Genomic DNA, 288,358 nt, shown 5'->3' with positions numbered 1-288,358 from the left:
GAGCACTACCTCCATAGTGCTGCGCACTTCAGTTGGCCGACGCAGCCCCGCCCACTTATTAAAACCTCCGCAGCGGAATTCGCGTTATGGTTAAGCGGTTAGGCATGTCACTTACAAATTATCAACATCGTGCGTTTAATGCATTTAATGTTGAAGGGTCTGTTAGCTTCAGTTAAACTAATTGGACTTAAAGTGCTTGGTGCGCTGCTCCCCAGGGAGCCACGGCGCACAGTTTGGGAATCCCTCTTCTAGAGCTTTGAGTCATCTGGCCTGAAAAGCCTTCCTGCCATCCATCAAAGTGAGGCTGATGAAGGTCTTTAAAGACAACATGACCGCCATGTTGTACTTCAACAAGCTTGGTGGAGTGGGGTCCTGGATCCTCTGTCAGAAGCGCTACACCTCAACAGCTGGCTGGACCAGCAGAACATCTTCCTGGTTCCAACTGCTTGGCCAGGTCTCCAACTTCCAGAGCGGACAAACTGAGCAGATAGTGTCTTCATCCTGAGATGACGCTGGGTATCTCCAAGCAGTGGGTACACCCTGGCAAGAGCTATGCATCACGATCGAGAACGTGCAGTGTCAACCGTTCTTTGCACTGGAACTTCCTACAAACCACTCGTATGGAGAAGCATTCCAGCTGAAAGAGATGCAGGGATTCTTTCCAGTACACACTGCCAAAGCCAGCTGCTGTCTTGAGTCTGAGGAAGAGCAGAACAGACTTGGGCTCAAGGCATTCTTGTCTCTCCCTGGGCCACCAGAGTGTGTGGTACCCTGGGATCCTGATTCTTCGCATTTGTCCTGTGATCAGTTTTCCACTCCAGGAGACCTGTCTCAGTAACGGAACAGGTGTTCATCCGTGTCTCCACAATCGTCGCCTCCATGGATGGAGATTGAGCAGCATCAGCTTTAGTGCTTTTGACTTGCTGACTGGGGTGGTTTATATCATCCTTGCTATCAAACTCCCTTCTATGAAGTCAATCTATGCTGAGTGTGGGGGATACATTTGTTGGTTGGTGTGGTGCCAGAAACACTGACTCCTTACAAGTCAAACTTTCTGATATTCTTCTGTGTTCTTTCATTAGCCCAGCAAGGTCTTGTGGTGGGTAGAGTGCAGGAGAACCCTTTTTCTTTTTTTTTAACTTTTTATTTGCAACAAATTAAAAGTGGAGGTCAGCACACTCAGGAAACACATTAGCCACATCCGTACCATAAAGAACGCAGTTTGCCCACAGCCTTTTCAATACAAAATATTACATAGCAGAACAGTCTCAAAATAAATTCACAGTGTAACCAGCTCGTCAATGGGTACAATTCGGGGGAGAACCCTTTTTCAACCTTTCTGTGCTGACCTGACCAATTGCCTTTAAGTCATCGGTTGTGATGTTTCGTAAAAGGCTCAACTTGCATCCCCCCAAAGCATTTCTTCTGCCTCAATGGGACCTGAACTTGGTCTTAACATTTCTCATGTGCATGCCCTCAGAGCCTGTGGACAGCTGCTCCTTGAAGACTTTTAACACTTGAAACCTTCTTCATTGCTAGTACCTTAGTGTGCGACGTAAGTGAACTACAGGCGCTTCCTGTGCAAACGCCCTACACCACGTTAGTCCGTCGATTCCTCGATTGGCATTTTCTTTGTCCCACCTCACCCCTCAAAAGAGGAAGAGAGACTATTGTCTTGACTCTAAGAGGGCAATTCGTTTTTACATGACCAGCACACAGGTCCACCATGTGGATAAGCTCTTTGTAGGGTTTTCTCGTGCAAGGAAAGGCGATGCAGTGCAAAAGGGGGCCATGTCAAGGTAGGTTGCCCTCTGCAAAGAATTCTAGTTCAAGTTCAAGTTCAGGGATTTGTATAGCGCACTATTCACCCAGAGGGTCTCAAGGCGCTTGAGGGAGGGTGTGTGCATTATTTATCGAATAGCCAGGTTTTTAGCTGTTTTCTGAAGGAGAGGTGGTTCTGTGTAAGGCGGAGGTGAGAGGGGAGAGAATTCCAGGTTTTGGCCGCTAAGTAGGAGAAGGATCTTGACCAGTGCTATGCACTGGTCAAGAAGCAGTCCCCTGAATCTCTCCAAGCCCATTTATCCAGGGCTAAGGCCACGACAATGGCTTTGGCAAGAGAGGGACCTCTTCTAGACATCTGCCAGGCTGCAACGTGGAAATGTGTGCATACATTCAAGAAACACTACAGCTTGACAGTCTGGTCTGGTGGGAAGGTCACTTTGCTTGCATGGTTCTGCAGCACCTTTTGTCCACTCACCAGCCCCTCCAGCTTTGGAAGATACTGCTGTGGTATCTATTCTAAAGGTGAAGAATCTGCATTTAGAATTATCCATCAGAAGAACAAGGCACTTACTTTTAGTTATGCTGATATTCTGACAGCATATTCCTCGTGGTCCTTCCACCTCTCCTCTGTTGAGTGGCCTTATTATCATTTAAAACAGTCCCATGTTAGGAATCCGCTCAGTATAACAGACAATTTGCTCTATGCTCTGCATCTGTGTTTGTGGCATCACTGCAGAGGCAAGCTGCTGATGTGTCTCTGCTTTATCATTTTTGAGGCAGTATGGAGTTGCTGCGGTCACAGAGTGCCACCTGCTGGTGCACAGGAGCATTGCCGCAGCATTCTCTGGCTCCAATCCAGTTCCCGGGATATTCTAAAGGTGAGGAATCTGTGGTTAAAAGGAGCATCCAGTAGAAAAAGCCTTACCAGGGAAAGCAGCGTGTTCTTTGGGGAGCCAAGCACATTTCTAGTCTATTCGTTGAGGGTTTGGGATGATCTTCCATCTCCCAAAGTTAATGGGTATTGAAAGTAACATGGGAAGATAAATTGAACTTTCTGCTCACTCCCCGCGCCCCACTTCCACTCATAAATCTTGAATGGGCTGGTCTGGCAGAGACAGATCGGGTTTTCTGATCCAGTTCTGCTCTCCAACCATTTGTTCAAGGAGGTTTCTAGGGCTCTGATTCCTAGTTCTGCTGAGGGGAATGAATCTTCACTGCTCCTTACCATCGCTGAATTCTGAGCCTGGTTTTGGAGAAGCCGGCACGTGCAAACATGGAATACTAAAACAATTCCAGGAAGGAATCGAATAGGCATCCGGATCGTAGCACATAATTGTGCTTTTACCATTGGGCTCTTGAACATCACCCCAACCCTCTGCAGGCCTCTTTCAATCCCATTTTAATAATCATGTCCATGAAAGCTGAATCAGGACACTTAGTTGACTCCATATAACATTGTCCTCTGTTTCTTCCTCCATACATAGTATTGGAAGTAATTGCTTTTTTTCCCCTTGAGCATTAAGGAGTCACATTGAGATTCCACTGAAGAACAGGATCCCACTGGGGCACATAAATGGAGTCAAACTGGTTCTTACCTCTTTAATGCAAACACCATTCAGACGTGAGGCATTGATTTCTCGATAGGGAAAGTTCTTGCTTAACTAGTGAGCTTCAAGCTGGCGCGGAAGCATATGCACTTATTTTCAAGAAAGTAAAAGTGGTAAGAGACCAGTCCGGTGTATATGCCTAAAGTTTTAGGAATTCTATCCTGATCAGGAAAGGATGGAACCAGTCCTTCAATCAAGCCCCCCTTTTCCCATGACCAAAGGTGAAGGTAGTCAACCTGGATGTTTCTTGAACTTTCAATTTGGATTTGGAAGGAACAGCTATCTTTTGTTAGTCTGATCATTATGTCAGCACTTATGCCTGGTGTATAGTCTTAAGCAGTGCCCATGACAAGAGCAGGGTTCATCTGTCTCCCAGAGTGTACGCTTAATTCATCAAGCGCAAGGGGGCATCCCGGCTTTCCAGAGTCATGTGGGCATTGCAGAAACGTGCTGGGCAGCTACTTACAATACCTATGTGCCTTTTCAGCATTACTCACTGGATCACCTTTTCTGTAAAGATGTAGCTTCTGGCCAGGAATGATTGCACTCTGTTTGAAGCCTCATCTGGCCTCTCCCAAGACTTTTTGGTTCTGTGGCATCAGATTCGCAACCAGCTGGCAAGAAGGGAGAAAGCAAATGACAGAGAAAGGGAATGCACTGTCAAGGCCAATCGGTCTCCCCCTGTAAAAACAAATGGAGAACTATTGGATTTGCCAATCCTTTTGCTGGGGCAATAAAATAAAAATGCCTGCTCCGGTGCATGCGTGCAAAGGCGGCCATCTTTAATTGTGTTTTATCAAAGAAAAGCCCCGCGTGTGCACCTCACAGTGCCCATTTTGGAATGAGTTTTATTTGAGAAACACCATTTTTCAAAGCGAATGTGTCACAAAACACAGTCGGCTATTTTGGATTAAGTGAATTGTAATTTTAATTTACTGTGTGATGATGCACACGCAGGCAGAAAGACCGGAGTGACTGAGCAGCACTGTGAAGCCGCTTGTCCCTTGGGTGAAATCTGCATATTTTTCCTTACACAATGATCGAGGAGGGGCGCGAGACAATGGCACAGCTGAAGTGGTGGGGGGAGTGGAACACAAAAAAGGAGACGCACTGTTGCATTGTGAGGCTGCCGGACCAATGCCAAAAGTGCTTGTTAAAATAAAACCAAGTGGTGGTCAGGAGTGCATAGGGGAATGGGGAAGATACCAGGAAGACGTATGCACTCCTACGGAGTGCTGCAAATCAAAACAAACATTGGCAAAGTCATCACGTCTCACCTTATGGACCTATTGGCTTTGCCAACATTGTTTTCTGATGCTGTGCAGCATCAGACACAAGAAAAAAAGCCACAATGACGCATGTGCTGGCCACGTCATTTTGTCGGTGTGCCAAGGGGTCACATACATACTTGCGAAATGATGCAGGGGTCATTTTTTGTACATTTACTGTTCCATGATGGATAGGTAAATTAAAAAAAATGTTTGCTAGTACAAAATCACTTTCAATAAGGTAGAGGGGTTAGCAGCAATTTGCCTCCTGACCCGCCTCCAAAATTAAAATAGATCTCCACACCCTGGGAGTCTTCTCCCAGTGAGGGGGTATACATATTTTTGTTTCTCTGTCCCTCTCCACCAGGGTTTTCCCGGCAGTGACAGACAGGAAAAAAACACAGAACCAAGAGTTTGACAGGCAGGGTCCTCTATCATGTTTGCTTCTGAGTACCCTGTTCGCCAAACTCTAAATCAGGCCTTTAATGCTTAGGATAACACAAGAGCTTTCAAATATATATATATATTTTCTTTTTTTTTTTACTAGTGTTTATTATGGCGCATCCAGCTATGTAGCCAGCCTGACCGCTGTGATGGCGAAGGAAAGCTGCCACTGACGGGGAGATCAGTTTTGAGTACTAGGATTCTTAAATAGGGAGTGAGGTATCTGTTAATAGGTATGAAGTAAATTTGTCAATTTTATGTGATGGAGTTTTTGACTTGTGGCTTCAGTGGGGTGTTGAGGTGAAAATACAAGAAATCTATTCCCCTTTAGAAAATTCGGGAATGTACTCCTCCTTATGGAAAAAAAATGTCTAACCAAACTTAAAAGATTGTAGGAAGTTGTTTTCTCTCAAGGGTCAGGATACCTTCTTGATGTGTTTATCAACATAGGAAATTAATGGCTACTAGATTCTTTTGACCATGGTTTGTCCCACTATTTGGTGGTGATGCTGGCAGGGCACCAAGACCACTTTTATTAGATGGTTTCTTCCTAGCTTCGCTCTCACTTCCATTGAATGTCCACGAGCATTGCGCCTGAGCCAAAGTCGTTTCACTCGCATCGATCAGACGTGTGCTTGCTGGGCATGCCTATAGGGTGTCTTTCTTTACTACACCAATACATGTGCTTAAGATATTGGGTGGCTTTGTTGGTTACCGTTATGTATTTGCTTACATCACTGACTGCCCATTACTGAGTTTCTCCTTTGACTCATGTACTGAACTGTTACCTTCCTTTTCCTCAAATTGTAAAGCGCTCTGATATCCCTCGGGATCAAGTTCGCACTATATAAAACTTTACAAAGAAATAAACTTTATAAATAAACTCAATCTGCAACTTAGGTGGAAATGGAAAGGAGTCAGCACATAAGAGCAGTCCCCTGCATGGTGCCTGGTAACGTTAGTCCATTGGCTCTCCCCAGTTCAACACCCTCATGCCTGCTCCCTAGCACCATGAGACCCATCACACTCACAGGCCCCTTACTACTGAAGGCGCAAGCGGGGGAGCCCTCCAGTGGGCGTGGCCATGAATTGCATACACTGCAGCTGTGCAGAGCTTTGTTCTTCCACACGTGAGAAGCCAATCTTGCCAGTGGGTGGTCTGGAACCACACATGAGACAGAAGTACCAGTAATCATAAAGGGAGCATTACCCATCACCACCTGTATCTTGGGAACATCTGCCTGTGTGTTTGTGAACTATGTGCTTTTGGGGTTCTGCAAACTGCCTATCAGAGCTCATGTACTCCCCAAAGAAGTGTGGAGGTGTAGTGTAGCTCCTATTTTCCCAATAGGCTCTGCGCATTGGAATAGTACCTACAGCAGTAAAGGCCTAGGCCAGACGTTAACTAGGTCTACTACTGTCGATACTAGACTTAATTTTTGGGTTTGCCAGCTAAGCTCAGAGTTCGCTAGAAACTTTCTCGAATGTTCAAGGAAGGAATTAACTCCCCTGATTAGACAAGAAGGGATTTAGTTTCTGACAACCATAGAACATGACAACTTTGCTCTCCCCTAATCAAGAGTCAATCTCGAGAGTCGTGTGAGCACAAGGCAATTATTTTACTCAGTCAGTACGTGCATTCTTAGTCTCATCAGAATGTAGAGAAAAGGAAGAGACGGGCGTGTTCAATAAAAAGGTGTTATTTATTGATCAGTCTCTTTTCTCATACATGAGAAATGGATCGATATTATTGCAATACTTATAGTTAAGTAAAGTGCATACATTAAAAGCAATAGTATAAAATAATACTGTAAAAACATTGATATGGTTTCTGAGCCATATGATGTTTAAAATGATTAAAATATATTTACATACACATATACATTTGACTAAACGTACTCAACTGGTGTTTCTAAATACGCCTACCCCGTGTACCTGACCTAAGTCTAATGCGTGGGCGGGAATAGAAAGTTACAGTTTAAGTTAAGTTTGTTTTTGCCAAGTGAATAACTAAAGAATTCTCTGTGAGGGGTTATTCAGTTCTGTACCTGGAATTTAGGATGGATGAGGAATAGTATCTCTTTCTCTGCTCTCGATATTCCAGGCTGCCTGCGAGGGCTGCCCGAAAGCGCCGGTGCTGGGTCTCTCGGCTTGAGATAGCAGCGCGTCAGGAAGGCGGGGCTGCTGCCAGCGGGGTCTGCTTCTGCTCTCGGCTTCGGCAAGTATGGCTGCTCCGTCTTGTCACCACGCGTGTGTTTGCATAGGGCAAGGTCGGCAATATTTATACCTTAAAGGTGCAGAGATTGACGTAAGGATGGACATAGATACGTCAATAAAGATGTCATACGACTTGCTCGTTAGCACATTCTTTACTAAAGTTCTCTGTGAAATCAAAACAATGGCCGCACGGATTATCCAGGTTGTCATAGGTTTGATTTGTTATGAGAACGTCGTATGCCTTATCAGGGGCTGGAGGAATGTCGCTTGTCTAATTAGATCTCAAGCGTTATGACCTAATCAGATAACACGTTCCTGTGCCGTAGTGTGACTGCGTCAGATAACGGTATCTGCATCATGGGGGTTTTTTGCCTCATGGGCTGACTGTTAGTTAACTTGATAGTTAGTTTAACCAGAATAGGGTCAGGAATAGGGGGACTGATTCAGAACCTATAGAAATACACGACACCCACTCCACGCTAACTATGGTCATATCTACTAATCTATGCATAGTATAACATAGTACAACATACTATAGAGTATAGTGTATACCTTACCACCCCAAAATACATAAATGCATTTCGAAATTTTCAAATATACTGAAAAATTGCAGTCATATATATTGTATGCACTTAAGCTATGAATTAAATGCAAAAGTAAACACGCATTTTTATGCATTATTACTTATTGGTATATGAGAAATACACATGAAATGGCTCTTAATATGGCTATACAGAAAGGAAGTTCGAGACCATTTCATCACATAATAAAATATTTGTGAACATCCCAGCGAGCAGCTAAAGTCTATAAAGTATCTAAAAATAGAAATTTTAGTTCTCTAGGAATAGTTTCTTACTTTAAGCAGAAGATCAGTGTCCCGGGGAAAAAATATGTAGAAAAATATTTTAAGGGGCTTGCTGAAAAATATTGCTGTCCGTGAGCTGGAGTGAAATTGTTCATGTGACTTTATTTTTAAAGTTGAAGGCCGAATTCAGGGAACGCCGTGTGCGAGTTTACTCAAAAGTCTCTATTTCTGTTCTGGAGAGAACATCATATCATTCAGGCTTTCGAAAAAACTGTCAACAGCTTCATGGGAAAGTTTCACTAAGTCGGAAATAGGGGTAACCATGCATTCGTGCGCATGATTGTCTCCATTGACATTCTGATTCGCATTGCTGACAGAAGGTCGTACCTGTTCGATGCTGCTTTCATCTTGAACTTCACTACTCTTCAATCGCAGTGGTGAAGATTCCAGGAATGCCGTCATCAGGATTGGCAGCCTTTGAGGGCAGCACTAAGCGTGAACCTTGGTAGGAACCAACAGTGTATCTGCATCCACTGGCGCATCCGATTGTAGCGTCAGACAGGTGTCTAACACGCATTCTTCTCCGCATAGCAGACACCTTAGTACAGGTAAAACACACCTTTGCCACATTGGTCGAAATGATAGAAACCAAGTCATGTTCAGGTCTCTAAGCCGGGAGAGTCCCAGGATTTTTGATATCCGGTCCCGGTATCCAATGGCTAGGATCGTATCTTCCATTGTCGCGAGAGTTTGATCTGTGACATGGGTTGCCATAACGAAAAATAAGGACTAGGAATAGGATTCCGGCAATTAGTCCTAGGATCAGGGGAAGTCCGCCAAAAATCGAATGGACGAAATCTGGAAAAATACCCAGTATGGCTTTGAATGGTGTTAATGCCATCGAAAATACTGTCTTAAATACCTTTGAGACCCCAGTGGTATCAGAAATATTTAAGATTTTGCTTAGGATTTCCGCGAAATGTACGGGGGAATTAGTTGATAATAATGTATGTATCTCTGCAGTCGTCCTTGCGACTTGTAGATCATACGTTTCTTTTGATGACGTGAGCCTTGTAGGCGTCTGAAGAAGCACTGTTTTCATTCTGCTTAAAGCATCTATTCGAATAGAAGTAATTTTCAAACTGGGCCATGCCCTTGCCTCCCTGTCTGGAAAGGAGCTGGGGAATAAAGAACGTCCACAGCACTTGACCTTCGCCGTTGTAGTTACTAGATAAGGAGTCCCGGGCATAAGACTGCAACATCTGCGGTCTACAATAAGAATGTAACTCCCATTATAGAGTCTTTGAAAGAATGGTTCTATTTCAGTTGCAGGTGCGCCTTGCTGGTGACATGAAAGGTTGTATGAATTCCCTTCACAGGCTCCATGCAAACTAATTCTGTTACACAGAAGCGTGCCGCTTAGTGACATAGCACAATTGTTGCCACTAAGAAACACTTTCTGTCCTTTATTACTGACACATGCATGTGAATAGGGCAGGTTCCAAGTTGTTTTAAGGTACCCCTTTCCCAATTTCTCGTACATGCCAGCCTGTATATATTTTTGGCAGTATTGAAACCTGAAGGTTGAGATTGGAATATTTATGATTCCGTGGATTATCCATTCACTGACAGGTCGTTCTGACATTGTCATTGGTAATCTTTCTAGTTTTTCAATGCTCAAGATTGTATAATCAGCACCCTTTTGCGCCATACCGATTTGTCTATCAGTAAGGTTAAAGATTTGGAATAGTGACGTTGTATTGATTAAACGCCAAGGCACATAGCCTGAACGCAGATTTTGTAACGTCCAGCCAAGCTGTACAATGGAACGCAATTGTGACTGACCATGTTGTAATAACAGTAAGTCTTGCGATAATATATCGATTGCTGAAGACACAATGCTGTCCAATGAAAAAATTCTGGAGGACAGAGTCATTAATCCATTGTCCACTACAGAAAGTGATTTTTCCAAATTGATACGGTCAATTTCCCGTATTCTTTCTGCTGTCTCAATTTGAGTAACCTTCCAGGCCTCATTGTATGCTGCATATACAGAGGCTGCTATGAAACGCTTTTGACGCTGTTTGCGTGGTCCCAGTATGAAATCACGCAAGTCAGCACCATCAGTAAGTAAAGTTAGGTGTTGCTTAATTTCAGGCAGTGTGGAAGTCTGTAGCCATTGAAGGCATAATTTGCCCACACTGTAGGTTGTTATTATCCCTGGGTGATGTCTTTGGGGATATCTAGGGTCTGGCCTGGTCATTTTGAAACCCTGTGTTTTATTCAGGAATCTATCTTGACAGTAATTTGTATCTGTGGGCCAGATTAACCATTGTTTCCAATCAGGATGTGTTCTGTTTTGGTTTAATATATGGTTTACGTCTATCTCTTCATCTGTATCAGAGCTATTGCTAAACATTGTTGGCTTCGGAATAGACGGTTTAATTAAATCTTTGATTTTGGCTAAGCCAAGACAGGTGGTTTGTTGAACAGTGTCATTTAAAAATATCATTTGTTCTGGGATCATGCAGGCTCTAAACAAAGCTTCTAAACCCTGTACTTGCCATTCTTTTGTACCCCAAACACTTTTCAAATCAACATTTTTGTCCCAATAATCAAATCCAAATGTATTCATTTTTTCAAAGAATGAATCTGAATATATCAATTTTGTGTTGGTTATCATGGTTTTCATCCCTGTCTTGTTTGACAATTTAAAATAAAATGTTTCAGCATTACTTATGTTAAAACCTGAAAAATATGAATATTTGTCATATACGGTTCTAGAGCTTCCTTTTGGAGGTGTAGCACAATGTTCCCATTGATTATAACTTAAAACATTTCTAGGTTGTGCAGATTTATGTAAAAAATGGTTACCATAATGGTTATAGCAATACATACTATCATAATTTGTAGAACCTTGCAAATAATCATGTTTTGTAAATTTAGCAGACATTACTAAGTCAGACATCATGTTGTTAATACTTTCGAAGTCCCAACATTCAGCAAATGAGTTTGGTTTTGCAAAGTCACTCAAGGAGATCTTGATTTGGTGTGGATATTTCAGGATCTCGACCGGACCATAAATTTCATAGTCAGTGTTGTCCCATGCTACCCCACCAGGTATAGGATTGGCTGTGAAGTTGGCTGAAGAAAGTTCTGAAGAAAGTTCTCTTTTCTCGACGTGTGAAGATGTGTGTGGTTTGAGGATCAAGTTGATGTTCTGACTTGCTGTGTCCATTTTAGCATATTTTCCCTCAATGAAGCGTCCCAAAGTAAATACCATGATGAGCCAAAGTATGAGGATAAATGCGCCAAAACCCACCCAAAATTCAATCCATGGAGAAACCAGATATGTTTCTTTCAGATGTTTCAAAAGTTCCTTCGCTTTGTCTTTAAAGGATTTTGATGATGGCTGTGTCTTTGATTCACTCAGGCTTTCAGAGGAATCATCGAAGTTGATGAAGTAACCGGATGCAGTTCTGTCAATTGTTCCAATTGGTTCAAGATTTCTGTTTTTTGCATTTTCACTTGGTACTTCAGTATAGATCGGTGTGTCTCTGCTAAATGTCTTTATTTGGGTTTTCAGAGGTCTGAGTTCTATTGCATTGTTGCATAGTCCTTCTTGTTCTTCTGCAGGCGTTTCGAATGTGATGAGCCTTTTTGTTAGGACCTCTGTACTGGTAGCAAACCTTGGTGTTCTGCTACTTATTGGGAGTCCACTTGGCCTACTGCTTGTTATCGGCCACATGTTGTGGTTTTACCAGGTCGATGGATACAACTCGGTTCTCCTTTTTTCCAGCAAGTGGCGGTAGTACAACTGATCTTGTCCCGTTGACAGACAAGACAGGAACTGCTTTTCTGTAAGAAGGCCCAAATTCCTTCTTTACCGCGATCTTCTCCCTGACTAGATCCCCGACTTTTGGAATCCAGACAGGTCTTGCCGGGACAGGTGGTGATTCTTCAGTGGTTGTTGGCTGTTGTTTCAACTGTATGTTGCTCAGGTCTTTTCTTGTTTTGTTTAAGTCCTGCAAAATAGCCAAACGGTCTTTGACATCAAAGGTTTTTTCTATTACCACTGAAGTCTGACTATCAAGGTCAGAGATCAACATCCTAGTTCCGAATAATAATTCGTACGGACTGAATCCCTTCAGAGAATTTCTTGGCAAGTTATTTAGACTACGTTGGACACTTATTAGATGTTTGACCCACCCAGCTCCCGAACCTAATACCTTTGCCGTTATAGATTGCTTTATGTCACGGTTTTTTCTTTCAACAATTCCGTTCCCCTCAGGGTGAAATGGACAAGAGTACCGCAATTGTACGCCCATGCTGACCATGGCCTCCTTATAAGCCCGAGAGCTAAAAGCAGGACCATTGTCCGAATGCAGCATGCCAATTGCGTATGTGCCGATAAAGACTCGCAAATCTTTTATAACAGTTCTGGCGTCAGCCGTTCGCTGGGGCCACATTCATATGAATCTCGTGCATGAATCCACTGCGACCAAGATATATTTATAGTTACCATCCCTTTGTAAGGGACCGCAGTGGTCTAGATAAACACAGGCTAATGGTTTATCCGAGATTAGAAGGGGCGTCTGTGCTGGACGTCTCACCGTTGATACTTTCATTTTTTGACATATTTCACATGCTAGAACATAGTTCCTCGTTTGTCTTCTCATTTGTGGCCACCAGTATCTCTGTTTTAATAATGATACTGTGGCTGAGACGCCAGCATGAATAGAAGCAAGCCCTTCGTGTGCCGCTATTATTAGTCCTAACCTATGTTCCATGTTTGGAATTGCCCTATCCCCCACTCCAGGGATTCGAGCAAAAGGAACATTGTTTGCATCAGTTATGTATGAGTATTTTACTGGAAAGCCTTTAGGGAGTGGTTCTATCGAATCCTTTTCTGAAGTGCTGACAGCTTGTAAAATTTCGCTGTCTATTTTTGTTTTTGACCGGGTGACGGCAGCTACGGAAGCCGTTTGCACAGCTGCCTTCGCGGCCTCATCAGCCAATGAATTCCCTGCAACGTGAACGCCATCACGTTGATGACTCAGTGTATGTATCACGTGAGTCTTTGGTAGTTCTTTTTGTAAAAGAGCTACTTGTTCCCAGAGCATTTTATGCTTGATTGTGCCACCTTTCGCATCCCTGAATCCGTTCTGAAGCCAGATCTGCAAGTATTCATTATAAGATTGAACGCAATAATACGATTCGCACACTATGAGTGTGGGGAATTCTCGATCGGTATTTTCAAGCGCCATCTTGAATGCTAGTAGTTCAGCTCGCTGAGCTGTACAATCTCCTAGGGATTGTGTTTTAGTGAGGGTTGGTTTAAATTTCCCTTCGTGCCAACGACCTTTAACAATCGCGCACGCAGCACTGTAAGCTTGTTTACCCCCTACTGCGGGTTGTGCTGATCCGTCTGTATATATTATACAGCCGTAGTGATCTAGAGGCAGAATTTCGGTTGGCGGAGGACATTCAAATTCATATTGGAGAAATTCTTGTGTTTTTAAGTAAGGATCAAATTCGTACACCACGTCTGTTGCAGCAAGAGAGTTAGCCCATTGTATCCATCTCGGATGGAGTGCTTTAGCATTTGGAATGCTTGCCTTTGTTACCGCCTCTAAGGCTGGTATTGGTGTCACGATTACTATTCGTTTACCTTGTGCCAGGGCTCGTTCTTTTGCTATAGCTGTCTGTGTTGCTGTAAGAATTTTTTCCGTTGGGCTAAATTTCATTTCAGCCTTAGTGTACAAGTGTGATTTAAATGCAATTGGTACCTTTTCTCCCTCATTAGAGGTCAGGTATGTGAATCCGCATCTCCCTGGGATGACTCGGATCACAAGGTTGCGTGTGTTATCATGTGTTTCTAATTTTGTTTTAATTAGCATGTCTGTTTGTAAGGATCTCAAAATTTCTGTGTGTGTTTGAGTCCAATTGGATCTTTTAAAGTCTGGTTTAATTAGATCATAAAGGGGTTTGACCCTTTCTGCGTAATTTGCAATGTATGTTCTTCCGAAATTTAGGAAGCCTAGAATTGACTGTAGGTTTTTTAGTGTTTTAGGAGCTTGGATTACGGCACATTTCTCTAGGAAATTGTCTGCCAGGCTTTTACCTTCACTTGATAACTCATATCCTAAGAATAGGACCGTCAGATGGGCAATTTGGATTTTTTAAAGTTGAATTTGTAACCCTCTGCAGCGAACCCAAGTATTATGGTGTTCACTCTTTTCAAGTGAGTATCCAAGTCATCATCTGTTAAGTAAATGTCATCGACATAAGATAATGCTTCATCATCATATAGTTGTAGTAATTCTGTTACTCTCGCTGAGAATACCCCCGGGCTGTTCTTGTACCCCTGGGCTAACCGACAGAATTGTTTTTGAGTGCCATTTACTGAGAATGCAGTTAAATATCTGCTCTCTGGTGCTATGTTTTGACAAAAGAATCCATTGGAGATGTCCAGGGTTGTTTTGTATTTTTTGCGCACTATGTTATTCATTAGTGCAGCACTGTGTGAGTTTTGCACTGCAAAGGTTTTGCAACATGTGTTAAGGTGTCGGTAATCCAAAACTAGACGATATGAATTGTCTGGTTTGGAGACCGGAAACAAAGAATTGTTCATTTGTGAGGTGCAAGTTTCAATCACCCCCTGGTATTCTAGCTGATCTAGTATTTCATTTACTTGTTTTTTAGCTTCTTGCTTAATTGGGTACTGCCTTTGTGCAGTAGGTTGTGATTTTAACTGGATTTTGTGAGGAGGAGAATCCTCATCCCATCCTACATGATTTTTATATAAAGCAGGTGCTAAGGCCACTGCCCACTTTCTAGCAAGTGTGTATTTTTTATGAATCGGTATTTGATTCGAGAAGGCAGGCATAATTACTTCTTCGCCATGAGGGCACTCCCTGACAAACTCTGGTGGCCAGTCTTTTTCAGCTAGAAGGATGTCATAGCCTTTGGAGAGGTTATCCCAAAATAGTCCCCTTATTTTCCTAGTCTTATCTCCCTCTATACGTAATGTTATCTCGTATATCTTGTGGGGTTTGCTAACTCTGGTGTCTGCAGTTTCCACTTGAAGGTATTCATTCGTGTCCACTGTCTCCAGATGATTCATAAGGACTTTGCGAGCTATGCTCACCTCTGCTGCGCTGTCTAGCATTGTCTGAGCCCACTCTCCGTTTTTCAGTTGTGTCCTCAGTATTCTCGGCATTTTTAACTACCTTGATACTGGCTACCTTCTTTTTTGGAAATTGTAATTTCTTTTTTTGTTGAGCAGGTTCCTTGTCTTTGGACTTGGCGTGCTCTTCTGATCGTCCTCTTCTTTCCGATTTCTGCGAGGAATTCTGAAAAGATTGAGAGGGACGTGTATCAATGTCTTTATCTATCAGGTTTTTTAATATTATCCCTATTTCTAAGGTTATATCTATTCCCCGAGGGGTCACTCTGCGGTGACCTCTGTCTTTGGTTTGGAGATTTCTCTCTTCGCCTAGGAGACCTTCCTCGGGACTGGAATTTCTTTTCTTTAGGATTGGATTGTTTGTTTCCATCCCAGTTCTTTTTTGGTGAATTATTATTATTAAAAAATATTTTTTCTGGACTTGTAGTCAGTTGCGGTTTTACTGGTATTCCACCTAGACTATCTCTGCCTAGTTCTTCATAGGATTTTTCTATGATTCTGGCAATTTCAGCTGGTTGGTCTGCTATATCTGTCTCTTTTAACCTCTGGCGGATCGCCACGTTTGCTGCTTCACCTTTTATGTTGGCTAGTAATATAGCCGAGACCTGCTTGAAGTCTTTCAGTAATTTCATACCAAGAGTTAAAGCAGGTTCTGGACCGTATTCATCTTGAATTTGTTTTAGCACATCTGGTATTACCGAAATGGATGGAACACCGTGCGTTTTTGTGTAGATGGAAGCAAAGACTGTACCCCAAGTGTCACAGTCCTCAATGTGTGGTGCGATTCCCATTGGGAGACATATAGTCAGAATCCTGTGTTTTTCTAATGGGGTGGTGTCAGGAAACACCGCCTCTATTTGGGTAATTTTCTGTGCCAACCAGAATGGTATCTGTTCCCGTTTAGCTGGAACTTTACCTAGGCAGGATTGGATGTTCTGTGGTGTAATTTTATTTGTGTTCCCCTGGTGAGGGGTCAGCTGTGGAAGTTTAATCGCTGGCTGAATTGTTGAAGTCCGCATTACATACTGAACTAATTGTCTATGAATTTTTAGTAGTTGTTTTAGCTGTATTAACAGCTCTGCTGCAGGCATTCTTTCGATGTCTGGATGTGGTGTGTATCCGGCTAAGACCGGCTACGTTGCTCCTGGTCTTCCTAAAGGACCGAGCCTTGCAATGTGATTGTTATGTATTAGGGCGCCATCAAATAAGAGCAAATGCTCTTGGAATTTGAGTGGTACTTCCACCTCCTCGAAAGGAGTGTACTCATTAGGAGGTTCCTCTACTTTGTAATAGTGGAAGTACTTTGTTACAGCATTAGCTGCTGGAAAATGTATCCATGAATAATATACCTCTGTCTGCCGATATTCGTGTGCCTCAATTACGAATATGACTGTGCCACCTCTAGGTGTCAGTCCATTTTCTATAAGTTTTAAGGTTATAGATCTCCTTTTAATGACCGGAATGAGTGTTATATTCGGGTCAGCTGCTTGCATGGTAGCATCAGCATCTGCGATTTCAGTTGCTAATCTAACTGCCTCTCTTTCATCATCACTCTCTGCCATTTTACAGACAGGATGGTATTATGTTTGTTTGCAGATCAGGTTTCTTTATGGAACAAAGATTAGATGCACAATATTTTGGAACTGTTTATCCTTCAACGTTGACTTGACCAAGAACCATACATAGGAGTTCCCTCCTGCGAGGTTTTGGAGGATATAACCTTTCACCCACTCCAGACGTCTTTGGAGTATTTGGGAAAAGGGGTCTGAGTGAGAAAGCACGACTGAGTTACTCTAAATGTCTTACGTTAGTTTTATCGCCCTTTCCAAACACGTTGGGCGCCATGTAGTGTAGCTCCTATTTTCCCAATAGGCTCTGCGCATTGGAATAGTACCTACAGCAGTAAAGGCCTAGGCCAGACGTTAACTAGGTCTACTACTGTCGATACTAGACTTCATTTTTGGGTTTGCCAGCTAAGCTCAGAGTTCGCTAGAAACTTTCTCGAATGTTCAAGGAAGGAATTAACTCCCCTGATTAGACAAGAAGGGATTTAGTTTCTGACAACCATAGAACATGACAACTTTGCTCTCCCCTAATCAAGAGTCAATCTCGAGAGTCGTGTGAGCACAAGGCAATTATTTTACTCAGTCAGTACGTGCATTCTTAGTCTCATCAGAATGTAGAGAAAAGGAAGAGACGGGCGTGTTCAATAAAAAGGTGTTATTTATTGATCAGTCTCTTTTCTCATACATGAGAAATGGATCGATATTATTGCAATACTTATAGTTAAGTAAAGTGCATACATTAAAAGCAATAGTATAAAATAATACTGTAAAAACATTGATATGGTTTCTGAGCCATATGATGTTTAAAATGATTAAAATATATTTACATACACATATACATTTGACTAAACGTACTCAACTGGTGTTTCTAAATACGCCTACCCCGTGTACCTGACCTAAGTCTAATGCGTGGGCGGGAATAGAAAGTTACAGTTTAAGTTAAGTTTGTTTTTGCCAAGTGAATAACTAAAGAATTCTCTGTGAGGGGTTATTCAGTTCTGTACCTGGAATTTAGGATGGATGAGGAATAGTATCTCTTTCTCTGCTCTCGATATTCCAGGCTGCCTGCGAGGGCTGCCCGAAAGCGCCGGTGCTGGGTCTCTCGGCTTGAGATAGCAGCGCGTCTCTCAGCGCGTCAGGAAGGCGGGGCTGCTGCCAGCGGGGTCTGCTTCTGCTCTCGGCTTCGGCAAGTATGGCTGCTCCGTCTTGTCACCACGCGTGTGTTTGCATAGGGCAAGGTCGGCAATATTTATACCTTGAAGGTGCCGAGATTGACGTAAGGATGGACATAGATACGTCAATAAAGATGTCATACGACTTGCTCGTTAGCACATTCTTTACTAAAGTTCTCTGTGAAATCAAAACAATGGCCGCACGGATTATCCAGGTTGTCATAGGTTTGATTTGTTATGAGAACGTCGTATGCCTTATCAGGGGCTGGAGGAATGTCGCTTGTCTAATTAGATCTCAAGCGTTATGACCTAATCAGATAACACGTTCCTGTGCCGTAGTGTGACTGCGTCAGATAACGGTATCTGCATCATGGGGGTTTTCTTGCCTCATGGGCTGACTGTTAGTTAACTTGATAGTTAGTTTAACCAGAATAGGGTCAGGAATAGGGGGACTGATTCAGAACCTATAGAAATACACGACAGAGGGGGGAAGGGCTTTGGTGCTGACCCTGTGTTGGTCTTCTTTACAGGCATTTGATTGGGCAGCAGTTGTCAGTCTGCCTATGATAGAGTGCCGTTGCCCATGTCCATAGCCATGTTCAGAATGGAATGTTGAAAAAAACAAAGTAGTCGAGTTAGGAGGACCGCACTCTATTTGGTCCTCACCTTAGTGGCCCGATCTATTAGGACACTGTGTTACCCCAGTGAGAACCGCTAAAAGGTTTATTTATACGACAATTTTCTTCCAAAACCCAGGTCTCGAAGATCTGATTGATCTGTTTTTTTCACCTAAAAGTCTTGAATAAGCCAGAAGTTTCCTCCTGAGAGCACTCATCTCAATATCCTACAGATTGTTGTTGGTTTTGTCTAGATTGGGCCAAAGTCCTGCATTTATGGCTTCCCAGGGACACAATGCACCACCATCCCATCATCCAAATACAATAGCATATGTTTTGCTTAAATTGCCAGGGTCATCTCCAATCTTTGTTTATGTAGGTAAGCTGCACTGTTTGGCCATTTGAAAATGTATCATTATTAGGAGTGTCTGTACTTGTTTTAAAACAATGTTTAACAAAGGCTTTTCATTTATATGCATTTTATTTTTATCTAGTGCAGTCACACCATTCTCTTCGCTATTCAGCGGCTCATTTTCAAGTAGTCTCAAGGATTAAAAGGCAACAACACCAGGGTGGCCGTGCGCTTTCCTACCAAATGGCCAACATTTATAACTCTTTCCTTCCGAGTTCCATGCAGCCAACAATGACATGTAATTTAGAGTGAAGCTTAAGACCTAGTAATTTTCAGTTTTTCCCAAAAGCTCTCCCTTAAATATCCTGCAAGCTGTTGGTTCTTTTCTGGATTTCGGTTATCTGGTTCACCGTAAGATGAGGCCTATGCAAACCATGGTTTACTAGTAGCAGACGAATGACCTAATATAAGCAAGGCTTCCTTCAATTGGACCCTATTCTAGCTTCACAATCTATGATAGTAAGTAAAATGATTAATAGTTAGGGGAGAGGAGTTGGCCTAACGGCTAGGGCGCTCGACCTCGGACCTGGGGATCTGGGTCCGAGTCTCGGTAACGACCCCAAAACCTCCTGTGATTCTGGACAAATCACTTAATCTCCCCGTGCCTAAAAATGAAAGTGTATGTTCTCATGTAAAAAAACGTAACTTGTGCTATGTAAAGCGCTCTGATACCTGATTCGGTTCGGGTCTAGTTCGCGCTATATAAAACTATACCAAAAAAAAAATAGTTCAGCCTTGTACAGCAATAAGTGGAAAGCAATGTGTGGGGAGAGCAAATGTCTCAGAGAAGAAATAGCTTCCATTCTAACAGGGCAGAGTTTCTAGAATTATGATGTTCTGCTGCCGCTGTATTTTCCTCATAAGTATGAATTTAATACATTTGTCACACAATGCATCATCTGCTAAAGTACATGAAGGGGTTAAACAGAAAAGCTCTAACACTTTTTAAATTAACGCAATATAATGTGGTACATCAGACATACCTGCACAAAATATACCTGAAGCGGGCAGACACCTGTCCCAGATGCAAATTCTCGGATGCGCATTTTGTCCATATGCTGTGGGACTGTCCCGAGTTGGCGCGCTACTGGGGGGCGGTTATAGATATCCTGCCGGCGGTCACGGGATGGATCATACCAGCCACTATCAAAGGAGTGGTGTTGGGTCTATTACCCACTCCAAAAGCCAAGAAACTCACTAGGAGGTTCATACAGCTGGGCCTTGTGTTAGCGAAAAGGTGAATCGCAATTCATTGGCTGAGTCCAGATCTATCCACATTCGAGAGGTGGATTAGAGATATGCAGGAGTGGGCACCGCAGAGTTAATACGGATGAAAAAGGTCAGGAGGGATGATAAGCTTGAGGAAGATGTGAGGGCTTGGCACCCAATGATCACTGGCTTAACCAAAGCAAAAAGATCCCTCGGAGGAGGAGGTGCTTTACCTGTACGCCACTCAGGGAGGGACCGGCTCGTTACTCATACCTGAAGTCCCCCATGTGCCAGAGGATCACATAAGTAGTTGAGGTACATAATAGAACATATGGCCTCCAAGCCTCGAGGTGGCGGTCGTGACCCATGACCCTGGGGAGTGAGAGATGGAGGGGAGGGGGGTACGTTTATAGTTATTGTTACCAGTGTTTTAACATTGTGATAACGACATATGTGATCTGTCGATTTTGGCCCTAAGTAAACACAATAGTGATAACCTCTGTTAAATAATTATATATCATGATTGACTGAAACTAAGAACACTAGATGCTGTAATATGCCTGTTTAGGAAAAGTGTTATCATGTAAATGTCAATAAAAATATATTTTTTAAAACAAAAATAGTTTTTATATTTTCTGTTTTCTGTTTCTTTCTTTTGTTGTATGTTCTCGTTCATTTTACATATGGCAAAGATTATTTTGTGTTGTCGCAGTGCGAGGTATTTTCTTCCCATAAGGTGAGGGTCTCATCGTTGCTGGTGCTACGCCTACTTGGACCCTATTGCATGCCCAGCTGTGGTGCTATGCCATTCCTCTAATGGAAGGTTGGACTCTGGACTGGCTGTTGTGCTCTTGTTCCTCTCATATGCTTTTCCTTGGCCCAGGTCCCTCGGCTCAGCCGCTTTTGAATTGGGAGGGCTCCACGCTTCACATTGTGCCTGTTTACCATGTTTTGAGGGGAGGGGTTTGCCCTGGTGGGTCGAATTTGAACTGGTATCTCAATGTAAAGCCTAGCCTAAGATGCCATCTCACCGTTGTTTTTACTGCGACATGTATCTTCTATTTGCTTGTCTTCAATAAACAGACATTAAAACAAAAATCAAGAAAAAAAACAAAGCATCATCTGCTGTACAATCTACAGATGTTAACATAAAAAACTGTTTCAAGCTCAAACGGATCAAAAGTTACTAAAACGCTGCAACACGTTCCCGCGCAGTGGATGGTCCTTCACAAAAGGTGAATGGTCCGTTTTTAATTGCTTATTGCTGTATTAGGATGTTAAAATAGTACTAATAAGGTGAAATCTTTGCACGGACCGTGTTAACGTGTAAAAAAGGCAAAATAGTGAAGTAATACTATCATAATAAGTACCGCAATATGCTGCATAATCTGGTTGGTTTTTTTGCCCCATAATTTAGTCAACTCTGCCACATAATTTGGTCCTTGGCAGTGCATCTGCAGGCCTCCTCCCTACTGGCCCTTGCTGTTTGAAAGACAAACCTGCATTACGTTTCACCTAACAGTTTCACTCTTCTTGCATTCCTTCCCCCTGCTCAACCACAATTTTTATTTATTTTATTTATTTATTTAATTTATATGGCGCGTTATAACCACAGGGGTCTCTAAGCGCTGTTTGTCCAGATTTACGTGATAGGATGTTACATTCACTTGAGACCAGTTGCATGCCTAAGATCTGCCCCACGCTTGTCTAAAAAGTACAGTTTTTAATCTTTTCCTGAAGGAGAGTAGTTTACTTTCCTTCCTGAGTTCTGGGTCCAGTTTATTCCAAAGAGCTGGGAGCGTGTTGGAAAACGCACAACCCCCCACCGTGGTCAATTTGAAGCGGGATTGGGACAAGAGAGTGGCGTCCGATGAGCGCAAGGTCCTGCCCGGTATGTAGGGGGATAGTCGGGATTTCAAATATTTTGCTGCTTTGCCATACCGAGCCTTGTGGGCAATGCACAGACCTTTGAAGACAATTCTCTGGCGAATTGGGAGCCAGTGCAGCTCCTGCATCAGGGGAGAGGCATGGGCAGTCCTGGGTTTTTTAAAAATCAGCCTGGCAGCATCATTCATCACTCCCTGTAGTTTGTCCAGCAGCCGCTGTGGCAAACCTAAGTACAGGGAGTTCCCGTAGTCCAGCCTTGCCAAAATTGTGGCCGAAACCACATGTCTCAGAGTGGAAAATGAGAGGAGGGCAGCGATCTTCCTTAGCTGTCTTAAAAGGCCTATGCAAGTGCCCACTACGGTGGTGATTTGTTTTTCCATGGACAATTTATTGTCCACGTGTAAGCCTAAGCTTTTAACCACAGCTGCCGGTTTTGGTGGTGTGCCCAATTCTTTAGGCCAGAATTTCTCGCTCCAAGGGTTGCCCGAGATGGAAATGGGCAACACTTCTGTCTTGTCTGGGTTAACTTTCAAAGAGTTCTCGGACATCCAATTCACTGTGATTTTCAGTATGTCCTGTAGCCTAGTGGCGGCTCCCGGACCGTCATCCAACCGGATGATTATCTGGGTGTCATCAGCATAGTTGTACACTAGGCAATCCATCCTATTCAGGAGGGCGATCAGTGGCTGTAAGTAGATGTTGAAGAGTAGGGGTGACAAGGCAGAGCCCTGTGGAACCCCACAGGTGATCGGGGCCAAGGTGGAAAAAAGGTCACCCAACTGCACTCGTTGTGTCCTACCCTGCAAGAATGAAGTAAGCCATGCATGTGCTGTACCCATGATGCCTAAGGATCTCAACCTCAACAATTCCAGAAGTTTAAACAGTTTACCAGATAACAAAACAGAAAAACATCTACAGTCACTTATCTTTAATTTCATCAAGGCTTCATCACTCCTAAATCAATGTTGCAAATGCCTGCGGGGCAGCAGAACCGCCTGCAGACCCATGCCAATGACTAGCTCTGCAGCCAATCCAGTCAGAACCATCTACAACTCATTGAATAGAGGTAGTTTCCCAAAGGAACTCTAAATGCCTTGCATAAAATGCTCGCTAAACCAAATGGACTTTGAGACAAGAGATCCCTCTAACCCCTGGCTAATAACAAATTGTTTTTAGTCAAAGAGAAAGAGCAATTGAATGATCTGCCTTAAAACATCTACCTACATTCAAAGTAAATAACCTGCTTTAACCCCTTGGACGCTGGTGACGGAACCACTCTGTCACCAGACACGGGTGGGCTGTGCTAATGACGGAGTGGTTCCATCACGGCCCCGCCGCCGTGCCTGCGCGGCAATAATTACGCACCTGTGCTGAGCGTTCCATTGAGCGGGCGGGGCCGTGACGGAACCACTCCGTCACAACCACAGTGCGCCCGTGGCTGGTGACGGAGTGGTTCCGTCAACAGCATGGCGGCGCTGCGCGCCTCCGCCCCAGTGCCGCGGCGGAATTACCGCCGCGGCCAAGGGGTTACAATTACCAAAACATATTCTAGTATGGCTGAGGTACTGAAGCAGCAGTGATTTCCACTGGAGTATGGGCACGTCTATAACTTGAACTCTCTCTTGCCTTTGATACTGTTCACCATCTCCAGCGTCCACAGAGACTTGACATCAGCGTGCACGGCCCATAACTGATGCAGATGTCATCTTTCCTGATAGATAATCATCTCGCTGCTCCCTTCGTGTCAGCTCCATGAATCCACAAATAATGTACCACACATCTCCACCCCCGCTTTAACATTTACGGTAGCTCCATATTGCACCCAATATGCTCCTTCAATTTTGAGTGTTACTGTTAAGCAGATAATAAATAAATCATGCTTAAGTATAAAAACTCATCTGACTCGTAATCAATCGGACACTATCTCCAAGTCAAATAATTGATATCTAACCACAGCAAAATAACAAATCACAAATCGAAATATCCATATGCAGTAAATGGATAAGACACCACCGATCAACAATATGGCCTCAGCCAGAGGCCCACCACCAAACAACTGAGTCTAAGTGAGGAATCTAGGGATAAATACGGATTCCTGTCTGTCACCCATAATAAGAATGTGTTTGTCTAATACGTTTAAACTGCAAATTGGCACTTCTTTCCCTAATATTGGCTATAAAGATATCTCTGCCTACATTGCTTGAAATGCTTGTTCTGTCTCACTGACTGAAGTTAGCATTCCCCCGCCCCCCGAAAGTTGGGTCTGGTTGTGCTCTTAGGTGTAACTAGGTTTGGTGGCAACTGTAAAACCAGCATTGGCATGGCCAATATGTCTCGCCTTTGGGGCTTTTAAGTGTGTAGCCAGACAAATTGGCTTTGCCAATGTCTTTAAGCTATGTTGTAAAGCAGCTTGGGTGTTGTGCAGCATGCTGAAAAGTTATAATAAAAAAGTATTATAAGCATTTTTGTTATCTTATATATAAACAATAAGACATTATTGTCCACACACAACAAAGGGCACACACTGGGCCAAGTCTGGACAGCCAATCTCAACATGTCCACTCTGTCGATTGCACCTTGAACATGGACTGACCACCACCTAATTAAATTCACCGTCGATAACATTACTCTGGTCAAAATTCCTCCTCCTGATGGGGGAACAGCAAGGAACTGGAATAAAATCGACAAAACTCTATTTCTTAATACTTTGGCCAATACTGTCCTGCCCAATCAACTATCCGTCAACCTTAGTGATGAGAGCCTAACAACCTGGCTATGGGCTGTCAGCAACAGACATGCACCCCTAAAGAAATTAAATCTTGCACGACGTCATGAAGCTCAGAGATGGATCTCTGTCGATCTTAAAGACTAGGAACTAACTCTCTGGCAATTTGAAAGGAGGTGGAGACGCAACTACCGATCAGAGGACAAACCAACCTTCCTAGAGGCAATGACAAATTACAAAAGAAACTATTTTGGCCACTAAAGATGCCTATTTTTCCTCTAAAATCTTAACCGCCACCAATAAGTCCAAAGAAATTTTTTCCATTGTTAATGAGCTGTCCAAGCCTGACAGAATCACAATAAAACCCACCCCCTCCCAAACCTTCTGTAATTCCCTGAATACCTTCTTTATTGAATAGATTATGAGAATTAAGGCTGGCATCCCGAAAAGTCCCATCCCCGAGGCCAGCCCTACTGCACCCAGAAACCCTTGCATCTTTAACCCCTTCCATGCTTGTGACGGAACCACTCCGTCACGAGCCAAGGACGGGCTGTGCTCATGACGGAGTGGTTTCTTCATGCTGCGGCCGCTCCGCCCACGCGGCACTGATTCCCCGTCTGTGCGGGAGAATTAGTGAGTGGGCGGAGCCGTGACGGAACCACTCCGTCATATGCACAGCGTGCCCGTGACGGAGTGGTTCCGTCACAAGCATGGCGGCGCCGCGCGCCCCCACCCCCCCATGCGGCGGAATTACCGCCGCGGCCAGGGGGTTAATCAATTTCCGATAATAAGTAATCAGACATTCTTGGATCTTCTACCCAAAATAAAATCAGGCTCACCTAGTGATTGCTGCCCTCCTAGCAATTTGAATTAAGTTATTGATGCCCGTTCCCGCAACCTTCAAGGAGTCAATCATCGTCTCCCTCCTGAAGAAATTAGGAGCTGACCCCCAAATCCCATCAAATTATCGCCTTATATCCTTACTCCCATACCTGGCTAAGGTTTTGGAAGCGTATACGACTAGATGCCTGTCAGTTTTCCTCGAACAATCTGAGTACTTTGATCCCCATCAAGCAGTCTTTCGCCTAGCACACTCCACTGAGGCCGTTCTACTGTCAGTACTGGATACCCTCCGAATGGAGACGGACAGGGGTCTCACGCAAGCACTGGTGTTGCTTGATCTTTCTGCAACTTTCGACACGGATGACCATGACATACTGGTCGACCGTGTCAGAGACGCAGGGATTCAGGGATCAGCCCTCTGCTGGATCAGCTCTTTTTTGGAAACCCGCTCTGTCGGTTTGTAGTGCTCGGTTCACAGCTCCCAAGATGAGGACTTCCTGCGGAGTCCTACAGGGCTCATCAGTTTCCCCCCTCCTGTTCAATCTCTTTCTTCCTCTAATCCGAGCCATGAAAGAAAGGAAAGTTTGCACCTTTAACTATGCTGATGACTTCCAACTAATCTTCCCCATCAGCAACTCCCTGGACTTGGTCCTCAACTTTCAGACCACCATCCTGTTTATCAGCGATTGGATGAACAGTAACCACTTAGAACTAGCTCAGTTTTATCTGGATTACGTTTTAACTGGTGGCACTCAGAACCCTTGGAGCCCCCACTTTTGGCCAATAGAATGGGGCCAACCCCCTTCTCCCTCAGCCAAAAGTCTCAGAGTAACAATCAGTTGTGATCTCACCATGAAGTCCCAAATAGGGTCAGTGATATCACCCTGCTTCTTCCAACTGAGGAAAATAAGAAAGATCAGCAGATTCCTCGTGCAGGAAGCTCTGATCAAGGTGGTGCTTGTCATGGTGATGTCCCACATTGACTATGCCAATTCCCTCTACTTTGGCATCCCACTGTACCTAGCCAAACAACTACAGCTTGTTCAGAATCAGGCAGTGAGGCTGATTTTTCCAGCAACCTAGGCAACAACATGTTACACCCCTCATGAGGAGGATGTACTGGCTCCTAGCTCACAGCGCTGCGCCTTCAAGGTATGCTGCCTTATCTTCAAGTCCATCAACGGAAGGAGCCCCATATTTTTGGACAGCCTTTTCCAAATGCACACAACCTATGCGCAACCTGCGCTTAGTTCACAAACACCTTCTGTCTACTCCCTCTTTTAAACTGAAGCGTCTGGGCGGCGCCAGGTTCACCGTCCTAGCTCCTAGATACTGGAATTCTCTCCGTCAAAATCTGCTCCTGCACTGACCTCCTGAGCTTTAGGAAGCTCCTTAAAACTTGGCTGTTCAGACAAGCTTACGAGTAAATCCCTGGGTCTGGTTTACGTGCGCTTTCTAAAACATTTTAATATAACATTATTTGATTTTTTAACACATTTTTGGAATCTTTGTTTTTGCAAGTGTTTCAATAATTTTTCAAAAGAAAGTTTTTTTCATATTTAAGACCTGAATTGTTGACTCTTGGCAGTGTGAACTTAAGTGGCCCATTTAGTGCATTAGATTGCTTAAAAGTAGTCCATATTTACAAATTATGGCAGTTTAGAACTTGCAAACATACATTCAACTCTGGAGTCATCAAGATGTTTCATGCTACCAGATCAGGTTGACTAAGAAGCAGACAAATTACAAGCTGCACATAACTTAAAAAAGCCAAACAAATACATTGAAGTCTGTAGTAACCACGCTACGCTGGTATGATGTAAACCAAGTAGGTTTATTCAGAAGTAAGTTAACAGGTGGTAAAAGTCTTGTAGATGGTAATTCACAGCCCCACCAGGAGCAGCCTGCTAACTGCTCAGCCCCTCTCACCAACTGTCACACCTCATCCAGTCACCCAGGCATTCTAGTGAGATCCACTCACCAACATTCCAGACAGAGTAGACACACACACACAGACTGAGCAGCTAGAGTGAAGAAACATAGGGAATGAAACATCATGTGAGAATACTACATACCTCTTCCCTAATGAACAGAAGAAAGAGGGAATGCAAAAACCATAGACATGCAATAAACTATAAACATAAAAGTACATCATACGTAAATAGTCCACAACCCAAAATGAAGGGAACACCACCCGCATCACGAATAGGAAATGAACTATTAAAACAGAGTCAAAAAGCCCAGACCCAGGGATGACGGGAACACCGCACCACAAGAGGGAAAGGAACCCAAGACGAGAAGAAAAGATGGATACAAAATACAGTGCCCATCCTCCTTCCTCCAATAGGGAAAATAAATAAAGATCAAAATGTAATGTGTAATAAAGGGACTTAAACCCAATATCCTGCCCCCAACATAACCAAAGGACAACAATGTGAAGTAATGTGAACAAAGGGGCTAAAACCCTAAGTCCTGCCCCCACATGAACAAGGGACAACAATATGTAAGTGCGGCACAAGGTGACTTACGCACGCAGGAATAACGCCTGCAACAAATGATAAGGACAACCAAAACCCTAGAACCAACCCTCATGTAAGGGAATACTCACTCTGTGAAGGGTTCACCCCTTTGTTGGGACCATGTAAGTTGTAGCTAAATCTTGCAAAAATGTAAATGTGGACAAGAGGGACTATAACCCAATGTCCTGCCCCCACCCTAAACAGGGAACAATGTAAATGTAAATGTGGACAAGAGGGACTATACCCAATGTCCCGCCCCTATAAACCAAAAAGGGACAACTAGTGATCATAAAAAATCACACTATGTAAAAAAAAATAAGACGTCCTGAGAACATAGGGACTCGCACCCTATGTCCTGCCCCACTAGCTACTAAGGGACAACATGTAGAATGAAATGTGAAAACTCTCCAATGTGAGGAGGTCAGCAATGTGTAGAACCAACAAGAAAAATCTTGCGGCGCAAGGCGTCTTAAGCACGCAGGGACCCACCCCTGCAACCAGTCAAAACACCACCCTCGCGTAAGGTACCAATGTAATAAAGTGTAAAATTGAACACAAATATCCCAAAACTTACCCCAACGTAGGGCCAACCCTCTTGTAAGGGAACACTAACCCTGTGTAAGGGTTCACCCCTGTCTAGGGGCTATGTGAAAATGCAGCAAACTCCTGCTAAACAAGCATTTGCAATGCAATAGGTCTCGCATTAGGAAAGTTTGAGCTATTGGTATTGTAAATGCCAATTTTTTTATTTATGTGTTGGTTTTGAAAATAGCAAAATTAATAGCTTTGTCATTTACAATGCCAATAGTTATAACTTTCGCAAATGTGACACCTATAGCATTTGTAATGCAATATCTGTTGTATTTACGTGACTTAGATGTATTGATATTACAAATAACAATGGCTTTTAATTTTTTTAAATAATTAATACTTAAATAAAAATTATTGTAATTTAGAATGGCAATAGCTTAAACTTTTGTAAATAACTTTTGTGAAGATTATGTTCAGTGTATTTTATTGTGAAGAAAATCCAAGAACAGAAGTGAAATATTAACATCTTTTTGTGACATTTGTAATAAAGCTTGAAACATTGAGAGAACATATTTGAACCAGTTATTGTTGAATGGTTGCACAGATTGATGTTGTGGTGGCGCGGAGTGATGTGGTGGCGACGAGTGATGCTGTGGCGTTCAGTGATGCTGTGGTAGGGTATAGTGATGTTGTGGTGCCCATGAGTGATAGATAGAGGGCGATAGATAGACAGATAGAGTGAGGGCGATAGATAGATAGAGTGATGGCGATAGAGTGAGTGCGATAGACAGAGTGAGGGTGATAGATAGACAGATAGACTGAGGGCGATAGATAGATAGAGTGAGGGCGATAGATAGATAGAGGCGATAGATAGATAGAGTGAGTGCGATAGAGTGAGGGTGATAGATAGAGTGAGGGCGAAAGAGTGAGGGTCGATAGATAGAGTGAGGGTGATAGAGTGAGGGCGATAGACAGATAGAGTGAGGGCGATAGATCGATAGAGTGAGGGCGATAGATCGATAGAGTGAGGGCGATAGATAGAGTGAGGGCGATTGATAGAGTGATGGCGATAGATAGAGTGAGGGCAATAGATAGAGTGAGGGCGATCGATTGATAGTGTAATTATGTGGCGTGTAATTATGTGGCACTGAGAGGTATTTGGAGAGTATGTTGCATTGAGTGCAGTGTAATTATGTAGCATATAATTTTGTGGCACTGAGTGGAATTGTGTGGTGTGTAATTATGTGGCACTGAGTGTTATTTGGAGTGTATATTGCGTTGAGCGCAGTGTAATTATGTAGCGTACAATTTTGTGCCATGGAGTGGTATTGTGTGGAGTGTATGTTGTATTCAGTAGGATGTAATTGTGTGGTGTGTAATTATGTGGCACTGAGTGGTATTGTTTGGAGTGTATGTGGCATTGAGTGCAGTGTAATTATGTAGCATATAATTATGTGGCACTGAGTGGTATTGTGTGGAGTGTGTGTTGCATTCAGTAGTGTAATTATGTGGCATGTAATTATGTGGCACTGAGTGGTATTTGGAGTGTATGTTGCATTGAGTGCAGTGTAATTATGTGGCGTGTAACTATGTGGCACTGAGTGGTATTGTTTGGAGTGTATGTCGCATTGAGTGCAGTGTAATTATGTAGCATATAATTATGTGGCACTGAGTGGTATTGTGTGGAGTGTGTGTTGCATTCAGTAGAGTGTAATTATGTGGCGTGTAATTATGTGGCACTGAGTGGTATTTGGAATGTAGGTTGCATTGAGTGCAGTGTAATTATGTGGTATTTAAATATGTGACACTGAGCGGTATTTGGAGTGTATGTTGCATTGAGTGCAGTGTAATTATGTGGCGTGTAAATATTTGGCACTGAGTGGTATTTGGAGTGTATGTTGCATTGAGTGCAGTGTAATTATGTGGCGTGTAATTATGTGGCACTGAGTGGTATTGTTTGGAGTGTATGTTGCATTGAGTGCAGTGTAATTTTGTAGCATATAATTATGTGGCACTGAGTGCTATTGTGTGGAGTGTATGTTACATTTAGTGTGTTGTAATTATGTAGCATATAATTATGTGGCACTGAGTAGTATTGTTTGGAGTGTGTGTTGCATTCAGTAGAGTGTAAATATGTGGTGTGTAATTGTGTGGCACTGAGTGGTATTTGGAGTGTATGTGCATTGAGAGCTGAGTAATTATGTGGCACTGAGTTGGATTTGGAGTGTATGTTGCAATGAGTGCAGTGTAATTATTTGGTGTGTAATTGTGTGGCACTCAGTGGTATTTGGAGTGTATGTTGCATTTAGTGCAGTGTAATTATGTGGTGTGTAATTATGTGGCACTGAGTGGTAGTTGGAGTGTATGTTGCATTTAGTGCAGTGTAATTATGTGGCGTGTAATTATGTGGCACTGAGTGGTATTTGGAGTGTATGTTGCATTGAGTGCAGTGTAATTATATGGCGTGTAATTATGTGGCACTGAGTGGTATTTGGAGTGTATGTTGCATTGAGTGCACTGTAATTATGTGGTGTGTAATTATGTGGCACTGAGTGGTATTTGGAGTGTATGTTGCGTTGAGCATAGTGTAATTATGTGGTGTGTAATTATGTGGCACTGAGTGGTATTTGGAGTGTATGTTGCGTTGAGCATAGTGTAATTATGTAGCATATAATTATGTGGCACTGAGTGGTATTGTGTGGAGTGTATGTTGTATTCAGTAGAGTGTAATTGTGTGGTGTGTAATTATGTGGCACTGTGTGGTATTGTTTGGAGTGTATGTTGCATTGAGTGCAGTGTTCAATGCGCACACATAGCGTCGCTGTTTGGTAAAGTGAAAGCGCCAAGGAGATGTAAAAAGGCACGTATCAGGCGCACACAAACACACAATGGCGAGATGGCAAGTGTAAAGGATATATATGTGTGTTGAGCACTGGAAGATTAAGTGCTGTGTCTGATTAATAACAAATGATTTATAAACATTGGGAGGCTGATAAACCAAGCGGACTAGCACAAATTTGAGCCTGTGACTATTGGGTGTGGCACATATTCCTGCAGTTCGTAGGCACACTAGTACGCTCAGCTATCAAACCAGAATATAAAGCACCGCAATGTACATCATTGGGCACCCATAGCGCCGCGGTTTGGTAAAGTGAAAGCGCCAAGGAGATGTAAAAAGTCACGTACCAGGCGCACACAAACACACACCTCTTTACATTGCTGCCTCTAAAATATTGCAGAAGTGTCCGGGAACGATTGGGCAGATGTGGCCTCTGGCTGTTCCCCCCTGCGTGGTATGGTAATTATTGTATATATCTATACTATAGCGCTAACATCATTGTGCACACATAGCGCTGCGGTTTAAGGAAGTGACCAGTGGCTTGCTCGTATTCCGTACATCTGTACCCCGTGTGCTTGTCAGAACTTGCATTCTATTTGCCTTTTTGTAGCACCTCCTAGTAAACAGCTATAATATTTACTGGCTAGCCTATAAAACAAGCAGCGGGTATTCTCGTGCTGTCGCTGCAGGCAGCCAGCGTCCAGTCCCAGGCTGCAAGGGCTTCCAGATCACAATATCACAATGCTCAGACGCTGGGACTCGAGCGAGCACTAAAGTGACATGTTTCGGATAGGTGCGCAATAGCATTGAGCTGTGGGGCGCGATAACGAGACAGGGCGACAGTTTCAGCATCCGTGTGACAGACAAGGTTAAAGCAGGACAAGAGCTGCATGTAGTGCCGCATACCGTACAAAGAGCCGTTGCAGGGCATCCGATGCGTGCAGGTTGGCAGCCTAGAAGTGCTCCAGGGTCCCTAGCACAACTCCCGGAGGCTGCCGTGGTCTGGAGTGCCACACACATACCATCCCATGGGTGACGGCAAAGCGAGGGGCAGGTCCGCATCCTTCACTGAGCACTAAGAGTGAGAGGCATGGGATGTGGGTAGAGGGCACGCCGCGGGAGCTGGCGGGCACATGGTGGAGGAGATGCCCATCAGGAGGGATGCCCAGCTGAGGTTGCTGGCAACTGCATTTTCAAGGGGTGTGGAAGGTGCTCCCCAGGGAGTTTAATACAAGGTATGCTCTGACACTAATCGTCCCTGCACTCACCTCTCAGCGCCGCCTCTTCTCCCCAGTGATGTATTGCTGAAAGGGGTGCCTCGCTGCCCAAGAAGGTGGATGGAGGTGGCCCCTGATCATTCCTGCACTTCCGGTTTGCCCTCGGTGGCTGATAGGAGGGGGCATGCCGCACCAACGCAATTAAAATCGATGCAAGGTTACCGTGGCAAAGGGCACAAAGGGGGCATGTCGCAACAATGTGATTAAAAGCGTTTAAAGCTCCCCGGGCATAAACTTGCCTTCTGCTGGGGCGGGACTACGTCCCCCAGCATTCCTACACTTCCTGTGGTGGGGAGGAGGGGCCACGTCGCAAAAATGTGCTTGAAAGCTCTTTAAGCTTTCCGTGGCAGGGACGCTCCTGGGACAAAGGCGGGTTGGTCTTTCGCCTGACGAAGAGATGGCAATAAAAATAAACCAGGAGTCTGGGGAGAGAAGCGGAGGGGGCTCGAGGCACATTGCCAGGCCGTGCCCCGCCGCCTACCAATCCGTGCAGCCACCACCACCGCGGGACGAGAGGAGCCCAAGAGACCCGGTGAGTGGGGTCGGGGGGGCTGTGTGTGTGCACGTGAGCCCGTGAGTGGGGTGGGAGGGGGGTGCGTGTGTGTGCGTGTGTGTGTGCATGTGTGTGCTGTGTCTGTGTGCTGACTTGCTGGGAATCTGAGGCAGGAGATGTGCACGGCGCCGGCCTGGACGTGCGCGTCCACAGAAACCAATCGCCGCGCGTGCCCGACCCCTGTCTCAGATTCCTAGGAGACGGTTAACATAAGTTGTCGAGCTGGACGCAATGCTTCGCATTGCTATCTCCAGCTCGACCTAAAAACGTAAGAATACTGTAAAGCTGTGATTGAAATAAACATTCAATATTGCTGCACAAATACTGAACAATGAAACTTTGAGGAATATCCACTAGATGGCAGCATTGCACAACATATCACACTGCACTCGTGAGAAGTGCTCCGATAAATGTAAAAGTAATGTTTTCCCAAATACCGGAAAGAAATGTCTTGATGGTGGAGTTTCCATTTAATGTTGCTGGAAATGTGCTCCAAATGTACACTGTATTTTAACAAAGAAAAATACATGAAATAATTTGGAATCTCTACCACGCACCAGAGTGAAGAACAACTTCCAACAAAGGCGTTCCTGACAACATCTAAAGGCTCGTAGTCGATTTCACAACAAACTGTGCCAACACGAATTTCCGCCGAGCTGTGACAGGTTTACAACTGTTCTTCTTCACTGGAACAAGTAAGAAGTGACGTGGTTGGCAACGTGGCAATGAAAAATTGTCTAGCAGTCGCGACAAAGAATTTTCAATTCTATTAAGGACACGGAGGCGAGGATTATGCTTCTCTTATCTTTACTGACAAAAACAACAGCCAATAAACTTTAAACTGGCATGACCCCGGAAGGACAACCCCCTCCATCAGTCTGCACCAATCACTGTCCAGTCCAACACATAACAATCCTTGTAAAACCGGAACCTTCCTCTTTCTTTGCGATGTCCTCCGCAGTCCAACCAAGACCGAACCCAACGTGGCAACTATCGCATCCTCTTGTCCGAAGGGGAACACTTCTCCTCCTCAGCTGAAAACCAGCTCAGCCCGCAGAAATCTTATCTCAGGTCTGCTTGTGCTGATCACCTGAAATGAAAATACATGTCGTAATGGCTATTCCAACAATAAGGAATACAACAAGCCATAAACATCATTTGGGTGGGTAAAATACATCACATCTTCAAATCTCCATACAAAGTACATCACTGTCAACCCGGGTGGGATAATCCTCGCCTCCGTGTCCTTAATAGAATTGAAAATTCTTTGTCGCGACTGCTAGACAATTTATCATTCTATGTCAGTCCACGGAGGCTCCGATTATGCTAGTTTAAAGTTTCTCCACCACCACCGAGGCCACATCCACAATAGGTTTATGATAAAACGTTTTAAAAGTAGATTCAGATAACCAATCAGCCGCAGTCATGATGTCTTGAAGCCGAGAACCGGCACCAAAGGATTTTGAGGCCATAGCCCCTCTAACAGAATGAGCTCCAAATTTGGAGGAATCAATACCCGCCAGACTCAACAACCAGGAAACCCACCTGGCCAGAGTAGCATTGGCGACTGGCCGGAAAGGTCTCTGTAGAGAAATTAACAATTGACCAAAATTGTTCCTAAACTCTCTAGTACAATCCTCATATACCTTTAAACACTTTACTACACACAATTTACTGTGGTGAGGAAATGCAGGATAGGAAATACATTTTTTGTGTGTCTTAGTTCGCTTCGAAATTGTAAAGGAAACTCCCGTGGGAGTAAATACTCTACCTGACAAATCCAGTGCTCGAATGTACGATACTCTTCTGCAGGAAATCAAACATAGCAAAATCGTAAGTTTCGCTGAGAGCTGCTTCCTAGACAGACCCTCATTAGCCGGCCAAGCCGATAAAAAACGCAAGATAACAGAAACGTCCCAAAGTTCAGTATACTTGGGTTGAGGAGGGTTCACCAGCCGGATCCCCCTGACAACCTTACACACCAGTGTATGTTCCCCAACAGGTTTACCATCCACATGCGGATGTCCCGCCGAAATAGCTGATCGGAAAGTATTCATCGATCTGTATGCCAAGCCCGACTGTGCCAAATCTGCCAAGAAATTCACAATCATAGAGATATCTGATCCCACTGGATCTCCCTGCCGTTCGTTACACCAACCAACCCAACGTCTCCAAGCTGACTCATAACGCTTGTGGGTGGAAGGTGCCCATGCCTGTGACAAGAAAAAGAGAGTGTCCTGAGAAACTCCCGGCACTTGCCAGCGTCTCCGGAAAGTCTCCACGCCATGAGAGACAACTGATCCAGAAGGACCAGCGGATGTTGAAGGCCCACTGGGTCCGTAAGAAGGTCTGGAAACGACGAGATTCACACTGGTGATGCGCATGCAAGACTCATCGTGACCGGAAACCACGCTTGAGTTTTCCAACACGGGGAGATCAAAATCACCTCCGCCTTCTGCCTCCGAATCTGAGCTAGAACCCTCGGGATCATGATGAACGGAGGAAACGCATAAAGAATGCCCGTCGTCCACGAATGAAGAAAGGCGTCCGAGCTGATCGCCAACGGGTCCGGACGCCAACTGAAGAATTGGGGCAACTGTCTGTTGAGCCGTGAGGCAAACAGATCTATCACACACGGACCCCATAAGTGGTCTAAGGCCCTGAAAATCCTGGGATGCAACCTCCAATCGCTGGCATCCCTCAAATACCGAGAGTTCCAATCCGCTGTCACGTTGACAGATCCCGGAATGTACTCTGCCGTCACCGAGATTTGATGGTCCAGGCAATAATGCCAAAAGTCCTTGGCTATCTCCGCCAGGAGTCGAGACCTGGTGCCTCCGAGGCGATTTATATACCGTACCGCGGACACATTGTCCATGCGTAGGAGAATGCAACAAGAGATCTTTTGAGGGGACAGAGTACGCACCGCAAAGGAACCCGCCAGGAGTTCCAGGCAATTGATGTGGAGATTCAATTCTTCGCGGGACCAGCGGCCCCCGGTCTCCATAGAGCCGCAATGGGCTCCCCAGCCCCACCGGCTTGCATCCGACTCTATCACCACTTCTGGGGCGACAGCAAAGATGGCTCTGCCGTTCCAGGCCTCCATATGCTCCAACCACCAGTTCATCTCCGTGCGAGCGTCCGCCGACAGGGAAACCTGTTGGGCATAAGTCACACCCTTGCGTAGATGCAATGCCTTCAATAGTTGCATAGCTCTGTAATGCAAGGGACCCGGAAAGATCGCCTGGATGGACGAGGCCAACAGCCCCACCAGACGTGCTAAGGTCCTCAAGGAAATTGTCGGAGAGACAAGCGCTTTCCTCAATTCCTTCTTGATCGCCACCCTCTTCTTGAGCGATAAGAGCAATTGAGCCTTCACTGAGTCGACCTGGAACCCCAGGAATTCCATAACCTGTGAAGGTGTCAGAATGGACTTCTGCAAATTCAAAAGGAAGCCCAGTTCCTGAAGGAGGTGAACCGTCCATGACAGATGGAGTGAAACAACCTCCGGCGAGCATCCCAAAATCAGGATGTCGTCTAGATAAATGATCAGCCTTACGCCCCTCTCCCTTAAGCACTGAACTATTGGTTTCATCAGTTTGGTGAAACACCAGGGAGCGGACGAGAGGCCAAAGGGCATGGCGGCAAACTCGAACCACTTGTTGCGCCACTGAAATTGAAGAAAGCGTAGATGCGGTGGAAAAATGGGCACTGCCAGGTATGCGTCTTTCAAGTCCAGACGTACCATCCAATCCTGTTCTAACAGAATGTCGCGCAGTAGGTGTATGCCTTCCATTTTGAAGTGCCGATACACAACCCATGCGTTGAAATCTCTGAGATTTAAAACCAGTCGAAAGCCCTGGTCTTTCTTGGGAACTACGAAGACGGTGCTCGCAAAGCCCTGAACGTGGGGCAAAGTTTCCAGTACTGCTCCCTTTCTGAGCAAAGCCAGCACCTCTGCGTCTATGAAACTCTGTTCTTGTAGGGAAAAATGCAGTGGCGCGGGCGCTCGACGCTGCGCGGGGGAGGCATAAAACTCTATGTGGTACCCTTGGACGGTTTGTAACACCCAGGGATCGGTTGTTAGCTCCCGCCACTTGTGAATAAATAAGGCCAGTCTGCCTCCCACCATGTGTTCTGTTGCACAAAGAACTCGTACCTGAATAGGAATTGTCTCCTGAATTATTCTGTTCTCCTCTGTAGTTTCCTTTCTGTCCCCTGCCACGACCTCCTCGATTACGGGAGGGATAGAAGTTGGAGCGCTGGTAACCTCTGCCTCTTTGCTCACCTCCACGTGAGGTCTGATTAAAACCTCGGCCGGACCCTCGACCTCGCTGACGTCCGGCCCTGTCAAAAACACCGGTGTGAAGCACCTTTTTTATCGTAGTCTGCGCCTTGTCAAGCGCGGAGAAAGTGGCGACGTACTTGCCCACTTCCTTAATGAATTGTCTCCGAAGAGCATGCCGTTAGCCATAGAACCTGGTTCATTGGTGGCCATCTCTGCCAATTGGGAATCAATCCACATCAGAAAAGAGCGTCTCCGCTCTGTGGACAGAGCCACATTCGCATTTCCCAAAAAGCACATGGCGCGCTGGGCCCATTCCATGATAGCAGACGTATCCATAGGCACGTCCTGTTCCTTGGCCTTGACCGCGGCCTCCAGAATTTTAGTAAGGGGTCCAGAGACGTCCAGCAATTTGTCCTGGCACCCCCGCCATGCTCTATCCAGCCCCTTTTTAGGGTCCTTAGCGAACTTCCTCATGAACACTGTCATGGTAGGATCAAGGTCCGGAGTATCCGTCACCTTCCATGTCACTGAAGGTCTGGGGCATTCCGACCTCAACGTGGCTCGCACCCCACTCTCAAAACCTTGACGCAAGTTATTGGTGACATGATGCGCTACTTCAGCAGCACAGGGCACCCATTCCGTGGATCTAGGGTGAACTATACTATTAGGGTCAAACAGAAGGTTCTTAGGGACCTGACTATCATCTGCCTTGTATGCCGTGTGCTTAGTCTTCCTAGCCTTCTTTTTAGAAGCAATCGAATCCACCTCCGAGTCCGAAGTACCAGGTGGCGTCGAGGAGGAATCCCCCGATGTCTGATAAGCCATAGAGCCATGGTCCCTCATCACTGACTTGGCCATCTGCGCTAACTTGTGGGCCTGGGACTGAGCAGAGGTATCCCCCTTGCGTGAAGATTTAAACTTTCTCTTGCCCGAGGTATGATGGGACTTAATAAAAGGCTTTAATGCCTTAATCAGGGCTTTACTAACAGAGCTCTGGTCGTGGGTAGCCAGGGCTTCACCTAAGTTCTCCTCCAATTGTTCTTCCTCAGGCTCATACTGCTCGTATTCATTGAATTCGACCCACTGGTCGCCCTCCTCTGGGTAATACGCCATATCCAAGTGAAAGGAGGTGAGAAGGAGATTAACAGGGGGGAGCAACCCAGGGGTGCCTCTACACACACTCTGCAACCCCAGTTGCCAACACACCACAGAGGCAGGTAATTATACGGTGGAAGGAGACCCCTATTAACATTCAAGCTCCCCTAGAGCAAAGCTCTTAATCCGGACACGCTCCGGTCAGCGTTCTTATGAGGCCAAGGATTGATGCAGCCTAGAAACACGCACTTCGCGAGGAGCCGGTAATGCAAAATAGCGCTATACAAAGTCGCGCAATCGCGCAATAACAAACAATCACAAAATCACACACCATAAACCCCCATACGCTGAAGCAAATAAGGGAAAGGCACTTAACTCGCTGCTGCAGCAGCAAAGAAAGAGGAAGGTTCCGGTTTTGCAAGGATTGTTATGTGTTGGACTGGACAGTGATTGGTGCAGACTGATGGAGGGGGTTGTCCTTCCGGGGTCATGCCAGTTTAAAGTTTATTGGCTGCTGTTTTTGTCAGTAAAGATAAGAGAAGCATAATCGGAGCCTCCGTGGACTGACATAGAATCTAGTACTTGAAATTGAAGAGAAAAATTTCCAGCTTTTAAGATGGCGGCACGTTTTTTGGCGCAGCGCCGGATGACTCAAAACAACAGCATGCACCAAAACACCAGAGGGCAATGCTGCAGCTAATGCGTCACAATAAAGATCGTCGAGATTATGGAGAAGTCACAAGAGGCTGCGCTGGACCCTAGTACTGCACCAAGGTGAGTGCGAGCAAAGTCTCTTTTGAATTTGAAATAAGCAGTTGGATAGGGCGGCAATCTCGAAGTCCCAACAAGCATTGAAAAAACAAAGACAAAACATGCTCCTTGTGACTCGTGACTCTGTTCCTGATGCATGCTGTCCCTCCACGATTTCCAAACAGTGAATGTCAATAATACCACATAAAATGCCAAAACTCCTCATGGTGTGAAATCTCCACATGGAAAACGACCACAGCATACTGTCCAATCTTGTGCAGGGCCAACTGTAAAGGTAAATGTTCATGTAGAAAGCGCTGGTGACACATGAAAACGTTATGTAGGCACATCACCCTGCGCAGCCTTTATAAGTAAACTTGGGAACCTCACAACAGTTGAAAGTCCAATCAGCGCAGCATCACTGAAGTAGATGAAGAGGACCAAAGCACTTGTAGCTTCACTCTGCGCAGCATCATTGGCCTCTCTAAACAGTGTACAACACGCTTTAGCTGGCGCAGAATCTCTCCTAAAAAATGTCCTTTCGCAGGTTTCATTAGATTTACAAGAGCCAAATACAAGTAAATAAATCACGCTTACTTCTGTTGAATGCGCAATTAATGTCCATATGTCCCAGGTGAACCACACACAGCACGCTTGGGCAGGGGCTGTCCGGTCTGATGGACACTGGTGGGGCTGCTTGGCGTGCTCTTTTTGTTCCCTTTGTGGCTCCTTACTTTGAGGAATCTTGAGTTTCTTTGTATCATCTAGTGGCTCCTGTTTCTTTTGTCTTGTACCTCTTGGCTGCACCTGTCGTCTGCTCCCTTTGGTATCTTCTTCCCAACATGTTATGGGGGTCATTTTAAATTTTTCCAGGCTACCTGTGCGTGGGAAGGTCTCCAACTCGTCGCCAAAATTTATGTAGTAACCACGCTATGCTGGTATGATGTAAACCAAGTAGGTTTATTCAGAAGTAAGTTAACAGGTGGTAAAAGTCTTGTAGATGGTAATTCACAGCCCCACCAGGAGCAGCCTGCTAACTGCTCAGCCCCTCTCACCAACTGTCACACCTCATCCAGTCACCCAGGCATTCTAGTGAAGATCCACTCACCAACATTCCAGACAGAGTAGACACACACACAGACTGAGCAGCTAGAGTGAAGAAACATAGGGAATGAAACATCATGTGAGAATACTACAAAGTCACTGCCTTTCTTGTCACTACAAGTTGGTATCATGCGCCGGCCGCCCCTTTCTTTTGTCTCTGGGAATCTGAGGAATCCCAGAAATGTGAACTCTGGGCTCTTGAATAACATTTGAGAGGAGAGCAGGAAATCTTCACTATGCGTGACTGTCATGGAGCCTAAGCAGGAAGAATGCAAAATAGCGTTTAAAGGCTTCGGTGAGGCAACCTTTGCTAACAGCACTAGGCTACAACCATGAAACGCGAATAAGCTGGCGGGTGGCGCACACCCTATAGAGTGATTTCATTTCCACGTTCAGTTTAATTTGTGAAGATGATGGTGGACACGTGTGACTCACGTTGTGTTTTCAAGAACAGTGTTAATACAGTGTGACTATTTCCAGTAAAAGCAAACATTTACACCAAGCCCCCCTCCCCTTGTGCGCGCGCATACAAAATATAGCAAACGGATGCTAAGAGTGTTGATTAAAAGACGTGCACATTTTATTTCTGACACATGCAGGGTGCAAAAAGTCATAAGTGAGCGCAGCGGGACTACTGAATAAATGAATGAATAAATTAATGGACATGGGGATAAATGTATTACTTACAAGTGAAGGGCATTTTTTGTGAAGTAACCTTGGTAGAATATATGCTAATAGATCCCTCCAAAGTCACCACTGTCGCTTTGCCATATCACACCCCACCTTTGATACTGCACTGGCTCCTGGGCAACAAGAGGATAACCTTCAAGCTCCTCACCCACACACACAAGGCACTCCACGACACCGGACCAACGTACCTCAACAGATAACTCTGCTCCTACACCACCACCCGCCAGCTCCGCTCTGCCGACCTTGCCCTCGCCACAGTCCCCCGCATACATAGAGCGACCTCCGGCGGAAGATCGTTCTCTCACCTCGCCGCCAAGACCTGGAACACCCTCCCCATCCCCCTACGGCAGATCCAAGACCTGCTGACCTTCAGAAGACTCCTCAAGGCCTGGCTCTTGGAGCAGTACCAGCACCCCCCCCCCAGCGCCTTGAGAACCTCATGGGTAAGTAGTGTGTTTTGCAAATGCTTTGATTGATTTGCTGTATTTAAATCATGTTTTCTCGTTAGCCTTTGATTGTGGGCACATCACTTCACCTCCCCGTGCCTAAAAAACTGCAGAAGAGATTGGCCCGGCCGAGTTCAACACAGGATACACCTTCTACCTGATGCAGCTTCATTAGTGGCCTTTCAAACAGAACATGTGCTCAAAATAGACCAATGAACATAAAAAGGAGAGTGTGGTGTGATCTTCTTCTCCTGTTCGTTCCACAGACTGTGCTCCGCTGCCCTCCATATCTGTGGTATGCGGGGTCCTCTGCACCTGGTCAAGCCCAAAAGAAGTCTGGTCATCTTTTTAATCTGCTTTACAGCACAGATTGGGGAGCTTGATTCCAGGAATGGAGGGGTGAGGCACGGAGCAAGTGTCGCGGCGGCAGAAGTCGCAAGTGAAAAGAACACAACTGAGCATCACTTCTGTGGAAGGGTTGGAGGGCATTCCGGAAGAGATTGAGGAGGGCGGCTGACACCAGCATATTCTATGGAATAAAGTGCACTACAAAGTACAGAGCGGATACACAAAGCCCATGGGGCATGGGTTCCCGCTTCACTGGTCCATGATGTAATACAGAATGTTTATTGTGCATCCCAGCCACACCCCTTTAGTATCTTGTGACACCCATACCATTTTGCACACGTCTTTGGGAGGGCGTTCAGCGTGGCAAGTAGCAACACTTAATATGCAAAAAAGACACAAGCACTAAACAATTAATAATAATAAAGAAAGATTATTACACACTTGAACCTTTCATAAGCAAATAAACCTGGAAAAAAACATGTTGCGAGGGGTGGGAGGTGGTGTTGGAGGAACGGCACAGTGAGATTATGTGAGCAGTGCCATGCACCAGTGAGAAGAGAGTGGAAAGTAAAAGTAGTGCACTGTAAAACATATGGCCAATAGTGAAAGGATCCATGTTGCAGGGGCAGTCTGCAGGGTGGAACAAAACAGGCAAGAGGTGGGACAAATTTATTCTATTCACCAATGAAAACAAAGGAATTTTTAAAGGCAGATGAAAGAACCAATGGAAAGTGCTGGATGGATTCTAAGCCCATAGAAGTGAATGCCACGTCTCGAAGACCGCGCACGTACGCTGCCTAGGCTCAACCTAAACAAACAGTTGTGCACATGAGGTGGGGGTCAAGGATCTGTTTGGGGAGTGTTAGTGGATGGGGACGGCCTGCCAGCAGTAACTGGGCAACTGTTCTCCAAAGTAAATAAACCGCCTCGTCCACTAATTGCCCCACCCTCTAATGTATGAGTAGCCTCCTTAGGGGAGGCAGGTGTCAAAGGTCACAAGCGGAGGGAGTGGAGTCTACGCAGTCTGTCTTCAGCCATAGCCTTGATGAGAACACTAGTCGAAACTGGTAAAACCCTTCTAGGAAAAAAGCAAAACACCTTATATACTCACTGTACTCTCACGCCGTAGCAGTCACTCGCTACTGGAAGCACTCACACATTCTCATAGCAGCAGTCACACAACCTTACATGCTTGTGTTACAAACGGCACACCCATCAGAGTAGCACTCTGACAGCCTTTGCAGACTGCAGTTGCACAGTAATGGCAGGCCTCTCACACCCCTCACAGACCAGAAGTCTCACAGCATCAGCAGCATATTTATACTCCTCACAAACTAGCAGTCTTACACCACCACCACTCACAGCCATCAGAGATTAGCAGTCTCTCACCACCACTGCGCCACTCACAGATTAGCAGTCTCACACCACCCACACCACTCTCACACCGCTCCCTAGCTAGCAGCCAAGATAGTAGGGCCGGATCTCCCTTCATTGATAAGTGTCTGTGTGTGATATTGCAGATGTGCGTGTGGTTTGATGGCCGTAGAGGTGGTCTAGTTGCACGAGCAACTGAATGCATGGACGGAAGGGATGCCTGCATGAGTGGTGAGTGGCTTCAGAGATGCAGACATGTTGGCTTTGTTAATGTTTGTCTGAATGGGGAAGTAGGCATGGAATTCTTGAGAAAGTCAGTTGTTGGTTCTAATCCTAAATTCATATTGAATGTTCCCTTAAGAGTTTCAGATCCTACAGTGTAACTTCCAGTGAAAGACTCAATGGGGACCCAATATCTCAGTCACAAATGCCTCTGCAAATTCTTTACAGCCACTCATCTGACACCAACACCTTGTTATTGACCAAGCAAAAGACTTAGGGGCAGATGTATCAAAAAAAAAATTCTCGCAAACGCTGCGAATCGCTTAAAAGCAGCGTTTGCGACAAAAAAATAGGAAATTGGAATGTATCAAGAAAAAAGCCTCGCAATATTAAGGAATCGCAAATTTTGCGATTCCTTAATATTGCGTAAGCATTTAAGGAATAGCAAATTGCGATTCCTTAAATGCTATGTATGAAGCATTTAAGTTTTGCGAATTTAGGCTAAGAAATCGCAAATTACCACCAACTTGTAGTTGGTGGTAATTTGCGAATTCTTTTAAAAATACACTTTTAGAAAATTCTAAAGGTGCCATGTGACGCTCATACATGCCCTTAGGGCATGTATGTGCGCCATATGCGCACACATGTCAAATTCAGGGGTGCAGCAGGGTGTCCTTGAGACACCCTTGCACCTTCGAAATTATTCTCAATTTGCGATTAGCAAATTGCGAATCGCAAATTGAGAATAATTTCACATTCATTCCTATGGGCGCCTATGCGATTAGCAAATTTCTAATCGCAATTAAGGAATAATTTCCCATTCATTTCTATGGGCCAGGAGGGCCCATAGAAATGAATGGGAAATTATTCCTTAATTGCGATTAGAAATTTGCTAATCGCAATTAAGGAATTTTAAGAAATCGCTAACAAATAGCGAATTTCTACATACATCCAAATTTGCAATTCCCAAATAGCGATTCCTTAAAAATCACTATTTGGGAATCGCAAATGATGGGGATGATACATCTGCCCCTTGGTAAAACCCACACATCAGTTATTTCTTACCTAGGGCTCAGGAATCAAAGCCATGGGATTTCAATCGACTGTCGCAGTCTGCCACATGCCTTATGCCATGCATAGTTTGCCACAAGGAAGAACAACTACCCACTTCTTGAGAAGCATAAGAACAGCTGCTTCTCTTTGTGCAGGGATACCATTGCAAGACTTATGCAAACACCATTGTGGCAGACACTATGGGCCATATGTATCATCAAACTATTTTGCATTTCCTAATTAGCGAATTTTAAGGAATCGCTATTTAGGAAATGCAAAATGGTATGTATGTACAAAATCGCTTTTCAATAGCGATTCCTTAGCATTCCTAATTTGCGATTAGCAAATTGCTAATCGCAAATTACCCATTCATTTACATGGGCCAGGAGGCCCATAGGAATGAAAGTGCAATTTGCGATTAGCAATTTGCTAATTGCAAATTAGGAATTTTTTCAAGGGTGCAGGGGTGTCTCAAGAACACCCTGCTGCACCCCTGAAAAAGACATTTGGGGGCATATGGCGCACATACATGCCCTAAGGGCATGTATGGGCGTCATATGGCACCTTTGTTTTTTTGTAAAAAAGCTTTTTGAAAGGAATTCGCAACTTACCACCAACTAGAAGTTGGTGGTAATTTGCAAATCCTTAATGGCAATTTTTGAATATTTTTTGTTTGATACATTACATTTAAGGAATCGCAAAATTTGCGATTCCTTAAGTGCAATCGCAAAATAAGGAATAGCAAATTTTGCAATTCATTATTTTGCATCAAACATGTTTGATACAAACCATTTATCTAATTAGCATTCGCAAAGGCCGAAATTCGCAGAATTTCGGCCTTTGCGAATGCTAATTAGCTTGATACATATGGCCCTAAATGCCTTTACCTTACAGAAGTGCAAGGACTTTCAATGCAGGTGTGAAGCAAAAGGTTGTGTTGCAGAGCTTTTTGGCGAGTCTACGCCTACTTGTTACATACTACTTGTTCTTTTCAAAGCATGTGAATCTTTGAAGGATCCAATAATAAAGAAGAATGTTATTTATCTGCTGCTATAGTTCTCTATCCGTAGTGACTGATGTTTACGTCCGACATACGTTCGACCTACCTTACTTCCCGGTGTGTCGTCCCTGGAGCAGTTGTGCTTTAGAATCTGAAGGTGGTGAGGGAGCAAGCTTTAGACCCTTTCAACCCTGCTGTTTGCTGAATGAGGGAAAGGCTGCTGGATTACATTCATTCTTTTAATACTGCTCTTTAAATGTATTAATAATAATCCGACCTGACTGGAATACACTCAGAGCATGCAAATCTATGAGAGCGAGTAATGCAGGAGAAAATATATTACAGGCAAAATAACGTTTTTCTTTAGTGTTTCAGTGCTTTACAAGGTTTCCCCTCATGGTTGTGTAAGTGCTCTTACCCATTTGCACATTTTACAACAAGGCACCACTTGGGATTCTGAAGTTCATCTTTATATATAAATACTATATAATACATTACTTTCTGTGCTTTGAACAAATACAAAAACGTTACAGAGTGACACTTGCAATCACATGGGTCTGCTGTGGTACGTGGGAGTGACTGGGGTAGGCGACACAGGTCCAAACTTTAACCCGCAACGGGCTAGAGGAGCCGAAGTCCAACCTCCCACTCCCGCGCCCGAGGTACCCGGGCCTCACCTTCCATTCACATGTCAAACAACCGTGCTCGTATGTTCATTCAGGAGACTTAAATGTGGGCTGGATCAGTGCTGTACTCCCTGCATCCAACAGGTTACTTTGCATTGTGAGACCTTTATGTCCAAGGCTGACCAAGTGTGGGAAGGGACAGCTTCCTGCTTTATTAAACAATCTGTGTAGACATACCAGTGCTGTTTCATGCACATCAGCGCCTCACTACACCTGGCACGTCTTATTCCTGATGGGATTTTCGTACAATAAAAATTCTGTGCATATGGAAAAAATATAAGGACCACTGGAAGAACTGGCCTATTCCTTGTTCAATGTTGCAGCTTTCTGGACTGCAGAAGACCACTTTTTCACGTTTTCTTCAGAAATGTATATTTTGATATGTTGTAATTCTTCAGGGTTCTGCGTTTGAGGCTACGTGAAACATAATTGCGAAAGAACGCGTTGTGAAGGTCATCACGTGACTTTGCAGAGCCTGGCAGAACCAGTTGATGCCTGTTGGAGCTGGCTGTGGGCTTGTTCGGTGAAGCCTCTTACAATACGTCCAAGGGGTGGTGGTGTGCTGTTTTCGCCTAGCTTGTGTTCAGACATGAGGTAGGAGCTGTCCTAACTCTGGTGCCCCTCCCTGGAACTCCATGGCCCCAGGTGCAAACATTCTGCACATTCCTCTGCAGACACTGGACTGCTCAAGGGTTGAAGTAAATGCACTGTGCATGTATTAAAGGCTCTCCTGAGCACAGTTTCCTTCCAGCCCCCCCCCCGTGTGAGCATGCTTGTTTACGGCATTCTACCTGGTGCTATGGAGGAAGCGCGTGTTGGTGTGTGTTGACTTGATAGTGATACACTTGAGTGACCGAGTAATGCCAGATACAGGGCGGTGTTGATGGGTAGGAGGAAAGGGTGATGTGTTGTCTTACATCTGTACGGTTATAGTTGTTTATGGTTTGACTCTGGGTTTCAGCCGTAGTCTGTGTATGAGAGTGGGCTAAAAAACAATATAAAGATTACAAAAAGCTAACAGTTCAGTAATAAGGCACATGTTTGGGGGGATGGTGAGGGTTGGGTGAGTGAAGAGGGAAGTTCAAGGATCTTAGGATGAGGTAGTTGTTTTGGGTGGGCGTTGAAGGGGTATTTCTCAGAGAGCCTGGTCAAGAGGTGGCATCTATGGCAACGAGGTGTGACCTAGCGATTCGCTGGGCTGCGGTTGTGCTTGTGGAGACAGTTCGGCAGCGAGTCCCTGAACACGGGGAGCTTGGCTGTGGTCGTGATGATAGTCCGTAGCGAGTTCCAGAGGGTGAGGCAGGTACAGTCAAGGATCGACCCCCGGAATAGATGAATTTGTCGTGGTAAGAAGAGAGCACCCAACAGTGCTTTGTGGTGTAGTATAAGATGTGAGCGGAGCAGCAGACAGTATGGATGAACTGCCGTAAGTAGAAATCTTACAGTACTCTATCAATCAATCAAACAGGATTTATAGAGCACGGCTAATCGCCCGTGAGGGTCTATGAACGATTAAAGGTTCCTCAGATGAGGAGAGTGTGTTCTTCCTGGTGAAGGTTTTCCAGATATTCCAAGAATGACAGTGGGATTTTGTTGGGACTCTACCGTACTTGAGGACTCATCACAGGGGTGGCCATAACATCCTATAACACACCGTTAAATACCTTGCGTTGTAAACCACAGCTCAGCCTTCAAGGCCGTCTACTCGTCGAACAGCACAGGTAAGCGAACGGTCTGGCTTCCATTAAGTAAAAGGGGCGATTATCTTTTGGAAGTAGGTACTCCCCAGAGACTCACCCCACTGGCCTTGTCTTCTGGTGGTTATCAAGACAGCAATAGCAGATGCTGAGAACAATCCCTCTCTGGTTATTAATGTAGAGGGTGGAGGGGTAGTGCAAGCCCAGATTGGGGCAAGCACTGTTATGTAATCAGGAGCTTGTAAAGCGCACGGTCACCGAAGGTTTCATGGCGCTGATTCTGTGTAATTGCTTTGCTTAAACAGCCAGGTCTTCAAGGCCCTTCTGAAGCCCAGAGGTTGTCACAGCTCCTGATTGTAAGTGGGAGAGAATTCCAAAGTGTGGGGGCAAGGTAAGAGAACCTGCGGCCACCCTGCCGATTGAGTTTGGCGGCCGGGATGGACAGTAGATGTAGATGGGCGGAGCGTAAGTTACGCCTAGGGGCATGCTTCGAGACCATGACTCACACCTTTCTCTTCACTTACTATAATCTCTCCCAACGTATCTAGGAGTTGGTCGAGAAATATAACCTAAAGTCCGTGTGACACGTTATTCTGCCTTTTTTTTTAGCCCGTCTTCCTATGATTCGGCACTGTTCAGCCTTTTATGTGCGGTCAATGGCTCCACTTTTGAGGCACCGTCAGATCGAACAGTTTGTGGAAGGCAGACAGGCTGGTAAAAAGCTGCTGGTTGAAACAGGGGTGCCGGTGCCAGACATCCACCTACAAGAACAAATTAAAGTACATATCTGCTTGCTGATCACACTAGGTATTGGGCTGCCTCATGCACTTTGCAAGGGTTGTCGTGAAATAGCAGCAGTTACGCTTCTGGTTTAAGTTCAGCGGTTCTCCGCTTCAACCCCACCCTTCGTCTCCTAGTAGTAACATGGCAACTCAGCTCAGGGGTAGCATGATCTCTTTCTAGCTTCAGTGGTGAACCTGAACTGTTGATCAGGGTCCAGATGATTGTTTTCAGCCTGTATTTTCGTCACATTCAGGCTAGCGTTCTCAGACTATGGAATTAATGGAGCGGCGAACACCTTTTTTGTCCTTTTGCATTACGCGGTTAGTCTTGAAGGAACACACGCCACCGTGCTAAATGGTCCCAGGGGAGAGATGTGCCAGACCCAGGAACCTTAACAGTTCATAACATTCTTTGCGGCTCTTGGCTTAGAATCATTGGTCAACAGAGCTGTAGGATTGAACCCCCTTATAGCGGACATTATATAGTCCATGCATTATCCTGGAGAATTTGCATTAACTACATTGTAATCCCCCTGGTTTCTTTCATGTGCCACAGTTTCTTCACTAGTGGGCCGGTTTTCCATGACGACAAATTGGTGTCAAACCCTCACTTCTGTAAATACCCTTCGCAGCTTATTGTCCAGCCCAGGCTGCCCTGCTTTTCACCATCCTGTGAGCTTAGTGCTACCTAAAGTTGCCAGTTGTCACGTTTGATTATCCTATAAGCTTAGTGCGACGCTAGGTTTACTACGTGCGAACACCCTGCAAGTCTAGTGCTAATGTAAGGTCGCCATGTTTTAGCATCAACCAAACATAGTGTCAAGCTGTGTTTGCCATGTTTCATCATGTTACAAGTTGTGGTTACCACTTAATGTCAAGAAAAGGTTTGCTATGGTTGACCACTCTAGCAGATTTTCACCAAATCAAGGCCACCTTTGATATCCACCCTTTTTAGTTTATTATTCGTCACCATGGATGTTGCCCCTAACCCCGGATGCCCTTGTTCAGCCTTTCTTGCCTTTGACACGTTTATCTCTTTAGCAAATTGATGCACATAGCCTATTGTCCCCAGTGATGCTCCATAGAGCGCGTTGTGTACATTTTATTCTCCATGTCTCTCTTGATACAGAACAGGGTCTTCCAGGTCTTCATGAGCTCGCCATTTTAGACCTTGATGATGGTGCTGGATTTATTATTATTATTTTTTTAAAGTTTTGTATAGCACTAGCTAGACCCGTAGGTAGCAGAGCGCTTCACATACATATTGTGCAAAACCGAAGGGACTTACATTACCTAGAAGGCTGACAGTAAGTAAGCAAACCACGGATAAAGAATACAGCATTAACAATAAATAACTGTGCAACGGAGGGGGAGAGAAAAAAAAAGAAAACAAGGTGATTAGCATAGTCAACTTGGGGTATTGAGGTCTAGGTTAGTAAGACCAACAGGGCCACACTTGTCGCAGACGAGCAGGTCTCACAGTGACTTTACTGCCACAATGATCTGCTTGGAAGGAGCTCTCTGGATCCAGGCTACTATGGGATTTCAAGACGTTGTTCCCAATCTTGATCAATGAAGATACACATCCATGCTTGAGCTCATTGGCTCTCGCCTCTGGTTCCTCTTCTGCTGGACACATCTGTCCAGGAACCTTTGACGATGCCCTAGTGCTACCGGCTCTGCGATAGGAAAAAGCACACGCCACCCTGTAGAAATGTTCTGTGCAGAAGTCGGTAGACCATGGCAGCTATAAAAGCTGCAAACCTATCTATCGCAGGTTCAGACTCTAATTTCAATTACCAGGTCCTTATCAAAGTATGTGATCAGGTAGGATCCAACTTCTGCCCTGGCGGCTCGTCTAAAAACTCCCCTCTGAAAGGCAGAATCCTGACAAAATGGTTGACTTTCTCTTCTATTGAAAAGCCTCTTTACCATTGTCTAGCCTTCTCTAACAGCTGATGCCCAGTTTGGGTAACGCCGGATACAAAGATCTTTAGTAGCCATCCTGTTATTGTAGCCGCCTGTGCCCCTGTGCATGGAATCCCTGCACATGTGATGGCTGCAGTGGGGAGGTCTGTAATCTATCAGTTACAGTGTCCCCTATAGGGATTGCCATTAGCCCCATTCATTCGATGAGCTCAACATCGCCTGTGCTCAGATTCTTCGTGCTCGCCTCACTTGCATCCTGTAGAAAGGAAAGACCTAATGCTTTTCTGCCATGTATGTGATCTGTTCCCCCTTGCGTCTATGTTCAGTTTGACTTCTTTTATCAAGCTACAAAGCGTATCTTTGCAGTGAAGTTGTTTGCGTGTTTAACGTATCCACGACGTGTGGCAGAAAGATGGTTGGAGAAGCTGATTACTCCAGGTGCATCTCCTGTCACGAGGAGCTCCATGGTGTGAACGAACAATTGGAGGTGGCATGGTATGAGCAGACATCTGGACATCTGGAGACGTGACAGGGAGAAGCTGGCTACTCCAAATGCGTCTTCTGTCACGAAGAGCTCCATGGTGTGAACGGACACCTGGAGGCGAGGCAGGGAGAAGCCCCACAAACTGCAAGAGAAGGCTGGTTCTGGCAATTCGAAAACCATCCAGTCAGGGGGAGAGTAAAGACACAGAGCCTGCTCTAGTAGATGTTAAAGTATTGGTAACAATAGGTTTCCCAGACGACTTAGGTGAGCCCGGTGTCCTTATATTTTTTAATGACCCAGTGGTGTTAAAAAAAAAAAAGTAATCCCCCACGCATGACAAACCCTTTTTTCCACAATTATTCTATAAAATCTACAGCTGTGAACATATTTAACAGTGCAAACATGGAAGTTACGTTCAGGTATCCCTTTTAAAAATACACTCAAATACAAGATTGCCAAAATGCTGTGGGTAGCCCGGTATCCCAAAAAACCTAAAAGTATCCAGACTGTGATACTTTATCTTGAAGGGCGGTTGGGGTTAGGGTTACTTAGGAAACCCCAATTTTGACATCTACAGTACCTCAATGACAAAAGAAGTTACTGATGGCCTTTACGGAGTGGTTCCCTGCCATTCCTTTTCCATTTATAAACAAGCATTTGCAATGCAATAGGTCTCGCATTTGCGAGAATTTGTGCTATTGGCATTGTAAATGACAATGCCTTTTATTTATGTGTTTTGAAAACCAACAAGCGGGGCATAAACACGCACTTTATACTTATAGTCGTTGCTTACGAGAAGCAAGACTGGCAGAAACTGCGCCTCTTTTACTGCCAGCCTTGATTCTCGTAAGCAAGGACTATACATACAAAGCGTGTGTTTACCCACCGCTTGCAGGTTTTCAAAACACATAAATAAAAGGCATTGTCATTTACAATGCCAAGTGCTCAAACTCTTTTAAATGCAAGACCTATTGCATTTCAAATGCTTGTGATGCTTTGTCCTCCATTTTATATGCAACGCTCTGCAACATGCGCATTAACCCACTGATTTAACAACACTGTTTTCAGCACAAGGTGTGTCTTTCTCTCCCAGGAACCTAGTAAAAGCTGCTCTGGGCCAGAGGCGCCACCCTCCCGTCCCCAAGATAAGCCCAAAACAGAGTTTGAAAAACCCTGCTTCAGTTCTCCGTTGCGAAACTTGAAAAGGGCATGATGGCTGCACAGCTCTTTTGCGCAGCTGTTACGGATCATTTTGGGACATATTTGAAACCCCCCTTTCGGATATCTAACCTCCCTCACTGCCACTTCCGGTCGATCCTCTATGGGGGTTTCTCAGACTCTTTGCCTAATCAAGCGCATTGCACATATTGTCCACCAGAGGGCGCTCGCACCTTTCCTTGGTATTTGTAGCTCATGTTTTGGCAGGTCTGATTTTTTTTTTAATTCGCAGACCGTGACTAAGTATTTTTATGAGTTAGCAAGGCTTTTGTTTTTGGGCCAGTCCGTGTTTAACTTACAGAGCACTGGTTTTTTTTGTTTATAAAAATGGGAGCGGCTCATTCCTATTAAGGCTGCAGAAGGTCGGTGTATAAATGAAAAACTGCTTCTGCCTGCAGTTTGTTCTGTTGCTTTAAATGGCGTTCTGGAGAGCGGTGCTTTTAGTCACGGAAGCTGCCGGGGTGTGTTTATGTTGTTGGGTGTTTTTTGGCGGCCCGCCGCTGTAGACAGCCTTGAGGCGGCGCCCACTTGTGCCTCCAGCCCTGTGACCTTGGGCAACTGTGCCAGCCATGTGCTCGAGCGAGGGAGTGTTCTCTGCTGTTGACTCGCCTGCTTTCCTACCTTTGTGACTTGCAGCCCCCCCATAGGAGGTATCATGAAATGTAGTGACTGCGAAACGACTCCTGAGGGGGCACCTTACCTGCATCCATGCGTCTGCCAAGGCAAGCAGTGCAAGTGTTAAGTTGTCGTGTACCCGGCATTCAGTTTCTAGTCCTCCCCAACCCAAGATGGCGGGGACCAGGGGAAGAGTATTGCACACAACTGAAAATCACACAATCAAAAACTACGTAAAAGTTGGGCCTGTCTTTGCCCTTGACCCAGGTTCGGCTGGTGAGTTGCTAACCCTGCTTGAAAAGTGCTAGTGAGTTCACGGCTGTCCCTTTGCATCTGGCCTGTCCCGCTCCAGCGGCGCGTCAAGCGTCGGCGTCCGCGTCGCCCAGGTAGTCCAGCTCGGTGCCCGGCTTCATCTCGTGGTCCAGCAGCGAGGGGTTGCGCCGGCGGAACATGTTGGAGATCTCGTCGAATGTCCTTCCCCGAGTCTCGGGGACCTTGAAGTAGGTGAAGACGAAGAAGCCCACCAGGAGCGAGGCGAAGATGATGAAGACATAGGGGCCGCACAGGTCCTGCAAGAGAAAACTGGGTTAGGGGAGGTTGGGCTGTCACTGGTCAGTCATCTCAAGATCTCCCTTCAGCTCTGGTCATTGGCAGTCTGTCTTTACTTTCCACAGCTGGGTGACACATTCTCTTACTTTAAGGTAAAGGTTGTGGACATTTAGGGCCTAATTTATGGGATTTTGGCAAAGCACACCAAGACACCTTACTGTGCTGCCCTACACCAAAGTGAAAGAGCAGCAATGCACTGTATTTATGAAATGCAGTGCATTCCAGTCCTTTCCCCCTGCTCTGGCACCATTTCGGCAGCCTAGCGCCATCGAAGGCACGCTTGCATTGGTGTCTGTGTTGCATGCAGTATTGTTTTTGTGCAGGAATGGGCACTTTCCTGCACAAAAACAATCCAGAGAGGCAATTTCCTCTTTCCATGTGTGCTGCAGAATGGAAAGAGGAACAACTAGGACGAATAAAAATGTTTCTTCTCGTTATGCCTGCTCTGGGGAGGTGCAAGGTTTTGCCGCTGCCCTGAGTTTACGTATTTAAGTAAATCCGGGCAGCATCTAAATCCATGGGTGTTGCATGGTGAAACCCACCTCAACGCCCATAGAACCCCACCCTGGAGCAGAGCAAGGAAACGCAGCGACTTGCGCTGCTTAGTCTTACTCCATATCTATGAGGCCATGCACAGCCACGCAGAGTGGCGTTGCGTCGCCCCATAGATATGATTAATAGGCTAGTGTCGCCGGAGCATCAAAATAAGTGACGCTCCAGTGGCGCAAGCCTCTCATAAATAAGCCCCTTAGTCAGTTGCCATAGCGGGAGACATCTCGCATCTTGGGTGTTTGAACCATCGCTTGTCTCATCTAAAGTCTGAGCTGCGTCTTACCTACAAGCGCCCCGAATGGAGTGCCCACCATCACCGCTTTCCTACACTTCATGCGCGCAGTGTGCACATCTTTTGTTTCTGTGCTTCGATTGTGAGCTGTCGTGTTTATAACAACTGTGGTCTGCAGTGTGAGCCATTGCTGTGCTTCACAGCTGGAGGGGAGATGAGATGTCTGCTTTACTCACCTTCTTCTCATGGAAACAGTAACATTCCCAGACTGTCTCAAAACTAGACAAGACACTGCAAATCTACTGACAAACTAAATAGTCTCAGCCCTGCAGCAGTGCTACTGTTTTTAGCGAAACCCTACAAGCATCGCCATTACCGAAAGGAAAGACAAATCAATACAGACCGCCTGATGCACACTCACTAGACTGGATTTAGAGCAGGATGCAGCACAGAAGTTGTCACTTGAATGGTCTGAAGCAATACAATAAAAGATCAGGCAGCGGTGAGTATTTAGATGTTGCTCGATGTTACGGTACTGGTCACTACAGTCGACTGCTTGATACTTATCCAGCCAGGGCCCTACAGTGCTATCATTCAAGGCTTCAGATCCGGCCTTAATGACAGATCCTACACAGCAGGGAGATTTACTTCCTCGACTCACCTATGGTATCACTCCTTTCTGACTCCTACACTGTTTAACCTCTCTTGGGCCCTTAAAGAGAGAACTAAGGGAGCAGGGCGTTAATATCCACCAATGGACCTTGACAACACTCTGCCTTTTATAACCTCCTCTGAATAAGATCTTCCTAGAAGAAACAGACACAGGGCCATATTATTAAGAAAGGGCAATACATTATCAGCAGGAAACTGCCACTAAAGCGGCGATAATGGGCTTGATAATATGCCCTTGTGCATTCCCATAGAAGCCCAGATTATCACCAGAACCTGGGCTTCTATGGGAATTCACAGGGGCATATTATCAATCTCATTATCGCCGCTTTAGCGGCAGTTTCCTGCCGATAAAAGTGGCGATAATGTATCGCCCTTTCTTGATACTATGCCCACAGAGTGAAGCTAACCTCTGATTACTCCTAGTTGGAAAACCATCATTACAAAGACAAATATGCAACATAGCAAAAAGGAAACAATGGCAACTACTGAACACAAGAAAAAACTAAAATATTTTGTAACAAACAAGACCTTTGGACAAAAGTTAAATCTCTAGTTCCCTCGAAGATTAGACTCTGGAACTTCCTTATGTACAGGGCTACATAAATCACTTCTTCTCCTCTGAAGCAGCCCTGAGTTCAGCAGGCAGGCTTCTGTCCAGCACCAGGAGGAGGGAACAACTCACCCCTGCAGTCAGAGCAGTAAATCACCGCCGACAGACAGCTGCTGCTTAATGAGAACACGCCTCTGGTATGTCTCTGGGGACCGAGCCACCTCGTCTCCGTGCTTCAAGTGTACGTGTGAGAAGTCTTGTGCCTCGGCTTTTAATCTGGAGAATTAGCAATCTGCTGTCTCTGACTGATGTCTGGATATGAGAAGCCTTGTGTCTGGAGAGTGACCCACCACCTGTCTGTCTCATGTCTGGATGTGAGACGCCTTCTGTCTCTGCTTTGTGTCTGGGGAGTGACCCACCTCCTGTCTGTCTCATGTCTGGCTGTGAGACGCCTTGTGTCTCTGCTTTTTGTCTGGGGAGTGACCCATCTCCTGTCTCTCTGATTGATGTCTGGATGTGAGACGCCTTGTGCCTCTGCTTTGTGTCTGGAGAGTGACCGTCTCCTGTCTCTCTGATTGATGTCTGGATGTGAGACGCCTTGTGTCTCTGCCTTGTGTCTGTAGCGTGACCCATCTCCTGTCTCTCTGTCCTGTTTGGATGTTAGAAGCCTTGTGTCTCTGCTTTGTGTCTGGAGAGTGACCGTCTCCTGTCTCTCTGATTGATGTCTGGATGTGAGACGCCTTGTGTCTCTGCTTTGTGTCTGGAGAGTGACCGTCTCCTGTCTTTCTGATTGATGTCTGGATGTGAGACGCCTTGTGTCTCTGCTTTGTGTCTGGAGAGTGACCCATCTCCTGTCTCTCTGATTGATGTCTGGATGTGAGACGCCTTGTGTCTCTGCTTTTTGTCTGGAGAGTGACCCATCTCCTGTCTCTCTGATTGATGTCTGGATATGAGACGCCTTGTGTCTCTGCTTTGTGTCTGGAGAGTGACCGTCTCCTGTCTCTCTGATTGATGTCTGGATGTGAGACGCCTTGTGTCTCTGCTTTGTGTCTGGAGAGTGACCGTCTCCTGTCTTTCTGATTGATGTCTGGATGTGAGACGCCTTGTGTCTCTGCTTTGTGTCTGGAGAGTGACCCATCTCCTGTCTCTCTGTCCTGTTTGGATGTTAGAAGCCTTGTGTCTCTGCTTTGTGTCTGGAGAGTGACCTGTCTCCTGTCTCTCTGATTGATGTCTGGATGTGAGACGCCTTGTGTCTCTGCTTTGTGTCTGGAGAGTGACCGTCTCCTGTCTCTCTGATTGATGTCTGGATGTGAGACGCCTTGTGTCTCTGCTTTGTGTCTGGAGAGTGACCGTCTCCTGTCTCTCTGATTGATGTCTGGATGTGAGACGCCTTGTGTCTCTGCTTTGTTTCTGGAGAGTGACCGTCTCCTGTCTCTCTGATTGATGTCTGGATATGAGACGCCTTGTGTCTCTGCCTTGTGTCTGGAGAGTGACCCATCTCCTGTCTCTCTGTCCTGTTTGGATGTTAGAAGCCTTGTGTCTCTGCTTTGTGTCTGGAGAGTGACCCGTCTCCTGTCTCTCTGATTGATGTCTGGATGTGAGACACCTTGTGTCTCTGCTTTTTGTCTGGAGAGTGACCCGTCTCCTGTCTCTCTGATTGATGTCTGGATATGAGACGCCTTGTGTCTCTGCTTTGTGTCTGGAGAGTGACCGTCTCCTGTCTCTCTGTCCTGTTTGGATGTTAGAAGCCTTGTGTCTCTGCTTTTTGTCTGGGGAGTGACCCATCTCCTGTCTCTCTGATTGATGTCTGGATGTGAGACGCCTTGTGTCTCTGCCTTGTGACTGTAGCGTGACCCATCTCCTGTCTCTCTGTCCTGTTTGGATGTTAGAAGCCTTGTGTCTCTGCTTTGTGTCTGGAGAGTGACCGTCTCCTGTCTCTCTGATTGATGTCTGGATATGAGACGCCTTGTGCCTCTGCTTTGTGTCTGGAGAGTGACCCATCTCCTGTCTCTCTGATTGATGTCTGGATATGAGACGCCTTGTGTCTCTGCTTTGTGTCTGGAGAGTGACCCATCTCCTGTCTCTCTGATTGATGTCTGGATATGAGACGCCTTGTGTCTCTGCTTTGTGTCTGGAGAGTGACCCATCTCCTGTCTCTCTGATTGATGTCTGGATATGAGACGCCTTGTGTCTCTGCTTCGTGTCTGGAGAGTGACCCGTCTCCTGTCTCTCTGATTGATGTCTGGATATGAGACGCCTTGTGTCTCTGCTTTTTGTCTGGGGAGTGACCCATCTCCTGTCTCTCTGATTGATATCTGGATGTGAGACGCCTTGTGTCTCTGCTTTGTGTCTGGAGAGTGACCCGTCTCCTGTCTCTCTGATTGATGTCTGGATATGAGACGCCTTGTGTCTCTGCTTTTTGTCTGGAGAGTGACCCGTCTCCTGTCTCTCTGATTGATGTCTGGATATGAGACGCCTTGTGTCTCTGCTTTTTGTCTGGGGAGTGACCCGTCTCCTGTCTCTCTGATTGATGTCTGGATATGAGACGCCTTGTGTCTCTGCTTTGTGTCTGGAGAGTGACCCATCTCCTGTCTCTCTGTCCTGTTTGGATGTTAGAAGCCTTGTGTCTCTGCCTTGTGTCTGTAGCGTGACCCGTCTCCTGTCTCTCTGCCGTATGTCTGGATATGAGACGCCTTGTGTCTCTGCTTTGTGTCTAGAGAGTGACCCGTCTCCTGTCTCTCTGCCGTATGTCTGGATATCAGAAGCCCTGTGTCTCTGTGTCTGGAGTGTGACCCATCTCCTGTCTCTCTGATTGATGTCTGGATGTGAGACGCCTTGTGCCTCTGCCTTGTGTCTGGAGTGTGACCCATCTCCTGTCTCCTGTCTGGGGCTGAGAAGTCTGCTGTTTGTGCTGTGTCTAGAGTTTGAGCTGTATTCTGCCTCTTTGCTTCGAGTCTTTTCTGTGATGACTAGCTCAGTCACTTATTCCTACCTACATTAAATGCGTACTCTTGCTTGTCGCTGCCTGTCTGTAGTGGCGTCTACCACTACAGGCAGCGACACCTACTTGATTCCTAATCCTTTTTTTACTGCAGTTGAAAAACACTTTTGTCACACTACTGTAAAGCACAGCCCAGAGGCTTCTCTGTGTTCATTGCTCTTAGTTAGTTTTAAAGAGCACAGGACAACATTTTCAAAGCTATGGCACTTTCGAAACAAATTATAACGCGGGGAGAGGGGCGTAGGGGCAGAGAGGGGCGTAGGGGCACCTACTGTGGTGGTGAGGATGATTTGCTAGTGGTGTCCTGGGCTCAGTCCTGCTGTGACTGCAGATCAGGCCATGAAATACCCCTCAGTGGACACTACTGGGGAACTCAGGGGCATATTAGCAAGAAACTCGTTAAAATGATCGGCGTTTTAGCAGCATGAAACTGCCGCTAAAACGGCGATAATGGGCTTGCTAATATGCGTTATAGAATTCCAATAGAAGCCCAGGTTAGATGTCCTGCACATCTAGCCTGGGCTTCTATTGGAATTCTATAACGCATATTAGCAAGCCCATTATCGCCGTTTTAACTGCTGTTTCCTGCCGCTAAAACGGCGATCATTTTAACGAGGTTCTGGCTAATATGCCCCGTAGTGTGGAGGGAAGAGCTCAGAATTCAACAGGGAAACAGACACAATAACCTAACGGCCAGCCCAGGGCTTATCTTTTATATCACAGCAGTAGTAAATACTACACAATCCAATGGGCACAAAAATAGACTGTGCAAAAAACAACCAGCATGGTTTGCTGAGGCCTGCTGCTCAGTCAACACATCTAGATTTGACTCTAGCTGTAGTCTTAGGCGAGGTGAGTGGGAGACCGGCCACTAGGTGAGTTTCTGGTCCTCTTTTACATAGTGATCTTCAATGCAAACTCCCACAGGGCTAGCCTTCCAAGCATGACTTCCCTCTGAAAGCGCCTTTGTTCTTCCAGTTATGGCTCAGCGCTGCTGGGGTTATGGAATCTCATTGTCCTGCTGGCGCCCATGGTGCATTGCAAAGGGTCATCTGAGCTGCATTGCAAAGCTTCTGATATTTGGTAAAATGTGCAATCGATTCGCCATACTGTGTGCCTTCCATAACTCAGACTTTATATGTCAACCAATGGCATCTTGCTCTGTCCATAACTCAGGCTTTACGTCACGACTATGATGTGTTGTAATGCCCATAACGTAGACTTTACATGTCATCCTATGATCTCCATGTCAGACTGTATATCGTGTCTTGAGCGATTCACTATCGATTGCTCGTGCCTGACTGTTCATCCTTGAAGGAGCTCCCTCTTTATATGTGGTCCAGGCTCTGCTAGTCATGTCTGGAGCATCTCACACTGTATCTTTAGATCTGTATTGACATGTCAAGCTTGGCAGCTTTGCGTGGATCTGCAGCGAAAGGTCTGTAATTAACAGCAGAGGCCTGCCTGGAGCCATGCTCCTCTCCTGTCTGCTCCTGATCTGCCGCTCTGCCCTCGTCTCGTTGGTTTCTGAGGGTGCCTGTAGGAGACTAGACACCAGGGGCGGCTCCTCCATGTGGGCAGAGGAGCGTCGCCCCACGGCTTTCTCATAATGCGAGAAGCAGATACATAAAATGATATTATGAATGATTTGGGGATGCTCCTGCTGCAGGCAGGGTGGGAGTGGCTTGCCCACTGTTGTGGGCGCTGACTGTTTGGTCGCCCGCCCGGCCGACCAAGCCAGTCATAAGCACTCTCCTGTTTTCTCCATGTAGGCACTCTCCTGTTTTCTCCATGTAAGCTGCATGCAATACGACACAGCTGAAATATGCCGGTAAACAACCTTTACAACGAAACTTTTACAACGAACTACCATTACAACGCAACTTTTACAACGCAAACTATTACAACACATTGCTCTGGGGGGCGCTCTAGGATAGGGAATAGGTTAATTTACTATCCAATAACCTTCCCTACTATCCACGGGACTGGAGTTGGAATAGTAAATTAAACTATTCACTATCCAGCGCCTAAAAGCATTATGCGTTGTAATGGTATGCGTTGTAAAAACCGCGTTGTAAAGGTAGGCGTTGTAAAAGTATGCGTTGTAACGTCATACATCCAAATATGCCAGATATCCAGCAACACCATGCACACCTCCCACTAGCTTTCAGAAAATGGAATTTTAGCAGCGAGATTCAGTCCCAAATGTTAAAGTTTTCCCTTGTCATCTATTTCACGCTAAAATAATACACTCAATGAATCTTATATTGCCACCAAACCATCTAACGTTACTTGTGTGTCTTTCCTGCAATAAACCTAGGGGCATATTATGAAGAAAGGGCGTTACATTATTGCCGCTTTTATCGGCAGGAAACTGCCGATAAAGCGGCGATAATGTGCTTGATAATATGCTCTATGAATTCCAATCGAAGCCCATGTTAGATGTGAAGACATCTAACATGGGCTTCGATTGGAATTTGTAGAGCATATTATCAAGCACATTATCGCCGCTTTATCGGCAGTTTCCTGCCGATAAAAGCGGCGATAATGTAACGCCCTTTCTTCATAATATGCCCCGTAATCATCACCTTTACATCATGTATGGAAGGCGCTGTTTTAGGAATATGCATATAATATATGCGGGACAGCAAAACAGTGAGCAGTATAGTAGATATCATATTTCAGATTGTCCACACATGCTAATAATATAACATGATGCTGACTGTGAGCATAAGGAGATGATTCCAAACATAATGACATCATGGTTAAGTACATTGATATTAGCTGCACTCAAATGGAATGCTTTCCTAATTGCAAAGTATTCCCCACGCACCCTCCCCCACCCCGATCCCCCACCCCACCATCCGTGAATCATGCCAGCCGCAACTGCTAGACACTACTGGCAGCATGTCTTAGGCAACCTGGGAAAGCTGCGGTGAACCCTCGCACTGATCCTTCCTTGGTCTCAGTACAACCACAGACTCTCTGCAACTATTACAACTCTGTCTTTGTTGAAATGAGGGGTGTCCAATATTCTGGTCCAGCATACCCCCTACTTTCAAGGTCACCCCTTGAGGAGTTCTTTGTCTAAGCAATCAAGGAGCATATTACCTAGAAGTGCGTTAGAAAACGCACAACGCACACCCCCATATCGCCGGATTTCTTCACCGTGATAGCGCGCAATTATCTATGCGCATCACGTAGGCGAAATCAAATCCGGCGATAGTCGGCGATATGGCACATTAGCGCATGAAAACAAACGTTGTTTTCACGCGCTAATGTGTTCCTTGATAATATGGGGGGGGTGGATTCAGCGTTCTGATCCACACCCCCATGTTATCAATGCCCTAACACCTGGTCAGAGCAGGTATTGGGAGACCTGCGATAAACGAGTTTATCGCAGGTCTCCCTCTCCCAACGCCTGCCTTGGTGATAGGGTGTTCCCACCTCCAACCACATTTTACATGTGGTTGGATGTGGGAACGCCCACTTTGCATGTCATTAGCGATGTTTGTCACCGACATGCAAAGTGGGCTTGAGCCAGGCGTTAAAATGCCCTTGTGGATTGGACTCTAGAAGTATTGCCGCTTTCTCGGCACAAATCGCCGAAAAAGCGGTGATAATTCCCCTTGCTAATATGCCCCCAAGTTCATCGAGCATATTACAAGCAATCACCATTCCTAATTCCACATATGTGCCTAGGACTTTTTGCTTCCTGTCCCCAAGTTTGTTTCTGTTGTTCATGCCCTGCCCTTCTGTTTTTCTCCAGACCCAGAGCGGAGTCTGTGCACTCATTAACGTAGTCCCTGCTTATGCCAAAACCACGCCTCAACCTGCTGTTAACCTACTAAAATCTGCCTTCCATCCCCCTCTGTCCCTGCAGTGCACACATTAACCATCTTTCAAAGACTTACCGCCACATACTGGAAACACATCCCGATGATGAAGTTGGCCGTCCAGTTGGAGAATCCGGCGACGGCCATGGCTGCTGGCCGCGGGCCTTGGCTGAACAGTTCGGCTACGATGAACCAAGGAATGGGGCCAGGACCAATCTCAAAGAACGCCACAAAGCCAAAGATGGCGACCATACTGACGTAGCTCATGGCCGGCACCTTGTCCTGCACAGAAAGGAGAAGAAAGTAAACCTCATCAGTACATACTCCTTCAGTCCACAGCCACATGCTTTCTTCAATTCCATTTTTGGTACCTATATCTGCCACCAGTTTACTTTTCTTTTTTATACTCCTTCAGGATACTTTCTGAAAAGAAGCCTTTTTTTTTAAAGGCAAAAAATTATCAAAGCCTGCTTTCTCTATTTTGTTTAACCGCATGCGTGCGGGCGGAATTCCGGTCGTACGCTGACTTTTTCAAAAGCGCACTTTACGTGACGAGCTGGGCTCGTCATGAGCGTGCGAGGAGGCTACCTCATGACGAGCCCAGCTCGTCATCAGCGTCGAAGGGGTTAAACTATACATTCATGCATATACATACAGAAGAGTGGCGCAGTTGCCAGAGTGGCTGACTCCGGAGCGCGGGGTTCACGGTTCAGCTCAGCACCATGTGACTCTGGGCAATATCTCACTTAATCTCCCTGATGGCCCCCAGCACATTGAGACCCTTAGGGGTGATTAGTTCACGCTTTACAAGATATTACCCACTGGCAGTCACCAGTATGCATAGTTAGGACCTAGTTTCCATAGGAAAAGCATTTTTTATTTTGCTAATAATTTTGGCGCTGTTTGACGAATCTACACAAACATTTAAAAAATAGTGCGCCAGTCACTTCAGCTGCTGGCTGGAATGTTTTCCGTCAAACGGCCACTATAAAGGGGGTGGGGTCCCAAAATGTGTTTTACCCACACAATTTCCCATAGGTCTTTTAGACACGACTACAGCCTGAACCGCTGAATGGAATGACACCAAATTTGGCAGAAAGATAGATCTTGGTCCAGAAAAAGTGCTTTTTGTAATTTGGTTTAAATCTGTTCAGTAATTTTGGAGTATTAAAGTAAAACGATTTATGTATATCTAGAGACATGAATCCGCTGAGGATGCCGACGGGTTCGCGGATCCACGTGCCAACAGCAATGCCGCGATTGGCTGGCAGCAATCTGAAAGTTGTGGCCGCTATTTTGTGCATCGGGACATGGTCCCCATGGGAGAAATTAACATTTAAAAGTGATAGAAAGGATCAAAGTAGAGGTACCCCGACCCCATGTGACTGATGGAGGGGTCCCTCATAGGCAAGAAATTTTCCCCTAAAGTGTTTTGTTACAGCACGAGAGGATCAGCGCATTTGCAGTTTAAAACTTTATTGGATCAAAAATCAGTCTCAGGAGGTAAAACTGGCCCAGGATGGATTTCAGGATTCAGAGAGAATGAGTGAGAGCCCACGTTCAGCGGCAGCCATTTTGTATTAAAACATAAGAAAGCGACTAAGGGGCGTTTAATACAAGCTCGGCTTCCCTTACGTCACTTGTTTTTCTCTTGGTTACCTGCATCACAGTTGGAGCCAGCAAGTGCTACGAGCCGGGCACCTCTGGTTCGATGACCTGCCAAACCTACTTTGTGTTCAGGACAGGGCGGTGTGGCTATCATGCAAGGTCATGCCTTTGATAGAACAATGATCCTACCCTTCTAGAAACCACAAACATGGCTCTTTGCCCTTCCCACAAAAAGTGACACCAAGATGCATTTTCAAGATAAAGCCAAGATTGTTTCTTTGGATTGGATGCTGTGAACACAGTCCATGTGAATGTGTTGGTTGTAGGGAATGTTATCTTATACCACAAAACTGGACAGCACGGTCTGCACTATCACATTTCCCCTTTAACGTGTGTATGGGTTGTATCTGGCATCCTGGCTGAACACTACATCCGAGCAGTCCGGCTGTAATGACACCTACACTGAGAGTGACGAGAAAACTATTTACACAGCATGCACTTGCCATTCCTATATTCAGTTTCACAAAAATACTGTCGTCACTGCGCCCCATCATTTCTTTCCATATAATTCAGTCAATATTGGGCACTTTCTTTTCCGAAACACAACCTCTGGCAGAGAAATCGCCCTACAAGCTGGACTGAATTAAAATATTACCTGGGGAATGTGATATATATTAGAAAAGAGAATACACCTTTGTCAATATAGCCTAATCAGGAAATCCCTAAGGGTCCTCCAAACAAACTGTAGCACCTTGGATTGTGCAATGTATCATTCTGTATTATCAGAAAGCTGGCAGCCCCCTGGCACGAGGGCCAGGGGCTCATTCCTGGTTCAGAGATGTGCAAAGCAGCCCCCTGGAGGCCCCTTCCTCCATTCAGTGGGCACTGCTGTTTTACCCAGAATCCAGTGCAGATGTCTCAGTGGTCCAGAGTCCTTTGCCTCGTTTGGATAGAATCATCCTGTTCCTTTCTCAATCAATCAATCAATCAAGGGGTTTGTATAGCGCACTACTCACCCGTGAGGGTCTCAAGGCGCTGTACTCACCCGTGAGGGTCTCAAGGCACTGCTACTCACCCGGGAGGGTCTCAAGGCGCTGTACTTACCCATGAGGGTCTCAAGGTGCTGTACTCACCCGTGAGGGTCTCAAGGCGCTGTACTCATTCGTGAGGGTCTCAAGGCGCTGTACTCACCCGTGAGGGTCTCAAGGCGCTGCTACTCACCCGTGAGGGTCTCAAGGCGCTGTACTCATTCGTGAGGGTCTCAAGGCGCTGTACTCACCCGTGAGGGTCTCAAGGCGCTGTACTCACTCGTGAGGGTCTCAAGGCGCTGCTACTCACCCGTGAGGGTCTCAAGGCACTGCTACTCACCCGTGAGGGTCTCAAGGCGCTGTACTCACCCGTGAGGGTCTCAAGGCGCTGTACTCACCCATGAGGGTCTCAAGGCGCTGTACTCATTCCTGAGGGTCTCAAGGCGCTGTACTCACCCGTGAGGGTCTCAAGGTGCTGTACTCACCTGTGAGGGTCTCAAGGCGCACTACTTACCCCTGAGGGTCTCAAGGTGCTGCTACTCACCCATGAGGGTCTCAAGGCGCTGCTACTCACCCGTGAGGGTCTCAAGGCGCTGCTACTCACCCGTGAGGGTCTCAAGGTGCTTCTACTCACCCGTGAGGGCCTCAAGGCACTGTACTCACCCGTGAGGGTCTCGAACCGTTTGTTCTCTTCCTCTACTGCCACATGTTCAGGGACCAAGGTGGCTTCTATACTCAGTATTTAACTGTCAATGAAGATACCGTGCTTACTCGCATCCTTGCTTCTTCATCATGAAAGCCTCCATTCAAGACCTAAACAACCCGCCCTGCTCCCCGGCGGCCTGACTGTCTGTTTTCAGGTGGCAGTCAGGCCTCTGCTGCCCTGAGGGCAGAGCACGAGGGGCAGTGATGGTGGCGCCGACTGCCTTCAAGTTGGAGTGCAATATTTTCAGCTTTTGAAAGCGGCTTCCTATCTCAGACAATTCTCTTTCATCCGTGTTAATGTTCACTTTTTCGCCCATGTGTGTGTTTGTACACGTATGTGTAGGGTTATCTTGGGAAATGCTGCCTTCAGGAGCCTGGACACAGGCAAGGCGAGTCTGTGCTTGTGACTTCAATGGAGGTGCTCAGGGTGAACTGATATTACAATAAAGAAACTTTTCCTTATAGCCAGTGATCAGCGGAATGGCTACATTTGGAAAGGAGGAGGTTGCTGCTCTCTGAGGCAATTGGAAACTGTTTGGGGTCTCATGGAAAAGAGTGCAGTAGTCGCTCAAAAGAAAAACAACCACTATCAGGAATGCCAAAGGCTTCTAGCTAACATGACAGGGTGTAAGGAACTGACCGGCGACCCTATCCCAGAGACCAGGGGCAAAATCCAGACCTCGCTCACAGAGGAGAGGTTGTCGACTGGAAAACCAAATGGGAAGCAGAATTTCCACCATAGAATACCCTATTTCTTATAGGCTCCTTTAGGTTTCAAGGGTTGGACCCAACTCACAGGCAGTCGCATCGTACAGCCATTAGTACAAGAACCAATGTCCCTCTTCTAGGAGCATTTGTCTTTAAAGCCGGAGGTCAGGAAAATGCAACATGACTAACTAAATGTATGTATCTTGGGTGAACTGGTGAGACCTGCCTCACGACTATGAGGAACTTGCACCCTAGCGCCATCTTGTGTCCAATCCAGTGTCTACAGGCTGCTCCTACCCTTCAAATGTGATACCCATCCCAGCCACCAGGGGCTGCTCTGAGACAACTCACAGAAGTCTGGCACCGCTTGGAGCCCAGCAATGTTCATCCACCAGCTAGTTAAGATCTTCTGTGACTCACCAGTAACACCAGCGCCACGGTCATCAGGACTGCACACCCGCTCATCCCAGCCAATCCCAGTAGATGTAATGTCCGACGGCCAGCGCGCTCCACCAGGAAGAGCTGTGAGGAGACAGAAAGGTCCAGGAGTCACCATACCATTCAGAGCAATTATCAGGAGTATGACAGTCAAACAAGGTCCCCTCTCCCCCAGCGACACTGAGTCTTCCGCCCACCGACTCTAGGGCCCCCCATCTTCCGACAGACGACAACCAATCCCCATCGCTGAATTCCAGTGGTGTGGACTGTTTTGACCCAAATGCCACCCCTGGCACCTAAATTCCTTTCTTTTTGGTTTTGGCTATAGATGAGTAAATTTGGGTGCTTTAAAACCAAGAAAGGAAGGACTACTAAAAACAAATATAAATTAGTCTCCAAATACCCTGTAGGGTTTACCTTTTGAAAGCTGCACACTAGAGTGGCCAGTGACTTGGAATAATTGAAGTACAATAGAGTAAAGTTAAATACAATGTTACAGGGAGTCTCCAACTAATTCAAGGCTTCGGGGCAAAGTCAGCAATTGTAGTGCCAGAAAAATTATTATGTAACACAGTTCCAACCCACAGACTGTCTAAAGAACCCAGGTAACTCCCTAGCAGGATGCTTTTTATTTTAAGTTTAAAGATCAAAACTGGCAAGCAAAGTAGTGAGAGAGCGGGCGTACTAAGTCGAACAGTGAGTAAAACCCGCTTTCTACAATATCCACTTCTTAGTCTCCTTGTATGCCTTCATGGGTTTCACAGATGCCCAAAGCACATTACCTGAAACACAGAGGGGCATATTATCAAGAACGGAGCTAAAATGATCGTCGCTTCCTGCCGCTAAAGCAGCGATAATGGGCTTGATAATATGCCGTAGAGAATTCCCGTAGAAACCCATGTTCACACCAGAACATAGGCTTAAATGGGAATTCACAAGGGCATATTATCAAGCCCATTATCGCCACTTTAGCAGCAGTTCCTGCCGCTAAAGTGGCGATAATTTTATCTCCGTTTCTTGATAATATGCCCCAGAGTACTTCTGTTCCCTTTCTTCAAGTCCTACTGAAAAGAAGGTATTAGCTTAGGCTTTCTTGGATTTCTTACATGTCCACAAAACTTTACCCGAATCAGGAAGTCGTAGACTGCCTCATTATCCTTGGCCACGGATTCTAGGTCTTACCTTTGGCTTTCATGGTTTATTGCTGTGGCCACAAGTCTTTACCTGGGTCACTGACAATATTACCACTGGCACGAGTACCACATCAGTTCCAAGAGGAGTTTTTAAGGCCTTCTGCCAGGCTTCCAGGGTTTTCCTTTATATCCACTAAACTTTACCAAAGTCACAAATCACCTCTGCTCCCCTCAATAACTCCTTTATTAGTCTTGAAAGAGGTTTTCTAGGCCATTGCTTACTTTTCATGTGTTGCCTTCATGCTCTCAAGGCTTTAAGACAGTGTTTCCCAAACTGTGGTCCGCAGACCCAGAGGGGTCCGTGACACATTCCCAGGGGGTCCGTAGACAACAGTTTTAAAAGCACAGAAACGTTCCTTGTATAATTAGCATCTTTCCAGCAACAATAAAAGTGTCAAGAGAATGCCAGTGATTAATGTAACAGCTGGAGCTGAGGAGAGTTTTGTTCAGTGGCAGCTTTGATTGAACTAATGTAGCACAGAGGGTTAATGTGCCTACTGCAAAGAACGTGTATCATTTTATGTGCATAGGCTCGTGGTTACTGCTTTTGTCACAGAAATTCTTCTGTTACTGTGCACTTCATAAGTGACAATCATAATCTAGCAGAGGGACCTATAAACTGTCATCAAAGAGCTGCTTGCAAACTTCATGGTACCAGTTATTAACTTATATTTTTTCCCAGTTATTCATTATTCTGATGCTGCTAAAAAGATTTATTTGGGTGGAAATGCATTTTTAATGTTAAAGTCAGTGCTAGCCACTGTGTTATATTCTGAATCCTGAGTTTGTGCTTTTCCAGACCAAGCACTCTTTAAACATTTTATATACACACTGATTTACATGTATGATTCAATGTCTCTATATGTGTGTGATGTAAAGTGCTCTGACATCCTACAATGGTATGAGAGATGCTATAAAACAAATGAAATACCATGTGACAGAGGGGCTATTACTTCAATATAAAATACTAAGTGCCAGATGTACGATCCGTGTTTATATGCGCGAACGGGTTCGCAAACCCGTTTATGCATGCAAAAACCTATTGAGCCATGTACATAGCCTATTTCGCGAGTCGCAATTTGTTTGCGACTCACTAAATAGGTTTTGCAACTTGCTATTTGGAAGGGGCATTCCCTTCCAAATAGGGAGTCTCAAAACCATGTACAAATGTTTTGCGGTCGCAAAACAGTCGCAATTACCACCTACTTCAAGTAGATGGTAATGCATTTGCAAATGGGAAAGGGTCCCCAGGGGACACCTCCCCCTTTGCAAATGCATGCAAGATTATTTTTTAAGAGCAGGCAGTGGTCCCAGGGACCTCTGCCTGCCCTTAGAATTTGAAACGAAAACGTTTCATTTTCTATTTTATTTTAAATGCATGGTAAACAGGCTGCATTTTATTTTTTAGAACTGCTTTATTTAAAAGCAGTCCGAGACATGCTGGCCTGCAGAGCCCAGCAGGCCACCATCCCTGGGAGGGCTGGCATTCCCAATGGGCTTGCAAATTGTGAGAGGCTCATTAATATTAATGAACCTCGCAATTTGCGACCCCATTTGGAATCCCAAACAGTGTTAAACACACTGTTGTACATTTCATTTAGCGACTCGCAATTTGCCACTCGCAATGTGTCGCCAAATGCGAGGCGCTAAATGAAATGGTCGTACATCTGGCCCCAAAATCCTTAGTACTTTGAGTATTTGTTTTGTGTGCACATGTGTGTATTTTTTTCGAATTACTGTTTTAATTTTGAAAGTTAACTCATACAAATTGCTTGGGGGTCCCCGGCTTCCAGTGGTGACTCAATGGGGGTCCTCAGGAGTCAAAAGTTTGGGAACCACTGCTTTAAGAGATGCATGGAGAAAAACACTGCTCCCTTGAAAGAGTCCTACGTTAGCCTTTATGGAGGTTTTGAGGCCTTAGCTTAGGCTTTCATGGGTTACCAACACACCCACAAGGCTTTACTATCAAGAGAGGTTTTCTAGTACTTGGCCTGAGCTCTAAGGGCATTATTTATGAGAAGTGTTGCATTGCTTGCAACACTTTTCAGTGCGCCCTTCTTGCGACACCATGGAAGTGCCGTATTTACAGTACGGTGTATCATGTCGCAATGAGTTACAGATACTTCAGTACTACTGACATATCTGTAGTTGCAAAAGTGGCGCATTTCTGGAGTGTGTCTGAAAACAGACGCAACTCCAGCAAAGCGACCTTTCACATGGGCATGCCCCATGTGAAAGGGCCTGCATCACCCTTACGTCTGCCATGAAGCAGGCATAAGGTTTTGACGCATTGGTGTCCTCGAAGTGGCGCAGTGAAATCTACGACCCTTTCTTGCGGGGGAACGCCCACCTTGCATACATTATACCTGACGCAGGTATAATGTAGCGCAGGGGTTTACGAAGTGACGCATCCACCTAGATGCGTCACTTCGTAAATATAGCGCACCGTGGTGCATTATTTACTCTGCCGCAGCATCACAAAAAAGTGACGCAACAGCGGCGTAAATGTGATGCAAGGGCTCATACATAAGGCCCTTAGAGGCATATTACCAAGGGCTAAAGCGGCGATAATTTTATCGTCCTATTACCTAGCTGTCGCTAACACCAGTTAGCGACAGCTAATAGGCGATAGCGGGCATTTAGGGGCCCACTCTGCATGTCAGCGATGATTATCGCTAATGACATGCAGAGTGGGCGTGCCAAGATGTTAGCGACTGGAAACAGTTGCTAACATCGCTATCCCCTATTACCAACTTTTGGTAATAATCGCGCTAAGCGCGATTATCTCCAAAAGCTAACGCCTGCCCAGAGCAGTTCTTAGCCATATTATCCAATGGTAGGTGGATAACATGGCTAAGAGCATTTGCTCGCTAATGCATGAATATCGCTGACTTTTCAGCGATATTCATGCATTTCGGCCGATTTTTATCGCTTAGGAGATAAACCTTGATAATATCAAGGCTCCTAAGCGATAAAAATCGTCGGAGCGCGCGATATTTAAATGCCCGCTAACCAAGCTTAGCGATAATTGTCGCTATAGCTTGGTAATATGCCCCTTAACCACAGGGTCGTATTATCAAGCATATCGCCGTTTTACATGGAACATCGCTGAAAAACCAGCGATGTTCCATGGAATTTTTTTTTTTAAACTTTATTTTTGTAGCAGGAAGAGCACGGATATCACCAGCCCATGAACTGTACTTCCAATCTGCCGATTGTACACTTACATAAGTCATAACTGTTATCACGGCGCATCAGCCCACATCCCGGAGGCCGGGCGGCGCAACTTTGATCTAGCAGTCGAACGTTTTATATGGTTATCATTTCGGGCTTTCCATGACAAGTCGGACACCTGCATTTTATTATTTAGTACCCTCCCTCCCCCCCCAACTGTGCCCAATGTAACTGAGATAACATTCCCCAACATGTAAATTGCCACATCATACCCTTTTAGCACCACAATATTTGCTACCCCCACCCTACAGTCGGAGTCTCACATTACACCACCTCCCCCCTCCCGACATTTTCCCACAGAACATTGCTTTTCCCGTCTTTTCTTTTTAGTTTCTCCTTGATGCTACACATCTCCCCCCTCTATGTCTTTACCGGGTCGTATTCGGTCTCAATCCTGTCGTTTGCCCTCCATACTCGGCCTATCACACCTCATTGCCCTCCCTCAAGTCCATGATATTGTCTCCATTTTGCCCAGACTCTCCGGAACTTTTTGGGGCTCCCTCTCGCCTTATACGTTACCCTTTCTGCCACCATGTAGAGATCTAGACCCCTTCTCCATTCCTCTATGTCTGGTGTCTCTGCGGCCCCCCAGTGTTTCGCTATGTCTCTCTTGGCCACCACTAGTGCTAGCACCAGAAATATGAGTTGGTCGCGTGGTAGGTCTACTTCGTTCGTCATGCCCAACAATGCCAGTTTTGGATCTCGAGCTAAGTCTACCCCTAGAACTTCACCCAGTTCCGTGAAAATGTGTGTCCAGTATATTTGTATGTTATCGCAAGACCATATAGTGTGGTAAAAATCCCCTAGCTGTTGTTGACATCTGAGACACGTGGGGTCTGTTATTTTCCCTGTTTTGAGGAGACGTACTCTATCAAAGTATGTCCTGTGGAGCACGTTCAACTGAATGAGCCTCAGCCTTGACTTAATCGCTACCTCGCGTGGGTGCATCAGGACTATCTCCCAATCTAAATCTTCCATCTCCCCCACTTCCGCCTCCCATAATCCTCTTAGTTTTGTTAAGTCTCCTAGCATATTATTTGTTAGTGTCTTGTATGTGAGTGAGACCGCCTGACGTGTTACCTGTTCCTGCAGGAGTCTGCCCTCCAGTGGTGCGTATTCTGGCAAGTCCGTGAGTGTGATGTTTTGGGCTCTCCATGCATGCACCAATTGTGTATGTTTGAAAAGTTGTGAGTGGTGTAGTCCATATTCCACCTGTAGCATGTTGAACGATTTCAGTTCACCCTTACATATGACATCCCCAATATGTGAGATGCCAATGTCGTCCCATCTTTGGAATCCCTTCAGTTTTTTTAATTCCGTCAACCAATGGCAATGCCATAACGGCGTCTGTCTTGTCGGTCTCCCCTCCCACCCCATACGTTTTGTAGCTCGTGTCCACGCCCGCAATGTGATCAATGTCGCCGGTAAGAGCGACCTCCGCGCCTTTCCCCCATATAGGTAGTGGAGTACATTATGTGGTGACAACTTTTGCCGTTCCAGTGCGTATGTCGGGTGGTCGGCCGGGGCGTGAATCCAGTCGTTTATGGGTGTCAGGTGTTCCGCCCAGTAGTACGCCTCTAGATTGGGCAGAGAAATCCCCCCACTGTACTGGTGCCGTTGGAGTGTCTGGAGGGCAATACGTGGTTGTTTCCCCAACCACAGGAAGGAATGTAAGTCTGCATGGACTTTGGGTAGTGCGGTGGCCGGGAGTGGGTAATACTCATTTTGGAGTGCATAGAGGAACTTGGGGAGTGTGATCATTTTATACATTGCCGCCCTGCCTAACAGGGTGAGCGGCAGTTGCCTCCATCTGGTCATGTCCTCTATCGCTACGGTCATGACTCGCTCTACATTTTTACTGAACGAGAGCACCCTGTCTAGTGTGACATACACCCCCAGGTATTGAAACCCCTCAGTAGTGGTGAGCAGTTGTTCAGGCAAGATCCCCCACATGTCGGCCCCTCGTGGATCATAGAGGACTGATTTGTTCCAGTTGATGGTGTGACCCGCTCTTGCGCCAAAGCCTTCCAATTCCCTGAATAACTCCGGGACCGAGCTCTCGGGTTCGGTTATGTACAACAGCACATGCATATAACAATATTTTTTCCTGTATTCCCCTGGGTACCCCCCATGAGAAGCCGTGGATGTCCGGGTTCTGTCTAATCTTGGCCGCCAGGACCTCAATCGTCAGCGTGAATAGTAAGGGGGACAGTGGGCACCCCTGTCTTGTGCCTCTGGAGACCCGGAATTCTCGTGACAACCTGCCATTCACCCGTACACGGGCTTTCGGTGCTGTATACAGTAGCTCTACCCATCCCTGGAATTTTGGGCCCAGGCCGAACCGTTGTAGCGCCGCCATAAGAAAAGGCCAGTGCACTGCATCAAACGCTTTTTCCGCGTCTAATGATAGAAACCAGTGGGGTTCCTCTCTGTCTTTGACTTCTTGTAGCCAATTGTGTGTGCGTCTCAGGTTTAGCTTAGTCGCTCTGTCTGGCAAGAATCCGGATTGGTCCGCATGTATGAGATCTGGAATCACCGACCTCAAGCGAGTCGCCAATACCGTTGCCAATATCTTCACCTCAATGTTAAGGAGTGAAATGGGGCGGTACGAGGCACAGTCATCTGTGGGCTTGCCCTTTTTGTGGATCGGGACAATGGTGGCCAGAGCGAGGTCTGGCGGGAGGCGTCCTTCCTGGTAGGACTCAGTATACAGGGCTTTGAGGTGGCGCGTCAACAGATCCGCTGTGCGTTTAAAGAATTCCGCTGGGAACCCGTTGGGCCCCGATGTCCTCCCTGTTTTCAGTTTATTTACGGCCTCAGAGATCTCATCGAGTGTGATGTCTGCCTCCAGTGCCAAGCTGGATTCAGTTGCTAGTGTGGGTAAGTCCACCCTTCCCATGTATTGTAGTGCCTCCTCGTTCGTCCCGAGGTCTCTTGCCGCATAGAAGCATTCATAATGAGACGCAAAAGCGTCTGCTATCTCCTGTTCGGTACACACCAGGTCGCCATCTAACCGTCTAATCTGTTCCACCCATCTCGCTGCCCTTTCCTTCCTGCTTAACCAAGCTAGGGGCTTACCCGATTTGTCGCCCACATCGTATAGACGATGGAGGGTTGCCAGTGCTTGTGTCCGAGCTTCGTTCGAGACAATCTCTCTATATTCCCGCTGCTTGTCTAGCAAGTTTCTTAGAACACCCTCTTCCTTGCGTGTCTGATATTCCTCTTCTAAGTGTAATATTTTGGCTTCCAAATCCGCTATCGCTGCCTGTTGTTTCTTACGTTCTTCCCTTAATCTACTCTGTGCCCTATCCCGCAGAACCGGTTTCATTGCCTCCCAAAAGGTTATCCCGGAGTCAACCGTGCCTTCGTTCTCTGCCACGTATACTTTAACGTCAGCCCTAAGTCCTCTTATGATCTCTGGCTTCTGGAGATCCCATGCTGCCAGGCGCCATTCTGAACCTCTCTTCCTTCTGTCTGCCCCTACCTTTGCATACAGTGGTGAGTGATCTGAGATTCCCCTCGCTTTATACGTCACCTCGTCCCCCGCCGTGAGGAATTGTCTAGCTATGAAAATGTAATCCAGTCTTGAGAATACTCTATGTGCCCCGGAGTAGAAGGAGTATGCCTCTCGGGTAGGGTGTCGCCATCGCCATATATCTGTGAGGCCCAGGTTGGCCATGTGTTGTGACAGCGCTGTTCTCGCCCCTCCCCTACGTGTTGGCCCTGTGCGATCTAGCTCCTCCGACATAACGTCGTTAAAGTCTCCCCCCACTATTTGTATTGTGTCTGCCGTTTTCTAGGAGGATGGAGGCAATCGCCTTGTGTGTGCGCGCCTGAAGTTTCGGTGGAGATTACTGTGTATGTTTGCCTCCTCCACACCCCCTGCACTCCTGCATATGTGCCCTGCGGGTCACTCCATTTATGAGTTGTGTTAAACGGAAATGCTTTGTTTATCAATATAGCTACTCATCTTGAGTCTTGCGTATACCCCGCATGAGCCAGGACCGCATACCTCCCTCTCGCTATAAATGTACATTTTTCACCTCTCAGGTGTGTCTCCTGCAGGAGGACAAAATCCGGCGCCACCCTCTTGATATATGTGTTCACTAGTCCCCTCTTTATTCTGGATCCCAGGCCGTTTACATTCCATGTGAGGATTGATACCCCCCTGCCTTCCTGCCGTGGTTCAGTTAGTGCACCTGCCATAGTGTAGAGTGGTTCCCATGTTCTGTTGGCGTCTGAGATAGGTGCCAGTAGTGGTGCTGCAACTCGTCTGATTGTGGCTGTTCCCCCCCCGCCTCCCCCCCCACCCCAACTTGTAGAACTTTTCCCCCCCTCCCCACCTCCCTCCCCTTCCAGACTCATCCCCACAGAGGACCGAGCTTTCAGTAGGAGTCGGTCTGTCGCCCGCCCTCTCCCGCCCACTATTCAGTTATGACTCACTGTTCCCGCCTCGGCAGGATATGGTATAACAGTGTAGCCGGGTTGTACTCCCAGGCGTAACTTCAATCAAACTGCGAAACTTGAAGAAGACTTAAAACTGTCTACAGATTCCCAAAAAATAAGAACGAAAGAATAAAAGAAAACAAAGGGGTGGTGACAACTTGCGTGCTGCCGTTCGTCCCGGCCGACGTCTCATCTGGTCCACTGCAACAGTGTTCAAGAGTGAGAGTCTTGTGTAGCTGTTTCTGTCCCACTATTCTTGTCGGAGTTCTCGTGCTCCATGTCGCGTATCACAGTCACTAAGGGGTGAACGGAGCTCTGAGGATCGTCCATTTCATCTTCCTCAGCTTCCGAGTCTCTAAGTTCTGCCTCTTCTTCGCCTTCACCTTCTGAGCAAGTCTGTTTTTGCGCCCCCCGTAGTAGTGGGTCTGCTGTGCCAGAGGCCCCGGGTGACTCCGATCTCCCCCTCCTACCTCCCGCCGCTGCGCGTGCTCGATAGGGGGTTCCCGTGGTACGAGAGTATGTCCTTCTGGATTTCCGTCGTTGCTGTTTCGGCAGGCCCCATTGTGTCTTTTCTCTCACTGTTCTCTCCAGTTCCTCGCGACCTGCTGCTTCCCTGCCATTGAAGATCGGTCTCTCCTCGAGCCACTGCCAGGCCTCCTCCGGGTGGTTAAAGAAGATAGCTTTTTCCTTATAGATGACTTTAAGTTTTGCCGGGAAGAGCAACATGTAGGTGATATTCATGGATCTGAGTTTAGTTTTTACCTTATCAAAGGACCGTCTCTGCTTCTGTACCTCTTGACTATAGTCCGGGAAGATCATGATATTGGCATTTTCCAGCCGAATGTCACCTAGCTTTCTTGCTTCCCGTAGTATCAAGTCTCTGTCAGCAAAGTTGAGGAAACGTGCGATCACCGGCCTTGGTCTCGCGCCCTCCGGAGGTTTCGCCAGCAGTGCTCTGTGGGCTCTTTCAATTACAAAGCATGTCGAGAATTGTGCCCCTGGGAAGGTTTCCTTGAGCCATGTGTGCAGGAACACCGCCATGCTGTTCCCCTAAATTCCTTCTCTAAATCCTACAAATCGTAGGTTGTTGTGACGTGCCCTGTTTTCGGCATCTTCAACTTTCCATAACAGCTGTCTGTGTGATGCTTGGAGTTCTGCCATGTCTTTCCGGATCGTTGTGATCGAGTCCTCAGCTTCCCCGATGCGTGATTCCGTCTCCGTTACTCTGGCGGAGAGGTTCCTGAAATCCTGGCGCAGGAGGGTGACCTCGGATCCCACTTCGCCGATTTTCACTTCCAGTGCCGCTCGTGATTCTTGAATGTCTGTTCTTGACGCCTGGATTGCTGCGAGCAGTGTTCCTGCGTCTATGTGCCCTTCTGACGTTGGGTCCAGGTTCCCCTTGGCCTGCCGTGGTGCTGCGAAATTGTCCATAGGACCCTGTTTCGGTGGTCTGGGCAGCGGATCTTTTTTCCCCATGTTCGCTGTTGTGGATCAGTGTCACCATCCTGCAGCCGTGCGTGTCTCACACTGTTAGTGCCGTCGTGGAGATCCCCTGTCTGGTCCCCCCGGCCCCGGGGTGTGCCCGGTGTGTCCTCCGGTTTCCTGTCCCTGAGTGTGCCTTTCTCTGCCCGAGCTCGTCGATATCCCCAAGCGTGCTCTTGCTGCTGCCGCCGTAGACCCAGTCGGCTCTGTCTGTTACAGGTCTGATTGCCCCGCAGGTACTTGTTAAGAGGTTGTGTTGCCTTGTGCCGCTCTTCAATGGTCGCTTCCGTGCCCGCCGCTCTCCCGCTGTTCGTGGATCCCGACCATTAGATGTCTGTGCTCCAGCGACTGCCTCTTGAGGATGTGTGGTGGCGCGGCGACGTCCCAATAGGTCCCCCGTGCAGTGGTCCCGAGTACGTCCCCCCCCGTGGATCTGCTGGAATCCAGGGCCGCTACCCAATTATTTGATGCATGTGCCCCTCACTAGGGAGCCTGACTTCTGGCCAGTTAAGCCGTCCACAGTATGCGGCGTGTGCTCTGTCCCTTTCGTTGTGGCCTCTATGGGTGGGTGGGGAGGACCCCCCGGGCCCTCGCCTTCTCACTCAGTGACCACCGCTCACTGCGTCTCCCACCCTGGTGTTGCCGTCTCCAGGTCCCGTCTGACCTTGTGTCCAGGGTCTAACAGTGTCGGTTGGAAGGCGCTACTGTTGTCCACCTCCTTCCGCCTCCACTTGCTCTCTCAATAGTGGCGGTTATGTGTGTGGGGGCCGGCGATGCGTCGCCTCGGCCCCGGCTGCTCTGGGTCGCGCTGTATTCAGTCCGGCCAGACCCTCCCTTCACGTGTGCCTGGTTATCGGCGGAGCGCCACGGCCGCCATCTTCGTGTAGTGTTTGCCTGGGCTGCCGTGGGGGGCTCCTCACCCACTTTCGCTGGTATTTTAAGGGTCTAGTCGGGTGTCTCTCACCGTTAATGCAGTATCTGTACCTCAGTTTGCCACTTCCAGGGTCTCCCCCTCCGTTTATCGCCGCCACTGGGTCAGTCCGCCATCTTGGTACAGTATTCCCGGATGCCGGCGCTCGATGAGGGGGTCTGCGCGCCTCTGGGGATCTTCAATCCTGCACGATTTACCCCCAATGGTCGCCCCAGGCGCTCCGCTTACTGGTATCCGGCTCCGTGTCTTCAGTTGATGCCTCTAGTATCCTCCGGTCTGCCGAGTCAGGTCGCCAGGTCAGTCCGCCATCTTGTGTGAATGCCTCCGGGCTCCGGTGCCTTGCCGTGTCGGGGGATCGCCGTGTCTCTGTGCCGCGTCACTTTTTCTCTATGCCACCGGTCTGCTACTGCCCAGGATTATACGTTCATGCCTTTCTTCCCACTCTCCTCAGCTTCTCGAACGCCGTTCTCACCCCGTGGCCGCCATATTGCCTCACTAGGTCTCCTTACAGCCGCCGGCCAAACTCCCGTTTTCAGGCTCCGAGGTCGCTGCAACCTCCGTCCGCCCTGCACCGTCGTCTCCAGGCAGTCTGCTACACGTTTCCCGTTAAGTTGGTACACCGTGGCAGTATTGGAAGTCGGATATTGTTCTAGTCGGCCGGGAGCTCCCGGGCTACACGTCTAGCACGGCATGCTGTTGGCCACGCCCCAGCGATGTTCCATGGAAAAGGGCACTATCGCTGGAATATTCATCGCCATGGCGCTAAACGTTGTTAATACAACGCTAGCCTGGCGAAATATTACAGTGCTAGTAAATAATGCGGTATGCAAGGTCAGCGATAATTATCGCTGCCTGTTGTAAATATGCCCCAAGGTTTTACATGAATCCACCTCCCATGTTAAGTATGCCTTAGTCAGGAATTTAACAGATGTTAAATTGCTGCGTTACGGCATACTTAGCGCGATTAAAATAATCGCTTCCCCGTGTTGTAAATATGGTAAAGCTGCCTTCGCGATATTTACTCATGTTGTTTCCACAGACACGCCTACTTTGCAACTCATTAGCGATGCAAAGGTAGGCGTGCTGGAAACGGGAGCAAAATCAGCAAACACGCGATAGCGTGTCTTTGCTGATAAGGCGATAAAATGATCACCACTTTTCAGCCGAAAACCGCCGCAAAAGCGGCGAGAATTTTATATCACCGCCTTGTTAATATCCCCCCAAATGTAGGAGGAGAATACGAGCGAAAGTTTTTGGAGTTGGTAATAAGGTACATATTGAAATGGTGTAGTGTATAGTTAGTGGTAAGTCTTACCCTGCCTTATGCTGACTGCTTAAATTGTGAAAGAGAAGACTTTCTCCATAAGGTCTGAGAAGAACAGATGTTTTTAAGTGATTAAAAAGAACATAGGTGTTTAACCCCTCCTACACTTGTGACGGAACCGTTCCGTCATGCCCCTCGGGTGGGCTGTGCTGGTGACGGAACGGTTCCGTCACGGCCCGCTCGCCGCGCCTGCGCGGCGCGAATTCCGTGCCTGCACTGAGCGTTCTATTGAGCGGGCGGGGCCGTGACGGAACCGTTCCGTCACCAGCACAGCTCACCCGAGGGCCGTGACGGAGCGGTTCCGTCACAAGCGCGGGAGCGCCGTGCGGCCCCCCTGCCCCTTAGCACTGCGGCGGAATAGCCGCCGCAGTGAAAGGGTTAAGTGATGGAGGGACCTGCCATTGACAAGGAACTTGACTCAACTGATGTGGAACCTGGACTGAAAGATTTGAGGAAAATTGATCCAGGAGCACTGAGAAATAATTAAAGATCAACTTGGCAATATTGGGTATGTTACTCTGAAAGGGCAACACTAGGCGAAGAGATCAGTCAGTGTCTACGTTACTAGAGTAAACGTGTGGGTAAGGAAAATTAAAGGGCTACGTGCAGTATGAGTATGTGGGGAAGTAAAGTTTGGTGTAAGAACTAATAAGATCAAACACATGACGAGCAAGATACAGTGTTCAAAGAGGCAGAGGATGATATGGTGGAGGCGAAGGTCGATAAAAATACAAATTAAATGCGTGGGAAAAGTCCAACATTAGCATGAATTATGGAGAAAAATTTACTATGTGGGGATTCCAGAGGCAAGTGTCTGTGGCAGAGGTCATTAAAGTGGTAGTAGAAGCAAAGCAATTAATGAGCCTGAGGTGAAAATTCTGGAGGGGCTATTCCCTTTTTTAGCAGTGTGATATCACTGCACTTCACATTCTACGTCAAAACAACCACCCACCAAACTCCAGAGTGACCTCTGTATCCAGCACAGCCACCACCCAACTCCAACACCGTGGTTACGCCAGCCCTCCTGCAGTGACCATGTGACTGGCCCAAGTGGAGTACAGAACCCCAGCCACTAAAGCACATTCATCCCACCAACTCCTGCAGAGACCGCCAAACTTACAGAGACAACAGTGAAGATGGTGTTAACAATTCCAGCTCCAATGGTGGCGTACGCCGGCTGCTCCACGCCGGCCTTGCTGAATATGCTGGTGGAATAATAAAATATCTGTGGGAAGACAATAAAAAAGGCTTGGCTTGTAAAATAACTATTGGAAGTAATTCACCAGTTAAATAACCGAATATTTATTTCCCTGTTAGACTTTGGAGTTCCATCTCTGGATCTGACCATCTCTCCCATAATTAAGTTGATCACTCCCCTTGCCTTTTCTACCCTTTCTGGATTCTATTTCTTGGATTCCCATCTTTTAGGAGATAGCACGCTAACACGCACCCACACTAACACACTAACACACACACGTGTCCCTCTTTCTGCAACATTTCTGTTTCAACTTCTTAGGGTGTAGGCACCATATTATTGTTTCATGGCTAAAGACATTAAAGTATAAGCTATTTTAATTAGTAAATCAAATTCCTCAATTCCTTGTCTCTTCCCTGCACCCCCTTTGTGCACCCCAAGACTACCAATTCACCCTAAACGTCTTGTATGCTGAGCCACATCACAATGTGACACCGACTTAGACATCCTTAGATGTCAGACATAGCTTAGGCAATGTCAAAGCAGGCATGGATTCTCTAAAATGAATCTTCAAGATGGAAGGTAGAAGTAATTAATTTATTAAATGTACCCACCCAATATTAATCTTTCAAATCTGTTTATGTATAATTCATCTATTAACCCAACACAAATCTGAGAACACCGTCTGGCATAAGTCACCAAGTACAGGCAAATGGCAATCCGTTTGTTCCAAATGGGCTGAAGCAATAAATACAATTACTTGATTCCAACCTAAGAGTAATCTATTAATTTCAACTCGAGTGTGCAGTACAAATGTCAGCCCAAGCCTAGTTTAGTAAATCCGACTTGACGAATCCACTGCGCCATCCCAAATGACAGCAAATTAGTAAATCCATAAACCTAAGCCACGTGTCGTTCATATAAACATACTCGAGCATTGTCCAGGAAATTTAACCGGAACAATCAATAAAACAAAACCCAAAAGGATAAGCAGCAATGAACCCATTCCATTGAACCCAACCAACCGAGGTGTAATCCATTAAACCCTAGGCGAGAGGAGACAATACATTAAGGGCCTCATTTATGAGAAATGACGCATCGCTGCGTGAAAGAAGCGATACGTCACTTCTCAGTGCACACTCCTTGCAACATGATTGGTGGGTCATATTTATAATATGACGCATCATGTCGCAAGGAGTTACAGATATGTCAGTATTTCTGACGTATCTGTAGGCGCAAAAGTGGCGCATTGCTGGAGTGTGTCACAAAAGTGACGCAACTCCTGCAATGTGTACTTTCACATGGGGTAAGTCCCATGTTGTTAGTGCCTGCATCAGTCTTGCGCCATGCCATTTGACGCATTAGCGGCCAAGAAATGACTCCGTGAAATCTTATAGATTTCACTGCGTCACTTCCATGACCCTTTCTTGCATCAATACGCCCCCCTTGCATACATTTTACCTGGTGCAGGTATAATGTGGCGCAGGGGTTTACAAAGTGACGCATCTACCTAGATGCGTCACTTTGTAAATATGGCGCAACAAGGAGCTTTTTTACGCCACTGTTCCATCACAAAAAGTGACGCACTGGCAGCGTAAAAGTGACGCACGGCCTCATAAATGAGGCCCTAAATCTTTTGATACGTACCCAAGAGTAATGTATTAAACCAACATGAGTTGTCAATGACATCAAACTAAGAGTAGGCTAAAAAGTCAATTGTAATCTATTAAATACAAACAAATAGTAATATGTGACCAATTACTAGGATAAGACAAACCAAAATCGACTAAATCCAACCAATTAGTAAACCATTAAATTAAAACCAAAACAGGTCCATTAGACCCAACACATAAATTCAAACCTTTGAATACATTCAAGAATGGTGTATTAAATCTAATTCTCATAGAAGCCGCATATTCCAATCAAAACCAGGTCCAAGGAATGAATGCGCTCCACCTCGAGACATCAAATACACTCAACAGAAGAGGAGACCAATGAATAAAAATCAAAACTAGTCAATATAATCCAAAATATGCAAATGCCAAGAAATCCAACAGAAATCACCCACTAACTCCTACCAAAACGTAATACATTTGACCCAACACAAACGTCATTCATAGATCCAGGCTACAGAAGCCAATCCTAGAGTTCTTGCTCACAGGCCCTTTCCTCTCGGCATTACACTTCTCAAACGTTACTCACAGCATTGATGCCGGAGAGCTGCTGGGAAAGTTGCAGGATGATGGCCATGATGATTGGCTGTCGATAGGCCTTGGAGCGGAACAGCTCTAAGATGGACACTTTGGCCTCCATGTCCATCCGCCGCTTCTCCTCCTTCATCTCCGTCAGGTCCTCGGACACATCGTCCTTTCCAGTCAGGAGTTTCAAGTCTGTGGAGTAAAATCAGAACTGGTCTGTTTCCTTTCTAGAGATAGAACTGTACCCCCCTCTCTTCATCTCTCCTTATGCACAGAGGGGCTTATTTGAAGTGTGGCTCAATGGTTAGAGCGGCAGACCCTGATGCAGAGGTCTGGCCCGGACCAGGGTTCAATTCCCGCCTCGGCAGGTCTTGGGCTCAATTTCCCCGGACCTGATAATTCTCGCCTCGGTGCCTATTCTAATCATGGGTCCCACTCTGCAACTCTGGGCAATACCTTGCTTAAACTCCATACCGGCCCCAACAGCACTAGGATGCCTGGCTTCACCTTGGGGGTGCCCAGGAGTGGGCACTTCACAGGGAAAGGGGTGGAGTGGTGTGGCTCACTGGTTAGAGGCACTGGTTAGAGGCAGCAGACCCGGGAGCAGAAGTCGGCCCGGGACCAGGGTTCAATTCCTGACGCGGCAGGGTCGTGGACTTGGGTCAGCGGACTCGATAATTCTCGCTTCGGTGCTTACTCTAATCAGGGGTTCCACTCGGCAACTCTGGGCATCAGCTGGCCTAATCTCCACAACGGCCCCATCAATTCCGGGGATGCCTGGCTCCACCTTGGGGACTCCCAGCAGGGACCATCCCACAGGGAAAGCCAGGACGGGTTCCCCAGAGTTATACAGCGCCAGGAAACCTACGGACGGGTAGCAGTGCGCTTTACAAGCTCAAATACATTTACAAAGGCCAGGAAGGGTTCCACAGCGGTATGTGTACAGCGCCTTGAGACCCTTTCGGGGGTGATACGTGCGCTATATAAGCACTACATTTACATTTACATTTACATTTACAAGCCCATTGCGCGGCTGGTGCGCCACTTTTAACATGGGAAAAAGTGACGTACCAGCGGCGTAAGGGGCTTTTAACTGCATGCGCGCTAGCGGTTTTCCCGCTGTGCGCTGTGTTTTTGTAAATATCGCGTTACATGACGAGCTCAGCTCGTCATGAGCGTGCGAGCGGCGTAACTCATGACGAGCTGAGCTCGTCATGAGCGCGGAAGGGGTTAAATAAGCCCCAGAGTTTTCAGCAATCTGAACCATTAGCCGGCGGGACCCGCTCCACTCCATCTCCCAAACTGTACAAATCTTCTGTTTGCAGGATTTTCTGTTCCTGAAACAGTGACCATGTCTATGGAGATTTAACCATTCCAAGGCCCCAAATACCCCATCACATAACATGAAGGAACAGTTTTCCACCTTAGCTGCCACTTAAGTGTGGCTCAAGCTGCAGACCTGAAGGAAGATGTCCTTCCAAATAAAGGACCATTCTACCGGTTCTATGTGACCTGATTAGATAAGATTATTCACTACTTTGCCTCTTTTAAAAAACATTTTTTTTTCCTAGTCAGATATGTTAAATGCATATACATTCAGATTAGAAACACAGTTTAAGAGAAGAAAACAGAGTTCAACTTTCAGGGATTTGGTCTAAAGTACAGACAATTACATAGTTCAGCATGATTACACCAAATAGCGAATGATAAACATTGATTTGATCAACAATCTAGTTTAAAGGATCCCAGTTAAAACCTACCCAGGTTTGATCAAGTTTTTTAAGGGAGTAGAAACTTCTAGCTTTGCCAAAGCCGGTTCAGACTCATAAATTTGAGGTTGCAAAGCCCACAACTCAGCTGGCTTTGGAGGGGAAGAAGAAACTCATGACCTAGCAATACAGAGCCGACCACAGACTATTATTATTGAAAGCAAACGTTTGATACCCCAATCATGTTCCAGCTTAACTCCCATCCGTATCTCTTTAGGAGATAGTTGGGCTTCAAAACCTAAGTCAGATGATATTAGCTTGGTCACAACATCCCAAAATTCCTGTAAAGAGAGACACGCTACTTTGCCTCATGTAAACAAACACATGGTGGAGATTACAATCTGCTCTCGAATTATGGGAAGCGCATAGAAGCTTTTAAAAACAATTTTGAATGTGTTCTTCCTTTCACAGGTAATACCAGTTGGTGGCCGCCTTTGCAAGGGTTGGAGTTGTGAGTTTTCTCTTCACATTTCAGAGTTGCTTAATTTTTGCCAGTGGTTTCCAGTGCTCGGCACCGGCACTAAATTGTCAACACCGGCTCTTATCTTAGTCTGCCACACGGTGGCGCTGTTTGTATAATTTAGAGATGATCACAACAACAGTTTTTTGTTAATTCAAAATACATTCAAAATTACCAATACATGCCTCCCAAGCCATTCTTATAGCTGTGGGGGCCTGAATAGTCTGAATTATCACACTTAGAGAAGCGTGCTGCATAGTAGTTCTGTTGGTACTGCCACTGGCAGGGGGAATGGGAGGTGCAAGCTGCAGCGGCCTCCTGACAAGGGCCCCCAACACTTATTTTTTCACAAACTAAGCACTGCATTTGACATGCTTCCCCCAAACACCCTTTCATTCAGTCACCCACTCACTTTTTTTAGCCCTCGCTTCTTCGTTGCAGATGATGTAGAGGTAGCGAGGGCTTTCTTGGCAGAAGGGGAGAAGGGTGACTTGGAGCATGGCTGGAATGACTGTCAGGCCGAGCAGCAGTGGCCAAAGCTCTGCCGTCCCCAGGAGTGATTCCAGCCCTAAAACCTATAGGAAGTAAAAAATAGGAAACTGTGTGAGCAAAGACTGTTATGGGTAGAGAGACCATGGAAGAGGGAAACATGGTGTGTGAGCCAGGTCTGTCAGCCTGAAACTTGCTGGAAAAGTAAGTATGTTGTGGTAGCCAAGTCAGGGAGGCCGGGCTTCAGCCCAGGACAGTATGAGAAAAGTAAACATTGCTGTGAGAGCCAGGCCTGTTCTCAGTCAAGGACAGTATGTAAAAGGTAAACACTGTTTGTGCATCAGTCAGGCCTCAAGACAGCACAGGACACATTTATGTGAGAGCCAGGCCCGCTCTCAGCCCAAGACTGTATTGAACAAGCATTTGCAATGCAATAGGACTCGAATTTATGCCAGACCTATTGCATTGCATACAGGAGTGCGGTCGGGTCAGGGCAGGGGGGCGAGAAGGCACGGACAGCTGGGGCAAGGGGGAGGAGGCAGCACAGAACCTTATCAAAATAAATAGTGCTCACTATCTAAATAACACACACCGTACAACACTCGAAGTAAAGGGGCCAGTAGCCATGGAAGGATACAAATGACAACACTGCCGTCATAAGGAGGGGCTAACAAGCCTAAAGACCAATCAGAAGGCAGCATTTAGGTATGACAAAGACACAAACCAATGAAAAAGTTGGGTGGGAGAGGGAGTGGGACTTCTCTCCCGTACTCAACTACCCCAGATCAACGAGCCCTGAGCAGCGCTTGCGCACTGGCTCAGGGCTCGACCTAAAAAGTAAACAAAGTGTACAAGCCAGGTCAGGCCTCGGACCAACATTGTGTGGAACTAGCATTGGCTATGTCAATGTTTTTTTGGCCATGTTGTACAGCAGTGCCGCTGAGTGGGACAACACACAGAGGGGCCGAGGGGGAAGCAAAAACACAGAAAGGGACGAGAGGTTGGAGAGGGCAAGCAACAACATGGAACTGGATCAGGGAGTGGGAAGGGCAAGCAATAACACAGAGTTGGAACGGTGAGTGCGTGAGGGGAGAAGGCCAGAAGGGAGACATGCTACAAGCATACGCGTTCTTATGGAGTGCTACAACTAAAAAATAAAAAGTAGCCTGGACCCAAAAGCATGAGTAGAGGATGGACACTCACTTGGCAAGGAAGCAGTAGTTGGGCTATGCTCCCAGGGTGGAACAAACACGTGAAAGGGAAGTGAAGCTGGCACGCACTGACCAAGGAGAAGCAAAGAAATGAAAGTGATGATGAAGCCAACCAGTGGTTAGCAATGGGTGGGCTCTAAACTAACAAAATGTCTTGCAAGCGACAGCGCATGCACAGTCTCAGGCGAGATCTAAAAAGTAAACATGGTGTGTGAGTGAGCCACCTCAGTCCTCATCCCAATTCTGTATTGAAAAAGTAAACATGCTGAGTGAGCCAGGTCAGGCATCAGTCTGGGACAGTATGGAAAAAGTAAATATAGTGTGTGAGCCAGGTTAAGCCTCCACCCAGGACTGTATGGAAAAAGTAAACATGGTGAGTGGGCTAAGTCAGGCATCAGTCCGGGACAGTATGGAAAAAGTAAATATAGTGTGTGAGCCAGGTTAAGCCTCAATCCAGGACTGTATGGAAAAAGTAAACACGATGTGTGAGCTAGGTCAGGCTTCAGGCCAGGACAGTATGCAAAAAGTAAACACGATGTGTGAGTCAAGTCATCATAAATTTAAATTCCTTCAAAAAGGTTTGTGAGCCAGGTCAGTCCTAAACCCTGGACTCCGCAGAAAAGCAGTTGTGTTGTGATGAACCCAGAACTTACCGAACAGTGACAGTCAGAAGTAATGCCGTAGTAGTAACATCAGTGGAATGGGAGTGTGGTGCAGCGTTGCATGTGTTCTGCATGTTTAACACCTTCGGTGCTCATGACGACTTCCGGAGTCACGGTAGGCGTGTGCTCATGACGGACGGGAGCTGTCAGAACGTTGCCGCTCCACCCACACGCTATTAATTCCCCACCTGTGCGGGCGAATTAATCAGTGGGCGGAGTTCTGACGTCTCCCGGACGTCATGAGCACACGCCTACCGTGATTTATGATGGCCAGGAGCCATCATGAGCATGGCAGCGCCACGCCCACCCCCGCCGCCAAATTCGCGCCGCGGCGAATGGGTTAAGTGACTTTGCAGCATCTATTTGTCAACAATTGTTGATGGTGATAAACAGCAGTGGTGTGGACAGACATACCTGTGCTATTAGGATGCCAATGACAATGGCTAGCTGGTGCAGGGTCCCCAGGGCCCCCCGCAGGCTAGTGGGGGCGATCTCTCCCACGTACATGGGGACCAATCCGGAGGCCAGACCTGTCAGAGGAAGGAAGGCAAAACAAGTCCTGGTTCAGTGAAATAAAGCAGGTCGTCAGCACTTAATTTGCTATTTCTGATAATGGCCAGCTCTTTTCTCTTAGGGAACAGCAGGCAAAAATTCACATGATAACAAGAAGGAAGGCAAGGAAAATAGAATAGAACTTCAAATGCAGAAATCAACCAATAAATTAGGAGAAATGAAGCAAGAGATGAGAAGAGATATCTAAAAGGAAAATGAAGCTTCAAATTAAAGAGAACAATTGAGAGAACATGAGACGAGTTGGTGAGAAGAGAAAGCAGGAGCCCAATTGAAAGAGATAGAAAGTAAGACGACAAAAGACCAACAAGAAATAGAGCATGCGAGTAAGAAAATAAGACTGAGAGAGAGGGAGAACAACAGCAAGTGCATGAGAAAAGGTAAAAGCAAAAAAGAAAGCGAGGTAACCAGGTAATGAAAGACAAATGCAGCAAGGACAAAAGAGGAAAAGAGAATGCAAGAGATTAAGAGCCAGTACGGACAGAAGGAGAAACAGGTGAATGAACACAAGCAGGAAGGCCAGGGGCAAAGGCAAGAAGAAGCAGAAGAGGAGACCAGCAAGCAAGAAAAACAAGCATTGGCAACCTCAAAAGATCTCACCTTTGGGGCTCTTGACTTTGCTAATGGTTTTTAGCCAGGCTGCAAAGCATCTCTGATACTGTGCAACATGGCTAAAGTTTTAAAAACCATAAAAGCCTCTGGTACTCCATTCATGCGAAATGACATGGGCGCTTTTTTTCTTTCTAGTTATTGGTTAAATTTGAATCTCTTAACATGGGGAAAGGCGGGGGTGAAGACGCAACACGGGACGCAGAAGCAACAAGGGGTAGGGCAAGAGAAGAGGCAGAAGAAACATCCGGGTGGGGAAAGCAACAAGAAGGGTGCGGGGAAACTGTGGGGAGAAGCTGGCGGGTTCAACAACAGAAACAAACAAGCATTTGCAATGCAATAGGGCTCGCAATAGTAAAGTTTGAGGGATTATTATTGTAAATGACAAATTTTGTATTTATGTTTTTGTTTTGAAATTTTGGTAAATATTAACTTTGTCATTTACAATGCTAATAGTGTTAACTTGTGGAAATGTGACACCTATAGCATTTGTAATGCAATATGTGTTGTCTTTACATGACTTAGATGTATTAATATTAAAATTAGGACATTTTTTTACCAATATTTAATAGTTAAATTCAATAATTTGTCATATATAATGGCAATAGCTGAAACCTTAGCAAATAATTTTGTGGAAGATTATGTTAGCAGCAAATCACAATGTTTTAACAAGAACAGAAGTGAAAACATTTAACATCTTTTTATGACATTTGCAATAAAGTTTGAAACATTGACAGAAAATATGTTAACCAGTTGTTGTTGAATGGTTGCACAGATTGATGCTGTGGTGGCGCTGAGTGATGTTGTTTTGGGGACAAGTGATGCTGTGGCGTTCAGTAATGCTGTTGTAGCGCATAGTGATGTTGTGGTGCCCCTGAGAGATGCTGTAGTGGTGCTGAGTGGTGCTGTGGTGGTGCTGAGGTGTAAGTGTGCACTGCCGGCTGGTGGTGTGTGTGCCTGGTGGAGTTGAAGGGTGGAGTTGGAGGGTGTATTTGGAGTTGGAGGGTGTATTTGGAGTTGGAGGGTGTATTTGGAGGGTGTATTTGGAGGGTGGAGTAGGAGGGTGGATTTAGTGGGTGGAGTTGGAGGGTGGAGTTGTATTGGAGGGTGGAGTTGGAGGGTGGAGTTGGAGGGTGGAGTTGGAGGGTGGAGTTGTATTGGAGGGTGGAGCTGGAAAGTGGATTTGGAGTTGGAGGGTGGAGTTGGATTGGGAGGGTGGATTTGGAGGGTGGATTTGGAGGGTGGAGTTGGAGGGTGGATGTGGAGTTGGAGGGTGGATTTGGAGGGTGGATTTGGAGGGTGGATTTGGTGTTGGAGGGTGATTTGGAGTTGGAGGGTGGATTTGGAGTTGGAGGGTGGATTTGGAGTTGGAGGGTGGAGTTGAAGGGTGGATTTGGAGTTGGAGGGTGGATTTGGAGTTGGAGGGTGGATTTGGAGTTGGAGGGTGGAGTTGGAAGTTGGAATTGGAGGTTGGAGTTGGAGGGTGGAGTTGGATTTGGAGGGTGAAGTTGGAGGGTGGAGTTGGATTTGGAGGGTGGAGTTGGATTTGGAGGGTGGAGTTGGAGGGTGGAGTTGGAGGGTGGCTTTGGAGTTTGAGGGTGTGTGTGCCTGGTGAAAGCGTGCACTGACGTCTGGTGGTGTGTGTCTGCTTGGTGAAAGCGTGCACTGATGTCTGGTGGTCTGTGCTTGGTGGAAGTGTGCACTGACATCTGGTGGTGTGTGCCTGGTGAAAGCATGCACAGACGGCTGGTGGTGTTTGTGCCTGGTGAAAGCGTGCACTGATGACTGATGGTGTCTGTGCCTGGTGAAAGTGTGCACTGACGGCTGGTGCTGTGTATGCCTGGTGAAAGAGTACACAGATGGCTGGTGGTGTGTATGCCTGGTGATTGGAAATGCAATAGGTCTCGCAATAGAAAAGTTTGAGCTTTTGGTGTGGAAAATGTAAATATTTTGTGAAGTTTTTTTTTTTAAATATAAAAGTATTAATTTTGTTATTAGAAATGGCAATAGTTATGAAATTATCAAATGTTACATGTATAGCATTAGTAAAGGTACATCTTTTGTTTTCCCCTGTCTTACATGTATTGATCTTACAAATCACAATGTTTTAACAAGAACAGAAGTGAAAACATTTAACATTTTTTTTATGACATTTGTAATAAAGCTTGAAACATTGCTAGAAAATATTTGAACGAGTTGTTGTTGAATGTTTGCACAGATTGATGCTGTGGTGGCGCTGAGTGATGATGTGGTGATGCTGAGTGGTGCTGTGGTGGTGCTGAGTGATGCTGGGGTGATGCTGAGTGATGATGTGGTGATGGTGAGTGATGCTGTGGTGGTGCTGTGGTGGTGCTGTGGTGGTGCTGGGTGGTGCTGTGGTGGTTATGCGGTGGTGCTGAGTGGTGCTGTGGTGGTGCTGAGTGGTGCTGTGGTGGTGCTGTGGTGGTGCTGTGGTGGTGCTGAGTGGTGCTGTGGTGGTGATGAGTGATAATGTGGTGGTGCTGAGTGATAATGTGGTGGTGCTGAGTGGTGCTGTGGTGGTGCTGAATGATGCTGTGGTGGTGCAGAGTGGTGCTGTGGTGGTGCTGAGTGATAATGTGGTGGTGCTCAGTGATAATGTGGTGGTGCTGAGTGATAATGTGGTGGTGCTGTGGTGGTTCTGAGTGTTGGTGCTGAGTGATGTTGTGTTGGTGCTGAGTGGTGCTGTGGTGGTGCTGAGTGGTGCTGTGGTGGTGCTGAATGATAATGTGGTGGTGCTGAGTGATAATGTGGTGGTGCTGAATGGTGCTGTGGTGGTGCTGAGTGATGCTGGGGTGATGCTGAGTGATGATGTGGTGATGCCGAGTGGTGCTGTGGTGGTGCTGAGTGATGCTGTGATGGTGCTGAGTGATGCTGTAGTGGTGCTGAGTGATGCTGTGGTGGTGCAGAGTGGTGCTGTGGTGGTGCTAAGTGATAATGTGGTGGTGCTGAGTGATAATGTGGTGGTGCTATAATGTGGTGGTGCCGAGTGATGATATGGTGTTGCTGAGTGATGCTGTGGTTGTGCTGAGTGATGCTGTGGTTGTGCTGAGTGATGCTGTGGTTGTGCTGAGTGATGCTGTGGTTGCGCTGAGTGGTGCTGTGGTGGTGCTGAGTGATGCTGTGGTGGTGCTGAGTGATACTGTGGTGGTGCTGAGTGATACTCTGGTGGTGCTGAGTGATGCTGTGGTGGTGCTGGGTGGTGCTGTGGTGGTGCTGGAAAAGCGTGAGACAGGGCAAGAAAACAATGAAACAGGCAGAGAGAGCAAGTCAAAAAGAGAGAGCGGGCAGAGATAGAACGTGGAAAAGTGAGAGAGGCAAAGTAGAAAAGAGAGAGACAGCGGGACAGAAAGAGAGACGGGCAGTCAGAGAGAGAGGCTGGTACAGACAGTGGAAGAGAGAGAAGCAGGGACAGGCAGGGAAGAGAGAAAGAGGGGCAGAGACAGACACATTGAAAAAGAAAGAGAAGCAGCAGAAGCAGAGAGCGGATCAGAGAGGGAAGGAAGGACAAGCACAAGATTGACAAGCTGGGACACAAATAAGAAGCAGGCAAGTGGGAGTGAAAGGAAAACCAACCAATGGTAAACAATGGGTCCTGTATGTGCTTGGGAAGCAACAATATGTATTGTTTACTCAAGATCCACTACTAAAGGCATTGAATCTATTATGGTGGAAGAGTTACCCACCTTCCTGGGTTCTATTGATGATAGTTATTTGATCATAGTAGGTGGGGATTTTAACTGTCAGTTTGAGCCACTACAAGGATTATCATTTGATAGTCTTGATGATGAGGACCATTTTTTGAAAATCCCGAGTCTAGATGCCCATTTGTTAATAAATGGACCCATTGGTGATTCAGATGAGTTGCCTCTCATTAAGGCATTCCCTACAAGCTTGTAATAGGAGAGCCCCTTCTGAATCATCAAACGGGTATAAGTTCTACAGTAAAAATCGTGGGTTTATATTAGACTATATTTTTGTCAACTCCTGCTCCTGGGATAGGATGTTGGATTTTAAAATTATACCACGCCTAGACAGCGATCATCATGCGCTAGTAGTAGAACTCAAGGCTCTGTTCATGGGGGATTTGGCTCATCTTGATAATCCTTCAGACGCTAGGTTGGTGGTTTCAAACTGCAGGAAAAGAGTGAGATGGACAAATTTTAGTCAGTCTGAGGACAAAATGAGTAGCTTATACGAAGTCCTGCTACCTGTTCTTGTGGAGGTGCACACTTTATGTTGCCCTAATGAGAAGGGTATAGACTTGCTGCAGGCAGAAACGATTAATGTTAAATTAGGGAAAGCCGCATTTGATTTCTTTTATCCAAACAGACCCATGAAGCAGGACAAGCTGCCCTCCCACCCCTGGTATAATGCTTCTTGTCGCATTGCTAAAAAAGCTGTAGTAACATCAATTAAAGCTAAAGATCGCCCCCTAATTAGGATAGCTAGAGTAAACTATAAAGCGGCCATACAAGAAGCTAAGAAGAGGTGGGAAGATGAAAATTGGACCACCTTGAAAAATGCCTTAGGGGAAAGAGATATGAGGACCTTTTGGGGAGTGGTAAATATAGGTTCTTCAGCCCCCCGTAGTGCGACTGAACCAAATATGGATGAGGAAGTCTGGCGGGAGCACTTTGAATCCCTATATGCCGACGAGCAATTGCCCGGTGCTGCTCTTCTCAATAGCTGTGATTTGTTAGTGTCCTACCCCACAGATAAAGGGGATTTAATCTTCCTGCGCGATGGTGAGGTGGGTCCTAGCATAAGCTTAAATGAAATAAAGGGCGCGCTGGGAAGGATAGCCCCGGGTAAGGCTCCAGGCTTAGATAAGATACCTGGAGACCTTTTTAAGACAGAACCATCCATCTGGGCGCCATATTTTTGGATGCTTTTTAATGCAATTATGCAAGGAATGAAGATTCCTGCGAGTTGGCTTGGCGCGGAAATAATTCCAATTTTTAAAAAGGGCTCCCCACTCCTTCCTACTAATTACAGACCAATTTGTTTAATAGATATACCGCAGAAAGTATTTGCACAGGTTCTACTCCTTAGGCTACAATCATGGATAGAGGAGAATGGGGTGCTGTCCGCTCTGCAGGCTGGGTTCAGGGAAAAGCTGTCAACCCTGGACCAAGTATTGAGACTGCAATTGCTGTTCTGGAAGACCGTCAGCCTGCAGGGGGGCAGTCTCTACCTCATCTTTGTAGACCTGAGGTCTGCATTTGATTTAGTGCCCAGGGAGAAACTCTGGTTGGTCTTGAATGAGATGGGGGTCCCTGTATATTTAATTCAACTTTTTAAACGTCTTCACGAGTCCAACTATGCGTGCATTAGGCATGGTAAGGTCGGAAACCTTACAGCACCCATAGCCATTAACTGTGGAGTATGCCAGGGTTGTGTGCTTGCGCCAACCCTTTTAGCCTTTACATTATTGGCTTGATTGATGCCCTCCTTGCAGAAAAGGATCTGGATGCCCCTAAACTAGCCTCCCGTAGAATTTCAGCCATGATGTTTGCGGACGACACTCCACTGATAGCTAAATCGCCAACTGGCCTCCAACGGATTTTGGACAAATTTGAGATGTTCTGTAGGGATAGAGGCCTTGAAATAAATTTATAGAAAACTAAATTTATGGCTTTTAATTGCCCAAAAATTACGCGTCCTAACCCGTCTTTAAATGGCATCCCCCTTGAGCGAGTGTCTTCCTTTGTGTACTTAGGAATCACAATTTCCAAAGCTATGGGATGGGGGGCCCATATTACGAAATCTACGTTAAAATTGGCACAAACCTCAGGTGGCATTATGAAGGTCCTTAATAAGTCCAGTAAAAGAATAGTTAGCCCGGCGATCGAAATTTATAGGGCACAGGCTAGAGATGGGGCATTATTATAATGTGCAGAGCTATGGGGACATGTAAAGCTTGACAATTTAACCCAGGTGGAGAACCAATTTTTAAGACAGTTATTTAGATTGCCACGTAGCAGCCCGCTGGTCCCATTACGTCTAGATATGGGAATTTCGTCAATTGCGGATGTGACGAGTCTTAAACCCATAATGTATTGGCGCCGCTTGTGGACTACCCCCAAACTCACACCTTACAGGGAGGAACTGTCAAAGGTTATGAGGGATAGGGCTATAGCAAAGTTCCCTTGGTTTAACCACATTAAATCCCTGTTAAATGGTATTGGACTTGGGGATTGTTGGTCTGAACCAGAGACAGCCTGTTTTTTAACATCTAAGAACAAAATGAAGGCGCTTTATAAAGAGTACAGATTGGCCCAGCTCCATATTTCCTCCAGTATTGGGAAACTAACCAGAGTCTTTTTAGAAATAAAAGATATCCCTTACTTTGAGTCAGTAATAGATCCAATCAATCCCCTGGCGGTAGGAAGCTTTACCTCCAGTATAGATATGGGGTGCTACCTCTTCGCTGTTTTACATCTAAGTGGAGAGATCAGCAGATGCTCCAATGAGCGGTTTGTGCCCACCCCGAGGAATCTGAGCTCCATGTTTTCTTTAGCTGTCCAATCAATCAATCAATCAATCAAAGACATTTATAGAGCGCACTACTTACCCGTAGGGTCTCAAGGCGCTGGGGGAGGGGGGTGCCGCTACTGCTCGAACAGCCACGTCTTGAGCTTCTTCCTGAAGGAGAGGTGGTCTTGGGTCAGGCGCAGGTCGGTCGGGAGGGAGTTCCAGGTCTTGGCGGCCAGGTAGGAGAAGGACCTTCCTCCTGTAGTCGCTCTTCGGATGCGGGGGACGGCGGCGAGGGCGTGGTTGGCTGATCGGAGGTGGCGTTTGGGAGCGTAGAAGTTGACTCGGTTGTTGAGGTAGCTTGGGCCTTGGTCGTGTAGGGCTTTGTGTGCGTGGGTGAGGAGGCGGAAGGTGATTCTTTTGTTGACGGGGAGCCAGTGCAGGTCTCTCAGATGTCCGGAGATGTGGCTGGTTCGTGGGATGTCGAGGATGTCCAGGCTATCAGAAGGCAAGGAAACGCTGGTTGGTTCAGATCTGTAGAAATCTTGGTGATAGGCGCTGCCTTGAAGTATTTAGGATACTGAAATCCGAATCGAGTATCCCAATTGTTTATTCAGTTGCAGGCTTCTTGTTCTCCATGTGGTACACCAGAAGGGTTTTTCTGAAACCTTGAAAATGCTGTAGTGATTCCGCCGTAATGAACTAAATAGTCTGATTATAGCATGCTGGGTTAATCATCTGTAGTCTTTTTTTCTACATTTTTCTTAATTGAAGTTTTATTGTACTCCTCTTTTTTATCCTCAGTGTTTTAGATAATAGATTATTTATATATTTATTAATGCACCACGCACTTTCTGGATTTGACTTTGTCTCCTTCGCCTAGATGCATCACATCGCTAACTCTGATGATTTGAATGAACAAACTTTGTTTAAAATTATTAATGTGATTCGTAATTGTTAATTAATTTTTTATGTATTTTAAACATGTGTGATTACTGTGTATTCCACTTTTTAGGTCATTCTGACCGAAATAAAGTTTATTTGAACGGAACGGTATTGCAACAGACAGCGCATGCGTTGGGCACAAGGTCCGACCTAAAAACAGGAGCGCACACACGAGAAAAATATGCGTGAGAATGAAGGTGAAGGCACGCAAAAGAGAAACGAAGCGAAAAACGGTGAAAGCTGTAGTTAGAAATATTGCCAAGGACAAAAAAAAGGGAATTGAAGTGCAGAGAAAAACATAGTGAAATAAACAAAAGAGCCAGAAATTGTGAAGGCAACAACAACTATATATAGTAAATGACCCAGGGCAAAGAAGGGTTTAGAAAAGGACAAAAGTGAGATAGGAGGTAGTTAAAAGAAAGCACTTTAGGAGGAAAAATGCAAGATTCATAAACATTTCGGGGACATAACCCCACTTCCTGCGTGCACTCTCCGTGGCTCTTGGCTTCTCTGCCTTGTTTATCGTCTGTGCCCCGGCTCTGCTCTGAGCCCAGGCTGTCACGTGACCAGCCAACTTTTCCTTAATAGGGCAAGTTTCCAACTCAAGCAAGAGTGCATTACTGTTTCAGGAAAAAAAAAGTATGTAAAAAAAAAAGAAATGATGCAGTCGCTACTCCAACTCGAGAAAAAAAATGTGATGACAACAGGCCTATTTATGGCCACCCTACCTCAAAAATACCCTTCTTCGAAAAGGAGCCGCACCTGCTGCTGACCCCTGCTGGTGACCCCGTGCTGACCTCGGCGTGACCTCCCCAAGGCCAGGGCTCGCCACTTTAAGAAATCTCCGCGCTCTGGGCTACTTGACTCTGGGAAACAAGCCTTCGGCTACGAAGACAGCTCGGCGGGCTGAGCGCCTGCTGCACGGATCTGTGGGCAGCCAATGAAAGCCACCAGTTGGGCTTTTAATGCACAGCATAGGAGGCTACACAGCCATTGTTCTGCTGCGTAAACATGCTTAATGTTGTTGTAGCCAAGGTCTAAGCGGGGATCCGCCCACCGCCTCCAACCTTTTTATTGCCACATACCTGTGGGGGCCCGCCCTGTGTGTGAGAATAACTCGACATTCCCCGTGAAATTCTATCAACAAACACACTTCAGGCTTGTAGACAGGGCAGCTGCATAGGCAGGGTCGGACTGGGAAGCAAAACCGGCCCTGGTAAAGTGCTCAGCCGGCCTCCCCCTCCCCACTCGGGAGGGGGGGGGGGGAGGGGGGTTGGAGGTGCCGCCGAGCTCTATGCCGGGGCCGGTTTTCGGCCGATTTTGTTACAGGGCCGATTTTGCAGCTACGCTGCAAAAACGGCCCTGTAACAAAAACGGCCCCCAGGGCCCAGAACCGGCCCCCCACCCGTGCGGCACACCGGGGGATTGCTCAGTGCCCGCTATGGCCAGTCCGGCCCTGGTTGGAGGTGCGCCGAGCTCTTTGCCGGGGCCGGTTTTCGGCCGATTTTGGTACAATGCTGCAAAATCGGCCCTGTAACAAAAACGGCCCCCAGGGGCCCAAAACTGGCCCCCACCCGTGCGGCGCAACAGGGAATTGCCCGGTGCCCGCAATGGCCAGTCCGGCCCTGAGCATAGGTGGTGGGAGGCCGGGGGTGTTTAGAAGCTCGCATCAGAATAAAGACCTGACTAGTCCTTTCTACCTTTTATGCACTTATACAAATTCAACATATAAAAGCTGGTGGTGGTAATTAAGTGCTGATTTGGATTAAGGGAAGTTGCTTCGGTCGTAGAACAGAAGACGAACAGAAGACGAGTGAAAGCCAATGTATTGCAGAGTTTATTAAAGAGTTATTTTTTTAAAATATATTTCTGAGTCCATAGGAGGCCTACACGCTGTTCAATAGGCTCTAGACGGGTTCAAGCGGGGTGCAGAAACCCAGAGGCGATGCCTTGCTGCAGCTACTGAGGAACATATTACTGTGATCAGCCAGGGGTCTAAAGCACCCCCTTCCTCCAGACCACACATAGACATGCTGTCCTGTTTAATTAAAAGTAAAGATTTTAAGGTGATTAATCCCAAAAGTAGTTGTTTTCTCACATGAGGCAACTCAAGCTACCTTCTGCCTCAAAGTTTTAAGCAGCAGAGGGCTCACGGTCACCGCTGAGTCTGCATAAAACTTGCAGACTATCATCCTTCTGGGGTCGATAAAGCAGTGCTCTTAACTTGTTTATGAAGACCACTTGCTTAGCTGCCTTTCATCCCCATAAAGGGCAGCTGTTAAATTTAGATCGCTGCGTAAAACCCCTGTTTGAGTAGGGATTAGAGGTGGGCGGGCCAAGAAATGACCAGGGAGAGCCGAGCTCGAGCCGAGCCCTGAAAATATTTTCTGTGTAAATCATACAAAAAAAAAAAAAAAGCTCATAATTGTTCCCTCTCCTTTGATAATAAATAATACAACAAACATCATGTAAAATATGATAAAGTCTCTTCAAAATTAAAAAAGTGTCTTTCTTTAACATGTGGAAGTTTTGACATTGATATGTCACGTTATAGCGATGCAATTAAAAGTACTATTTAAAAGTGATAGTTTTTAACCATGAACTTAGAACCATTCCTGACCCCTTCCCCACAATGGGGACAGTGCCATTATTGAGCCAAGAAGCAACAGTTGTCATATGAATCCTGCACGTGGCCCAGATTTTTATAGAGCAACTTTATTCTATTAAACAGTGGCAGCTCCTATGCAAGGGCGGAGGAGCGTCGCCCCACTGCCTGGCTCACAGCCAGCAAATGAAAAATAAAAGGATGTTCTAGCATAGTTTCATTTTTCATTGCTGGCTCTGAGCCAGCGCTGTAGGGAGGGGCGGGTCCGAGGCATGGGAGGGGGAAGACGAGTGCTATCTGCACTCCCTAAGTGCATATATGAGTTTTGTCTGGCCGTCTCATGCCGACCACAACACACACAGGGTTATATTAATATTTTTAGGCACGGGGAGATTTAGCGGTTTGCCCAAAACCACAGGATGTTGAGCCGAGACTCAAATCTGGTTCCTCAGTTCTAAAGTCAGCACCTCTGGCCATAACGCCACATCGAGGGTGGCAGGCAGAAGCACCATGAAAGCTCAGCTTGTTATGGGCTTTAGATTCCAATTTTACCAGGGGCAGAAAACATGGAAAAATCCTATATATAAAAAAAAAACCAGTTACCTGGGTAATTCCCCATTTCCTAAACGAAAACTCAGATCTAGAGGTATTATCATACCAGGTACATACTGCACCCCATTCGACCGACTCCTGATCACGGCATTAGGACATCTCACTCCGGTTACTGCTGCACCATGAAACTAATGCCAGATCACTTTGCAAACAACAGGAGACCCACCATTTTAAATTCCACCGACCGTCTAGGATTGAATGACTTTTCATCCCGTCTCTAGTTGATAGGTTGAAGCCTACCAGACAGCACAGCTGTCTGTTTGCAAAGACATATATGGACATGCTGAAAGCTTTCCTAGGAGTGCATTCCCGCCATTACTTACGATTGACTTTGTATTTTGCAACTCACATTTGCTTACGTTTTATATTCTGGCTTTATTTGCTTTAGGCTGTCCAACATATCTTTGTCCCTCCCGAGGAGCATAGCCTGTTTGCCACCTCTCTTCCTGTCCCCTTGCACTTTTCCATGAGTGTTCAATTTCTGGGAACACTTTTTAGGGCTCGCCTGCTGATGCGCTTCAGCGCATAGCTGGCGAAGCTCTATTGTGGCTTAAACAGAGGTTAACCACCACTGGCGATTCCACTGGCGATTCCTTCAAGTGCATGTGCTTTTTAGGTCATTGCGCTTGCGCAAGCCCTAAAAAGCGCGTGCACAATGCCACCAGCCGCCTGCCTGCCTGCCTGCCTCGCATTACCACATCAAAGGCAGCCCTCCGAGCGCATTTCTCACCCCCTAATTATTCACGGCCGGCCGGCAGGCACATCAAAGGCTGCTGCTGCCGTGACTCGCATTTCTCCTCCCTCCTCCCCTATCACTGCCCAGGCCGGCAGTACTTTCTCTTTACACGGGCGCCCATTTCTGAATCACTTGAAATCTCTCCACATTATTTGCATTTTGTTAATTAAAAAAATTAACTACAACACAGCGTTGCACATTTTTCTCGACTTCGGAAGGATGAGTCCCAATCTCATTTGTGCAAAGTGTTGTAATGGGATTATTGGAGAGTTAGAGAAACGTGCTCACAAGTTACATTTTTATGCAAATCATCTGAGTAAATAAACAATAGCATGGTGCCGTTTGCGTCCTTGACTTGATCTGGTTTTTATTTTTATTTTGCTATTATTCTCACAAAGGCTAAGGTCTGCCTACTTTAGTATTAAGTGCTATACGTCGCATAAGCAACAGCTAACCATTCACTCACCCACGCAACGCCACTCACCCACGCAACGCCACTCACCCACGCAACGCCACTCACCCACGCAATGCCACTCACCCACGCAACGCCACTCACACACGCAACGCCACTCACACACGCAACGCCACTCACACACGCAACGCCACTCACACACGCAACGCCACTCACACACGCAACGCCACTCACACACGCAACGCCACACACACACGCAACGCCACACACATGCAACGCCACACACACATGCAACGCCACACACACATGCAACGCCACACACACATGCAACGCCACTCACACATGCAACGCCACTCACACACGCAACACCACTCACACACGCAACGCCACTCACACACGCAACGCCACTCACACACGCAACGCCACTCACCCACGCAACGCCACTCACCCACGCAACGCCACTCACCCACGCAACGCCACTCACCCACGCAACGCCACTCACCCACGCAACTCCACTCACCCACGCAACGCCACTCACACGCAACGCCACTCACACTCGCAACGCCACTCACACACGCAACGCCACTCACACACGCAACACCACTCACACACGCAACGCCACTCACACACGCAACGCCACTCACACACGCAACGCCACTCACACACGCAACGCCACTCACACACGCAACGCCACACACACACGCAACGCCACACACACATGCAACGCCACACACACATGCAACGCCACACACACATGCAACGCCACACACACATGCAACGCCACACACACATGCAACGCCACACACACATGCAACGCCACTCACACATGCAACGCCACTCACACATGCAACAACGCAACGCCACTCAACAACGCAACGCCACTCACCCACGCAACGTCACTCACCCACGCAACGCCACTCACCCACGCAACGCCACTCACCCACGCAACGCCACTCACCCACGCAACGCCACTCACCCACGCAACGCCACTCACCCACGCAATGCCACTCACACACGCAACGCCACTCACACACGCAACGCCACTCACACACGCAACGCCACACACACACGCAACGCCACACACACACGCAACGCCACACACACACGCAACGCCACACACACACGCAACGCCACTCACACACGCAACGCCACTCACGCATGCAACGCCACACACGCACGCAACGCCACACACGCACGCAACGCCACTCACCCACGCAACGCCACTCACCCACGCAACGCCACTCACCCACGCAACGCCACTCACCCACGCAACGCCACTCAGCCACGCAACGCCACTCAGCCACGCAACGCCACTCAGCCACGCAACGCCACTCAGCCACGCAACGCCACTCACCCACGCAACGCCACTCACCCACGCAACGCCACTCACCCACGCAACGCCACTCATCCACGCAACGCCACTCATCCACGCAACGCCACTCATCCATTTGCAAAACGAAAAATGTCAAACTCTTCTATTGCGAGACCTATTGCATTTTCAATGCTTGTTTCTTTTTTATGAGACACTCAATGAAAGTATGAGTTTTTGTTTTTCTCCCCTGTATGCTAGTTCACAGCAGTAAACATGCTGTATTTCTTCGAAAAGGAGTCCTGCCTCCAATCATTATGCCTGACTGATTCTACTTATCAGTTCATCAATCTCGCACACTTGTGAGGAACAATGTTCTGTCTACGAACTTGTTTATTCTGCTCATTGCTCTTTACTTATAGTAAAACATAAACAATCCTCTTCCTCAGTTTCACGCCCATTCCGTAGGCACTGGAAGTAGGAGAGATGGGGTGCTACAACACCCCCAAAATAACCATGCTGAAGTTCAGAAGTGAAATAGCCAAACATAGTCCCTTACATTTTGGTTTTATCTTGTCACGTGTTCTGTGCATTCAAAGACAAAGGTCGAATGTTAGGCTCTGTCTTCTGAGGGAGCTAGGTGTTTACTTTCCTTTCTTTGACCGCACAGTGAGGCGATTTATATGAAGATCTTTACGGGAACGGAGTGTAAAAAGAAAGGCTGTAGGATGTTATAATTTTCCAGCACACAACAAAATTTAAATGTCAGTGATTTAACTATAAAAATATTTCAGAATATATCAGATTAAGGAAAAATGAAGTGAAGCACATTTGTTGTAATTCTACAGTGTGGTGAAAACAAATATTTAAATATGATCAAAATAAATCAATAAACTAGATGATGCTGATTTCCACACATCATCGTTGTGCGCTATATTGTTTTATCAGTAAAACTGTATGCCTGTGCAAATGTAATGGAGATTTCAATTGAAAATGTGCTTTCTGTAACGGCAGTGCGTTACCACACCATACATACTCCACTCTACGCCACTGCACTCTATTACACTCTATTCCACTCTACCACCTACATTCTAAGACACTCTATGCCACTCCACTCTCCGACACTCCACTTTACTCAACTCTACTCCACAACAATATTCTCGACTGCCACTCCACTCTGCTCTGTCACTCCACGACACTACTCCATTCTACACCATTCCACTCGACACAACTCCACTCCATGACACTACTCCATTCTACGCCACCCAACCTCACTCCATGCCACTGTACACCACTTCACTTTACTCTATGCCTCTCTACTCTATGACAGTCGACGCCACTACACACAATGTCACTTCACTCTACGCCACAACACTCTACGCTCTTTCACTCTACACCAGTCCACTTTACTCCAATCTAGACTACTCCACAACACTCTACTCCACTCTACGCTCTTCCACTCTACACCACCCCACTTTACTTCAATCTGGACTACTTGACACTATACTCCACTCTATTCCACTCCATGACACTCTCCTTCACTTGTCGCCACTTTACCCCACTCCACTCTACACCACTGTACGCTTCTCAGCTCTACAACACTCCACAACACTCTTCTCTACCCTACTCAACGCCACGCCAAGACACTCTACTCCATTTTAGAGAATGAGTTAATATTTGTATACAGTATTTTACATTCTATTCCACTCTACACCATGTTACACTTCTCCACTCTACAACTCTCTAATCCTCTCAACGCCAATCCACTCTATGTTTCTCCACTCTGCTGTACGACACTATACTCCACTCTACTCCGCTATACGCCACTCCACCCTACGCCACTCCACACTACTTTCTTCCAAGCCACCAACTTGTTGCCATGCTGAACAGCAGCTAAGCTGGCGTACAATTGCTAAAACACATTGGCAAAGCCAATAGCTCTTACATAGGCGTGAAATATTGGCTTTGCCAATGCTTGTTTCTCCATGTTTATATAGCACTTTGTAGGGTCCACTGGCCATAAAGAGCTTTATGAAAACTTAGGGTTGCTAAATGACCGGTTTTCTACCCGCACCACCAGTGCTTTGATGGCTTGGCCGGTACAAAAATTAGCAAAATCACGTAAAGGCTTTTTAGCCTTTATCAGTACATACTTCAAATAGCAGATATAAATAGAAAGCACTTTTGAGTGTGTTTTGGAGATGAGCCAACGACCACTGACTAATAAGTAATGCTATATAAAACCTTTAAAATAAAATAAAATAAATAAACGCAGAAAAGTCATGTTAAAAGTAGATTCATTACAGTCCTATTTAGTCTCACGTCCAGGCCTTTGCAGACTCTTTGAAGAACAATTGGCCGGTATTTTTCTCTTGGAAAGTTGGCAGTTCCATGAAACTATAAATAAGTTTGAATAGAATAAAAACTCCAGTCGTACTCCAGCACCCTGGCAGGGCAGGGGTTAAACGCCCGGACACACGTGGGGTTGAGATGTTTTTATCACCCGGCCCTCGGGTGCGGTCCCCGGTTCCGACATCCGGGCTCTCTCGGGAACCGGAAGTGGGAGGGGTAGGTATCGATAGCTTGGGTAAATTTAGGCCCTGAGGCCTGTCAGCGCGCGGCTGACACTGCGCAGAGCCCGGGACGTCATGGTTTACTTTGGGAGGATGATGGACAGGGAGGGGAAGGGGCAGGGTTCGAGGCGGAGGGATCTCACTGAGCTCTGTGAGGCGGCTCTGGCACTTGGTACCGAGGGGCCAGACTTTCTCTGCTCTGTTTGACATGTTTACAGCTCAGAGTCCATGCATCTATATCCGGCCTTCATAAGGGGGGCCCTGATGAGCCCCCCCCCCCCGCTCTTGTAGTCCACCCTCCTGGCCCCAGCCAGCATGGGAAGCCTGTCCTCTATCCCCTCTGTCCCTGCAGACGGGCGGTCTCAATCTGCGATTGAGTGCACTCGCCTAACCTCTCTCAGACCTGTCTCTGAACACTCTCTTGTCCCCGTCTCTGCACACTGGTCTCACCTCTGGTTCCTTACACTCTCCTGACCTCTATCAGACCTCTCTCTGAACACTCTCCCACCCTCAGTCTCTGCACACAGGTCTCACCTCTGTCTCTATACACTCTTCTAACCGGTCTCAGACCGGTCTCTGAACACTCTCCCATCCTCCGTCTCTGCACACTGGTCTCACCTCTGGTTCCTTACACTCTCCTGACCTCTATCAGACCTCTCTCTGAACACTCTCCCACCCTTAGTCTCTGCACACAGGTCTCACCTCTGTCTCTATACACTCTTCTAACCGGTCTCAGACCGGTCTCTGAACACTCTCCCATCCTCCGTCTCTGCACACAGGTCTCACATCTGGCTCTGTACACTCTTCTAACCGCTCTCAGACCGGTCCCTGAACACTCTCCTGCCCTCAGTCTCTGCACACAGGTCTCGCCTCTGGTTCCTTACACTCTCCTGACCTCTCTCAGACCTGCTTCTGAACACTCTCCTGCCCTTCTTGTCAGCACACAGGTCTCACCTCTGGCTCTGTACACTCTTCTAACCTCTCTCAGACCTGTCTCTAAACACTCTCCTGCCCTCAGTCTCTGCACACAGGTCTCACCTCTGGTTCCTTACACTCTCCTAACCTCTCTCAGACCGGTCTCTGAACACTCTCCAGCCCTCAGTCTCTGCACACAGGTCTCACCTCTGGTTCCTTACACTCTCCTGACCTCTCTCAGACCTGCTTCTGAACACTCTCCTGCCCTTCTTGTCAGCACACAGGTCTCACCTCTGGCTCTGTACACTCTTCTAACCTCTCTCAGACCTGTCTCTAAACACTCTCCTGCCCTCAGTCTCTGCACACAGGTCTCACCTCTGGTTCCTTACACTCTCCTAACCTCTCTCAGACCGGTCTCTGAACACTCTCCAGCCCTCAGTCTCTGCAGACAGGTCTCACCTCTGGTTCCTTACACTCTCCTGACCTCTCTCAGACCTGCCTATGAACACTCTCCTGCCCTTCTTGTCAGCACACAAGTCTCACCCCTGGCTCTGTGCACTCTTCTAACCGCTCTCAGACCGGTCTCTGAACACTCTCCAGCCCTCAGTCTCTGCACACAGGTCTCACCTCCTGTCCTGTGCACTCTCCTAACCTCTCTCAGACCGGTCTCTGAACACTCTCCAGCCCTCAGTCTCTGCACACAGGTCTCACCTCCTGTCCTGTGCACTCTCCTAACCTCTCTCAGACCGGTCTCTGAACACTCTCCAGCCCTCAGTCTCTGCACACAGGTCTCACCTCCTGTCCTGTGCACTCTCCTAACCTCTCTCAGACCGGTCTCTGAACACTCTCCAGCCCTCAGTCTCTGCACACAGGTCTCACCTCCTGTCCTGTGCACTCTCCTAACCTCTCTCAGACCGGTCTCTGAACACTCTCCAGCCCTCAGTCTCTGCACACAGGTCTCACCTCCTGTCCTGTGCACTCTCCTAACCTCTCTCAGACCAGTCTCTAAACACTCTCCTGCCCTCAGTCTCTGCACACAGGTCTCACCTCCTGTCCTGTGCACTCTCCTAACCTCTCTCAGACCAGTCTCTAAACACTCTCCTGCCCTCAGTCTCTGCACACAGGTCTCACCTCCTGTCCTGTGCACTCTCCTAACCTCTCTCAGACCAGTCTCTAAACACTCTCCTGCCCCCCTTCTCTGCACACAGGTTTCACATCTGCTGCTGAGCCAACCCCCTGACTTCAGTCATTGATGTCTATGACAGTCTTCTACCCTCTGTCTCAGCACACAGGGTTCAACTCTGGCCCTGTATGCTCTCCTGACCCGTCAGTGCTGTCTCTGAACAGTCTCTTCCCCTCTGTCTCAGCTGACAGGGTTCACCTCTGGTCTCGTACAGTCTCCTAACCCGTCAGGGCTGTCTCTGAACAGTCTCTTCCCCTCTGTCACTGCACACAGGTCTCACATCTGGTTGTGTACTGTCCCCTGACTTCAATCAGTGATGTCTCTGACAGTCTGTCTGTCCCAGCACACAGGGTCCACCTCTGGTCTCGTACAGTCTCCTAACCCGTCAGGGCTGTCTCTGAACAGTCTCTTGTTCTCTGTCTCAGCACACAGGTCTCACATCTGGTTGTGTGCTGTCCCCAGGACCCTGGGGCTTCTGCTGACAGCTCCAGACCCACAGCCTCAGTCTCACGGTCCATCCTTCGTGCAGTGTCCAATGGCTCCGCGTGGGCTGGCTCTAGTCTAGTCCCTTCTATTCTGTTATTAATCCTACACAATACCCAGGGCACTGGACTTATGTGGCAGGAGAGGACCAAAATATGTGGCAGGGTTGAATAAATTATGCGGCAAGAATAGGCAAATTATGCGGCGTAAAGTGGCACATTCTGTAATGGTATTACTTCATTATTTCTTCATTTTTAAACTTGGTCACACTATATGGGCATTGGTTGCACTTCATTAGTACCAGTTTAACACTCAAATATAGCCATAAGGAACAGAAAGGTGACCAGTCCAGCTCTACAAAGGAACTTACACTCCGCAGAAACACATCTTGCTGCACTTTTAGTAACTTGTGAACCTTTTGAGCTAGAAAAAATGTTGTGTTGTTAAAATCTGCAGATCATGCAGCAAATGACTGATTATGGGGCAAATGTGGCAAATTTGTAATTAAGTGAAAATCGCTGCGGCAGCACAACCGCATAACTTTAGTGGCTGATAATACCTGCAAACCTAATGCTGTCCTTCCCCTCTTCGTGGTATGTCCTATTTTTATCTCTACAGCCCTACATTTCACAGCCCTTACCCTTCACCCGGGCCCTCCACAGCTTATCAGCCCCGCCTGCATCCTTGCCACTTGTCCCGGGCAGTTCTACCCCAGGCCCTATACTGTGCCACTAGGGGTCAGCTGTGCATTCTGCCCTTTCACGTTAGATTCATCACCCCTGCTGGTTACCCTTGCCCCCCCCCCTCCCTTTGAACAGCAGGGGTACAGAGGTGGCAGTGGTGATGAAAGAGGGCCAGGGATTGGTCCATCATCGGTGGCGTCAGCAGTTCTCAATCCCCCATCAGAGCTGTCCGTCACACCTACATCTGCATGGACGAACCACATCTGGACACACATGGACCAGACCTGCATTCTGTGCTTAACCCGTTGGCTGCGCTGCCGATTTTGCGGAAGTGCGGCACTTCTGCAAAACGGACGGGACCGCGTCAGCCATTGGCCGACGGCAGCACCAGCGTGGTAGATCTGCCGTCGGCCAATGGCCGACGACAGCATGGAAGGGGTTAATTTGTGAAAAAATAAGCGCCAGGCCCTGTCAGGAGGCCACCGCAGCCTGCACCACCCATTGGCCCTGCAGCATTGCCAATAACATACCTACAAAACTACTAACCATCACAGGCCTACAAGTCTGACATTTCAGACTGTTTGAGGCCCCCAAAGCCATAAGAATGGCTTGGGAGGCAGATATTAGTTGTGTTTAATGTATAATGAATTTATAAGCCACTACTGTTCTGTTCATCTTTAAATTACACAAGCAACGCCACCATGTGGCAGCTGTCATAAGTTCCAGTGTTGACAATTAAGTGCCGGTGCTGAGCACCGGAAATCACCGGCTCAAGTTAAGAACTGCCTGTATCCTTCTTTTAGGGCTTTCTCTGAACAGTAACCTGCTCCTGGCTGCAGAGAGCTGGTAGAAACACTATGGGCACAATGCCCTTCCGCCTCACTTGTCCTTGTGTATGGATTGCTGCTGGAGGTCCCTGCATGGGCTACGGGTGCTCGTAAGGGCATAAAAGCTGCAGGCGTAAATACTGGACTTGCTTGTGTGTAGGAAGGTGTGGGCCTGGCAGGGGAGCAGAGAACAGGGCTTGCAATGCATGGAGTATATTCACCAGAGCTTGAGAGACTGCCCTGGAGGGATGTATGACGTTACAACGCATACTTTTACAACGCATGCCTTTACAACAAATTTTTTACAACGCAACATCCTTTACAACGCATTCCATCACAAATCATGCCATTACAGCGAATTTCCAAAAACTACCATTACAACGCATTCCATTACAACGCATACTACCTTTACAACGCATACCATTACACGCATGTTTGGTAAGTATTGGATAGTATAGGGGTAAAAATTACTATTCTAACTCCAGGGGGTGCAACAGTAGGGTAAGTGTTGGATAGTGTAGGGGTCAAAATTACTATTCTAACTCCAGGGGGTGGAACGGTAGGGTAAGTGTTGGATAGTGTAGGGGTAAAAATTACTATTCTAACTCCAGGGGGTGCAACAGTAGGGTAAGTGTTGGATAGTGTAAGGGTACTATGCGTTGTGATGGTATGCGTTGTAATGGTATGCGTTGCAATGGTATGCGTTGTAATGACATGCGTTGTAATGACATGCGTTGTAATAATATGTGTTGTAATAATATGCGTTGTAATGGTATGCATTGTAATGACATGCTTTGTAATGGAACTTGCGTTGTAAACGTTTCGTTGTAATGGTAGTGCGTTGTAAAAGTTGCGTTGTAAAGGTTATTTCACGCCCCTGTAATCTGGGGCCCTTCACAGGACATGTGGGCCCTCACACGGAAGAGACAAGGGTGCTGGGATTACCTGAGTAGGCCCCGATGAAAAACCGGCCCAGGATCATCATCTCGTAAGACTGGCAGAGTTTGGACAAGGCCATCATGCCCCCGCCGATGAAAGCCAGGCCGTTGTTCAAAATCATGGCCTTCCTCCTGCAGAGAGAGAAGAAAGACACAGAGCATCAGGACAAGAGGAGAAAGAGAGCTGAGAAAGAGTCAGTGCTCTAGGAGAAGAAGAAGGGGAGGCAGGGGCAGAGTGGGAAACAGAAAATGAACAAATGTGGAAGAAATGGAAAAAAGTTTGATGAAAAACAAAACAAAGGTTGAAAAGAGTATGAGAAGGAGCAAAAGATTAAAAGGAAACTGAAATAGGGAACAACCAATCAAAATGATAGATGGGGAAAAAATAGCAAAGAGCAAAAAAGACTGGGAAAGAAATATAGCAAGGAACAAAAAAGACTCAAAGGAAGAAAGAGAAATACAAATTTAGAAGGAAATAGACATAGGGAGCAACAGATAACGTTTAAGAAAGACAGAGAAAAAATTAAAGCAGAACAATGGCAATGAGCTAAAGAGCAAAAAAAGAAGCAAGAGAACTAATACGGGAAATGGGGATAGAAAAGGAATGCAGGAAATCGTGAGAAAAGGAGCTTAAGAGAACAAGGGCGAAGATACAGATAAAGAGGAACAATTACAGAAAGGGAGTAGGAGGAAAAATGACAGGAAAGAAAGAGAAGTGAAAGCAAACAGCAAGAATGACAGGCAACAACAAAATATGGTAAAACGGCAGGCGGAAAAAAAAATACTAAAAAGCAAAAAACAACAAATGACATGGAAGGAAAGGGGCAAGGAGAGAAAAGAAGAAAGAGAACTAATACAGGAAATGGGGATAGAAAGAATGCAGGAATTCACGAGAAAAAGAAAGAGCTTAAGAGAACAAGGGGAGAAATACAGATAAAGAAGAAAAATTACAGAAGGAGAGGTTGAGAACAAATGGCAGAGGAAAGAAAGAGCAATGAAAGCAAACAGAAAAATGACAGGAAGCAACAAAATATGGTAAAACTTTTAAATACTAAAAAGCAAAAAAACAACAAATGACATGGAAGGAAAGGGGTAAGGGCAAAACTAACAAAAGAGGGCAAATGTCTGACGTTATAAAAAGGACATATAAGAGAATATGCAGGGCTAGTGAATAAAACCAGAGAAGTGATAGAGAAAATAATCGAAGAATACAAAAAAGAATAAGGCAGAAGAAAGTCTTACATTAGAGGAAATACAAACGGACGCACACAAGGAAAGAGAAGTAGTTAAGGGTTAAAGGGATGAAAGGAGAAACGTGAGAGATTCGCAAAAGAGGATTGTTGAGAGGGCGAGGTTCAGGAAGTTAGCAGGTTAGGAGTCATTAAAGCGCTACCTTCCCAGCCACTCCGAGATGACCCCCACCATGAAGGATGAAATCATGCCTCCGATCGAGAAGATGGCGACCGAGAGGGACCAGAGCGTGGTGAGGGTGGAGGCGCTGATGGGGTCGGGGTCCTCCGCCCCCTGCCGGCGCATCCAGGTGGCATTGTAACTCTGCTCGATGATCTGCAACGCAGAGGAAAGTGAAATGAAATGTTTATTGTACGTGAATGCTCGTTAGAGATGTTGAAATCACCGTGGTGCGTGCAAAGAGCCTAAGCAGAAAGTTGTCTAAGGCCCTGCACCACTGCAACATGGGCTGAAACCTACAGTCTAGCCACAAATACATCCATGCATGCACGCAGCAATCCCCAAAACAATACAGCACCCCGGAGATGAACTGCACCCCCACAATATTACCTCCTCAAATGATACACCCACCAACAGAAACACAGGTGCGCTCGCCAGTCTCAAAATGTAGAACTGAATGAAAATGACCCGGTCTGCCATGACGGGACACCATACCAGACACTGCAGTCAGGGGAGGGTACATCTGTGATGGAACACCTTACTGGACACGGTGCAGTCACGGGAGGGTACATGTATGATGGGACATCGAATCAGACAATATGCAGTCTGGGGAAGGTATATCTGTGATGGAACATCTTACCAGACACTGCATTCTGAGGAAGGGCAAAGCACCACCTAAGAACCAGACCTGCCAAAGCATCACTTGAGAACCAGACCTGCCAAAGCACCACCTAAAAACCAGACCTTTCAAAGCATCACTTAAGAACCAGGCCTTTCAGAGCACCACCTAAGAACCAGACCTTTCAAAGCATCTCTTAAGAACCAGACCTTTCAAAACATCACTTAAGAACCAGGCCTTTCAAAGCATCACTTAAGAACCAGACCTTTCAGAGCATCACTTAAGAACCAGACCTTTCAAAGCATCACTTAAGAACCAGACCTTTCAGAGCATCACTTAAGAACCAGACCTTTCAAAGCATCACTTAAGAACCAGGCCTTTCAGAGCATCACTTAAGAACCAGACCTTTCAAAGCATCACTTAAGAACCAGACCTTTCAAAACATCACTTAAGAACCAGACCTTTCAGAGCATCACTTAAGAACCAGGCCTTTCAAAGCATCACTTAAGAACCAGACCTTTCAGAGCATCACTTAAGAACCAGACCTTTCAAAGCATCACTTAAGAACCAGGCCTTTCAAAGCATCACTTAAGAACCAGACCTTTCAAAGCATCACTTAAGAACCAGACCTTTCAAAGCATCACTTAAGAACCAGACCTTTCAAAGCATCACTTAAGAACCAGACCTTTCAAAGCATCACTTAAGAACCAGACCTTTCAAAGCATCACTTAAGAACCAGACCTTTCAAAGCATCACTTAAGAACCAGACCTGCCAAAACATCACTTAAGAACCAGACCTTTCAGAGCATCACTTAAGAACCAGACCTTTCAAAGCATCATTTAAGAACCAGACCTTTCAAAGCATCACTTAAGAACCAGACCTTTCAGAGCATCACTTAAGAACCAGACCTTTCAAAGCATCACTTAAGAACCAGGCCTTTCAAAGCATCACTTAAGAACCAGACCTTTCAAAGCATCACTTAAGAACCAGACCTTTCAAAGCATCACTTAAGAACCAGACCTTTCAAAGCATCACTTAAGAACCAGACCTTTCAAAGCATCACTTAAGAACCAGACCTGCCAAAACATCACTTAAGAACCAGACCTTTCAGAGCATCACTTAAGAACCAGACCTTTCAAAGCATCACTTAAGAACCAGGCCTTTCAGAGCATCACTTAAGAACCAGACCTTTCAAAGCATCACTTAAGAACCAGACCTTTCAAAGCATCACTTAAGAACCAGACCTTTCAAAGCATCACTTAAGAACCAGACCTTTCAAAGCATCACTTAAGAACCAGACCTGCCAAAACATCACTTAAGAACCAGACCTTTCAGAGCATCACTTAAGAACCAGACCTTTCAAAGCATCACTTAAGAACCAGGCCTTTCAGAGCATCACTTAAGAACCAGACCTTTCAAAGCATCACTTAAGAACCAGACCTGCCAAAACATCACTTAAGAACCAGACCTGCCAAAACATCACTTAAGAACCAGACCTTTCAAAGCATCACTTAAGAACCAGACCTTTCAAAGCATCACTTAAGAACCAGGCCTTTCAGAGCATCACTTAAGAACCAGACCTTTCAAAGCCCTTTCAGAGCATCACTTAAGAACCAGGCCTTTCAAAGCATCACTTAAGACCCAGACCTTTCAAAGCATCACTTAAGAACCAGACCTTTCAAAGCATTACTTAAGAACCAGACTTTTCAAAGCATCACTTAAGAACCAGGCCTTTCAGAGCATCACTTAAGTACCAGACCTTTCAAAGCATCACTTAAGAACCAGGCCTTTCAAAGCATCACTTAAGAACCAGACCTTTCAAAGCATCACTTAAGAACCAGACCTTTCAAAGCATCACTTAAGAACCAGACCTTTCAAAGCATCACTTAAGAACCAGGCCTTTCAAAGCATCATTTAAGACCCAGACCTTTCAAAGCATCACTTAAGAACCAGACCTGCCAAAACATCACTTAAGAACCAGACCTTTCAAAGCATCACTTAAGAACCAGACCTTTCAAAGCCTCACTTAAGAACCAGACCTTTCAGAGCCTCACTTAAGAACCAGGCCTTTCAAAGCATCACTTAAGAACCAGACCTTTCAAAGCATCACTTAAGAACCAGGCATTTCAGAGCATAACGTAAGAACCAGGCCTTTCAGAGCATCACTTAAGAACCAGACCTTTCAAAGCATCACTTAAGAACCAGACCTTTCAAAGCATCACTTAAGAACCAGGCCTTTCAGAGCATCACTTAAGAACCAGACCTTTCAAAGCATCACTTAAGAACCAGACCTTTCAAAGCATCACTTAAGAACCAGACCTTTCAAAGCATCACTTAAGACCCAGACTTTTCAAAGCATCACTTAAGAACCAGACCTTTCAAAGCATCACTTAAGAACCAGACCTTTCAAAGCATCACTTAAGAACCAGGCCTTTCAGAGCATCACTTAAGAACCAGACCTTTCAGAGCATCACTTAAGAACCAGGCCTTTCAGAGCATCACTTAAGAACCAGACCTTTCAAAGCATCACTTAAGAACCACGCCTTTCAAAGCATCACTTAAGAACCAGACCTTTCAAAGCATCACTTAAGAACCAGACCTTTCAAAGCATCACTTAAGAACCAGACCTTTCAAAGCATCACTTAAGAACCAGGCCTTTCAAAGCATCATTTAAGACCCAGACCTTTCAAAGCATCACTTAAGAACCAGACCTGCCAAAACATCACTTAAGAACCAGACCTTTCAAAGCATCACTTAAGAACCAGACCTTTCAAAGCCTCACTTAAGAACCAGACCTTTCAGAGCATCACTTAAGAACCAGGCCTTTCAAAGCATCACTTAAGAACCAGACCTTTCAAAGCATCACTTAAGAACCAGGCATTTCAGAGCATAACTTAAGAACCAGGCCTTTCAGAGCATCACTTAAGAACCAGACCTTTCAAAGCATCACTTAAGAACCAGACCTGCCAAAACATCACTTAAGAACCAGACCTTTCAAAGCATCACTTAAGACCCAGACCTTTCAAAGCATCACTTAAGACCCAGGCCTTTCAAAGCATCACTTAAGAACCAGACCTTTCAAAGCATCACTTAAGAACCAGGCCTTTCAGAGCATCACTTAAGAACCAGACCTTTCAAAGCCCTTTCAAAGCATCACTTAAGAACCAGGCCTTTCAGAGCATCACTTAAGAACCAGACCTTTCAAAGCATCACTTAAGAACCAGACCTTTCAAAGCATCACTTAAGAACCAGACCTTTCAAAGCATCACTTAAGAACCAGACCTTTCAAAGCATCACTTAAGAACCAGGCCTTTCAAAGCATCACTTAAGAACCAGGCCTTTCAAAGCATCATTTAAGACCCAGACCTTTCAAAGCATCACTTAAGAACCAGACCTGCCAAAACATCACTTAAGAACCAGGCCTTTCAAAGCATCACTTAAGAACCAGACCTTTCAAAGCATCACTTAAGAACTAGACCTCTCAGAGCATCACTTAAGCCCCACCTAAGAACCAGACCTTCCCAGGCACTAACTATGCATCAGGCTTGCCAAAGCCAACCTAAGAACCAGACCTGCCAAAGCATCACTTAAGAACCAGACCTTTCAAAGCATCACTTAAGAACCAGGCCTTTCAAAGAATCACCTACGAACCAGGCCTGCCAAAGCACCACTTAAGAACCAGATGTGTCAAAGCCCCACCTAAGAACCAGACCTGCCAAGGCACTAACTAAGAATCAGGCCTGCCAAAGCCAACCTAAGAACCAGACCTGCCAAAGCCAACCTAAGAACCAGACCTGCCAAAACATCACTTAAGAACCAGACCTTTCAAAGCATCACTTAAGACCCAGACCTTTCAAAGCATCACTTAAGACCCAGGCCTTTCAAAGCATCACTTAAGAACCAGACCTTTCAAAGCATCACTTAAGAACCAGGCCTTTCAGAGCATCACTTAAGAACCAGACCTTTCAAAGCCCTTTCAAAGCATCACTTAAGAACCAGGCCTTTCAGAGCATCACTTAAGAACCAGACCTTTCAAAGCATCACTTAAGAACCAGACCTTTCAAAGCATCACTTAAGAACCAGACCTTTCAAAGCATCACTTAAGAACCAGGCCTTTCAAAGCATCACTTAAGAACCAGGCCTTTCAAAGCATCATTTAAGACCCAGACCTTTCAAAGCATCACTTAAGAACCAGACCTGCCAAAACATCACTTAAGAACCAGGCCTTTCAAAGCATCACTTAAGAACCAGACCTTTCAAAGCATCACTTAAGAACTAGACCTCTCAGAGCATCACTTAAGCCCCACCTAAGAACCAGACCTTCCCAGGCACTAACTATGCATCAGGCTTGCCAAAGCCAACCTAAGAACCAGACCTGCCAAAGCATCACTTAAGAACCAGACCTTTCAAAGCATCACTTAGGAACCAGGCCTTTCAAAGAATCACCTACGAACCAGGCCTGCCAAAACACCACTTAAGAACCAGATGTGTCAAAGCCCCACCTAAGAACCAGACCTGCCAAGGCACTAACTAAGAATCAGGCCTGCCAAAGCCAACCTAAGAACCAGACCTGCCAAAGCCAACCTAAGAACCAGACCTGCCAAAGCACCACTTAAGAACCAGACCTGCCAAAGCCAACCTAAGAACCAGACTTGCCAAAGCACCACTTAAGAACCAGACCTGCCAAAGCCGACCTAAGAACGAGACCAGCTAAAGCTCACTTAAGAAGCAGACCTGCCAAAGCCCCACTTAAGATCCGGAACACCCGAGCCCCACTTAAGAACTAGACCTGCCAAAGCACCGCTTAAGAACCAGACCTCACAAAGCACCACTTAAGAACCAGACCTGCCAAAGCACCATTTAAGAACCAGACCTGAAAGCCCCACTTAAGATCCGGAACACCCAAAGCCCTACTTAAGAACCAGACCTGCCAAAGCATCAACTAAGAACCAGATCTACCAAAGCACTACCGAAGAACCAGACCTGCCAAAGCACCATTTAAGAACTGCACCTACCAAAGCACCACTTAAGACCCACACCTCTCAAAGCACCACTTAAGACCCAGACCTGCCAAAGCACCACCTAAGAACCAGACATGCCGCAGCACCACTTAAGAAGCAGACCTGCCATAGCACCACCTGAGAACCAGACCTCCCAAAGCACCACCTAAGAACCAGACCTGCCAAAGCACCACCTAAGAACCAGACCTGCCGCAGCACCACTTAAGAACCAGACCTGCCATAGCACCACCTGAGAACCAGACCTGCCAAAGCACCACTTAAGATCCGGAACAGCCAAAGCCCCACTTAAGAACCAGACCTGCCAAAGCACCCCCTAAGAACCAGACCTGCCAAAGCACCACCTAAGAACCAGACCTGCCGCAGCACCACTTAGGCACCAGACCTGCCAAACCATCAACTAAGAACCAGACCTACCAAAGCACTACCGAAGAACCAGACCTCCCAACGCACAACCTGAGAACCATATCTGCCACAGCACCATCTGAGAACTGGACCTGTCAAGGCACCATCTGAGTATCTGACCTGCAAAAGTACCACATAAGAACCAGACCTGCAAAGGCACCACTTAATAACCAGACCTGCCAAAGCACCACTGAAGAACCAGACCTACCAACGCACCACCTAAAAACTGCACCTGACAAAGCACCACTTAAGACCCACACCTCCCAAAGCACCACTCAAGAACTGCACCTGCCACAGCACCACTTAAGAACCAGAACTGCCAAAGCACCATCTAAGAACAAGACCTGCCACAGCACCACTCAAGAACCAGACCTGGCACAGCACCGCCTAAGAACTGCACCTGCCAAATCACCACCTAAGAACTAGGCCTGCTAAAGCACCACCTAAGAACCAGGCCTGCTAAAGCACCACTTAAGAACCAGACATGCCAAAGCATTACCTAAGAACCAGACCTTTCAAAGCATCATTTAAGAACCAGACCTTTCAGAGCATCACTTAAGAACCAGGCCTTTCAGAGCATCACTTTAGAACCAGGCCTTTCAAAGAATCACATACAAACCAGGCCTGCCAAAGCACCACTTAAGACGTGTCAAAGCCCCACCTAAGAACCAGACCTGCCCAGGCACTAACTAAGAATCAGGCCTGCCAAAGCCAACCTAAGAACCAGACCTGCCAAAGCATCACTTAAGAACCAGGCCTTTCAAAGCATCACTTAAGAGCCAGGCCTTTCAAAGCATCATGTAAGAACCAGACCTTTCAGAGCATCACTTAAGAACCAGGCCTTTCAAAGATTCACATACGAACCAGGCCTGCCAAAGCACCACTTAATAACCAGATGTGTCAAAGCCCCACCTAAGAACCAGACCTGCCCAGGCACTAACTAAGAATCAGGCCTCCAAAGCCAACCTAAGAACCAGACGGGCCAAAGCATCACTTAAGAACCAGACCTTTCAAAGCATCACTTAAGAACCAGACCTTTCAAAGCATCACTTAAGAACCAGGCCTTTCAAAGAATCACATACAAACCAGGCCTGCCAAAGCACCACTTAAGAACCAGATGTGTCAAAGCCCCACCTAAAAACCAGACCTGCCAAGGCACTAACTAAGAATCAGGCCTGCCAAAGCCAACCTAAGAACCAGACCTGCCAAAGCCAACCTAAGAACCAGACCTGCCAAAGCACCACTTAAGAACCAGACCTGCCAAAGCCAACCTAAGAACCAGAACTGCCAAAGCACCACTTAAGAACCAGACCTGCCAAAGCCAACCTTATAACCAGACCTACCAAAGCACCACTTAAGAACCAGACCTGCCAAAGCCGACCTAAGAACGAGACCAGCTAAAGCTCCCTTAAGAAGCAGACCTGCCAAAGCACATCTTAAGAACCAGACCTGCCAAAGCCGACCTAAGAACGAGACCAGCTAAAGCTCACTTAAGAAGCAGACATGCCAAAGCCCCACATAAGATCCGGAACACCCAAAGCCCCACTTAAGAACCAGACCTGCCAAAGCACCGCTTAAGAACCAGACCTCACAAAGCACCACTTAAGAACCAAACCTGCCAAAGCACCATTTAAGAACCAGACCTGCCAAAGCCCCACTTCAGATCCGGGACACCCAAAGCCCCACTTAAGAACCAGACCTGCCAAAGCATCAACTAAGAACCAGATCTACCAAAGCACTACCGAAGAACCAGACCTGCCAAAGCACCACCTAAGAACTGCACCTACCAAAGCACCACCTAAGAACCAGACCTGCCAAAGCACCACCTAAGAACCAGACCTGCCGCAGCACCATTTAAGAACCAGATCTGCCATAGCACCACCTGAGAACCAGACCTCCCAAAGCACCACCTAAGAACCAGACCTGCCAAAGCACCACCTAAGAACCAGACCTACCGCAGCAACACTTAAGAACCAGACCTGCCATAGCACCACCTGAGAACCAGAACTGCCAAAGCACCACTTAAGATCCGGAACAGCCAAAGCCCCACTTAAGAACCAGACCTGCCAAAGCACCACCTAAGAACCAGACCTGCCAAAGCACCACCTAAGAACCAGACCTGCCAAAGCACAACCTGAGAACCATATCTGCCACAGCACCATCTGAGAACTGGAACTGCCAAGGCACCATCTGAAAACCTGACCTGCAAAAGCACCACATAAGAACCAGACCTGCAAAGGCACTACTTAATAACCAGACCTGCCAAAGCACCACTGAAGAACCAGACCTACCAACACACCACCTAAAAACTGCACCTGACAAAGCACTACTTAAGACCCACACCTCCCAAAGCACCACTCAAGAACTGCACCTGCCACAGCACCACTTAAGAACCAGAACTGCCAAAGCACCACCTAAGAACCAGACCTGCCACAGCACCACTCAAGAACCAGACCTGGCACAGCACCACCTAAGAACTGCACCTGCCAAATCACCACCTAAGAACCAGGCCTACTAAAGCACCACCTAAGAACCAGGCCTGCTAAAGCACCACTTAAGAACCAGACATGCCAAAGCATCACCTAAGAACCAGACCTGCCAAAGCATCACCTAAGAACCAGACCTGCCAAAGCACCACCTGAGAACCATACCTGTCAAAGCACCACCTGAGAACCAGACCTGCCAAAGCACCACCGAAGAAGCAGGCCTGTCCCGGTAGCTTGTCTCCTTTCTGGTGAAGAATTGGCTTGGTAGTTTGGTCATCCCTGTTCCCATGATGCACTGGGCCAGGGACAGACTAATTTGCATATAGCCAGGTTCTGAGCTGGGATGGGGCAGTGAGATAAATAACGGTGATGGATCAAGCCCTGATCTTTGGACTGGGTAAGAGTGGTCTGCTTAATTCAGACACTCTGTTCATCACCACCCCCTTTTCCAAATCGTTTTTGGCCACTATAGGTGTGGCAGGGTATACTCAGACATGAGTCCCTTTCTCACTGCTCCATCAGGATTCAAGCAAGCCGGGCCGAAGAGGCTGAAATGCCAGAAACCGGTCCCCGGTAGCTTGTCTCCTTTCTGGTGAAGAATTGGCTTGGTAGTTTGGTCTGCCCTGTTCCCATGATGCACTGGGCCAGGGACAGACTAATTTGCATATAGCCAGGTTCTGAGCTGGGATGGGGCAGTGAGATAAATAACGGTGATGGATCAAGCCCTGATCTTTGGACTGGGTAAGAGTGGTCTGCTTAATTCAGACACTCTGTTCATCACCACCCCCTTTTCTAAATCGTTTTTGGCCACTATAGGTGTGGCAGGGTATACTCAGACATGAGTCCCTTTCTCACTGCTCCATCAGGATTCAAGCAAGCCGGGCCGAAGAGGCTGAAATGCCAGAAACCGGTCCCCGGTAGCTTGTCTCCTTTCTGGTGAAGAATTGGCTTGGTAGTTTGGTCTGCCCTGTTCCCATGATGCACTGGGCCAGGGACAGACTAATTTGCATATAGCCAGGTTCTGAGCTGGGATGGGGCAGTGAGATAAATAACGGTGATGGATCAAGCCCTGATCTTTGGACTGGGTAAGAGTGGTCTGCTTAATTCAGACACTCTGTTCATCACCACCCCCTTTTCTAAATTGTTTTTGGCCACTATAGGTGTGGCAGGGTATACTCAGACATGAGTCCCTTTCTCACTGCTCCATCAGGATTCAAGCAAGCCGGGCCGAAGAGGCTGAAATGCCAGAAACCGGTCCCCGGTAGCTTGTCTCCTTTCTGGTGAAGAATTGGCTTGGTAGTTTGGTCTGCCCTGTTCCCATGATGCACTGGGCCAGGGACAGACTAATTTGCATATAGCCAGGTTCTGAGCTGGGATGGGGCAGTGAGATAAATAACGGTGATGGATCAAGCCCTGATCTTTGGACTGGGTAAGAGTGGTCTGCTTAATTCAGACACTCTGTTCATCACCACCCCCTTTTCTAAACCACTTAAGAACCAGGCTTGCCACAGCACCACCTGAGAACCAGACCTGTCTCAGCACCACCTGAGAACCAGACCTGGCAGAGCACCACTTAAGACCCACACCTCTCAAAGCACCACCTAAGAACTGCACCTGCCACAGCACCACTTATGACCCAGACCTGCCAAAGCACCACTTAAGAACCAGACCTGATGAAGCACCAGACCTGCCAAAGCACAACCTAAGAACCAGACCAGCCAAAGCCCTACTTAAGAGCCAGACCTGCCAAAGCACCACCTGAGAACCATACCTGCCAAAGCACCACCTGAGAACCAGACCCGCCAAAGCACCACCGAAGAACCAGGCCTGTCAAAGCACCACCGAAGAACCAGACCTGCCAAAGCACCACTTAAGAACCAGACCTGCCACAGCACCACCTGAGAACCAGACCTGGCAGAGCACCACTTAAGACCCACACCTCCCAAAGCACCACCTAAAAACTGCACCTGCCAAAGCACCACTTAAGAACCAGACCAGCCAAAGCCCCACTTAAGAACCAGATCTGCCAAAGCATCAACTAAGAACCAGACCTGCCAAAGCACTACCGAAAAACCAGGCCTGCTAAAGCACCACCCGAGAACCAGACCTGCCACATCACCATCTGAGAACCGGACCTGCCAAGGCACCACATGAGAACCAAACATGCCAAAGCACCACCCGAGAACCAGACCTGCCACAGCATCATCTGAGAATCAGACCCTCCACAGCACCACCTGAGAATCAGACCTGCAAAAGCACCATCTGAGAACCAGACCTGCAAAAGCACCACTTAAGAACCAGACCTGTCACAGCACCACCGAAGAACCAGACCTGCCAACGCACCACCGAAGAACCAGACCTGCCAATGCATCAACTAAGAACCAGTACTACCAAAGCACTACCGAAGAGCCAGACCTGCCAAAGCACCATCTGAGAACCTGACCTTCAATAGCATCACTTAAGAACCAGACCTGTCAAAGCACCATCGAAGAACCAGACCTGCCAAAGCACCACCGAAGAACCAGACCTGCCAAAGCACCACCTAAGAACTGCATCTGGCAAAGCACCACTTAAGACTCACACCTCCCAAACCACCACTCAAGAACTGCACCTTCCACAGCACCACTTAAGAAACAGACCTACCAAAGCACCACCTAAGAATTGCATCTGGCAAAACACCACTTAAGACCAACACCTCCCAGAGCCCCACCTACGAACTGCACCTGCCTCAGAACCACTTAAGAACCAGACCTGCCAAAGCAGCACCTAAGAACCAGACCTGCAACAGCACCACTTAAGAACCAGACCTGCCAAAGCACCACCTGAGAACAGGACCTGCCACAGCACCACTTATGAACAAGACCTGCCATAGCACCACTCAAGAACAATACATGGCACAACACCACCTAAGAACTGCACCTGCCAAACCACCACCTAAGAACCAGGCCTGCTAAAGCACCACCTAAGAACCAGGCCTGCCAAAGCACCACCTGAGAACCAGGCCTGCCAAAGCACGACCTAAGAACCAGGCCTGCCAAAGCACCACCTACGAACCAGACCTGCCAAAGTACCACCTACGAACCAGACCTGCCAAAGTACCACCTACGAACCAGACCTGCCAAAGTACCACCTACGAACCAGACCTGCCAAAGCACCACCTACGAACCAGCCCTGCCAAAGCACCACCTGAGAACCAGACAAGCCAGAGCACCACCTGAGAACCAGGCCTGCCAATGCACCACCTACAAACCAGACCTGCCAAAGCACCACCTAAGAACCAGATCTGCCAAAGAACCACCTAAGAACCAGACCTGCCACAACACCACTTAAGAACCAGACCTGCCAAAGCACCACCCAAGAACCAGACCTACCAAAGCACCACCTAAGAACTGCACCTGCCAAAGCACCACCGAAGAACCAGGCCTTCCATAGCACCACCTAAGAACCAGGCCTGCCAAAGCACCACCCAAGAACCAGACCTGCCAAAGCACCACTTAAGAACCAGACCTGCCATAGCACCACCTGAGAACCAGACCTCCCAAAGCACCACCCAAGAACCAGACCTGCCAAAGCACCACTTAAGAACCAGACCTGCCATAGCACCACCTGAGAACTAGACCTGCCAAAGCACCACCGAAGAACCAGACCTGCCATAGCACCACCTAAGAACCAGGCCTGCCAAAGCACCACCGAAGAACCAGACCTGCCATAGCACCACCTAAGAACCAGGCCTGCCAAAGCACCACCCAAGAACCAGACAAGCCAAAGCACCACTTAAGAACCAGACCTGCCATAGCACCACCTACGAACCAGACCTGCCAAAGCACCACCTAAGAACCAGACCTGCCAAAGAACCACCTAAGAACAAGACCTGCCAAAACACCACTTAAGAACCAGACCTGCCAAAGCACCACCCAAGAACCAGACCTACCAAAGCACCACTTAAGAACTGCACCTGCCAAAGCACCACCCAAGAACCAGACCTGCCATAGCACCACCTAAGAACCAGGCATGCCAAAGCACCACCCAAGAACCAGACCTACCAAAGCACCCCCTAAGAACTGCACCTGCCAAAGCACCACCGAAGAACCAGACCTGCCATAGCACCACCTAAGAACCAGGCCTGCCAAAGCACCACCCAAGATCCAGACCTGCCATAGTACCACCTGAGAACCAGACCTGCCAAAGCACCACCCAAGAAACAGACCTGCCAAAGCACCACTTAAGAACCAGACCTGCCATAGCACCACCTGAGAACCAGACCTGCCATAGCACCACCTGAGAACCAGACCTGCCAAAGCCCAACCGAAGAACCAGACCTGCCATAGCACCACCTAAGAACCAGGCCTGCCAAAGCACCACATAAGAACCAGACCTGACAAAGCACCACCTAAGAACCAGACCTGCAAAAGAACCACCTAAGAACCAGACCTGCCACAACACCACTTAAGAACCAGACCTGCCAAAGCACCACCCAAGAACCAGACCTGCCAAAGCACCACTTAAGTACCAGACCTGCCACAGCACCACCTGAGAACCAGACCTCCCAAAGCACCACCCAAGAACCAGACCTGCCAAAGCACCACTTAAGAACCAGACCTGCCATAGCACCACCTGAGAACCAGACCTGCCAAAGCACCACCGAAGAACCAGACCTGCCATAGCACCACCTAAGAACCAGGCCTGCCAAAGAACCACCGAAGAACCAGACCTGCCATAGCACCACCTAAGAACCAGGCCTGCCAAAGCACCACCCAAGAACCAGACAAGCCAAAGCACCACTTAAGAACCAGACCTGCCATAGCACCACCTACGAACCAGACCTGCCAAAGCACCACCTAAGAACCAGACCTGCCATAGCACCACCTGAGAACCAGACCTCCCAAAGCACCACCCAAGAACCAGACCTGCCAGAGCACCACTTAAGAACCAGACCTGCCATAGCACCACCTGAGAACCAGACCTGCCAAAGCACCACCGAAGAACCAGACCTGCCATAGCACCACCTACGAACCAGACCTGCCAAAGCACCACCTAAGAACCAGACCTGCCAAAGAACCACCTAAGAGCAAGACCTGCCAAAACACCACTTAAGAACCAGACCTGCCAAAGCACCACCCAAGAACCAGACCTACCAAAGCACCACTTAAGAACTGCACCTGCCAAAGCACCACCTAAGAACCAGGCCTGCCAAAGCACCACCCAAGAACCAGACCTACCAAAGCACCACCTAAGAACTGCACCTGCCAAAGCACCACCGAAGAACCAGACCTGCCATAGCACCACCTAAGAACCAGGCCTGCCAAAGCACCACCCAAGATCCAGACCTGCCATAGCACCACCTGAGAACCAGACCTGCCAAAGCACCACCCAAGAAACAGACCTGCCAAAGCACCACTTAAGAACCAGACCTGCCATAGCACCACCTGAGAACCAGACCTGCCATAGCACCACCTGAGAACCAGACCTGCCAAAGCCCAACCGAAGAACCAGACCTGCCATAGCACCACCTAAGAGCCAGGCCTGCCAAAGCACCACATAACAACCAGACCTGACAAAGCACCACCTAAGAACCAGACCTGCAAAAGAACCACCTAAGAACCAGACCTGCCACAACACCACTTAAGAACCAGACCTGCCAAAGCACCACTCAAGAACCAGACCTGCCAAAGCACCACTTAAGAACCAGACCTGCCATAGCACCACCTGAGAACCAGACCTGCCAAAGCACCACCCAAGAACCAGACCTGCCAAAGCACCACCTAAGAACTGCACCTGCCAAAGCACCACATAAGAACCAGACCTGACAAAGCACCACCTAAGAACCAGACCTGCCAAAGAACCACCTAAGAACCAGACCTGCCACAACACCACTTAAGAACCAGACCTGCCAAAGCACCACTTAAGAACCAGACCTGCCATAGCACCACCTGAGAACCAGACCTGCCAAAGCACCACCCAAGAACCAGACCTGCCAAAGCACCACCTAAGAACTGCACCTGCCAAAGCACCACCGAAGAACCAGACCTGCTATAGCACCACCTAAGAATCAGGCCTGCCAAAGCACCACCCAAGATCCAGACCTGCCATAGCACCACCTGAGAACCAGACCTGCCAAAGCACCACCCAAGAACCAGACCTGCCAAAGCACCACTTAAGAACCAGACCTGCTATAGCACCACCTGAGAACCAGACCTGCCATAGCACCACCTGAGAACCAGACCTGCCAAAGCACCACATAAGAACCAGACCTGACAAAGCACCACCTAAGAACCAGACCTGCCAAAGAACCACCTAAGAACCAGACCTGCCACAACACCACTTAAGAACCAGACCTGCCAAAGCACCACCCAAGAACCAAACCTGCCAAAGCACCAATTAAGAACCAGACCTGCCATAGCACCACCTGAGAACCAGACCTGCCAAAGCACCACCCAAGAACCAGACCTGCCAAAGCACCACTTAAGAACCAGACCTCCCATAGCACCAGCTGAGAACCAGACCTGCCATAGCACCACCTGAGAACCAGACCTGCCAAAGCACCACCGAAGAACCAGACCTGCCATAGCACCACCCAAGAACCAGGCCTGCCAAAGCACCACCCAAGAACCAGACCAGCCAAAGCACCACTTAAGAACCAGACCTGCCATAGCACCATCTACGAACCAGACCTGCCAAAGCACTACCCAAGAACCAGACCAGCCAAAGCACCACCTGAGAACCAGACCTCCCAAAGCACCACCCAAGAACCAGACCTGCCAAAGCACCACTTAAGAACCAGACCTGCCATAGCAGCACCTGAGAACCAGACCTGCCAAAGCACCACCGAAGAACCAGACCTGCCATAGCACCACCTACGAACCAGACCTGCCAAAGCACCACCTAAGAACCAGACCTGCCAAAGAACCACCTAAGAACAAGACCTGCCAAAACACCACTTAAGAACCAGACCTGCCAAAGCACCACCCAAGAACCAGACCTACCAAAGCACCACTTAAGAACTGCACCTGCCAAAGCACCACCCAAGAACCAGACCTGCCATAGCACCACCTAAGAACCAGGCCTGCCAAAGCACCACCCAAGAACCAGACCTACCAAAGCACCACCTAAGAACTGCACCTGCCAAAGCACCACCGAAGAACCAGACCTGTGATAGCACCACCTAAGAACCAGGCCTGCCAAAGCACCACCCAAGATCCAGACCTGCCATAGCACCACCTGAGAACCAGACCTGCCAAAGCACCACCCAAGAAACAGACCTGCCAAAGCACCACTTAAGAAGCAGACCTGCCATAGCACCACCTGAGAACCAGACCTGCCATAGCACCACCTGAGAACCAGACCTGCCAAAGCCCAACCGAAGAACCAGACCTGCCATAGCACCACCTAAGAACCAGGCCTGCCAAAGCACCACATAAGAACCAGACCTGCCACAACACCACTTAAGAACCAGACCTGCCAAAGCACCACCCAAGAACCAGACCTGCCAAAGCACCACTTAAGAACCAGACCTGCCATAGCACCACCTGCGAACCAGACCTGCCAAAGCACCACCCAAGAACCAGACCTGCCAAAGCACCACCTAAGAACTGCACCTGCCAAAGCACCACATAAGAACCAGACCTGACAAAGCACCACCTAAGAACCAGACCTGCCAAAGAACCACCCAAGAACCAGACCTGCCAAAGCACCACCTAAGAACTGCACCTGCCAAAGAACCACCGAAGAACCAGACCTGCTATAGCACCACCTAAGAATCAGGCCTGCCAAAGCACCACCCAAGATCCAGACCTGCCATAGTACCACCTGAGAACCAGACCTGCCAAAGCACCACCCAAGAACCAGACCTGCCAAAGCACCACTTAAGAACCAGACCTGCCATAGCACCACCTGAGAACCAGACCTGCCAAAGCACCACCCAAGAACCAGACCTGCCAAAGCACCACCTAAGAACTGCACCTGCCAAAGCACCACATAAGAACCAGACCTGACAAAGCACCACCTAAGAACCAGACCTGCCAAAGAACCACCTAAGAACCAGACCTGCCACAACACCACTTAAGAACCAGACCTGCCAAAGCACCACTTAAGAACCAGACCTGCCATAGCACCACCTGAGAACCAGACCTGCCAAAGCACCACCCAAGAACCAGACCTGCCAAAGCACCACCTAAGAACTGCACCTGCCAAAGCACCACCGAAGAACCAGACCTGCTATAGCACCACCTAAGAATCAGGCCTGCCAAAGCACCACCCAAGATCCAGACCTGCCATAGCACCACCTGAGAACCAGACCTGCCAAAGCACCACCCAAGAACCAGACCTGCCAAAGCACCACTTAAGAACCAGACCTGCCATAGCACCACCTGAGAACCAGACCTGCCAAAGCACCACATAAGAACCAGACCTGACAAAGCACCACCTAAGAACCAGACCTGCCAAAGAACCACCTAAGAACCAGACCTGCCACAACACCACTTAAGAACCAGACCTGCCAAAGCACCACCCAAGAACCAAACCTGCCAAAGCACCAATTAAGAACCAGACCTGCCATAGCACCACCTGAGAACCAGACCTGCCAAAGCACCACCCAAGAACCAGACCTGCCAAAGCACCACTTAAGAACCAGACCTCCCATAGCACCAGCTGAGAACCAGACCTGCCATAGCACCACCTGAGAACCAGACCTGCCAAAGCACCACCGAAGAACCAGACCTGCCATAGCACCACCCAAGAACCAGGCCTGCCAAAGCACCACCCAAGAACCAGACCAGCCAAAGCACCACTTAAGAACCAGACCTGCCATAGCACCATCTACGAACCAGACCTGCCAAAGCACTACCCAAGAACCAGACCAGCCAAAGCACCACCTGAGAACCAGACCTCCCAAAGCACCACCCAAGAACCAGACCTGCCAAAGCACCACTTAAGAACCAGACCTGCCATAGCAGCACCTGAGAACCAGACCTGCCAAAGCACCACCGAAGAACCAGACCTGCCATAGCACCACCTACGAACCAGACCTGCCAAAGCACCACCTAAGAACCAGACCTGCCAAAGAACCACCTAAGAACAAGACCTGCCAAAACACCACTTAAGAACCAGACCTGCCAAAGCACCACCCAAGAACCAGACCTACCAAAGCACCACTTAAGAACTGCACCTGCCAAAGCACCACCCAAGAACCAGACCTGCCATAGCACCACCTAAGAACCAGGCCTGCCAAAGCACCACCCAAGAACCAGACCTACCAAAGCACCACCTAAGAACTGCACCTGCCAAAGCACCACCGAAGAACCAGACCTGTGATAGCACCACCTAAGAACCAGGCCTGCCAAAGCACCACCCAAGATCCAGACCTGCCATAGCACCACCTGAGAACCAGACCTGCCAAAGCACCACCCAAGAAACAGACCTGCCAAAGCACCACTTAAGAAGCAGACCTGCCATAGCACCACCTGAGAACCAGACCTGCCATAGCACCACCTGAGAACCAGACCTGCCAAAGCCCAACCGAAGAACCAGACCTGCCATAGCACCACCTAAGAACCAGGCCTGCCAAAGCACCACATAAGAACCAGACCTGCCACAACACCACTTAAGAACCAGACCTGCCAAAGCACCACCCAAGAACCAGACCTGCCAAAGCACCACTTAAGAACCAGACCTGCCATAGCACCACCTGAGAACCAGACCTGCCAAAGCACCACCCAAGAACCAGACCTGCCAAAGCACCACCTAAGAACTGCACCTGCCAAAGCACCACATAAGAACCAGACCTGACAAAGCACCACCTAAGAACCAGACCTGCCAAAGAACCACCCAAGAACCAGACCTGCCAAAGCACCACCTAAGAACTGCACCTGCCAAAGAACCACCGAAGAACCAGACCTGCTATAGCACCACCTAAGAATCAGGCCTGCCAAAGCACCACCCAAGATCCAGACCTGCCATAGTACCACCTGAGAACCAGACCTGCCAAAGCACCACCCAAGAACCAGACCTGCCAAAGCACCACTTAAGAACCAGACCTGCCATAGCACCACCTGAGAACCAGACCTGCCATAGCACCACCTGAGAACCAGACCTGCCAAAGCACCACCGAAGAACCGGACCTGCCATAGCACCACCTAAGAACCAGGCCTGCCAAAGCACCACCCAAGAACCAGACCAGCCAAAGCACCACTTAAGAAGCAGACCTGCCATAGCACCACCTACGCACCACCTAAGAACCAGACCTGCCAAAGCACCACCTAAGAACCAGGCATGCCAAAGAACCACCTAAGAACCAGACCTGCCACAACACCACTTAAGAACCAGACCTGCCAAAGCACCACCCAAGAACCAGACCTGCCAAAGCACCACTTAAGAACCAGACCTGCCATAGCACCACCTGAGAACCAGACCTGCCAAAGCACCACCCAAGAACCAGACCTGCCAAAGCACCACTTAAGAACCAGACCTCCCATAGCACCAGCTGAGAACCAGACCTGACAAAGCACCACCTAAGAACCAGACCTGCAAAAGAACCACCTAAGAACCAGACCTGCCACAACACCACTTAAGAACCAGACCTGCCAAAGCACCACCCAAGAACCGGACCTGCCAAAGCACCACTTAAGAACCAGACCTGCCATAGCACCACCTGAGAACCAGACCTGCCAAAGCACCACCCAAGAACCAGACCTGCCAAAGCACCACCTAAGAACTGCACCTGCCAAAGCACCACATAAGAACCAGACCTGACAAAGCACCACCTAAGAACCAGACCTGCCAAAGAACCACCTAAGAACCAGACCTGCCACAACACCACTTAAGAACCAGACCTGCCAAAGCACCACTTAAGAACCAGACCTGCCATAGCACCACCTGAGAACCAGACCTGCAAATCACCACCCAAGAACCAGACCTGCCAAAGCACCACCTAAGAACTGCACCTGCCAAAGCACCACCGAAGAACCAGACCTGCTATAGCACCACCTAAGAACCAGGCCTGCCAAAGCACCACCCAAGATCCAGACCTGCCATAGCACCACCTGAGAACCAGACCTGCCAAAGCACCACCCAAGAACCAGACCTGCCAAAGCACCACTTAAGAACCAGACCTGCCATAGCACCACCTGAGAACCAGACCTGCCATAGCACCACCTGAGAACCAGACCTGCCAAAGCACCACATTAGAACCAGACCTGACAAAGCACCACCTAAGAACCAGACCTGCCAAAGAACCACCTAAGAACCAGACCTGCCACAACACCACCTAAGAACCAGACCTGCCAAAGCACCACCCAAGAACCAGACCAGCCAAAGCACCACTTAAGAACCAGACCTGCCATAGCACCACCTGAGAACCAGACCTGCCAAAGCACCACCCAAGAACCAGACCTGCCAAAGCACCACTTAAGAACCAGACCTCCCATAGCACCAGCTGAGAACCAGACCTGCCATAGCACCACCTGAGAACCAGACCTGCCAAAGCACCACCGAAGAACCAGACCTGCCATAGCACCACCCAAGAACCAGGCCTGCCAAAGCACCACCCAAGAACCAGACCAGCCAAAGCACCACTTAAGAACCAGACCTGCCATAGCACCATCTACGAACCAGACCTGCCAAAGCACTACCCAAGAACCAAACCAGCCAAAGCACCACCTAAGAACCAGACCTGCCACAACACCACTTAAGAACCAGACCTGCCAAAGCACCACCCAAGAACCAGACCTACCAAAGACCCACCTAAGAACTGCACCTGCCAAAGCACCACCGAAGAACCAGACTTGCCATAGCACCACCCAAGAACCAGGCCTGCCAAAGCACCACCCAAGATCCTGACCTGCCAAAGCACCACTTAAGAAGGAGACCTGCCATAGCACCGCCTGAGAACCAGACCTGCCAAAGCACCACCCAAGAACCAGACCTGCCAAAGCACCACTTAAGAACCAGACCTGCCATAGCACCGCCTGAGAACCAGACCTGCCAAAGCACCACCCAAGAACCAGACCTGCCAAAGCACCACTTAAGAACCAGACCTGCCATAGCACCACCTGAGAACCAGACCTGCCAAAGCACCACCGAAGAACCGGACCTGCCATAGCACCACCTAAGAACCAGGCCTGCCAAAGCACCACCCAAGAACCAGACCAGCCAAAGCACCACTTAAGAAGCAGACCTGCCATAGCACCACCTACGAACCAGACCTGCCAAAGCACCACCTAAGAACCAGACCTGCCAAAGCACCACCTAAGAACCAGGCATGCCAAAGAACCACCTAAGAACCAGACCTGCCACAACACCACTTAAGAACCAGACCTGCCAAACCACCACCCAAGAACCAGACCTGCCAAAGCACCACTTAAGAACCAGACCTGCCATAGCACCACCTGAGAACCAGACCTGCCAAAGCACCACCCAAGAACCAGACCTGCTAAAGCACCACTTAAGAACCAGACCTCCCATAGCACCAGCTGAGAACCAGACCTGCCATAGCACCACATGAGAACCAGACCTGCCGAAGCACCACCGAAGAACCAGACCTGCCATAGCACCACCTAAGAACCAGGCCTGCCAAAGCACCACCCAAGAACCGGACCAGCCAAAGCACCACTTTAGAACCAGACCTGCCATAGCACCACCTACGAACCAGACCTGCCAAAGCACCACCTAAGAACCAGACCTGCCAAAGAACCACCTAAGAACCAGACCTGCCACAACACCACTTAAGAACCAGACCTGCCAAAGCACCACCCAAGAACCAGACCTACCAAAGCACCACCTAAGAACTGCACCTGCCAAAGCACCACCGAAGAACCAGACCTGCCATAGCACCACCTAAGAACCAGACCTGCCAAAGCACCACTTAAGAACCAGACCTGCCATAGCACCACCTGAGAACCAGACCTGCCAAAGCACCACCCAAGAACCAGACCTGCCAAAGCACCACTTAAGAACCAGACCTGCCATAGCACCACCTGAGAACCAGACCTACCATAGCACCACCTGAGAACCAGACCTGCCAAAGCACCACCGAAGAACCAGACCTGCCATAGCACCACCTAAGAATCAGGCCTGCCAAGGCACCACCCAAGAACCAGACCAGCCAAAGCACCACTTAAGAACCAGACCTGCCAAAGCACCACTTAAGAACCAGACCTGATGAAGCACCAGACCTGCCAAAGCACAACCTAAGAACCAGACCAGCCAAAGCCCTACTTAAGAGCCAGACCTGCCAAAGCACCACCTGAGAACCATACCTGCCAAAGCACCACCTGAGAACCAGACCCGCCAAAGCACCACCGAAGAACCAGGCCTGTCAAAGCACCACCGAAGAACCAGACCTGCCAAAGCACCACTTAAGAACCAGACCTGCCACAGCACCACCTGAGAACCAGACCTGGCAGAGCACCACTTAAGACCCACACCTCCCAAAGCACCACCTAAAAACTGCACCTGCCAAAGCACCACTTAAGAACCAGACCAGCCAAAGCCACACTTACAAACCAGATCTGCCAAAGCATCAACTAAGAACCAGACCTGCCAAAGCACTACCGAAAAACCAGGCCTGCTAAAGCACCACCCGAGAACCAGACCTGCCACAGCACCATCTGAGAACCGGACCTGCCAAGGCACCACATGAGAACCAAACATGCCAAAGCACCACCCGAGAACCAGACCTGCCACAGCATCATCTGAGAATCAGACCCTCCACAGCACCACCTGAGAATCAGACCTGCAAAAGCACCATCTGAGAACCAGACCTGCAAAAGCACCACTTAAGAACCAGACCTGTCACAGCACCACCTAAGAACCAGACCTGCCATAGCACCACCTAAGAACCAAACCAGCCAAAGCACCACCTAAGAACCAGACCTGCCACAACACCACTTAAGAACCAGACCTGCCAAAGCACCACCCAAGAACCAGACCTACCAAAGACCCACCTAAGAACTGCACCTGCCAAAGCACCACCGAAGAACCAGACTTGCCATAGCACCACCCAAGAACCAGGCCTGCCAAAGCACCACCCAAGATCCTGACCTGCCAAAGCACCACTTAAGAAGGAGACCTGCCATAGCACCGCCTGAGAACCAGACCTGCCAAAGCACCACCCAAGAACCAGACCTGCCAAAGCACCACTTAAGAACCAGACCTGCCATAGCACCGCCTGAGAACCAGACCTGCCAAAGCACCACCCAAGAACCAGACCTGCCAAAGCACCACTTAAGAACCAGACCTGCCATAGCACCACCTGAGAACCAGACCTGCCAAAGCACCACCGAAGAACCGGACCTGCCATAGCACCACCTAAGAACCAGGCCTGCCAAAGCACCACCCAAGAACCAGACCAGCCAAAGCACCACTTAAGAAGCAGACCTGCCATAGCACCACCTACGAACCAGACCTGCCAAAGCACCACCTAAGAACCAGACCTGCCAAAGCACCACCTAAGAACCAGGCATGCCAAAGAACCACCTAAGAACCAGACCTGCCACAACACCACTTAAGAACCAGACCTGCCAAACCACCACCCAAGAACCAGACCTGCCAAAGCACCACTTAAGAACCAGACCTGCCATAGCACCACCTGAGAACCAGACCTGCCAAAGCACCACCCAAGAACCAGACCTGCCAAAGCACCACTTAAGAACCAGACCTCCCATAGCACCAGCTGAGAACCAGACCTGCCATAGCACCACATGAGAACCAGACCTGCCGAAGCACCACCGAAGAACCAGACCTGCCATAGCACCACCTAAGAACCAGGCCTGCCAAAGCACCACCCAAGAACCGGACCAGCCAAAGCACCACTTTAGAACCAGACCTGCCATAGCACCACCTACGAACCAGACCTGCCAAAGCACCACCTAAGAACCAGACCTGCCAAAGAACCACCTAAGAACCAGACCTGCCACAACACCACTTAAGAACCAGACCTGCCAAAGCACCACCCAAGAACCAGACCTACCAAAGCACCACCTAAGAACTGCACCTGCCAAAGCACCACCGAAGAACCAGACCTGCCATAGCACCACCTAAGAACCAGACCTGCCAAAGCACCACTTAAGAACCAGACCTGCCATAGCACCACCTGAGAACCAGACCTGCCAAAGCACCACCCAAGAACCAGACCTGCCAAAGCACCACTTAAGAACCAGACCTGCCATAGCACCACCTGAGAACCAGACCTACCATAGCACCACCTGAGAACCAGACCTGCCAAAGCACCACCGAAGAACCAGACCTGCCATAGCACCACCTAAGAATCAGGCCTGCCAAGGCACCACCCAAGAACCAGACCAGCCAAAGCACCACTTAAGAACCAGACCTGCCAAAGCACCACTTAAGAACCAGACCTGATGAAGCACCAGACCTGCCAAAGCACAACCTAAGAACCAGACCAGCCAAAGCCCTACTTAAGAGCCAGACCTGCCAAAGCACCACCTGAGAACCATACCTGCCAAAGCACCACCTGAGAACCAGACCCGCCAAAGCACCACCGAAGAACCAGGCCTGTCAAAGCACCACCGAAGAACCAGACCTGCCAAAGCACCACTTAAGAACCAGACCTGCCACAGCACCACCTGAGAACCAGACCTGGCAGAGCACCACTTAAGACCCACACCTCCCAAAGCACCACCTAAAAACTGCACCTGCCAAAGCACCACTTAAGAACCAGACCAGCCAAAGCCACACTTACAAACCAGATCTGCCAAAGCATCAACTAAGAACCAGACCTGCCAAAGCACTACCGAAAAACCAGGCCTGCTAAAGCACCACCCGAGAACCAGACCTGCCACAGCACCATCTGAGAACCGGACCTGCCAAGGCACCACATGAGAACCAAACATGCCAAAGCACCACCCGAGAACCAGACCTGCCACAGCATCATCTGAGAATCAGACCCTCCACAGCACCACCTGAGAATCAGACCTGCAAAAGCACCATCTGAGAACCAGACCTGCAAAAGCACCACTTAAGAACCAGACCTGTCACAGCACCACCTAAGAACCAGACCTGCCATAGCACCACCTAAGAACCAGGCCTGCCAAAGCACCACCCAAGAACCAGACCAGCCAAAGTACCACTTAAGAACCAGACCTGCCATAGCACCACCTACGAATCAGACCTGCCAAAGCACCACCTAAGAACCAGACCTGCCAAAGCACCACCTAAGAACCAGACCTGCCAAGGCACCAACGAAGAACCAGACCTGCCATAGCACCACCTAAGTACCAGACCTGCCAAAGCACCACCCAAAAACCAGACCAGCCAAAGCACCACTTAAGAACCAGACCTGCCATAGCACCACCTAAGAACCAGACCTGCCAAAGCACCACCGAAGAACCAGACCTGCCATAGCACCACCTAAGAACCAGACCTGCCAAAGCACCACCAAAGAACCAGTTCTGCCAAAGAACCACCTAAGAACCAGACCTGCCAAAGCACCACCCAAAAACCAGACCTACCAAAGCACCACTTAAGAACCAGACCTGCCATAGCACCATCTACGAACCAGACCTGACAAAGCACCACCTAGGAACCAGACCTGCCAAAGAACCACCTAAGAACCAGACCTGCCAAAGCACCACCGAAGAACCAGACCTGCCATAGCACCACCTAAGAACCAGGCCTGCCAAAGCACCACCCAAGAACCAGACCAGCCAAAGCACCACTTAAGAACCAGACCTGCCATAGCACCACCTACGAACCAGACCTGCCAAAGAACCACCTAAGAACCAGACCTGCCAGAGCACCACCCAAGAACCAGACCTGCCATAGCACCACTTAAGAACCAGACCTGCCAAAGCACCACCTATGAACCAGACCTGCCAAAGCACCACCTAAAAACCAGACAAGCCAGAGCACCACCTGAGAACCAGACCTGCCAAAGAACCACCTAAGAACCAGACCTGCCAAAGCACCACCGAAGAACCAGACCTGCCATAGCACCACCTGAGAACCAGACCTACCATAGCACCACCTGAGAACCAGACCTGCCAAAGCACCACCGAAGAACCAGACCTGCCAAAGCACCACCGAAGAACCAGGCCTGATGAAGCACCAGACCTGCTAAAGCACAACCTAAGAACCAGACCAGCCAAAGCCCTACTTAAGAGCCAGACCTGCCAAAGCACCACCTGAGAACCATACCTGCCAAAGCACCACCTGAGAACCAGACCCGCCAAAGCACCACCGAACAACCAGGCCTGTCAAAGCACCACCGAAGAACCAGACCTGCCAAAGCACCACTTAAGAACCAGACCTGCCACAGCACCACCTGAGAACCAGACCTGGCAGAGCACCACTTAAGACCCACACCTCCCAAAGCACCACCTAAAAACTGCACCTGCCAAAGCACCACTTAAGAACCAGACCAGCCAAAGCCACACTTACGAACCAGATCTGCCAAAGCATCAACTAAGAACCAGACCTGCCAAAGCACTACCGAAAAACCAGGCCTGCTAAAGCACCACCCGAGAACCAGACCTGCCACAGCACCATCTGAGAACCGGACCTGCCAAGGCACCACATGAGAACCAAACATGCCAAAGCACCACCCGAGAACCAGACCTGCCACAGCATCATCTGAGAATCAGACCCTCCACAGCACCACCTGAGAATCAGACCTGCAAAAGCACCATCTGAGAACCAGACCTGCAAAAGCACCACTTAAGAACCAGACCTGTCACAGCACCACCTAAGAACCAGACCTGCCATAGCACCACCTAAGAACCAGGCCTGCCAAAGCACCACCCAAGAACCAGACCAGCCAAAGTACCACTTAAGAACCAGACCTGCCATAGCACCACCTACGAATCAGACCTGCCAAAGCACCACCTAAGAACCAGACCTGCCAAAGCACCACCTAAGAACCAGACCTGCCAAAGCACCAACGAAGAACCAGACCTGCCATAGCACCACCTAAGTACCAGACCTGCCAAAGCACCACCCAAAAACCAGACCAGCCAAAGCACCACTTAAGAACCAGACCTGCCATAGCACCACCTAAGAACCAGACCTGCCAAAGCACCACCGAAGAACCAGACCTGCCATAGCGCCACCTAAGAACCAGACCTGCCAAAGCACCACCAAAGAACCAGTTCTGCCAAAGAACCACCTAAGAACCAGACCTGCCAAAGCACCACCCAAAAACCAGACCTACCAAAGCACCACTTAAGAACCAGACCTGCCATAGCACCATCTACGAACCAGACCTGACAAAGCACCACCTAGGAACCAGACCTGCCAAAGAACCACCTAAGAACCAGACCTGCCAAAGCACCACTGAAGAACCAGACCTGCCATAGCACCACCTAAGAACCAGGCCTGCCAAAGCACCACCCAAGAACCAGACCAGCCAAAGCACCACTTAAGAACCAGACCTGCCATAGCACCACCTACGAACCAGACCTGCCAAAGAACCACCTAAGAACCAGACCTGCCAGAGCACCACCCAAGAACCAGACCTGCCATAGCACCACTTAAGAACCAGACCTGCCAAAGCACCACCTATGAACCAGACCTGCCAAAGCACCACCTAAGACCCAGACAACCAGAGCACCACCTGAGAACCAGACCTGCCAAAGAACCACCTAAGAACCAGACCTGCCAAAGCACCACCGAAGAACCAGACCTGCCATTGCACCACCTGAGAACCAGACCTACCATAGCATCACCTGAGAACCAGACCTGCCAAAGCACCACCGAAGAACCAGACCTGCCAAAGCACCACCGAAGAACCAGGCCTGCCAAAGCACCACCGAAGAACCAGACCTGCCAAAGCACCACTTAAGAACCAGGCTTGCCACATCACCACCTGAGAACCAGACCTGTCTCAGCACCACCTGAGAACCAGACCTGGCAGAGCACCACTTAAGACCCACACCTCTCAAAGCACCACCTAAGAACTGCACCTGCCACAGCACCACTTATGACCCAGACCTGCCAAAGCACCACCTAAGAACCAGACCTGCCAAAGCACCACTTAAGAACCAGACCTGATGAAGCACCAGACCTGCCAAAGCACAACCTAAGAACCAGACCAGCCAAAGCCCTACTTAAGAGCCAGACCTGCCAAAGCACCACCTGAGAACCATACCTGCCAAAGCACCACCTGAGAACCAGACCCGCCAAAGCACCACCGAAGAACCAGGCCTGTCAAAGCACCACCGAAGAACCAGACCTGCCAAAGCACCACTTAAGAACCAGACCTGCCACAGCACCACCTGAGAACCAGACCTGGCAGAGCACCACTTAAGACCCACACCTCCCAAAGCACCACCTAAAAACTGCACCTGCCAAAGCACCACTTAAGAACCAGACCAGCCAAAGCCACACTTACGAACCAGATCTGCCAAAGCATCAACTAAGAACCAGACCTGCCAAAGCACCACTTAAGAACCAGACCTGATGAAGCACCAGACCTGCCAAAGCACAACCTAAGAACCAGACCAGCCAAAGCCCTACTTAAGAGCCAGACCTGCCAAAGCACCACCTGAGAACCATACCTGCCAAAGCACCACCTGAGAACCAGACCCGCCAAAGCACCACCGAAGAACCAGGCCTGTCAAAGCACCACCGAAGAACCAGACCTGCCAAAGCACCACTTAAGAACCAGACCTGCCACAGCACCACCTGAGAACCAGACCTGGCAGAGCACCACTTAAGACCCACACCTCCCAAAGCACCACCTAAGACCCAGACAAGCCAGAGCACCACCTGAGAACCAGACCTGCCAAAGAACCACCTAAGAACCAGACCTGCCAAAGCACCACCGAAGAACCAGACCTGCCATTGCACCACCTGAGAACCAGACCTACCATAGCATCACCTGAGAACCAGACCTGCCAAAGCACCACCGAAGAACCAGACCTGCCAAAGCACCACCGAAGAACCAGGCCTGCCAAAGCACCACCGAAGAACCAGACCTGCCAAAGCACCACTTAAGAACCAGGCTTGCCACATCACCACCTGAGAACCAGACCTGTCTCAGCACCACCTGAGAACCAGACCTGGCAGAGCACCACTTAAGACCCACACCTCTCAAAGCACCACCTAAGAACTGCACCTGCCACAGCACCACTTATGACCCAGACCTGCCAAAGCACCACCTAAGAACCAGACCTGCCAAAGCACCACTTAAGAACCAGACCTGATGAAGCACCAGACCTGCCAAAGCACAACCTAAGAACCAGACCAGCCAAAGCCCTACTTAAGAGCCAGACCTGCCAAAGCACCACCTGAGAACCATACCTGCCAAAGCACCACCTGAGAACCAGACCCGCCAAAGCACCACCGAAGAACCAGGCCTGTCAAAGCACCACCGAAGAACCAGACCTGCCAAAGCACCACTTAAGAACCAGACCTGCCACAGCACCACCTGAGAACCAGACCTGGCAGAGCACCACTTAAGACCCACACCTCCCAAAGCACCACCTAAAAACTGCACCTGCCAAAGCACCACTTAAGAACCAGACCAGCCAAAGCCACACTTACGAACCAGATCTGCCAAAGCATCAACTAAGAACCAGACCTGCCAAAGCACTACCGAAAAACCAGGCCTGCTAAAGCACCACCCGAGAATCAGACCTGCCACAGCACCATCTGAGAACCGGACCTGCCAAGGCACCACATGAGAACCAAACATGCCAAAGCACCACCCGAGAACCAGACCTGCCACAGCATCATCTGAGAATCAGACCCTCCACAGCACCACCTGAGAATCAGACCTGCAAAAGCACCATCTGAGAACCAGACCTGCAAAAGCACCACTTAAGAACCAGACCTGTCACAGCACCACCGAAGAACCAGACCTGCCAACGCACCACCGAAGAACCAGACCTGCCAATGCATCAACTAAGAACCAGTACTACCAAAGCACTACCGAAGAGCCAGACCTGCCAAAGCACCATCTGAGAACCCGACCTTCAATAGCATCACTTAAGAACCAGACCTGTCAAAGCACCATCGAAGAACCAGACCTGCCAAAGCACCACCGAAGAACCAGACCTGCCAAAGCACCACCTAAGAACTGCACCTGGCAAAGCACCACTTAAGACCCACACCTCCCAAACCACCACTCAAGAACTGCACCTTCCACACTACCACTTAAGAAACAGACCTACCAAAGCACCACATAAGAACTGCATCTGGCAAAACACCACTTAAGACCAACACCTCCCAGAGCCCCACCTACGAACTGCACCTGCCTCAGCACCACTTAAGAACCAGACCTGCCAAAGCCGCACCTAAGAACCAGACCTGCAACAGCACCACTTAAGAACCAGACCTGCCAAAGCACCACCTGAGAACAGGACCTGCCACAGCACCACTTATGAAAAAGACCTGCCATAGCACCACTCAAGAACAATACCTGGCACAACACCACCTAAGAACTGCACCTGCCAAACCACCACCTAAGAACCAGGCCTGCTAAAGCACCACCTAAGAACCAGGCCTGCCAAAGCACCACCTGAGAACCAGGCCTGCCAAAGCACGACCTAAGAACCAGGCCTGCCAAAGCACCACCTAAGAACCAGACCTGACAAAGAACCACCTAAGAACCAGACCTGCCACAACACCACTTAAGAACCAGACCTGCCAAAGCACCACCCAAGAACCAGACCTACCAAAGCACCACCTAAGAACTGCACCTGCCAAAGCACCACCGAAGAACCAGGCCTTCCATAGCACCACCTAAGAACCAGGCCTGCCAAAGCACCACCCAAGAACCAGACCTGCCAAAGCACCACTTAAGAACCAGACCTGCCATAGCACCACCTGAGAACCAGACCTCCCAAAGCACCACCCAAGAACCAGACCTGCCAAAGCACCACTTAAGAACCAGACCTGCCATAGCACCACCTGAGAACCAGACCTGCCATAGCACCACCGAAGAACCAGACCTGCCATAGCACCACCTAAGAACCAGGCCTGCCAAAGCACCACCCAAGAACCAGACAAGCCAAAGCACCACTTAAGAACCAGACCTGCCATAGCACCACCTACGAACCAGACCTGCTAAAGCACCACCTAAGAACCAGACCTGCCAAAGAACCACCTAAGAACAAGACCTGCCACAACACCACTTAAGAACCAGACCTGCCATAGCACCACCCAAGAACCAGGCCTGCCAAAGCACCACCCAAGAACCAGACCAGCCAAAGCACCACTTAAGAACCAGACCTGCCATAGCACCATCTACGAACCAGACCTGCCAAAGCACTACCCAAGAACCAGACCAGCCAAAGCACCACCTAAGAACCAGACCTGCCACAACACCACTTAAGAACCAGACCTGCCAAAGCACCACCCAAGAACCAGACCTACCAAAGCACCACCTAAGAACTGCACCTGCCAAAGCACCACCGAAGAACCAGACTTGCCATAGCACCACCTAAGAACCAGGCCTGCCAAAGCACCACCCAAGATCCTGACCTGCCAAAGCACCACTAAGAAGCAGACCTGCCATAGCACCACCTGAGAACCAGACCTGCCAAAGCACCACCCAAGAACCAGACCTCCCAAAGCACCACTTAAGAACCAGACCTGCCACAACACCACTTAAGAACCAGACCTGCCAAAGCACCACCCAAGAACCAGACCTACCAAAGCACCACCTAAGAACTGCACCTGCCAAAGCACCACCGAAGAACCAGGCCTTCCATAGCACCACCTAAGAACCAGGCCTGCCAAAGCACCACCCAAGAACCAGACCTGCCAAAGCACCACTTGAGAACCAGACCTGCCATAGCACCACCTGAGAACCAGACCTCCCAAAGCACCACCCAAGAACCAGACCTGCCAAAGCACCACTTAAGAACCAGACCTGCCATAGCACCACCTGAGAACCAGACCTGCCAAAGCACCACCGAAGAACCAGACCTGCCATAGCACCACCTAAGAACCAGGCCTGCCAAAGCACCACCCAAGAACCAGACAAGCCAAAGCACCACTTAAGAACCAGACCTGCCATAGCACCACCTACGAACCAGACCTGCTAAAGCACCACCTAAGAACCAGACCTGCCAAAGAACCACCTAAGAACAATACCTGCCACAACACCACTTAAGAACCAGACCTGCCATAGCAACACCCAAGAACCAGGCCTGCCAAAGCACCACCCAAGAACCAGACCAGCCAAAGCACCACTTAAGAACCAGACCTGCCATAGCACCATCTACGAACCAGACCTGCCAAAGCACTACCCAAGAACCAGACCAGCCAAAGCACCACCTAAGAACCAGACCTGCCACAACACCACTTAAGAACCAGACCTGCCAAAGCACCACCCAAGAACCAGACCTACCAAAGCACCACCTAAGAACTGCACCTGCCAAAGCACCACCGAAGAACCAGACTTGCCATAGCACCACCTAAGAACCAGGCCTGCCAAAGCACCACCCAAGATCCTGACCTGCCAAAGCACCACTTAAGAAGCAGACCTGCCATAGCACCACCTGAGAACCAGACCTGCCAAAGCACCACCCAAGAACCAGACCTCCCAAAGCACCACTTAAGAACCAGACCTGCCATAGCACCACCTGAGAACCAGACCTGCCATAGCACCACCTGAGAACCAGACCTGCCAAAGCACCACCGAAGAACCAGACCTGCCATAGCACCACCTAAGAACCAGGCCTGCCAAAGCACCACCCAAGAACCAGACCAGCCAAAGCACCACTTAAGAAGTAGACCTGCAATAGCACCACCTACGAACCAGACCTGCCAAAGCACCACCTAAGAACCAGACTTGCCAAAGCACCACCTAAGAACCAGGCATGCCAAAGAACCACCTAAGAACCAGACCTGCCACAACACCACTTAAGAACCAGACCTGCCAAAGCACCACCCAAGAACCAGACCTGCCAAAGCACCACTTAAGAACCAGACCTGCCATAGCACCACCTGAGAACCAGACCTGCCAAAGCACCACCCAAGAACCAGACCTGCCAAAGCACCACTTAAGAACCAGACCTCCCATAGCACCAGCTGAGAACCAGACCTGCCATAGCACCACATGAGAACCAGACCTGCCGAAGCACCACCGAAGAACCAGACCTGCCATAGAACCACCTAAGAACCAGGCCTGCCAAAGCATCACCCAAGAACCGGACCAGCCAAAGCACCACTAAAGAACCAGACCTGCCATAGCACCACCTACGAACCAGACCTGCCAAAGCACCACCTAAGAACCAGACCTGCCAAAGAACCACCTAAGAACCAGACCTGCCACAACACCACTTAAGAACCAGACCTGCCAAAGCACCACCCAAGAACCAGACCTACCAAAGCACCACCTAAGAACTGCACCTGCCAAAGCACCACAGAAGAACCAGAGCTGCCGTAGCACCACCTAAGAACCAGGCCTGCCAAAGCACCACCCAAGATACAGACCTGCCAAAGCACCACTTAAGAACCAGACCTGCCATAGCACCACCTGAGAACCAGACCTGCCAAAGCACCACCCAAGAACCAGACCTGCCAAAGCACCACTTAAGAACCAGACCTGCCATAGCACCACCTGAGAACCAGACCTACCATAGCACCACCTGAGAACCAGACCTGCCAAAGCACCACCGAAGAACCAGACCTGCCATAGCACCACCTAAAAACCAGGCCTGCCAAAGCACCACCCAAGAACCAGACCAACCAAAGCACCACTTAAGAACCAGACCTGCCATAGCACCACCTACGAATCAGCCCTGCCAAAGCACCACCTAAGAACCAGACCTGCCAAAGCACCACCTAAGAACCAGACCTGCCAAAGCACCACCGAAGAACCAGACCTGCCATAGCACCACCTAAGAACCAGACCTGCCAAAGCACCACCCAAGAACCAGACCAGCCAAAGCACCACTTAAGAACCAGACCTGCCATAGCACCACCTAAGAACCAGACCTGCCAAAGCACCACCGAAGAACCAGACCTGCCATAGCACCACCTAAGAACCAGACCTGCCAAAGCACCACCGAAGAACCAGACCTGCCAAAGAACCACCTAAGAACCAGACCTGCCAAAGCACCACCCAAAAACCAGACCTACCAAAGCACCACTTAAGAACCAGACCTGCCATAGCACCATCTACGAACCAGACCTGACAAAGCACCACCTAGGAACCAGACCTGCCAAAGAACCACCTAAGAACCAGACCTGCCAAAGCACCACCGAAGAACCAGACCTGCCATAGCACCACCTAAGAACCAGGCCTGCCAAAGCACCACCCAAGAACCAGACCAGCCAAAGCACCACTTAAGAACCAGACCTGCCATAGCACCACCTACGAACCAGACATGCCAAAGAACCACCTAAGAACCAGACCTGCCAGAGCACCACCCAAGAACCAGACCTGCCATAGCACCACTTAAGAACCAGACCTGCCAAAGCACCACCTACGAACCAGACCTGCCAAAGCACCACCTAAAAACCAGACAAGCCAGAGCACCACCTGAGAACCAGACCTGCCAAAGAACCACCTAAGAACCAGACCTGCCAAAGCACCGCCGAAGAACCAGACCTGCCATAGCACCACCTGAGAACCAGACCTACCATAGCACCACCTGAGAACCAGACCTGCCAAAGCACCACCGAAGAACCAGACCTGCCATAGCACCACCTAAGAATCAGGCCTGCCAAAGCACCACCCAAGAACCAGACCAGCCAAAGCACCACTTAAGAACCAGACCTGCCATAGCACCACCTACGAATCAGACCTGCCAAAGCACCACCTAAGAACCAGACCTGCCAAAGCCCCACCTAAAAACCAGGCCTGCCAAAGCACCACCGAAGAACCAGACCTACCATAGCACCACCTAAGAACCAGACCTGCCATAGCACCACCTAAGAACCAGGCCTGCCAAAGCACCACCCAAGAACCAGACCAGCCAAAGCACCACTTAAGAAGTAGACCTGCAATAGCACCACCTACGAACCAGACCTGCCAAAGCACCACCTAAGAACCAGACCTGCCAAAGCACCACCTAAGAACCAGGCATGCCAAAGAACCACCTAAGAACCAGACCTGCCACAACACCACTTAAGAACCAGACCTGCCAAAGCACCACCCAAGAACCAGACCTGCCAAAGCACCACTTAAGAACCAGACCTGCCATAGCACCACCTGAGAACCAGACCTGCCAAAGCACCACCCAAGAACCAGACCTGCCAAAGCACCACTTAAGAACCAGACCTCCCATAGCACCAGCTGAGAACCAGACCTGCCATAGCACCACATGAGAACCAGACCTGCCGAAGCACCACCGAAGAACCAGACCTGCCATAGCACCACCTAAGAACCAGGCCTGCCAAAGCATCACCCAAGAACCGGACCAGCCAAAGCACCACTTAAGAACCAGACCTGCTATAGCACCACCTACGAACCAGACCTGCCAAAGCACCACCTAAGAACCAGACCTGCCAAAGAACCACCTAAGAACCAGACCTGCCACAACACCACTTAAGAACCAGACCTGCCAAAGCACCACCCAAGAACCAGACCTACCAAGGCACCATCCTAAGAACTGCACCTGCCAAAGCACCTCCGAAGAACCAGAGCTGACGTAGCACAACCTAAGAACCAGGCCTGCCAAAGCACCACCCAAGATCCAGACCTGCCAAAGCACCACTTAAGAACCAGACCTGCCATAGCACCACCTGAGAACCAGACCTGCCAAAGCACCACCCAAGAACCAGACCTACCATAGCACCACCTGAGAACCAGACCTGCCAAAGCACCACCGAAGAACCAGACCTGCCATAGCACCACCTAAAAACCAGGCCTGCCAAAGCACCACCCACGAACCAGACCAACCAAAGCACCACTTCAGAACCAGACCTGCCATAGCACCACCTACGAATCAGCCCTGCCAAAGCACCACCTAAGAACCAGACCTGCCAAAGCACCACCTAAGAACCAGACCTGCCAAAGCACCACCGAAGAACCAGACCTGCCATAGCACCACCTAAGAACGAGACCTGCCAAAGCACCACCCAAGAACCAGACCAGCCAAAGCACCACTTAAGAACCAGACCTGCCATAGCACCACCTAAGAACCAGACCTGCCAAAGCACCACCGAAGAACCAGACCTGCCATTGCACCACCTAAGAACCAGACCTGCCAAAGCACCACCGAAGAACCAGACCTGCCAAAGAACCACCTAAGAACCAGACCTGCCAAAGCACCACCCAAAAACCAGACCTACCAAAGCACCACTTAAGAACCAGACCTGCCATAGCACCATCTACGAACCAGACCTGACAAAGCACCACCTAGGAACCAGACCTGCCAAAGAACCACCTAAGAACCAGACCTGCCAAAGCACCACCGAAGAACCAGACCTGCCATAGCACCACCTAAGAACCAGGCCTGCCAAAGCACCACCCAAGAACCAGACCAGCCAAAGCACCACTTAAGAACCAGACCTGCCATAGCACCACCTACGAACCAGACATGCCAAAGAACCACCTAAGAACCAGACCTGCCAGAGCACCACCCAAGAACCAGACCTGCCATAGCACCACTTAAGAACCAGACCTGCCAAAGCACCACCTACGAACCAGACCTGCCAAAGCACCACCTAAGAACCAGACAAGCCAGAGCACCACCTGAGAACCAGACCTGCCAAAGAACCACCTAAGAACCAGACCTGCCAAAGCACCGCCGAAGAACCAGACCTGCCATAGCACCACCTGAGAACCAGACCTACCATAGCACCACCTGAGAACCAGACCTGCCAAAGCACCACCGAAGAACCAGACCTGCCATAGCACCACCTAAGAATCAGGCCTGCCAAAGCACCACCCAAGAACCAGACCTACCAAAGCACCACCTAAGAACTGCACCTGCCAAAGCACCACAGAAGAACCAGAGCTGCCGTAGCACCACCTAAGAACCAGGCCTGCCAAAGCACCACCCAAGATCCAGACCTGCCAAAGCACCACTTAAGAACCAGACCTGCCATAGCACCACCTGAGAACCAGACCTGCCAAAGCACCACCCAAGAACCAGACCTGCCAAAGCACCACTTAAGAACCAGACCTGCCATAGCACCACCTGAGAACCAGACCTACCATAGCACCACCTGAGAACCAGACCTGCCAAAGCACCACCGAAGAACCAGACCTGCCATAGCACCACCTAAAAACCAGGCCTGCCAAAGCACCACCCAAGAACCAGACCAACCAAAGCACCACTTAAGAACCAGACCTGCCATAGCACCACCTACGAATCAGCCCTGCCAAAGCACCACCTAAGAACCAGACCTGCCAAAGCACCACCTAAGAACCAGACCTGCCAAAGCACCACCGAAGAACCAGACCTGCCATAGCACCACCTAAGAACCAGACCTGCCAAAGCACCACCCAAGAACCAGACCAGCCAAAGCACCACTTAAGAACCAGACCTGCCATAGCACCACCTAAGAACCAGACCTGCCAAAGCACCACCGAAGAACCAGACCTGCCATAGCACCACCTAAGAACCAGACCTGCCAAAGCACCACCGAAGAACCAGACCTGCCAAAGAACCACCTAAGAACCAGACCTGCCAAAGCACCACCCAAAAACCAGACCTACCAAAGCACCACTTAAGAACCAGACCTGCCATAGCACCATCTACGAACCAGACCTGACAAAGCACCACCTAGGAACCAGACCTGCCAAAGAACCACCTAAGAACCAGACCTGCCAAAGCACCACCGAAGAACCAGACCTGCCATAGCACCACCTAAGAACCAGGCCTGCCAAAGCACCACCCAAGAACCAGACCAGCCAAAGCACCACTTAAGAACCAGACCTGCCATAGCACCACCTACGAACCAGACATGCCAAAGAACCACCTAAGAACCAGACCTGCCAGAGCACCACCCAAGAACCAGACCTGCCATAGCACCACTTAAGAACCAGACCTGCCAAAGCACCACCTACGAACCAGACCTGCCAAAGCACCACCTAAAAACCAGACAAGCCAGAGCACCACCTGAGAACCAGACCTGCCAAAGAACCACCTAAGAACCAGACCTGCCAAAGCACCGCCGAAGAACCAGACCTGCCATAGCACCACCTGAGAACCAGACCTACCATAGCACCACCTGAGAACCAGACCTGCCAAAGCACCACCGAAGAACCAGACCTGCCATAGCACCACCTAAGAATCAGGCCTGCCAAAGCACCACCCAAGAACCAGACCAGCCAAAGCACCACTTAAGAACCAGACCTGCCATAGCACCACCTACGAATCAGACCTGCCAAAGCACCACCTAAGAACCAGACCTGCCAAAGCCCCACCTAAAAACCAGGCCTGCCAAAGCACCACCGAAGAACCAGACCTACCATAGCACCACCTAAGAACCAGACCTGCCATAGCACCACCTAAGAACCAGGCCTGCCAAAGCACCACCCAAGAACCAGACCAGCCAAAGCACCACTTAAGAAGTAGACCTGCAATAGCACCACCTACGAACCAGACCTGCCAAAGCACCACCTAAGAACCAGACCTGCCAAAGCACCACCTAAGAACCAGGCATGCCAAAGAACCACCTAAGAACCAGACCTGCCACAACACCACTTAAGAACCAGACCTGCCAAAGCACCACCCAAGAACCAGACCTGCCAAAGCACCACTTAAGAACCAGACCTGCCATAGCACCACCTGAGAACCAGACCTGCCAAAGCACCACCCAAGAACCAGACCTGCCAAAGCACCACTTAAGAACCAGACCTCCCATAGCACCAGCTGAGAACCAGACCTGCCATAGCACCACATGAGAACCAGACCTGCTGAAGCACCACCGAAGAACCAGACCTGCCATAGCACCACCTAAGAACCAGGCCTGCCAAAGCATCACCCAAGAACCGGACCAGCCAAAGCACCACTTAAGAACCAGACCTGCTATAGCACCACCTACGAACCAGACCTGCCAAAGCACCACCTAAGAACCAGACCTGCCAAAGAACCACCTAAGAACCAGACCTGCCACAACACCACTTAAGAACCAGACCTGCCAAAGCACCACCCAAGAACCAGACCTACCAAGGCACCATCCTAAGAACTGCACCTGCCAAAGCACCTCCGAAGAACCAGAGCTGACGTAGCACAACCTAAGAACCAGGCCTGCCAAAGCACCACCCAAGATCCAGACCTGCCAAAGCACCACTTAAGAACCAGACCTGCCATAGCACCACCTGAGAACCAGACCTGCCAAAGCACCACCCAAGAACCAGACCTGCCAAAGCACCACTTAAGAACCAGACCTGCCATAGCACCACCTGAGAACCAGACCTACCATAGCACCACCTGAGAACCAGACCTGCCAAAGCACCACCGAAGAACCAGACCTGCCATAGCACCACCTAAAAACCAGGCCTGCCAAAGCACCACCCAAGAACCAGACCAACCAAAGCACCACTTCAGAACCAGACCTGCCATAGCACCACCTACGAATCAGCCCTGCCAAAGCACCACCTAAGAACCAGACCTGCCAAAGCACCACCTAAGAACCAGACCTGCCAAAGCACCACCGAAGAACCAGACCTGCCATAGCACCACCTAAGAACGAGACCTGCCAAAGCACCACCCAAGAACCAGACCAGCCAAAGCACCACTTAAGAACCAGACCTGCCATAGCACCACCTAAGAACCAGACCTGCCAAAGCACCACCGAAGAACCAGACCTGCCATAGCACCACCTAAGAACCAGACCTGCCAAAGCACCACCGAAGAACCAGACCTGCCAAAGAACCACCTAAGAACCAGACCTGCCAAAGCACCACCCAAAAACCAGACCTACCAAAGCACCACTTAAGAACCAGACCTGCCATAGCACCATCTACGAACCAGACCTGACAAAGCACCACCTAGGAACCAGACCTGCCAAAGCACCACCGAAGAACCAGACCTGCCATAGCACCACCTAAGAACCAGGCCTGCCAAAGCACCACCCAAGAACCAGACCAGCCAAAGCACCACTTAAGAACCAGACCTGCCATAGCACCACCTACGAACCAGACATGCCAAAGAACCACCTAAGAACCAGACCTGCCAGAGCACCACCCAAGAACCAGACCTGCCATAGCACCACTTAAGAACCAGACCTGCCAAAGCACCACCTACGAACCAGACCTGCCAAAGCACCACCTAAGAACCAGACAAGCCAGAGCACCACCTGAGAACCAGACCTGCCAAAGAACCACCTAAGAACCAGACCTGCCAAAGCACCGCCGAAGAACCAGACCTGCCATAGCACCACCTGAGAACCAGACCTACCATAGCACCACCTGAGAACCAGACCTGCCAAAGCACCACCGAAGAACCAGACCTGCCATAGCACCACCTAAGAATCAGGCCTGCCAAAGCACCACCCAAGAACCAGACCTACCAAAGCACCACCTAAGAACTGCACCTGCCAAAGCACCACAGAAGAACCAGAGCTGCCGTAGCACCACCTAAGAACCAGGCCTGCCAAAGCACCACCCAAGATCCAGACCTGCCAAAGCACCACTTAAGAACCAGACCTGCCATAGCACCACCTGAGAACCAGACCTGCCAAAGCACCACCCAAGAACCAGACCTGCCAAAGCACCACTTAAGAACCAGACCTGCCATAGCACCACCTGAGAACCAGACCTACCATAGCACCACCTGAGAACCAGACCTGCCAAAGCACCACCGAAGAACCAGACCTGCCATAGCACCACCTAAAAACCAGGCCTGCCAAAGCACCACCCAAGAACCAGACCAACCAAAGCACCACTTAAGAACCAGACCTGCCATAGCACCACCTACGAATCAGCCCTGCCAAAGCACCACCTAAGAACCAGACCTGCCAAAGCACCACCTAAGAACCAGACCTGCCAAAGCACCACCGAAGAACCAGACCTGCCATAGCACCACCTAAGAACCAGACCTGCCAAAGCACCACCCAAGAACCAGACCAGCCAAAGCACCACTTAAGAACCAGACCTGCCATAGCACCACCTAAGAACCAGACCTGCCAAAGCACCACCGAAGAACCAGACCTGCCATAGCACCACCTAAGAACCAGACCTGCCAAAGCACCACCGAAGAACCAGACCTGCCAAAGAACCACCTAAGAACCAGACCTGCCAAAGCACCACCCAAAAACCAGACCTACCAAAGCACCACTTAAGAACCAGACCTGCCATAGCACCATCTACGAACCAGACCTGACAAAGCACCACCTAGGAACCAGACCTGCCAAAGAACCACCTAAGAACCAGACCTGCCAAAGCACCACCGAAGAACCAGACCTGCCATAGCACCACCTAAGAACCAGGCCTGCCAAAGCACCACCCAAGAACCAGACCAGCCAAAGCACCACTTAAGAACCAGACCTGCCATAGCACCACCTACGAACCAGACATGCCAAAGAACCACCTAAGAACCAGACCTGCCAGAGCACCACCCAAGAACCAGACCTGCCATAGCACCACTTAAGAACCAGACCTGCCAAAGCACCACCTAAAAACCAGACAAGCCAGAGCACCACCTGAGAACCAGACCTGCCAAAGAACCACCTAAGAACCAGACCTGCCAAAGCACCGCCGAAGAACCAGACCTGCCATAGCACCACCTGAGAACCAGACCTACCATAGCACCACCTGAGAACCAGACCTGCCAAAGCACCACCGAAGAACCAGACCTGCCATAGCACCACCTAAGAATCAGGCCTGCCAAAGCACCACCCAAGAACCAGACCAGCCAAAGCACCACTTAAGAACCAGACCTGCCATAGCACCACCTACGAATCAGACCTGCCAAAGCACCACCTAAGAACCAGACCTGCCAAAGCCCCACCTAAAAACCAGGCCTGCCAAAGCACCACCGAAGAACCAGACCTACCATAGCACCACCTAAGAACCAGACCTGCCATAGCACCACCTAAGAACCAGGCCTGCCAAAGCACCACCCAAGAACCAGACCAGCCAAAGCACCACTTAAGAAGTAGACCTGCAATAGCACCACCTACGAACCAGACCTGCCAAAGCACCACCTAAGAACCAGACCTGCCAAAGCACCACCTAAGAACCAGACCTACCAAAGCACCACCCAAGAACCAGACCTACCAAAGCACCACCTAAGAACTGCACCTGCCAAAGCACCACCGAAGAACCAGACTTGCCATAGCACCACCTAAGAACCAGGCCTGCCAAAGCACCACCCAAGATCCTGACCTGCCAAAGCACCACTTAAGAAGCAGACCTGCCATAGCACCACCTGAGAACCAGACCTGCCAAAGCACCACCCAAGAACCAGACCTCCCAAAGCACCACTTAAGAACCAGACCTGCCATAGCACCACCTGAGAACCAGACCTGCCATAGCACCACCTGAGAACCAGACCTGCCAAAGCACCACCGAAGAACCAGACCTGCCATAGCACCACCTAAGAACCAGGCCTGCCAAAGCACCACCCAAGAACCAGACCAGCCAAAGCACCACTTAAGAAGTAGACCTGCAATAGCACCACCTACGAACCAGACCTGCCAAAGCACCACCTAAGAACCAGACTTGCCAAAGCACCACCTAAGAACCAGGCATGCCAAAGAACCACCTAAGAACCAGACCTGCCACAACACCACTTAAGAACCAGACCTGCCAAAGCACCACCCAAGAACCAGACCTGCCAAAGCACCACTTAAGAACCAGACCTGCCATAGCACCACCTGAGAACCAGACCTGCCAAAGCACCACCCAAGAACCAGACCTGCCAAAGCACCACTTAAGAACCAGACCTCCCATAGCACCAGCTGAGAACCAGACCTGCCATAGCACCACATGAGAACCAGACCTGCCGAAGCACCACCGAAGAACCAGACCTGCCATAGCACCACCTAAGAACCAGGCCTGCCAAAGCATCACCCAAGAACCGGACCAGCCAAAGCACCACTTAAGAACCAGACCTGCCATAGCACCACCTACGAACCAGACCTGCCAAAGCACCACCTAAGAACCAGACCTGCCAAAGAACCACCTAAGAACCAGACCTGCCACAACACCACTTAAGAACCAGACCTGCCAAAGCACCACCCAAGAACCAGACCTACCAAAGCACCACCTAAGAACTGCACCTGCCAAAGCACCACAGAAGAACCAGAGCTGCCGTAGCACCACCTAAGAACCAGGCCTGCCAAAGCACCACCCAAGATCCAGACCTGCCAAAGCACCACTTAAGAACCAGACCTGCCATAGCACCACCTGAGAACCAGACCTGCCAAAGCACCACCCAAGAACCAGACCTGCCAAAGCACCACTTAAGAACCAGACCTGCCATAGCACCACCTGAGAACCAGACCTACCATAGCACCACCTGAGAACCAGACCTGCCAAAGCACCACCGAAGAACCAGACCTGCCATAGCACCACCTAAAAACCAGGCCTGCCAAAGCACCACCCAAGAACCAGACCAACCAAAGCACCACTTAAGAACCAGACCTGCCATAGCACCACCTACGAATCAGCCCTGCCAAAGCACCACCTAAGAACCAGACCTGCCAAAGCACCACCTAAGAACCAGACCTGCCAAAGCACCACCGAAGAACCAGACCTGCCATAGCACCACCTAAGAACCAGACCTGCCAAAGCACCACCCAAGAACCAGACCAGCCAAAGCACCACTTAAGAACCAGACCTGCCATAGCACCACCTAAGAACCAGACCTGCCAAAGCACCACCGAAGAACCAGACCTGCCATAGCACCACCTAAGAACCAGACCTGCCAAAGCACCACCGAAGAACCAGACCTGCCAAAGAACCACCTAAGAACCAGACCTGCCAAAGCACCACCCAAAAACCAGACCTACCAAAGCACCACTTAAGAACCAGACCTGCCATAGCACCATCTACGAACCAGACCTGACAAAGCACCACCTAGGAACCAGACCTGCCAAAGAACCACCTAAGAACCAGACCTGCCAAAGCACCACCGAAGAACCAGACCTGCCATAGCACCACCTAAGAACCAGGCCTGCCAAAGCACCACCCAAGAACCAGACCAGCCAAAGCACCACTTAAGAACCAGACCTGCCATAGCACCACCTACGAACCAGACATGCCAAAGAACCACCTAAGAACCAGACCTGCCAGAGCACCACCCAAGAACCAGACCTGCCATAGCACCACTTAAGAACCAGACCTGCCAAAGCACCACCTACGAACCAGACCTGCCAAAGCACCACCTAAAAACCAGACAAGCCAGAGCACCACCTGAGAACCAGACCTGCCAAAGAACCACCTAAGAACCAGACCTGCCAAAGCACCGCCGAAGAACCAGACCTGCCATAGGACCACCTGAGAACCAGACCTACCATAGCACCACCTGAGAACCAGACCTGCCAAAGCACCACCGAAGAACCAGACCTGCCATAGCACCACCTAAGAATCAGGCCTGCCAAAGCACCACCCAAGAACCAGACCAGCCAAAGCACCACTTAAGAACCAGACCTGCCATAGCACCACCTACGAATCAGACCTGCCAAAGCACCACCTAAGAACCAGACCTGCCAAAACCCCACCTAAAAACCAGGCCTGCCAAAGCACCACCGAAGAACCAGACCTACCATAGCACCACCTAAGAACCAGACCTGCCATAGCACCACCTAAGAACCAGGCCTGCCAAAGCACCACCCAAGAACCAGACCAGCCAAAGCACCACTTAAGAAGTAGACCTGCAATAGCACCACCTACGAACCAGACCTGCCAAAGCACCACCTAAGAACCAGACCTGCCAAAGCACCACCTAAGAACCAGGCATGCCAAAGAACCACCTAAGAACCAGACCTGCCACAACACCACTTAAGAACCAGACCTGCCAAAGCACCACCCAAGAACCAGACCTGCCAAAGCACCACTTAAGAACCAGACCTGCCATAGCACCACCTGAGAACCAGACCTGCCAAAGCACCACCCAAGAACCAGACCTGCCAAAGCACCACTTAAGAACCAGACCTCCCATAGCACCAGCTGAGAACCAGACCTGCCATAGCACCACATGAGAACCAGACCTGCCGAAGCACCACCGAAGAACCAGACCTGCCATAGCACCACCTAAGAACCAGGCCTGGCAAAGCATCACCCAAGAACCGGACCAGCCAAAGCACCACTTAAGAACCAGACCTGCTATAGCACCACCTACGAACCAGACCTGCCAAAGCACCACCTAAGAACCAGACCTGCCAAAGAACCACCTAAGAACCAGACCTGCCACAACACCACTTAAGAACCAGACCTGCCAAAGCACCACCCAAGAACAAGACCTACCAAGGCACCATCCTAAGAACTGCACCTGCCAAAGCACCTCCGAAGAACCAGAGCTGACGTAGCACAACCTAAGAACCAGGCCTGCCAAAGCACCACCCAAGATCCAGACCTGCCAAAGCACCACTTAAGAACCAGACCTGCCATAGCACCACCTGAGAACCAGACCTGCCAAAGCACCACCCAAGAACCAGACCTGCCAAAGCACCACTTAAGAACCAGACCTGCCATAGCACCACCTGAGAACCAGACCTACCATAGCACCACCTGAGAACCAGACCTGCCAAAGCACCACCGAAGAACCAGACCTGCCATAGCACCACCTAAAAACCAGGCCTGCCAAAGCACCACCCAAGAACCAGACCAACCAAAGCACCACTTCAGAACCAGACCTGCCATAGCACCACCTACGAATCAGCCCTGCCAAAGCACCACCTAAGAACCAGACCTGCCAAAGCACCACCTAAGAACCAGACCTGCCAAAGCACCACCGAAGAACCAGACCTGCCATAGCACCACCTAAGAACGAGACCTGCCAAAGCACCACCCAAGAACCAGACCAGCCAAAGCACCACTTAAGAACCAGACCTGCCATAGCACCACCTAAGAACCAGACCTGCCAAAGCACCACCGAAGAACCAGACCTGCCATAGCACCACCTAAGAACCAGACCTGCCAAAGCACCACCGAAGAACCAGACCTGCCAAAGAACCACCTAAGAACCAGACCTGCCAAAGCACCACCCAAAAACCAGACCTACCAAAGCACCACTTAAGAACCAGACCTGCCATAGCACCATCTACGAACCAGACCTGACAAAGCACCACCTAGGAACCAGACCTGCCAAAGAACCACCTAAGAACCAGACCTGCCAAAGCACCACCGAAGAACCAGACCTGCCATAGCACCACCTAAGAACCAGGCCTGCCAAAGCACCACCCAAGAACCAGACCAGCCAAAGCACCACTTAAGAACCAGACCTGCCATAGCACCACCTACGAACCAGACATGCCAAAGAACCACCTAAGAACCAGACCTGCCAGAGCACCACCCAAGAACCAGACCTGCCATAGCACCACTTAAGAACCAGACCTGCCAAAGCACCACCTACGAACCAGACCTGCCAAAGCACCACCTAAGAACCAGACAAGCCAGAGCACCACCTGAGAACCAGACCTGCCAAAGAACCACCTAAGAACCAGACCTGCCAAAGCACCGCCGAAGAACCAGACCTGCCATAGCACCACCTGAGAACCAGACCTACCATAGCACCACCTGAGAACCAGACCTGCCAAAGCACCACCGAAGAACCAGACCTGCCATAGCACCACCTAAGAATCAGGCCTGCCAAAGCACCACCCAAGAACCAGACCAGCCAAAGCACCACTTAAGAACCAGACCTGCCATAGCACCACCTACGAATCAGACCTGCCAAAGCACCACCTAAGAACCAGACCTGCCAAAGCCCCACCTAAAAACCAGGCCTGCCAAAGCACCACCGAAGAACCAGACCTACCATAGCACCACCTAAGAACAAGACCTGCCAAAGCACCACCCAAGAACCAGACCAGCCAAAGCACCACTTAAGAACCAGACCTGCCATAGCACCACCTAAGAACCAGACCTGCCAAAGCACCACCGAAGAACCAGACCTGCCATAGCACCACCTAAGAACCAGACCTGCCAAAGCACCACCGAAGAACCAGACCTGCCAAAGAACCACCTAAGAACCAGACCTGCCAAAGCACCACCCAAAAACCAGACCTACCAAAGCACCACTTAAGAACCAGACCTGCCATAGCACCATCTACGAACCAGACCTGACAAAGCACCACCTAGGAACCAGACCTGCCAAAGAACCACCTAAGAACCAGACCTGCCAAAGCACCACCGAAGAACCAGACCTGCCATAGCACCACCTAAGAACCAGGCCTGCCAAAGCACCACCCAAGAACCAGACCAGCCAAAGCACCACTTAAGAACCAGACCTGCCATAGCACCACCTACGAACCAGACATGCCAAAGAACCACCTAAGAACCAGACCTGCCAGAGCACCACCCAAGAACCAGACCTGCCATAGCACCACTTAAGAACCAGACCTGCCAAAGCACCACCTACGAACCAGACCTGCCAAAGCACCACCTACGAACCAGACCTGCCAAAGCACCACCTAAGAACCAGACAAGCCAGAGCACCACCTGAGAACCAGACCTGCCAAAGAACCACCTAAGAACCAGACCTGCCAAAGCACCGCCGAAGAACCAGACCTGCCATAGCACCACCTGAGAACCAGACCTACCATAGCACCACCTGAGAACCAGACCTGCCAAAGCACCACCGAAGAACCAGACCTGCCATAGCACCACCTAAGAATCAGGCCTGCCAAAGCACCACCCAAGAACCAGACCAGCCAAAGCACCACTTAAGAACCAGACCTGCCATAGCACCACCTACGAATCAGACCTGCCAAAGCACCACCTAAGAACCAGACCTGCCAAAGCCCCACCTAAAAACCAGGCCTGCCAAAGCACCACCGAAGAACCAGACCTACCATAGCACCACCTAAGAACAAGACCTGCCATAGCACCACCTAAGAACCAGGCCTGCCAAAGCACCACCCAAGAACCAGACCAGCCAAAGCACCACTTAAGAACCAGACCTGCCATAGCACCACCTACGAATCAGACCTGCCCCAGCACCACTCAAGAACTAGACCTGGCAAAGCACCACCGAAGAACCAGACCTGCCATAGCACCACCTAAGAACCAGACCTGCCAAAGTACCACCCAAGAACCAGACCAGCCAAAGCACCACTTAAGAACCAGACCTGCCATAGCACCACCTAAGAACCAGTCCTGCCAAAGCACCACCGAAGAACCAGACCTGCCATAGCTCCACCTAAGAACCAGACCAGCCAAAGCACCACCGAAGAACCAGACCTGCCAAAGAACTACCTAAGAACCAGACCTGCCAAAGCACCACCCTAAAACCAGACCTACCAAAGCACCACTTAAGAACCAGACCTGCCATAGCACCATCTACGAACCAGACCTGACAAAGCACCACCTAGGAACCAGACCTGCCAAAGAACCACCTAAGAACCAGACCTGCCAAAGCACCACCGAAGAACCAGACCTGCCATAGCACCACCTAAGAACCAGGCCTGCCAAAGCACCACCCAAGAACCAGACCAGCCAAAGCACCACCTAAGAACCAGACCTGCCATAGCACCACCTACGAACCAGACCTGCCAGAGCACCACCCAAGAACCAGACCTGCCATAGCATCACTTAAGAACCAGACCTGCCAAAGCACCACCTACGAACCAGACCTGCCAAAGCACCACCTAAGAACCAGACAAGCCAGAGCACCACCTGAGAACCAGACCTGCCAAAGAACCATCTAAGAACCAGACCTGCCCAAGAACCACCTAAGAACCAGACCTGCCAAAGAACCACCTAAGAACTGCACCTGCCAAAGCACCACCCAAGAACCAGAACTATCAAAGCCCCACCTGAGAACCAGAACTGCCAAAGCCCCACCTGAGATCCAGAACTGCCACAGCACCACTGTATACCATGATAAATTAGCTCACGAACCACTATTAATTTAATTTTTAAATGATATTGTTATCAATAACATACGCCCTCTCTCTTCTGAATCAGGGATGGACAGGCCTACAAGGGAGTCAGGCAGCGCCCAATGGGCTGGTCTGACAAATCAGTGTATGGGCCAGTTCTGTTAGCAGTCGAGGACCAGTTTTATGCCCAGATGAGCGGCTCTTACCGTTTATTCCACATATATGATCACTTTTTTAACTATATGCTTCGCTAATGGGGCCACTTTTATTTTGGTGCCCAGGCCTATTTTGTGTCCCAGTCTGACCCTGCCCGTAAGTGATGAATACTGCATTTCACGAAACTGATGGGGGTAGGAACCAGTCCACGCTTTAAACAACCCACAAATAGATGAAATTTAGGACTGAAAATGATGTCTTGTTGTCTTGTTTCTGTAGCAAACGAATGAGTGCCAGGGATACACTTTTGCTCTTTTGAAAAAGCAAATAAAATTCCCTTTGACACAGCCTACTTTTTTGGCTCCTATTGCAAAGAACTGCAATCTCTGAAATTACACATGACACATGACAAGGACCAGTCATGACAACTAAGGCATGTGACGTGATACTTGTTATATTCGTCTCGTGTGGCCCATTCTACGTCATATTTGAGTTTCTGTAATGCCCAATCGGATCCTTTATGCGACCACTACAGTTCAGTCAGTCACACAGCTTTATTCGACCTTTTATAAACAGACCATAAAAGCACAATAGTACATATAAAATTTCCGGACCAATAAATATACATATATACAGAGTTAAAATGAGTATTAAACAAAATTGTAGTGATCCAAGTAAAACCATTAAAATCATTAAAAAACTGTTGATAATTAGAGTTGCACAATACTACTAGGATGTGAGCCCGCCTTTTTCCTCTTCCTAAAACAGGCCCATAAAAATGAAGCGACACAGAAACATACGAATGGGTCCAGTAAGGCCTTTAGAAAATACATGGCGACCCAGCATTGCCTAAAATTATGGTGACTCAGTATTGGAAATATAAATGTTTTCCTTTCCTCTGAATAATTTTTATAGAATAAGACGATATGTGAGTCTCACTAGACGACATAGTTGTTGCAATGGCAGGGAGCAAGATCTGCTAATCCGTATTTATTTATTTATTTTGTGGGTTTGCCAGGAGTAACGGAATCATATTCAGTCGGAAGCACAATAAAATAAATCTGTGCTGCGCGTTATTTATACGAGATAAATAATGAATGCCTTCTCCTGATATTAATGGAACCAGATCGTATGCAATAGAGGAATGATGGATACGTTTTTTTTTCTCTTCTGACATATTTTAATCTTTGGGTATATAAATCCGTTATCCATTTCTTCGTGACCTCTTTACAGGAATCAGGGTCCTGAAAAAGTTTTCCCAGCCCTAGAGCTTTCAATTCAGTCTCTACGTAATTTAGCCACCCTATCCTTTTGTAGTGATCTAGGTTACAGCATGCCCTAATGATAGTTTGGGTCAGGTCCACCGTAGTTCTCCGCCATATTGAGAGCCACTGGAGGACTGGGGCCAACTGTGTGACTGACAACCACTACAGTTATTAATTTACTATATTGCATACCTCCACCTTCACTGTCATAATTATTGTTTGGATGATGGCAGATAGAAGTTTGCTCATATGAAAAATGCATAGAGCTTGGAATTATCCAATGTAATTCCATAGGTGGCAACATTCTATGCCGCTGACAGACGGGCAACAAGCAAACAGGATTGTGTTGAAAGTGTGTGGTTTTCTTTGATTTTCCTATCCTCTGCATATAACACTTGCCTCTCATGTCATTATCTTACAGATATTACACCAAACATCCTGACATTATATGATTCTTTGGACATAAAACAGGCTCATCAGTGAGCGAATCGTGTTTTGGCTGAGGATTTTTCACTAAAATCATTTTTGGAAGAAAATATATACCATATGAAAAACAATATTAAATTCAGTTAGGGTGTGTGAATATATAAGTTACATCCTTGGCCGAACACTGTACCCTATCCCAGTGGCGCCTCAAACATATTCATTGCTTGATTTGTTCTGGTGTTTGCCGGTGCTGGCTCCAACACTTACTTCTCAACACTGGCACTTTGTATGACAGTCCGCCACATGGTGGCAGTGTCTGCCTAATTTCAATAGGACACATCAGTTTTGTAATTTAAATAGCAGTGTCCTGGCCACTGGTACTGGCACTTTGCAGCATTGGCAGAGGCAGTGGGTGGTGTAAGCTACAGTTGCATCCTTAGCGAAACCTTGAGCCTTGACATTTTTATTTTATTTGAGAAAGTAAGCATTGCGTATACCCGAAAAACCTAAACAAACGATGCGTGCTTGAATACATACTGTAACACAAAATAAGGTATGCCTTAGATCAACAACAGAATGGTCCTACTTCCGAACCATAGATGGGTTGTACTGCGAGTATTTCGTGTATATCACAAAGCCATCAATTGAAGCCTGATGAAGACCCCCGGAAGGGCCGAAATGTGTTAGCCGGGCTGATCATTTGTGTATTAACGTCATAAAGAAGAATGAAGAATAAATGTATTGCATGATTTCCATATACAATGGTCGGTTGGGATATATTGATGGACTGAACGTGGATTACTGTGTGCCCATCACCACCAGAACAAATGGAATTGCAGTTACAGATACACGGTGCAATGACTGCTGTAAATATTTGGAGCACTTCTCGCTTACTTGTGTTTGAGAAATATACCCTGGATAAATGTTACCCTCAACATAGCGGTGCACACATAGATCTACACAGCAGCTCCGGAAAAAACAGGGTACACCCTTGAGAACAAACTCTGCACCTTGAAAACTACCTTCAGACACACACAGCGCACTCACAACCGGCGGTGTGCCCCCATGAACCACAGAGACACATTCAGGAATGCAGGTATAAATGCAGTTTTTGCCTCACAACCAAGTATTGCCGCCCACCAGAAAATACATAAACAAGTAGTTAAGCCGCAGCACTGCACCCAAAAAAAAATACAAGCAAGCAAAGTTATCAAAGATTATTTAAGTGGACAATCAGCCCGTGGCAAAAGTGAGCAAACTTCTCTGAAGATAAGTACACAGAAAATAGAGGAGGCAAGAAAAATGCCCCCACAAAAATCAGTATACCCCAGTGGCATGCTGTTCAAACATGCAATGACACACATGTCTCATCCTGGAAAGAAAGACGGTCTAACCTCCCTCCCCGCCCCAGCCCTACTGACCAAGCAGCGCCCACAGATGCAGGGGTGCATAGAGCCATGTCTACATCAGTTAGGAAATGCACCTTCAAGTGATGTGATTCACAAACAGGCTGACCCCAAACTATATCCAGCCCCCTGGAACTCCAAAGCATCAGTCCATAGCAAATTCACAACAACCTCAAACTTTGTGCACCAGAGTCTTACCTTTTGGGGCGCGTTGATGACCCCGATGTTGTACCCAAACTGCAGGGACCCCAAAACTGCTGTGAAGACAGCCAGCACCAGGCGGCCCGTCACCCTCTTCTGCTTCACCTGCTCCTGCTGCAAAACAGAAACACACAGCGCCAAGAGGGTTAGAACAGCGGCCAGGTGTGCATGTCACATGCCAGACGCGACTTTCCCCCCTCTGTAGTGACCTGTGTGTCCTGTACACAGCACTACTCCCATGACACTGACCTGTCCCGGTTCCCACTTTGGTATTTGCCGCCACTACGTAGAACGAAACTGCTTGTAAATAACGTCATCTTAAATGAAAGGGGCAGGTGTGCAACCACGCATGCGCGGCAGTCCACGAGCCCCGACTTGCCCATGCGCACCTCCATGTAGTTCCTATGTTTTAGGTGCTCTCTACTCTTTTCACAGTTATAACAGGCTTTAAGTGGGGGGGGGGGCTGAGCCCCCCAGTTTTTTGGGGGGGCCTCAAAAGGGGGCTCTATTTTCAGGCCTCAAAGATAGGGTTACCAGACGTCCCGGTTTTTGTTTGGTGTTACTAGTGTGGGTAACATGCCTTGATAGTGAAATACTGCCAATTTCGTTTTTCACTATTGAAAGGCTATCTTGCCCTTAGGATAACAACAAGGGCCTCTCTTCTTGTAGAGAACATTTCTTCATGCTTATGGGTAAAACTCAATGGTCCTACATGTGAAACATTTCACGCAAAGCTGTATGTAAAGAGTTGGCTGGCAAAAGGCAGGTCTGCTGAAGAAAATTGTTGTGACAAACCCCAGCAAAATAGACACAGAGAATATCTTCAAGGGTTTTGGGAAATCCTGCAATAAATTTCTAGGTAATGTTAATCATTTTTACATGTTTTTTAAAGTGTTTGCTATTTTATGGCTTATACTTAATAAATATACTTTTGTGCATATTTTATTATCCTTAGCTGGATGCGACTTCATGATTTTCTCAAGCGCACAATGCTAGATATCTTGACTTAGACCACGCCCCTACTTGGATAGGCCACACCCCTTTAAGAAATTTCCCCCGCCCCTTTTAGAGCACCACCAGTTTTTTTCCCACTTAAAGCCCTGGACTTATAACCCACCTCCTTCTCAGCCTAACTTCTCGAGACTAGAGATATTTTGGTCCAAAGTTTCAGGGGCTCTGTCTGACTATGACTCAGTATATTCTAACATAGAGGCATTCCTCAGTGGTATCTCTTGTACTCCACAGAGTTTGGGGTGCTTGCTTCTACAACTTTTCCACCCAGAGGAAGCAGCTCTCCACTGATTTTGTTGGAGGTGATTTTGGTGCTGCGCTACAGATTTTTTTTGCCTGTCACACGGCCTCCTCCGGCTGCTACCTAGACATCCCCGGTGAAGTTCTCTTGCTGGTGCCCCAAGATGCCCCCGAAGCTTCCTTGCATTCACTTTGGTGAGAACAGTTGGTAAGGGGTCACAATGGTAGAGACAAAAGACCTTACATGCTCTGCTACCAATGCCTTGTTTACCTCAGATTTAATCTATACATAATGCAGGTGCAGGCACTGTACCGTGACAATCAAACTGATGCAATCTAGAGTGTGGCCTCAACCCAGCTTTGGCCAACTACTTCAGGGTAGTTTGTCAGGTAAAGTCCAAATCGGTTCCCCTGAGGGTATCAGAGCACGTGCCTTGCTCTCTCGATGGCTCGGTTACTGCTGATGTTAGATACTCGCTTTGACCGATACCACGCGCCGTACCTTCGTCCTTGCGAGGCATGGAGACCAGGTTTCTCCTCAGCTGACACCCAAATCAGGATGACCAACACTGTGCCCTGTAAAACCCTCTTTCATGGAAAGGACATGCCAGACCCTACAAATCAACCAGTCATGACCTAGACAAACATTGGTTCCACAAGACGTCTACAGGGATCCTGCATGCTGTGCCTGCTGTTACAGAACTCCGAGGGAACCTAGATGGCTGGAAATCCTCCCACTTCAACCAGGACAAAGACGTGGACTCTTAGGGCCAGTTGACTGACCTCCTGTGTGGCTACAAGAACACTATAAGCTACAAGAGGCCTTTTTCCTGAAATGCCCAGCTGACCATTAGCAACTGGATCTCTGCCTGACATCCTGAGAATCTCTTTGTGCCACACTCTGAGGTCCTGGGGATATTAGAAATGTACTCCTGTGGTTTTTTCAGCACCTGAAAAAAGTTTGGAAACGTTTGAAAACTTTTCCTCCAGAGCTTCAGCAGGGCTCGCCAGAAAGAAGTATCTGACTGGCAGTTCCACATGGCCAGATTGGACTTGAGCTTTCCCCCTCTCTGAAATCCTCACATCTTTGAAAAAATTGAAGTCCCATTCTGTATTGGGACCAGCCTGGTTCAGCTATCTGTCCGTCAGTTCCACAGTGGTGGCAACAATATCAGCGGCGACCCATGCAGGGAGAATTTGTCTTCTCAAAAAAAGTGAGTGGGCTGGGTCTTATAAGAAATATCAGTGTTTTTCTTTAAGAAAGTGACAAAGTCTCTTTCTAAAGTCGGATTTTTTTTTGAGTTCCAGACTTTCACTAGGACCAATCCACTTGGTATATCTGACCCAGGTCTATCTGAAATTGCCCCTTGTTCCCAGTGTACCGTGACCATTCAATTATATTGGAAACGGTATTTTTTTGGTATTTTTTCCACTTAAATCTTTAAAAAATCATATACCTGGTTCGCCTTATTGGATTTTAGACATTTTTGTATTATTTTGCGTATTAATGCTTTCTTTATTTTTTATAAACTGGAGTGGGATTTTACTGTTTTGTTTGTTTTACTTTTTTTTATTGGTTTGGCTCTAAATGATTTACACATTTTCTTTAAGTTAAGCCTATCTGCTCAGTGTCATAGCTACCAGGGGTTGAGCTCAGGTTTAAAATATTGAAACCTTTGACTGGACCTAACAGGTTAGTGACTTTATTACTTTTGGTGAACTACCATCTGTCCCAAATAATAATTCACTTCCCTTTACATAGTAAATATATCAGGACTCCTGCCTTTGTAGTGACATTTTATAGTAAACAGATCAGATCTACAGGCACCAGAAATACACTTTTGGCTAGTCAGCCATACAGGCTAGTAGCAGTTATCGTTGTCTGCTCACCATAATCTACTCAGGCCTCCTGTTCTTAGCTTAAGATTTTCCACAAGGCAACGATATTGTCATAAAATGTCAAAAGTATACAATAATGAAAAAGTATAAAATGATAAATAAAAATAAAATAAAATAAAAATAAAATGATAAAAAGTATAAAAAGGTATAAAATGATAAAATGACAAAATTATACAAAATTACAATTGGCAAAGCAAACTCTAACCCTCCCAAAAGGGGCCAACAAGAATTCTCACAGTGCAAATCTTCTATATCCCAGGTTTGTCAGAGGAGGTAACCAATACCAAAACTCTTGCCGGTGTGAGACTCCATTTAACAAAATTCTTATCTGTAGGCCTTAATACAAAGCGATAACAATCCATCCTTAAATGCCTATTGATTTTAACATCTGCTTTTCATAATAGATATGCCACAGCCATTATTAGAATGTTTCAGGCCCATAATCTTTAAGTTTGGATTGTCACCAAAAGCACCTCAGACCTACTGTGTTAGGCATAAGCTTTCCAACAAGGCAACCATCAAGTTTACCATGATAAAATGACAAATTTGTATAAAATTACAATTGTCAAAAAAAAAAAAGACCTTTTAAAAGAACCTACTAAGGATTTTTGTAGTGCACATCTACCCACAGGGTCTCCTACTATGTTAATCTGTGAGATTTCAGATAACAAAATACCTGCCTACAGGCTTAAGCGCAGTGTAATAACAATGCATCCTTACATGCCTATTGCCTTTAACAGATTTTTCACAAGACGCGAGTCAGGCCTATTGGTTTTGTCATAATATTTCATAATAAACAGATCTCACCTATGGAATTGAGTATAACGTTTCCCAATGAACTGCTAAGGCCTATTGCCTTTACCATTGGGTCACCACCATAACCAATAAAGGCCTATTGAAATGCACATGAACTGCCAGCCATCATGCATACATTATGGAATTACAAATATGTAGAAATAAAGGGCTTCATTTACAAGAAAATGGCGCAGAGTGGCGCCGCAAGCCATTTTGCTGCGCCGTGCTGCGCCATTTTCAAAGCACAGGGATGCGTCATATTAACAACAATACGACACATCCCTGTTCTTTCCCCTGCGCTGGCACACAGTTGTCTGCCATGCACCAGTGCACGCACCCTTGCGTCATGTTGCAAGGGGGCCTGCACTGTGGGGATAATTGCTTTTGCGCAGGAAGGGACACCTTCCTGCAAAAAAACAATCTGCAGCACACATAGAAAGAGGAAGAAATGAGGAGAAATTAGTTTTTCCATTCCTACGCCACCCCTGGGGAGGTGATGGATTCTGACGGATTCCCAGTTTTACAAAATGTTGTAAATCTGGAGTGCGTCAAGTTGCACGGATGTTGCGTGGGAACACCCACAGCAACACCCATTGGACGCCACTTTCACGCAGAGCATTGAATGAAAGGGACCTATATTTACAAGGCCATGAAAAGTCACTCAGGGTGACTTTATGTGGCCTTGTAAATATGGGCAAGCCCATTGTGCTACCAGTGCATCAAACAATGGATGCACCTGCAGCACAATGGGCTTGTAAATAAGCCCCTTCGTTTTCAGAGCACTATACAACTCCCTCAATAGGGTCTAACAAGAATCATGACAGTGAAAACCCTCTGGGTTTATTACAGTGCGTGGCCAACAGCAAAACTCTTGCCTACTGTGGTAATCTGTGAGATTACATGTAAGAAACGACGGGCCTCATTTATGAGAAGTGACGCATAGCTGCATGAAAGCTGCGATGCGTCACTTCTCAGTGCGCCCTCCTTGCGACATGATTGATGCGTCATATTTATTGTATGACGCATCATGTCGCAAGGAGTTACAGATACGTCAGTTTTTGTGACGTATCTGTATGGCACAAAAGTGGCGCTTTGCTGGAGTGTGTTACAAAAGTGACGCAACTCCAGCAATGTGTCCTTTCACATGGGGCAAGCCCCATGTGAAAGGGCCTGCGTCAGTCTTACGCCTGCTGTGAGGCAGGCGTAAGATATTGACACATTTGTGTCCTAGAAGTGGAGCAGTGAAATCTTATAGATTTCACTGCATCACTTCTACGACCCTTTCTTGCGCCGGAACACCCCCCTGCATACATTATACCTGACGCAGGTATAATGTGGCGCAGGGGTTTACAAAGTGACGCATCTACCTAGATGCGTCACTTTATCAATATGGTGCAACAAGGCACATTTTTTACGCTGCTGGTGCGTCACAAAAAGTGACGCACGGCCTCATAAATGAGGCCCTACCTGTCTATAGTCTGTAACACAGCTGGGTAACAACTGACTGTTAAAGGCCTGCTAGCTTTAATACATTCTTCCCACAATAAATAAGCAAGGCTCACTGTCTTTGTCATAACTTGTCATAATAAGCAGATCAGGCCTAGGGCATTGAACATAACTTTTCCCAGCCCCCCAATCAGGCCTCTGACTTGTCGTCATAACCAACTCAGGTCTACTGTTTTGAGTGTAAGCTTTCCCACAAGGCATCCACAGTGCGCACAGCCTTAACATTACAAAGTTACACAAATGTATGTTTCACTAACCAAACTTTATCACCAAAGAGGACCTAACAACCAACCTTACGGAGCAAATATTCTATATCCCTGTTTGGGCACAGCGGGTAACCAAAGCCCTTGCCTCCTACAGTAATCTGCGAAGGTCCATGTACTGTGACTGTTAAAAGAACAAGCAGAACATACAAAAATATTATATTTATACGATTTTATAAAAGCTATAGAACGCTGCCTTTTTACCCCAAAATGTACACTTAGTTCCTTCTTTCCCCACAGAGAGCAGAAGAGGTGTGTGTGTGTGTGTCTGTGTGTGTGTGTGTGTGTGTGTGTGTGTGTGTCTGTGTCTGTGTCTGTGTCTGTGTGTGTGTGTGTCTGTGTCTGTGTCTGTGTCTGTGTGTGTGTGTGTGTGTGTGTGTGTGTCTGTGTCTGTGTCTGTGTCTGTGTGTGTGTGTGTGTGTGTGTGTGTCTGTGTCTATGTCTGTGTCTGTGTCTGTGTGTCTGTGTGTGTGTGTGTGTGTGTCTGTGTCTGTGTCTGTGTGTGTGTGTGTGTCTGTGTGTGTCTGTGTCTGTGTCTGTGTCTGTGTCTGTGTCTGTGTGTGTGTGTGTGTGTGTCTGTGTCTGTGTCTGTGTCTGTGTGTGTGTGTCTGTGTGTGTGTGTGTGTGTGTGTGTGTCTGTGTCTGTGTCTGTGTCTGTGTGTGTGTGTGTCTGTGTCTGTGTCTGTGTGTGTGTGTCTGTGTGTGTGTGTGTGTGTGTGTGTGTCTGTGTCTGTGTCTGTGTCTGTGTCTGTGTGTGTGTGTGTGTGTGTGTGTGTGTCTGTGTCTGTGTCTGTGTGTGTGTGTCTGTGTGTGTGTGTGTCTGTGTCTGTGTCTGTGTCTGTGTGTGTGTGTCTGTGTGTGTGTGTGTCTGTGTCTGTGTCTGTGTCTGTGTGTGTGTGTCTGTGTGTGTGTGTGTCTGTGTCTGTGTCTGTGTCTGTGTGTGTCTGTGTGTGCGTGTCTGTGTGTCTGTGTGTGTGTGTGTGCGTGCGTGCGTGAACCAGGGCCGGTTCTATGATTTGCGAGGCCCTGGGCCAAAAGTGAATGCACAAGGCCCCTCTAATTTACTTAAGAGAATGCGCGAGGCTCCTGTGATTTACTTAAGTGACCCTATTCAGAGACACCGCGGGAGGCCCATTGTACAGGATTTCAGCGCCCCCATGGTTTTAACTTTTAGCCCACAAGCAATTGTCACACCTATCAGGCAGGAGGTGTGAGAATTGCTTGTGGGATGAAAGTTAAAACTGTGGGGGCCCAAAAATGCTGGACAATGGGCCTCCCGCGGTGCCTCTGAATGGGTTTCCTTGCAATTGGGACAAGGGGAAGCGTAGCCCTCCCCTAGGCCTCCAGACACCATCCCTGAGAGGCCCAGGGAGGGGGTGCCTCCCCATGACCTTAAGTGCAAGGAGGCAGTGAAACTACAGGGCACGCGATCTGTTTGGGGCCCCATGCTGGTGGGCTGAGTGCGAGGCCCTGGGCAGCTGCCCACGCTGCCCATGCCTTGCGCCAGCCCTGACGTGAACAGTCAGACCGGAAGTGAATGGATGCGCCGTCACTAGGTTGGTTGAAGCGCTTCGCCCCAGGCGGCACTGACAAGGAAGCACAGCTGGTGCTGAGGAAAGGGCACAGCTGAGCTTGACGCACCGTGACGTGCCCGGCTCGGACACGTACGAAGACTTTAGGGTCCTGTTTCATACAGAGAGGCCAGCGATGACGAGGGAGCATTCCTAGAGTCAAGCCACGCTAGCACTGGGCAATGTGAGGTCACTGGTGTGCCAATGTGAGATGGAATGTAGGAACTACTTGACTCACACATAGTGGCATAGGGACAGAGGTAAAAGTGTAACAAAAACAGTAGTGGAAAGGAGAACTGTGGGGGAGGGGCTTTTCAAAAGAGATTACAGTTAAGGGCCAGATGTACTAACATATTTTGAGGGCGCAAATGGGTTTTAGACCCGTTTGCTACCACAAAAAAATGTGGCCCATGTACTAATCCTATATTGCAAGTCTCAAATCAACTTGTGACTCGCAAAATAGGATTAGCGACTCGCTATTAGGAAGGGGCGTTCCAAGGGCTTCCCTTCCTAATAGCGACTCCTGAAGCTATGTATGACTGTTTTGCGACCGCAATTGCGGTTGCAAAAGAGTCACAGTTTACCACCCTTCACAGAAGGGTGGAAAACCACTCGCAAACAGGAAGGGATCCCCAGGGGTCCCCTTCCGCTTTGTGAGTGTCTCTCAAAATATTTTTCAAGGGCAGACAGTGGTCCCAGGGACAGCCTCATTAATATGCATGAGGCATGCAATTAGCGACCCTATTGGGAATCGCAAACAGTGTCGCAGACACTGTTGTGCATGCCAATTTGAGAGTCTCAAATGTGACGCAATGTGCGACTCGCAAATTCGTGGGTCATACATCTGGCCCTAGATGCTGGCTGGCGGGAGCGGGGCGGGTAACGTGAAAGGATTTAAATATGATGCCCCCACGGACGTGCAGCGGTCGTGCCGAAGGCGCGCCAAAGGCAAGCCCGTCTGCCGCCGTCCGTGCCCGAACGGGGCAGGGGGCCCGCTCCTTATGCCGATTTTTTTTCAATACTCCAGGAGATAATTACTTTCCTATCGAAATAATGATTGTATTAGTGACATCACTCGCTCTTCCTTAGAGAATGAGAATATTTTAGCTGCTTGACTCACTTTTTCGGAAATTGACATTAAAATTCACCCTTCATTCAGTATGCCTTTATTTGTTGGTCCTTCAACACAAGCCATTAATGAACTAAAATGCCTTACGGTTCACTACTTGAACACCCGATCAATGGTGAGACACCAGTTGGATATTTTTCAGCTGTTAGACTCTGAGAAACCCGACATCCTTCTTCTTACAGAAACATGGTTGACTGAGGAATCCGTCCCTGATATTCTGGCTGCAATTTCAAACAAGTATTACATTCTGCAGGCTAATCGTCCCACAGGAAAAACTGGTGGAGGGGTGGCAGCTATAATACATCATGATTATCAGTTTACCTCCCTGGTAATCAAGGGTCCACCCTCAGTAGATAGCCTAGTCTTAAAATGTGAATCCCCCCAGTTTCCTTTTATCTGTGCTCTCCTCTATAGACCGCCCAAATATATGCCCTCGATTCCCCAAGTGTTGGGTGAAATGATATCTCATTTTGTTATAAGTAATGCCAGATTCTTGATTATTGGGGATTTTAATTATTGGCCCAATGATGCTGGAGAGTGTCCCAGCTCTAAGGCACTGACTTAACTGGGATGAACTGTACCTAGCACATTAAGGCTGCAACACATATAAAAGGTCATGTTCTCGATCAGATAGGGACATCCAATCTGGAGATCTCCCCTCCACTGATCTCTCCTTGCATCTTGTCCGATCATTTCTTAATAACGTTCTCTCTTAGTATCACTTCCTCCTCAAAACCACTTAATCCGAAGAATGTGCTGTCTAGAAACTGGTGACTTATGAATATGGACCAATTTAGATCGCTACTAAAAGACACAGTTCCTCCTGCACTTGAGGCATTTCAGACTCAGACTGAGAACATTAAGACTGGGCTCGAGCGGGTCAGTGACTGTATAGCCCCTTTTAAGAAAATCACTAGATTAAGACCCCATGACTCTCAACTCTGGTTCTCCGATGTTTTAAAAAATAAGAAACTTATCGTAAGACAGGCAGAACGTGCCTGGAGACACCACTATCTTCCTGAAAAGAAGGTTATCTATGTAGCCCTCCAGAAAGATTATAAAAAGGAGATTATCCGAGCCAAGGTAGGCTATTTATCAGACAATTTTCTTAATTCCTCTAACAAACCTTAAGAAATGTTCTCCATTGTGGATGAGCTCTCTAAGCCTGACAGGATCATGCTAAAGCCAGTTCCAACACAGAGTCTTTGTGACTCCTTGAATTCCTTTTTTATTGAGAAAATTGCAGTCATTAAAGCCAGTATTCCTCCTTCTAGTACCCCTCTGTATGTCTCGAATAATTATCAGAATGAAAACCATTTGCATCACATTACTTTGATTTCGAAGGAGGCCTTTTTAGCTTTAATTAAAAAGGTTGATTCTGGGTCTGCTTCTGATTGTTGTCCCCCTCACATTCTTCGAGAAGCTTTTTCTACTTGCCCTGATCCTCCTCTTTGGCTTCTTAACAATTCACTAAATCTTGGGATTGTTCCTGCTGAATTTAAAAGTGCTGAAATTATCCCTATTCTGAAACAAGCATTAGAAATGCAATCGGGCTCGGATTTATTTGAGTTTGAGCTAATGGCATTGTAAATGCCAATGTCTTTTTGCCATGTGTTATGGAGTGTGTGCATGTGGTGTGTAGTGGAAGTATGTTGGTTGAATTGTAATTTTACCAATGGTGGCATGCTGTGCTTTATATGAATATGTTTAAAAGTAAAGTGTACCATACTGCGATTGCTTGGTGGAAAAGTGCACTGCCGGCTGGAGGTGTGTGTGCCTGGTGGAAGGGTGCACTGACGGCTGGTGGGTGTGTGCTTGGTAAAAGCGTGCACAGATGGATGATGGTTGTTGGTGTTTGTGCATGGTGAAAGCATTCATTGACGGCTGGGGGTGTGTTGTTGTGTGTGTTGTTTTCTGTGTGCTGGTGAGTGTGTGCTGGTGAGTCTGTGGGGGTGAGCCTGGGGAGTGAGTGTGGTGGTGAGTGTGTTGTGTTGAGTGGTGACAAGTGTGTGGTGTTGAGAGACTGAGGTGTGTGGTTTGTGTGTGCGTTATGTGTGTGTGGTGTATGTGTGTGTGGTGTTTTCTGCACACTCACACACTGCCCCGTAACATTCACACACTGCTCACCCGCACACTCCCAATGTCACCCTGCATAGTCACACACTGTTTACCCTGCACACTCATTCTGCACACTCACACAATGTGCACCCTGACACACTGTCTCTGCAGTCACTCTGCACTCACTGTCACTCTGCACTCACTGTCACTCTGCACTCATTGTCACTCTGCACTCACTGTCACTCTGCACTCACTGTCACTCTACTGTCACTCTGCACTCACTGTCACTCTACTGTCACTCTGCACTCACTGTCACTCTGCACTCACTGTCACTCTGCACTCACTGTCACTCTGCACTCACTGTCACTCTACTGTCACTCTGCACTCACTGTCACTCTACTGTCACTCTGCACTCACTGTCACTCTACACTCACTGTCACTCTGCACTCACTGTCACTCTACTGTCACTCTGCACTCACTGTCACTCTGCACTCACTGTCACTCTGCACTCACTGTCACTCTGCACTCACTGTCACTCTGCTGTCACTCTGCACTCACTGTCACTCTGCTGTCACTCTGCACTCACTGTCACTCTGCACTCACTGTCACTCTGCACTCACTGTCACTCTGCACTCACTCTGCACTCACTGTCACTCTGCACTCACTGTCACTCTGCACTCACTGTCACTCTGCACTCACTGTCACTCTGCACTCACTGTCACTCAGCACTCACTCTGCACTCACTGTCACTCTGCACTCACTGTCACTCTGCACCCCCACTCTGCACCCCCACTCTGCACACCCACTCTGCACCCCCACTCTGCACCCCCACTCTGCACCGCCACTCGCCACTCTGCACCGCCACTCTGCACCGCCACTCGTGAGCAGCGTTCTGAATGAGCTCCGATCTCGCCCCAGAGAGGCCAAAGAGTGAATGTGTGGCTCCATTTGCTCCAGTTATCGAGCTCCCATTAAAATAAGTTGGGGGACGCCGTCCACCTGCGTGGTACCCCGACTAGAGCCCTGGGTCGGATGGAACTCTAGCCACCCACCCTCAGTGAGCGGGGCAGACCCAGATTGACCCTTCCTGAAATGGAATACCTTCCTCGCCTCCCTCGGTGGTAGTGAGAAAAGAGGGGGCGGAAAACAGACGCAAAATACCCAATTACAACCCCCTTTGTGGGCCCATCTGGCTTTTGATATATAACATGCATACAGCTACACAACAAAATAATACAATAAATGCACAGTTAATAGATCATAGACACACCTATAGAACGACGCCATTCTAACGTGGATCCTATACATAAGTGTGCAGTTGGGTCTTCAAATGTACAGTAGCCATCTCACCACCGCATAATTAGAAACGCGGACAGAAGTTGTTTGGCAGCTTCCTACGTTGCAGACAATGGAGGCATTCTTACTGCACACTGACAGTTTGACCTTGACTGTGCAGTGCTGGTCCGGAGCCTTTTCAGTCCGTCAGCACAGGGGACACATTTCAACCTTGACATAAGAAACCGCAGGAACGAATACAGAGAAAGAGCAATTCTTGGGCGTTATAAATATATAATATAGCCAATCAGCCGGAGAGCAGCGATGCGCCGCAGTTTTCTTTCCGCTTTCTTCTGGACATCAGCTGCAGTGTAATTCTGCACACAACCCGCGGCAAGTAAAAGACACACAAACGGAGGAAGCAGGGTTTAAACTTCGACAAAGATAGAGAGCTCTGAGAGCGGCAGAAGCTGCAACGGTGTGCACAAACCAGCAAATGACAAGTCCTGATGAAATGACGACTCTGCTTCGTACCCCGTATTTCCGGTGCCCAAATGTAAACAAGCCCCGGAGACCACCGCAATGATCGGCATGTCTGGACCTCAGTGACATACGAAAGAAATTAAAGCGGCGCCATGACCGTATCCCCATTTATTCATACAACGCAACGTAGTCATAACATGCAAGAACAAGGAAGCTGCGCGCTGAGCGCTGCTGAATGGTGAACGCGCCCGGCCATCTGGATTCACTTACGGAGGCACCCTGACAGCTCCTAATTATAATTAATGTACTTCTTTGCGCGAGCACGAACGAAAAATGCCCAAGATGGCGGAACAAAACTACATTTACCCTATCACTTCAAGCCTATTAAAACGACAACACAACGAACACGAATCACTGGCCAGATGACAGAACACGCTAAGGAATGTGTGGAATTTGTCTCGCCAAAGCCCTAGGAGATACTTCTTTTTTCTCTTCTTTAACATTAGGATCTCAAAACTCCTCCCACTTTCAGTGGGGAGGAGTCCGAGCCCTAAAAAACGGGTGCGGATCTGGCTGTACTGAGTAATTACAGCCCCATATCCCTTTTGCCCTATTTGGGCAAAGTCCTTGAGGCACATGTGGCCAGTTGTCTTAGTTCATTTATTGAACGGCATCAGATCCTGGATTCCCATCAGGCAGGTTTTAGACCTGTCCATTCTACGGAATCGGTTATACTTATTGTTATGGTTTAACTTAGAAAAGGGTCCGATAATGGAACCCCCCAGGCCCTGGTCCTTTCGGATTTATCAGCAGCCTTTGACACTGTCGATCATACCATTCTGATTGACCGTGTCAGAAGTGCAGGGATTCAGGGGCTGGCATTAAGTTGGCTTCCCTCTTTTCTCAGCAACCACTTTCAAGCAGTGCGGCTGGCTAATTTTTCTTCCAACAAGAAGGAACTGACCTGTGGAGTCCCTCAGGGCTCACATTAATTCGATCCCTGAGAGAACAAAGGGTTGGGACATTCAACTATGCGGACGACCTCCAATTGGTGCTTGAAATTGATTTTTCAGCCTTCGTCAATTACCCACTACCAATCAACCATGATTTTCATCAGGGATTGAATGAATTATAACCATTTTAAGCTCAACCCTGATAAAACCGAGCTGATTCTCACAGGTGGATCCTCCAATCCATGGAACACTATTTTTTGTCCTGCTTCACTAGGCAACCCTCCGGAGCCGGCAGATTCAGCTAAAAGCCTGGGCATCATGATTTCTAACGATCTGTCAATGAATGCCCAGATACGCTCAGTAGTCTCTGCAAGCTTTTTCCAACTACGGAGAATAAGGAAGATCAGCAGATTCTTGTCTAGGGAAACGTTGACCCTGGTTGTTCTAGCATTAGTGATTTGATTACGCCAATTTTCTCTATTGTGGCATCTCTGCCTACCAACTCGGTTGTCTTCAGTTGGTTCAAAACCAAGCCACCAGACTTATTTTCTTTCAACCCAAATAGCAGCATGTGGCCCCTATAATGAAGAATCTACACTGGCTTCCTATTACCAAAAGGTGTGTCTTCAAGTTGGGATGTACCATTTTTAAAGCCTTGTCTGGCAGCAGCCCTGCTTTCGTTTCAGCCAAAATTCAAAGATATATTCCCTCCCGGGCCTTACTCTCTTGTCACCAAAACCAGTTGATTATTCCCTCCTTTAAACGCAAAAAGCTAGGCGGCCTTCGTTTTGCTGTCATAGGCCCTCAGCTTTGGAACTCTCTCCCTGTGGAGATCAGATTGACTCCAACGTACGGACAGTTTAGAAAGATGCTTAAGACCTTCTTGTTTGCTCAAGCTATATAACATTTAATCTCAGCTTTCCGTAAACCCTTCTTTTTGCCTCTAGCGCCATGAAACCGCTTGGTGAACGTGCGCTTTACAAGAGCTTTTGACATAACATAACATAACTTGCTTTCAAGATCATCAGGAAAACAAGCAAAAACTATAATTTTCAAAGCGAGTATCAAATAAAATTCTAAACAATAAAGAGGCATGCATCAACCAGAAACAAGCATTGGCAAAGCCAATAGTTTTCACCTCTGATAAATCTATTGATTTGGTCAATGTTTTCGGTAGACATGTTACATTTGTTAAAAAGCATTATGATGCACCCAGCGTTTATGTTAACTTTAAAACGAGCTGTAAAGCAGCCTGCGTTGCTGTGTAATAACCAGTCCTGGTTCTAGCACGTGGACCAGGCCCACCCCAACATGACCTTTGGCCCTCCCAGTCAGCTGAAGAGGCCATGGAGAATGCACCTATTAAATGCTTCCTCCATGTGGATGGCCAAACCTTGTGATTTTTTTTCAGTTTGTTTAGATTAAAATATGTGTTCTAGAGGTTTCTAAATGACTGAGGCATGATTAAAGTGCATTGTTGTTATAAATACTGTTTAAAGCATGCTCTGATAAGGGGAAAAATACCAGCTGTGGGTGATTTTCTCAAGTTCAAGATCTTTATTCAGGTACACAAAGTATCCATAAAAGCACAGACATATACAATAAAAACAAAAAAATACATAGTAGCATGCAATGTATGAAAACAACCTTTTAAAAAGGATATTTGTCTTCAATGCATTCACAACTCTTAGCAGCATGATCAATTAATACAAATTAATTGGTAGTCATAGAGCTACGGGCTCGCGCGGTCATTCTCAAACAAGTGCCTACACGAACAGTTACCTCTTCATCAGAAAGTTGATATAAAATATTAAAAGCTACCTTAAAATCATTAATATTATGTCTCTTTATAAGGGGGAGGTGAGAACTGCTTATCGTACATTGACTAAAAGCCACACAAAAATAGGAAAGGCAGTGTGGTTTGCCCTGGTCTCCCACATAGAGACAAGGTGTTAGATCAAGATTCCTTTGAAAACTCAAAGGGAAGCACAGCAGGTATTTGATTGTTCCAAACAGATATCTTATGACTGCGCTATCTGTTGTCATCTTCGGATAGGTTACCACAGTCGACTTTCTCATCTCCGTAATCGGTCTTTCAGTGTAAGCGAAATCATACGAAGCTTGCGGACGATGTTTTTGCTAATACCAGTAGAGTGCTCAGGGTCCATTAATACATGCTGATAGCCAATCTTGCAAAGACTTGCTTCCGCTCCTGCTAACCAGGGCATCGCGGGACCTTTGCCACAACTGAGCCAGTCTTTAATAATATTTCTCTTAAGACTTGCCTCCTTATTTTTCACACTGCTAACCATAGTAAGGTAGGGTCGGGTTTTGATAAAATCTTCTCTATATGAAAGACCCAGTTCCTTGTGGCAAATAAAATGGGATAATGAGATGGGAAGCGCTAAGACTTTTCTGCAGAACCTGTTTTCTTCGTTCTGGATGGAGTCGCATTTAGAAATTCCCCAGATCTCTGCGCCATATGTCGCTGTCGGGACAGACTGCATCTTGTAAATTTGCAGCAGGGGTATAAGAGCTCCCCCTCTCCTAGGTTGGAGTAGACTAAAAATTATGACAATAATCTTAATCATTTTAGCTCTGTAGTAGGTAGTGTGCCCTGACCACAAACCTGTAGCATCTAAAGTAAGTCCTAAGTGTGGATAAGTGCTAGTGCATTTTAATTTGTTCTCCCCAATGGCAAGAGAGACATTTTCTGGGGCTGCAGGACATGATATAGAAAGATTCAGCATAATTTGTATGCAGATCTAAGTCACCCATAAAGTCCACAAATCTGTGTACATCAACATGGCATCACCCGTGTATAAGAGGGGACGAAGGGGTTAGCCTTTCACTTTTGGAACATCAGGGGTAATAGGAGTTAGGCTGGGTGGAGATTTTTAACATATAAGATAAATAAAAGCAGGGCTAAGACACACAACTGTCTTACTCCTCGAAAGACTCCTATACCATTAGAAACCTGAACGCGGAGTCTGGTTCGTGCCTTCATTTCCCTGTGCAAGTTTGCTAAAAAGTGCACCAGTGCTTCACCCATCCCACATAAAAGAAGGTTTGACCACAGCTTTGAATGATTTACAGAATCAAACGTTGCAATCAAATCCAAAAATGCCAAATATACAGAGCATTGTCTGGACACAGTATAATTTTCCATAATCAAGGTCTAATTTAAACTTTGTTCGATGGTCCTGAACCGGCTTTGGAATCCATATTTGCAAGGGTAAAGAATGTGCTTCTCCTCTGTCCAATCCTTAATTCCATTGTACAGAATCCTTCCTATTATTTTTTGTTATGCATCTGTTAAGGCCTGTAACAACCACCCTGCATGCAGCACTATAGCAGAGGTTGGCCATGAGGTCGGCAATGGGGAGTGGACAAGATTGGTAAAGATGGTTGTTAATAGCGGCACCCAGAAATCAGGGTTATGCTTAATAAGTTCAATTGGAACCCCATCCGGTCCAGGTGCTGTTCTATTGCATCCCCTACTTCGATCAATAAAACTGGGACTCCCATACAGCTTGGGAACATACGGATTTCGGACACCTCTGGGATGGCGGCATAAATACTTGTAAAATTCTCCTGCCATGACTCACCAGTGATGTGACCAGTAATCGGGGTCAGTGCCTGGTTCATGCGTCTCATATCAGATACTGCAGACCAAAGACACCCACGGGTAATTGTGCGCTTAATAAATCTCTAAAATAAAAAGAAATAACAAATTCTGCTGTTCTTTATATTAGCCACTGACACCAGTGAGTCCCACTGTTTAGTTAGAACGTCCCTCTTTCTCCTACTGGTGAGTACTTTATATTCCTTACGTACAGTTGTAACTTCCTGTGGGTCCCTAGGTTTTGCCATAAGGGCCCTACGTAAGTGTTGGTTAACCTTAGAACATTCTTTCTCAAACCACCTGGGCTTATGATCGGTTGGGCGTAGAGGCCTCAGTACCTTCCCCCTTTTGCACCTCCATTATGTATTTTTCTGTGTGGGGGTTCTGGGAGTGTTTATGTATTTTATCCTGTGTATGATGCACACAGTAATATACTGTAGGAAATTGGCAGTGCATGCCCCATCAGCAGGAGCGGCCCGTGCAGGTAAGAGCGGTAGGGCGGAGGGCGGGGGGACTTAAAACACGCCAACGAGGGGAAATTAATTATTTATTCAATTTTCCCTCATCTTCTGTCGAGTCCTCCCACCCCTAAGCGGCTCACCGCTCTTACCTGCACGGGCCACTCCTGCCCATCGAATGAGCAGCCACAAAGGAATCATAAATGTCTGACTATTATCTAAGCATAAATGTGGAATTACTATGCCTAGAGTATGCATGTCTGTCTTTTCCCTGCCAGATGCTGTGGTAAAATAAATAACCGTATTATCTAATTTAAGATATTGTGCTTGGCTGAATTTATTCTCACCACTATGGCAGGGCAACAAACTTGTGCAATTCATATTCTAATATCTTGTTACCATACATTGCACATTCCCAGGGTATAGACAGGGCCATTGGAATAATGTATTTTTGCAGCTGTGGTGTTTTCCACATAAATGATTTGCCACATAATCCATCATCTCCTACATAATGTGCGGATTAAAAAAAAAAAGATGTTGCTTAAACGGATCAAAAGTTACTGAAAATGCTGCAACTCGTGTTGCCCTGTGGTTGAAAGCCCTTCGCAATGGGTGACTGGTCACCTTTCTGATGCTTATTGCTATACCATACAGAGGGATCCAACTGAGTTCAGATAGCCGTAGAATTTACAAGTGCCCCTGCACTAGAGGGCGTTGTCCACATTCTATCGCCCTAAGCAGGGAAGTCCATCAAGGTATTGATTAGTCCACCCTGGCTTTAGGCTGGAAGGGGGTTGTGTTGGAAAATGGACCTCTCTGCAGGGTCATCTCCAAACATTTTGCCTTCCTCCTCCACCTTTTCTGACCCCGGTTTTGTTGACCTTAGGACTCTGAGCACTTTACCACTTCTAACCAGTGCTAAAGTGCATGTACTCTCACCCTCAAACATGGTAATATTGGCTTGTCCCTAATTGACATATTTAATTTACTTATAATTCCCTAGTCAGGTGCACTACACAGTGCCCAGGGCCTGTAAATTAAATGCTACGAGTGTGCCTGCAGCATTCATTGTGCCACCCACTTGAGTAGCCCTTTATCAATGGCTCAGGCCTGCCACTAAAATATTGCTTTCATTTTCTGAATGTGTTGCTGTTTGATGAAAGTACACCACTAAAGACTGACATTGAAATAAATAGTTACAAAGTTTAGGTGGGCCAATACTGGCTCAATCTCTGCCAATTCTGGAGGTAGCCTACAAGCCCTAGATTTACATCATCTTGTCCTCCAAACAGGCATACAGAGCATCAAGAAAGTTATTTGAGAGTAAGAGCTAATGCCTATACTTGCCAGCACCCACCCTCATCATTCCCAGAAGCCCAGTCTTCAACACAAGGACATGGATAAGAAGCAGATTGTAATTGTAGTTCAAGTTTAAGGAGGTCCATGTTACCACAAACACACCCATGGCCCAACCAGTTAAAAATGGGGCCAGGCCTTATAACATCTAAAACAACATTAACAAAACCAATAGATTTGGTTTTCCTGCCCCCTCCTGCCTCCCCTGGGGACTGGGGTGTAGCAATAAAACCCACATCAATGGGAGAATGCAGGCCTTTTTCTTAGCTCTGCTCATGGTTAGACAGGCGTGTGCCGACAGGTTGGCTGGGGACAGCATATTAAGCAGGTTTTTTGTTCCAAGATTGTATTCAATAGCTATAGGTGGGGAGTTTGGGGGGAGGAAAGGGGGCAGGGATACCGGTGGGGGTTCGCATTACTGCCAGGACATTTTGAGAAGGTTTGAGTTAGGGTGTGAGCTGTGACACCACAACATTTCTTGGGTGGGAGAGGAACATCTGGATCAGAGAATGGGGGAGGGGGTTGTACAGAACAGCTGGAATCCTGCACACAGGTAGTTCAGTTTGAGCTCCTGTTTCCTTCATGCTGGCTCACTTTTCATGACAGGAAGGGACTAGGGAGAGAATACATGTTGTAAGTGTGGTCTCCTGCAGCAAGAACATACATTAAATTCGAGGTTTTTATACGAGATTTTGACTGAGGTAGTTTCATCTATACTGTGCCATGGTTACTGAACAGCTGTACAAATAGACAGCCAGTAAATATATGAAGCTGCAGTTTACCTTTTTTATGCTGCACACTGGGTCTGATCGCCACTAGCCGCTTGGGTTTGGCCCGACAAAGCATCAGAGTTTATGTAAATACAGTAGCATGTACATTTTATGAACAGTGCCTTTACCAACTGGTGCCACGAGTTCAGTAAATCAAAATCCCCACTTATGCTAGCCATACACTACAGAATCATGGCACTGGTACCAGATGTTCAGCTAGAGCCACTATTAGAGCCTTACACTGGCTACCGATTGAGGTAGGAATCCAGTTTAAAACTCTTTGTATGACATTTAAAATCCTAAAAGGTACCAGCCCTGAGCTACTTCGCCCTCTTCTAACCCCATACATTCCTCAACGTAGTTTGCGCTCCTCGGGTCAACATCTGGTAATTATACCAAGGACTAAACTTTGCCGTGCCGGGGGCCGTTCATTTCGGCTCTTGGCGGCTAAATTGTGGAATTCTTTGCCAGTTTTCATTCGTGGTATAGAGGACATACTGATTTTTCGGAAAGCCATTAAGACCTTCCTTTTTGCACTGACTTAGGGACTCTGCTTCCTTGCTCTGTTTCAGCCATTTTGTACAATTAGACTGACAGCGCCGGGACGCCCCTTAGCTGGGGCAGCTGCGCGCTCAACAAAATTATAACATAACATAACATAACATAAACGTTCCCTATCATAAGGCAAAGCAAAAATGTAAGAATGCCCGGAAGCTGGGAGGAGAGAAGATGGCCTGCAGATGCACCCATATGAAGTGCTCGTTCGGAAATGAAAAAGAAGTACCTTTGGGGTGAGTAGCCAGTGGAAGGACACTGGCCAGTAGCCGGTGGCCAATGACCAGAAGCTGTACTTGGACCAAGGCATGGGCAGTGGAGCAGAGCAGGAGGTGAAAGCAGATGACTTGCTGGCCAATCAGAAGCATGTAAATTAGATCGACGTTGGAATCAACAAAGCTTAAGATGAAGAAATTTGTGGGAGGGTTCTAAGCCCCTTTTAAGATTTTTTTTAATACAAGAGATTTTGCAAGCAAAGTGCAGGCACTGTGCAGACGAAACCTAAAAAGTGTTGTAACAGCAAAAGCTAATGAATTATACTACAGTTAAAACAAAGAAGCAATGGCAAAGCCAATAGGTTTGACCTGTCTTTGGCATGTGGTTGCCTTTCCCAGTGCTTGTTTGTGGTCTGTAGAGGGAGTGCAAACAGAAGTATATGAAAAATGGATGCTACCAAAACAAGAATTGACAATGCAAAGAGTTTGTTCCTATGCGAGCTATTCGCTCTGGCAATGATTTGTAGCCATGCTGTACAGTTATGTGAATGGTTTGCATTGTGGCTAAATCTATTATTTTTTTTACACAATATGACGCAGCCAAGGCTAAAGCACTTTTTTTATCAGTGCTCTAGCGTTGGAAGTATCATATCCCTTCTTTATATTTTTATTTCTAGCCATGCAGCTCAGCAGCCACGCTACCATAAAGCATGGCTGCAAATCATTGCCAAAGCTGGCAATGCCCATGCAAGTCAATAGTCTCAAAGGAGAAAACTGTTGACTTTGCCAATGCTTCTTAAGTCTCGGCACAACACCACTGTGATTCCGAGCAAATTAGTTAATCTCCCGATGTGTGAAAAAGAAAACAAATATGACATTTGGGAAAAAATCCTATCACATGAAGAAATAAATTGTGCCCATGCCCATGTCTTAGTGAAAATACATTTGTCTCACAATAAAAGCAGGTAGCATCTGTTGTTGCAAAAACATCCATTTCGAAGGAGAACATGGCTTCTTTGAAGTATGTGTTGCATAATAAAACATAGCTACAAATGGCAAGAAGTTCAACAAGAGTGACAGGGAAGAAGAAAAAATAATAGTAGTACCTCAACCACAGCGCAAGCAGCAGAAGTACAGCAATCAAGCTGAAGTAATCAGTACTTGGTCCATGCTCCAGTCGAAAAAAGGGGAAGTGAAGCCAGCACGCTCTGGCCAATTAGAGGATAGCAAATAAGAGTAAAAAATAAATCAATGTATCTTAAGCAAGGGGTGGGCTGCAAGACCCTTTTTGTATACAATATCTCTCACAAGTGAGAGCGCATGCTGTGCATGCACTGTCGCACCCTGAGGGCAGCCTTCTTGAGGGATAAAAGGGAGTCCCATGGACCACCCAGACATCCCCCTGTAGGTGGGTGCGTAGCTTTAAATCAGCTGCTCCATGTTTCCCCTGAACGCGTTGTCCCCAGGACAGCACGAGTTCGCGGCCGCCCTGAGGGCAGCACATTCATCATGATAGGGTACCTTTCCCTTTGTGAAGGGCGAACCTATTTGAAGATGCGCCATGGCACAAACAGGAAAAGTGTGCCCTAATAGGTTCCCTAGGTCCATATTACTGGAAGGGGGCACTTTCTCTGTTTGTATCACGGCGTAACTTTAAGTAGGTTCGCTGAGTGCAAACAGGGAAATTGCACTCATTATGAAGAATACACTACCTCCAGGGCAGCCGTGAACGCACGCTACCCCCACGGGCAGCACATTAAAGAGAAATAGGGAGCAGCTGCTTCACAGCCGCTCTGTGTTTCTCTGTGCAGGCGGCAACCTGCCCGCACTTTCAAAAGGGATTGGAGATACAGTGAGTGTCTGCATCCGCCAGCAGGGAGATGTCTGGGGGGGGTCCGTGGGACCCCCTTTCATCCCTTGAGTGGGCTGCCCTCAGGGGGCGCAGTGACAGTGCACCACCTTTTTGTGGCGTGAAACAACATTTACAACGCTGTCTCCACAATGCGTTACCTTTACAACGCGGTCATTACAACGACCCCGTTGTTACCACACGTACCATTACATCGCAAGTCGTTTCAACAACCTGCTGTAGGGGCGCACTGGTGTTGGATTTACAATCCAACACCTTCCCTGCTGTTGCACAAACTGGAGTAGGAATAGTAAATAATACAATTCCTAAGCCCAGCACGCCCCCTGCAGCAAGTCGTTGTAACGACTTGCAATGTACTGGTTCGCGTTGTAACAACACGGTCCTTGTAACGACTGTGTTGTAATGGCATGTGATGTATTCGCATGCGTTGTGAAGAGACATATTCTTTTGTTGCGCACTTTCAGTGCACCTCTTAAGCACGTTTGCCTCCGCGCCCACATCGGTAATACAGCGTGGGCGCGGAGGCCTAATGATTCCCTCATTTGCATGGGATCACGTCTCCATGCAAATGAGGGAACCGCCTCTCTTGATAGCGCTGGTGCTACCTGTGCGCCTGTGCTATCAGTATTACAGAAGGTGGCGCACAAGTGTCTGTGGTCCCTTCTGTAATGCCAAAGTGTCCCGGGGACACGCAAAGCAGGTGCAAATGCCCGTTGCCCTCCCGGTGCACTTTCTGTAATGCGGCCCCAGTAATTCTCGGGTGCACAATGGCAACCTGTTTCAGATAGTGCTATGAAAAGACACTGGGTCTGATTTAGATGTTAGGAGAAGGGTCACTCTGTCCCATCTGCTGAAATATAAACCCCAGTATAGCCCATGGGATTTGGATTTCGGCGAACAGGATATTCGTCACCATTGTGATGGAGTGACCCGTCCACCGAGATCTAAATTCGGCCCAATGATGGCTTCGTTCATTGAGCTGTTACTTCTCTATTGCGGACATGCAGTGCTCGGGCAGATTGTGGAAAAGGAATTCAAAGGCACAGTCTACTGTGCACAGTTCTTAGGTAAAAGTGCTAGAGAAAACGATTTGCATGCATATCTTATGTGAATGATTTACATATATGGTTTCCTCAGGTGTCTGGGATGAGCAGGCTTCGCATTCATGCAAACACATCCTGCTGAGACTGGCAGCCCGGGGAACATCCATGACAACGCGGTCAAAACACAGCGCTGCCATTACCACGCATCTTTTACAACCCAAGCCGTTACCACGACTTGTGCTGGAGGGCGCTCTAGACTAAGGAATAGTAGATTTACTATTCCAACACCTTCCCTACTGTACGTAGGCTGGAGTTGGAATAGTAAATCTTACTATTCCTAAGTCCAGCACCCTACAGCGCAAGTCGTGGTAACGACTTGCGTTGTAAAAGATGCGTTGTGATGTACCGCGATCTAAAAGATCGCGTTGTAACATCATACCCTGAAAAGGGTATGATGACATCCCTTTCAGCTCTGTGCTGCAAGGGATGTTATGGCTTTGGGGCTGTAAAGCATGGCCTGGATGTGATGGGACTTTGGCTTCCTGGGGACAGCACGCAGTGTGAGCTTTGGTTAGGACTTCCAACAAGAGCTAGTGATGAATGGCAAAGTCTGCTGGAGCAGGACAGGTAGCCTGGTAGCTAAGTCACCCATGCTGGAAATGAGACGGCAATCTGATATCCTGGTTCACTGAGCTGTGTGATCCTGGTCAAAGAACTGCCCATTTCAGCCAATCGTGGAAGGGCTTAAACAAATCGTCACAAACTTTTTAAGTGCTATGTAAAAGCTAGCGTTTTCTTGAGTGTCATACAAAATGGCCTGCAGTGTATGAAATAGATTGTGATGACACGTCTCCTAGAATAAGCTTCAAACTGAAAAGGCAAACCAAAACCTCTTCACTTTGCTACTGGTTCTTGTAATAACTTTAAAGCTGTTTGAGCTCAAATAATTTTTTTATTGAAATCTGCTAATTATACAGCAGATAGTGGATTATGTGTCAAGTAGGGCAAATCTATACGTATGCAGAGAACACTGCCATATAATCGTATAACTAACTCGGTGACTCTGCTTGAAGGAATATATGTCTTTACAACGCATGCTTTAGATCGCATGCTATTATAACTCACTTGTTACAACGACTGTGTTGTTACAACGCGAACCATTACATTGCAAGTCATTACAACGACTTGCTGTAGGGGGCGCACTGGACTTAGGAATAGTATAATTTACTATTCCTACTCCAGTTTGTGCAACAGCAGGGAAGGTGTTGGGTTGTAAATCCAACCCCTTCTGCCCCCTACAGCTAGTAGTTGTAACAACTTGTGATGTAATGGCTCGCGTTGTAACAACGCGCTCATTGTAACAACCACGTTGTAATGGCATGTGATCTAAAGCATGCGTTGTAAATGCTGTTTCCCCGCTTAAAGATGACATTCTGCACCATTCCCAGATTCCCAATGGCGCACATAGGCAGAGAAATTGTGAATATTTCTGTACAAGATCTGCTTAAAGCTAGGCTAAACTAAGATAGTTACATAACCTAGCCATGCCAAACCTGGTCTACAGCGTGCGCAAGTAAGAGCATGTGAACCAGCAACCTGGAAAAAAAACATTGGCAAAAACAGCCAGTATAGCATCACTTGCCTGTCAAGGGCGAGGCCATTTGGCTTTGCTAGTGCTTGTTTCATTTGGCAACCACACCATTTACTGAGGAACGCACAAGAAGGACATCCTCAAATCAGAAGGGACACGAAAACAAGTGTCCATCCTTGTCTCACTCCGAAGGACTTAAGTCGCCTCACACCAGAATTCATCAATTTTATAAATAAATAAATAAATAGAACTCAACCCATCTGCTCCTGATAGGCAAGAGAATTCCTTTCAGGCTTCTCCGCACAACTTTCAAGGTGGGCAAGGAAGATTGGCCCAACTTATTTACAAAAGTTAATACCGCAGTTTACTCCCAGTCACAACCTCTGATCCAGCGAAGCCGATCCAGTTGTCCAATCCAGACTCACAAAGAGGACAACACACTGAAGACGAACTCGAGGCGCTCAACTTTCGAACTCATCTATCCCGAACCACAGAAACTGTACAAATGTACCATTATTCAAAAGATCCGTAAAAACTAGCTTTTTCAGAGAGTCATTTTCTGCCTTTACAGCTGTCACCAGGACCCTCATAATACTGGACAACAGGGTCTCATGCAGAACAAGGCCATGCACCATGCAACCTGGCATGCAACAGACATTATACGAACTCCCCAAATCTGCTTTTATCACTGTGGTCAGGGCAGGAGTGTGTCCTGGAAATTATATTCATGATTTTGTTTTTAAATTCCCAGTACTACAACATGGCCTTTGAGTCACATGCCAAAGATATGTGTGTATCGTGCACAAGGCCTATTATTGGATGGGTGTAGATACTTCGTCAATCAATATTTAATCCTCATACCCTGACCTCCATTTGCAGGGAAGCGCCTCGGTATACTTAGACCCCCATGTAAACATGGAAGTTGGCAGTATTCTATTTCCAATGTACTTGTTAAGTTAATTCTGGAAATCTTTCGGCGAGCGACTATCAATTTTTGGGAAAGTACTTGGGGGCATATCATCAAGGCGGCGATATGAAATTATCGCCGCTTTTGCAGCCGTTTTTGGACAAAAAGCGGCGATAATTTCATCGCCTTATCAGCACAGACACGCTATCGCGTGTTTTGCTGATTTAGCGAGCCTTTCAACAACGCCCAGCTTTGCATCTCTAATGAGATGCAAAGTGGGCTTTCCAGAGCAAAATAATAGGAGAAATGTCGCTTAGCGACATTTCTCCTATTATCAAGCTGCACGCTAACAAGCAGAGCGTTAGGAAAAGTAGTGCTAACCACAGTTAACGCTACTTTCCTAACGCCTGCTTGTGACCTGATTTAGCCATGAAATCCAATGGGAAGTGGATTACATGACTAAAATTACCCTGCCCTATCAACAAGGTTATCGCCATTTTCAATGGAATATCGCTGGAAAACCAGCGATATTCCTTTGAAAACGGCGATAATCCCCGCTATCGCTGGGATTTTTATTTCCATGGTGTTTAGCGTTGTTAATACAACGCTAACATGGAGATTATCGCCAACGATAGATTTTCTCACACTAACAGCAGTCAGCGATAATTGTTGCTGCCGCTTGTTAATATGCCCCCTAGGAAGTCTAATATTTCATATCATCAGACAACACAAACCGTGTGGAAATATAACCGAGCAAATCTATTAGCAACAACTGTTTCAGCTAGCGTAAAGGGAAATGGAGCAAAGGGTATGGAATCTGAGCTAAAATGTCTAGCCAGGAAAAAACATGTAGATTTCACACTTTATCCTGTTTGACCTAACAAGACATCAAATGTGAAAGAAATGACTCGGTTGGACACAAAATCAGTTCCATTTTTGCTACATCAGGCTTCAAATTAGCAAAATCAGTTTTCTAATTTTTCAGTGACTGGCCATTAAAAAAAAAAAAAAAAAAATCTCCATTTAACACATAAATTACTTTAAAGCTAGTACACAAGTTCTTACATGGCCAACTTAGAGGAAGCCCCTGATCTGACTATTTTTTTTGTTGTTTTGTTTTATTTAGCGCAAACTAGACCCGAAGGTATCAGAGCGCTTTATGTGTGCACCAGTTGCGTTACAGATGGACAAATTCATTTTTTGTTAGGCACATGGACATAAGTGATTTGCCCAGGATCACAGGATGTTGCGTGTCCCTGATGAGACTCGAACCTGGTTCCCCAGCTTCGAGGTCGACCACCCTAGCCATTAGGCCACATCCTCTCCCCAACGGATGGTCATTCCAAATGGTTTGAGAAACTAAAGAAGCACTTATTATTATTAATATTATTATTAATATTAGGAAGCTTATAAAGCGCAATGGTTACTCCAACCGGAGTGTCCCTGCGCTAGGACATAGCTGAACCCCTAACCCTCCCAAGCTGGCCACCAAGAAAACGCTGGCATCCATATAGGATGGCACCTTACCACTTTAGCCCACTCCGAGGGAGACGGAAGAGGCATGTTTTCAATTTCTTGCGAAAAAAGGACTCCGACTCAGTTGTCCTAAGATCCACTGGGAGCTCATTCCAGGCCTTAGCTGCCAAGAAACTAAAGGATTTTCCACCAATCCCCGCCTTCCGCACCCGGGGCACAGTGAATCTTGCACTGCCCAATGATCTCAGATTTCGAGCAGGCTGGTGGACGGTCAGGAGAGGCCGTAAGAAACGCGGTCCCCTTTCCCTAATGATCCTGTGACTAAGGTATAAAGCCTTAAAGGTAACTCTGGCCCGGATAGGGAGCCAATGCAATTCCTTCAAAGCTTCTCCGACCGATGCCCTCCTAGGTATATTCAAGATAAGCCGGGCTGCGGCATTTTCGACCTTCTGCAAGATGTTGAGATTTTTGCCAGTCACCCCTAGATACAAGACATTGCAGTAATCCAGGCGAGACGTGACCAACGCCTGTACAATCGACCTTTTAGCATTCAGGGGGAGGAGGTCCAAGATGTTACGTATCAACTTCATGATGCCAAAACAGGACCCAGCCACAGACGACACTTCTTTACTAAACCTCCCCCACGATAGAACCCCCCTCAGAAGGCAGATCCCACCTGGTACGACAGGGCTTGCAGGTCAGCCAGGAGCAATCACCTTAGTGCCCTTGAAAGAGGGTCCTCACAGGATATAACGTTATCTAGAGCAGACAACAAACTCACCCTGAAAACTGCAAAATCTACATGGGATACAGTAATTTGGAACAACATTTTGCCTCCAACGCAGTTGGGGACCAGGTAGCTTTCTGGCATATAGGGCCATATGTATCAAGCTAAATAGCATTGGCAAAGGCCGAAATTCGCAGAATTTCAGCCTTTGCGAATGCTAATTAGCTAAATGGTATGTATGAAACATTTTCGCAGCAAAATAAGGAATCGCACATTTTGCTATTCCTTATTTTGCGATTGCACTTAAGGAATCGCAAAATCTGCGATTCCTTAAATGCAATGTATCAAAGAAATATTTATGCAAAAATGCCAATGAGGATTCGCAGATTACCACCAACTTCTAGTTGGTGGTAAGTTGTGAATTTTAAAAAAAAAACAATTTATTTAAATTCCAAAGGTGTCATATGACGCTCATACATGCCCTTAGGACATGTATGTGCACCATATGCCCACACATGTCTTTTTCAGGGGTGCAGCAGGGTGTTCTTGTGACACCCCTGCACCCTTGAAAATATTCGCAATTTGCGATTAGCAAATTGCTAATCGCAAGTATCCCCTTCATCCCTATGGGCCTCCTGGACCATAGAAATGAATGGGAAAATTGCGATTAGCAATTTGCTAATCGCAATTTAGGAATGATAAAGAATTGCTAAAAAGATGCGATTTCCTACATACATACCGTTTAGCGATTTCTAAATAGCGATTCCTTAAAAATCGCTATATAGGATTCGCTAAACGGTATGATGATACATATGGCCCATAATAGCATATAGTGCCAAGACAAATAGGATGAAGCCAGAAGCACACATTCTTCAACCAGACTTTGTGAACCATTTAAAATCTTTATATAGTAGCTCCTTTCTAACTCTTACAAACCTTGATTCCCCTGATCTTATGGTGTCCCCCACATCCTGCAAGACTCCTTTTAAATTTGATTTTGTTAAAGTTGGATGGACATTCTAAGTGACCATTCGATCTCAGAAGGCAGGAAAGGCACCCGGGCTAGATCGAATTCCGGTGGACCTTTTTAAGCCTGAATCAACATTCTGGCCTTACATGCGTTTTTAATACCATTTTAGCAGGAGGCTAGATTCCAACCTCATGGAAAGGAGCAGAAATAATTCCTATACACAAGAAAGGCTTTAAATCTGATTCAGCCGCCTACAGCCCACTCAGCCTTATTGATTCTTCCCCAAAAATCTTCTGTAAGCTTTTATTAGATCAGTTCCTTACCTGGGTCGAAGAAAATAAAATTTTAACACAGTTTCAAGCTGGATTTCATTCCAAAATTAGTAGTTGACCAGGTTTTTAGGTTTCAAATGATAAGGTCGAAAGAAGTAGACATAAAAAGGGGCAGCCTTTATGCCGCTTTTGTCGACCTGAAGGCGGCATTCAACATGGTCCCTAGGGATAAAATATGCCATACACTAGGAGACCTAGGGCTTCGCTGCCCTCTCCTCAATTTATGCGCCAGACTTCATCATGACACTTTTGCACAAGTTAGATGGAGTACAAAAGTGGAAAACACAGATCCCTTTATGGCTGCAAAAGGAGTCCGGCAAGGATGCGTCCTTGCTCCCATGTTGTTCCTGTTGTTTATAAATGGCTGCATCGATTACCTCTTGGGTTGTGATAACAAATCTCTCATTCTAGGGGGGGAACAAAATACTCGCCCTACTATTCACGGACGGTACTTAATTAATATTGGGGGAAAAAAAGGCCTAGAGACCCTTTTGAGTAAGTTTAACATATTCTGCCTGGATCATGGACACAATTTATGGACATCCACCCCCATAGAGGCTTGAGAGGGTCAATAAAGTTGGAAGGAGAGGAGTTGGAGAAAGTGTTAGATTTTGATTACCCCGACATTCGCCTCTCCAGTGCAAATTCCTGGGGTACTCAGGTTACTAAAAGCACCCTCATACTAAATCACAGTGTGTCAGACATCTTAAAAATCGCAAATAAGACCTTGTTGCACCCAATTTCGCCCCTTCTTGAGGTTTGTAGGGCCAAAGCTGTAGTTCCTACAACATATGGAGCAGAACTCAGGGGACATGGTAATTTCTAAGCCCTTGAGGCGGCTGAGAATAACATTTTAAGAGTAGCCCTTAAATTCTCCCAAAGCTTGCCATTGATTTTTAAATATGACCTAGGTTTCCGGTCTATTGTTCTTCTAGCGCACCTGAAACCATATTTTGTTCTGGCTATGGGTTTGGTCTACGCCTGAGCTGGCAAAATATAACGTGGGATTAAGAGATGTTGATAAATCACAGAGGCGTTCTGCTACCATATTTGAAGTGTGTAAAACAGTCTTCATTCTCTATGAAGCCAGATGAGTATTGTTTATCCCCTGAAACTATTACATTTTCCGTAAATAAGAGATTGAAGGCCATTTATTGGGAGCTTGAGGAGGTTAAATTCTCCAAACAGGTAGGCTTGGGCCAACTGACTGATTTTTTCATAGGGATCAAGACCACCTCTTTTTATTTTAAACTATCTGAATTATTTTGATCCGCCGTTCATAAAAGCTCTTTATATAAGTTCAAGTTTAGTACATTACTGCTTGCAACCTTAACTACTAAATGGAATAATCAACAAGGTGGCAGTAAAATATGTCCTGCTTACGGAAGTGCTGAAGAAACCAACGACCATCTCCAGTTTTTTTTGCCCAAGGTATTATAAGCAGTGTAGGCTTTGGATTGCTCCTTTGTGCCGCTTTTTAGGTGTTGCCCAATAGAGGGTAGTGATACGATTATGTAGAAAAGACACAACTCCGGTCATTGTCTTCTCCATTGCTAAATGTTTGCAAAAAATGGCTCCTTTACCCTCAGACTAATACAAATGTTCTGCCCTTTGCATTGCGGTTTTAATGAATGTAGAATTTGTGTTTTTAATTATAATGTAAGCTTGAGCGCTTGCATTATATTCAGCTAGGGTGTCCTGTGAGACACAGAAGAGTATGTAACCCCAGCTTTTTCCTAGTATCTATATCTTCTATGTTTCACAACTGATAAACTTCTGTGCTTTAGGTCTCAAATGTAGAATGCACACACCTAGTGATGCATTTCATTGGGGTTTCTACTTTTTAAAGTCCATTATTCTGGTCTGAAGCTTTTATAAACACCCTTACTACAACATGACAAGTGTAAACTGTACTTTTAGGCATGGTGGGCCATAACAGGCTTTTTTGTCTATAGTCAAGTGTTTGTGCATTTGTTCTGTATCCCCAGGCCAAGAGTGGATACATCAATGAATATTTTATGCTTGGTTTTGTATATTTTCCAGCTCTCATTGTATTGTGTGTCCTTTTATAACAATTTTAATTATACTATTTTTATGGCCATCACCGATATAAAGTAAAGAAAGTAAAAAAGTAAGTAATAAACAAGTCGTATAAATTAAGCACTAGTTCCACAATCCCCTTCTTTCATTTTCACAGTATTGCAAAACATGTTTTTGTAACATGGGCAGCAGCTAAAGTTATTTATGCCATGTCACACATGTGATAAAATAATCAAAATGATTTAGTTCTGTATTTTGTTTACCAGTGTACAGTAAGTTGTATGGCCTCCAGCTTTAGTCCAAAACATCTGAATTTCCTGCTTGTGTCTGTTCATAGGGCACTCAATATGGCTGCCCTGAGGCTCCATTTTGGCCACGTGAGCTGTAACCTTTCTATTGGGACCTTCACTTAAGGCTGCCTTAGTCTTTGAGAATCCGAGTTGAATGTGACTATTGGCACCGATGCTTCATGATCATTCATCCTGGCGGCCATTTTGTCATTTTTTGTGCGTCCTTCATGAAGGTCATTCTTCAAAGAGCATGATGTGCGTCATCACGGCGCAGATGTATTTCAGACAAGCAGGGTCCGCTCCTCCGCTAAGGTGGAGGAACGTTGCCCCACTGCTTTAAATCAGTGCGCAGCAAAAATAAAATGATAATAACGGAACGTTATCATGTTATTTTGAGTGTTGCAGTTGTACTGCAGCCAGGTTGTTAGGCCAGGCCGGGCACCCCTGGCGTCGCGGGAGGGGGAGTGGTGAATGCACCTTAAGTGGGCATGACGGTTTGGCCGACCGTCTGTGGCCGGCCAAATGGTCATGCGCACTTTGCATACTCTGTACAGACTGTATTGTACAGACTAGGTGGAGCACATGCCCAGCATCTCAGTCCCTCTCTGAGCGCCGAACCATAGCGCTCAGACAAATCACACCGCTGCTGTAAGGCAGCGCTGTGATTGGTCAGGGGATTCTGGGAGGTTGTGTACTTCCTGGTTCCTGGTGAGGAGAGGCGGCGGCTGGCGATGGCGACCACCAGTTAAGTTTTCTTTTTTCTTATTTCCTAATACCCCCACCTTCCCCCGTTCCCTACCAGCTGCTACTGCAGACAAGTACTGTCTAACAAACTTCAGTGACCAGACGAGAGGCCACACCAGTAGGTCACACATAACATAACATAACATGACGTGTATTTGTAAAGCACAAGTTCACCCAAGGGTATCTTGGTGCTGAATAACAGATGTTTATTGTTACCCAGCTCAATGGTTCTACTTTTATCGACCTCAGAAGGATGAAAGGCTGAGTGGGCCCACAGGGATTTGAAACTGTGACCAAGAGGTCGAACACAGGCCCCGACAGTTGACGCATTAGTCCACTAATCCACCAGACCCAAACATCCTGATACATCACATGACCCGAGATAACAACCTCCCATTGGAGGAAAGTCAAAGAGGTCATATACCCCATTGGATCACCTCCTGTGAGAATACCTGTGTTACATATTCTCGGAGAGCTCACGCACTGAATGCAGATAAGTTATATACCACAATACTGAGTATAATGTTGTCCTGCCAAAATATTATGTATGCGTTCAAGTTACCTACTGGAGATAAAAACAGTAAATTTATACTGATCTATATATACGTACCTCTGTGACGTAGCGGTAGTCGGTATTCTGGATACAATATTTTGGCTGGATGATATTAAACACTTTGTAATGTGGTAGACCATCACGTAACAGTACATCTACCACGCATCTACAGAAGTAGTCCATTGCGACACACCCCTGGGTTCAACGGAGTGCCCAAAACCACCGCCCTTCCTCTCGTCAGGCACAACCACCATTGAGGTTGCCAGGACCACATACACAGACCGACACCAACAGAGTGCCAAGCAGTTGTGCAAATATCCGTCAATGCATCATGACTCTGGCTCTATGCCAAGGCCTCTGTGTGGTACAACCTCAGCCAAGTAACCGGTGAACGCTGTGCAATATAAAACCTGCGGAACTTAGCGTAACTGATGTTGTAGTAGTATAGGGACATTGACTGTGGATAACACAAACCACTTCCTATCATTTTTATCCGCAACGAACACTACAGCAACCTGCACACCTGGCACAAAACTAAACATCCATGGAAGAGCTGTGGGCCTGCCGGTCACCGGGGAGCCTGCCTGAACTGCGGACAATAGGGAGAATTGTGTCTAGCCCTGCCAGAGGAAGGAGAAGGCCAGCTGCCAGGACCAAAGAGTGGTGGCCGAGAAGAGCGGGCCCTTTGTGTCAGAGTTGACCTGAGTCTGCCCCTGGGTCTTTTGCCCCCCAAGTGATTCTACTTATAAGCAACGAGAGCCGAGCCAGCTCACTGACATTCCTTGGTATGTCCACTCTAGTGACCACCACCAGAAGAGGACAACTGACTTGTCCTGACTCAACCTTCTACACACACAGACTTGAGACAGACTTGAGACAGTCTGTCTTAAGTCTGTCTTAAGTCTGTCTTAAGCCTGTCTTAAGTCTGTCTAAAGCCTGTCTTAAGTTTGTCTTAAGTCTGTCTTAAGTCTGTCTTAAGTCTGTCTTAAGTCTGTCTTAAGCCTGCCTTAAGTTTGTCTTAAGTCTGTCTTAAGTCTGTCTTGAGTCTGTCTTGAGTTTGTCTTAAGTCAAACTTAAGACCAAATCATAACTTTACTACTACTAAATGCCTTCTGTGAATACCAAAAGTAGTAAGTTTAGGATTTTGTCTTAAGTTAGTTCTGTGAATCGGGCCCAAAGAGAAGGCAGAGCTGCTGAGCAGTCACTGCACCAGCACTAGCAGAAGGTCTGCTAGTCTTATACGGCTGTGGCCCATACAATTGTGTGTAAACCTAACAAGCACTCAACATCTCAGGTAAAACAAATGCCTCATCTGAGCACTGACTGAGCTTTACTACAGGTTTATGTGAAGTCAATGCTTTAAATATAACCTGGCTTAAAGAGCACAGACCTTTGGGTCACAGAAACCAGGGAAGCTTCTCGTCTACACTCACAGTGAGCCCACATCTGGGCTTTAATCTAACCTACCGGTTTCTGTGTCGTTAACCCTGTAGTATTTAACCTGGTGACAACTGATATTTGTGTACAGTATCTTGTTTTGGTTAGACTTAAAATTACTTCTTTTTTACTAAAAGTAAAACACTGGGCTGGACAGTAAGTTACTGTGCCTGTTCTTTGATTGATTTCCTAGTCTCTACTCCCGCACTACCTCCTTCATAAGCTCTGACATCTCGCCCTTGTTTCCAAGAGGATCGAGTGCAGAAAGGGAGTGGGAGGCTCAGTTTGTAGATCCACAGTCGGACAGAACCCAGGGCTCCAGAGGGAAATGAGGTGTGGCACAGCGGCCAAAGCGGCTGACTCCGGAGCACGGGGCTCACGGTTCGATCGCCGGCAGCAGGTTAGCCCAGCACCATGTGACTCTGGGCAATAGCTCGCTTAATCTTCCCGACGGACCCCAGTGCCGAGAACACCCTTAGGGGTAATTGTTTGACCTTTACAAATGCTGGTATTAAATAATATTAAATTAAATCATAATTATAAAATCTTAACCACCACGGTTGTGGTCCAGTGGCTCTTGCTTTCCCCATGCTTTCCATTTCATTTCATTTCATCGGGAGATCATTCATACAGGGCCAGATGTGCAAACACTAGGGATACCGGTTTCCTAATCGTGATTCTCATTTAATCACAATTAGGGTATTGGTATTCCTAATGTTTGAAACTCTTGAGACTCATTAGCGATTTTTAGAGGGTTGCAAATTGACCTACCTCACGCATATTAATGAGATAGATCGAAATTTGGTACCCACTAGGAATCGCAGCCATCAGAGGAATGGTGGCCTGCTGGGGTCAGCAGACCACCATGTCTGTGATTGCTTTTAAATAAAGCAATCTTTTTTTAAATGCTGCCCGTTTTCCTTAAAGGAAAACGGGACGCATTTAAAAAGAAAAAATGAAACTTTGTAGTTTGATTTTTTTAGAGACGCAGTGGTCCGTGGGACCACTGTCTGTACTTCAAAAATATTTTTTTAACATTCTCAAAGGGGACGGGGTCTCCAAGTGACTCCTTAACCCTTTGGAATGGGTTACCACCAGTTCCAAAGTAGTGATAAAGTATTTCTGTTTTGCGAATGGAATTTGGTCGCAAAACAGTAATTAATAAATACCATACTGATACGGTATTTGGAAGGGACGCCCTAAACACGTCCCTTCCAAATACTGAATCGCAAATGCAAAATGTGATTCGGTAACAAGTTACTAAATCACATTCTGTACATTTAAAAAGCATTTTTTCCAGTCGCAAACGGCCCCATTGTGCGAATCGGGCAGTTACGACCGGAAACATGCTTTGTACATCAGGCCTATAGAGACTGCGGAGTAAGGGCGCTGATAGGCAAACCTGTGTATTCCCATTTGTGATGTGAAATTGCACTGGGAGTTAGGTTGTGCACCATGCACTGTGGCACTCTGCATTATCTGTGCCTAAGTGTGTCTGTGTGTGTGACATTAGCTGGCACTGCTAGTTCTCTGTTGGAGAAGATTGCAAAAATGTTCTCTGTGCACTATTTGATTAGTCAGTGCTTGTCAACTTTGTCCTTTGATTAGTCTGCGCCTTTCAGCTTTGTTCTGGCTGTCTTTGTACATCAGAAAGGAGAGTATGAGTCACTACTCTCACCCCTGTGATCAGGTTACAGGTGTGGCGCCCCCTGCTCCTTGTTTGAGCTCAGGAATCCCTAGTACAGTGCCATCTTAACGCATGGGCAAGCTGGGCAGTTGCCCGTGGGCCCCATGAGCATAGGGGCCCCATGCAAACCAGAATGTAACACTAATTTTCCATTAAACATTTTTATTCCTGTGAGTGGTTGTGTAAGCAGGGACCAGTGCACTGCTTTGCCCGGGGGCCTATGATGCTGTTTAGACAGCCCTGCCCTTGTGTCCTTGGTTTGAAAAGACTCAGGCTTGTTCACCTTCTCTTTCCCTCTGCTGAGCTTAGCATTATATAAATGCCCTGCCCGTCATGCCCATGGCATTGAAGGTACAGCCGATTGCCATCTGTTTCAGTTCAGTGAGAAGTTATCTTCCCAGAAACATTCTCTGAACTTCTGCCATCTCTTGCCTCCTGCGCCCTCTCCTCCTGGCAATGAGTCCAAAATGCAATGCCTCATGTTCACAATGCCCCTGCCCATGCACAGGCACTGAATCACCATAATGGCAGGGAGAGGGGAAGTGACATCACGTCCCTTTTAGCCCTCCTTGACATCAGAGGTCTGGACCCTTGTAGAACACTTGGGGGCACATGCATCAACCTATTTAGGAAGTGCAAACGGTGCGAATCGGTAAATTTGGTCGTTTGTGATTCCTAAATAAGTTTTTGGGATGCATCATACATTTTTGTGGAATTCGCTATTTTTAGTGATTTCCAAAAATGCGATTGCTTTTAAGGAATCGCAAATTTGCGATTCCTTAAAAGCAATGCATGATTGTTTTTCAAATTGTGAATTAGCAATTAGGGGGTGCAAATTACCACGAGGTTGAACCTCGTGGTAATTTGCGAAAAGTTATGAAAATGCTCAAAAATGCATTTTTTAAACTTTCATGTTACAGACACACATGTCCTTAGAACATGTGTGTGTGAAACATGCACTTTAAAATACATTTCAGGGGTGCAGGGGGGGTCCTTTGGACCCCCCTCTGCACCCTTGCAATGCATCAAACAAATGGGATTCACAAAATAAAAAAAAGTGCAAAACGGCATTGATTCCTATAGGCCTCTAGGCCCATAGGAATCAATGTAATGCCATTCCTTAATTGCGATTCGCAATTAAGGAATCGCAAATACCGAAAATTAAGAAATCCTAAAAACTTTTAGGATTTCTTGATGCATAGGATTTTGCAATTCCTAAATTGCGATTCCTTGATTTTGGCAATTTAGGAAATGCAAAATCCTACATTGATGCATGTGGCCCTTGGTCCTTCAAAGCCCGCCAGATATTTGCAAAAAGTGGAAACTACAGAAAGTATAAAGGCTGCTAGATTAATGTTGATTTTTTTCTCTCCTGGCAGTGCCTTCTTGAACCCTGAGACCAGGAGTAAGTGCCCACAAAGGTGCCTGGGTGAGGACTCCCCTCACTTGCTAGGGCTGTGACAAAGAGGATCAGACCCGCAGTAATGAAGATTCTTAGATGGCTAAAAAAAATCTCATGGATGTTACCTCCTTCCGCTTAACGTACAGTGGTTCGGGCGCTCATCACCTCTAGGCTTGACTACAGTAACATTTTGTATTTGGGTGCCTCTAAGGAAGTGTTACGCAAGCTGCAGTTAGTACAGAATGCTGCGGCGAGGCTGCTGTGCAAGATTCCCTAAACAGCTTCTATCTCGGGATCGATAAGAGATCTCCATTGGCTCCGGATAAAGTGCCGCATTAAGTTTAAGGCTTTGAATCTTATGTTTAAGATAAAATCTGGAAAGGCACCTCCCTATTTGATGACCCTTGTTCACGCTTATGTACCTTCCCGTGCACTCCGAGCAGCTACTCAGGCTAAGATCATTATTCCTAGGACGAGACTAGTGCATATGGGCGATCGGTGTTTCTCCCACCTGGGTTCTTCTTTATGGCACTCCCTTCCGGCAGGTCTCCGTAGTGAACCTTCATTTGAAATTTTCCGGAGTGGCATTAAAATGTGGCTATTTAATATGTAGATTCCCTTCTTATTTTCTTTAGCTCTTTTCAGGTGGCGCCGGAAAACCCTAGGGTAGCTGTGCACCTTTCAAAATTAAAATAACAATAACTGGTCACTAATTGGGACATTAACTCACTCAATAGCAAAGATGAAAATCCATGTGTCTACCATGAGGGCAGAATGAGGGCTCAAGGCATTCCATCTTCCTTTCCCAAAGTTCCATCATCCATCTTCCTTTCCCAAAGTTCCATCAGAACTTTACTAAAGTTCCTTCACATATTCATATCAACAGGTGCCCCATAAAGTACTTCCATTTTCTGCCGCTCAACTAGTCCCTAAGCAGCATATAGGAGGCTGTTGAGAGACAGGGGATGGGAGAAAAGGTCAATCCTCTGATGTCATCAGGAATCAAGGCGTGTGTGATGTCACTTCTGCTGCGCCTGCCACTTTGCTGAATGGGTATCCATGGTAACAAAAAAAAGTTACATTGACCATAGGCATCAACTAAACAAGGGGCAGATAGAAATTTTTAAAGAACAATTGGGTATGATGCCTTGCTTTAGTGCAGGTGATATAAACGGATGTAGGGCTGCCGGTTGGCTACACTTCCACAGAAATAATAATGTTATCAACTCTAGGATTCTGCCTCGGGACCCACCCTGTATAACATAACTGTAGTAACTTGGTCCAGACAGATGGCAGTATTTCAGGAGTATTTATTGTACAAGTTACATGTCCAGATGTTCAGTCCAGGACTAGCCCCACCAGGAGCAGCCAGCATGCTGCTCGGCCCTTCTCCAACTGTAGTCGCTGACCCCCAACATTCCACATTAGAACATTGGAATGTTGGGAGCTCCATTGCAGACAATGGAGTGCTCCCCGCTTCTACGGGACAGTAAAGGCCCGCAGAGCAACATTCCAATGTTCTACAAAGGCTTCTCGAAGTTCGAGGGGATTTATATCCCCTCGAGCTTCGAGAACCCTTTGTTTAATTTGTTAGAACATTCTGCCCTCTAGTGGCAGAATGTTCTAATAGCCTTATAGCCCTTCGTAGTGGGCTATACGGCTATTAAAGTCCCGCTTTTTCGTTAAAGTCCCTCGCCTTTGGCTTGGGCCTTTAACGATTCAGCGGGCCTTTAATAGCCGGTATAGCCCGCTACGGCGGGCTATAAGGCTATATTACATCATTCTAAGAGGAACTCACTGGCAGAGCATGAACACATAGAAACCAGGATACAACAATAAAATAACATAACATAACATGTATTAGTAAAGAGCACTTTTACCCATGGACATATCTTGGCACTGAATACCCGCAGAGGATCTTGGGATTAGCTTCCACCAGTTTCTGTGCGCCTTTTCATGCATCACGTTTGCGCTGCTATGCAGTAAATGTGGCTGACAACAGTGGTGTTTCAAAACCTCAGCAGCGCCCCTGCAAAGTAAGGTAAGGTGGCCCGCTTTACCCATTCCCTGACTGCTTGCTGCTTTTGTTGGAAGATGGCCATCCCAAAGGGGCATCTTTGAGGTGAACAGCGTGGGGGGGCGCACCACGGTGGCCTCCATTACACCCCTGGCCAACAAAGGTCACTTTACATAGGGCAGCAGAAATCCTTGGTAAGTTTTCCAAAGCCCAAGGTCAGGCAGAGGCTGTGAAGTGAGTGACATTGGGTGTTGGAGCCCGCCGTCCAGGTAGCTGCCCGCTCAGCGCGCTCCATGGTCACCATGGAGACAGGGCTTCCATTGTTTATATCCACTTTACAAAGCCAGCGCTGCCCAGTTGAGCTGAATGTCCCTCGTGTGCTTGTGTTTGTTGTGAGATCAGGTGAGGCAGCGCCCATGCTTCTGGCCAATCGGAGCCGCGCCATCTGCCCAACCCATGAGCCAAGCTGGACTGGGACCAAAAACAGCCCTGCCAAAAATGTTCAAACCAGCCTGCGCCTGCCTGACATTTTTCCACTCTCTCTCTCTCTCTTTCTCCTTTCCTCTCTCCTGCTCTCTCTCGCTCTCCCTCTCAGCCTACTTCATGCCCTTGCTGTGCCAGCTGGGATTAATCTGGCAAGCTGGACTCTTTTTGAGAATCCAGCTGATGCATTTGGCTGTCTGCATCCAATGGCTTCAGCCCCCCACCCTACCACACTCACATGGGTTACATGGCCAATCCGGCCCTGCCCATGGGCCCATTGCAGCCTCCGAGTACCACTAGAAAGCTTGAGTTAAGCTTATGTGAATAGCACTTGCGACATTTAACATAACACTTGTAAAGCGCACTTATCACCGAGGGGTCTCAAGGCTTTGAATAACAGAAGTTTATTGTTACCCAACTCAATGGTACTCATTTTATCGACCTCAAATGGATGAAAGGCTGAGTGGACCCGCCGGGTTTTGAACCTGTGACCATGAGGTCAAACACAGGACCCTGCACTGGATGCATTAGTCCACTGAGCCACCAGACCCGGCTTTTGGAATCTGGGCCCTTGGTGCTGTTCTGGAGTACTAGTCTGTTGGCATTGTATTTGGTGGTGTTTCGTATGGTTTATCAGTGAGTAATACTGGATAGCTGCTCTTGAGGTCTGAGTGGACCCACGTTGATCAGTGATGGATTATGTAGGCTAACGGCTAGGCTTTGTTATGGATCTGTATGGATCGTTACATGCATGTACGTCTGCCAAAGGACATTGATGGTTGCTTTCTTCTGCTGGGGTGAATGGTTGCCCGCTGGTCAGCTGCAGGTGGCTTCCCATGATCTTGGGAGTGCTGTGGCCATTTTGTGGCTTTGATGTATGTCTACGTGCATCAGCCCACACGCCCTCCCCTCCGAGGACTACATTCTACTAGGAGACCTCAACTTCCACCTGGAAAAGAACAACAACAGCAACACCACCACCCTTCTGGACAACCTCGCCAATCTCGGACTCAAACAACTTGTAGACACCCCCACCCACTATGCTGGACACACGCTCGACCCAATCTTCTCCTCTAGCAAGCACATATCCTTCGACCACGCCACAGGACTCCATTGGACGGACCACAGCTGCGTTCACTTCAACTACAATAAGACCACGACCCACAACCACCCACAACCAATCCCCCGTAGAAACTGGAATAAAATTACCACCGATCAGCTCTTCACATCGCTCCACCAAAACCCTCACAACAAATCATTGGACCCTAACCAAGCAGCCATCAACCTCACACAATGGATCACCCACAGCGCTGACGAATTAGCACCCTTGAAAAACCATCAAATATTACAAGGTAGCAAAAAAGCCCCCTGGTTCAATGACGACCTTAAGAAATCCAAAAAGATCTGTCGCACCCTCGAGAAAGCATGGCGAAAAAACCCAACCTCTGACAACTTGACCACCCTCAAGAACGCCACCCGCAAACACCACCAACTGATCAGAACCACCAAGAAATCAGCATTCAAGGATCGACTCGACAACAACGCCCACAACAGCAAGGAATTATTCAACATCGTCAAAGAGTTTACCAACCCCACTGCCGGCACCAACGACATCACTCCCTCTCAAGACCTCTGCGACTCTCTAGCCTCGTTCTTCCACAACAAGATCGCTGACATACATAACAGCTTTGGCGACCAATCCACCCCACCCACCTCCAGACAAAAACCCCCCACCAACAACCTTTGCGCCTGAAACCCAATCACCACTGAAGGCACCATCCGCCTGATGAACTCCATCCACTCAGGATCGCCAACCGACCCATGTCCCCACCACATTTTCAACAAGGCAGACTCCATTATCGCACCCCATCTCCGAGATGTCATCAACTGCTCCCTCAACTCCGCTACCTTCCCGGAAAGCTGGAAACATGCCGAACTCAGCGCCCTCCTGAAGAAACCCACAGCTGACCCCACTGAACTTAAGAACTACCGCCCCATTTCGCTCCTCCCTTTCCCTGCCAAAGTCATTGAGAAAACCGTCAACAGTCAGCTCGCCACCTTCCTCGAATCCAATGGCTCCCTCGACCCATCACAATCCGGCTTCCGAGCCAAACACAGCACCGAGACCGCCCTCATCGCAGCAACAGACGACATTCGAACTCTTCTGGACAACGGAGAAACAGTTGCCCTCATCCTACTCGACCTCTCCGCAGCCTTCGACACAGTCTGTCACAGCACCCTTATACAACGCCTCAGCAACGTCAGAATACAAGGAAAAGCATTGGACTGGATCATCTCGTTCCTCGCCGGAAGAACCCAGAGAGTCACCTCCCCCCTTTCAAATCGGAAGCCACTGAAGTCATCTGCGGCGTTCCACAAGGTTCATCACTCAGTCCCACCCTCTTCAACGTATACATGAGTCCCCTTGCATCCATCGCGCGCCAACACAACCTCAACATCATCTCCTACGCAGACGACACCCAGCTGATCCTCTCCCTCACCAAAGACCCAAACTCTGCCAAAACCAACCTACACGACAGGATGAAAGAAGTAGCCGAGTGGATGAAGAACAGCCGTTTAAAACTGAACTCAGACAAAACGGAAGTCCTCATCTTAGGATCACCCCCCTCCGCCTGGGATGACTCTTGGTGGCCACCGGCCCTGGGAAACGCACCCAAACCAACGGACCACGCACGCAACCTGGGCTTCATCCTGGACTCCTCCCTCTCGATGACCAGACAAGTCAACGCCGTCTCATCATCATGCTTCAACATCCTGCGTATGCTTAAAAAAATCTTTCGTTGGATCCCCACCGAAACAAGAAAGACGGTCACCCATGCACTAGTCACAAGCCGGCTGGACTATGGAAACACCCTGTACGCCGGAACCACAGCCAAACTACAGAAAAAACTCCAACGTATCCAGAACGCCTCAGCCAGACTCATACTAGACATCCCCCGCCAAACTCACATTTCCGGTCACCTGAAAAACCTCCACTGGCTCACCGTCAACACGAGAATAACGTTTCGTCTCCTCACCCACGCATACAAAGCCCTTTACGACCTAGGACCAGAATACCTCAACACGCGCCTGACCTTTTACACCCCCACCCGCCAACTACGATCGTCCAATCAAGCCCTCGCCACGATCCCACGCATCCAAAGATCCACCATGGGGGGAAGATCCTTCTCCTACTTAGCGGCCAAAACCTGGAATTCTCTCCCGTCCCACCTCCGCCTTACACAGAACCACCTCTCCTTCAGAAAACAACTAAAAACCTGGATATTCGATAAGTAACGTACCCCCCCTCCCTCAAGCGCCTTGAGACCCTCTGGGTGAGTAGTGCGCTATACAAATTTCTAACTTGAACTTAGGACTCATAGCTGGGCAACGGATGTGCTGTTGCGAGGCAGACACTTAAGACACTATACTGATTTTTGCTGTGTGGTGCGCAGGCTGGTGCTAGGAGTTGTATCTAATGTGTACTGCCAGTGAGGCATATAGCTGCAGCACTGAAGGTATTGTGCACTGCCTATTATGTTTTATTGGGTATTGCAAAGTGGGTGCTTCTTTTGACTCTTGGCTTGTTGCAGACTCCCTTACTGATCTTGGGCATCTCAAGTAATGTACCTGGGCTTGGTTAAGAGAGCTCCTGCTGGAGAGCTGCTGGCTTTCCTCCAGGGCCTTCAAGGGCACTGAGACAGGTTTACCCTCCTTATAGGAGAGTCCTGTAGGAGCCACATGCAGGAACCCTAGGTGACTGTGAGATCCAGGTAGTCCTCTTCTACAGGAGCCCTCTATAACCTGTGAGATAGAGGAACCTCTCTCCTACAGGATGTCCCTTTCACAAGTGAGATAGAAGGAGCTCACCCCTACCCAAACCCTCTCTAACCTGTGAGATAGAGGGAGTCCATCCCTACAGGAACACTCTGTAACCTATGAGATAGAGGAAGCCTATCCCTACACGGTGAGATCGAGAGAGTCCATCCCTACAGGAGCCCTCGTTGACCTGTGAGTTAGAGGACGCCCACTCCTATAGGACGCTCTTTAACCTATGAGATAGAGGAAGCCCTCTCCTACAGGATCCCCCTTTCACTTGTGACATAGAAGATGCTCACTCCTAGCTGAACTCTCTTTAACCTGTGGGAAAGAGGGAGCCCATCCCTACAGGACCAATCTTTAACCTGTGAGATGGAAGGGGCCCACTTCTGCTGCAATCCCCGTAACCTGTGAGATAGATAGAAGACCACTCTTACAAGAACCCTCTCTAACCTGTGAGATGGAAGGAGCCCACTCCCACAGGAACCCCTGCAACCTGTGAGAATGAGGTAACTCGTGACCACAGGTATCCTCTTTAACCTGTGGGATAGAATGAGCCACTCCTACAGGCACCCTGTGAAAAGGAGAGTGTTCCCTTGTATGGTCCCCCTCCAGTTCGTGCGATGGAGAGCGCTGTCTCCTAGTGGTTACCATGTCATTCATGGTAGATGGAAGGTGGCCTGGTCTCCCCCCTAGACACTGGTATCCCACCGGATGGTGTGACAGCACTTTACGGGTACCGGACAGCAGGTATCAGAAGGAGGAGGAGGACGCTTGGGGGCAGAGGGGGTTCAAAAGTGCCTGTTGGGTACTTCTCTGTAACCCTGTGTGAAGCACTACGCTACGCTCGCGTAGTTTGCGAAGTTTGCACAACTTCGCACTACGCAAGCTGCACGTAGCACAGTGCGAACATGTGTAGCGCAGCGTAGCGTAGAGCAGCAGTCATCTTTTGCTTGTTCGCGGTCCTCAACGTCATGTTCGCGACCGCGAGCAAGCAAAATGACATCCAGGCGAGACTCTCAACTCGGGGAGGTCCGTTTCTCATTGCGAGTGGTCGTGCATGCTCACGACAGACCGCTCGTGATGAGAAACTACCAGTTCGCGTTGAGAAAGCTGCCGCTCGAGTAAAAATGTACTCGAGCGGCAGAAAACTACAGCTCGCACTGTGCAAGATGCAGTTTTCAATGATTGCACAGTGCCGGATGCTTGTTCGCACTGTGCAATCATTGAAAATGCATCTTGCACAGTGCGAACATGCTACTACGCAGCTCGCGTAGTGGTACGTGAAGTTCACGTAGTGCGAAGTGCACTTCGCGTAGCTTCGCGTAGTGCTACTTCGCGAACTACGCCCACCCCGAACGTCTCGGCACACTGCCCAACCTCCTCCAAGGCCCTGCTCCTCTCTTCACACATTGAGATTTTTGTTCAAGTTGGCAGGTATCATAATACGGTTGTCCACTCCCTACATTGCTTATTCCATGGGCTTCTGCAATTTAGGGGCACAATATTACAATGGCATTTGAAAAGGGAATAAGACCGAAGTTGTCAAGCTATTCCACACTTGCCAACATTTTAAACCGGTAAAGAGGAAGATTTTGAACACAAAATCGGGGGGATGTATTTTCCCTTTTGACTTCTATAGAGGCAGAGGCAATTTCCAGCAGGATATACCTGAAAGGAATCTTTTTTTTGCTTCAAACAGGAGTGCCCCACCTGACTCGGCTCTGCTGGCATATATTCCTGAATTGTGGACATTTCTGTGGGGGCAAATTATCTTATGTTTGCCATGGTGGATTTGCCCTCAGAGTCCTCCTTCATAATGCCACCTGGGTCAGAAACTCGGGTGTATCTTTCCATCCATCACTGTGGTGCCAGCTGCTCCGGGAGGCGGCCTGCAAATGTCGAGGGCACCTAAAATAATACTTGCAAAGTGCCTGGCGGGCCCAAGGTCAGGCGCAGAGGCCGCCCTGCGTGATTGCGCGCGCCCCGGGCTCACCATGGAGACGGGGCCTCCTCCACGCGCGGATAGAGTTCACAGCCGGCTCCATTACACCGCGTGCGCCTGGGTGTGTGCGGCGGGTCAGGTGAGGCAGCGCACGTGCCTTGCTGACGTACGAGGGACGTCACCCGCGGCCAATCAGGGCAGCTCTGCGTGCCGAGCCCATGGTCCCATCCCAGCCTCCGACACCCATTGGATGGCTGAGAGGGCAGCACGTGCTCAAACCCCACAAAGATACTCCACTTGATATTTGCACGGACTGAGTACGGTCTGTCCTAGGGATTAAGGTCTCCAGCGATCCCGGCTTCATGCAGACTCCATCTGTGACCCTGGGCAGCGCTCATACTCTACACGGACCTGGGTTAAAAGGGGTCTGACTGGCGAGCAGCAAGGTTCCCCCAGAAGCGTGACGTGCAGTAACATAATGTAACCCTTGAGCGGTGCTTTAAAGGAGCAGGTACTGAGTCCCTGCACTTTAATTTGAAAGGAAGAGTCCCTGCACTTTAATATGAAACTGGGAGAGTCCCTGCACTTCTCAGGCAGGCTGCAGTACATTCAATGGGAGAGGAACACTGGTCACATCAGGACAGAATTCTAATACAAATAGTGGGTTACAGGGCTCTCTACTATGCTTGTGAAAATATTTGGCAAATAGTGCATGTTTAAGCACTTTACGATTCTAGAAGATGGTGACTTGGTTGTAACGTCGTGATTTTAGGTAGGTGACTGTGCGTGGGTGAAATGCAGTCAAACAGGCCTAATACATGACTAGCATTTTAGTAAGAGCACCTTTCACCAGCGTTACCAAATCTTTAGTGGCAAAGGGCCAACACTCTTTAGCAATGCTGCAATACTGTCATGAGAGCTGACACATAAAAGGAGTCTGATGATATTATTTGAATGAATTTTGAAATTTACTTTTTTTGACACAATCTTGAAATTTAGGTTCCGGACCATGTCGTGTTTTGATTGGGCCTATAAGTTGTACAGACGGAGACCACACAGTGTGACAATGGTGGTCAGTACTCAGCCTGCCACGCCCAGGGTCCTGGGCTTTTTATTTACTCTAGAGCGTGCCCTCCGTCTCACGTCGGGCGGAACCATCTAACTTACGCTTGGGGGGGAAACAACAATTGGAGTAATACTATTTGTGAGCCAAAGTAGTTGCGCCCACTTAGCACAACACTACATTCCTCCTTTACCCTGAAGGAAAATAAACACAACCGACATAACATCATATCTTAACTGTCTTGCTTATAGTCTGAGGTTTTCAAAATGCAAAAAGGAACAGTCTTACTTGTGCGACAGTTGCCGTGCAGCTCGGGCTCTCTCAGCGTCTGCAACAGGCCACAAAGTCCCGGTACCTCTGAGATGGCTTCGGGCAGGGACGCAGGTTGTATCTGCTCAGGCTGCGCTCGCCCGCTTGTGTGGGAGTCAGTTCTTCAGAGTCTTTGGCTGCAGCAGTTCCAGAGTGGCTTTGGGCCACTGGCGGCTCTTGTTCATTCTTGACCGGTGTGGATGGGTCCGCTTGCGGGGCTTCTTCCTCGCTGGGAGCGTCCTCTCCTTCTGTTTCTCGTGGGTCTTGGGCCGGCCTTGGGTATCGCTCAACTGAGTCCGGGAATCCGTCGTCTTCTCCATTTGAGATTCGCTTGAAGAATGATACGTTTCTGGTGACTGTCTCTCTCCCTCTCATTGCAGTGATCATGGTGCCATTGACATTGGTGACAGTCCACGGGTGCAATTCGAACGGGAGGCGGAACTTCCCTCCCGGGTGGCGATCTCTCACCAGCACCCGGTCGCTGACTTGAATGGGGCTGTCCGCAGCTCTCCTCCGCCTTGACGCGTCTCTGTTAGACTTTATTCGCTGTTCCATGGATCGGTTGTTCGGAGTTGGAGCTGACTCCCACATGGGATGGTGCGGGAGAGTGTCTACCACTGCTCTGTTGAAACACAGGCGGCTTGGAGGGATCCCGGTGGTGCAGTGGGGTGTCAGTCTGTACTCTCTCAGGAATTGGAAGAGGGCTAGTTCTAGGTTTTGTCCATCTGCCATGGCAATTTGGATAGTCTTATTTAGAGTTCTCATAAGTCGCTCGACTTCGCCATTGGCTTGAGGCCACCTGGGGGTTATCTTCCGGTGCTTGATGCGGTGTGATGGTAGATATTCTGCCAGTTCACTGCCGTTGAAGGCGGGTCCGTTGTCAGTGCGTAGTTCCCCTATGAGGCCGTGGGTCGCTATAATTTTCTCTAGTTTTGGGACCACATCGGAGGCTGCGGTGGAGGGCAGGATTTCAATCTCGGGGTACCTCGAGAAATCGTCTACCACAACAAACATGTACTTCCCCCCCGGGAGGCTGCCAAAGTCTGCGCTGGCCCGTGCCCATGGGGTGGTTGGCCCTTCCTCTGTAATTACCGGTGCTGGGGGGTTGGGCAGGCTGGTCGCTAGGCACACTGGACATCGTTGGATTACTTCTTCGACTTTCTTGTCGAGCCCTGGGAACCAGAGTTTGGTTCGGATGCGATTCTTCGATTTCACTATGCCCTGGTGGGCACCATGGGCTAGGAGGACCGCTTGCTGGGTGAGGCTGTCTGGCAGTACTAGGCGGGGGCCTCTCAGGAGGCATCCTTCTGGCGAGATGGATAGCTCGCCCTGGACTTGGTAAAGTGCTTTTAGTGTGGCCTGGGCTTCTGGGGTGCGGAACGACGCCGGGCTCTGTAGTGGTTTCCAGTTTCCTGACTGGATGGCCTGGATGGCAATTTGCAGGCAGTCATCATCTTTGGTGGCTCGTGTCACGTCTTCAAGGGAGATTGGCAACGGCCTCGACCGCTCTACGATCATTCTGACATACTCTTCAGTGGCGTCAGCTTCCGCTGCTTCTGCTTCAGTGACCGGGCGGGCATGGCGTGACAGGTAGTCGGCGGGATTTCTGGAGCATGGCCGATACTCCACTGTGAATTGGTATTCTTGGAGCTGGAGTACCCATTTCTCGATGCGAGGGGGGGGCGTGAGGAGGACGCTTGGAACAGTGGAAGAAGTAGTTTGTGGTCAGTGATTACCACAAATGGATGTCCGTACACGTAGATATGGAAGTGACGGCACCCCCATAGGATGGCGATGGCCTCTCTTTCAATTTGTGAATATCTTTGTTCTGTCGCAGTGAGAGTCCTGCTTGCGTACGCGATGGGTGCCCACTCTCCGCATGGCTGTCGTTGGGTCAGGACAGCGCCGAGGCCGGTCGGACTGGCATCCACCACGAGTTGGGACTCATATCGAGGGTTGAAGTAGGCCAGGGTCGTGTCTGCTGAGAGTGCCGTTTTAGTCTTTTGGAAGGCTTCTTGTTGTTCCTTTCCCCACTCCCAGGTGGACGTGGACTTTGTGAGGTCACGAAGAGGGCCGGTGAGGTCGGACAAGTCCTTAATGAAACGACCACAGTATGTCACCATCCCAAGAAAACTGCGGACAGCGGTCACTGATGTCGGGGCGGGAGCATCATGGATGTCTTTGACTTTGTCCGGGTCTGGCCCAACGCCTTGGTCGGAGAACCTGTAGCCCAAAAAACTGATGTCCTTTCGGAGGAATTCGCACTTCTCCCTGTGAAGGGTCAGACCCCTCTCTTGCAGACTGGCGAAGACGGCTTGTAGGCGTTGGATGTGTTCCTCCAGTGTCGCCACGTGGACTAAGATGTCGTCGCTCACGTTTAGCACGCCGTCTAGCCCTTGCAGGACATTTTGAATGATGTTCTGAAATACTTCGGCTGCACTGGAGATCCCGAAGTTGAGTCTGGTGTACCTCCACAGGCCTGCTTGGGTGGAGAAGGTCGTTATCGGGCGGGAGTCCGGGTGCAGAGGGATCTGGTGGTATTCGGACCTCAGGCCCATCTTCGAAAACCACTTTGAACCTGACAGCTCACCGATGATGTCGTCTATGGTTGGTGTCAGATGGCGTTCCCTTTTGATTGCGAGGTTAGGAATGCGCATGTCCATGCAGATCCGCACGGCGTCTGGTTGCTTGGGTTTCTTGGCCACCACGATGGGTGACACCCATGGAGTGGGCCCGCTGACTCTTTCTATGATTCCGGCTCTCTCGAGCACACGTAGTTCCGCTTCCACTTTGGGCCGCAGGTGGAACACTATGTGTCGGTGTCTGAGGGCCACAGGAGCGACTGAGTGATCTATGTGAAGGCGAACGGCGGGTCCTCTCAAGCAGCCGATCCCGTCGAACAGTGAGGTGTGTTGCATCACGAGATGGTCGAGGCTGTGGGCTTGGACGGTGAGGGCGAAGTGGATCAGCCCTAGGTCTTGGGCAGTCCGGCAGCCGAGCAAGAACCCGGACCCTTCTTGCGACACGTAGATTTTGGTGTGTACCTGATGGGGTCGTGTGATATTGTCGTCCGGAACACTCCGCACAGGCGGAGGGGTCGACTGGTGCCGTATGGAGCACTGGTGGTGTGTCTAAAGTCCGGTATACGCTGATGGCCATCAGATTGATCGTTGCCCTGGTGTCGATGAGGGCTGCCACAGTTTGACCTTGTATGTTCACTGTGCACATAGGTTCAGCGGATGGGGTTGCGGCTACTGTGTTGAGCATTCGCACTACGTGGACGGACGCTGCGTCCGCTTCGTCATCCTCCATGTCGCTGTTGTCGGCGGTATCTGGCAGCGGTTCTATTTGTCTCACTCTTCGGGGTGGGCCGTTGGACTTCTTCCTCTGTGAAGATAAGCACACACTCGCGAAGTGGTTGGCTTTTCCACAGGCGCTGCAGATTTTCCCTTGTGCAGGGCATGCTCCGTTGTGGGGGGTCGCTCCTCCGCACCACATGCAGGGGCGGTCGTGAGGTGGCTGAGCAGGGCTTGGCCGAGGTCTTCGGGGTGGTTTCGCGCGCGTGTCTGCGGCGTTCGTCTTGATGGCGCACACGGGTTCAACTTTGACTGTGACCGTTGGTTTTGGCTCCATATGTGCTGCTCGCGCTTTCGATAGTTCTTTAGATCGCCCGAGTGCTAAGATGTCGTGCATGGGCATGTTGTCTGTTTCTAGGACTCTTTCACGTAGTTTCGAGGAGGTGCAGCCTTGTATAAATTGAGCGTGAATCTCGTCGTCCGCATCCGGAAGGGTGCATGTGCTGGCCAGCTTTTTGAGTCTCGCATAGAAGACGTCGACGGACTCTTCTGGGAGCTGGCGGGCTTGGCGAAGTAGGAACCTTTCGTAGTCCGCGCTGGCGAAGGGCTCGAAGTATGTGGTTATGGCATCGCGTAGCGTGGCGTAGTTCCGGGGCGGGCCTCCTTCCACTACGTCCTTCGAGATGTCGTGTATGGCCTCTCCTCCCAGGTGCAGAAGCATGGCACGTCGCCGCTCCACAGCAATGTCCGCAGCAACAAAGTAGTTTTCCAGGCGCTCTACCCATTTCTTCCAACGAGCAGCCTGGGAAGGCGGCATGCCCGTGACCGCAAATGGTTCCAGCGGCGGTACAGTGGCCATGAGGGGCCGGGAGATTAGGCAGCAGAAGGGGGCGCCCTGTTACAGGTGGGCCTAGAGGCCAGGAGCACGCCAGATGCGATTGCAGGCAGTGTGAGGCAGCAGCAGGCGATCCTGTACCGTTGCACGCGAGATGCGTGAGAAACGGCAGGTCTCCCTCACGCGAGATGCGTGGGAGATGGCGGGGCCGCCGCGGTGCACGCGCGATGCGTGGTAGACGGCACGCCGGCGTAGCGCGGTAGGCCTGCCGGGCTGGCGAGACGCCGGTGGCTGGGAGCATGCGGGTGCGAGAGTGCGGCCGGGCGCCAAGAGGAAGGCACGCACCTGGGACCACGGGGTCTCCTCCGCTGGGGCGGGTCGCCTGCAGGCGATAGTTCGACGCCGTCAGAGGCCAGGAGACAGTGGTGAGCCTGGCGGCAGAGCGGTGGGGCAGCGAGGCTCGGGCTGCCGAGCGGGCACGCTGCGGGGGCCGCAGGAGCAGGTCCACTGGAGCAGGGGGCAGAGTATGGCACGCGATGGGGTGGCGAGACCACCTTCGTCGCCAGTGTCGTGTTTTGATTGGGCCTATAAGTTGTACAGACGGAGACCACACAGTGTGACAATGGTGGTCAGTACTCAGCCTGCCACGCCCAGGGTCCTGGGCTTTTTATTTACTCTAGAGCGTGCCCTCCGTCTCACGTCGGGCGGAACCATCTAACTTACGCTTGGGGGGGGGAAACAACAATTGGAGTAATACTGTTTGTGGGCCAAAGTGGTTGCGCCCACTTAGCACAACACTACAGACCAGGAACTGATTGTGTTTGATAGGACTACCTCAGAGTGTACTTCCTGTATGGAATAGGTGGACACTCCTTTCTTGTTTTGACCTATTGGGTGAAAAGGAATGACTTATTACGTATTATTTGGATGAATACCATTTGTTTTCCTTGTTGTGTGTATATAATTGTATATATGTAGGCTGTGGGGTTTTAGGTTTAAACCTATAATAACTGATAAAACCGCACTGAAATAAAAATAGCCCTCACCGGTGAAAACATATAAACACTGAAAAAACACCTGGACAACTACAAACTAAATGCCATTCAAAGAAAGGAAAAAGAGAGTGAAAGTCATTTTTTTCTTCCTGAAGGGGTCAATATAATGTAACTTTGTTATACAAGTAGCAGTAAGAAAGACTGGCTAACATTATTCTGCTTGAGTTTTGTTCTTTAGGGATGCCACTAAAATATTGTTTTTTGCTTTTTCTTCCTTTTACTTTTTCAGTTTTGTGGCCTTTGGTCTAAAGATGCAGGGTTAAGTTTCATGTTTTAGGTCTAGTTTTATTATTTTAATTATTTTATAAAACTATAGAGAATCAGGAAATATCAAACTCATATTTGATATTCTGGCTGCATTTGATTCTTTCACAGATAGGTAAAATGGCTGGTTTCATAAAAATAATATGTGTCATTACATTTACCCACAGAGAATGGGTAACAAGCATTTACAATGCAACGGTTTCGCCTTTGGAAAAGTTTGAGCTATTGGCATTGTAAATGACAACATTTGTATTTATGTGTTGGTTTTGAAAACAGATAAATAAATGGCATTGTCCTTTACATTGCCAATAGCTCTAACTTTTCTAAAGGCGAAACCGTTGCATTGTAAATGCTTGTTCTTCCTTCCTTTGTTCTCCCCTCTCTCCCGTCATTCGGGGCGGGAGAGGACACGGACGGCGGGAGGGGGCGGGAGAGGACACGGACGGCGGGAAACGTGCACAGGACAGCGAGGGGGGGGCGGAAAGGCACACGGAGGGGGCGGGAATGGACAGACTTTCAGTGAAAGGGGAGGGAACGGGAAAAAACGTAACTCCGCCCTGGGAAAAAATCTCGGGAACGCCCCCGAATCTGGTCCGGCCTTGACGGACAGATCCGGCACTCAATGGCTAGCCTCCATTTATGGAGCTAGCCAATGAGAGCCGGGGGACGTCCCCGAAGTCCTTATGGTCAACATAGGATTTCAGCTGCGCAGAGCGCAGCCTTCGGCAGGCGAAACCCAAAAAGCATATTGGGTGTATACCAAGACCAAGTATTGAACTGCTCTAATGTATAAAATACATGTTATTGCTTCAGTAACAACCATCCAACACCACTAACTGTTGCACAATATTTAGCTTTTTGCTTGAGAACACACACCTCCTAAACTGCACAAAATGTATACAAAAGTCAATTTACTTTTTCACTAGTAACACCTCAACTGAGCACCCACTGAAATAATTGTACATGAAATATAGTTTAATACTGCAGTGGCAGCTACCTCCTCTGTATAAACTGCACACATGGCAGCAAAATGAATATGATTTTTTTTCACTGGCACCCAACACCTCATCATAAACCGCACTAATCGCACCAAAATGTAATTTCTTAGTTGACTGACGTCTTCGCCTAATAATAAACTGCACGAATGTAAGCAAAATATTTAGTTTTTTTGTTTTCACTAACTAATATATAACAATTACGTGCACGAATTGTTTATATGTTTCATTGCCAACCAAAATGTGAGAATCAGAATACCAGCAGCTAAATGTGTCAGGACATGTCAGGGCCTTTTCAGTGCACACAGAGAGGTAGGAAGACCTGTCCTGTTTCTTGGTTAGGATTCTTGAGTTGTATTTTACACACTCTTACTGCCTCTCAGCACCAAGATACTGTCGAAATACCCTGATAGCAACCATAACCTGCACCCACTGTAACCAAATAGAGTGTATTGTTCCACTGACAACTGTCACCGAAAAGTGAATGGCACAAACCAGAACAAAGCCGATAATGTACTATTTCACTGACGACCATTTCACAGGGTGCACTGTTTGAAACAACAAAGCAACATATATTCCTTAGTGTTTCACTAGAAACACCTAATAAAATGAACGGATTTGAGTAAAAATATAGTTTATATTTTAAGATAAAACGAGGCCCGAAATCAAACTTCACAAATTGGAAGAAACCCTGTGGATTACCGTTTCATGGACAGCCATCGTCTGCTTTTAATTAAACTGCACTTTTTAAAAATTAATTTAGGGACACTATCTTGGGCTATTTTTAATGCTCTTACTGCTAAAAAACAGATAAATTGTACTGACTTTTATTTCAGCGATAGCTAAAAGCAGGAAATACTAATTTACGTAAACATGTGTTGTATTTAATAACGTTCGATGTACATGTGTTTTTTTATTTCGCTCAAAGTCATATAATGTAATAAACTTGGCTAAACAGAAATGCGTGGTCTGCTATTTCAGTGTCCACTAAGAACAATAAATTGCCCTTATTCTGATATACATACTTTATTCTTTCACGAATATCCGGTGTCTGAATAACTGCAGTTACGCAAGAAAATGTACATACAATATGTATTGATTGCCATGCAACAGATGCGAAAGAACTTCGGCTTTTCTAAGAGAATCGCATTCACATTCATTTCCAGAAAATGTCAGAGTGACATTGCTTTCTTACACCAGATCCACTGATAAAGGTTGCCCCGGAACAAAAGCCCAAAGTAAAAGCAATTGAGTTCCAGAAAAGTCTTGTAATATGTGTGGCGGTCGCAAAGTTTCAATGTTTGAATTTGTCCGGAGCGTGTAGCACGGGCGAGAATAGAAAGGCGCCTGGGAGGGCAGATGGGAGATCAAAGGCATGCCTCCCTGCACATAAATCGCCGGCACTTAAGCGAGTTGTAGTGCACATAATTTATACTTGATGAAATTCAGGAATTGCGGCGCAACCCCTGTTGTTACCTCCGTGGCGTCTGACGACATGTGCCAGTGTGTGGGGAGGCTTCTCCAAGCACATATTAACCGAGGCGCTGTTTGCATGTCAAGCGCAGTGTCGTGGTGTGCACTTGTCAAACTTCACATGGGATTCAGAAACCCTCAGCCCAGAGGAAAGCTCTCCGGACGCGATGTGATTACGGGAATCATTCTGAGAGTTGCAATGAAATACGCCGAGTGCGCGCGCATGTGTGTTCCCGTGGACGTTTTGGTGGCCCATAACTTCCATTATTAAAACATCCCCCTTGACAGACAGACGGACATAAACACCATGCACACATACACATGGCATGTCCACACACATCATGTCCACACACAGCTATAATCACACACGCGAAACACACATACCATATAAAAACAAAAACCCCACACATACCATGCACAAACACACACACTGCGCACACACATATCCCATGTACACACCATGCACACACCACGCAAACACGACCATTTCATACACACACCGCACACACATACACACAGACACACCCCACATCACGCACTCACATACCGTGTATACAGCCTCCATGTGAACCCACGCATCTGCCTTGCTCGTCAGTTTCTTACCATGAGCTGTAATGGGATTTGGCAAAAGCGCCCCGTTCTATCTTCCAGACAGATGCAGCTGCCCCAGTCATGTCCATGAGAAGGATAAAAGCCCTCACCTGCGAAGGATGACTTCCAGAAGTGCGCGCCCTGAGGCTGCTCCTTGGCGCAGTACACGCCGCCGCTCCAGCCGTTCGCCAGGGTCCACGACTGGTAGCCGTCCATGGGGATGTATGCCTCGTGCCTGGGCTCGCCCGGCCCGAAGCCGGACACCACGTCGATGTACCCGGGCATGGGCTGGTAGGGCCCGGGGTACCCCGGGAAGTAGGAGACTTCCTTGGCCCGCGAGGATCCCTCGCTGCCCTGCGCGCTCGCCCCGCTGCCCAAGGCGGGCACGTCCATGTACTTCTCCACCGGGAAGGCGCCATGAGGCGAGGGCTTCAGGGCGCTTTGCTGCACCCCCACCCCGTGCGACATGCGGCAGCTGTAGTATCCGTTCCCAAAGTGGTAGCCATAGCCCAGGGAGGGCGCGCCGGCCCCATCCTTGCCGGAGTCCAAGCGCGCAGCGCCGGACGACCTCCCCGGGCCGGAGAAGGCGAAGCCAGATGTTGCTCGGCCAGCGGTGGGCCCGAAGACGTTGGGGGAGGCGAGGAAGCCCCGGGCCTGGCCGCTGGAAGAGGTGCCCTCCGCTCGGAGCCCGTCCATCTCCCTCTCAGGGGCCTGCGCACGGCTCTCTCCTCCACCCCCGGCCAGGCATGGCAGAGCCAGGCATCCCCCCAAGCAGGTTAGGTCACCGCGGTGCGGTGATAAAAACTAACCTCCAGCCAGAGGGAGGGAGAGGGGAGTGGGAGGAATGTGTGCGCAGCGTGCCAAGTGCAAGGCCATTGGCCGTCTGAGGCAACGTGGTCCTGGAGCGCTTGGGAATCTCTGCCCTCAACCCCCAACACAAGGTGATCTGGGCCCACTCCCCTGCGCACAGGCCCTCCTGCAAGAGGAGTCTGCCCCCAACCCACTATCCAACACTGAGGCCTCCAGCACTCTGCCCCCCCCCTCGCCCCCAACCACCACCCGCCATCACAAGGAGGGCTCTTGCCTCCAGCACAAGGACTACCCACATCCGGCATATACTTCTGACGATTTTATCAGATTTCAGAGCCTATTTTCCCTTCACTGTAAGGTACGAACCCTTGCACGAGCTACAGATACATCTACGTGTTTCCCATCAACTCACTTTCTACACGGACGGCGGGAGAGGACACGGACGGCGGGAGGAGGGCGGGAGAAGACACGGACGGCGGGAGGAGGGCGGGAGAAGACACGGACGGCGGGAGGGGGCGGGAGAAGACACGGACGGCGGGAGGAGGGCGGGAGAAGACACGGACGGCGGGAGGAGGGCGGGAGAAGACACGGACGGCGGGAGGGGGCGGGAGGGTGCGGGAGAGGACACGGACGGCGGGAAACGTGCACAGGACAGCGAGGGGGGCGGAAAGGCACACAGAGGGGGCGGGAATGGACAGCGCATCTGAAATCACTTTCAGTGAAAGGGGAGGGAACGGAAAAAACGTAACTCCGCCCAGGGAAAAAATCTCGGGAACGCCCCCGAATCTGGTCCGGCCTTGACGGACAGATCCGGCACTCAATGGCTAGCCTCCATTTATGAAGCTAGCCAATGAGAGCCGGGGGACGTTCCCGAACTCCTTATAGTCAACAAAGGATTTCACCTGCGCTGAAAACCTGCGCAGAGCGCAGCCTTTCGGCAGGCGAAACCCAAAAACCCTTAATACATCAGACCATAGTTTCTATTGGGTCAGTATTGATAGTAGGTGAATTGCCAACACCTCAGGCTTTAAACATTCAATGCAAGGTATAGTGACAAGTATATATATATGACCAAGCACATGGGATAGTGGTGAAAACATGACACCAGACATTTGGAAAACATGGAACGCAGTGTCACTTGTAATGCTCTGCAAAAAAGGTTCTTTCCAAGTCCGACAAAGATTGGAGTGATATTGTTTGTATTTGCAGTGATTCAGCTACGTATATAAAAAAAAGTTGTGTGAGGACCTGTCAAAATTCATACCCGAGCTGAAGTGATTCCCTGGAGTAGATCCTTGCCACTAGTTAGATGGTATGCTGAAAGCATCTTTACAATCTTAAGAGTTAATGAGGGATGCTATTGACTTTTTAGTCCATTCTGGTGCACTGGTTTCTAATGCACAAGAACTAAAACGCAAATATTTATAATTTCGTGCTCTATGTCTCATCAAAGAAAGAGTCATCCCAACTGTGTCCCTTAGCTCATGGTTCTCAGCCCAATGGGCTAAGAATGCTGAGAGGGCCTTTTCACAGAAGTTTACATGGGAAGGAAAGAGCGAGCGCACATGACCCAAAGACTCACTGAAGAAGTATTGTATGGTGTACTACAATAAGATTAATTTGCAAAAATCTATTTGGACCTCATATACACTGTCTATATACCATGTTCTTTCAATGCAGAAAGCAAGCAATAATAAAAGCAAAACGTTCCATAAACACCGGAAAAACACTTTTTCTGTTGTTTTTAGTGGCGCGAAAATGTGTAACCACTGATAACAACTGTTTTTTAAGATATTGAAAACACTGAAAAAACCCCACCAGAATTTACCAAAAATAGAAACTGAAAACAGGAAAGCCTATATATATGTGTATATATATGTGTATATTGTGCGTTTGAAAATCGTGTTATATAAACAGGACAAAGTATCTCCCCGGATTACAATAATTAAAAAATGTAATCCAGTTTCCAATGGTATGTGATCGTTTCCTTGTTTAAGTAAAACATTGAATTATAGGATATTGTCCCTAATATAGGGGAATTTATAGTCCCCTATTATAAAAAGATCAATATATATGGATCCCTCCTTACCACTGTGTGTACTTACCACTGTAATTTTAGTAAGAGCACCTTTCACCAGAATTACCAAAGCTTTAATGGCGTAGGGCCAACACTCTTTAGCAATGCGACAGTACTATCATGAACGCTGCTAACATTTCTAATCAGGGCTGCCACAGTTTTTTGGGGGTGAATGAAGCTACCTCGAGGTCTCTAATGCTTTTAACTCAGACTGTCAGCGCCTCTCGGGAAGGCTGATGTGCGCTTTTATTGGCACAATAAGTCATTCCTCAGAAGTCGGCGGTGTATTTATCGGGAAGTACCAACACTACGCAGCATGGCGACAATTCTTTGCATTGATAGTAGAGCTTCTCGACATTACTGGACATTGCGAACACTTTGCAGCATGGCTGCTATTCCTTTCATGGGAGAGGACAACCATTTCTGCGCAGGCTGATACAATATCAATGGACAGTACCGGTAAATGAAATAAAATACCAGCATTTGTAAAGCGTACAGCTACCTCCAGAGAGGTGTCCCGGCACTGGGGGCCGTCGGGAAGATTAAGCAAGCTATTGCCCAGAGTCACATGGTGCTGGGCTAACCTGCCGCCAGAGCTAGGGATCGAGCTGTGAACCCTGTGGTCCGGAGTCAGGCACCCTGGCCGCTGCGCCACACCTCTTCCTAACACAGCTTCCATACTTGTATTGGACAACCCTACTTCCCCCCAGGGCTGCCATGCTTTTATTAGATTGTACCAGCATTTACAGCCAGGGTGCTGTAAACGTTATGTGATCATACCGGTACCCAAGCTGGCGCCTCAGTGGACTGATGTGACCAATGCAGGGATCCGTGTCTGATCACATGCTCCCAGGTTTGTATCCCGGCAAATCCACTCAGCCTCTCATCATCTTGAAGTTTGTAAAAGAGTACCATTATGTTAGGTAATAATAAATATTTGTTACATATCAATAGTGCCTAAAAGCCCCTTATGGTGAATGTGCGCTTTACAAATACACATTGTGTCATTTTTATCAAAGAAAGGCTTAGATTTACCCGTGAGGGAATGGAAGGAGGTGCTTACTGGCCCCCATGCCATTAGGGCCACCCTAGCCCTTGCGGTGCGTTTTAGTCAACCCCCTGGATTCTGGGAATTTACAGGTAGATGCATCAAGCATTTTTGCGAGCGCAAACGGTGCGATTCGCTAAATTCGGCCGTTTGCGCCCGCAAAAATGGCATTTGAGATGCATCAAGGGTTCATGCACTCGCAATTTAAGAATTCGCAAATAATTGCGAGTTCTCAAATTGCGATTGCATTTAAGGAATCGCAATTTGCGATTCCTTAAATGCAATGCATGAACCATTCCTAGATTGCGAATTCGCAATCTGGGGTCGCTATTTACCGCAAAGTCAAACTACGTGGTAAATAGCAAAAACTTAGAAATATGCACTTTAGTGCATTTTTCTAAGTTGTATATTACACACACACATGTCCTTGGGACATGTGTGTGCGCAATACCAGTGAACATTACCATTTCTGGGGTGCAACAGGATGTCCTTTGGACACCCTGGCACCCTTGAAATTGCGGCACATTTGCGATTAGCTAATTGCTAATCGCAAATAAGGAATGACTCCCCATTCATTCCTATGGGCCTTTCGGCCCATAGGAATGAATGGGAAAGCCATTCCTTATTTGCGATTAGCAATTAGCTAATTGCAAATTAGGAATCAGTAGGAATCGCAAATAATATTGCGATTCCTACATGCATCCCGTTTTGCGAGTCTTTAATAGCGAATCCTTAAAATTCGCTATTAAGGACTCGCAAAACATAACTTTGATGCATCTGGGGGTTTGTTTCTCTAATGATGAGCATAAAACTGCTAATCACAGCTCAGTGGACTGGCTAAAGTTGACCCAAAGGCATATGTCCAGCTGGCCGACTTAATGAATATCCCCGAAAAAAGGAGGCTGCATTGCTTCCTACCGAGCAGCAGGATCCGTGCTGCGGGCTCAGCCCGTACTACTTACAGAAATCCAAAACTCCTGTCCTCTGGGGCTGGGACATTTCCTAGAGATGTGTAAGGAAAATACTTGTGTCAACCTTTATAATGTTTACAACAGGCCCTTGGGTATGAACAAGGAATCTTCCATTCTTGCACTTTTAATTAATCAGCTAAGTAGCTGACATCCTGAAGCCTTTACAACAGTTGCTGGAGATTTTAATGTGACAATTGTGTCTAGTCTTCAACTCATGAGGAAGATGCATTATGGCATACACCAAAAGCAGGTATTGCCCAAGTGAAGAGAAGCTCAATTTTATCATTATAACCTTGCCTTCTGGGTAATGTAGTCCTTTCAGATAATAACAAGCATTTGCAATGCAATGGTCTCGGCATCATTAAAGGTAGAGCTATTGTCATTGCTCATGACATTTTTTTTCTTTAAATCAAAAATAAATGGGCATTGTCATTAACATTGCCAATACACAGCACTCTGCACTCAACAGCACACAATGCTCTGCACACTTGCTCTGCACTCACTGCTCTGCACACTCACTACTCTGCACACTCACTACTCTGCACACTCACTACTCTGCACACTCACTACTCTGCACACTCACCACTCTGCACACTCACCACTCTGCACACTCACCACTCTGCACACTCACCACTCTGCACACTCACCACTCTGCACACTCACCACTCTGCACACTCACCATTCTGCACTCACCACTCTGCACTCACCACTCTGCACTCACCACTCTGCACTCACCACTCTGCCCTCACCACTCTGCCCTCACCACTCTGCCCTCACCACTCTGCCCTCACCACTCTGCCCTCACCACTCTGCACTCACCACTCTGCCCTCACCACTCTGCCCTCACCACTCTGCCCTCACCACTCTGCCCTCACCACTCTGCCCTCACCACTCTGCACTCACCACTCTGCACTCACCACTCTGCACTCACCACTCTGCACTCACCACTCTGCACTCACCACTCTGCACTCACCACTCTGCCCTCACCACTCTGCCCTCACCACTCTGCCCTCACCACTCTGCACTCACCACGCTGCACTCTGCACTCACCACTCTGCCCTCACCACTCACCACTCTGCACTCACCACTCTGCCCTCACCACTCACCACTCTGCACTCACCACTCTGCACTCACCACTCTGCACTCACCACTCTGCACTCACCACTCTGCACTCACCACTCTGCACTCACCACTCTGCACTCACCACCGTGCACTGTGCACCGTGCACTCTGCACTCACCACTCTGCACTCACCACTCTGCACTCACCACTCTGCACTCACCACTCTGCACTCACCACTCTGCACTCACCACTCTGCACTCACCACTCTGCACTCACCACTCTGCACTCACCACTCTGCACTCACCACTCTGCACTCACCACTCTGCACTCTGCACTCACCACTCTGCCCTCACCACTCTGCCCTCACCACTCACCACTCTGCACTCACCACTCTGCCCTCACCACTCTGCCCTCACCACTCACCACTCTGCACTCACCACTCTGCACTCACCACTCTGCACTCACCACTCTGCACTCACCACTCTGCACTCACCACTCTGCACCGTGCACTGTGCACTCTGCACTCTGCACTCACCACTCTGCACTCACCACTCTGCACTCACCACTCTGCACTCACCACTCTGCCCTCTGCACTCACCACTCTGCACTCACCACTCTGCACTCACCACTCTGCACTCACCACTCTGCACTCACCACTCTGCACTCTGCACTCTGCCCTCACCACTCTGCCCTCACCACTCTGCCCTCACCACTCTGCCCTCACCACTCTGCCCTCACCACTCTGCACTCACCACTCTGCACTCACCACTCTGCACTCACCACTCTGCACTCACCACTCTGCACTCACCACTCTGCACTCATCACTCTGCACTCTGCACTCTGCACTCACCACTCTGCACTCTGCACTCTGCACTCTGCACTCTGCACTCTGCACTCTGCACTCTGCACTCACCACTCTGCACTCACCACTCTGCACTTACCACTCTGCACTCACCACTCTGCACTCACCACTCTGCACTCACCACTCTGCACTCACCACTCTGCACTCACCACTCTGCACTCACCACTCTGCCCTCACCACTCTGCACTCACCACTCTGCACTCTGCACTCACCACTCTGCACTCTGCACTCACCACTCTGCCCTCACCACTCTGCACTCACCACTCTGCACTCACCACTCTGCACTCACCACTCTGCACTCACCACTCTGCACTCACCACTCTGCACTCACCACTCTGCACTCTGCACTCTGCACTCTGCACTCACCACTCTGCACCGTGCACTGTGCAATGTGCACTCTGCACTCACCACTCTGCACTCACCACTCTGCACTCACCACTCTGCACTCACCACTCTGCACTCACCACTCTGCACTCACCACTCTGCACTCACCACTCTGCACTCACCACTCTGCACTCACCACTCTGCACTCTGCACTCACCACTCTGCACTCACCACTCTGCACTCACCACTCTGCACTCACCACTCTGCACTCACCACTCTGCACTTTGCACTCACCACTCTGCCCTCACCACTCTGCCCTCACCACTCTGCACTCACCACTCTGCACTCACCACTCTGCACTCACCACTCTGCACTCACCACTCTGCACTCACCACTCTGCACTCACCACTCTGCACTCACCACTCTGCACTCACCACTCTGCACTCTGCACTCTGCACTCACCACTCTGCACTCTGCACTCTGCACTCACCACTCTGCACTCTGCACTGTGCACTCTGCACTCTGCACTCTGCACTCACCACTCTGCACTCACCACTCTGCACTCACCACTCTGCCCTCACCACTCTGCACTCACCACTCTGCACTCACCACTCTGCACTCACCACTCTGCACTCACCACTCTGCACTCACCACTCACCACTCTGCCCTCACCACTCTGCACTCACCACTCTGCACTCACCACTCTGTACTCACCACTCTGTACTCACCACTCTGCACTCACCACTCTGCACTCACCACTCTGCACTCACCACTCTGCACTCACCACTCTGCACTCACCACTCACCACTCTGCCCTCACCACTCTGCCCTCACCACACTGCACTCACCACTCTGCACTCACCACTCTGCACTCACCACTCTGCACTCACCACTCTGCACTCACCACTCTGCACTCTCCACTCTGCACTCACCACTCTGCACTCACCACTCTGCCCTCACCACTCTGCACTCACCACTCACCACTCTGCCCTCACCACTCTGCACTCACCACTCTGCACTCACCACACTGCACTCACCACTCTGCACTCACCACTCTGCACTCACCACTCACCACTCTGCACTCACCACTCTGCACTCACCACTCTGCACTCTCCACTCTGCACTCACCACTCTGCACTCACCACTCTGCACTCACCACTCTGCACTCACCACTCTGCACTCACCACTCTGCACTCACCACTCTGCACTCACCACTCACCACACTGCCCTCACCACTCACCACTAAAAATACAGAAAGCGGACACCTCCCTGTTAGAATCCTAGGGAAGAGAAGACGCGCCCAGAGATGACCACGTGAGCTCGTTCGCATGGGGAAGGAACATCGCTTAATCTTAAATACCATGAAGTGATTGTACTGTGGAAGAACGCCGCTACTCGGCCAGCATGGGCTCCAACTTGTTAAGCTCTTGAGATAACTAAATTAATTAGCGTGAATGCCCTTGTGGGAAATCAGCCCATTCTCTTGTACAAGCCGCCCGTGAATACAAAGAGAACACAGGCTACCTGATGTACGGCAGCCAACCAAAACACCGGCGGAAAGCAATTACTTTCCGTCAGGACCGTACACTTCTCATAATAAGCGCCAATGGACGCGACATAAAGCAATCTGCAATGCATCTTTGTTCTGCGAAATAACCGCTCGTGGCCCGCATCGCTATTGTTTAGGCACTAATCAAATGCTACAGCTGGCTGCGCCGCACGACGCCAACATAAATAAGGTCGGCACTTTCACACTCACCCCTTGCATGCAACCATTGTAACTCCACAGACCACACTTTGTCCCCAGCAGTCTCTTAGTATCGCGGCCGCCCCGGAAGTCAGGCACGGTCGCCTGTGACGGGGGCGGGGCCACGTTCAGACCGGAAGAGGAGGCAGGCGGAGTCGTTGCGTCTCGCGGCCCGGGGCTCCTGTGAGCGGTGTAGAGCCCCTGGGCCGCGCCAGCAGGAGTTTGGGCGCCGCGTGCTGAGGTAAGGTAAGTTCCAAAAGGCTGGAGCGGGATTGGTGCACTTGTGTGTGTGTGTGTATGCTCGTGTGTGTGTGTGTATGTATGTGTGCGACGTTGACGGCGGGGGGCGGGGGGGGGGGCCTGGGTGCACTTGTGTATGTGCGCGCGTGTGTGTATGTGTCAGGGGTGGTGTCTGTATGTATGTATGTGCGTGCGTGCATGGGCGCTTGTGTGTGTGTGTATGCGCATGCGTGTGTGGTGCTTGCGCTTCCCAGGAGACAGCGCCTGGCCACAGCGCGCGTTCCAGTTACAAATCGCCTCGAAGGATGCGCGCGGCCGGGACTGTCTCCTGGGAAGCACGCTCGGTGACATAAGATCTCGGCGGAGACGCGCTTCCGCGCGTCTTTAGCCGAGACCTAAAAAGGCTCTAAAATGGGTTTATGTGCAGACACAGCCAGATATTCTGCAGCAAGTTTACACAAGTGAGGATGAAGATCTGGAAAAAATTAGCCACTTATCAGATGAAGGTGCAACCCCTAGCCAAACAATGAAGGTCCACGAGGACCTGTTTGTAACTTTGAGGGATTTGCTCTCAAGAGAACCAAGGAAAACAGCAAAGAGCAGATCTAGGCAGCATCCGTGGTATAATGCACTGTCAGGGTAGCAAAACCTTCACTCTTGGATCTTATTAAAGCAAAAGAAAGAGTGGCATCCCGAGGCACGCAAAAACTATAAGGAAAAGCTTAAAAAGCCAAAACCTGCTGGGAGGTGGCGGTTTGGGCAGATTTGACGCACGCGGCCAAAACAGGAGACTCCAAGGTATTCTGGGATTTCATAGCGCACGGTATCCGCTTTGTAGTTAGCTCAGTAGCATTCCACGTCAAACCGTATCAGAGGGTTGAACATTTGGCGGAGCGGTACTCTGCAACCAATGATGGAGGTGATGATCAATCAATCAATCAATCAGAGTACTTGTAAAGCGCGCTACTTACCCATGAGGGTCTCAAGGCGCTGAGGGGAGGGGGTGCCGCTACTGCTCGAAGAGCCAGGTCTTGAGGAGTCTTCTGAAGGCGAGTAGGTCTTGGGTCTGCCGTACGTGGGTGCGGAGGGTGTTCCAGGTCTTGGCGGCGAGGTAGGAGAAGGATCTGCCACCGGAGGTTGTTCGATGGATGCGGGGGACAGCGGCGAGGCTGGCGGGCCCGCTGCTTCGGCTATATTACTGCCTTGAAGAAATTAGGTCTCCTCGAGCTATCTAACTCGGATTCCCTTGGGGCATTGAAATCAATTTTAGCACAAAAACCTCTGGTCCCAGACTGCATTACCTCAGATCTTTATGTTTCAGAGCCTGATATCTGGGAAACTTATTTAAAGCTTTTAACGAGGGGACCTATACCCGAGTCTAGGTGTAGTGCCAAGATGATCCTGATTTACAAGAAAGGACAGCGGGACGAACCCGGGAGCTAAAGACCCATCAGCCTAATCGACGGGCTCCAGAAGATTTTCTACCCACAGGTATTAGGCAAAGAAAATGATTGGACACTAACAAACAACATACTCTCAGACTTTCAAGCAGGCTTTAGGCCAACACCTAGTAAACCTTGATCAAATTCTGAGGTTTTATATTATTTATTGCAAAACTGTTTTACTAGGAAATGACCATCTTTATGTTTTTTTTGAAGACTTAAAATATGCTTTTTATATAGTCCCAAGATGTAAACTGTGGGAAGTATTGGAAAGTATGGATACCAGCAAACATCTTAGATATTCTTATAGAAATTAGTGAGAATAACTATGCACGCACTAGACATGGGAAGAATGGCGAGCAATCCGATCAATTGAGGATTGTGAGGGGAATGCGGTAGGCTACGTTCTAGACCCACCCTCTTTTCCATATTCATTAACGACCTGGAAGAGGCCCTACATTTTCAAAATAATGATGCTCCTAAAATTGGCACTTTGAAATACCTACATTATTATTTACAGACAACACTCTCCTTATCTCGAAAACTCCTAGCGGTCTGCAGGCAATTTACAAGATATGGGCCTGTATCCAATTTCTTTTACCAAATACATGGTGCTTAACTCTTATAGGTCAACCCAAACAATAATACTGGCTCACACGACACCTCTAGAGTTGGTGTATGATTTTGTTAATTTTGTGGTGACCTTGTCCATAACCTTAGCTGGAAGCAGGACCGGCTTTAGCTCTGGTGATGCCCAGTGCGACAATTTCTTCTGCCCCTCCCCACCGCTCCCCAATGACCACCTCTGCCACTGATCCCCTGACTTGCACCCTTTAACAGTGCCCCTCAAGTCTCCATAACCACTGTCTCTCAGATTCATTTAGTTTTATAGCACCACTCATACCAGTGTAAGGTGTCAGGGCGCTTTACATCACACACACATTGCAAAGAGTCAGTTTGCATGCGGCTCTTTGACAGTTAATAGCTCAAAGGTCTATATTAGGATTTTGACTTATAAACGACAAATAACAAAAGGAGCTTTCTTACAGAAGCAGTAACCAACTGACCAATTTACATTATATGTAGTTTTTTATCTGCATGGTTCACGTTCTTGAACAGGAATTTTAACTGTGTGTGCTGCTTAGGACCAGTCAAAACGTCCACTAGGCAAACCTCCGGTCTCTCTCCAGGAAGACGATTAATCACCAGAGTTATCTTGACATTTCAATTAATGCCTGAAAATTGCTTGAGGCCAGGAACAGGGTAGCAGGTCCTTCTAAAATGATAAGATACTTGCAAAAATGATGCCCCCACTACAAGTCAGCGCCCGGTGCGATGGCACCAGTTGCACCCCCCTAGAGCCGGCCCTGGCTGGAAGGCCGAGGTAAGCAAGAGTGCGCTTAACCCCTTAGCTGCGGCGGCTATTCCGCCGCAGCGCTAAGGGGGAGGCGGGGCCGCGCGGCGGTCCCGTGCTCGTGACTTTACCGCTTCGTCATGGCCCTAAGGTGAGCTGTGCTGGTGACGGAACAGTTCCGTCACGGACCCGCCCGCCCATTAGAACGTCAGTGCAGGCGCGGAATTCGCGCCGGATAGGCGCGGCGAGCAGGCCGTGACAGAACCGTTCCGTCACCAGCACAGCCCGCCCGAGGCTCGTAACGGAACGGTTCCGTCACGAGCATGGGAGGGGTTAAACTGCAACAGGAGACTGGGCAATTCTTAAGATGGCAAAAAAATGAAATCTTTTAATCTAAAACAAGTGATAGAGCTATAAAAAGTAAAGGAAAAAGCGCTGCCCTTTACAGCGCAGAAGTTTGGGACCATTCAGTCATCAATGAGCTGACTGTGGCTGAGAATAGGTTCCTTAGGCCCTTAGCTAATCTCCTGTGGAGCACACCAGTCTTCCCTTGATACAAGATATGGGCCTGTATCCGATTTCTTTTACCATACAGGAGAGAATGTTATTATTCTGGCATAGGCTATAGTCAATTCCAGAATTAGAATCCTACAAACTCTCTCTTAGGGAGCTTTTAAAAACTACTGCCCACTTAAGGATTCCCCGGCTGTTTTACCTAAAGAAAAGGGCACCTATCCTCATATCTGAACCCCCTCTTGTGCATGGAGGGCCCCTCATTAGTGCAGAAAAGTTAGTTACTGAAGAGGTACTGAGGCATTATTCAGAAATGTTTATTGGATTTTAAACTGGCTTGCTACATTCATCTGAAGAGCTACAAAAAGAGCGAAACACTTGTCGGGAGTTGCATTGGAGCAAAATGTGAGGAATTGTATATCGACTTGGTGGGTTGGATAGCCTTTGTGTGGATAATTTCAGGGGGAGGACGCCATGTCCGGACAATTGGGGGGGTGTTGACATGTAATTAAATTGAGACAAGCAGCCCCCATGCTCTCTTGGAGGGTGGTTCTTGATCCTGCTTAGCATTTATGAATTAAGGCGTGGTTACTAGGAGGCGGCATCAAACCCATTGTTAAACTGTAAACATTGGACAGGACAAGGTATTTCTCCTCCATAAAATTTTAAAAAGTCAATAATATGGTCAATATTAAATTGTTTGATTCCTTCTAACGACATACACGTGTCTTTTCCTCAACAGTTGATAAGTCGTGTAATATCGAATAAGAACCTTCTCACAGGCCTTTGGTGGCCATTCAGGTGTGGAGGGGGGGGGGGGGGTAAAAGGAATGTTAGTTTCTCCATTTTGTTCAATGTTTGTAGATGAAATAAAAAAACTGCAATCATCAGAAAGCTTTTAGCTGCCTCTTGTCCAAAATAACTTTGGTGGACAAAAGCAGAAGGTACAGTGTGGGTTTAGGCCAGACCACTGCTTACCATTGCTTGACGTTATTCAATGGCTTTCTTTCCTCTTCTTGTGTTTTTCCTTTTTTCTGAAGAATACATATGTATCATTCATTTAGATTTGAGATGAACGATTTGTATCCATACCCTGCTTAATTCCAGGTAACTACTTCTCTTTGTTTTAGCCGCCTGTGCAGCATGTGTTTTCCTACTGTCTCCCTTGTGTGCTGCTTTCCCACTGAAATGTCACTGTGTCACTGGCGGCCCTCAAAATTTTGAACGGGTGCACCACGGAGGGTGGGATTTCACAGGGCCTGGGGAACCCACAGTTAACATCTTCGAAAAGAGATGGACAACTGGGTGTCTCTCTAGCCTAGAGCATAGTTACGTAGGCTGTGCCGGAGTGGCTCCAATTAAAAATGAGGTACTAGGTAACGGCTACTTCTCAATATGTTTGAAACCAGAGAATCAACAGAAACAGCTGGCCTCTAAGTGACAGCACTTTTCACCCTACGTGGGATGGGTATGCCCAGACGTGGGTCACTTGTTGACTGTGCCACTGGATTCAAGCTAGCCTGGCTGATGAGGGGTAATACCCAGAAACCGGTCCTTGGATGCTTGTTCCAGGTCCAGGGAGGACCTGACCTGGCAGTTCGGGCTGGACTATTCCCATGAGGCACATGGTCAAGACTGATTTGCATATGGCTGGGTCTAAACTGGGGTGGCATGTTGAGCAAAAGAACGATGGATTTAACCCAGATCTCTCGACTGGGGGTGAATGTATGATGTATTCAACATTCCATCCATCATTTGTTTGTGTAGCAGCAGGACTGTCGGGATGCTGACATAGATATAATCGAAGTGCGAATGGTGTCAGAAGGCGCGTATTCACTAACTCATCCACCTATAGAATCCTCTTCTGTAAGTTAAGCAACCATTTCATAGCCCTATATGTTGCTCCATGATTTAAAAATAAAGGCTTATACTGGATAAACAAGAAGATAACTTGCCTCTTGATTTACCACCAACCAATAGTTGGTGGTAAATAACGAATCCTTAAAGCACAAAAGAACTCTTTCAAGTGCTTCCTACATCTAATTTACCGATTCGGTAAATACCGAATCGGTAAATATACCACCTACATAGGAAAAGCCTATTACCGGTCGGTAACGGCCGATTTCGGCGGTTACGAACCGGTAATAGCCTACCTACATCTGGCCCTAAGTGCGTTGTGTAAAACCAGTGAACATTAGTACTCTTGAATGCTTCAGAGTGCAAGATATGGAACCTACTGATAAAGCATACCACTCTCGATAGGAGATGGTTCATCGTCCTGTTTGAGAACAAGGCCTATACGAATGTATCGTAATTCTGTAAGAGGTTTGACTATTTCTTCAAGAAGTTTTGTACTTCTTGTGTGTTGATGTCTGTTTAACAAAAGTGTAAAACAGTCCTTTAACTCCTCTAATCCCTCTTTAATGTTAGGTACCTGTATTGTACCTGTCCTGTGTGTTTGAGAGAATCGTGTGATGTTCCTTCTGCTACTGCAACCTGTCCTTTATTTATTATTTCTGTTAAGGAAGTTTGCTCTGCTGCTCTTCATGTTGTACCTTTAGTCTGCTGTGAAATTCTGCAAAATAAAATCCACTACACATGATAAAAAATTATTCACATTGCCAATGCTGGTTTTTAATGCAATATGTGAGTGGAAGGGAGGACGTGGCTTTGTAGTTCGGGCTGGACTCTTCTCATTGGGGCACGGTCAAGACTGGTTTGGCTATGACTGGGTCCAAAATGAGGTGGCATTGTGAGCAAAAGAATGGGGGACTGGGATGCGACCTGAGTAAATACCAGTGACTGAAATTAATTCAAGCATTCCATCCATCACTTTTTGTACACTATAGAGTGTTGCCCTAAGTGGGACAGGTGTGGGACAGGTGTGCTCCCACAGAACACCTCACTGTTGTGTTTCCGTTGCAATTTGGTGTCTGGCTGCTCCTCTTTACAAACAATGTGCTTCAGCACACTTTTATGCTTTTTTTTACCATTCCAAGAGGGGCATCCGCAGCCTTGTAATGGTGAATAAAAATGGCCGCCATGTCATGATGCGTACATGCACACGTGTGGTGATGCACTCACATGCATGCACTGTGACACTAGAGCCAAGCTCATCATGATGCATACTTGCGCATGTGTGATGAAGCATGCGCATCTTTGCCCATTAAAAAAAAATTTGGGGGCGATTTTTAGCATCAGCAAGATATATATATGTTTTGGGGTTGACGATGAATGGCATCAGTAAACAAGCATTTGCAATGCAATAGGTCTTGCATTTGCGAGAGTTTAAGCTACTGGCATTGTAAATGACAATGCCTTTTATTTATCTGGTTTGATAATTAACACATAAATAAAAGGCTTTGTCATTTACAATGCCAATAGCTCAAACTTTTTTTAATGCGAGACCTATTGCATTTCAAAGAAGCGGCCGCCATTGTCCCGGGCTGCTTGGAAAGTGAAAGCGTGCATGGTGCGCTGAATGTTGCAAGAAAGCATGACGTTTCTGCAGTAGGGGAACCTCAGAAAATAGTGCTTACAGACTAAATATGATGTACCATGTAACAACCGAAGTAAAAGGGCCAGTCTTCCTGGGAGGTTACAAATGAAGACAAGGTGTTACTAAAAATCCTATTAACGAATCAGAAAACAGCATTTACGAAGGACAATGACACAAGCCGATGACAAATATGGGCGGAGAGTGGGCGGGGCTTCAAGTCCATACTCGAATACAGCATGCCTCACAGAGCTGCGCATGCGCTGCCCTGGCTCGACCTAAAAAGCTTTGGCAGAGCCAGAAAGCGAGACAAGCTCAAAGCTTGTTATAACTTTGCAGTTTTTCTCTGGAATGCACGCCCTGCAGCAGACACGCCCCGGACGGAGCTGGGGTGAAGGACAGACTCCTCTCCTTCCTTCAGGTATTTCACATTGTGTGACCTGACTGCCTCACCCTCTCCACCCTCCCTACCCCCACCCCCTCACCTCACTCAAGAAGCATGCCGCCACTCCCTCTTCATGTGCTCCCTTAGTTCCATCTACAGCCAGGCTTGCAGGCCTCTCTGCAGAGCTCGAGCCAGAAACACGAGAGAACCCACTCAGAAACCAGGCAGAGCTGCGATAAACCCGGAAAGAGAGACAGAAACGTCGGGGTGCTCACTCAGGAGGCAGTGAGAAGCAGTCACTCACAGAACAAGAACCAGAAACACCGGGGTACACACTCAGGAACCAGAGAGAGCAGAGTCACACTCAGAACAAGAACCAGAAACACCAGGATACACACTCAGGAAGCAAGAAGAGCAGAGTCACACTCAGAACAAAAACCAGAAACACAGGGGTACACACTCAGGAACCAGAGAAAGCAGAGTCACACTCAGAACAAGAACCAGAAACACCAGGTACACACTCAGGAACCAGAGAGAGCAAAGTCACACTCAGAACAAGAACCAGAAACACCGGGGTACACACTCAGGAACCAGAGAGAGCAGAGTCATACTCGGAACAAGAACCAGAAACACCAGGTACACACTCAGGAACCAGAGAGAGCAAAGTCACATTCAGAACAAGAACCAGAAACACCAGGTACACACTCAGGAACGAGGAAGAGCAGAGTCACACTCAGAACAAGAACCAGAAACAAAGGGGTACACACTCAGGAATCAGGGAGAGCACAGCTACACTCCGAACAATAACCAGAAACACCAGGGTAAACACTGAGAGACCAGAGTCACACTCAGAACAAGAATTAGAAACACAGGGGTACACACTCAGGAACTAGAGAGAGCAGAGTCACACTCAGAAAAAGAACCCTAAACACAGGGGTACACACTCAGGAACCAGAGAAAGCAGAGTCACACTCCGAAAAAGAACCCTAAACACAGGGGTACACACTCAGGAACCAGAGAGAGCAGAGTCACACTCAGAACAAGAACCAGAAACACAGGGGTCCATACTCAGGAACCAGAGAAAGCAGAGTCACACTCCGAACAAGAACCAGAAACACTGGGATACACACTCAGGAACCAGAGAAAGCAGAGTCACACTCAGAACAAGAACCAGAAACACTGGGGTACACACTCAGGAACCAAGAAGAGCAGAGTCACACTCAGAACAAGAACCAGAAACACCGGGGTACACACTCAGGAACCAAAGAGTGCAGAGTCACACTTAGAACAAGAACCAGAAACGCCAGGGTACACACTCAGGAACCAGAGAGAGCAGAGTCACACTCAGAACAAGAACCAGAAACACCGGGGTACACACTCAGGAACCAGAGAGAGCAAAGTCAAACTCAGAACAAGAACCAGAAACACCAGGGTACACATTCAGGAACCAGGAAGAGCAGAGCCACACTCAGAACAAGAACCAGAAACACCAGGGTAAACACTGAGGAACCAGAGAGAGCAAAGTCACACTCAGAACAAGAACCAGAAACACTGGGGTACACACTCAGGAACCAAGAAGAGCAGAGCCACACTCAGAACAAGAACCAGAAACACCGGGGTACACACTCAGGAACCAAGAAGAGCAGAGCCACACTTAGAACAAGAACCAGAAACACCGGGGTACACACTCAGGAACCAGAGAGAGCAAAGTCACACTCAGAACAAGAACCAGAAACACCAGGGTAAACACAGAGGAACCAGAGAGAGCAAAGTCACACTCAGAACAAGAACCAGAAACACCGGGGTACACACTCAGGAACCTGAGAGTGCAAAGTCACACTCAGAACAAGAACCAGAAACACCAGGGTACACATTCAAGAACCAAGAAGAGCAGAGCCACACTCAGAACAAGAACCAGAAACACCAGGGTAAACACTGAGGAACCAGAGAGAGCAAAGTCACACTCAGAACAAGAACCAGAAACACTGGGGTACACACTCAGGAACCAAGAAGAGCAGAGCCACACTCAGAACAAGAACCAGAAACACCGGGGTACACACTCAGGAACCAAGAAGAGCAGAGCCACACTTAGAACAAGAACCAGAAACACAGGGGTACACACTCAGGAACCAAGAAGAGCAGAGCCACACTTAGAACAAGAACCAGAAACACCGGGGTACACACTCAGGAACCAAGAAGAGCAGAGTCACACTCAGAACAAGAACCAGAAACACTGGGGTACACACTCAGGAACCAAAGAGTGCAGAGTCACACTTAGAACAAGAACCAGAAACGCAGGGGTACACACTCAGGAACCAAGAAGAGCAGAGCCACACTCAGAACAAGAACCAGAAACACCGGGGTACACACTCAGGAACGAGGAAGAGCAGAGTCACACTTAGAACACAAACCAGAAACACAGGGGTACACACTCAGGAACCAAAGAGTGCAGAGTCACACTTAGAACAAGAACCAGAAACGCAGGGGTACACACTCAGGAACCAAGAAGAGCAGAGCCACACTCAGAACAAGAACCAGGAACACCGGGGTACACACTCAGGAACCAAGAAGAGCAGAGTCACACTCAGTACAAGAACCAGAAACACCGGGGTACACACTCAGGAACGAGGAAGAGCAGAGTCACACTTAGAACACAAACCAGAAACACCAGGGTACACATTCAGGAACCAAGAAGAGCAGAGCCACACTCAGAACAAGAACCAGAAACACCAGGGTAAACACTGAGGAACCAGAGAAAGCAGAGTCACACTCAGAAAAAGAACCCTAAACACAGGGGTACACACTCAGGAACCAGAGAGAGCAGAGTCACACTCAGAACAAGAACCAGAAACACCGGGATACACATTCAGGAATCAGGGAGAGCACAGCTACACTCCGAACAAGAGCCAGAAACACCTGGGTAAACACTGATGAACCAGAGGGAGCAAAGTCACACTCAGTACAAGCACCAGAAACACCGGGGTACACACTCAGGAACCAGAGAGAGCAAAGTCACACTCAGTACAAGCACCAGAAACACCGGGGTACACACTCAGGAACCAGGAAGAGCAGAGTCACACTCAGTACAAGAACCAGAAACACCGGGGTACACACTCAGGAACCAGAGACAGCAGAGTCACACTCAGAACAAGAACCAGAAACACAGGGGTCCACACTCAGTTACAGGTCAATGTTTGTCCTATTTCTATGTTTCTAGACAGGGTTAACTGCTAGTGTAGAAGGTTATAGACCCTTCTGTAGAGCGAGTGGTAACTCACTGAAAGGAATGTATGGGAGGATGAGTGAGTGAATATGCAGGTATGACGCCATTCTCAGGTGATATTGCACGGCCGCACCTGTGTTGATTCCTTAGTTTTGCATGTATTAAGACATTTCAGTGTCCTAGTACATCATTGTAATTTGGAGCACTTTCACTAGACTAAGTAACTACGCTCTAGATCATGGGTACTCGCTAACATAAATATATATGTATGAATATATATATATATATATATGTATATATATATATATTCATTCAGCTCAAAAAAACAATAGATAATGTAATGTTATAGTTAGGTCAATAAGTCAGTGACAATATTAATGTTTTGAACTCAAAAAACAACAGAAAATTACCAGCTATGCTAACTATAACTTGCGCCCCCGCCACACACTGCTTGTGACCTTACATATTACAGCACCTATGATGTTTTATAGCATCATTTATGACATCACTGATGACATCTCAAATTACATCACTGGTGACATCATCCAATGAGTGTGTTAGTTTGCTTTATAGTTTACATAGTGGCGGGTAGTTACTGTATTACTTTTCTACCTAGTTGTGTTCAGCCTTTGTCCAGCTAATGTGGGCAAGTGATGACAAAACACATGTGCTCCTAATGCACCATAGGTGGGTAGAGGTATTGAACATGTTACAAATCTGTGGGTTGTAGAGTAACTCTGTGTGCAGATGACAGTTGACAACTTTTGTGTAGAATGTACCACACAAGTTTTTTGGCTTTGCAGAACAAGTTTTCATCAGAGCCAAGACTCTACCTGCTGCATATTAAGTATTGTGAGCTGCCTTGACTCATTAGTCAGAATCGTCTCAGCATGAACATTTCTACATAACCTAGACTGAGTGCACCAGTTACTAACCTATGTACATGAGCTTCTTATGCTTCAGAAGATGGGCTGCAACTTTTCACCACAGAATAAAGGGTGCAGATAGAATGATCTTTAGCCCCTTTAGACCTTATTTATTTTATACGAATAGTATCTTTTTTGACAAATGTTGCATAGAGTGTACACTGTTAGAAGATACTTTTAATACTTTGTAGTGTATTCCTCATGAGAGTTTGACTGTCTGCAAACAGTGTAGTACAGAGTAAACTCTTTCCATAGAGTAAACACTGTTTACAGTACACACTTTTCTACTCATATCAACTTAATTTCTCAGAATAGTTTCGGTGACTCTGAGTACCTTAATACAGATAAAAGCTGTCCGTGATATGGCATTAATTATGGAACAGAGTTAGTATCCAGGGGAACTTGGCTTTCTCTGAACAGTTGCATACAGATTGAACACCGTGTGCATTGAGGGTTTACGATAAATCTGTGATTGATCGTTAGTGTGAACAACCGTGAAGTGTGTGATATAGGGTCAATATTGTACATAACACATGCTTGCTACACCCAAGAAAGTTGTATCTGTGATGGCATTAATGATGCATTATATTATTCAGAACTATTTTATAATTACTTTCAGGCCTGTAATGCCATACTACTTTACAGAGCAATGTGTATAAAGAAGGCGTGGACAAGAACATTGGTGATGTCATAGAACATGTCATGAGTGATGTAATATGTGAGGTCATAAGCAGTGCATGGCGGGGGTGCACGTCCTGGTCATTTTTAGGTCTCGCCTGTCGATGCGCATGCGCATCGAGCTTGCGAGACTATGGGTGCTTATCCACTCTTTATCCAACTTGCAAGGAATCGTGGCGATTCCTTGCAGTGCACGAGAAATTGAAGCTCAATGCGCATGCGCAATGAGCTTCAAAGCGCGTGCACAAGCCCCCAGCCGCCTGCATTGCCTGCTCTCTCTGTCACAGCCTCCCCCAGCTCCGCCTCCTCACTTTTTGATTGCACGGCCGTTAGGCCGTGCCTCCCCTACTCTACTCCCCCCTCCTTCTCCACTCCCCCTCACGAGTGTCACGACGCACCTCCGGATCCGCCCCCTCCCCATTTTCTCTGCCTGCCATGTCGCGTCGCATTTCTCCTCCCCCCTCCCCCCAGCCGCCTGCCTTGCCTACTCTCCTGCCCCCTCACTTCTTGATTGCACGGCCGCTAGGCCGTGCCTCCCCTACTCTCCTCCTCCTACTCTCCTCCCCCCTCCCCTTATCTGGCCTTCCCTCCGTCTGTTCCCTCTCCCCGCTCCGCCCCCTCCCCTGCCCGCAGTCTGTTCGAGACAAGACGAGAATTGAATTCCCTCTCAATAGGTAGGATATTTTACATTATACACCACTACCTGTAAACAAATGTGACAGAAAGGTAAAATAAAGTCACGTTCCAATTAGGAAAAACATTAGCTGTAGCTGGAGCTCGAGTCAAGGATACCCGTGTTGTACGGCATTCTTTTAGTCTGTATCATTCTTTAATCTGCTCTGCCTGTAAACGGTATATTGACAAACTAATGTAACCAAAAAGCTCGTGCTCAGTTAGTTCGTTGTGTATCAACACGTATAATGGGTGTCGGGAGAACACACCTAATGGGTCTGTCTTGAGAGTCGTCCCAAAAGCGATTCAGTTGTCGTCAGCTTCAAATGTTTTCCTCTGGATTCAATCGGTGTTTTAGATTTTTGGATCTGTATAAGTTTCATTATGTTTTTAACAGTTACATTTTACTTCACCGGAGTCTCGAGTTTATATTAAATTAAACCTCGGGGCCCTGTCCACTTATATTCCGTCCATACAGGGCTAGGTGAGCAGTGTCTTAAGCTGTGCGCAGGTGCAAAAGAGTAAAGTATATTTGCGCGCTTGTCTGAAAGAGTAGTTCATCACAGTGTAGCCTCCTCCCTCGAATCACGCTGTGCGCATGCGATCAGTATTTCATGTTGCGCATGCCTATGGGATACACGCATGGTACCTTGATGAAGCTTTTTTTCAGGGAATTGTGTTCATAGTTGGGGTTTCTGGGTGAACCCCAACTCACCCTCACTCACCCTCAACCCCTCACCCTCAACATCAACCCCTCACTCACCCTCACTCACCCTCACCCACCCTCACCCTCACTCACCCTCACTCTCACTCACCCTCAACCCCTCACCCTCACTCACCCTCAACCCCTCACTCACCCTCACTCACCCTCACCCACCCTCACCCTCACTCACCCTCAACCCCTCACCCTCACACAGTGCAATAGGTCTCGGAGCATTTGAGTTAGAGCTTTTAGAAATGTTTATGGCTTTTTTTTTTGTAATTCTTTAGCATTGGCTACAGGAAACAAAAATGCTAAAGATTTACAAAAAAAACCCATAAACAATTCTAAAAGCACTAACTCTAATGCTGCGAGACCTATTGCATTTCCAATGCTTGTTTATTTTTTATTTTTGGTTCAGAATGTTAATGTAGTCCCTGACATATTCACCTAACAATAACATTACTTTAACCTTTATTTTTTCAGTTAATTTCTAAGTTTCTTTTAATCAAAAGCAGATTTTTTTTATCACATGACCTATAACTTTACTTTGACTTTCGTTTTTTTCAGTGAATTTCTAGTGTTTTTTAACATAAAGTAATATTTTCCCCTGGGCCAAAGCCAATTAAAAAGGGGGCAGGGTGTGCAGCCCCCCTCCCTGAGCCTTCTTGGGTCCCGGGGGCCCCATACCCGGTGCTGAGTTATTAATAAAGGGAAGAGGCAGGTGGCCCCCCTCCCTGAGTGTAATTAGGTCCCAGTGACCCCATCCCCCGGCGCCAAAATGTAAATACAATGGGAAGGGGGCTGCGCAACCCCCCTTCCCCAAGCTATAATGGGCCCCAGAGACCCCATCCCCCCGGGCCATATATTATTTTTGTAAAGGCGATAGGGGCTTGTGACCTCCCCTCTCCAAGACTGTTTTATCTATGGTGACAAAAAACAGGGAGTGACCCCACTAGCCAAGAGACAGGGTACCACTAGTAAGTTTTAAACAATGACCAAATATGCAATCCTCCACACTTATCACCCAATATGCAAGATTATCTCACCCATACAGAGTTGGTTCCAGCCAATAGACAAAAATTCAGGAGACGACTGATAGACACACGACTATCCAATTTCACCAAAACTAACTCCTTAACCGCGGCGCAAATTCCGCCGCAGTGCGGGAGTGCTAAAGAGTGGGCGGGGCCGCGCCGGCCAACGGACGTGCGCAGCACTACCGAAGTAGTGCTCACGACGGCCGTTGGCCGACGCGCGCACGCACCAGGTTAAAGGTGAATCCCGTGTACCTTTGGTGTGGAGTTTCACATCGGATATTGCCTATCCAGTGCATCTATTTGTGTTGACATTTGAAGGTCTGATCTCCAGCTCTATATACATGTGTACACACAAACCAATATAGGATCACATCCACCGATCTGGTGGAAACACGGTGGATTTAAAACAGATCATATACGTGTTTTAAAGATTACAGAAGGATTGGTCATAACACCATCATCCTCTTTTCAAACATATTGAGCGGTGTATTTTAATCTTAAATTGTTGTACGAGAGACAAGCATTACACATGTCCTGAGGAAGGTGGTACACCAATATTTCATTACCATCGAAACGCGTCAACGCCTTTACTTTCACAACGGGTTACATCCAGGAACAGCCTCATATCTAATATAACTAATTACTAAATAGATTGATGGTGCCTATATATTGGATTCCTATTGGGAGTAACCTTTACTTGATGAATTGAAATATTTCACAACTTTGTCTTTGTCTCTCATGATGCTTTTAATGTTCTGTATATGTAAACTTATGTGAAGAATGACTTTGTCATTATTTTTAATTTGTTTTTAAAACCGACTGTGTTATTTGAGCTCTCTATCCTTGTGTAATATATAGTTGCTTTTTGGGTCCAGAGGTGTGGCTCTTTTTGTGTGGATATACCTGTATGAGTGAGATAATCTTGCATATTGGGTGATAAGTGTGGAGGATTGCATATTTGGTCATAAACTGGTTTGGGTGTACTTCCAAGAGAAATCCCTGTGTTGAAAATGTATCTATGGTGACCCCATCCCCCCGGGGCCCGTATCATTTATAGGTGGGTGTCCCGGTGCTCACTCGGGGCACCCTCTGACCAACACGTTGGCTCTCCGCATGGTGGGGAGCGGGCATTTATGCTGCTCCCTCCGGGCAGGAGCAGTATGTGCTCTATTCTATCAGTAGGGAAACAAAACACAAGTGTGCTCCCGCCAGACGGGAGCCAACGCGTATCCCTGTCTGATGTAGTCCCCGGGACACACTAAGTGAGCTGGGTCTGGGGTATAATGTCCCTGATGCCATTAGAGGCTCAGGATGGGCGGACGCATTAACCCCCCCCCCCTTTACATTAAACTGATAGCCCTGCGGGATGGCTTCCCCAGGGCCTATTTAAGTCTTGGGGAGCGGGGCAGCGCACCCCCTCCTCTTTATCAATACTTTGGGCCCTGGGGGATGGGGTCACAGGTGCCCTAAATGGACTGGGAAAGGGTATCTTACTGATGCCCCTCTCCCCATATATATGGTTTTAAAAAGGCGTCTGCCATTTAGTTTTGTATTTTTACTGTGATCCTCCCACGGGATTGAGTGAAATTTCCTGATTTTTTCTTATCTTGGCCCCGGGTTGGGGGGTCCTCTGTGCCCCCCCATGGGGCCTATGGGGACACGGTATCCCTACTCTTCCCCCTATTATTACTTTTATTATTTTCAAGTTTTACTTCAGGACAAGGGGATTGAGTCCCGAGTCCTTTAATGGCTGCCAGCAACATTTTTTCTCATGTTGCTGACAGCCAATCAGAGTGCTCGCTCCCGTGGGAGTCTGACTCCCGCGGGAGCGAGATGACCCAAGGGAAATAAAGCTCCCTGGGTCAATCGGACAGCTCTATTTTTAAATTGGTGCTTCTGCAAGACTCCCACAGTCTCAACTGTCCAGATATACAAATATTTTTAAACCTTAATTTCTCAAAAACTACCAAACAAATTTACACCAAATAACAAAGAGCACAATCTGCGGACCAAAATCGGGGACAGACTGGGAACCGAAACCGGCCCTGGCAAACTGTCTGGCCGGCCCCTCTGGGGGGCAGGGGGATGCTAGGACCGGTTTCAGCCAATTTTGTTACAGGGGGCCGATATTGCCAGCCCAGGTAACAAAAACGACCCCCCAGGGGCCCAAAACCGGCCCCCACCCTGGCAGCCCACCGGGGAAATGCCAGTGCCGGCTACGGCCAGTCCGGCCCTGCCAAAATCTAGCTTCCTGCCAAATTTGATGTCATTCTGTTCAGCAGTTTTTGTGGGTGCGCTTCTTAAAGAAGTCTATGGAAAATGCATAGGGATTTTGCTTTTGGGGACCGCACCTTTTATCGCAGTCCCCACTTGACGGATCAGCCCGAAACTTTCCATGCACAAACTAGGCAAAAAAAACACATATTTGAAAAATTTTGTGGAGATTTGTCGAACAGTGCCAAAGTTATTAGCAACACCAAAAATGCATTTTCTATGAAATTGCTGACCTAACTATAACTAACCAGATAATGTGTATTTATAAAGCGCACGTTTACACAGAAGAGTATCTTGGCGCTGAATGGCAGATGTTTAGTGTTGCCCAACAATACTCATTTTATTGACCTCAGGAGGACAAAAGGCTGAGTGGACCCTCAGGGATTTGAACCTGTGACCATGAGGTCAAACACAGGTCCCTACAGTGGGCACATTAGTCCACTAAGCCACCAGACTCTGCTGGATGAAGAGAGGTGGCTGAAAGTGCTTGTAAGTAAGTATATAACTCACCATTACCATTCATTATACCGCCCAGGAGTGACTCTCCTGATTAATCAGTGCACCGTTGGAGAAATTAAAAAAAACTTTTGTTTAAATTGGAGTGCTCCTCACAACCCCAATTACCATTAGTTTTCAATTAGTCATATAGTGAGGAGGCGCCCACTGATCAAACAAAGATGCAATTTGACACGATAACTGGCATAACGGACAATAGGGCCAGTACTTTGGCCTATACAAATGACCAGGCGGATCAAATCTATGCTCTCATCAAAGAAGTGAAAAATATGGATGTCCATGGGGGATCCATCAGCCAGCAACTAAAACAATTGGAGTACCTAACAAGACGTCAACTGAACCAGAGGATGCATGCTTCCACACTCATCCAATATCACCGTGCTAAACGGATACCAAGAGGACTGCGACTATCAATAAAACCCATGTTATTCTGTTTCAACCTCAATTCTAAGTTCATGGACAAATGGTTCAGCATACTGAACAAATGCTCTTTAGATTTGATTCTGCTCATTATTGAGGAATTAGCTAAAACGATACGTGAATTGGAAGAAGAAATTTACGTACTAAAGTCAGAACTTGAGGCCAGAATGGAAACAGACACTTGGAAGATCAGCCTGGATAACATCAACATTAAACTGGATAAATATGAAAAAGAATTACAGGAGGGCAAATTACGTAAATATAAACATGACACTATAGACTATAAACTCAATGAAGTATATACATGGGCTGACATCTATGACCGACGTCAATTCATTCCCAAGAAAACACCACCATCAAATCGCTCGTCGGAAGAAAGTTTGGTCACAGACAGAGAAACATCAATACGTAGGGGACCAATATCAGCCACACAAGAAGGTGTCATACTATCCACTGAGGCTAACATACAAGCAACCACTAGCAGAGACCCGGCTTTTTTATCACAGGCCCAAACCCAAGGACAACCACCAACGCCTCAAACAAAAACACCAGCAACAAAAGGAAAACAAGGCGAGGAAACGGCCGGAAAAGAATTGAGGAGCGGACGGACTGTAGTCTGATCATCAATATATCATCATTGACACTCACAAAAGCACAAACGAAAGTATTAAACAAAGGTTTAACATTTGTACCCACAGTGGCAACCAATGAATTAGAGACTGAAGGTGCGTTCTTTAGATTCATGCGCACATTAAAACTCAGACATTACTTTGAGAATGTGGTGGAACCCACAGAACGAAGTGAGCATACCACCGAGAGAACATTCAAACCAAAAAGCGTGTTCCAAGCGCCAGTATCTCATAAAATGCTGGATACATTTGAGGCAATGGTCAGAAAGGATTTACAAGCATTAACCTACAAAAGAACTCACCACAATAATTTAACCAAAGCTGAATTAAACACCATCAACAATTTGGCAAACAACGCTACAATCACGATACAACCGGCAGATAAGGGCGGTGCCCTTGTCCTGATGGACACAACGTTTTATGAACGTAAAATTAATGAACATGTGGCCGATCAAGATGTTTATTTCAAACTACCAGGAGATCCAACCACAACATTACAATTAATGTTGAAAACCATTCTACAAACAGCCAAACAGAATGAATGGATAGATCAGCAAACAGAGATGTACCTTACACAGAAAAATCCCAGACGACCTACTCTGTATATGATCCCAAAAATTCACAAACACCCCACAAATCCACCATTCAGACCGATAGTGTCAGGGTGTGGGTCAATTTTTGACCCCCTTGGCAAATATATTGACCACCATCTACAAAAATTTGTACAACAATGGGGATCTTACATACGGGACACAACAGATTTTTTAAACCAATTGAAGTGGACAGAGGAAGGATATCAAGAGCATTGGATCATGTGCACCATAGATGTGGTGGCACTTTACACCTCTATACCTCACCAAGCTGGATTAGAAGCGACCGAATGGGCTTTGCTCAAAATGGAAGACTCACCGACCACCCCAAAAAAATTTTTATTACAACTTTTGAAATTTTGTTTACACAACAGTTATTTCTTATGGAAGGGAGAGTTTTACGCACAATTGAATGGAACAGCCATGGGTTTTGCAGGGGCTCCTGCGTACGCAAACACATTTATGGCCCAGTATGAAGCAGACAACATCATGTCATCTAGTGAATGGAGTCACGTGAAAATGTACAGTCGATTCATTGACGACATTTTTTTAATTTGGGATGACACTCCAGCATCACTTGAACAATTAATTCACCAATTAAATCAAGTGGACACTAGGATTCAATTCACTCACAAAATAAGCAATGACACTATTGACTACTTGGATGTGAGAATCACTAAAACAACAAATGGATTTGAAACATCGTTGTACACCAAGTCCACAGACCGCAACAGTGCACTTGAACACACAAGTTTTCACCCGAAAAATCTTATCAGGAATCTACCAGTATCTCAGTTCATCCGGATCAAACGGATCTGTTCTAACGAACAAACTTGTTTAACCACACTGGAGCATCAGGCACAAAAATACCAAGCAAGAGGATATGCACCAGATGAACTAGCAGCACAACTGGCTAGAGTACAAGAAATGGATAGATTGGACTTGTTAAAACTACGATCAAAAACATCCCAGAACAGGTTGGTATTTGTCACCAAATACACAACTTTGTCTACCAAGATCAAAAAAATAGTGAATAAAAGATGGGAACTTTTATCCACGGAACCTGATTTTCATGGAATCTTCAAAGATGCACCGTTACATGCATACACACGTGGTCCAAATTTAAGGGAAAGACTGAAACGGAAACCACAACCCATAGAACCAACCAACTATAAAGGCACCATCAGATGTTTAAACTGCATCAACTGCAACAACGTAATCACTGGGAATACGTGCAGACACCCCACCACGGGCAGATCTATCAACTTAAAACACTCAGGTGATTGCAACACCAAAAATGTGGTATACGCTATCAAATGTCCATGCGGCAAGTTGTATATAGGGAAGACGGAACGCAAAATAAAAGTGAGGATCACGGAGCATAAAAGTCGTATCCGTAATGATAACGTGACCTCACCACTGGCAACACACTGGAGAGAAGCACGTCACACCATTGCTCAACTGAGATTTTTCATCATTGAACACGTACAAATTCAAAGTGACATAGATAACCACCAAAGGTTATTGCAGCGAGAATTATTTTGAATCAAGTACTTAAAAACCTTGATACCAACAGGTCTTAATGACAAATACGATTTGGCTTGCTTCCTATAAGATCCATCATTTAATATCAGCACTACGTTTGTATGTCCAATCAAACACTATAGGTCACAGCACAATGAGCAGATAGACATGGACTGTCCATGTGATAATGTTCGCCCTAATCTATGTGATCTGATAATAGTGCTCACAAAAAGTCCATATTAGTATTAGACATGTTTAATCTAGAGTTCGGATATTGTTAATGTCAAAAATGTTTGCATATAACACTTCAGTTACAGTGCTGCAAATGTAGTTTTTCACTAATTGTATCAGTGAACATGTATTTAATGCATATGCTCAGTTGTTTCATGTTTCATATTATTCAACAACTCCTGTAAATATGTTATTCTTGAAACCATTGTGTATCAACTCGATTAAACACACCAGCCTTGTGCCCCGATTTCCATGAGAACTAGTACATGCGAGCGTGTACATTTCTTCGAACCACAAAACACCCACATTTAATTTTTCGATTGTCAACACCAACATCTAGGATCCTTAATAAAGTTTTCACATATTTTTCAATCCACGTATGAGCGCCCACCATATGCCCCACTAGGATTATGCATTGGCATTAAGCTGTTTACATCAACACGATCGCCATCCCAAGATGGCGCGCAATACAATCTTCTCACCCAGCGACTTCGTCGCTTGTAGTCCGTTTTTCGTTTCAACTTCACCCACACGCGAAGGGGAGTTGGAGCTTACATGTATTTCACTCTTGAGATCCTGCCGAACTAACACGCAACTAGCAGCGGCACCATCAATGCAGATCGCGTTTTTCTTCGAAACAGGTATTTAACGTTCAGCAATTTACAGAACGTGAGACTTGAGTCGTCTATGGCTCACACAGTTATTAACGACGTTACTACCTTTCCGCCCTTATAGATTAAGAACCTCGGTTCATGAAGACAAGGTAGGGCATTTCATTTTTCAGAAACACGGTATTGTTGTTTCTAGCACATGACCTTGATTCTCATTCAACCCACGCTTGTCGTTACAGTTAAACAAGAGCCAGACAAGCAGGTATGTTGCAAATATTGTTAAAGGTGTAGCGCATGATATAATCACGACAATATTAGTCCCCAGCTTTACTCCATCAGTTCTTTGTCGTTTATTCACACAGCGCTCCAGGCACACAGCTTATTATTTAAGCATATCGTCTACAACAACTCAATTGACATCAGGTACGCTGTCATTTTAATATAAATGCATACCCCCATGCTCAACCATATAAATTACATTTCACCATTACATTGAATATCTTTTCATTTCTTGCAGCATTGCCCCTGACGAAGGCACAACCTTGGGTGCCGAAATGCATTGGGCCTATTCGCAAATGTGTGCTTACTTATAATTGTCTGTAAAATAATGTCATGTATATAAGTTTTGATGCAAATGTGTTGACAAATGTCATAAGCAAATGTTATGAAAATTGAAAATAACATAAGCAGAAAACAGAAAAGAGGTATATAATAAATGCATAAATAATTGCAAACATCAATCAAAAGTTTGTTTAAACGTTTTTATTTTTTAAGGTGCGGAGCACCAAGTGAACAGTGCATGATTAGGTGGGCTAAAACTCACCATTACCATTCATTGTAAGTAAGTATGTACAGCATATATAATTGTATTCAAAACAAAAAGTCTTGGCTAACACCAGATCTAAAACAAGCATTTGCAATGCAATAGGTCTTGCAATTGCGAGAGTTTAAGCTATTGGCATAGTAAATGACAATGACTTTTATTTATCTGTTTTTCTAATTAACACATAAATAAAAGGCATTGTCATTTACAATGCCAATAGCTCAAACTCTTGTAAATGTGAGACATATTCAAAGAAGCGGCTGCCATTGTCCCTGGCTGTTCGGAAAGTGAAAACACAGATGGCGCGCTGAATGTTGCAGGAAAGCATGTTGTGTCTGCAGTAGGAGAAACTCATTAAAGAAAATAGTGCTTACAGACTAAAAATAGACGTATCGGATAACAACCGAGGAAAAAGAGCAAGTCCTCATGGGAGGTTACAAATGAAGACAAGGCGGTACTAAGGAGGGACTAACAAGCCTATTAACGAATCAGGAGCCACCATTTTCGAAGGAAAATGACACAAGCCAATGACAAATATGGGCGGAGAGTGGGCGGGACTTCTATTCCATACTCCAATACAGCATGGCTCGCAGAGCAGAGAATGCGTTGCCCAGGCTCGACCTAAACATGGGAGCAGTGGAGCATACTTGCAAAAAGAGGGCAGATAGATGGGTCGTGGGCTTGCGGGCATCAGAAAGAGGAGTACCAGGTCCTGGCATTGGATGTATACTTGAACCAAAACTCTGGTCCAACACTGAAGTTGGCAATAACCAGTATGAACGGTAAAAATATAATTCCTTCTCGTGGAAAGGGCCAAAGGTCAAGAGGGACGGGTGAGAAGGGACGTTTCAGCTTCAACAGGAGAGCAGACCCCAGGGCCAGCAGCTTAAGATCCTCACGTGCCCTGGAACCTTGAAGCCCAAAACAACTGTGAACCAAGAACTGCCTGGAAGGCTGCCAAGTGTGAGAAAATGGCGCCTTGAAATGGACAGCTGTGATTGGTCACGCCCACGACAAGCGCCCATGGCAGGAGGTGTGCTCTGCAGGCGCTGCACAGAACTTTGTTTTACCAATCACAAACCTGGAAACTTCGCTGCTCTCAGGCGTACATTTTGTTTGATAAACACTGTGCTCCATAAGAGGAATACTCGCGGCAAAGTCTGATTATTAATAAAAAACATAAGTGAGAGTTCCGAATCACGACTGTGTGTTAATAGAGGACGTGGCCCAAGGGCCAGAACTGCCGCCTTCGCAGCTGGGAAACCAGGTTCAAACCTCTGTGTCTACTCAGTATCCTGGGATTCTGGGCAAATCACTTAGGCCTAGATGTATCAAGATTCCATTTTGCGAATCTTAAATAGCGATTTTTAGCTAATCGCTATTTAGAATTCGCAAAATGGACTGTATGTAAAAAATCGCTTTTTTTTAGCGATTCCTTATTATTCTTTATTTGCGAATTCGCATTTTGCGAATTCGCAAATAAGGAATAATTTCCCATGCATTCCTATGGGCCAGGAGGTCCATAGGAATGATTGTGAAGTAATTCTCAAATTGCGAATTCGCAATTTGCTAATCGCAATTTGAGAATTATTTCAAGGGTGCAGGGGTGTCTCATGGACACCCTGCTGCACCCCTGAAACTTACATGTGTGTATATGGCACACATTCATGCCCTATGGGCATGTATGTGTGTCACATGCCACCCTCAAAATTGCCAAATTTTGGTTTTTGAAAGGATTTCGCAAATTAACACAAACCTCAAGTTGGTGTTAATTTGCGATTCCTTAACCTGAATTCGCAATTTAAAAAAGCTTCATACATGGCATTTAAGGAATCGCAAAATTGCGATTCCTTAAATGCTTAAGCAAAATAAGGAATCGCAATTTTTTGCGATTCCTTATTTTGCTAATTTCACATACATTACAAAAGATGCAAAATGTCCGTTTGCGATACGTTAAGGCCGAAATTCGCAGAATTTCGGCCTTAACGAATCGCAAAAGGCTTAATACATCTAGGCCTTAATCTCCCCGTGCCTACCAAAAATGTATGTATGCATGTGTAATATAACTGATGCTAATGTAATGGGCTCCAATATCTTCGGGTCGAGTTGTGCTATATAAAACTGCCCCAAATTAAAAAAAATAAATAAATAAAATATATATATATATATATATATATATATATATATATATATGAACTCATCAGTGTGTGTAAAGGGGAGGAGCTTAGAGGAAAGGTTTGAGGAAGTCCAGGCAGATAGGTCAAAGGTTACCAGCATGCAGCGGGTTTTGGTTACACAGAGAGAGTCTTTGTGGTCCCTTCCTGATATGCAAATCAGGTCGTTTGGTATTTCAGGCACAGGGCCACCTGTGTGTGAAACACGAGGCGAGCTCACGTTTAACAAACTCGACACAACTAATTCTGCAAGGAAAAGGAAGCATATATTATTAATCTACTCCCTATGTGGCTCTAGAGCTGCCTGCTACTTGCTGCAAAGCACTTCAACGGCCCGCCAGGCGGTAGCAAGCGCTATATGTATACAATTTACAATTACAGATTTTAAATATACGTCACACACTATTAAGAATGTAGGGGGTTTCTTGCGCGAGGCAGACGAAAAGAAAAGTTTAATGAAAAAAAACAAGCAGGACATAGTAACACCAGTTGTTGAAGTGCTCACTCATTCAGCGCTGAACAAAACCTTCTCACAAAGGCCCATCGCGCCGAGCTGCCCGCCATCTTAATGTGTGTAAATAATACAAACACAACAATACATTGTCCTTTCTGATAAAAAAAAATACCCAGGGGCGCGTTCACTTTAGTATTTCTACTCATTGCGGCACTGGCCTAACCTCAAGGCGCTACTGATTGCTTCAAACGTTAAATGCAGTTGTCATTTTAATTTTAAATGGAAAACTGTCCCGCCCGAATGCAAACCCGAAGGATGTCATTAAGTAAGGCACAACGTGTTTCGTTGTTTTTTAGTTTAAAAAAAAAATGTAAACAGATACAGAAAATAATGTTTCCCATTTGTTTTAGTTTTTAAAAAGGAAAAAAAAAACAGAAATGAGATCGTCAATCATGACTGCCAGACTAGCAGAGAATGTTGTCAACATAGAGATTTTTCTTATTAAAAGGACTCGGTGACGCTTAAGTAGCAGCAAATACGAACATGTGGTATTACTACAATGCTATTTTTCAGCTGATTATACAGTTCCGTTTTATCGTATATGGAATCTAAATCCTACAGACATCAATGGGTGAGCCTATATCAATCTGTGAAGTAAATGTAAGTACACTGGTTGCAATTTCATTCTCTATGAGACAAAAAAAAATGTGAAACACAAAAATAAGCTGAAAAAAAATAGATATGGCTAAATAGAATGAAAGTTAAAAACAGCATAAAACAGGGAACCCCAATTATATGTCATTGAGGGGTTCGGGGCCTGTACAAAGCGCGCATTCTGTGATCTCACGCATTTTGGGGTGCACAACTCATTCCTTAATCTGCAGCTCGGGGAACTTTACTCTGAAAGGTGGAGAAAAATATCATATATAATAAAAGCGTATGCATATGACTGTCTCTTATAGGTGATTACTCAGAATATAATCGAAAACCACACTCAGAAATGTTACATGACTTTCCTTTTTTGTGTGTTTTTTTGCTGTTGGTTTTTTTTTTTCTCCAGCCTTGAATTTCCTTTCACACATTGTAGTGTAACTGCTTTTTCCACAAAAGAAATTCTTGTCCGAGTTTCACTGTATTAGATGCCCATGTGGTATAGAAAGTCAGGAAACGCATATATCCGTTATCAGGAGCGGCCGACACAGTCATGCCTATATATATTGTTTCAAGTTTATAGAGCACGAGCCTGGCCCGAGGGCCTTAGGGCGTTTTACAAGAGCGCCAGAATATGCTACACGTTTTTTAGGCACGGTAATGTGCCCAAATGCTTTCTCTGTTCCAAGGCCGGCTGCTTTAACCCCTTGGCCACGGCGGTAATTGCGCCGCCATGCTCGTGACGGAACCACTCCGTCACGAGCCACGGTAGCGCTGTGCTTGTGATGGAATGGTTCCGTCACGGCCCCGCCCGCTCAATGGAACGCTCTGCGCAGGCACGGAATCAGCGCCGCACAGGCGCGGTGGCTGGGCCGTGACAGAACCATTCAGTCCCCAGCACAGCACCACCGTGGCTCGTGACTGAATGGTTCCGTCACGAGCATGCAAGGGGTTAAAGGTCGCCTCTTCTCAGCATGTCACCTTGTTTGCATGTGAGTGCACACATGTCAGCCTGTTGCTGTTCTTCCACGAGACATAGGGTGACTAGGCGTCCTGGATTTGCTGGTCTTTCACCAGCTGTCCCGGGAGCTTTCAAGAAATTTAGCACATGTCCCAGGGCCTTATATATGAGCCCATGCGTCACTTTTACGCTGCTGGTGCTTCACTTTTTATGACGCACAACCTGTATAAAAAATGCTTCATGTTGCGTCATATTTACAAAGTGACGCATCTAGTGAGATGCGTCACTTTGTAAAGCCCCTGCGCCACATTATACCTGCGACTGGTATAATGTATGCAGGGTGGGCGTTCTGACACAAGTAAGCCTCGTAGAAGTGACGCAGTGAAATCTATGAGATTTCACTGCGCCACTTCTAAGACTCAAATGCGTCAATATCATACGCCTGCCTCATGGCAGGCGTAAGAATGATGCAGGCACATTTAACATGGGACTTGCCAATGTGTAATGAATGACCCATTGCTGGAGTTGTGTCACTTTTGTGACACACTGCATCAATGAGTCATTTTTGCACCTATAGATACGTCAGAAATTCTGAGGGTCGACTGAAAATGTCAGGAAGTTCCGGCTTTTTATGTTTTACCAAGCAGGGATAGTTAGCAGTTGTTTCAAGAAACAATTTTCATTAACAGGCAAGCTACTGGGTTTAAAAATTGCATTTTATGTATGTTCTTACTGCCCGTTTTGTAATTCTCTGTTGAGGAGCGCTGTCATTCTGCGCGCTTGCTTGAAGTAAAATTGTAGTCCTTCTTTTTTTGTGAAATGTCCCAGTTTTTGGCTTTAAAATTCTGATCACCCTAACGAGACCTGCACCCTATGCATGTACGGGTAGGGAAAGGTCAGAAAGAGTTTGTACCTCAGGTGAATTTGCGCCATACCGATACCTGTGCCCTCAGTACAGTACTAAAGGGGATGATGGACACACTCACCCCCAGTCAACTGATCTGTTTTTAATCCATCATCATTCTCTAGCCCACTCCACCACCCCAGTTCAGACATGCCATATGCAAATCAGTCTGACCCTGTGCCTCATGGGAACAGTCCAGCCCGAACTGCCAAGCCATGTCTTCCCTGGACCGGAAGCAAGCATCCTGGTGCCGGTTTTGGGTTCATAACCCTCATCAGCCAGGCTATCTTGAATCCAAAGTGAGCAAGGGACCCACGTCTGGGCATACCCTGCCAACTCAGGGCGAACAAAATGATACCAAAGGGGATGATGTACGGAGCGTTTGAGCAAATCAAACACCCCCCCCCCCAGTCAACTGATCTGGGTTTAATCCATAATCATTCTTTTGCTCACTCCACCACCCCAGTTCAGACATGGCCATATGCAAATCAGTCTGACCCTGAGCCTCATGGGAACAGTCCAACCCGAACTGCCAAGCCATGTCTTCCCTGGACCGGAAACAAGCATCCTGGTGCCGGTTTCGGGTTCATAACCCTCATCAGCCAGGCTATCTTGAATCCAAAGTGAGCAAGGGACCCATGTCTGGGCATACCCTGCCAACTCAGGGCGAACAAAGCGATACCAAAGGTGATGATGAACGGAGCGTTTGAGCAAATCAAACACCCCCCCCCCCCCCAGTCTACTGATCTGGGTTTAATCCATAATCATTCTTTTGCTCACTCCACCACCCCAGTTCAGACATGGCCATATGCAAATCAGTCTGACCCTGAGCCTCATGGGAACAGTCCAGCCCGAACTGCCAAGCCACGTCTTCCCTGGACCGGAAACAAGCATCCTGGTGCCGGTTTCGGGTTCATAACCCTCATCAGTCAGGCTATCTTGAATCCAAAGTGAGCAAGGGACCCACGTCTAGGCATACCCTGCCAACTCAGGGCGAACAAAGCGATACCAAAGGGGATGATGAACGGAGCGTTTGAGCAAATCAAACACTCCCCCCCCAGTCAACTGATCTGGGTTTAATCCATAATCATTCTTTTGCTCACTCCACCACCCCAATTCAGACATGGCCATATGCAAATCAGTCTGAACTTGAGCCTCATGGGAACAGTCCAGCCCAAACTGCCAAGCCATGTCTTCCCTGGATCAGCAACAATCATCCTGGGACCGGTTTCGGGTTCATAACCCTCATCAGCCAGACTATCTTGAATCCAGTGGCAGAGTGAGCAAGTACAGACAAAACCCACCCCTAGTCCCTGCCCTCTTCCCTCATTGGATGGTTGAAGCTGCCAAGCAACGGCAGCCTGCGCCCTGCATTGGATGGCTGGATCTAACAGACTGCAAAAGCCAACCAGTGCTGGGAGGAGCTGGGGGATCTGGTCGGAGCATTCTTGTGGTTGTTTTCTGCCACCCCAACCCTCTCCAATCGGTCCTTGGCCCTAAGATTCCCCCCACCCCCCACCCCGCTGGTGCTGTTTGCATCACAAGGCTCCATGGCAGAGATTTCTGTCTTGGGGTGCTGCCAGGTGGCCCCAGTGCTGGGTCTACACTAAAAGTTTGCAAGCATCTCTTACTACAGCGAGTGAGTGAAACCAGTAAGTGTCCCAGTACTTGTGGGGTAACAAACCTGAAATTCGGTCACAGAGATCGGTACTGAAAGATTTACCACATTTGAGAATACTTGTGAACAAAAAAGCCTTAACTGTGCGGCAGGAACTCCTGTCCGGTTCGTACCGCTCAGGGGCCAACGCTTGAGCTGGAGTTTTTTAAACTTAGGGATTTTGGGGCACATGCATCAATATTGATTTTTGCGATTCCTTAATTGCGAAAAATAAGGAATCGCAATTAAGGAATTGCAAATTGCAATGCATCAAGAAATTGCTAAAAAAATAGAGATTTCTTAAAATTCCTTAATTGCAATTCTCTAATTGAGAATCGCAATTAAGGAATACCTCTCCATCCATTCCTATGGCCTAGAGGCCCATAGGAATGAATGGGAAGACATTCTTAATTTGCGATTCTCCATTAGAGAATCGCAAATTGAGAATGCAATTTCAAGGGTGCAGGGGTGTCCAACGGACACCCTGATGCACCCCTGAAATCTGCCTATAAGTACATTTTGCACACACACATGGGGCATGTGTGTGTGTAAAATGGAACTTTGAAAAATGCACTTTAGAGCATTTTTCAAAATTTTCGCAAATTACCATGAAGGTCAACTTCATGGTAATTTGCTCCCCTTATTTGCGAATTCGCAAATTTCTAAAGTTTGATGCATTGCATTTAAGGAATCTCAATTTGAGATTCCTTAAATGCAATCGCAATTTAAGAAATCTCAATTTTGCGATTTCTTAAATTGCGAAAAGTACAAAAATGGTGATGCATCCCAAAAATTGAAATTGCATTCGCAAACGGCCGAATTTTGCAATTCGCCCCATTTGCGAATGCAATTTACAATGATGCATGTTCCCCTTTGATCAAAGATATATGTTTATACCCGGGATCCCGTAAAGGTTCGTACCATTAAAAAAGAGATGCCAATGAGTTTCCAAGAAAGCTCTGTCAATGTTTTTATGGCGAAGGCATACCGCCTTGAAGCGGCATCTTTTGTTTATAAGCGACCAATGGAGTTACATTGGTGGGAACGGTGGTCCTTTGTTTGAGTCCTAGGCTCATTCTCGGGTATTGAAGACGCCGTACTCTTTGTATAAGATATTTGGGCAGCCAACCAGAAGGGCGCTACGTAATCCACTCTACCCAAAATAAGTGCCGGCCTCAACTCCTTCCCGGCAATTGAAGGCACAAAAGGGAGAATCTTCCTAATTGTAAGTAGAAGATGGAAACCAGTTGACATGTTTAGTAAAATTCAAGTTGGTATCACTCATTACACCCAGAATACGAGTGTGCGAGGAGGATGGGGCAAGTCCCCTGGCGTCTACGGCCACCACTCATCTGTCCTCGCTGAATCTGGTCCATATACTATGACTTTGGTCTCATCACAGTTTAGAGACAGCGAGGAAGTCCATCCATCTTGGTACCGCTTGGAGTCACTTTCGAAGGATAACAGCAGCTTCTGTGCTATTGCAAACCAACCGGACAATAAGCAATTGTCATCAGAATAAGTGTGGAAAGTGATGCCGAAGGAGTCTATGAGTGAGGCAAGAGGGGCCACTTACAAGTTGAGGAGAGTGGGGGTCAACACAGACACTCCAGTCTTGCTCATCTTAGGGGAGGATCTGGAGTTACCAGGGCCACCACTTGAGCCTGGGCCTGCAAAGATGAAAAAGAGAGATGTTCTTTGCCTACCATCTCAGCCTGGGTGAGACAACTTAGATGGATGGAGTGTGAGATGAGGTAAAAGCACCATGTAGGTCCTGCATCATTCTACTACCAGTCGGGCAACCACCACCCACCCCAAGTCTCGCAACCGCCACCTACCCCCGTCCAACAACAACCACCCTCCCAATGACTCGCAACCACCACCCTCACCATGTCCTGCAACCACCACCTACCCCACGTCCAACAACAACCACCCTCCCATGACATGGAACCACCACCCACCGCACGTCCCGCAACCAACACCTACCCCACGTCCAACAACAACCACCCTCCCCATGACTCGCAACCACCACCCTCCCCATGTCCCGCAACTACCACTTACCCCACGTCCCACAACCACCCTCCCCGTGATCGCAACCACCACCCTCACCATGTCCCGCAACTACCAATTACCCCACATCCCACAACCACCCTCCCCGTGATCGCAACCCCCACTCTATCCATGAGGACTGGAGTAGCAGGTGAGCATTGCCTGTGATCAAGGTCAGACAAAGCAGCATCACTGTAAATAAGGCAGTGGCTTTGGAGAATGGGTCACTGTTACTTAGGGTCTTTCTGTTGGAGCAGGGATGTATCTGTGTGCGCAAGAGACAAAGACAGGGAGAACGAGCATTTGATCTTCTTCGTCTCCTTGGCATATGGTAGCCCTGTTTGGCATAATCGTGCCACCTGCTAGCATTATGATGGCCATCCCCAATAAAGGTGGCCATATCTGGAAAGACGGTGGTCATGCCGAGAAGGATTTCTTTATCCTTTGCATTGCATTTGGTATCCTTGGTATTATGTGGCCATGATGACTTAACAGTGTCAATCCCCGACAGGATGGCACCCTTCCCTGGCATAACACCGGCCATCCCTATCATATTTGCCCACCTCTAGAATTATGGTGGAATGCTGCAGCCAGACCTGGCATTAAATGGGCCTGCCCTGGCAGAATGGTAGCTATCCCTGCCATGGTGTTCTCCATCCCTGGCACAATGCTGGCCATCCCTGCCAATACTGCAACCAGACCTGGCATTAAATGGGCCAGCCCTGGCAGAATGGTAGCTATCCCTGGCATAATGCTGGTGATCCCTGGCATTATTGTACCCAGACATGGCATTATCGAGGCCACCATGGGCATAAGGCAGGGATCTCGGACGAGATAAAGTGGCCATCTGACTGTATGATGGCATTTTGCCTGGCATAATGATAAGCTTTGGCATCTGGTGGCCCTCCCTGACAAAGAGTGGGGTGAGTGGGCTTAAACGGGTGACCCTAGGCGTGCTAGACTGAACATGCACATATGAGTTTGCACATTGGACAGTGGCAGTTTCTGTGTGGTGTAGGACAGTGGGAAGTGAACAGGCTCATTCAAAACTCCATGCTCATCTTTGGTGACTAAAGCAGCACATTTAATACAAATAAACAAGGGGAAAGGTATGCTATTTTCAGACAATTACAACCTTATATTTGAGTATTAAAGCAGCATGTTTACCAGGCATGAATATCTGATGTTAGGTAGGTGTGTAGTGTAGTTTCATGCATTTGTGTGCTAATGTTTGGCGAGGAAGTGGAACTACTTAAAAGGAAAAGCTGGTATTACGAGACAAGAGCAGATATAAAGAATTTTTATTAGTGTATTTTCAGAAAATTGGACGGTAATGCGCGAGGTGAAAATGGATTTAAAGCTGCTGTGTGAAGAATAATGCAAGCCAAAATGGAAATATTTATTGCTGATGTTATTGGCATTATTTTCTTTGTGCCAGAGGGCACTTACTGCTCAGGGTTTTGTTTGTGCATACGTCACTTTTTGCTTAGAGCTGCCACTCTTGAAGTATTGAACAAGATTGTTCTCACATGGGTGTCAGAAAAGAGGAATATGTTTAGGACTGTAACACACCTTGAGGCGGCCCTGTTGCTGTACTGGGTGTTATTTCCCGACTTGGATGGAGACATTTCATTACCCATACTACTAGCTTTTTATTACATTATTACACACTACATTACTGCTGTTGTGGGCCTGGGGTTGAAGATTTCTGTTACTCAGGGTATATGTTTGTTGGGTGAACTTTAATGTTCTATCCCAGCAGTAATTCTGTAATTTCTGTGTACCTTGAGGAATAGGCCTGCAGTCTATGCCCCCATTATGTCTTTTTCAAATACAATCTTGAATGGTTTACATGTTTAATGTGATGGGGGTAAGTTTGGAGATTAAAACGCAGGGGAAGGGAGAAATGAAGGGTAAATGTGGTTTAGGAGTAAGAAATTATATTTTACATATACTGCTTGATTGTACATGGATTTTAGCAATTCGGAAAGCATTTTTACGTTCAATTTTTACAAAATATTAGGTGACCTCTCGTGCTGACGCCATCGACCTCCTTACAGAAATGTCATTTTTGGATATTACAATTGCGTTGGGGAAGTTTCTGAAAGCGACAAGAGAATGTGTAATGGAGGCAACAAAGGAGGGCGGGAGAGTTTAAAATTACAGGAGCATCCCAATTTTATGTTTTATGGTTTTATAAGTGTTGTAGATGTGTAAAATGAATTGTGGTTTTAAATATTTTATCACTATGTGTGATCCATTGTTCTATGTATGGTTTATAGACTATTGTCTAAATAAACTTTGTTATCAATCAATCAAAAGAAGGGTAATACTTTACACATTTTTAAAAACATTTTAGTGGGTCATTATTGGCTACTCAAATAATTTCAAAGATCTGCATTCCCACGTCACCATTTGGACCCACATTTTAAAAATATTTTCCCTGCTAAAGCAACCTCAAACCACCTTACGAATGGACGGGCATGTTCAGCAGACTATGAACTGCTGGGATATTTACTAAGCGCACCTTCACAACTGCCTGACTTTTTAGCCAACTTCATTGGAAAGTTGTGCTTTAACCCCATGGATGCTCAGCATATTCCCCTGCTATGCTGAGAATCCGTAAAGTGCACTTTACGTGACGAGCTGGGCTCGTCATGAGCGTGCGAGGAGGCTACTTCATGACGAGCCCAGCTCGTCATGAGCGTGGAAGGGGTTAAAACCCATCATCTGTCCCAGTTTGTAAAATGCTATGCCTGTTGAGCACTATTCAACTGTGGGGTTTAACACCGTTTTGCAAGAGCATGTGTTATTTTTTTTTCTTTTTGATTTTAAATGTTTCACGGATAAATTGGGAAGAGCACTCACTGAGAAGTTTGGTGCTGCAGTCTTTGTTTAACTGAACAAATTGGACTAGCACAAATAGGGGCATATTTACAAGAACTGACGCATCGGCATCGATGCTTCAGATTTCTTGCTCATGCCACAAATGCCCTAACGACACCATGGATACGCTGTATTTACATTATAGTGCTCCATGGTGCAAGGATCCACGGATACATCAGAAATTCTGACGCATCTGTTTGCGCTAAAGTGACGCATTGCTGGAGCTGGTCATACAACTGATGCAACTCCAACAATGCCTCCTAACACAGAGGTAATTCCCATGTTAAAAGCTCTGTGTCAATAGGTACGCCTGGTTTGAGTAGGCGTAGGGATTTTGACGCAGTCAAGCCATAAAGTGATGCAGTGGAAAATTGTAATTTCACTGCATTAGTTCTACTTGGCTTTTAACGTGGGTACGCCTACCCTGCATGCATTATACCTGGCACTGGTAGAACGTGACGCAGGCCTCTACAAACTGACGCGTTGGGCCCAATGTGTCAGTTTGTAAATATGGGGCAGTGCGGAGCACTGATTGTGCCGCTGCTACGGAAAAAAAAAAATGATGTTGCAGCTGCGCTAGCTCCATGTAAATATGCCCCTAAGGATTTGTAAAAGGAGAGCCCTCGGCTTGCAGCAGGTGTCCTGGCAGCTGGAGTGATTGGGCAACCAGAGTTTCACAGACAGCCAACAGTTTGTAACCTTATAGCTTTTTATGCAGCAGAAGCACGGTGACTCAGGGCCATTTCGTTGGTTGAGAAACGGAACTCCCAGCAGGGACAAGATTCCCAAGATTTCTCATGAACCGGTCCCGGGTTGCTTGTGTTCCGGTTCAGGAAGGACCTGGCCTGGCATTTGGGCTGGATTTTTCAGACTGGAGCAGAGTCAAGACTGATTTGCATATGGCTGGGTCCAAACTGAGGTGGCATGGTGGGCAAAAGGATGATGGGTTGGAATGCCACCCTCTGCGTTTGCCAGTGGTTAGACTTATTGCAAGCATTTCTCCCAATTATCTTTTATGTGTATGATGTACCACTGTGAGTGGCAAGGGTATGCCCAGACCTGGGCCCCGTGCTCACTGTGCTACTGGAACCAAGCTCCACTCTACTGAAGAGACCTAATTGGGGCAAAACTGGTCTTGGGTTGCTTGTGTCCTGGCCACGGAGGACCAGGTCTGGCAGTTCAGACTGGACTGTTCCCATGGGGAACAGGGTCAAGACTGATGTGCATATGGCTGGGTCCAATCTGAGGTGGCATAATGAGCAAAAAAACTATGGATTAGAATGCTACCTTGAGGAATTGCCATCAGCAATATATATTGAAGGGATATTAAATGTAGAGGCCGGCAGGTTAAGCACAATGATCCTGTGTTGTATTCCCTCAGTCTAGAAGTATTTTACATTCTTTGCCTGAAATGGGGGGAGCCAGAAATAGATCTCTTTGTGACATTTCAGAATTCACTTTGGAGGTATTGTTGTGTGAGGAACAGAGCAGAAAAGGCATGGGGATAGATGCCTTATCATCCCCTTGACTGCAGGGGGTGCTATATGTTTTCCCACCATTTCCTCTTTCTCAGAACATTTGTCAGGATCAAGGAGGACGGAGCGTTGGGTACGATGATAGAACCACCTTGGTCCCACTCATGTTGGTTTCCTTTCCTGGGATGGATGTGCATTTGCCAGGAGCTACTCCTGATGGCCACTTGGCCTCTGAAGTTTCTGAGTCTTTCCCCAGAAACTTTGGTCAGGCTCAAGCTGAGAACCTGGAACTTGAGTCGTTAAGGGGTTTCTAAGAAGGTGGCTTTTCCCCTGCAGGCTTCCAGGGCATCTTCCACTTTAAAATCATTTGACTAACTGTGTTAAGTCTATTTTATCTAGCAGATTTGTCAAGCATATTTCATATCCCTCAAGATTGGTTGGTTCTCTTTGGGATTAAAAGTTCCAACATTGAGAATACAATGGTCCCTGATTGAGGCGGGTTGTGCTTTCTGGAACAACTTGGCAGATGACCAGGGCTTTGCTTTTTAAGGAGTTTCAGAATATGAGGCCACAGTGATTCATCTACTTCTCTGTTGGGATTTACTGTTAGTCCCTGAGGCTCTGAAAAACCCCCCGTTTGAGCCCTTAGACCCAGTGGATGTGGTATTCTAACGTTGAAAAGAATTTTCTTGGATGTAATCACTTCAGCCAGGAGGTGGAGGGAGTTGGGCTCTGTTTTAGCCAGATATCCATTTATTAAGGTTGTTGAGGACAGGGTTATTTTGAGGCCTGCTCCTTTGTTTAATCCAGAAGTAAATACAGCCTTTCACGGAGTCCAAGAAATTGTTCTGTTTCTTTTTTTCGATTCCCGACAGATTCAGAAGATGAGTATTTCCATGTGTTAGATGTCAGGAGAGCTCTTTTAGGTTATTTAGGTAGGGTAGAAGACTTTAGAGCCTCATTATACCTCTTCGTGAACTTTGGACCAGCGCATAAAGGGCGAAACCCTCCGTTCAGACTATGTGCAGATGGGCAAGATCTCTCATAGAGATGGCTTACAGTGAACCAGCAAAAGACACACAAATGATGGACGGAGTAAATCAAACATTCACCCTCAGTCAACAGATCTGGGTTAAATCCATCGTTCTTTTGCTCGCCACGCCACCCAAGTGTATACCCAGCCATATGCAAATCAGGTGGCATGGTGAGCAAAAGAACAATGGATTAAACCCAGATCTTTGTGACTGGGGGTGAATGTTTGCATTGTTCGGCAGTCCGTCCATCATTTGTTCGTTTTGATTTTGTTGCCCTAAGTGAGAAGGTTTTGCCCAGACATGAGTCCTGTGCTCACTGTGCCACTGGATGCAAGCTATCCTGGCTAATGAGGGGTGATAGCCAGAAACCAGTCCCAGGATGCTTCTTTACAGTCCAGGGAGGACCTGGCTTGGCACTTTGGGCCGGACTTTTCCCATGAGAAGCAGGGTCAAGACTGATTTGAATATGGCTGGTTCAAACTGGGGTGACCTGGTGAGCAAAAGAACGATGGATTAAACCCATATCTTAGTGACTGGGGGTGAATGTTTGCATTGTTCGGCATTCCGTCCATCATTTGTTCCTTTTGCATTTACAATGAACCAGGGCATCTCTTCCCTTTTGGGGAGGTCTACCAGGGGGATGTCGGCATCCATGCCAGAGATCCAGGGCACTTTACTAATTGAGATATGTAAAGCGTGACATGGGCTGCACCCTCCTCTTTTACGCGAGCCATACAGAATAATGCAGGAGACGGTGCCCAATAATGTGTCGGCTTCCAAAGTCTCATCCACTATAAAGTTATAGCATGCCTGTGGCCTAGTGAAGCGAATAAAAGTTTCTAAGTATATGTTAATTTGTCCTGGTTTCATTGGCTTGTTACTTCTCACATGTAATAAGCAAAGAGAGGGGATGCGGTAGTAATGCTTCAATTACTTACCGGTAATTGCATTATGCAGAATCCTTCCTCAGTTTGATTCATTAACACCCACTGCACCCCCTGTGAGGTTCCAGGAACACTGACTTGTCTCTGGATTGTGTACTGAGAGGAAGAGGTAATGGTAAGGGTGGCTTTTATAAATCTCAAATGCTGATTGGTGGTGCCTGGAGGCCTGGCTGCCCCTCATGTAATGAATCAAAGCAAGGGAGGACATGGCGTAATGCAATTACCGGTAATGAATTGAAGCATTCTCCTTAATGCTCGGCCCTCAGTAGTTTGATACCGCACCAACAAACAGTGCTTATTATTTATTTCTCTTTTCTCAACCATGTATATGTTTACCGTTTGCTTATCTTTACTTGCAAGCCTTTTACCATTCTCATAGATTGCGGCAGGCCTTGCTGCCCTGGAGGTGTTGCGAGTTCATGGTGTGCCGACAGCACAACTCTTCTTTACCACTACAGGGGTAGAAGAGTCCTTTAGGGCAGCGGCTTTTAGCATTTTGACTTCTGTGGACCCCCACTGAACCATTACTGGAATCGGAGCCCCCCACTGAGCCATTATTACAAGCTGGGAACCCCCGGTGTGAGAAGTTAGCCTGGCATATGCTGTCCACTATTCTAGTGGGCACCTTGCACCGGTCTAAACAACCCTTATTGATGGTGGTTGTAAAGTCAACCTTATAGACAAGCTATCCTAGTGGTAGCATGGACCAGCAGTCTTAGGCTAAAACTTCAGAGAGCTTCTGAAGCAAGCTGTTTTACCAATTATAATCCATTGAATACCAAATGAAAGGACACCACACAAGGTATATATCAAATATATATGTATTTATTTCTAACACAACCCCTCTGCACTCTTTATGAGGTCAGAGATCGAAGTACATCACAAGTTACTCAATTAGCATACGATAAGTTACACAAATACAGTTTTGCCCTAGGGGCCTCACAAACGATATACTAAGTAAGTGGTATAAGAACCACTTCAGGAATAGTGAATAGGTCTAGGGCCTAGGGAATCGCTGGGGCTACACTAAACAACCAAAGGTTAGGAAGTAGGAGACCCACGGGAGACGCGTGCAGTGTGGGAAAACAGTCGCGAGTTACCATTGACTTATAATGGAGAACGAAGAAGTTACAAAGTTACTGTTTTAGGGCACTTCCATCTGGACTACGACAAAACCCCGTTAAACTAGGACACTTGGATAGTCAATACCCACGGGAGCACCGGAGTACCCGAGTTACCGCATCCAGGGAAGCCGGGTGCATAGGTGTCTTTTCGTGTCGGGTTTCGTCAATGCTTTCAATGGAGATCTGCAAAAGAAGTGCTGCAGGCGGCCAAAGGAAGAGTTTCCGGGTGGATCCAAGGGTGGATCAAAGAACTGAAGAACCTGAAAGCAGAGGGGACAGAGTCTGGGTCACTAGCCAGTGACCAGGAAGGAACCAGGCGATGTTGTGATGCAATCAGGTGAAGAGGTGAAGCTTGTCTCTGCAGCCACGAGGACCAGGAGGTGTCGATGATGACCAGGAGCTGGATTCAAGCTGTCCCACGAAGGATCTAGTTGACAGCGGTGTCGGTATTCGAATTGGACCCAACAAGTCTTGGCAAACGCAATCCACGCAGGAAGTGAAGCTTGGCTTCAGGTCAGAGCAGCAAGGTCTGGGGAGCTTCTCCTCTGTAGGGAAGCTGGAGCAAGCCTGGAGCAACCAGGAAAACAGTTTAGTTTCAAAGGTTCATCTTCAGAGGGCTCACTAGCCAACGGGCTAGCAACCGGGAAGATGCGTTGAGCTGAAATGCAAGAGCGGGCCCCACGTGGCACTCGTTGAGTGTGGAGGGCTGAGCTTCGGTGCAAATGGCACTTGGGTCTGGGACTTCTTGTACCCCAATGCACAACTGCGAGTTACCTCAGGAGTCGATGCAGTTAGCAAAATGTAGGATGTCCAGGGTGTCCGGTCCCACATCTCTCGTGTCCGCCATGGGTCTCAGCTTTACTGCGGATGTGGGTCGGAGTCAGAGAAGTCTGAGAGTCCAGTTCCTGAGTCACTGAGTCTTCGGGATCCATCGGGAGCATCGACAAAGCAAACTGGCAAGTTACTGGTGGTGCCTGTTTGCACAGGGTGGTCACTCCTTGACCACAAGGGAGATGTCTTCAGTCTTTTAGTCGGTATAGAATGTCGAAGGTCCAAGAGTTTTGTTTCAGAGTTTCGTTCCAGGATAATCTAATGTCTCTAGACACAGCTCCTATCTTTATACTGATTTTAGGGGCTGGATTACCTGCTAGGTCCCTCCTATGGGAGGACCTGAGAAGGGGGTGGTTACACCCCTTTCCCTTTGTCCAGTTTCATGCCAGAGCCGGGCTGGAGTGCCCCAGCAACTGGTTTGAACCGGGCTATGCATGGAGCACCTTGTTTGCCCCAGGCAATGTTTGGAAAAGCATCTTTCCATTCAACCCACCCTGCCCCAATACACTACAGGCTGTCTGGGGAGGTGCTAGCACCTCCCTCAACAAGAAACCTATTGTCCAGGCCTCCCTTGCTGGAGTTTCCCCCAGCTGCAGGAGGTCAGACTCGTGTCTGTGGCAGCAGCATCCAATTTGGGATGCTGAGGCTCTGTTTAACTTTAACCGGGTAAAGCAGTAACATACATGTCTTTTCCCTCTAGAAGGGTGGAATGCTACCCCCGCCGCCAGAATTGCTGGGGGGGGGGTAGTATTTCAAAGTGTTTGACACCTTACACATCATGTTTTAATATAGCCAAACCAAAGTTAGCATTAACCGCGAGGATTATAATGCACTTAAGAGTTTAGGTATGGCTATATCATAGAACAGCTATAAGGACATGGTTCCGAAAGCTGCAGAGGGATTCAGCTCATGCTAGGGCACCCTCTCACATAAAACCAAGCACTCTGCCTCCAGGATTGTTAAGGCCTGCCATAGGAGTGACTTATAGGTTACTATGTGTCTATATATAAGGTAGATATAGATATACTATATCTAAGTAAGGGGTGATTACACCACCTTACCCAAGCTGATTGATCAGCCTGTGGTGTCAGTTTGGATGGCCAGCCAGGGGTGGCACAATACATGCTGCAGCCCCTGGTAGACCTTGGATGCACCTATGCCCTGGGTACCTATGGTACACTATACAGGGGCTCACAAAGGTGACCCAATACCCAATCAGGTATGTACCTAAAGTACATGGTATCAATTTAGAGAGAGAACAGCTGGGCTGTGGGTCTGATTAGCAGGCCCACAGCCACACTAAAGTCGAAAAAAACTGAGAATCACAGCAAAAAGTGGGGGTGACCATAGGAAGCAGACCCTACTCTCCTACACCCGGCGTAAGCAATTTCTATTATTTGAATTTTCAAACAATATATAAATATACAAAAACAAGTAAACACCAGGCAAATGCTCATATATTGAAATATTTTGCTTAATTCACAATCGATATTGAACAAGTGTTCCCATTTTCAGTTTTGTTTCTTTATTTGTACATACTTTATTGTCATATTTAATTTGGTAACCAGTTGCAGACCCCCAGGGGTCCTATGACCACAGTTTAAGAATCACTGCTCTAGGGGGCTTCTGGGTAATTTAAAAATATACCAGAAAGTGGGACTAGCAAGGCGTTTTCTACAGGTCATTGTGCAGATCACGCATTGACTCCATGTAGCTGTGCTGCAGTCGTGGGTTTTTATTTAAAAGCCACATGCATTGTGGGAGTTGAAGTCCTGGTTCACTTCAGTTGATCCAATTGAACATGCATGAAAAGAATGATTTGTAAAAGAAAAGCCTAGAACTGGTGCCCTGGAGTGATCTGGTAACCTAAGGCAGGCTGGGTTTACATGTGGACATCGGTAGAAACCACTGTGGGCACTGGAGGGTCCCCTTGCCATCCAATGACACCAGCTTCAGTGGCTATCAAAGGTTAGCAATGACTCACCCTCCAGTGATAGCCCTCGGGGTACTGGGAACTCGTCCTCAGCGCTCCAGTTTCCCAGATCTTACTAGGACAGTTCACCCATCCCAGGGTTGTTCTTTGCATTCTGAGATTTGTAGTTTTGTTTATCCCAATATAGAATCATGTCTGCAATTCCTGTAATGGAAGGAATAAACCTGGGCTGGATGGCTACTCTCACATGGAACTAGTAAACTTGAGAGCATGCCCAGGCGTGGGTCCGTTGCTCGCTGTGCCACTGGATTCAAGCTTGCCTGGCTAATGAGGGGTGTTACCCCAAAATTGGTCCCAGGATGCTTGTTTCTGGTCCAGGGAGGATCTTGCTTGGCAGTTCAGCCTGGACTGTTCCCATGAGGAGCAGGATCAAGACTGATTTGCATATGGCTGGGTCTGAACTGGGGTGGCGTGGTGAGCAAAAGAACAATGGATTAAACCCAGATCTCTTGCCTGGGAGTGAATGTTTGATTCATTCAGCATTCGGTTCATCATTTGTTGCTGCTGCACTTTTTGCCCTAAGTGGAATGGATATGCCCAGACGTGGGTCCCTTGCTCGCTGTGCTACTGGATTCTAGCTAGCCTGGCTGATGAGGGGTGTTACCCCGAAACTGGTCCTAGGATGCTTGTTTACGGTCCAGGGAGGACCCGGCTTGGCAGTTCGGTCTGGACTGTTCCCATTGGGCACAGGGTCAAGACTGATTTGCAGATGGCTGGGTTCAAACTGGGGTGGCATGGTGAGCAAAAGAATGATGGATTTAACCCAGATCTCTTGACTGGGGATGACTGTTTGATTCATTCAGCATTCGGTCCATCATTTGTTGCTGCAGCACTGCTCAAGACCAAGGCTCGTGGTATCAGGCAGCTTTCGGGGGCCTTTAACTTGGAACTGATGGGTGCAGCCGAAATGTTTCTTTCAACTAAATGTCCTGGGACTGCTGTAGACCGGTTGGATGGGGCTCCTGTGGAACCAAATGGACCCAATATTGCAGGAGCCACTGGTTGCAATACAGAAAGATATTTTATCAGTTGGTCCCTGAAGACCTGGGGTACCATTTAAGATGGGTTTTGGTTGTTCAGTGGACAAAGGAACTAGTTAGGGTTCAAGGTTACTGCTGGTGTTTTATCTTCAATGCCTATGCTGGCTGGAGATCTTCCAGACACCCTCGTAGCCGGAATGGCAACCTCCATCTGGACCTGGGAGGGTGCAGGCGTGCAGCACTCAGGGTTCATAGTGAGTGTAACAAAGTTTTCCAGAGACTGATATTAATATTCAATGCGATTTGACTTAATAAACACGGTTGTCGTACGTACCCCAAAATTAAACAGACACCGCCACCATGTGGTGGACTGTCACTAGAACTGGTGTTGCCAAGTAAGTGCTGGTGCCGGGCACTGGTAACCACTGGCTCAAATAAAGCACTGGGCAGCGGCAGACAAGGCACTCCTGACAGCCTCAGTGGTGGGAGCAGGGGTGCTGTCATCTGTCTTATGTCTCGGAACTCTTAGAAAAATCCAAGAGAAGCCAGAGATCCACGCCCACTCAGCAGGAGAGTAGTAAAGGTGTTGTGTATGTACAGTGGTGTATTTTGGAGAACACTAACGCAAATATATCACTAAAAGCCGCTGTTGTAGCGCACTGTCATTTACAGATAGCACATTCTTCGCTGTAATGGAAACACATTTTGCAAAGGCATCAGTTTTACTGATAAAAATATATAGTGCATGAATGATAATGTGTGGAAATGATGTTTCTGCGAATATTTGTCATTTGTGCATCACTAAGTGAAGTGTCTAGTTTGAGCCTATAAAAATCTTTGTTTCACTTCAGAATTACAACAAAAAAAGAGCTCATTTGTACTTTCGAACAGCGGATACATTTTGAAATAAATGTACAGTTCATTTACAGGTATTTAAACTTTGCTAATTGTTAGAAACAAATGACATTCTATAGCCTTCCCTTTCACACCAGCAAGATAGTCACATAGTTCACTTGACAAAACCCCCTCACTTTACAGTCAATGAAACAAAAGTGAACATCAGTTTCCATGTTCATTTTTCATAAGACATAGTCTGACATTTGACCTGTCTTTAAAAGCACAGCACATCATTCATTCATTCAAGGAACTTTATTCGATTCACAGAATCATCAAAGCATTAATAAAATACTATGTCTGACAAGATAAAAAATACATTTAAAGGCATCGTCCTTGCATATTCACCTTCTGAACTCCAACGTGGGTATTTCGGGGGTGCTGCAGCACCCCCTGGACCCTTTCTTCCAGCACCAATGGGCAGCCTGTTAGCAAGGCTGTGCTCTTGTGCGCCTCTGACAGCCCGGGGAACATCCTTTACAACGCAACTTTTACCCCGCACTACCATTACAACGCAACCATTACAACGCAAGTCATTACAACGACTTGCGCTGGAGGGCGCTGTAGGATAGGGAATAGCTTAATTTTCTATCCAACACCTTCCCTACTATCCACGGGGACTGGAGTTGGAATAGTAAATTAAACTATTCCACTATCCAGCGCCCCCCAACGCAAGTCGTTGTAAAGACTTGTGTTGTAAAAACTGCGTTGTAATGGAATGCGTGGTAAAAGCATGCGTTGTGATGTCATACAACCGACAGCCCTGCCTTCCTTTACTGTTAGGCCTCGTCACTGAGATCAGGAGAGGCCTGGATGGTGGAGACCGGTCTCCGGACTCGCCTGGGCTCTCTCCAGCTCTTCGTGGTAGCTGTACTTTACAGATCCCAGCCTTCTGCCCTCACCCCTGACTCTCAAGTTATTCTCTATTCACACTTTGTCTGTCACCCTTCACCCTGGGACCAGTATCAATGTCAGCCAGGCATAGGCCCTCATTCCAGGTGCCCTGGTAAACCTCCCGGAAAATCTACCCCCCATAGGTACCATTATCGGGGATTCTGAGGTGACAGAGTCAATGGGGGAATACAAGGCTTTCTCATTGAGATGGTGACTTTCTATGGAAATCAGTAAATCCGGGTCCCATACCCCCATTATTTCCCCATTCAATCCCTGGAGTTTCACTCAGAGATTTAGGGGTAGATTTACTCATTTTTCATGCAACGCAGGGCTACGAACAAATTTGCTGTGTTTCGTAAAAGGGAAACTGCAGAAATGCACTGTACCTACTAAGATATGGCTCATTTCTGCTGCCTCCTAGCGCTAGTGTGCTGTCTGGCGCTGACACGGGCGCCCTTGCACCATGGTGCAAGGGTGTCAGCGTTGCAGGCAGGATTGTTTTTATGACGGAAGGTATCCCTTCCTGCACAAAAATAACCCTTGACAGCGTTTTCCTCTTTCTATATCGGCAGCAGAATGCAGCACGCGTAGAAAGAAGTAGTAACAGGAGAACCAGACATATTCTCCTCGGTACGCTTCACTGGGGAAGGTGTAGCATTTTGACACATTCCGAGGTTTATAAGGCTGTAAATCCATGTGAGGGAGCATGAGAACGCCCACGCTCCACCCATAGAACGCCTTCACAATGCAAGGTAACGCAAGGCCGCAATATGCGCTGCGTTACTTTGTATTTACTAATTCATGCAAAGACGCGCAAAGTGGCTTAGTAAATAAAAAACAATTATTTTGTGTCAGAGCTGCGCCGCAAAAGTGATGCAACTCAGCGCAAAAACGTAGTAAATATGTCCCTGACAACCAGCTGTTTCCTGTTGCGTAAGTGATGCCATGTCCTCTTCATGCCGTATACCAGCCGTGCCCAACGTGGGACAAGGAGGGCCAGCCACACGCCACACTTTTTGGAGATTATTATTGTGATTCAATTACATATAATAAAACGGATAGTCCTTATTCACACAGTGGTTGGGTTGAAAATCCTTCTGTCTTCGTGATTTCATGTCAAAACCACTGAAAATGACACTCAAAAAAATTTAATGCAAAAATATCTACTTTACGTGTATATGTTCCTACAGCAAATGTGATTGTTTTTACACTAACTACAATATTTACGGTAATCCCGATTCAGCTGCAAACATAAATCTATGGCCGAGTCGGTATTACCAACACTTTGTCGCCGAGCATCTTATAGCGCCTTAGCATGGTTTACCGCCTGTATATAGCACAGGGCAAATCAGTAGCTTTCAGCCCCCTCTTGCCCTGGAAAGAGAGTGAACAGGCCTGTGCCAGAGGCACACATCAAGCTAACAATCCGCCTGCTCCCAGAATCCTTTGCTGTGTCTGTAAGAGGTACGTGTTTGGGCACCGCTTGAGCCCTCCTGAGCTCAGTAGAACCAGGGCTGGACTGGCTACCGGGCGATTTTGTGTGCTGCTGAGCTGGGGGCTGATTTCACTGCAGTGAGGGCTAATTTCGTTGATGGGGACCTGCGTGTGCTTCGAAATAAACAAATCAAAATGAATGTTGTTCAGCACACGCAGGTCCCCATCAACGAAATTAGCCTCCAGCTCGACAGCACACCAAAACACCCTGAAGCCAGTCCGGCCCTGATTAGAACAGACGTGAACAGTACAAGTGGGCCTAAGGGCTGGTTTGGGGCACCGAGAAAGGGCCGAGGGCGCTTCTGAGCAGTTGCAAAACAACAGTTGATGGACAGAATGCAGAACAATGTCATACATTCACCCCAGTACAGAGATCTGAGCCTAAATCAATCGTTTATTTGCACTCCACACCACCCCAGTTCAGACATGGCCATATGCAAATCAGCCTTGACCCTGTGCCGCTTCTGAGCAGTTACCTCGATTGGGGGCCCGACACGAAGACCCAGCATTCATGTCAGAGGCTGCGGAAGGAGACTGGAATGTGAAGAGCCGTGGATATAAGACCCTTCAGCCTGGCTCCGCCATCGGAAACTCAGGGCCTCCTCACCGGAACTGAGGTCTTCAGTAGCAGGATCATATCTCCGAGTTGTGATGTCACCAAGGGGCTTAAATAAGGTTACAAGATACCCGCATATCACCAAGGACACAATGCTCCAGCCCTAAGTTTTTAGGTCGAGCCTGCACAGCGCATGCGCTGTCTGCGAGGCATGCTGTACTCGGGTATGGACTTGAAGCTCCGCCCACTCGCCGCCCATCTTTTCAATTGACTCCTGTTGCTGTCCTTTCTAAATGGTTGCTTCTAATTCCTTAATAGGCTTGTTAGTCCCTCCTTACTAACACCATTTCTGCATTTGTAAATCTACCATGAGGACTGGACTTTTTACTCGTGTGGTTACACGGTATGTTTATTTGAACCATGAGCACTATTTTCTTTAATTATTTTATCCAACTGCAGACACGACTTTCCTGCAACGGCTGTTAAGACGTGCTCGAGGCAAATGAACACAAACCCACTAATGTCCCCCATAGCTCGTAGCCTCACATCTCCGTCCCGTCCCCCGGGCGCTGAGCTTTAGGTTTCTGCATGGCACCCGCTTTAAGATTAATAACATGGTCACTCGCTTTCACATTAACACGGGCGCCCGCTTTCTTTGCCACCAACACACTTGAAAATACGAAAACTTAGTGCGCGTACGATCGCATTTCCACTGCCCAGAGTTGCAGCAGGGGCAAGAGTTAAATGCTTTGCAACACCCCGTTGTGTTGCAAAATCATTCTTATCTTAATAGGTCTCGCATTTGCAAGAGTTTAATCTATTGGCATTGTAAATAACAATACCTTTAATTTATCTGTTTTAAAAAAAAAAACAACACATAAATAAAAGGCATTGCCATTTACAATACCAATAGCTGACACACTTGCAAATGCGAGACCTATTGCATTGCAAATCCTTGTTCTTAGTTCATTTTGGATCACCTGCAGTTCACCCGGAATACAACTCCCAGAATGCACTAGGCAGCTAAACAAAACTCAGGACTGGTGCCCCACATCCTTGGTAACATGGAGTCATCTGGTAACCTTGGACTTAAAGGTAATGATGGCATCAGCAGCTTATCCCCTCCCCTATCCAAATTCCACTTCACCAGTTGCAAATGGCTACCGCTGGCTTTGGTTACATCACATGGATTTCTCTAAACTGAACTAAATACTTACCTGACAAATTTCTCAGGTTCATACATGATGTGTCGCTCCAGTCCATGTTTTTTCCCTTTGAATTCTGGGACTTGTAGTCCTGTTTTATAATGTATTTAAGTAAGAGCTGCAACCCCCAGAAGGCAAACTAGAAACCTGAACTAGAGCAGCACATCACGCATGGACCTGGGAAACTTGACAGGGCTGTATATATATCCAGCAGCAGAAACGTTACACATCAATGACCGGTTCCAACATACAACTGCAATGGAATGTTCTACGTAGAAGCCATCTCCCTGCTGACGCCCATGGTAAGCAGGCCCTCATTGGATGATGGCCCAGTGAGGTCATCAATCCATGCAGGCGAGCAAGTGATGTCACTGCTCTCTGAATAAGAAATGGAGCGAGCTCATTGGTTGCTGTCTTCGTGGGACCGCCCACATTTTATCCGGAGGAGGTGGCCATTTGTGATTGGCCCAGACTGGTAGACGTCACAGGCGGCTGACCTTGCAGAGGCACTGATGTATAGCTGTTCCAGGAAGAGCCTTTACCTACCCTAGGGGTGGCATCCGGCGTGAGCTCGGTGAAAGGGTCGGGGAGTGACCTCTAAATGTTCTCGGATGATACCCTAAACCCAGCAGGGGCCCTCTTTACGTCAGTCACACAGTAACAAACACACCACCACTCGGAGAGAGTGATTGAAAGAAGCATAACTGTCCATTACTACTTGTTCTGACATATTCTTTGCCCAGTGGCGTAACACAGGTCCCCGCAGCCCACGCGGTGCGGGGGGCCCGAAGCTCCAGGGGGCCCCCTCGGCACTGCACTCTGTCCAGAGAGCTCCTAATTGAGCCCGGAGGGGGGCCCTCTACATAGGGTGACCAACAGTCCGTAATTTCGGCCGTCTGTCCGTTGTCCGTGAAGACTTCTTTAACGGACGCCATTTGTCCGTAATTTTAACAGCTGTTATGTGACAGCGAATCATGTGCCTTTCTAATGCCAACTGTTTGCCGTGGAGACCAAACAAAGCTGTTTAGGATTGGCTTAAAAGCCATCAGCCAATCCTAGAGCTCGCAGGTACACTGCAGGAGTGCTCTCATTGGCCCTGATTCAGGGCCAATGACAACAGCTTTAGGGTACCGCAGCCCCGGTACTTCTGAAACGCGCAGAGCAGGTTTTAAGCCTTTTCCTTTTTTTAATTTTTCGGGACCCTTACCCGACCCCTGACCTGTAGACTTAGTAAATCACGTTCTAAAGAGACCAGGCCTCAAGGCGCATTTTGTTGGATTGGAAGCTGGGGAACTGAACTGTTAATGTCAGAATCCGAACCTAATGCATTTTTGGAGGTTTCCTGCAGTTCTGGCTATTCTTCAAGAGATCCTCATCGCTCGACGCTTTAAGCAGATTAAACGACAGATAAAATATGGTCTCTGTGCGGTGGTGTAGCATGAGAGCACTGGGCCCCGGTGCAAGCAATGATAATGTCACCCCGCGGCCTGTTTGCACTGTAAAAGGCAACAGTAATTAATGTGCAATGGACCCGGTATCGATGCTCCACCGTCGATAGCTACTGCCCTGTATCATTGTCATCTTAATGTTTTTCGGGGCCCTGTGCATGACATGTTTAGGGGCCACCTGTTCGGAACATTTGTGAATTTTATTAACCATTTTCTGAAAACTGAAGCTTAGTCAAAGCACAAAAATATTAAACTATGTTAAAGTTTTAAAAACTGAATCATGCAGAAACAGCTGATATATGTCTTCCTTTGGGGCCCAACAAGCCTTAAAACTACACAGGAGAGGGGGGTACGTTGAGATAAATAGACATAAATAATATAGAAATAGATCTCCCTGGGGGGGTAGGGGGGATTTATAGCTTTGGGTCCATGGAAGTTGCACACTTTGCCCTTGCCTTAAAACGTCTCTTTTCTGCATTTGTTTCCAAATGCAAACTTATTTTAAACAAAGAGGCGTAGCTTTCGTGTAACTGTGTACCACAAAAACAGGACAAAACGTTATAGGTGGTTGCTGCAAAGACTCTGTAAGAACTGTCAAACCCTAACTATGTGTATTAGTGGGGCCCAGGAGGACAACCTTTGTTGGTCCCCCTTCAATGACCTTCTTTATGTATTCCCTGACTACCACCCACCATGGTGCCCCTCATCTCTCCTTAGCCCCTTTCTCACATGTATTTAATTTATAGCTAGTCATGTATATACACTATACAACGAATGGTCAACAGAAGGCCGAGCCGCGCTTAGGCTCCGAGGCTTGGGATATTTCCCAGCTTTAGCAGGTCTACCCCACCGCATACATAGAAAAGTCTGCTGTGCAACTGGCACCCATACCTTTGCCCCAGGACTGCTTATGGCTCTCCACCTCAACTTTCACCGGTCAAGAACGAGGTAAGCATCTGCGGCGGGCCTCGGCGTGTACTGAAGGCGGCCAGCAGCATGTGCCTGGTTGCAACTTTAGGAGTCCCTCAGTCCATTGTGACCGTTTAAGGGGTCGTGTTTATTGCCCGCAAGTTACTGAACTCAACCTGCCTGCTCAATTCCTGCGTTCATCGATATCCGTAGAAGAAGTTCTCCATTTTAGATTGAGGGTGAGGGGTATGTCCGTCCCATGGCCTATCCTAGAACTTGCCTTAGGAACTACAACAAGGGTGAAATTCTTGATGGGCCTCTTCCGTATGCAAATCTGCAGATAAGACTCAGCTTATAATTAATATGAAAAGGTGAGTGAGTGAGGGAAGGGATAGGTGGGTGGCTGGAAGGATTAGTGAAAGGGTGAATGGATGAATGAAAGGGTGAATGGATAGATAATGAGCGAAAGGATGGATGGATGAGTGAAAGGGTGGATGATGGGCGAGTGAATGGGTGGATAGATGAGTGAAAGGATGGATGAGTGATAGAGTCAATGGATGGATTCATGAATGGATGAGTAGAAGGATGGATGGAAGGAAGGATAGCTAAGTGAAAGGGTCAATGGAGAGAAAAAGGGAAGATGGATGACTGAAAAGGGGAATGAGTGGAAGGATGAGTGACTGGGTGGATGGATGAGTAAGTGACACGATGGCTGGAGGGTTCGAAAGGGTTAATGGATGAGTGTACGGATGGATAGGGTGAAAGGATGGATGAGTGAAAGTGTGGATGGAGGGTTGGATGAAAGGAAGGATACATGATGGATAGGTTTACAAATGGATGAATATGTTTGGATATAGATGGGATTACTTATATACTATAGTGCGACCTCCTTTGATGTGTCTGTAAAATTTACATTTTGTCCCGAAGTTTTGTCCTGAATTTTGACCTCCTGTCCTGAATTTTTGTCCTGAATTTTTACACTCACCGTCCTGAATTTGCACCCATGCCAGTTGGTCACCCTACCTCTACATACCTTGCAGGGAGGCCCCCTCAATTTTCGTTACGCCAGTGTCTGTGCCATGTAAAGTGGCGGCGCTTCGGATTTAGAGCCCATGTGCATGTTTAGAAGTTGCTTACGCTGTGTCTGGTTGCTCAGTGAGCCATTAACCGAAAGGGATTCTCAATTCAAATCTCATGGGCTCACTCAGTCTATCATCCTTCTGAGGTCGATAGAATCAGTACGGCTGACATGGGTAAAATGTAAATGTAAATCCGTATTTGCAAAGCGCGAACTACTCACCCTTACTGGTCTCAAGGCACCGGGGGCCGTAGTGGAAATTAAGTGAGCTATTGCCCAGAGTGCTGAGCTGAGCTGCCGCCGGAGCGAGTATCGAACCATGAACCTTGTGCTCCGAAGTCAGCTGCCCTGGCCGCTGCACCGCACCTCTCCACTGGGAAACAATAAACACCTGTAAATAGCGCCAAGACACCCCTTGAGGTGAAAGTACTCTACCAGTGCTCATGTTCTGATACATTCTTCTGAATAGTTTGTCCTTGAACAAAGCAGTAAAGGCCCAAACAGGGTGGCAATAGTTTTAAGTAACTTGGGTTGCTGAGAGGGCAGGTACTTTACTGCCCTTTAACCCAGGCCTCGCGCCCCGACCCTCGACTACAAGAGAGTCCATGTTTGAGAGAGCCAAGGTGATCTGGGGTTGTGCAGCAGGTGGAGCAGCACCGGGGCATTGCTGGTGATCCCGCTGTGGTGAGATACGTAAAGCTCACAGCAGCACAGATGAGGCCTCTACAACTGGGCACCGCACTCTAGAAAAGGCCTCCAGAACGAGGCAACCATTCTTAAAAAGGCCTCTCGAGCTGGGCACATCGCTTCAGTTGATGCATCTCAAACTTGACACAACACTCCAGAGGAGGCCTCCAGAGCTGGACACAAGACTCCAGACCTGGACACAACACTCCAGAGGAGGCCTCCAAAACTGAAGACAACATCCAAAGGCGGCCTCCAGAACTGGGGACCACACTCCAGAGAAGTCCTCCAGAACTGGACACAACTCTCCAGAGGAGGCCTCCAGACTAAACACAAGACTCCAGACTTGGACACAACACTCCAGAGGAGGACTCCAGACCTGGACACAACACTCTAAAGAAGGCCTCCAGAACTGGGGACCACACTCCAGAGGAGACCTCCAGACTAAACACAACACTCTAGAGGAGGCCGCAAGAGCTGGACAAAACACTCCAGAACTGGGGACCACACTCCAGAGGGGGCCTCTAGAACTGGGGACAGCACTCCAGAAGAGGCCTCCAGACCTTGACACAAGACTCCAGACCTGGACACAACACTCCAGAGGAGGCCTCCAGCCCTGGACACAACCCTGCAGAGGAGGCCTCCAGAACTGGACACAAGACTCCAAAGGAGGCCTCCAGAACTGGGAACAACACTCCAAAGGAGGCCTCCAGAACTGGGAACAACACTCCAAAGGAGGCCTCCAGAACTGAGGACAACACTCCAAAGGAGGCCTCCAGAACTGAGGACAACACTCCAAAGGAGGCCTCCAGAACTGAGGACAACACTCCAAAGGAGGCCTCCAGAACTGGGGACCACACTCCAGAGGAGGCCTCCAGAACTGGGGACAACACTCCAAAGGAGGCCTCCAGAACTGAGGAGAACACTCCAGAGGAGGCCCCCAGAACTGGGGACAATACTCCTGATGGTACCCATAAAACTAGACAACACTCCAGAGGAGGCCTCCAGAACTGGACACAACACTCCAGAGGGGACCTCCAAACTGGACACAACACTCTAGAGAAGGCCTACAGAACTGGACACAACACTCCAGAGGGGGCCTCCAGAACTGGACACAACACTCCAGAGGAGGCCTCTAGAACTGGGGACAGCACTGCAGACCTAGACACAACACTCCAGATGAGGCCTCCAGAGCTGGACACAACACTCCAGAAGAGGCCTCCAGACCTTGACACAAGACTCCAGACCTGGACACAACACTCCAGAGGAGGCCTCCAGCCCTGGACACAACCCTGCAGAGGAGGCCTCCAGAACTGGACACAAGACTCCAAAGGAGGCCTCCAGAACTGGGGACCACACTCCAGAGGAGGCCTCCAGAACTGGGGACAACACTCCAAAGGAGGCCTCCAGAACTGGGAACAACACTCCAAAGGAGGCCTCCAGAACTGGGGACTACACTCCAAAGGAGGCCTCCAGAACTGGGGACTACACTCCAAAGGAGGCCTCCAGAACTGGGAACAACACTCCAAAGGAGGCCTCCAGAACTGAGGACAACACTCCAAAGGAGGCCTCCAGAACTGGGGACCACACTCCAAAGGAGGCCTCCAGAACTGGGGACCACACTCCAGAGGAGGCCTCCAGAACTGGGGACAACACTCCAAAGGAGGCCTCCAGAACTGAGGAGAACACTCCAGAGGAGGCCCCCAGAACTGGGGACAATACTCCTGATGGTACCCATAAAACTAGACAACACTCCAGAGGAGGCCTCCAGAACTGGACACAACACTCCAGAGGGGACCTCCAAACTGGACACAACACTCTAGAGAAGGCCTACAGAACTGGACGCAACTCTCCAGAGGGGGCCTCCAGAACTGGAGTGTTGTGTCCAGTTCTGGAGGCCTGCAAAACTGAGGACAACACTCCAGAGGAGGCCTGCAGACCTGGACACAACACTCCAGATGAGGCCTCCAGAGCTGGACACAACACTCCAGAAGAGGCCTCCATACCTTGACACAAGACCACAGACCTGGACACAACACTCCAGAGGAGGCCTCCAGCCCTTGACACAACCCTGCAGAGGAGGCCTCCAGAACTGGACACAAGACTCCAAAGGAGGCCTCCAGAACTGGGGACCACACTCCAGAGGAGGCCTCCAGAACTGGGGACAACACTCCAAAGGAGGCCTCCAGAACTGGAAACAACACTCCAAAGGAGGCCTCCAGAACTGAGGACAACACTCCAAAGGAGGCCTCCAGAACTTGGGACCACACTCTAGAGGAGGCCTCCAGAACTGGGGACAACACTCCAAAGGAGGCCTCCAGAACTGAGGACAACACTCCAGAGGAGGCCTCCAGAACTGGGGTCAATACTCCTGATGGTACCCATAAAACTAGACAACACTCCAGAGGAGGCCTCCAGAACTGGACACAACACTCCAGAGGGGACCTCCAAACTGGACACAACACTCTAGAGGAGGCCTCCAGAACTGGACACAACACTCCAGAGGAGCCCTCCAGAACTGGACACAACACTCCAGAGGAGGCCTCCAGATAGGACACAACACACCAGAGCAGGCTTCCAGAACTGGACACAACACTCCAGAGGAGGCCTGCAGAACTGTACACAACACTCCAGAGGAGGCCTCCAGAATTGGGGACAATACTCCTGATTGTACCCATTAAACTAGACACAACACTCCAGAGGAGGCCTCCAGAACTGGACACAACACTCCAGAGGAGGCCTCCAGAACTGGACACAACCCTCCAGAGGAGGCCTCTAGAACTAGCACAACACTCCAGAGGAGGCCTCCAGAGCTGGACACAACACTACAGAGGAGGCCTCCAGAACTGGACACAACACTGCAGAGGAGGCCTCCAGACTGGACACAACACTCCAAAGGAGGCCTCCAGACTGGACACAACACTCCAGATGAGGCCTCCAGAGCTGGACACAACACTCCAGAGGAGGCCTCCAGAACTGTGGACCACACTCCAGAGGAGGCCCCCAGAATTAGGGACAATACGCCTGATGGTACCCATAAAACTAGACAACACTCCAGAGCTGGACACAACACTCCAGAGGAGACATCCAGCACTGGACACAACACTCCAAAGAAGGCCTCCAGAACTGGGGACAATACTCCTGATTGTACCCATTAAACTAGACACAACACTCCAGAGGAGGCCTCCAGAACTGGACACAACATTCCAAAGGAGGCCTCCAGAACTGGACACAACACTCCAGAGGAGGCCTCCAGAACTGGAGACAATACTCCAGAGTTGGCCTCCCGACCTTGACGCAACACTCCAGAGGAGGGCTCCAGACTGGACACAACACTCCAGAGGAGGGCTCCAGAACTAGACACAACACTCCAAAGAAGGCCTCCAGAACTGGGGACAATACTCCTGATTGTACCCATATAACTAGACACAACACTCCAGAGGAGGCCTCCAGAACTGGACACAACACTCCAGAGGAGGCTTCCAGAACTGGACACAACACTCCAGAGGAGGCCTCCAGAACTGGACACAACACTCCAGAGGAGGCCTCCAGAACTGAGGACCACACTCCAGAGGAGGCCTCTAGAACTGGACACAACACTCCAGAGGAGGCCTCCAGAACTGGACACAACACTCCAGAGGAGGCCTCCAGAACTGGACACAACACTCCAGAGGAGGCCTCCAGAACTGGACACAACACTCCAGAGAAGGCCTCCAGAACTGGACACACCACTCCAGAGGAGGCCTCCAGAACTGGACACAACACTCCAGAGGAGGCCTCCAGAACTCAACACAACACTCCAGGGGAGGCCTCCAGAACTGGGGACAACACTCCAGAGGAGGCCTCCAGAACTGGGGACCACACTCCAGAGGAGGCCCCCAGAACTGGGCACAATACTCCTGATGGTGGCCATAAAACTACACAACACTCCAGAGGAGGCCTCCAGCACTGGACACAACACTCCAGAGGCGGCCTCCAGAACTGAGGACAACACTCCAGATGAGGCCTCCAGAACTGAGGACATCACTCCAGAGGAGGCCTCCAGACTGGATAAAACACTCCAGAGGAGGCCTCCAGCACTGGACACACCACTCCAGAGGAGGCCTCCAGAACTGAGGACCACACTCCAGAGGAGGCCTCCAGAACTGAGGACATCACTCCAGAGGAAGCCTCCAGAACTAGACACAACACTTCAGAGGAGGCCTCCAGAACTGAGGACCACACTCCAGAGGAGGCCTCCAGAACTGAGGACATCACTCCAGAGGAGGCCCCCAGAACTAGACACAACACTCCAGAGGAGGCCTCCAGAACTGGACACAACACTCCAGAGGAGGCCTGCAAAACTGAGGACAACACTCCAGAGGAGGCCTGCAAAACTGAGGACAACACTCCAGAGGAGGCCTGCAAAACTGAGGACAACACTCCAGAGGAGGCCTCCAGACTGGATAAAACACTCCAGAGGAGGCCTCCAGCACTGGACACAAGACTCCAGAGGAGGCCTCTAGAACTGGGGACAATACTCCTGATGGTACCCATAAAACTAGGCAACACTCCAGAGGAGGCCTCCAGACTGGATAAAACACTCATGAGGAGGCCTCCAGCACTGGACACAACACTCCAGAGGAGGCCTCCAGACTGGATAAAACACTCCAGAGGAGGCCTCCAGCACTGGACACAAGACTCCAGAGGAGGCCTCTAGAACTGGGGACAATACTCCTGATGGTACCCATAAAACTAGGCAACACTCCAGAGGAGGCCTCCAGACTGGATAAAACACTCATGAGGAGGCCTCCAGCACTGGACACAACACTCCAGAGGAGGCCTCCAGACTGGATAAAACACTCCAGAGGAGGCCTCCAGCACTGGACACAAGACTCCAGAGGAGGCCTCTAGAACTGGGGACAATACTCCTGATGGTACCCATAAAACTAGGCAACACTCCAGAGGAGGCCTCCAGACTGGATAAAACACTCATGAGGAGGCCTCCAGCACTGGACACAACACTCCAGAGGAGGCCTCCAGACTGGATAAAACACTCCAGAGGAGGCCTCCAGCACTGGACACAAGACTCCAGAGGAGGCCTCTAGAACTGGGGACAATACTCCTGATGGTACCCATAAAACTAGGCAACACTCCAGAGGAGGCCTCCAGACTGGATAAAACACTCATGAGGAGGCCTCCAGCACTGGACACAACACTCCAGAGGAGGCCTCCAGAACTGAGAATAGCTTTCCAGGTGAGGCCTCTAGAACTAGACAACACTTAAGATATGAAGGCCAGGAGTGAGCACAGCAGTTCATTAGAAAGATGTCTCCCAGCACTGAAAGGAGGCCGCGCTCACAACTGATGTGCACACTCCTTTCAGTGATGGGTAAAGTTCTCTGTGAGCACCCCAACAAACCGGTGACTCGTGCAGCCACCCCTCCCCCACCCACCTGACCTTAAACAGCTTCTTTAGGGACACTGAAAATTTAGCACACACGTGCTCAGACACATAAACACCACACATACTTGTGCAAATGGATAAACACAGAGGCAGGCGTAATTTAGGAGGAATGATTTCTTTTCAGCAAACTTTTCCAACTTTGCTGTGCTACTTTGTACAGCCCTCGTGCAAACTCGAAAAGTTTTAAACTGTGTCTAAGTGTAGCATTTTGTAGAGGAAAGGTACCCCTCTGGCACAACACTAGAAGGGGGTTTGGAAGGGGTTCTGGCATTGTAATAAGCTGCAGGCCCGAGGCTCAGCAATTTGCTCGAAGCCCCAGATGGCATTTATTGGCCCGTGGCATAGGTTACATATTATTATGCGCATTTTAACAACTAAACGAATATATTGTCGGCTTTCCATTGGTTGGAATCTTCAATTTACCAGTACCGGGTTAATCACATGAATAATTTCAAATAAGCACGCTATGACGTATTTCCGGTGAGCAATAAGTTCAGCAGCCACTACTGCGTGAGTGATAATGATGCATCTCACATGACATTATAAAGACCCCAAAGAATCCTCTCTTCCTGGGGGGCGGGGGCTCCTGCCCAGAAGCATGACTTGAAGTTGCCTCTGTCAAATCAAAGCAGTCGCCGGGGAACCACCAGCCAGTATGTGGCCAGGAAACCTCCCTTCCGATCCTGGCTTCCCGCTTGAATAAACAGTGTGATCCTGTGCACACCCTCTTTCTTTGTTGAACGCACCGGCACAGCCTCACTCAGCGGCTCACCCCCTGTAGCTTGCCTCACCCCTGGAGGGAACGGGTTGCTCTGGAGCACTCTCGCCAAGGAGGCTTCAAAGCGCTTTATTTACATAAGATACTTTAACGATATAGCAGTAAAAAGAATTGTAAATGCAGCGCTGCAGGAAACGGGCCACTTGACGATCTCACGGCATCACGCCTCGCAGGCACGTCATTGCAGGCATGGCCTGCCGAGAACGGACGGGCAGCGCCTCGAAGGCACGTCCTTGCAGGCATGGCCTGCCGAGAACGGACAGGCAGCGCCTCGAAGGCACGTCCTTGCAGGCATGGCCTGCCGAGAACGGACAGGCAGCGCCTTGAAGTGGCCAACTGCAGGCATGTCGCAATACCGGGCAGCTGTCAGGCTCGTCCCAGCGCCCGCCCCGGACCAGAACCGGCAGCGCTAGCACGTCTCGCCTGGTAGGCTTCGAAGCACTGCATTATATATAGTTTATTTAACTTTTCGTTGTGGTTTATGAGTTAAGAACACGGGCTTTATGAAGAACGCTTTACATTTCATACAAAGTTACAAGCGAGCAGCAAAAGTACAAATGTAAAGGTATTCTAAAATAAAATAAGCACAAACGTACCGGAAAAACGAAGGCAACAGTAGCAAAGGGAAATTATTTTTGCTAAATGCCAGCATAGGGACATGTTTCTCCATATAAGTTTTCTAGACACCCCCACAGGGGTCTGGGCCCCCACTCTTGAACGACCCTGCATTAAGAAAGCCTGCTCCCCGACGCTATCGTGTCTGGTGGGGACTCTCCTGTGTCCAGCGCCTGGAGGTAGCCTCTCTGACGTGAGGCGCTATACCCCGCTCCCACTCTTACCTCGCAGCGCCTGGAGGTAGCTTCTCTGGCGTGAGGCGCTATACCCCGCTCCCACTCTTACCTCGCAGCGCCTGGAGGTAGCCTCTCTGGCGTGCAGCGCTATACCTCGCTCCCACTCTTACCTCGCTGCCCGCGATGGGCCGGAACCCGGCCGGCATGGCTCCGAGCTGGGGGGGACGCCGTTCAGGCCTCGACCTTGGCCAAGGTGAAAGGTCACGGGAGGGTCCCGCTGAGCGCTGCTCCTGCAAGAAGGGCTCCGGTCCTCAGGAAGCCATGGATGGGCACAGGGAGGGAGACAGGGAGGGACCCTCGAAGGATGATGAGCGCCGCGAGGGCGAGGACGGCTTCTAGGCGCTGCTTCTGGGAGCTCTGAGGAGTGAGTGGGCAGGAGGGGTGGGGCTGGCACGGGTGGGTGCAGAGGGGAGGTGAGTGAGCTCGGCTCCCAGGGGCTGGACGTCCTTCAGAGCGGAGCTCCTGCCCTCCGCCGGCCCCTCCCCGAGCCGCCACCCCGCCCTCTTTGGTGGGGCGGAGGAGGGTGAGGTGACACCCGAGGAGCCCTGCATGACGCTCTCTCGTCTTCGCTGGGGGCACTCACGGCAGGGAGAGCAGATCAAGAGCCAGCTGACAGCCGGAGGGAGGGGGAGGCCCCCGGAGCCGAGGTGTGCACGGGAAGGAAACTCTCGTGTGCACACACAAGCTACACCACACTCATTGTGTGCACACACAAGCTGCAGCGCACTCTCGTGTGCACACACAAGCTACACCACACTCATTGTGTGCACACACAAGCTGCAGCGCACTCTCGTGTGCACACACAAGCTGCACTCTCGTGTGCACACACAACTGCAGCGCACTCCTCGTGTGCATACATTCTGCAGCACACTATTTGTGTGCACAAACAAGCTGCACTCTCGTGTGCACACACAAGCTGCAGCACACTCCTCGTGTACACCTACAAGCTGCTGCACAGTCCTGTGTGCACACACAAGTTGCAGCTAACTCCTCGTGTGCATACATTCTGCAGCACACTTCTCGTGTGCACAAACAAGCTGCACTCTCTTGTGCACACACAAGCTGCAGCACACTCCTCGTGTACACCTACAAGCTGCTTCACAGTCCTGTGTGCGCACACAAGCTGCAGCACACTCATCGTGTACACCTACAAGCTTCGGCACAGTCCTGTGTGCATACATGCTGCAGCACACTTCTCGTGTGCACAAACAAGCTGCACTCTCTTGTGCACACACAAGCTGCAGCACACTCCTCGTGTACACCTACAAGCTGCTGCACAGTCCTGTGTGCACACACAAGTTGCAGCTAACTCCTCGTGTGCATACATTCTGCAGCACACTTCTCGTGTGCACAAACAAGCTGCACTCTCTTGTGCACACACAAGCTGCAGCACACTCCTCGTGTACACCTACAAGCTGCTTCACAGTCCTGTGTGCACACACAAGCTGCAGCACACTCATCGTGTACACCTACAAGCTTCGGCACAGTCCTGTGTGCATACATTCTGCAGCACACTTCTCGTGTGCACAAACAAGCTGCACTCTCTTGTGCACACACAAGCTGCAGCACACTCCTCGTGTACACCTACAAGCTGCTGCACAGTCCTGTGTGCACACACAAGTTGCAGCTAACTCCTCGTGTGCATACATTCTGCAGCACACTACTCGTGTGCACAAACAAGCTGCACTCTCGTGTGCACACACAAGCTGCAGCACACTCCTCGTGTACACCTACAAGCTGCTTCACAGTCCTGTGTGCACACACAAGCTGCAGCACACTCATCGTGTACACCTACAAGCTTCGGCACAGTCCTGTGTGCATACATTCTGCAGCACACTTCTCGTGTGCACAAACAAGCTGCACTCTCTTGTGCACACAAAAGCTGCAGCGCACTCCTCGCGTGCACACATTCTGCAGCACACTTCTCGTGTGCACAAACAAGCTGCACTCTCGTGTACACACACACGCTGGCGGGAACCTTGCTGCTACGTGTGCTTTTGTTGCAGGGGGACGATTTTGCAGCTCTGCCCCTGGTCCAAAACCGGCCCCACCCTTCCGCCCCACCGAGGAAACACCGATGCAGCCAGCCCGGCCCTGCTCTCGTGTACACCTACAAGCTGCAGTACACTTCTCCTGTGCACATACAAGCTGCACTCTTGTGTAAACATGCACAAACAAGCTAAATCGCACTCCTCGTGTGCACATATAAGCTGCAGTACACAACTCGTGTGCACACAAGCTGCAGCACACTCATTGGTGCACAGACAAGCTGCAGCACAATCCTCGGGTGCACGCAGAAGTTGCAGACCACTCATTAGTCGTGTATGCACTAAAAGTGCACTCTTGGGCACAGTGTCCTGGTGAGAGGCTTCTAGACGAGCCGAGCTGTGCACAGGAACTGCACTCTGATCTACATACACAGGCTGTAGTGCACTATTCGTGTGCACACACACGTCACTCCTCGTGTACACACAGAGAGTTCACCCTTGGGGCACAGCGTTCTCGGGAGAGGCCGCTAGCGGCCCTGAGG

General features: G+C 47.7%; 1 protein-coding gene and 1 pseudogene across 1 annotated transcript; both read right to left on the bottom strand.

Moving 5' to 3' along the window:
• Positions 1-46,279: 46,279 nt before the first annotated feature.
• SLC2A4 (solute carrier family 2 member 4) lies at positions 46,280-286,187 on the bottom strand. Its single transcript, XM_078669648.1, has 11 exons — positions 285,939-286,187; positions 162,910-163,026; positions 111,064-111,236; positions 109,678-109,802; positions 88,190-88,305; positions 85,826-85,988; positions 83,189-83,376; positions 80,912-81,016; positions 67,164-67,265; positions 62,773-62,976; positions 46,280-53,811 (listed from the first exon to the last, which is right to left on the bottom strand). Exons 1-11 carry the CDS (start codon positions 285,972-285,974, stop codon positions 53,602-53,604), a joined length of 1,539 nt encoding a protein of 512 aa, XP_078525774.1. The 5' UTR covers positions 285,975-286,187; the 3' UTR covers positions 46,280-53,601.
• Positions 218,263-218,984, bottom strand: LOC144799620 (homeobox protein Hox-D13 pseudogene; annotated as a pseudogene).
• Positions 286,188-288,358: the final 2,171 nt, after the last annotated feature.

Source organism: Lissotriton helveticus, chromosome 12 (assembly GCF_964261635.1).
Source record: "Lissotriton helveticus chromosome 12, aLisHel1.1, whole genome shotgun sequence".
Lineage (NCBI taxonomy): Eukaryota > Metazoa > Chordata > Amphibia > Caudata > Salamandridae > Lissotriton > Lissotriton helveticus.
The sequence above is the reverse complement of the archived record's forward strand: the minus strand, read 5'-3'. Positions and strand labels throughout refer to the sequence as shown.

What these genes read in the sequence shown, in the direction of transcription:
- SLC2A4 (XM_078669648.1), bottom strand. Translation starts at nt 285,974, where the DNA reads ATGCCGGCCGGGTTCCGGCCCATCGCGGGCAGCGAG. An exon ending in GGCCCATCGCGGGCAGCGAG is followed by an intron (nt 163,027 to 285,938) that starts GTAAGAGTGGGA and finishes TCTGTTTTGCAG; the next exon opens with CAGGAGCAGGTGAAGCAGAA. An exon ending in TTGGCATCCTAATAGCACAG is followed by an intron (nt 85,989 to 88,189) that starts GTATGTCTGTCC and finishes TACTTCCTATAG; the next exon opens with GTTTTAGGGCTGGAATCACT.